Source organism: Muscardinus avellanarius, assembly GCF_963383645.1.
Source record: "Muscardinus avellanarius genome assembly, chromosome: 17".
Lineage (NCBI taxonomy): Eukaryota > Metazoa > Chordata > Mammalia > Rodentia > Gliridae > Muscardinus > Muscardinus avellanarius.
Window position 1 is genome coordinate 63,861,227 of NC_137803.1, and position 236,759 is coordinate 64,097,985.

The 236,759-nt window shown below is 53.4% G+C and overlaps 3 protein-coding genes across 3 annotated transcripts; 1 reads left to right on the forward strand and 2 right to left on the reverse strand.

The window, feature by feature from the left end:
- Positions 1-18,066: 18,066 nt before the first annotated feature.
- On the reverse strand, positions 18,067-42,096 carry RNMT (RNA guanine-7 methyltransferase; the record flags this gene model as incomplete). The annotated part of the gene is made up of 10 exons (XM_080714738.1): positions 18,067-18,104; positions 20,443-20,476; positions 22,030-22,131; positions 24,984-25,101; positions 29,311-29,475; positions 30,447-30,628; positions 32,151-32,260; positions 36,258-36,383; positions 40,030-40,165; positions 41,806-42,096. 10 exons carry the CDS (start codon positions 42,094-42,096, stop codon positions 18,067-18,069), a joined length of 1,302 nt encoding a protein of 433 aa, XP_080570864.1.
- An 11,100-nt stretch (positions 42,097-53,196) lies between these two features.
- FAM210A (family with sequence similarity 210 member A) lies at positions 53,197-62,193 on the forward strand (the record flags this gene model as incomplete). Its single annotated transcript, XM_080714739.1, has 3 exons — positions 53,197-53,672; positions 58,416-58,527; positions 61,879-62,193. 3 exons carry the CDS (start codon positions 53,197-53,199, stop codon positions 62,191-62,193), a joined length of 903 nt encoding a protein of 300 aa, XP_080570865.1.
- Positions 62,194-74,873: 12,680 nt separating this feature from the next.
- On the reverse strand, positions 74,874-166,451 carry LDLRAD4 (low density lipoprotein receptor class A domain containing 4; the record flags this gene model as incomplete). Its single annotated transcript, XM_080714740.1, has 5 exons — positions 74,874-75,377; positions 77,390-77,440; positions 85,075-85,226; positions 145,197-145,337; positions 166,412-166,451. The coding sequence occupies 5 exons, from the start codon at positions 166,449-166,451 to the stop codon at positions 74,874-74,876; spliced, it is 888 nt and encodes a 295-aa protein (XP_080570866.1).
- Between the last annotated feature and the right edge of the window lie 70,308 nt (positions 166,452-236,759).

Consider the following 236,759-nt stretch of genomic DNA (forward strand, 5'->3'; position numbering starts at 1 on the left):
CGGCCCGCTGCTGCCCAAACCACGCTGCAGGAGCAGGAAGAGCGCAAAGGCCCCGCACGGCCGAGCGACCTCTTCCCTCTAGAGGCACATAAGCCCTGGCAAGCCGGATCGCCACACCCCTTCCAGAAGGTGGCCACGCTCCCCTGGGCGACTCTGGGATCTCTGGGCCCAATATTTGACCATCCGTGAGAAGCTCGCCACTGCATGTGCAGGAGGGTCTCCTTGCTAACGCTCGAATGCTACGGCTCCTGCGGTCACCTCGCGGTGTTCAGCCAGCGTGGTGGTGCAGGCCGGCCTGCAGCAAGCCTTAACGGGGGCTCCAGGGCTGGAGGGGCTCAGAAGACAGAAGAGAGGACAGCGCTAGGCAGGGACCAGGGGTGCCCCTCCACGCTTCAGGAAGGAGAGGAAAGCTTAATCCTTGTCTTTAAGTTTTTTTGGTGGTACTGGGGATTGAATTCAGGGCCATTCTACCTCCAAGCGACACCCCCAGCCCCATTTTTTCCTTTATTTTGAGTAGGGTCTCACTAAATTGCTGAGGGCCTCAGTAAGTAGCTGAGGCTGGCCACGAACCTGTGATTCCCCTGTCTCAGCCTCCCAAGACCTGGGATTACAAGTGTGCGCTACCACGCCCGGCTAAAAGTTTTCATCTTTGAAGAACATATTGAAACTTGAATGCATGAGACAAGTATGGGTATCACTTTATTTCAAGAAGGTGTTTAAAAGGACAATGAAAAGAATTATAACATTTAAAAATGTTTTGTTTCCAAGAAATTAATGGGCTGAGGAGTAAATATAGGACCACCTGAGTGGGACCTCAGTCGGCCTCTTCCTCCCCAGTGCAGCTTCTCTGGGTGTGGTGGGAAGGCAAATCATGAGAGAAGTCAGGATCAGTTTCTTAAAAACATTCATGGAGCCGACGCAGCGGCGCCCGCCTGTAGTCCCAGTACTGGGCGGGAGGGTCACAGATGGGAGGCCAGCCACCGTAACTGAGGCCCAGTTTCAAAATAAAAAATAGAAAGGGCTGGGGATGTAAGCCTGAGGTAGATGCTCCTGGGTTCAACCCCTAGTACAAAACCCAAAAATAATCGTGGGTGGGCGACCTCTTCGATAAGCGCTTAACTGTTAATAAAAGTGCAGCGATGGGGGCGTGGCCTCTTGGGCGGGGCGGGAGGACCCTGGGGGCGTGGCCTCCTCCGGTAGGGTGTGGCTGGAGGGTCCACGAGGGCGTGGCCTCTGTGGACAGAGCATACCTTAAGGTGGGTCACTGGGGGCGTGGCCTCTGTGGGGAGGGCACGGCTAGAGGCGGCCCCTGGGTGTGACCCCGGTGGGCGTGGCGCGGCTGGAGGACCCCCCCGAGGGTGTGGTTGTGGGCGGGTCCCTGGAGGCGTGGCCTCTGGGGCAGGGCGTGGCTGGAGAGCCCTTGGGGTGTGGCTTCTGCCGGAAGAGCGGGCTGGAGGCGGGTACTTGGATGTGGGCGCTGCCAGCAGGGTATGGTTGAAGGCTGGTCTCAGTACTTGGGAAACTGAGACAAGAGGATTTCAAGTTGGAGGCCAGCCTCAGCAACTCAGCGACACCCTCCGCAATTTAGCAAGGCCCTGTTTCGAAATAAAAACTAAAAAGTGTTGGAAGTCGCTCAGAGGTAGAAAGGCCCCCGAGTTCAGTCCTCGGTACTAAAAATGAGAGAGAGAAAAAAGAATATCTACTCAGACTTATCTCTGATTGGTACAATGATACATGAGTTTTATTTCTTTTGTATACTATTTTCTAGTTTCCAGATCTTCTCCAATGAATATATAGTATCTTTGCAATCATAATAAACTATAATTGATTTGCAAAATAAAAAACTACATCTCTTGGAATCCATCAATACCTTTAACCTTTTATAATTCTTTTTTCTTTAATTGACTGGAAATTGAACCCAGGGGCATTCTGCCTCTGAGATACACTCTAGCTCTTTTTGTGTGTGTGGTTCTGGGGGTGGAGCCCAGGGGCTTTTCTACGTCTGGGCTACACTCCCAGGCCCATTTTATATTTTATTTGGAAACTGGGTCTCACTAAGTAGCTGTGGCTGGCTTCGAACCTGCGCGATCCTCCTGTCTCAGTCTCCCAAGTACCGGGGTTACAAGCGTGCGCCACCACGCCTGGCTATTTTTTATTTTGAAACAGGGTCTTGTTATGTTCAACTTAGGGGCTCACTAAGTTGCCAGAGTTGGCCTTGAACCTGTAAATTTCCTGCCTCAGCCTCCCAGGTACTGGGGTTCCAGGCACCAGCTACTGCACACAGCTAACTTTTTGTAACTCTTGACCCACTGTAACTGCTCGGGCTTGACACCCATATTATGCAAACCTACCAGTATTTACTTGGCTTGTCCTTGTGTCCTCCCAGAAACACAAGCCTCTGCTGGCATGATGACCTCCCACGGTGTGTGTGTGTGTGTGTGTGTGTGTGTGTGTGTGTGTGTGTGTGTGTGCGCGCGCGCGCGCACGCACGTGCATGCACGCACTTTTAATGTGTAATATCTAAAAACTCATATTCTAATACTTTGAAAACTTATCCCAGTACTCGGGAGACAGGAGGATCACGGGTTAGAGGACAGCCTCAGCAAATAGTGAAACTCTCATTAACCTATTGAGAACCTGTTGAAAAATAAAAATAAAATAGGGCTGGGGGTGTAGCTTGGAGGTAGAATGCCCCTGGGCTCAACCCCCAGTAGAAAGAAAGAAAAAAAGAGAGGGGAGAAGGGAGAGGGGGAGGCAGTAAGCTTCAGAAATACAAGTCAGAAAATAGAAATAAAATTCCCAGGGCTGATCTGTTTTGAATTTTATGCCTTATAAAATCCTACAGCCCAGACTTTGTATCTCTGAACCTAACAACTCACTTATGAAATTAAGTTCAACAAAGTACAGAAACTGCCAGAGGAGGCGCCCGGGCGCGGCCCTGACTTCCGTGGGAAGCGCTCCGCTCCCACCTTTCCTCCTCTCCTTCATTATAAGGAGGTGAGCAGCTATGCAGGCCCGGCCGGCTGGGCTGCAGCCTCTGGCTCTCTGACCAGGCGATTTCATCTGGATTCTGTGTTTCCTTAATTCATTACTGAGCAGCACCGGCCAGACACTCGGTTCAGGCGGCTCTTTGCCCCCTCTGCTGGTCAAAGGTGGAATCACTGCCTGAGCTACCCGGTGAAAACCTGCTTGTCCCATTTACTCAGTTAAAACCTTAAAACATTGGCCTGGCGTGGTGGCGCACGCTTGTAATCCCTGCACTTGGGAGGCGGAGACAGGAGGATCACGCAGGTTCGTAACCAGCCGCGCTGGCTTAAGAGACCCTGTTTCCAAATAAAAATATAAAAGTAGGTCTGTGAGTGTAGCCCGGAGGTAGAAGGGCTTCCAGGAATCCCAGTACCACCAAAACAAAACCAAAAACAAAAACCTTAAAACATTGGCCGGGCGTGGTGGCGCACGCTTGTAATCCCTGCGATTGGGAGGCTGAGACAGAAGGATTGCACAGGTTCGAAGCCAGCCTCAGCTACTTAGTGAGACCCTGTTTGCAAATAAAGTATAAAATAGGTCTGGGACTATATCCCAGAGGTAGAAAGGCCCCTGGGTTCTACCCCCCAGTACCACCAAAAACAAAACAAAACAAACCCTTAAAACATTAGGCTCTGGTAATTAAGGAGGACAGCTCTACTTTTCATATGTGAAAACCTTTTACTAGGCCCTTAAAATGGGCAGGCAGATAAGACCACGCCGGTCCCTGGGAACTGGAGCCTCTTCGGCCATAATAAAGCTACCATCCCGGCACTGCCAAGACTCACGTGTTTAGAACTTTGGGGACGATGGGATGCATTTCTAAGAGCTCATAATTGTTGTGTTAAATTTCACCAGTGGAATCGGACATTGCAGTGCCTACCTTATGTGGCAATTTTGAGAGGGCGTGCCAACACGCTTCAGACAACCGAAGCGCGCCAGGCCACACCGCACGCCAGCAGTTTGTCCTTTCTTTCTTCTTTCTTTCTTTTTTTTCTGCAGAACTGAGAATTGAACCCAAGGGCCTTCTACCTCCAAGCTACACCCCCAGCCCTATTTTTTATTCTTTATTTTTGAAACAGGCTCTCACTAAGTTGCAGAGGGCCTAAGTAGCTGAGGCTGTCCGCAAACCTATGATCCTCCTGTCTCAGCCTCCTGAGCACTGGGATCGCAAGCGTGCATCACCACGCCCCACTTCGAGTGTAACCCACCCATCCTCCCTCCCTCCCTCCCTCCCTCCCTCCCTCCCTTCCTTCTTTCTTTCTGTGGTAATGAGGGTGGAACCCAGGGGCTTTCTTCCTCCAGCGTACACTCCCAGACCTTTTTTTTATACTTTACTTGGAAACAGGGTCTCACTAAGTTGCTGAGAGCCTCACTAAGTAGCTGAGGCTGGCTTTAAACCTGCGCGATCCTCCTGTCTCAGCCTCCCCAGCGCGGGGATTACAAGTGTGCCCACCGTGCCCAGCTTCGAGTATAACGTTTCTAAAACCCTGTGAGCCCAGGGTTTGGGAGGCTGAGGCAGGAGGATCCCAGGTTGGAGGCCAGCTTAGCAAGACCCTGTTTCCAAAAAATAAATCAAATAGGGCTGGGGGTATAGCTCAGAGGTAGAATGCCCCTGGTTCAACCTTCAGTACCACAACGAACAAAGCAAAAAGGACCAGGCTTGCTCCAAACGATGAGAAGTCCAAGCAGAAGCTCTTGCTCGTGGAGCGGGGAACGAGAGACACGCACAGGGCACGTGTACACGGCGCCCTGCCCAGCCCAGCTCGCGGGCGAGGCGCACACGCTCACCTGCAGCGCGGGATCAGGTCTGGGGTGCGCAGGCTCCTCCTGCCCGGGCGTCTCGGTGCGGCTCGTACAAGGCGGTGCAGACCAGACGCGCGTCCAGGGCACGGCCCCACGGGCGTCACTGTGGATCACCCTCGGAGCCTCCTGGCTGCCCCTAAGAGGACTTCTGTGCCCCACCTCCCCCTTCCTTGCAGACTCGGGGTCCTGTGGAGGGGCTCATGCCCTTCGCAACAGCCCAAGGACGAGGCCGGCTCTCCCCACACCCAGCTCCGAGAGGGCCGACCGCTTTGCTGATTCTAGTCAAGAAGGCAGGAGGCTGCTGAAGGCTTCCCGGGAGGGGAGGGCCGCTGCTCCCGGAGCCACAAGCCCCTTCGAATATGGCGCAAGCTGGAGGGCTCTGCAGTCCCCGGCCTGGTGTCACCCCTGGCAGAGCAGAGGGCTGGATCTATCCCAGGAATGCAGGGATGCGGCCGCTGGCCTCTGAGCCCATGAACTCTGCGTCCATTCCGCCACCGCGCCTGGCAGGCCTTTCATTTTCTTTACTCTTTCCTTTTTCTTTTACCCTCCCTTCCTTTCTTCCATCTTCCTTTCTTGGCTTTTTCCCCCTGGAGATTGAACCCAGAAAGCATTCTACCTCCGAGCTAACCCCCAGCCTTTTATGTTTCTTATTTGGAAACATGGTCTAAGTTGCTGGGGCTGGCCTTGAACCTGTGGTCCTCCTGTCTCAATCTCCTAAATACTGGGATGACACGTGGGCACCATCACCCCTTAAGCTCCTCCCCTGCTGCCCCGATCTCGCCCTCTAGAGCCATCGCTGTCCTGTTCATGATGAGCAGAATTTCACAGTGGAGAGGTAACAAGCTTTTGAAATTAAAAGCTCCAGGGCCAGGTGTGGTGGAGCAAGCGTGTGATCCCAGCATTGGGAGGCTGGGACAAGAGGATCACGGTCCAAGGCCAGCCTCAGCTACTGAGTGAGGCCCTCTGCAACTCAGTGAGACCGTTTCAAAGAATAATAAAATAAAAAACAGGGCCAGGGTGTAGCTTGGAGGTAGAGTGCTTTTGATTCCATCCCCAATACTGCAAAGAATTTAATTAAATCAAATCAAAAGGTCCATATTGATTTTTGTTTCCCAAGGTCCTGATAAGCTGTATTCTTCCATCCAGGCTTCCTCATACTGAGAATGGAAACTCCAGAGCTGTCCCCAGCAGCACCGCTGGCGGGTGCTGGGGGACCAGCCCGCTCACCTATCTCCAGCTCACACGCCCGGACGGAGGGATCCTACCCATGGCAGCTACTGGCTTTGTCCCCAGGGTGCTCCCGAGGGCACAGAGACAGGCCGCTGCTCCCAGGATCATGGCAAACGGTGGCGAACGCATCGCCTCCCGATGCAGGTGCATGACGGCCAGAGCATCAGAACCTAATTAGCAACAACTAGGAAGAAGGGGTAACAAGAGGAGGTCGAGCTATAGAAAGGGCCCTAGAGCGAAGCAACCAAGGTGACCAATCAGAGGGGATGGGATGGGGGAGGATGGAGCCTCTTTAAAACTCAGGAGGTAAGTAAACAAATGTATCAAAGATAATCATCAAACAAGCATGGGATCGAGGGAGGGGGAGGGAATGTGATGGGGGCTGGATGAGGGCTGATTGGATGATGTGTGCTTGTGTATCCTCTCAAGTCTTGTACTCCAATGTGATGTATGATTACATTGCACCAATAAAAAAAAAAAAAAACAGGTTTTGCCCCCTCTAGGTAACAACTTACTATGAACTGGCTTAAACAAAGATTTTGCATCTTTAACAAGATAATCGCTTTAGACCTTTAGTCCCTGCACATTAGCAGTCAGGTTTAAATGTGTTTTATAGCCTGTTATGACCACTTTATAACTCAAGATGTGGACACATATGAGGGCTAAACATGCCATGTATGTGTTATTTATTTATTTATTTAGCGGTGTTTGGGATTGAACCCAGGGGCATTCTGCCTCTGAGCTACACCCAGAGCCCGATTTTTTTATTCCTTATTTGGAAACAAGGTCTAGGTTGCAGAGGTTCTCGTTAGGCAGCTGGGGCTGGCTGTGAACTTGCGATCCTCCTGTCTCAGCCTCCCAAGTACTGGGATTAGAAGCACGCACCACCAAGCCCAGCTTGTGAGTTCTATTTAAATGTTCCATAAAAGCTTATGAAGCTAGATATATGGGTCTTATACACATGTAACATAATCAATAAGTGATCTTTTACGCAATGTGCATTGTGTCTCATGTGTAATACCAAACACCTGTCATTTAAGACATTGTTTACACGCTTGCTTTGACTGTTTTATTATTGTATAGAAGATACGATTGTCCATTAGATAATAAACCTGTTTCTGATCATTAACACTGTTCTCTAAACTTATAAAACCCTAGAGCTATTGATTTTTTGCCAATGCTATTAATCTACATAGGGTTGTAATTACAGTTATCATACTGAACAGTGAATTCTGTATTTCCCCCAATTGTATGGGTTAATGTATAAGCAATTGTGATATTATTACTGAATTCTAAAGTATATTTGTATTTCCTAAGTATCTTTTAAAATACAAAGCTTAAGAGGACAGTTTACCAAACTGGTGTTCTCTAAACAAGATTGTTAGTAGTGTTAGCTTTTATTTTTTTAGGTTTATATTTGTGTGGTCCTAAACTGTAGTATGATCATCTTTAAGCAAAGAGAGTGATGCTCCAACACTCGGCATTCCAAATCATGCCAGTTTGAGTAAAAATTGAGTATTAATAATTACATATAAAAAGTCAATTTAAATTGGGATTTATGTCATCAGATATTATCAGAACTATTATACAAACTGAGTTTTGTCCTTAATAGTTTCGTCTTGTATTTTTATTGTATATCTTTTTAACTGTTGTTTGCTAACATTACAAATGTACAACTTCTAAGAGAATAACCCAAACAATGTTTTGATAGCCGTTACCTGGAAAACAGGCTATAATGTTGACCCCTATTCGTTAAAAAGGATTGGTCAAACTGACCGTCTGGGTGTTCAAGAACTCAGACTTGGAGAACACTCAGGACATAAAAAGGGCTAAGGAGAAAGCAGCCAATATTTTGGCCCATGCCCTCCAAGATCAAATAAGAAAGACCTAAGGAATAAACAATGGAACTCATAAAAGCTCTGAGAATTCTGGTAAGTCATACGACCTCCCAATTAGGGAGACCACGAGCCACCAGGGCATATTCCGTAAGGGGGTCATCAAAGAGGAGGCCATCCCCAGTGCCTCCAGGAAAGCCATGTGGTCGGCAAGGCTGTGACCCGTCCTGGCAGAGGCCAAGCCTCACACGGCCCGAGAGCCTTGACTGACCCTAACGACGGGATAATTTTGTAAAACGTTACGTGGCCCCACACAGGGCTGCCTACTTGGCCTTGAATACCCAACAGGGAAGTTTAACTGGAGACAAGTGTGCTATTCTGGGGTAAAAAGAGCCAGATTCATAAAGTCCCTTTAAAAACAACCCACATAACTTAACGAGATGTCTCCTGATGACGGTTCCCTCTTATATTTTACATTATAATTTATAATGGTGCTTCTGCTTTGGGGCTCACAGAAGAAATAACCTGGCACAGATGTTCAAAACTTCTGGGTCTTTAAAGCTGCTGTAAAACTAAACCTGTCCCTCTTGAGGTCCTACAGAGCCGGGACCACCGGATACCTAAAGGAGAAACAAAGATGGCTGGTTTACAGATGGCCCTGCCAAGCATGTAAAAACAGACAGAGTTGTGGAGCGCACTTACGACAAGCAAATCGTTAGTCCTAATGGGCAGAGTGACAGCAGTCAATATGCTAAATTTTATGCTATGATATTTGTTCTTAAAATGCAGAGTGGATTATTTATATTGTATAGGAAAAACAGCTAAGCAATTAGATGCTACTTCTGGCCAGATGACATGGGAAAATAGATCAGCTCTACAAATACTAACCCTAGTGACTGAACTTGCTGAAAATTCAGAAAGAGATGGATGGTCCTTTCAGTAACCTAGAGGAAAAATGGTTCGGTAAATAAAGTAAATAAGGACATTTGTCCTGGCCCCTCTTATTAGCACAACAATGATTTTGGTAGGATGGTGTAGAATCCCTTGTATTTGAGGTAAGTGCAGAGACTTATAGACACGGCCATTATCAAAAACTGTACCACGAGAACCTTTTTCTACTTGCAAACCCAGATGGAAAAGTCAGCCCATGTTAGCAGACTTTGAAGATAAGAAGTATGTGACAGCAGAGGGAGCTGTAAGAAAGGAAAGCAGGCAGCCGGGCGTGGTGGTGCACGCTTGTAATCCCAGCATTCGGGAGGCTGAGACAGGAGGATCGCGGTTCTCGGACAGCCTCAGCTACTTAGTGAGGCCCTCTGCAACTCAGTGAGACCCGGTTTCAAAATAAAGAATAAAAAATAAGGCAGGGGGTGTAGCTCAGAGGTCAAATGCCCCTGAGTTCCATCCCCAGATCTGCAAAAAAAAAAAAAAAAAAAAAAAGAAAGAAAGGAAAGCAGGCCGTCACTGGAGTTACAGAACCAGACACGGGCAGGTTCCACCCGTTTTGCACACGCGTCTGCACGTTCTAGCTCCCGAGACACCGCTTCCCGTTTCTGTAAACTCTGCCCAGTGAAGAGTCACCGGAGGCAGGTCTAGATAGCAAAGCCGCACTCCGCTCTCAGCGGCCTTACCATTAGGGAACCAAAGGTGAGCTGGCGGGCTGCCCGGCATGTGCGCCCCGCTCTACAGAAGTAACCTGCCGTGTCCAGGTCACTTTCATGACTTGTGTGCGTGTGGCTTCCCTAAAATCTATTTCTAATAGTAGGACGCTCTGGGTCCAATCCCCAGTACCACCAAAAACAAACCAACCACTTGTGACCCTGGAGATGTGGGAGGTGCCTCTGGGGCCAGGCTTTGGCCTGCTAGGGGCCTCGGGGCTCTCCACTGCCCTGGGAGCGGCAGGGTGAGGGCCCGCTGCCTCTCTGGGTGGAAGGGGTGGGCCACTCTGGAAGGTGGGGCTCCAGGAATCCGGAGTCCTGATGGCGGTGGCATCTCCCCTCATGATCAGCTTTCTCTGACTGTCAGTGGCGGTGACCACCCCAGCCTCGACTTCCCCCAGCCTCCTTCCTCACCCAAGTCCCTGGCCACTGTGTCTCCTCACAGGACTAACTCGGACTTGGCTCTGTATGTGGAAGAGGGTGCAGACAGGTAATCTTTTAAGGCTTTTCTGATAAAATCAGAAATGTTATTAGTTATAAAATTTATTGACCTGAGACAGAGGGAGGCCAACCTGGGATCATATCTCAACTTTGGAAATTAGTATCTCTAAGATTTTGATCTATAATCTAACCTTCCTCATGCTGATTTTATTTCTGTAAAAGGAAAGAAAGAGCAGTATTTCTTTTTAAAATGTGTTGTACACCTGGATGTGGCGGCACATGCTATAATCCCAGCAGTTGGGAGGCTGAGACAGGAGGATCTTGGGTTGGAGGGCAGCCTCAGCAACTAGTGAGACTGCTTCAAAATAAGGACTAAGATCAGGCTGGGGCTGTAGATGGAGGAAGAATGCCCAGTCCATCTCTAGTACCACAAAGGAAAAAGAAAAAAGGAAAGAGAGAGGGGTAGGTGAAGATAAGACTGAAGCCCAAGAAGAGCAGAGCGCTCTGAGGCTGTGCTCCACCTCATCCTGATTCCAACCCTGCAGTAACTCCGAACACCACGGGTCTGGAAATCATAACGGATAAGGAAAGGCAGTAGCCAGGCCACCCTGGAGGAGGCAGAGTGAGCCAGAGCTCCTCCCAAATCTCCAGGCCCAGGGAACTGTCACTCTTTGACCTTCCTGGCGCACACTGAAAAGCTCCATGACTCAGAGCTGAACTGAGTGCCAGCTTCCCCGTCCACAGGGAGTGTCTGAGCGATTGCTTAACGGGGCCGGCTGAGGGGTCAGTGCCAGTTAGGGCAAACACTTCCAGCAAACACAGGACACACAAAGAAATAGAACAAAACGGCCCACGCACGCGCGTGTGTGTGTCAATAGACGCCATTCTTGAGGAAGCCCAGACTTTGAATTTACTAGAAAAAAGTGTTAAAGAAAACTATATAGAAAGAAGTGAACTGAGGTGTAGCTGGGTGGTAGAATTGCACCCAGAATCCCAGGACTTGGGAGGCGGAAACTGGAGGACCACAGGTTCTAGGCCAGTCTTCACAATTTAGTAAGACCCTGTTTCAAAATAAAAATTAAAAAGGCTGGGGGATGTAGCAATGTAGGTTGCCTTTGGGTTCAATTCCCAGTATATAGAAAAAAAAGATATTAAAAGTGTGAAAATGCTATCTCACCAGAGAGAGAATGTCAGTGCATTAGCTTCCAACTGCTGCTGTAACAACTTCCCACAATTTTGGTGGCCCAAACAGATGTCTAGCTGGGCACAGTGGCACACGTCTGCACTCCCAGTATTTGGGAGGCTGAGATAGGAGAATTGCAGACGGCCTCAGCAACTTGGTGAGGCCCTTTGCAACTTAGTGAGACCTTGTTTTAGAATAAAAAATTAAAAAAGAGCTGGGGGTATGGCTCAGAGGTAGAATGCCCTGGGTTTAATCTCTAGTAACCACACAAAAAATTAAATATGCATCTGTATTTATATCCCTGGATATACACCAAGCGCACTCGCACGCTGTATGTATGTATGTATGTATGTTTGTATGTATGTATGTATTTTATAGCTCGGGCTAAGAGAAGTTCATAATGGGTCACAAGGGCTGTACTCTTCCTAGTGGAACCAGGGAAGAACATTCCCTTCCTTTTTTTCTAGGTTGTAGGGAGTGATACCTCTCTCTCCCCACCTTTATCATTTTCCTCTTCCCCTTTTTTTGGGGGAGGGGTACTGAGAATTGAACCCAGGGATGTTCTACCTCTGAGCTTTACCTCTAGCCCTATTTTACTTTGAAGCAGGCTATCACTAGGTTTGTGAGGCTGGCTTCAAACCTGGCCCCTTTCCTTTAAATAGACTTTCAACTTCATTGTGCCTAACTGGGTAATCTCCCCATCTCATGAGCCTTAATCACACCAACAAAATCTCTTAGTCTGTGTAAAGTAGTTTATTTATACATTCCAGGAGGTAGGATATGAACATCTTTAGGGGCCCTTATTCTATCATAATCAAGAAGGAAATAGAAACTACTAAAAGGGAATCAAATATAAATTCTGGATTTAAAAGTAAAATAAGCCGGGCATGGTGGTGCACGCTTGTAATCCCAGCATTCGGGAGGCTGAGACTGGAGGATCACGGTTCGCGGCCAGCCTACTTAGTGAGGCCCTCTGCAACTCAGTGAGACCTGGTTTCAAAATAAAGAATAGCCAGGCGTGGTGGCGCACGCTTGTAATCCCCGCGCTTGGGAGGCAGAGACAGGAGGATCGCGCAGGTTCGAAGCCAGCCACGCACGCTGGCTTAGGAGACCCTGTTTCCAAATAAAAATGTAAAAATAGGTCTGGGAGTGTAGCCCGGAGGTAGAAGGGCTTCCAGGAACCCCAGTACCACCAAAAAAAAAAAAAAAAAAAAAAAAAAAAAGAATAAAAAATCTGGGCAGGGGGTGTAGCTCGGAGGTCGAATGCCCCTGGGTTCCATCCCCAGACCTACAAAAAAATTAAAAAAGTAAAATAACTACTGCAATGAAAACGTCATGAGTGGGGCTCAAGAGCAGATTTACACGGGCATAAAAAGAATTAGCCACTTAACTAGATCAGCTGAAACCATCCGGGCTAAGGGACAGAAGGACGACAAAGGAAGGAAGGTCGACGGAGCCCGAAGACCCGGGGCGCCTGTGACCACCAATACACGCACTTGGAGTGGAGGGGAAAGGGCCGGAGACTGCTAGGAAAATGATGGCCGGGCAATTCACAAATCTGGTGAAAAACATCAACTTACTATTGAGGGACCTCGACACATGGTGAGTAGATAAACTTACAGAAAAGCAGTCGTATTACCGAAAGCCAAGGGGAGCAGAGAAAATCTTGACGCAGCAAGTGAGCTGCAACGTGCGTGGACCTGCTCGGCCTCCACGCGGTCAGAAGAAAGGATGGCCGCTATGTCTGCCCTACAAGAAGCACTAAGGGCGGGCACAGTGGTGCAGGTCTGGAATTCCAGTACGTGGGAGGCTGAGACAGAGGAGCAGAGGTTCAAGGCCAGCCTCTGCAAATAGTGACACCTTTCTCAAAGGGGTGTGGCTCAGAGGCAGGATGGCCCTAGGCCCAATCCCCAGTACCAGGCACACTGAAGGACACCTTCAGGCTGAAATGAAAGGGCACTGGGAAATGACGATGGGAGAAAAGGAAAAGATGCACTACTTCAAAGTAGCTCCAGTCCACAAAGTCTAACAGGAAGGACAACAGAGAGACACCAAAATGCATGTCGCTCAAATCCTCCCGACTCTACAGATGATATAAAGCAGTAACTGTAAAATTAACTTGATCAAGAAAGTGAAAAGGTTTGTGGAACTGGAAGAAAATGTTTTAAAACCTTGCATTTGCCGGGCCTGGTGACGCACACTTGTATCCCAGCATTTGGGAGGCCAAGACAGGAGGATGGTGCAAGTTCGCAGCCAGCCTCAGCTACTTAGCGAGGCCCTTTGCAACTCAGTGAGACCCTGTTTCAAAAATAAAAAGGACTAAAAAATAGGGCTGTGGGTGTAGCTTGGAGGTACAATGCCCCTAGGTTCCATCCTCAGTACTGCAAAAAAAACAAAAAACAAAAACCCAACCTTGTATCTGATATTTCGTATCTATGATATATAAAGAGCTCTTACAATGTAAGAACAAAAAGACAAATAATTCAATTCTGAAAAATGGGCAAATAATTTGAACAGAAACTTCCCCACAGAAGATGGGTAAGTGACCAAAGGGCAGATGAAGAGGAGCTCAGAGTCGCTGACCCGGAGACACAAGGCGCAGCTTCACACCCTGGGACGGCTGGAGCACAACTCTGCAAAGCTGCTGGGCCGGCGTAACGCTGGCCCTGTACTATGACCCTGCAGCCCACCCTTCTGCAGAAATGGCTATGTACTAACAGTTCCCAAGCTGGAAATGAATCAAACATCTGTCGGGCAAATATCTGGTTTATTCACACAATGGAACACATGAGAGTCATGTACAAGCACACATGACAAAAATGTCCAATGCCTGCTGGACAGAACTGCAACACGTGGCCTCGTTCATTAACACCCCAAACCAGACAGAATACCTGCGGCCTCACCACTGGACAGCGTGGCCTTCGGAGCCTGATCGGGCTCTGGGTATGAGCGCACACACGTCCACTTGTGAAATACCTCTTAGGTTTCTACACGTCACACTTCGATAGGACGGTAGAGCAAGCTGGGCGTGGTGGTGCTGGCCTGTAATCTCACTACACGGGAGGCTGAGACAGGAGGACCACAGGTCCAGGGCCAGCTCAGCAGTTCAGTGAGACTCAGCAACCTAGCGAGACCATTTCAAAACAAAAAATAAAAGGGCTGGGGGCAGAGCTCAGAGGTAGAACGTCCTTAGGTTCAATCCCTACTAACACACACACACACACACACACACACACACACACACACACACACACACACACACACTTGTCTGGCTCTGCAGCTCGGATGAGCACTGTCTCGGCGTCTCTGCTTGGCCCAGCTCTCCTGGCTTCTGAGGGCTGGGGGAGTGCCGCCGTGAGATCTCTGCCCCTCCCAAAGCCTCTCTCAGGAGCCTCTCTCACGAGGAGCACAGTTCTGAGCCAGAGCTGGCGCTCCAGGACTCCTCAGGCCGCAGGGACACTTTGTGCCCTTCTCTACTGTGGTTTTCCTGAGGATGGGAATAGTGGTGTCCCCTTCACAGAGATCCTGGAAGGGTCCGGATGAATCTCCACACCTAAAACACTTAGAAAAAGTTAGCACCAGGTTGGCGCTTCCCAAGATTGGTTGCCAGCTCAGTTTCACCCACGCTGTGCTTCCCCGAGGAAGCACGGACCAGGGTAAGCCTAAGAAGCAGGGCACTCGGGGTTCACCTGTGTCCCCAAGCCAAACTGGAGAGCAGTGCCTGGTGCCCCACGCCTCCCCGACAGTGCAGAGGGGCACTAGATACACACGCCTCAGGCCTAAACAGGACAGAGCCCAGCAACCACAAGTGGCGGCGAGCAGGGCTGGTGGCGCCCTGGCCGGCCGTCCCCCAGGTCCTGTCACCAAGCCACACAGCGTAGCGGTCGGGGGGCATGGCATTTGATGGCGGCAGGAGCCTGTGCCACCAGGCCGAGGTCCCAGGTGGTCCCCAGCCATGGAACGCCAGCGCATTCCGCACGGCCTGTCACCAGGCTGGGCACCGGCTCTGCTTTGCAGACCTAGAGACTTTGCTCAGGACAAGCCGAGCATACGATGCTCGGTAGGGACAATACAGACACCAGCATCCCTAGTTAGAGCCCACCGTGCCCCTTCTCCCTGTAAGCTGACTTACGCTGGAATCCAGGCCTTCATCATCAACATTGCACGTAAGGCCATGAATATAGACAGCCAGGAAGGCAGCCCCCGAAGGGCTGGAGGATGGGACTCGGGACCTCAAGGCTTCCCATGCTGGCCAAGCCCGCACCCCACCTCTGTTCCACTCTCTCCACCGGCAGGCCCTCGGCAACCCAGTCCTCGAGTGCCAAGCGTGGACAGGGAGCTCACTCGACCGACAGCAGCACACGCCGAGCCTCAGAGCAGTGACTTCTGTTCTAGGCCTGAAGAACTGAGTGCCCTTGGCCACCCCAAAACACAGACACGGTCCCTGACCAGTCGTGCCTGGCCCCGCTGGGTCACAGCAGTCTCCCCAATGGCTGGTATTTTTTCTTTGATGCTGGGGATTGAACCCAGGGGCATCTACCTTAAAGCTGCAGCCCAGTCCTCTTCATTTTGAAACAGGGCCTCATTAAGTTACCGAGGCTAGCCTCAAACCTGGATCCTCCTCTTGGCCTCCCAAGTGCTGGGATTACAGGTGCGCACCACCATTCCCAAGATTACAATCGGCACAGGTGGCTGATTTGACCTCCGTTTCTAATTCCATCCTCAAGGGACAGACGACACAGCAGTGGTCTGGAAGCATCCTGGATCCACTCCCATGACCTGCCTGGAGTCCGAGCTCAGATCTCTTCCTGGCCTCCACCAGACAACCCCAGCTGAGCCATCAAGCATCGAGACACAGGGTGTGCGGGAGGCCTGCAGCTGCCCTGGTGAGGGGGCGGTGGCGCCCAACACTTCACTGGGAGCCCCTACCAGGGCGACACCTCCACAGGGAGAGGCCGGAGGAGAGGAAGGCCGGGCGAGGCAAAGGTGGCACCCCCACTCCCGCGGGTGCTCAGGGCCTGCGCCTGCGGGCCCTGGCCCAGGCCTTCTGAGGTGGCGCTCCTCAGGGGCCCAGTGCTCCTCCCATGGCGGCGGCTTCTTCCTTTTTTGGCAGTAGTACTGGGGGTGGAACCTCTGGGCTGTACTCCCAGACCTATTTTACACTTTATTTAGAAACAGGGCCTAAGTTGCTGAGAGCCTCACTCAGTAGCTGAGGCTGGCTTTGAACCTTTGCGATCCTCCTGTCTGTCTCCCAAGCACTGGGATTACAAGCGTGCCCACCACGCCCAGCCCTTGGCTGCTCTTATAACCCCATTACTCAGTCCGCTGGGGGAAGTCTTCTCTCCCTAAAAAGGATTCATGGAAAAGGCTGAAAGAAGCTAAAAGTACAGTACTGCCTTTAACTAAGACCACTAAATAAGAACAGTGACGGCCTCTGCTTACCAAGCTATCAAAGCTGTGCCGGCACATCCTCAGACGTGAAGTGAGCCGGAGTACCTGAGGACAGGAGGCCCCTCCCCGCCTGCCTCCATCCCCACGCGCCTCCCAGCTAATGGCGGCCTCCAGATGACTGAAGGTGCGCTGCCACGGAAGCGGACATGGGGAGCCGACGTTCTCTAGCTAAGGTTAGCTACTCTAACACCAACAGCTACAAACTAAGAGAGGGTGCTTTTAAAAAGACGTCTTGAGAGCTGGGAGGCTCACAGGAAGTAGGGCTTGTGCGCCCTGCCTCCTGCGAGGCCTCCAAAGCCGCGGCTGGCCGTGTGACGCTGTGCAGTCTGCACCGGCTCTGCTCTCCACTCCTGGGTGCGTGTGCAACAGCGCCGTTCCCAACGCTGACCCAGCACGAGGGCACCGTTCATGCAGGCATCAGTTGTGGAAGAGCAATTTTACAACTCATAATTTTAGTGACAATTATAAGGGCTCTAAAATGGCAAATAAAAGTCCCGGATGGTGAGCAAACAGCGGCTCCTCCTGTGCCGCGTGCTGACGGGCGGACAGGGACCGTCCTCGCTGGGCCAGCTGGAGGGGCAGGCAACGTGAAGCCTGGTACCCGCTTCCTGACAGTTCCAAACCCCTGCTGAAGTTACATGGACACGTCTGGAGGAGAACACGTCCCATAGGAAGATAAGAGGGGTTTTCATTACATTTGAGAAAAAGTAAATATGGCATGACTGTTCATGAAGAAAGGTGGACATGTCCGATTAGTCTTGACAACTGGACACACTGAATGCATGTGGAAAATTCTCAACAGAAAGCCAGAGGTTCCAAAGTAATTCTGTGCTGCCATCTGAAATGTCCTAAACAATTCTAGAGCTGCAGTATATCTGCAAGTAGTTATTTATAACAAAATGCAATAAACGAAATATTCTAGCTAACCCTAACTTTTATGACCGTCTCCAACCTGGTTTTAAACTTACAACCGTAGCAATATTATGTAACACATTCATATGTACAGACAGCAAATCCATTTAATCTTGAAAACGCTACGTAACAAAACTGAAAAGGAGCCCAAACACCAACAACCCTGTATGTGCTCACCAGTCTACAACTGCAACATGTTCCACACAGAAACGCACACTCAACAAGGGAGCGCTGTGCAAAGCTCAGCTGCTGTCATAGTATAGTTTTGATGAGCTAAAACAGCAAATGGGATTCTTAGAACACTGCTAAAAAATAGATTTTTAAAGACAAAGGCCCCAATTCACATACACACACAGAGTTAATCTGTCACAGACAGCAAATGTTGAATTTACACTCTGGAGTTTCTGGCAGCGTCCTGGACGTTCAGAATTAATTTACAATTCACGTAAACAGAGCCGTCAAATGGACCCGAGACGGTGGTTTGCTGTGGATGGCGGAGCGCTGCGCCGCGGCGAAGCCCGAGCAGTCCTCACTCCTGCTTCTCGAAGGCGAAGGCCAGGTAGATACCTGGAGAGGAGGCAAAGGGAGGCAGGTCAGCGCCTGTTCCAGTGGGAGCCAGGCTCAGGACGGCTGGAGGCCGAGCGAAATCCTCAGGCAGCTTTGGAGGAAGAGAACCTCATAGACGTCTATCACGTGAGTCACATTTAGGCACATATGGGGTCGTTTCTGCTTACAACACAAATATCTACCTACTACAACAGTGACATTGCAGCCCATGAAAAACCTATTCAACAGCTCTAAAATCCATAAAACGGCTTAGAATAAGAATACCAAAGTATATGAAAGCAATGAAAACTAGAATCGTAAACATCTTAGGACACAAACCTTTTTACCTGGAGCAAGACAAGCAGCCAGAATGACCACATGACAATGAGCACTGGGGGAGGGGGCAATTTAAGTTTTCTATTAAGGAAAAACCTTAAATAGGAAGAAATATAAGGGGCATGTGTGACATCAAATTAGTAAAAACCAAAATGAGCGTGTATAACGGACACACTCAAATTCGCCTCATCAGCTAGTGGTGACATAGGGGCTGGTGGGAAGTGGGAGTCAGGCACTCTGACCTCAGGCGCCCCGCCCCAGCAGTAACGCTTCCGCACGGATCGGGCCAAGTCCTCCCTCGAGTCCGGAATCCTGCTCTCAACTGTGTTCACGGTCACACAGCTAAAGGGATTCCCTGTTTTGCACCACAGTGAAGTCCAAACCCTTGTAACTCGTGGTAAAACACCATCAGTCCGTACAGTAAGGTAATCTGGGAAGGTGGCAAGGCCCAACCCGGCACTGGGATGAGCAGGCCACGCACCAGACCCCAAAGCCAGGCCCGATGGCGGAGGGACGGACCCGTGCCTTCCTGGGCCTGCCCTCCCACCACCGCACGGGTGCACCGCAGCCTTCACCAGCCCAGCGCCGCTCACTCGCTCTGCTGCTGACAACCGGCTCCAGTTTCTTTGAGTGGACATGGAATGGAGCTGAGCTGCGGACACAGTGGACAGAGGCTAGGGGACCGCAGGGGTCACGGGTCCCACAGCTCCCGTTGAGCATGAAGGGACACAGGCCTCCAGGACACTCAAGCCTGCCCAGCCTCCCGGCTGGGGAATGACTGGCCGTGTCCCCTGCTCCAAGTGATCCTTCTGTGCTGCAGTCCTGCCCAGCCCAGCCCAGCGCGTGGACCCTTGGGCTCTCTCCTGTCTTTGGGTACACCACTAGTGACTTTCTCTTCTAACTCAACACTTCCGAGTCCTGCTGTCACAGCCTGGGCTCCCACGAGGCCAGGGCTAAGGGAATGGCCCACCCTGGGACCTTGGCAACGTTCTCCCCAAGTCCTCCCTCACTACACAGAGGGAGTACCATAAACAGCAGGCTCCCTGGGTAACTCCAGGACTAGAAGGGTTCCTACAGGGGACAGTTCAGGGCAGCGCCAGGCATGTGCCTAGCACAAGGAACACAGTTGCCATTTCTCCCCAGATTTCACCACCTTCATCAGATCCTCACCTTTCAGCATTCACCTCAGTGTGCCTGGTGGTGCGTGCATTTGTGTCTGTTTCTCCTATTCAACTCCAGAAACCAGAGACTCGTTGGCTTTTATGATCCTGTAACATCCTCTTACACATAGTTTTCCTTTTCTTTTTTTGGTACTGGGGATGAGACCCAGGGTGCTCTACCACTGAGCTGCCCCCAGCCCTTCTTACTTTGAAACAGGGTCTCCTTGTGTTGTAGGCTACCTCAAACCTTGATCCTCCGGTCTCACTCTCCCAAGTACTGGGGTTGCGGGTGTGCACCACCTCGTCAGGCTCACACAGGTTTGTGGAAGTCAACACTCACTGTTACCCAGCAGCTTGTCTTGGCTGCCACTTCTCTCAACACAAATCTAAGCCAACGCTGGAGGTGCCACTTCAAGGCTGAGGGTGCCACAGGCAATTATGAGCCTCTCGGCGGAGAGGCCTGTGGTGCCTGCCCTGGAGGCTCTTCTGAGGCCCCCACTGTGCTGTTCCCAGCCACCGGCTCCATGAGCACGCAGAAGCCACAGTGAGCCTCACCGCCAGCCCCGGAGGGCCAGCGGTAGACAGAACGCATCCAAATGCCGCGTACCAAAGGCCAAGAGATCTGAAGTGAAGCTCTCCTGGAGATAGCTGTCAACTAATGAGTCAGCACCGAGAGCGTTCACACATGCTCACGGGAGCCCGTGCTGTGCACACATACCACTGCCGTGCAACAAGGGACTAGACACACACAGGGCACAAGTCTATGAGTACGCATGAACACAAACCCGCACGACCGACAGTGTGCCAAGAACTCTGCGCTGAGCCCCACAGCTGCAGTTAACCAGCTCCGACGGTGTACTTACTTGTAGCTTCCCACTCCGACTTACTCAGAGTTCCCTAAAATAAAAGGAAGGAGAACTTTAGATCCCACTTGGAAGTAAATACAAGCTTATTTTTCATTAGTGGACTGAGGTCATCCACCCACCACAAAGCGCTCTCCTGCTTAGACTAGTGGGGTGCCACTGGGCTACATTCCCAGCCTGAGATTAACTCTCTTTTGGGGACTGAATCCAGAGGCATCCACCACGCCCGGCTTGAGATGAACTCTTAATACCATCTTCTTACTACCTGTCCTCTGCCAAGAAGGGTGGCTGTGTTTAAACTGTAATTAGCGCACCCATGTGTTTACCTAGGGAATGCATCTGTCTTAACTCAGGAAATAAAATTAAAAATGCCTTTATAGCGCTGGAGAAGGGAATGACACTTTTGTGTTTTTCCAAAGGAACCAAAACACAAAGTACATGTCATAGAAGGAAAGGAACACTAAGGTCTCCAGCGCGCCCCAAGAGCCGTGCCCGCGCTGCTCCGCACAGGCCACACTTCCCCAGCTCCCGAGGCAGTGCCGGGCGGGACAGGAGGTAATTCTAAAGACACGGCTAATGTGAACGACGCTCCAAGGCGCTAGCAGAAATCTACTGTGGAAACTCCAGGCATCGCCGGGCGCGGCGGGCACGCTGGGAATCCCAGCACGCGGGAGACGAGACCTGAGGATCGCTTGCTCACGGCCGCCTCAGCCACTCAGTGAGGCCCTGTTTCAAAATAACGAATAAAAAATGGGGCAGGGGGTGGAGCTTGGAGGCAGAATGCCCTGGGCTGCCGGGCGTGGTGGCGCACGCTGGTCATCCCCGCGCTGGGGAGGCGGAGACAGGAGGATCGCACAGGTTCGAAGCCAGCCTCAGCTACTCAGTGAGGCTCTCAGCAACTTAGTGAGACCCTGTTTCCAAATAAAGTACAAAATAGGTCTGGGAGTGTAGCCCGGAGGTAGAAAGCCTCTGGGTTCCACCCCCAGTACCACCAAAAAAAAAAAAAAAAGAAAAAAAAAAAAGAAAAAAGAATGCTCCTGGGTTCCATCCTCAGACCTGCAAAACAAAACAACAACAACAAAAACCTCCAGTAATTCCTTCTTCCCTCCCTTTTTAAAATTTTCTATTTTGGGTACTGGGGACTTTTATTTTTTTGTTGTTTGAAACAGGGTTTTGCTAAGTTGCCGAGGCTGGCCGACAAGCCGTGATCCCCTGGGGATGACAAAGTCACAAGCGGTCACACCACTGTAGTGTGCTGAACGCGGGAGTCTGTAAGGACGGGACTCCCACCGCAGCATGAGGACGAAGGTGCGCTTCCCGCAGAGGTCCTGGGCCGAGGCAGAACGGGGCCTCGCAGCCAGGCCTGGAGCCGTCTTCCCTGCCTGAGGCGGCAGCCCGTGCTCAGCCACGCAGGCAGACCTCATTCTATGTTCTACAGTGTCTACTGTCACCGTAACTTGGGGAACAGACTGACAGGCGTGGACTTGAGTGAGTCCTAGGACTGCAAACAAGTAAAACGCCTCCTCAGGCCCCACAAAGCGCACCCACCCCCCATTTCCTGTAAAACACCTCAAAAGCATCACCCACCAGAGGCGGCCGCGCCTGGCCACCCTTCATGTACTCCGCCGCGTGTTCGTAGTCGTCCCCCTTGGCGGAGGTGAGCTTGGAATTCTCATTTGCAGGATACGGCTGGGAAGCAAAGGAAGTGCCCTGTTAATAGCGTACACTGAAATTTACAACTCAGAATTAACACGGTAGATCACCGGAACAGTGGAAATAACCACAAGTATTACTCCAGGACGAGAAGCCACACCTGTGTCTGAAAAAGAGCTGTAAAGGAAGGGAAGCCTCTCCCAGGCAGTGCTCTGGGAGCACTGAAGCTCAAGCCCAACAGAGGACGCCGAGCTGCAGACACCGCGCCTTCCTCAGAGCCGCTCCGGGGCCTCACCGCCACACAGCTTAGACAGCGCCATGCAGCGGAGAGGCAGCGGGACAGCGCTCAGCAGCCACCTGCTCACGCCGCAGCCAGAGATCACGGCAACAGAAACCTTGCCTCCAGCCATGAAGACTGGAGCTCAAGAAGCGAAATAACTGAGATCCTCAAATGCGTGAAGGGTCAGGAAAAAAAAAGGCTCTATTTCAAATGACCTCAAATGCTATCTATAACCAATTTTAAGTAATACCTTATACTGAAAAGTATTTTGCCTTTTGTCTCATGTAACTCAAAACATAAAAAATTATATAAAACACTTGAAGGAACGTCTTCCCTACAAAGGCTAGACATTCTTCATAACACCTCTGTCCACTGCAACAAACCAGGTAACACAGGAACCACCTGGCCCAGGTCTCCCCCAGGAACCGCTGAGAAATGCTCCGTGAAGATCTGCTTTGCCCTTTCCCCACTTTAGTCTCGAATACTAACTGGAAACGAGGCTACCTGCTGCTTAAGATCTGGACTGCTGGCACTTCCCGAACACTAGCACAAGCTACATTTTACTGCATCTTAACAAAAAAATCACTCATTTTTTAACTGAAATTTTTAATTTTAATCTCACAACTATAGTCTCACCATACCCCAAGTTCAGAACCTTATTTTGAATGGTGGCCAAACCCTCCCACGGTGGACCCATTTTCAACTTACTGAGCGCTACTCCCGTGAGGCTGCCTGCCTGTCAGGGGACGTCTCTCCCCCTCCATGACCATTTTGAAAGGCCAACCATGACTCTCAAGTTGCACAACTCAATTCAGGCCTCTTTCAACCTCACTGCAGTGTATGTGGCCTGCTATTTCCTCTGAAGGAGTGACTGTTCCAGGCCTGTTTCCGAGGAAGTGGGCTGGTGAAAGGTGGCCACAGGACACAGCTGGCCGCCTGCCCGTCTTTCCTGCCTCTCCCCTCTGCTGTGTGACCTCCGGAGGCAGAGGGAGCCCAGGAAAGCAGAGAGGTCTCAGCTGGAGGCTTGGCCAGCCCCGAGGCAGAGGCAGGGGAGCTCCAGGCAGGCTGAAGATGATGGACCTGCCTAAGGGGACACGTGGAATCTCTGGCCTGGACTCCAAGCCGCACCCGACGGCTCTTCCCCTCAGCCTCACCTCCACTCCCCGTCGTCTAACCTACCCTACACGTCCCCTCACTGCCCTCTCCTGCTCCAAGTCCTTCAAGGTCTGCAGAAGGGCCTTGGCCAAGAGGCACATACCTGCCATCCCAGCAAAGGGGGCCGAGAGAGAGGACCTGGGTCTCAGGTTCAAATAGTCTCAGCAATTCAGCGAGGCTCTCAGCAACCTAGCGAGACTCCTTCAAATATTAAAAAATAAAATAAATAGGGCTGGAGTGTAGCTCAGGGGTAAAATGCCTCTGGGTCATACACACAGTAGAAGTAGAAAAAACACCCAGGTGACTTTCCCACACCACGTGCTATACTGCCTGCATCCTGACAGCCCCAGACAGCGCAGGGGAGGAGGAGGACCGAGAAGCAGCCAGCACTTGAGGGCTCCCTGCTCTGCCTCGCCCACATCTCCTCCCTCCTTGGCCCCCGAGCGCTCCTCCCCACTCTAGCTACAGAACCATCCCTGCTGCCACAGTCCACGACTCAAGAACACCTGGAGTCACACAGATGCACAGATCTCCACACCGAGAGAGCCCTAACTGTACACGGACGGCCGAGCGCTGTGAGCCGGGACTAAGGGCAGAGGGGCAAACGCTGCTCTGGGTCAGCCTCCCACAGCACGTGAAAACCACCCCGCACTCTACATTCCAAAATCAACCTGTGTGCGTGATGCTGGGGATTGGTCCCTGTGGTGTTCTATCTCTAGGCTACACCCCCAGCCCTATTTTCTTTTTTTGAGCTACTAGGGATGGAACCCAGGAGTATTCTACCTTCAAGCTACTCCCCCAGCCATTATGAGAATAAAACAATACAGAATGTGCTTGAGATACATAACCTCTCTAATGCTCACAGCCTACTTAATGACCCTAATTCTACTGACCTGTTATTCTGATCAATAACAAGTATGTTCAAGTGGGCACGGTGGCACACACCTGTAATCCCAGTATTTGGGAGGCTCAGACAGGAGAATCACAGGTTGGCGGTTCCAACTGCGGGTGCAACCCCAGGGCACAGCTGTACAGGGCAGTTCTCAACCGGGGATAGGTTACCTACCAGGTAACCATGCCTGTCAAAGGGGGCACAGGGTGAGGCTGGCAGGCATCCGGTGCCCAGGAATGATAGTCAGTATCTTAAGAGTACACGGGACAGCGCTTCACTGCAAACAGTTACCCAGCCCACAAGCCAACAGGCCTGGGGATGAGACACCTGTTCAAAGCAGCGCTGCCTGGCAAGCAGAACGTGCGGGAGCGGCACGCACTGCTGAAGTCTTCCCTGAGCCTCCACGCGGAAAGCTTCCGTATCAGCTGCTCTTGGAGCTAAGGGCGCTGAGCAGCTGTGACCATCTGTGTCGGAGCGCGCCTAGTCTCCCGGCAGCCCGGGAGGCCCTCAAGCACCAGCACGGTCGCCACGGCCCCAGTTTGACACCTCTCCTTAACTCACCTCCAGGGCCTGCATTCGTTTTAACAGCATTTTATTTTCATTGTTCTTTATCTTCTCTTCATAGAATTCCAGAAATGTTTTTTTGAAGACTAGTTTCATATTGTACTTCTTTGCCATTCTGTCCAAAAAAAGATTAATGAAAAGGCTTCCAAAATGTTCCAATAACTTACTTTTGCAGTGACATCTGGGCTTAACTAAAAAATAAAAACCCTATTATTTCCTTTATAAGTTTACAATAGAGTAACAAAAAGCAAATGAAAGTAGGGTACTAGTAACCACACCTATAAAGATATCTGCATTCAAACTCCAGCGGCAGCAAACAGCTCTCAGTGTGAACAGAAAGGCCAGGAATGAAGACATACACCAGCCTCCGAGTCTTGGGGTGGAGGGAACTTTTCTAGGCTCCCACTGTGTTTTAGTTGGTCCCCCACAGCCGCATGGCAACAGCGGCCAGCTCCTTTCAGAAGATTCGCTGGTGTCTCCTGTGTTCCCCGAAGATGCCAATCAACTCGCACCTGGACTGCTCTGCTACAGCTTGTCTGGAAGATTTCCTTTCTACCCAGCTTCTGACTGTCACGGTGGAGACCGAGCCCAGTGCCCTGCTCGCCTCCCTGTCCTGACTACCCAGTGCGTGGGGGCGAAGGTCCAGAGTTCCATGTTCCTGCACGCTCCAAACCACTGCTTCACTGGAAATCCCCACAGAGGCCACTGACCGGTGACTTCTCAAATCTAAGGCTGAGCCTCTAAGGCTGTCTTTCTGCCACTCTCTGCTACTGCAGTAAACCCATCTGTCTCCCTCTCCTACACTCACGGTGGTCAAAATACAACACCAAGTCTTCTCTGTGTTACCCATAATGCGTCCACTACAAGCCGGCATGGCGATGCTCACCTGTAACCCCAGTACTTGGGAGGCTGAGACAGGATGATCCCAGGTCCAAAAACAGCCTCGGCAACTTAGTGAGAATCTCAACAACCTAGTGAGATTGTTTCAAGATAAAAACAAAACAGGGCTGGGTGTGTAGCATCCCCAGCACTGTTAAGTAAATAGACAGCCAGCCCACTACAAACAGGCCTCCTCACCCCCTTCCTGCTGGTGTCCCGCTCCATCACCTCACCATTCGGCTGCACGCCTAACAGTCCAGTAACCTTTACCCATGTCCCTCTCCCTAAATGAATTTCCAACTGAGGCCAGACTAATCATTCAAGAATATAAACTTGGCCTGTCCCTACCCTCTTTACACACCCTCCACTGGGCTCTGGCGCACGCAGTACACAATTCAAGGTGTCCAACCGTGGCCCTGGAGGCCGCCGCCTCCCGAGCAGCCAGGCCCTGATTCCCGGAGACCAGCCTCCGCGGCTTCCCAGTAGCTCCTTGCGCTAGACAAGCCACCTGCTCCTGCCTTCACCTGCTGGCCCTTACAGTGGGGGTGTTTTCTGCCTCCATCCTCTGCATCCTGGCTTCAGTGTGCTTCTTTACAGGTGCCTTCCTTAGTTATCAACTGTGTAATGTCTATACTACACTCTAAGGTTTGCTGTCTGCCAATTTTCTTCCTGGCACTGAGGATGGAGCCCAGGGGCATTCTACCTCCGAGCTATACGCCCAGCCCTACTTTGGCGACCCTCCTGTCTCAGCCTGCCGTGCTGGGATTACACGCGTGCCCACTACACCGGGGCATCTGTCTGCTAGGTGTAGACTTTCACCCACAGCCAACACGAGGGAGGGAGCCACAGACATTCCAGGCAGCAGGCAAAGGGAGGAAGGGAAAGCTGGTGTGGTGATGCAGCTGTAAGCCCAGCTACTCGGGAGGCTGAGGCAGAAGGATCTCAGGCAGAAGGAGGCCAGCCAAGGAAACTTAAAGGAGTCAGGATTTAGCTCAGTGGTAGAGTGCTTGCCTAGTATGTGTGAGGCCCTGGGTTAAACCCCCAATACCACCAAAAAGGGAGGGGAGAAAAAGGAAGAGGGGCGAGGAGAAAACCTCGCACTGAAGCGGCGGGAGGACGAAGTGGGAGAGACAGGGTCGGGGATGAAGCTAAAAGGCACTTGTACAGCAGGGAGCCCTCTGCAGAGACGGCAGGACCAAAGCCTCTGGCTCCTGCCAGCTGGTTTTCTATCTGTAACCTCCAGAACAGGCCTTCAGAAAGGACACCAAGTTTTACAGCTCAACACCACGCCTAGAAGGAGCCCCATTTGAGCAGTGCTACTGGACTAGGTTTTGCAATAAAAGCTAATTATACATTCTGTTCAATTTTTTAATGAAATTGCAAAAGGTATCTCAAGACCTCTATACATTTTCAGATTCTGACTCATCGAATATCTGGCTTAAATAATTTTTCTAAAAACTGGATCTAAAAGTGAGGCCTTGTGACTTTATAAGTTTATCGTATTAAGCTATTTAAGCTTATAGCAATTAGCAAGTAGAGTTGGCTAAACATGCTTAGCATTAAAAAAAATCTTTTGTTTTATTCTTTGACTTTTGGGGTTTACTAAAATTACCAATCTATTAACCAAAAGCACTAAGCCAACATCAAAGCATAAAAAGGAAACTGCTGCCGGGCGTGGTGGCGCACGCTTGTAATCCCCGCGCTTGGGAGGCAGAGACAGGAGGACCACGCAGGTTCTAAGCCAGCTGTGCTGGCTTAAGAGACCCTGTTTCCAAATAAAATATAAAATAGGTCTGGGAGGGTAGCCCGGAGGTAGAAGGGTTCCATCCCCAGTACCACAAAAAAAAAAAAAAAAAAAGAAAAAGAAAACTGCTTAATTTCTTGTTTTATAAAGTTGAAGAGTAGTAACAATTCCTAAAAGTTTACTAATTTTAAGAAATAAAAATGTAGTTTAAATTTTATAAATAGCCTGTATTTATAAAATTGTACATAAACCTGGCACAGTGGCACATGCCTGTAATCCTAGTACTTAGGAGGCTGAAAGGGAAAAGTCACAGGTTCAAGGTCAGCGTTGGCAACCAAGCAAGACCCTGTTTCAAATAAAAAATAAATAAAATAGAGCTTGGTAGAATGTCCCTCGGTTCAGTGCAACTCCAATCCTTTCCCTCAAAACTGTACGTATTTTCCTCATGTGCAGCCACAATGCTGTGCCTTTGTAACATTGCATAAAAATTTATAGAGCTCTTGAAAATCTTATACTCATAATTTTACAAACTGTCTCAATCTCTAGCCTAAACTGAGCAAAAATAAATAAAGCTTTTTTCTCAGTTAATATTCACAATAAAAGATTTAAAAAAAAAAAAAAAAAGGAAAGAAGGAAGCCAAACTCGGCCAAATACTTAAGCTGACTCGCATACTCTCTCTCCAGCAGAAAAATCTTAGACCAAGGCATAGTACCGGGTCCCAAGACCTACCCAGTAAATCTCAGCACCCCAAACTTTTCCTGTCAACAGTTTCCCAGAATTTCTAGAAATTCAGGTACATGGGGAATACATTTCCTAATCAGGACTTTATTATCAACATTGCTGGTGAGATGGAGGCAATTTCAAAGCTATAATAAAATTAATTTTTTTTTATGGTATTGGGGATTGAATCCAAGGGTGACTCTATCTCTGAGCTACAACCCCAGCTCAATTTTTAATTTATTTCTATTTATTTATTTATTTATTTATTTATTTATTTATTTATTTATTTATTTTGGTGGTACTGGGGTTCCTGGAAGTCCTTCTACCTCCGGGCTATACTCCCAGACCTATTTTATACTTTTTAAAATTTGAAAACAGGGTCTCTTAAGCCAGAGTGGCTGGCTTCAAACATGCGTGATCCTCCTGTCTCCGCCTCCCAAGCACAGGGATTATAAGTTCACCACGCCCAGTTCAATTTTTTATTTTGAAACAGACCCTTGCTAAATTGCTGACAGCTTCACTAACCTGCTGAGGCTGACTTCGAACCTGCAATTCTCCTGTCTCAGCCTCCCAAGTACTGGGATTATAGGTGTGAGCCTCCATGCCTGGCTTGAAATGAAAACTTCTGATACCCATTCTCTGTCAAAAGGATGACCCCAGGTTTATGAAACTCATATCATCAAAGTCACTAGCGGTCGCTTAAAAAGAATGTGGCTATTTGCAAACTCAGGTATTTTCTGTCACAAGTTGAAAGCAACTGGCTCTCTTTCTTACCCAAAGACAAAATAAGCCCAGGAATGAAAGCAAATGTCACACCTTAGGCCGTAGGTCTGAGTCAGCCCTGGGTCTGAGACTACCGCATTTTTTTTCTAAGCTTAGACTTTTCCTTTGGGACCCATTTAAATATGAAATAAGTAGCAGTATTGACCTTTCCCCTTTTCTTGTTAAAAAAAAAATAGTAAGTTTAAAGACATTCTTACTCAGTCAGCAATGGAAAATAGACCAAAAATTCAGGAACATCCACAACGCCTTCAAGGTGGAAGTCATATTTGCAGCCAAATAAAGGATAATGTCCTTTCTTTTGAAATTTCACAGTATATATTTCATTTCCAAATGATTCTGTTTCTGAAGCTTCAAGACGTCTTCTATCAGGTTTATTCCCGAAGAAAATAGAGAGATTAAAATTGTGATTTAGAGTACTTATTTTAGATCAGATTATGCACAGGAAAAACTATAATGCAATTTCAAATTGTGACCCTTGGTTAGCTTTTTTTTTTTTTTTTTGGTGGTACTGGGGTTCCTGGAAGCCCTTCTACCTCCAGGCTACACTCCCAGACCTATTTTATATTTTTATTTGGAAACAGGGTCTCTTAAGCAGTGCAGCTGGCATCAAACCTGCGCGATCCTCCTGCCTCCGCCTCCCAAACGCGGGGATGACGAGTGTGCCCGCCGCGCCCGGCTTGGTTAGCTTTTTATTTAAATCCAAGCTACATTTTTTTGTGTGTGTGGTGCTGGGGATGGAACCCAGAGGCTTTCTACCTCCGGGCTACACTCCCAGACCTATTTTATATCTTGTTTGGAAACAGGGTCTCACTAAGTTGCTGAGAGCTTCACTAAGTAGCTAAGGCTGGCTTTAAACCCGTGCGATCCTCCTGTCTCAGCCTCCCAAGCGCGGGGATTACGAGTGTGTGCCACCACACCCGGCTATTCCAAGCTACTTTAAAGACACAACACACTAAAAGCTCACAGAGAGTTCTAACATCCTTTAAGTGCTCAGCCCTTTGAAAGACTAAATGAAATGTTTTTCAGTCTCTTTTTGGTACTGAGGATTGACCCCAGGATGTTCTATCTCCAAGCTATTTCCTCTATGTTTTTATTTTCAAAGAGGGTCCCACTAAGTTGCTGAAACCCCTGGTAAGTTGTTGAGATTGGTCTTGACTCTGCAATTCTCCCATCTCAGCCTGCAAAATACCGGGATTACAGGCATGCATCACCATGCCTAGCTAAACGGCATGTTTCATAAACCCTATTTGTGATAAGCATTTGCTATTTAATTCTATAAGCTTAATAATGAATATCAGTATTCTGTAAACCACAATATATTTAGAGTACTTACACCAGTTCAAAGCTATTGGGAGTGGTACCAATGAAATAGCCTCCAGGGCTAAGCCTCTCACACGCATTTCTGAGCATCACATCAGCTTGCTCAGGGGACTCGAATGCGTAGTGGCAGACAAACTGGCAGCTGCAGATGTCAAAGCGCATTTCTGGGTCACGAAACTTGTCAACCAAAAGTTCCTGAAACAAACTGAAATAGGTTACAATTCCAAAGTAACTACAACACGGGTTAAAAACTTTTCAGTATAGGCATTCCCAGAATTTGGGACTCTTAAAAATAGGTATGCCCTGCCACCAACTAATCTTTTTATTAAAGTCTTCAACTTGCCTTTTCCTTGTCATATACAATGAAAGTCATGAACATTGAAGAAAGTCAATGAAAAGAAACTGCCCTGTTCTTTCTGAGGTAAGAGAGTCAAGACTGGAAGGGCAATCACAGAGCTCCTAAACAGCTGAAGCTATGTGCCTCGGACGCCTAGACAGGCTCTTTCCCACCAGTGGAGCAGCCAGGGCATTAAGGGGCGCCATGAAGCGGCACTCCAGAGCCCAAGGCAAATGCAGCTCTCCCCCAACTGCAAAAGTAACCACACCTGCCTCTGCAGTCACAGCCTCAGAACCCAAGCGGAACGCAAGTGCTGTGGCGCTCACCCTCACACAGGCGCCTGCGCTGCCCAGGGTGGAAGCCCCATCCCCAGACCATGGCTCGCCCACAGCCAGGGCGCTGCACAAGTGGGATCCTGGGCCATGGAGCTGGCGCGCTCTCCCCTCCGCTCTTCCTGCAAAACAGTGCCAGTGGAGCTAGTGAAGGCCGCGTGGGCTGGCAGACACAGCCCGGCCCCCATCTTGCCAACCCAGCACCCACAAAAAGGGCAGCAGGTGGGCCTGGCACCAGTGCTCTCGTGCTCAACAGTGCTAAACAGAAGGAACTTTAACCTCTGCCAGCAAGCTGTCGCTCCCCCAGCAAAATCTGCACCAGTGGAGCCAGTGCATGCTGGGGACAGCCTCCCAGAGCAACATGGCTGCCGGCTGGCAGGGCCTCCAGGCCCCCTCGCCAGCACAACCCACTTAACACCCGGGAGCAGCCTCAGCAAGCCTGCGTCACCAGCGTGGCCTAGCTCCTGTGTGGCATCACATGCAGTAAGTAAGATGCCCAGGTGGGCGGGCAGGCTCGGGGAACCAGCCTCTGCAGACCAGCCCACAGACTGCCGAGAGCAGGTGCTGGCAACAATCCCAACAAGGGCTACCCACAACCACTGAAACAGCATCGCTTTGGAGGGCCTCATTAAGTAGCTGAGGCTGGCCGCAAACCTGCGATCTTCCTTGCTCAGCCTTCCCATACTGGGATCACAAGGGTACGCCACCATGCCTGGCAGTACCATTCCACTTTATACAAGTGGCCGTGGACTTCGGTATTTATGGAGGTGGGAGGGTCCTGGGAAATAATCCTTCCTGAACCTTGGATACTGAGGGGTGACAATACTGGAAAATAAAACTTTCTTCAAACTCAAAAGCAACAAAGTGATTTCAATAACTCAAATTATTAAAAGCAAAATTCCCAGACGTGCTAGATGGGTTGCTGGAGGAAATTAATTCTACTAGAATTTCTAATTGAAACTAAAAATGCATATCCTAAGATTTTTAAAATTTCAAAGTCCATTTAACAAGTGAGTTAACTAAAAACAAAACACAAAAAGCCCTGTACCTTGGAAGAGTCAGCAGTTATAAATTCTGCATTAAAGATATATTCATCACGGCGGTTTTTCATGTCCTCATACCGCTGCTGACACTGTTTCACAGAAATATCCGCGATATCTGAAAGGGCAGAAGAGTGTTAGCAACCGTCAGCACAGCGGGAGCTAAGCACGAACCCCAACTGCTAGGCAAGGGTATGGACGCCGCCCAGGACCTGCAAGAGGCGCTAGTCCTTAAAAGAAAGCATGTGTTTCAAATACCCTATTCTTTCTCCACAGAAACTAGAATCTTTAATAGGTACTAATATCATAAACTCTTTTTTTGGTGGTACTGGGGCTCCTGGAAACCCTTCTACCTCCGGGCTACACTCCCAGACCTATTTTTTATATTTTTATTTGGAAACGGGGTCACTTAAGCCAGCGAGGCTGGCTTCGAACCTGCACAATACTCCTGTCTCCGCCTCCCAAGTGTGGGGATTACAAGCGTGCGCCACCACGCCCGGCCTCATAAAATCTCTTTTAAAATTCTTATTCTAAGTTAAAAGCAGAGAGTTTAGATTTCAATTGAATTACAAAATGTAATCTACACCCAATTTGGAATTCCAAGTTCCTTCTTTCACAGCGAAATGCTCTGCCCTCCTTTTGAGATGTGCGCCAGTGGTGCTGGTGCTGAAGTGCCGCACCCTGTCACAGACACCAGCAGCAGGAGCAGCCCCGCAGCACTCCCAGTGCCGCCACCTACACAAAGCCAGTGTCCTGGAAAAATCAGTAAAAATTCATCTTATTAAATCTTGGCTCGAATACATGTGTTCTAATGTTCTGCGTGACGCGATAGAAGTCACAAAGCACACCTGCTACGTGGCAGAGTGAGGTGCAGTCAGGAAGAGCGCTAGTACCGCGACCCTCTGCACCGAGCCACACGGCCACCTTCTCAAAGGAGCACCTCACTGGAAGGGATGCCTGACGAGCCCTCCTCACTCGCACTCGAGGACAGTGTCATGACAAGGAAACGAGGAGGAGTACTTGCTGCCCATACTTGCTGCCCGATACAATTTGACTTTTAAGCAAAGATTAAAATCCTGAAAGGCCTGTATCAACTACCAGTGAATGAAGCTTCCCAGTACCTGAGACTTCTCTGATCAGCAGTGATGCTGAACAAATGTGATTTCTTGATATCAATACTTAGATCTGTGCAGTTTCAGTAAACAGCACTTTCCAAAAATTATAAAACTATGCAAGACGTATAGACAGAGCAGTGGATTTTAAGGTAATACTGCCCAAACAGTTTATCGATAAGGTCTTAGACTCTCGGGCTTAAGAAACCACCACTTGTTGGGTTTTAATGTAGGATTAATGAGAAATATCCACAATTACCTCAAAAGACTATTAAAATATACTTCACTACATAACAACTAAGGAACTGACATCGTATCATGTTGAATACAGAAACTTGTGAAAATCTACCTGGCTCCTATTCAGACTGAAGAGGACTGGCAAAAACACTTTTAACAGAAAAAGGCCAGTCTTCAAATGAAATGTTATGCTTGCTGTTTTAATTTCCAATATAACTATCAATAGAGAGAAGCACACACACAGTGTTCTAGGCGATCACGTTCAGGAGGGCTCAGGCTCAGTCACCTGAAGCCTTTCGTCTCCTCCTCTCTGCTTGCACACACCAGAGAACACCTGCAGCTCTTGCCTCAGAGACCAGTTGATCTTAGCGATATTCTCCAGCTCCACCCACTTGCCTGCAACAGCGTGATTCTGTTCCTCTTCATGGCCGAGTAAAAGCCCACTGTGTACCACGACAGCTCTGTAATCCACCACAGGCTGGTTCCATCGCCGAGCTACTTGATCCGTGTGCTCTATGACTACGCACCTATCACCGCAGCAGCCTCTCACTCTGCTGCAGACAGGAGGGCAGCGCTGGGACCACGGCGGCCCACCTCGTCTTCTGAGAAGCCTCCCTACTCCATGGTGGCGCTGACCTCCCCGCACCGACAGTCTTGGTAAGAGTTCCTATCCCCACATCCTTGCAGCGTTTATCACTGTATTCTTTTGCATGTGGTACTATGGTTTGACCCAGGGGCACTGTATGGACCTCTGAGTTACACTCCTGGCCCTATTTTAATTATTTTGAAACTGAGTATAAGTTGCTGAAGGCCTGGCTAAGTTACTGAGGCTGGCTTCAAACCTGCGATCCTGCTGTTTCCGCCTCTCAAGTACTGGGACTACAGGCACGTTTCACCACGCCCGGCTGTTTGAATTCTCGGTAACTGCCACTCTGACAGGAGTGAGATTAGAGTCTCAGTGTAGGTTTTTCACACATTATTAGCCAGTTGTGTTTCTTCTCTTGAGATGGACCTATTCAGTTCAGTTGCCCATTCTCTGACTGGGCAACTTGTGTTTAGAACTTTCTACGTTCTCTGTATGTCCCAGATAGTAGCTCTCCACCAGAAGATGACTGGTCACTTCCTCCCACTCTGTAGGCTCTCTTCAGACTCTTAAATGTCTCCTTTGTTACACAGCTCTTCATTCCATGTGACACCATTTACTGATTTTTAGATTTGGGGGTCTTACTGAGGAAATTTCTACGACCATGCCTGTATGTGGGACTGCTGGGCCTATGCTTTCTTTTAGTAACCGCAGTTTCTGGTCTAATTTCTAGGTCTTTGGTCCATATTGATTTGACTCTGGTGCAGAAGCTAGGAACGGGAAACAGGAGACTTGATGGGAGAAATGGTCCAAATAGGCCATGCCCAGAGAGGAAGCTATCAGCACCAATCTCAGGACCACACTGGGACAGGTGGATCCGGGGGAATCAGAGTGCTCAGTGCACATACACTCAAGGCACACTGCACCTCACTGTGACGCACAGTTACAATGCACCAGTAAAAGATTTTATTTATTATTTATTTTTATTTTTTTGCGGGTCTGGGGATGAACCCAGGGGCATTTGACCTCCAAGCTACACCCCCTGCCCTATTTTTTATTCTTTATTTTGAAACAGGGTCTCACTAAGCTGCAGAGGGCCTCACTAAGTAGCTGAGGCTGTCCACAAACCGTGATCCTCCGGTCTCAGCCTCCTGAATGCTTGGATTACAAGTGTGCGCCACCACGCCTGGCTACAGAATATATTTTAAAAAAAATACATACGGCTTGGCGCCAGGCATGGTGGCGCACGCTTATAATCCCTGCACTTGGGAGGCAGAGACAGGAGGATCGCGCAGGTTCAAAGCCAGCCTTGCTGGCTTAAGAAGACCCTGTTCCCAAATAAAAATATAAAAAATAGGTGTCTGGGAGTGTAGCCTGGAGGTAGAAGGGTTTCCAGGAACCCCAGTACCACCCCCCCCCAAAAAAAATAGGGCTCATCAGATCAACAACTTTAAACACTACTGATTCAGGCGGTACTTTGGTGCTGCTGCTGAATTTCCTCTAATTTACCACCCCAGGAAGGACAGGACATCTGCTCATCATACTAAACATTCACACCGACCTCTGGGCTGCAGGCTGGGGTCATTCGCTTGCTGAGCACCTGTCCACCTTGGCTGGATGGCTTCAGGATCTCTAACCCTGTTGTGTAGAGCCACTCTTTCATCAAGGGTGAAAAAAAAGTGTTTTTTTTAGACACTATGATTTTTTTCTCTGTTTTATTATGATTTTTCAATAAAGATCTATCATTCTTACTCCATTTATTATGACTTGAATAAAGACAAATTTCCTATCTCAACTATCTGGTTACCCTAAAATCCTGCCTTACTCCCTCCCCTTAATTGGCGAGTTTCCCAAGAGTAGGTCTGTGGGCGCCCTCTGCAGTGAACAGCGCGGCCTTCTCCTTTACTCAGTGTCCCACCCCTACTGCTCGTGACGTTCCAGCTCCGTCTTGGCCGGTGGAAAACCTGACAAGACTCTCATCATCTCTGACAGCTTTCTCGCTTTGGGGAAGGACAAGTTCTCCAGGCTCAGTAACTGTAGTACAAAGCCAACACCCACTTCTCGCACACCCCCAGAAAGCCTGCCTCGAGACGGCGCAGCCTCGTGGGTAAGGAGGCCCTTCGCACCCACCCACCCACCCAGCCGGCCCTCAGCTCCTCTTCCCTACCCCAGGGTGACCTTACCAGTGCACACTAGCCTGCTGATCCTCCCCTTCCTCCACTTGAGCAAGTCTCCGCCTTTACCGCAGCCCAGGTCCAACACAGTGATGTCCCGAGGCTTTTTCTGTCGTACTTTCTCTAAAAATTCTCCTGAAAGAGAGAAATCAATCATGATAAAGTTTTGTATAAACTGCCTGTAATAACCAGCTTCTAACCTGTAATATGAACAGTGACAACATTTACACGGCTACATGTGGCTTGACATTTCAAAGTACGACAAGTCAATAAGCTGGCCCTGTAGCTGCAGACTGAGGATCCGTGTGCAGCGATCAATAAGCTGGCCCTGTAGCTGCAGACTGAGGATCTGTGTGCAGCGATCAATAAGCTGGCCCTGTAGCTGCAGACTGAGGATCCGTGTGTAGCGATCAAGACAGGTGTGAGCCCTTTCTGAAGGGTACTTTCAGAATCTAACCCATCATCAGAGAGCAAAGATTGCAAACCCTAATTTACACACCAAGATCAACACTTGCTGGGATAAGAGACAACGACTCCTATCATTTTTAGCTTTCTTTCTCCACAGGCAGGTGCTTAACCTAGTATACATCTAAGGAAATCACAGTAGCCCTGGAATGAGAATGGTGATTGGTCCTCATAACTTAGCCAGGCTCACCATCAGAATACAGAACCATCCAACGACGACCTTGCCTTTTTCTTTGACCATCACCAGACCCTCAACGCCCATCTACCAAATCACACGCACAGCCGGCAGGTAAGACCACAGCCCCACACGTGGGAGCCACGCAGCCCCACACGTGGGAGCCACGCAGCCCCAGCACCAGGTTAGGGCTTAGAAATATTGTAAGACTTCAAAGGGAGCAGTAACAAACCAACGACAACGACAAGCTGATAAATGAGCAGCCCAGGTCACTCTCCCTGCGCCCACCACCCGGCAGCGTACACTCCCAGGCACTTCTGTGTGCTCTTGGAGGGCTAAAATGCTCTGGGCCAATACTTCTGCTTCCAATGTGTCTAGACCCGAAACAACATGCCCCGAAGTACATGACCCCTGTTTAGCTATGAAAACAGAGGAAAAAGTATGAATCTATGTTTACATGGTCAAGACGGAGGGGAAATGGGAAAACAATCTTCCATGAAATCCTTACTGCATACAAGAACTGGACGCAACTATGAAGCAGCAAGAAGAAAGAGAATGAAGAGCAAGAGCGCGTGGAGGGGGAAGGAGAAGCGCAGGGAGCCCGAGCCCGCAGGGACAGGGCGCGGGTGGGACTCGCTGTGGGACTCAGCCCACAGCAGGGACAGGGCGCGGGTGGGACCTCAGCCTGCAGGGACAGGGCGCAGGTGGGACCTCAGCCTGCAGGGACAGGGCGTGGGTGGGACCTCAGTCTGCAGGGACAGGGCGCGGGTGGGACCTCAGCCTGCAGGGACAGGGCGTGGGTGGGACCTCAGCCTGCAGGGACAGGGCGCGGGTGGGACCTCAGTCTGCAGGGACAGGGCGCGGGTGGGACCTCAGCCTGCAGGGACAGGGCGCGGGTGGGACCTCAGTCTGCAGGGACAGGGCGCGGGTGGGACTTCAGCCCGCAGCAGGGACAGGGCGCGGGTGGGACCTCAGCTTGCGAGCTGCTGGACAGCACAGGCAAGGAGCCACAGTGCAGGAGAAAGGGCTCCAAGTCTAAGTCGTTCTTACAAGCTGTCTGTTCTCCTTATAAAAGCAATATATGTAAAATATGAAAGATGAAATTCAAAAACTGACTCAATGAAAGATGCATGGTGGAATGGTACAGTATAAAAAGCAAATGTTCTGTCTTGATGAGGACAATGAGAAAGGAAGAGAAAGGCTGAGAAGAAATTAGTACTAGTGTCAGACAGTCTTAAGAACAGAGGATGTAGCCAGGCACAGATACACCCTGTAATCCCAGAACAGGGGAGGCTGAGACAGAGAATCACCAGTTCAAGGCCAGCCTCAGCAACTCAGTGAGACTCAGAACAAAATAAAAAGGGGTGAAGAGATAGCTCAGTGGTAGAGCACACCTTGGTTCAATCCCTAGTTCCAGACACACATTAAAAAAAAAAAAAAAAAAAAAAAGAAGCCAGGCGTGGTGGTGCACGCTTGTAATCCCAGAATTCGGGAGGCTGAGACCAGAGGATCACAGTTTGTGGACAGCCTCAGCTACTTAGTGAGCCTGTTTCAAAATAAAGAATAAAAAATAGGGCAGGAGGTGGAGCTAGGAGGTTGAATGCCCCTGGGTTCCATCCCCAGACCCCCCCCCCCACATACACAAAAAGGCTGAAGATGGCAACCACCTTTTAAAAAAACAAAACAGGAAGTAGACAGTCATTTACCCTAGCTGACAACTGGCAGAATCAAATAAGCCACATTTTTGTAATATGACATGAATATTAAAAAGTGACATAAAGCCGGGCGTGGTGGCGCACGCTTGTAATCCCCGCCCTTGGGAGGCGGAGACAGGAGGATCACACAGGTTCAAAGCCAGCGCGCTGGCTGAAGAGACACTGTTTCCAAAAAATTAAAAAGTATAAAATAGGTCTGGGAGTGTAGCCCGGAGGTAGAAGGGCTTCCAGGAACCCCAGTACCACACACACACACACACACACACACACACACACACAAAAAGCGACATTAAAGTATTAAGAAGTGTTTGAAATGAGTCTAGTTAAGTTCCCATTCCGACTACTTCTCATAATGGGTCATTTTTCTTTGAAAACTGGTAAATTATCATCAATTAATAGAAAATATCACAATTAGCATTTTATTCTGTCCAGTAAAATTAAAAATGTATTCTCACTTTTGCTTAGACTGGTTTTAAAAAAAACTTGAATTATGAAAAACTTCAAAGTATGCCAATTTTTAAAAATTCCCTAAATTCAAGTAAAAGTCTATTTTAGCTGGGCTAGGCGGGCACACCTATAGTGCCAGTACTTGGGAGGCTGAGTCAAGAGGATTGCAGGTTCAAAGCCAGTCTCAGTAACTTAGGCCCTGTTTCAAAATAAAATAAAAATAAGAATGCCCCTAGGTTCAATCCCTAGAACCAAAAAACAAAGGTCTATTTCATGTACTAGATATACAAAATAATAATCATATTCTGAATATTTTCTTTACTAGCTTCCATTTTAATTTCAAAGATTTGTTTCCACAAATACAATGTTGGCTCCAAAATGAAAATGCTGAATGTCTTCATTAATCCTCAAAGTAAATATCATTCCTTCCAAGATCGCATTCAAGAGAAACACGTTCACTGGCCACGATGACCAATGCCAATGACGAAAGCCCCAAAGATTAAAAAAACCACGACACTGCTTTTTCTTTACCTAATGGAACCTGAATGTTCAATCTGATAACACCGCCCCAAAACTATTATTACTTAATAACAACAGGCAACGTTAACTGTAAGTAGAAAGAAGTATACTGCTTTTGAAAGCCCGATTAACTTAACATCAAGTAAACATTCATTAATATCCTATGCAGCTAATCAGAGGTAAATAGTAAAAAGATTTATCTCAAATGTCTAGTTTTAGTTCCAAGTTTACAAACTCAAGATTTGATCATTAAATGAATAAGAATTAATATACTCAGTAGCTTGAGATATGGTTAACATTGGAGAGAAGAAAAAAAAATAAAGTTAGGGGCTGAACAAGTGGCTCAGGGTACAGCACTTTCCCAGCATGCAAAAGGCCCTGGGCCCAATCCCAAAACTACAAAAACAATCAATTACGTAAAACAAAATACTTCAATCTAAAAGGCCAAAACCACACGTACCGATCAGAACACTTTTAATCCAATTATTAAAGTTTCTCATGTAGAAGATGCGACTCTGACTGCGCGTCTCCAGACCGACCTCCTTCAGCTTGTTGTAGTGGGCGGCCACTGCGGAGCTGTGTCCTCCCTCCAAGTGCTGAAATTAAGGAGAAGCACAATGAGCGTCAGAACGTGGCAGAGTAAGGCCGGGACATCTGACCTGCAAAGGGAAGAGCCCTCCTGATGTAAAACCTCACTCGCAATGGCGCCCCACAAAACCCACCAGTCACCGCGCGGCCTGCGCCCCTGATCCCTACGGAGAACCGGAGGGCGGGACTCTCGTCCTGACCGCCATCTGTGTGACCCTAGGGCCCATGTCTTAATAAGGCTCCTCTTCCTGAAGTGAGCCAGGAATGGCGTTCTCAGAAGGAAATACGATAGAAATAAGACACCACACCTGTTACATGTAATCGTGACAGAAAAAAAATAGAAGGGGAGCAGAACAGGCAGGGACCCGTTTCTCTACGACATGCTCTTAATCTAACCTGACAATTTTTTTATCTGCATTCTATACGATCCCGGACATTCTATAAAAAAACAATCCATGGTAGGTAGAAGGCTTCTGATCCCTCTACCTCTCTTCAACCACAGTGCCTCACCTTTTACCTCTTTTACATACAAGTTTAAGAGTAAGACTGAATTTGAAAAAAACCTGCCAGTAAATGTTTGAAAAAGTACATTTGAAATACAAACTCACTTTGGTACCAGAACACCAGTAACAAAGCCCAGAATCGTGCCGGCTGCGCTCTGCAGGGCTGATGGCAAAATCCTCATTCTTTAGTTCTCTTTCCTCCAACCTGGCTCTGCCAGCACCCTTCCCGCTAGTGTGAGGATCCGCTACCCCAAGCTCCACGGACAGCCTGCTCAGTACAGGCACCTGCATCTCCTTAAACCATGCAGGCTGCCATGTGCCGAGGGCAGCGGCGGTTTACACGAACGCAAGACGCAAAGCCAGCTGCCGATTCTGCACTTTTGCACTGAAGTGATCATCTTAACTACCTCGGACAAAAACAAGATGACCACCTAGGAAAAAAGGAGAAAGGGCAAATCATACCTCAAATTTCTGTCTTTTTAAAACAGAGAAAAAGCAAACTATAAAAACTAGTTTTTAGCCAGGTGTGGTGGCACATGCCTGTAATCTCAGGACATGGAGGCTGACAGGAAGATCACAGATGTGAGGCCAGTATGTAGACAATTAGCAAGAACCTATTCCAAAATTAAAAATAAAAGCCAGACGCAGTGGTACATGCCTGTAATTCCAGTGCTTGGGAGGCTGAGACAGGAGGATCGCTTGACTCTTAACCCAGTGAGACCATTTCAAAATAAAAAAGGGGGCTGAGGCGTAGCTGAGAGGTAGCAGGCCCCTAGGCTCAATCCCCAGGACTACAAAAATGAGTAAATGAATGAACAGGGCTGGAGGTGTAGCTCTAGGGAAAATACTTCTGGGCTCAATCCCTAATACCCCCACCCCATAAACACACACACACACACCCCACTGGCTTTCTAGTTTCTGATCAAATAAGCATTCAGAAATAACGTAAAAGTTATTACCACAAGATTCACCTTATCCACAAGTAAGCCCTAAGAGTCAGAGCCTACTGTCTTAAGGCCACGGTTACTGAAGACACAGCATTCTTGGACTCTTAAGATCCGCAAAGCCAGCCTAAGTCACAGCTGCTCCACGGTTCCTATTAGAAATGGACAGGCTCTACTACAAATAAGAAGCACTGAACGTACGTTCTGCTTTTCAGGAACGTCCTGGAGCTCCGTCTTTCTCTTTTTCTGAGCGCTAGCTGCAGTGCAGGCTTCATCTTCAGGAACGTCGTCAGCTTCCAGTTTTCTTTTGCTTGAGATGCCTTCAATACCACCAAGACTTGTCTCCTCCGGGACAGTTTCGACACCAAGCTTTCTTTTCCTGGACGGAGACCCGCCCTCATCACTGGGGCTTTCCTGCGAGGCGCCATCCTCACGCTCCCTTCTCTTTCCTGGAGCGTCCACTTGCTCACAGTCAGTCTTTCCAGGAAGCATCGTCCCAGAGGCTGCCTTGGCTTCACCAGTGCCGAACGGACACCCTGTGTGAGCATCTACTGATGCTTCTGCCTGCTCAAGAGACATCTTTTATATTCCTCTGCTTCTGGGGAATTTTCCTCTCTTGACTATGTGAACTGATGGTAAAACTTCATGAACCGACACTAGAATGGCAAGAATTCGCTATTACTTACATATACAAACATCAAGCCTTTAAAAACAATTTTAACTAGAAGCTTAACACTTAATGTCACTGACCAACCAGGAATTTTTTTTTAACCAATCTTACTGCAGAGAAAGTATTGAAAAAGTTCTGTCTACTGCGAACTTCTGAATATAAAGTAGTAATTATAATCTCCTCAGACTTCCAAAACATTATTCCTAATTCACTATCCGCATTAAATCTGACAAATTCAGGTTTAGCATTCCCAATCCCAAAATTTGAAATGCTCTGGAGTACCCAAGAGATGTACATGTCCCATCAGCATGCAACTGTGGCTAATCAAGAATGAAAGATAAACTCTTTCCTCTAACTTATAGGGATATTTTACAAATAGAAAGCACTTATTAAATTCTTTGGCCTACACTACTTAATATGGGAACTGCTAGGTGTTTCTTGGTCTAGTGGACTACATGGACCAGGAAGGGCAAATGCCAAGCGAGGGGGTGCAGGCCTGTGACCCTACCTCCCCAGCAGGCTCAAGTGGAAGGTGGCAACGCCGAGGCCAGCCTAGACAACGGATGAGACCCCGTCTCAAAATAAAAAGGGTGGAGGATGTAGTTCGGTGGAATGGCCACGGGTTCAATCTATATATCCACCCCTAGGTGTGGGAACCTACAGAAAGGACTTCTGAAATCTTTTCATAATTGGTATTCTAAGTAGGTAGGAAGTAGAGAGTGGAAATAGTTTTAGCCAAGTTCCAAGACTCCACAAGCAGCTTAATGAGCATTAAGTCTCTTCCCAGTATGTGTTAATGGAAGTGGGGAAAAACTGAACTGGGGGAGGGGCCTGAAAAGGAATAGTTAGGGTGACTTGCTTATCAAGTCCTTCAGCAAGTTTTCTGATCTGCTACAGAGAAACTCAATGTGAATTAAATGTTCAAGAAGTTTGCAACTAACATACTACTATTAAAGTGTACTGCTCAAATCAAGTGGTAGAGAGAAAGGAAAGACCCCAAAATACTAATTTTAATTAAGGGTATGGCAACGCATGCCTGTAATCCTAGTACTTGGGAGGCTGAGACAAGAGGATTGCAGATCCGAGACCAGTCCTAGCAACTTGGCAAGGCCCTCTCAAACCTAACTAGACCCTGTTTCAAAACAAAAATACCTTAATGAAAGAGCTAAGGGTGTAGCTCAGAGGCAGGATACCCCTGGGTTCAATCCCCAGTACCAAATGAATAAATCTGTGAGATTCAGTAAACTCAGATCATATTCAGAATTAGGGAATTAAGGAGAGAGAAGATTTAAGTCTTTTGCCTGAAGAAGAATGACAAGTCATTCCAGAGAATAGGTAAAGACAACACTGTGCACCTGGAGGAGTTCAAGGGCTACTTACTAACTTTCACTAACAGGGTAACAGTGTTTTGTTACCAATACCAAGAAGTGCAAACAGGTAAAACTGACGAAGGGGCGGGGGGGGGCTCGACCAGAAAAGTAATTTGCAGAATGACTACTTAAAATGCTTAGGAAAACTGGCCACAGAATGATCAAATCCCTACTTCTCTTCTTCTGTCATTTCCTGAAAGAAAACAAATGCGTTTTACCTTCGAATAAAGCACCGCGGCCTACCAGCTTTACCTCTAACCCACGCCTGGCCCTAGCACCGGGGTCTACGCGGGGCCGGTCCCGCCGAGTCACCACTTCCACGCGTGGGATCGCGCTCCCGGGGAGGCAGGGCCGGCGCGCCGCCGCCCGCGAGGCCGGGCCCCGCAGCCCCCGCCCGCCGAGACGGCCCAGCGGAGGGGCAGCCGGCCCCGCGCCCCGGGGAGGCGCCGGGCGACCCGCAGGCCTCGGCCGGTCCGCGGCGCAGGCCGGCCCTCCCCGGCCGCGCGGGCCCGTCCGGCCTGCACGGCGGCCACGCGGGCGGGCGCCGGCCGGACAAAGCCGCCGGGCCGCGGCGCGGCCACACTCACCGACGCAGCCGCCCACGTCTCTGTTTGCGGAAGCCCGGCCGGCGCGCGGCGTCTTGTGGCGTCACTTCCGGCGCCGCGGGCGCGCGCGCGACGTCACGGCCCGGAACTACGAGTCCCGTGGTGCCGCGCGGCGGGAGCGGGCCGGGCCGGGCAGTGCCGCGCGGGCCCCTCCGCGGGCCTCCGAGGAGCAGTCGGGCCGAGCGGCCGAGAGGTAGCGGGCCCCGGGCTGCGGGGCGGAGGGCGCCTTCCCCGGCCGCGCCGCGAAGGGTCACCCGGCCCGGCCCGGCCCGGCCCGCTGCCCCGGCCGGCGGTGCGCGGGCGGCGGCGCTCGCCCTTCGGCGCGGGCCGGCCACTTCCCAGAGCGCCCCCGACGGGCGGCGGCGTCCTCGGGGAGGCCGGCCGGGTCGGGCCCGCCCGCACGTGCTCTGCGGGCCGCCGGGCGCGCCGCCGGGGCCCGGGAGGAGGCGACGCGCCTTCTGGGTCCTCGCCCCAGATGGCCCCCGGCAGGGCCGAGGCGCCCGCCGCTGGAGCTCCGGAGTCCTGTCCTTCACCTTGCACCGAGATTCGCGTCCGCAGTGCCGGCATGGCCGCCCACCTCGAGTGTAAAGCCAGGCCAGAGGCAGTTACTCTTGACCGCAGTTGCGGCTCGCCCGGCCCGCTCGCTTGCTGGTAGGCAGACTAGTCGGTAGAGTTGGCGTCGGAGAAGGCAGATTCGCGGTAGTGCCTCCCAGTCGAATCACTTTAAAGTTGCGGGCCTTGGCCCCTCTGAGGTTGTTGACCCTTGCAGAAGTCCTGGACCAAGAAAGAAGCCTGCTTCTGACAAAGAAGGACGAGTCATTTGCTGCAGACGATGGTGCTTCTGCCTTTTATTGTATGCAGTTATGTTGAGAAGTGACTTCAGCGTATGAATACGGACAGTGCCAAGGTGGAGGTCACGCGAGTGAAAGTACTGTTGACATTCAAGCGTTAGAACTAGGCCCTTCCATGGCCTGTCTGCCCAGTCTAATGCTAAAGTGTCTTGCAGTTTTAGTGCAAAGGAGTTTAATGATAATCTGAAATGTTATTTCTCATTAGACTAAATGCCTCTAAACAGACATGTTTACGGCAACTCCATGATGGGTTGACGCTGTGCATGGGATACACAGGGATCGCATCTTGTTACTTTGGTAAAACGAAGTCCTGTAAAATTAATTGAGACCAGAGAAAGGACTCTTGAAAGTGGCAATGTAGGGAGCAAGTGGGCCAGGTAAAAGTATCTTAAAACTTACCTTGGATGCAGTCCCCATTATTGCCTGAGTAATCTCCTTTCTGGATATTTGATCCGAATTAAATGACAACAGTAATAACTAATGCTCTAGTCAAGCTAAGTGCGGATGTGTTTGTATCGATTCGGTTCCTTGTAACCCACTGAGGTACTTCTGATGATCTTTAACAGATGAGGATTAAGTGCGTGATTAGGTCTTGCAGCTCCTACAAGTAGCAGAGCTGGGATTTGGACTGGGGCGCAGAGTCCACGCTGGGGATGAAGCCATTCCTGTGGGGGCCATACTCAGAACTGAAGGTTGCCTGGCACAGCACGGGTTTCCAAAGGAATGCTTTTGTACTTTTTTTTTTTTTTTTTTGGTGGTACTGGGGGTGGAACCCAGGGGCCTTTCTACCTCCAGGCTATACTCCCAGACCTATTTATACTTTATTTGGAAACAGGGTCTCACTAAGTTGCTGGGAGCCTCACTAAGTAGCTGAGGCTGGCATCGAACCCGTGCGATCCTCCTGTCTCCGCCTCCTGAGCGCAGGGAATACAAGCGTGCCCACCACACCCGGCTGCTTTTGTACCTTCTAATGTCCCAGCCACTATGTTCAGAGAAAATAGTGGGTGAGACTTCACCGTGCTAGAGTTTGAGCTCTCAAGACGAGGCTCACCATCTTATTCAGTGCGTGGTGGCTGGTTAAGTAGGTGCTTGTAAACGTAGCTTCCGTTGTAGAACTGTGATTATTTACTTGAAACATAAAAATTGCTTGTAGAGTGTAGATATAGAGCCAGGCATGGTGGCGCACGTTTGTCATCCCAGCATTCGGGAGTCTGAGACGGGAGGATCGCGGTTCACAGACAGCCTCAGCTACTTAGTGAGGCCCTCCTCAACTTAATGAGACTCTGTTTCAAAACAAAGAATAAAAAATAGGGCAGGAGGTGTAGCTTGGAGGTGGAATGCCCCTGGGTTCTATCTCCAGACCCGCAAAAGAAAAAAGACAAAAGAAGGAAAAAAAAAAAAAAGAATGTAGAAGGGGTCCTCACTGGGAACCTGATTGCCAGGGCCACCTTCTTGGACTTCTAGCTCCAAAACTGTTAGAAATAAATGTCTCCTTTGTGCTTTTGTTTTTGTAACTTTTTTCTGGTGTTTTTTTGTTGTTGTTTTTTGAGGGGGGTACTGGGTATTGAACCCAGAGGCACTGTACCTCTACACTATACCACCAGCCCTTTTTATTTTTTATTTTGAAATGGCATTTTGCTAAGTTACTGGGGCTGGCCTCGAACCTGCGATCCTCCTGTCTCCCTCTCCCAAGGCACTACACCCAGTCTTTTTAAGCTGCCTGGCCTCTGTTTTGCTGTAGAGCTGAGCATACAACACAGCCATCGGCTCTGCTGTGGAGGAGGACAGCAAGGTGATGGCTCGGCCTGGGCCTGGGCCTGGGGCTCGGGCTGGAGGCCCCAGACGGGCCTATGCCTCAGGCTGGAGGTTCCCGGAAGGGCCTGGGGCTCAGGCCAGAGGTCCTGGGACGGGCCTGGGCCTGGGCCTCGGGCTAGGGGTCCCCAGATGGGCCCGGAGGCAGTGGTCAGGGAGACCGGAGAGAGGAGGAGCAGCGCCGTCTTTAAAGGAGGTGAGGCACGAAGAAGCCGGGGTACTTGCAGGCAAACAGGACTGCACCTGTGGCTGAAGCTGCAGCCGTCAGCAGCTCCCAGCCTGGGCCGAGCACGCATCCTGGTTCAGAGAAGTCTCAGCTGACCGGCCGCCTAAGGCCCTTCCTGAGCCGCTAAGCCTCCTGGCCCGACTGGTCAGTTCCTGGGTGCCAGCTGCAGCCAGGCGTCCTTGGGGTGCGCGTTCTTGCTCTGGGGCCATAATCTAAGCACAGCTCCAACTTGCTCCCTTGCACGTCCTTACTCCTAGGAGGCTTTGGGTAGTAAATTTCTAAACATTCTGCACTTTACCCACAATGGATGTATCGCCCAGGTGACGATGTAAGTCCACTGTGCTTTAAAACTGAAGTAATGCTGCGGCACTGCTGTAGAGGGAGGCGGGCTCGGGCCCACACAGGAGGCTCCTGCTGCGGTGCACGTGCGCACGTGCAGTGTGAAGCAGCACAGGGTGTCCAGTGGGCTAGGAGTGATGTGAGGGCGTCTACTCTGGAGCGCCTGTACACTGGGTGGTCGCCATCCCGCCTGGCTTTGTCAGGAAGCCGCAGGTTATGGCACCTGGTCCGACGATGGCTTTAACAGTGAGACAGACGCAGCAAGCAGGGTTTCAGAGAGAGCAGGCCCAGCGCTGTGGTTGAGAGCTGCAACTCGGCCCACCCCAGTGGCCCTGTAAGCTGCAGCGTGGCTGCTCGCCGCCTGGCATCGGCGTACTTCGCAGAATGTGTGCTCTCTCCAGGGTATTTGCATGGCCTCAGTCCCACCCGCGCCCACAACAGTCCCTGGACTAATCGGAGCCAGCCCTGGAGCAGGGCCAGCGGGGGCTTGGCACAGGCATGCCGTCCATCCGGGACCACAGGGGCGCGGCTGTAACTCTTTAGCTCTCCTTTATAATTACGGAAAGCATTAAAGCGGAACTCTTTCTGTAGACGCTGAAGTTGTGCTGTCCATAGTAGTAGCCTGTGGCCATTGCAACTTTAATTCTGAACACTCAAATTAGAAACGCACCTAGTCACACCCACGCACCTGTGGCCAGCAGCTGCCGTAGCGCACAGGGCAGACGTGTGGCATCTCCGTTACTTCAGTGAGGTCTGTTCAGTAAGGGCACTCAGGACAGAGCTGCTCTGAAGTCCTTTACATAGTGTTTTCGAAATGCTTAGCCACAGTAGAAACAAGAACTGCACTTCTTTTACTGGGTTTTCATCTTCTAGATTGTATGACGCAAAATTGGGAAATAGGGGCGTTCTTAATGTGACAGTACCATGTAACGTTTGATGCTGGTAATGACTGGACCCTTTTATCCCTTTCGGACAGTGGACATTACTTTACTACCCACTAATTCTATGCAGCTTGGGGTTTGACCTTGAGGTTGAGGACTGATGGTGTGATGAGGCTCACGAGGCGCGGTCGTGGTGCGCCTTACCGCGGGGTTGGTGGCAGCCCCCTAGTCATCGCGGACGGGCTGCTGAAGGGTGCTTTTGGTACTGGGAATGGAACCCAGGGGCATTCTACCTCTGAGCTACACCCCAGGCCCTATTTTTTTTTTTTTATTTCTTTCCTTTGAAACAGGGTCTTCCTAAGTAACTGAGGCTGGCTGCAGACCTGTGATCCTCCTGTCTCAGACTCCCAAGTACCGAGATTACAAGCACAAGCCAGTATGCCCGGCTTGATGCTGAAGTTTTGAGGGATATAGGTGTGTTTTAGAACAACCCCAGATAGGCGTGATAGAATCCTGTCTCCATACTTGGATGTATCTGTTTGACCATATACTCTCCAACCAGAATTAGAGCTAGATAATTATTGTACTAAGTACTTTAAAATATACACAATTATCTAGCAATTCTACTTATAGGAGTTTCCTGAGGTCTTAAAAATGGGCAATTTTTTTTATTTATGAGGATGCTAATTATAGTTCATTAAGGTTGAAAATGATCTCAGTTAATTTATAAACAAGAATAAGTCAGTTGGGGTTATTGGTTTATTTTCAAAATGATCCAAGCTCTTCAGCCTTATATTTTTGGTGACTTTAATGATGTGGGCATAAGTTAATGGTAACAAATACAGAATTGCTTATAATACAGGAAGTAATGATCTGTGATGAAGTCAGCTTGTTCATTTTTGTCCTTGGCTGGTCTCTGTGTACAAAATCAAAGGTCAGAAAAGACTAAAGAGATCATTGTGAGTGGGCGTGGAGGCGCACGCTTGGAATCCCAGCATCTGGAGGCGGAGACAGGGGGATGGTGGCTCACCCACAGCCTCAGCTACTTAGTGAGGCCCTCTGCAACTCAGGGAGACCTTGTTTCAAAATAAAGAATAAAAAATGGGGCTGGGGTATAGATTGGAGGGAGAATGCCCCTGGGTTCCATTCCCAGTACTGAAAAAAATACTTGTTTTGGACGGCTGTCTATAAAGTGAGTGGCTCGCACTCCTTTTTGCTGCCGGCTGCTCTTCCTGGTGAAGTGTAGCTGGGAGCACGGTGTTCCTGGGCTCTGTTCTGGGGCACGCATGAGTCCTCAGGAACTTGGTTTCCTGAGCGTCACAGTCGTCTTTAACCCCGGCCTCCCTGCCGAAGGCTGTGCAGCACTCTTGGAGCCTAGAGCAAATTAGCAGCCTCTGTGCCGCCGCCTCCAAGTAACGTTACAAGATGCGGCAGTCGTGAGCTCTAAGCTTACCTCGTAGACGTCGGAGGCAGGGAAGCCTGACTGTCTCCGGGGGGCTGCACAGGAGGACCCAGGGGCAGAGGAAGGCAGGGTGACGTGTGTACAGGAGGCGCGCTCTAGGCTGCAGCCGCAGGGCACACGCCAAGCCCTAGGAAGGAGCAGCTGGGCGATGGGGTAGAAGCAGGATTTCTTGTAATTCTTAGGTCACACACTTCAATTTTTTTTTTTTCATTTCTGGTACTAGGGATTGAACCCAGGGGCATTCTGCCTATGAGCTACAGCCCCAGCACTGTTTTATTTTTTATTTTATTATTTATTTATTTATTTATTTGGTGGTACTGGGGTTCCTGGAAGCCCGTCTACCTTCGGGCTACACTCCCAGACCTATTTTATATTTTTTTTTTACTTGAAAATGGTCTCTTAAGCCAGCGCAGCTGGTTTCAAACCTGTGCGATCCTCCTGTCTCTGCCTCCTGACACATGCTGCCCCGTCCGTCCTGTCTTCGGGGTCTTTCTCACCAGGTCTGTCTTACTGGACTTGCTGGTCTCACTGGGGCCGCAGGATCTCCCCCGTCTGTGTCCCGTCGTTGTGACCGTCCTCTTTGCTCCTGCATGGCTTCTCCAGTTTGCCTGGCTGTGGTGCGGATTTGGCAAGGCTTGGCGGGTCGCCACTGCGAGCCGAAGGACAGGCGGACTCTTGCCGACCCCGTGTCACTCTTTAGGCAGCCTGGACCCCGCAGAGGCACACTGCGGAGCGGGAGGACGGTGCAGCGGCCGGCAGCGTCAGGCGCGCGTCAGACAAGCCCGGTGCCCCCTCGGGCTCGCCGACACTGGGGTGGCTGCGGGGAGTCAGCACACCTGTGCTGGGCGTGGGAGTTGGGGTCTGTCACTTAACGGACGCCAGTCATTGTGCAGAGTGAGGACAGAGCCCTGAGTGCGCCGAGTAGGCACCTGTGAGGCCCTGGGCAGCGCTTCTAGGTTAAGTGGTCATTGCCTTTTGGCATCTGCCCCGAGGCACCTGAGTTTATGCTGGCGCGGTGCCTGGGTAGGTCGCCTCTTTGGAAAGAACCGCTGGTGAGAGGCCCCACCCCACCCCTCCTGCCCAGGCTGGAGAGGGAGCTCTAAAAGCTCGGGAGGCTCAGGAGGCTCGGGCGTGGTGGCGCACGCTTGTAATCCCCGCGCTTGGGAGACGGAGACAGGAGGATCGCGCTGGTTCGAAGCCAGCCGCGCTGGCTTAAGAGACCTTGTTTCCAAATTTAAAAAATATATAAAAATAGGTCTGGGAGTATAACCCAGGGGTAGAAGGGTTTCCAGGAACCCCATTACCACCAAAAAACAAAAATACTTGGAGGCTCGGTGGACGTCCGGGTTGCTGCCAGGGTGGGCACGGACCGCCTGGAGCTGTCCGGTCGGCAGCTGGTGGCAGCCTGCCACGTGAGGCCTGAACACGGCCGCCGCTGGCCCCAGGAGCACCCAGAACCGGCTGGGAGCTTTTGCCCTCAAACTAGGCCTTGCGGGGTCGCCAAGGTGGATTGATGGGGAGACGGACAGAGGAAGGACATGGGCTTGGTTTGACCCGGGGACAGCTGAGCAAATGGAGAGCAGAAGCCAGAATTGTCGATAGAGCAGGCGCCGTGCACCGGACTTGCTGCCGGTTTCATCGCCGCAGCCACGGAAGAAGGGGCGACATGGGGGCCCGGAGCTGGTCTCACTCCCTCACTGCAGAGGCACCATGCGGAGGGCGGCGAGGGCCTCTGCCTTGACTGACTGACTGAGTCTCTGAAGAAAGGTAGAGATAACAGCAGATTGTGTCGATTTTGAAAATCACTGCCGTTTTCACTTGGTAATTTGTGGTTGCTCTGAAGCTTGAGAGTTTGATGCAATTCCATAGAACTTCGCTAGGGGGTACTGTGACCTTTTCTAAAGATTAAGGATTTGACTCTTAACACAGCTGTGCATGTGGTGCGGTCAAAAGCAGACTAGGTGCAGGGAGACAACTGAGTGATAGAAATCGAAGCCGGTACGCTTCAATTACGAGGGGGTCGGGGGCTAAGAGCCAGAGAGTGCTGTCGGCAAAGTGTGTGCCTTTACTTTCTCTAAGCAGCAAACTAAATTCTACTTATATACAGCAGCAGTCATGGTGCAATTAAGAAATCAGTGGGCCTGGCGTGGTTGCCCACGCTTGTAATCCCAGCATTTGGGAGGCTGGGAGAGGAGGATCGGGGTTCATGGACAGCCTCCGCTACTTAGGCACTTTGCAGCTCAGTGAGACCCTGTTTCCAAATAAAGAATAATAGGACTGGAAGTGTAGCTCAGAGGTAGAATGCCCTGGTTCCATCCCCAGTACTGCAAAAAAAAAAAAAAAAAAAAAATCACTGGAAGGAGCCTTTCATAGTGGCACACACCTGTGATTGACAGGATCTGGGAGGCTGAGACAGGAGGATCACAGGTTTGAGGCCAGCCCTACAATTTAGCAAGACTATTCCAAAATAAAAAGGGCCAGGTGTAAAACTCGGTAGCAGAGCATCCCTGGGTATAGTCACTAGTAACCACGCATGAAGAAAAAATGGCAAGAAATTGAGGGAAATGAATCTTAGAATCCGCTCCTCTCCTGGGGAGATCTGAGCGCTGCCTTCTGGATGGCGCTTCAAGGTGTCGTTGAGAGGGTCCTCCCTCCGCTTTTCCTGCCTCCACCTGACGTCTGCCCTTCCGTCCTCACACCTGCACCACAGCGCAAAGCCATGCTCGTATCACTTACCGGCAGGCTACGGTGTGCTCGTAGAAGAGATGTCCTTCGTGTTTTAGAGAAGCCTTAGGCTGTGGATACTCTGCGTGGCACCGTAGAGCTTCCCACGCCAGCCCCTCCCTCTGCGCGCTCTCCTCTTAGCATCTGTGACACGTGGCACACGAGTTACAGTCGAAGCCGTTCGCCTTGCAGGACCTCCAGCTTCACTTGGCAGTGCGTTTGAGCTGGATTGTCTCTCAGTCTGGTGGGAACTGGTGTGAGCTGCTCATTAGGGAGGAAATAACCAGAGAACCTGGAGTCTGAGAGGGACCGCCACGCCCGCGGGGCTCTGGATCTTGGACGGTGCTGCTTTGCGCCCTAACAGAAGCCCTGCAAATACCGGTTTTTCAGTGACTAGAGAACCTGTGAGCCCTGCAGTCCATCATGTCCTCTCATCTGGTGTCTTGTATCCTACGCAGAGGGCAGGCTTTGACATTTTAAAATCACAGTGCCTTGACGTGCACTCCTATGGACTGGGTAACAGTGTGCTCCCTTACTTGCTAATATTTAATACTAAGTGGGTGGTTTAAAATGGAACCCTATGTAAATATACCCTTTCTTTTCTTTTTAGCCTATTTTCTGAAGAAGCTGAAGTTCGCAGTTGTCCTTCAAAATGCTACGGAACGTGCCACGGACTGTGTCTCGACTGGCACCCAGGGCGTGCGCGGAGCCACGGCACGCCAGTCTCCCAGGATGCCGTCAGAGTCTGAGGGGACCGTCCCTCCTGTACAGTGCCGAATCCAGAGGGCTTTGGCTTCGGGGCCCTTCCAAGCAGTGGCTGCACCTGCCTCGTGCCCAGGGCCTTACAAAGGACAGGAAGCCATTGGCTGCTTGGCCGCCCCAGCTGGGGGCTCTCGGCCAGGACCCTTGGAGAAAGGATGCGTTATGCACGAGGGCCTCGTCACCCGGTGCCACCGCCAAGGGAGCGCCTTCAGAAAGAAGGGAAGAGGTCGACCCCTTGCAGGACAAGTCTATTAGTCTTTATCAGCGATTTAAGAAAACGTTTAGACAGTATGGGAAAGTTCTGATTCCTGTGCACCTAATAACTTCTGGTGTTTGGTTTGGAGCGTTTTATTATGCAGCCGTGAAGTAAGTGTCTGCTTGGTTGACCAGCTTGGCCTGCTCCATCAGAATGGAGCTTTGGTCGTGCTGATATCGCCTTGGCCCTTTGCCCTAATGCTGCAGTGCCTGTCAGTGATAGAGGACGGTTACTTTCCTACAAGAGCTGTGAGTGGGCATTTGCTCAATTGTCTACCCATGTTATCTTGTTTAATTCTTGTACTAGTCAGTTTTCCTTGCTGTGATCAGAATGCCTGGCAGGAACAACTTACAGGCAGAAAAGTTTCTTTGGCTCAAGTTTCAGAGGTTAGCGCACGGCCCGCTGACTCTGAGGCAGACACATGGGCTTGGCTGGGTGAGCTGCTGGGGCGGCCGGGACCAGCGGCGGCCACCCTGCAGCACACCCGCCTGCCGTTGCAGTGCTGCTTGCCCAGGGCCTGTGTCCGCCCTCGCGGGCCTCGCGGTGGCCATTAGGCTTCCTCGGGCCACGGGAGCAGCTTAGGCAGGAGGCCGCCTGGCCGCCTCAGTTCCTGGCGGACTCAGAGTTAGCTTGTGTTTTCAAACACTGATACTCAGTGTTTGAATTTAAGGCTGTAGGAAAATATCATATACAAAACCTGCTCCCTGGCAGGAACTCCCTGCCTCCCTGGGTGGAGAAGGCTCTTGTTCTTGGGGACGTGGGGTTCTCGGTGTTTCTCTATGGAAGCTCTGCCTCGCACGGTGGGTGCTGGTCTCTCCACATGTTCATCCTCACTGTGTCTAATTCCTTTAGGAAATGTTCCTTTCCCGGCAGGGGATCTGTGTGTGTCCACCTCATGGAGTCATTTCTTTGTTTATTAATGACATTTCAGGACAAATTTAATGTAGAAATCTTCAGAGGGGCTCTTAGTTTTTTGACAAAACATAACATTGTGCGCCCTTTTTCAGTGAAAGCTGTTACAGACATTGGGTCCTGCTGCCTAATGCGTGGCTTTCCACACGCTGGGTTTCTGCACTCAGCCACTGAGGGTTTGCCGTTCGGTCTCGTGGACGAAGGTGTGATGCTTTCCTGGCCTGAGAGGCAGGAGCCCAGGTTGTCAAGAAAGTGGACACGAGACGCATTGGGCTTGTATTTAAAGAATCCTTTTGCTCCTTCTACTTTTTCTTGCCTTCTTTGGTAAATGAGTTCTGTTACTAAAGAGGCAAGACCCCGAGAAAATGTAATGATATCATTGTACTTGAGATTTCAGTGCACCAAGGGAGTTGTGGGGTGTGATTCTGCCACCCCACTCTCAGGTGCATCATCTTGGTTTCGCTCTTTCCCCCTTTTTTCTTTAGAATGCTTGTGTCTGAATGGGTGGGACTGTCCACTTTAACACCGCGTCCCTCGGCGTGTACGCCGGCCAGTACGCGTGGCCTCTCGTGGCTGCCTGCGTATTGGCCGTGCTGCCCCGGAACTGTCTTCCTCGGCATTTAAAGGAAGTTGCTGTGTCCTGCCTAAGTGAAGACTTAATCACAGTGTTCAGAACATAGAACTCATTGGTGAAACAAAAGACAATTAGTGGGTATGTTGAAACGGCCGAGTATCTCCGCTGAGAGATGATTTTACTGTGAAATTGAGGTTGTTTTAAATACGTTTTGATCCAACTGCCAAGAGGCTAGCTATGTTTTAGCACTTAAAAAAAAAACTGGCAAAAGTTCTGTTACTTGCTTGTTACTTACTTGTTATTAAAATAAAGAGGAAGGCCGGGCGTGGTGGCGCACGCTTGTAATCCTCAGGCTTGGAAGGCAGAGACAAGAGGATCGCGCAGGTTCGAAGCCAGCCGTGCTGGCTTAAGAGACCCTGTTTCCAAATAAAATATAAAACAGGTCTGGGAGTATAGCCCAGAGGTAGAAGGGTTTCCAGGAACCCCAGTACCACCCAAAATAAGTAAATAAATGAATAAATGAATGAAAGAAAGAGGAAGGCCGGGCGTGATGGCGCATGCTTGTAATCCCAGCATTTGGGAGGCAGAGACCGGAGGATTGTGGTTCACGGACAGCCTCAGCTACTTAGCGAGGCCCTTGGCAACTCAGTGAGACCCTGTTTCAAAAAATAAAAAGACAAAAAAAAAAAAATAGGGCTGGGGGTGTAGCTCGTAGGTACTATGCCCCTGGGTTCCGTCCCCAGTACCGCAAAAAAAAAAAAAAAAAAAAAAAAAAAAAAATAGAGGTGAAATAGCTGGGTGCTGGGAAGGCGGCGTTTGCTGTCACGCAGATTGCTGGCCAGCACTTGTCTTGATTGCTCTGGCAGCCAGCGTAGCTGCCTTTCTGGGTACCAGAGCTCAGAGTGCCATCTGCACTCAGCGCTGAGAAGGCTCGGGAGCTGTCCAGCAGGCTGAAGTGTGCCTACCAGTGGGCCGTGTCTGAGCTGGGCTTCATCCCCCTCTCTGACAGCTTGCAGGGACCGAGTCTCTGGCCAGAAGCCGGCTCCTGTGGCTCAGGATGGGCCTGGCCCCAGTCCCCAGGGTGCAGGTCCGCTCTCAGCAGAGTCCTGGCTGATCTTTCTGTACTTTTGACCTTATGTGTTTCTGCAACTGTTGAACTGTCCGGAAAGCGGGCAGACTGAAGAGCACTCCCTGCTCGGCCACGGGGACTTCAGAGAACATGGCAGTGGGTGTCCTGGCTGATGCAGACCCTCCTTAACAAAACGAGTGGCCAGTGCTGATGTCTTTGTCTTGCAAAGGCAAAGGCCAGCAGCCAGTGGTGGTGCAGCAGGCAAAGTATCTGAGCTTGTCTCTTTCTCGCTCCGTGATGAGTCTCTCTGGCTTATACTTAGTCAGATGTGTGCCTTTTTTGCTTCGTGTTTGCTGGTAAGTGTATGGGTTTTATACACTGAGTTTCATTGGAACTAGGAAACGATTAATGAAATAGTTTCATAATGGCATTAGTTCTAAAAGATAAAATTAGCATGTTAGGGCAGGATGTTATACCCTGGGTTTAGTGGGTTGGTTAGATCCATAGGAAGTCTGACTAGTGCTGAGCCTCACCTTAATGTAACAGGGATTTACGGTAGACAGTGTTCTGTGACTGACAGATAGCTGAGAAACTTGGAGAAGGAAATGTCTATTTTGCCTCATCAGGGGTTTGAGTCCGTGGTCAGCTGGCTGCAAGGCAGAAGCATGTTGGAAAGTGGCCGAGGAGACCTGCTGGGCCCGGGGTGGGGGAGGCATCCAGCAGCACCCTGAGGCCCCACTCCAGCTGGCCCTTCTCCACGCCTCCTAACGTCATCCCATTCTTGATCCCAGAGGCCCCTGCGCACTGCCTTGTTGCCGGCCTCGGCCTGGCGCGGGCTTCAGGGACGCTCCAGCTGCTGCCGTGACAGAGTAGCTCATGGCTATCTACAAAGGTTTAGCCAAGCGCGCTGGGCACGCTTGGAATCCAGCATTCGGGAGGCAGAGACAGGAGGATCGCGGTTCGCGGACAGCCTCAGCTACTTAGTGAGGCCCTTTGCAACTCAGTGAGACCCTGTTTCAAAATAAAAAAAAAAAAATAGAGCTGAGGGTGTCACTTGGAGGTAGACTGCCCCAGGTTCCATCCCCAGTACTGCCAAAAAAAAAAAAAAAAAAGATGTGAAAGGGAACCGAAGGTGCCGACAGAGCGAGCGAGCCGGACGCGCCTGGCTCGCCTGTTCAAAGGCCTGCCCTCTGTTCTGCTTCCCTGGTTTTGTATCAGGTCATGCCAGTGGTCCTTCCTTGATGATGGTCGCACTCTATTGAAAATACTTTCTGGTTGGTTAGTATTATGGGGAAATCACAAAAAAGTAACACCTCACCCCTAGTTAACCAAATTATCCTTGAATATTAGATCAACTAAAAGTTTCTAGGTCCTGTGATAATGGGGCCAAGCAGTCCCCTCTCTTGACACAGGGAGAGAGCCGGTCACACTGCAGTGGTCTGGGCCCAGCTCCCAGGAGACGGTGCCTGCCATGGTGTGCCGAGCCGAGCCGAGCCGTGGGCACAGCCAGACAGCCGGCAGAGCAGTGTCTTCCAGGCAGCTCAGAAACGGTCAGGAAGCACACTGCCTCCTCCCCAGGACAGGCGCAGGCAGCGCTGCTAGGGGAAGGCGCCAGCCACAGGAGACACGAGAGGCTGGGGTGCCCTGCTCTCACTGGGGGTGGGGGCACAGTGCTGAAGGGCTCTCAACGAGAGGGGCGAGTCAGTCGGGAGACAGACGGAAGCCAGGCTCAGCCTGGAGACCCTGCCTCCCGGAGTCCAGGGCCTCCTGCCAATGCTCGCACGTCCTCTCCACCGGCCTTGTGTGTCAGACGAGAACAGAGGTTTCCTCAGACCACAGAATCGCTTGCTCTGCATAACAGCACAGGAGTGATGTTTAAATATCCCCTGCTTGTGTGAGGCTGAGCAGCCTGACATGAGCTTTAGCGGTCAGTCTTGGGTCCTGAACTTTGCCTGGGGGCATTTGGGTGAGGAAACAGCTCAGGTGATGATGGGTCCTGCTCGTTCACGTGAAGCTCTTGGTTTGGCTCTGGTGAGTACTGCTTGCTAAGTACCCTAATTGAGCTCCACGTGTGGGCCGAGAGGCACAGCGTGACGCCATCTGTGTACACTGCAGAGAGCTTAAGTGGGCTGTTCTCTGACGGTAAAGTTGAAGGGTCCGATGATACAGAATCCACTTACAAACAGCGCTTACTTAACACAAGTTATGGTAAGTTTGAGGCTTGGGATTTTCCAGATAATCTCTTGAAAACATTTGTCCTTGAAACCTGTTTGTGTCTGGCTTGTGCTCCTTTCACAGAGGCGTGAACGTCATCCCTTTCCTGGAGCTGCTCGGGTTGCCGGACAGCGTGGTGAACATCCTGAAGAACTCCCAGAGCGGGAACGCCCTGACCGCGTACGCCATGTTCAAGGTGGGTCCCGGCGGGGCCTCGTGGCTCGTTTCTGCTTGTCTGATGAATGAAGTAAGCTTGGAACCTCTTGAAGTGCAAGTAAAAGGACAGCTTCAGGAAGAGTACCTTCAGAAGCACGCTAGGAATGGGGCGCCTGGCCTGGCTCGCGGGAGCGCACCGCGGCAGGTGTCTCCAGCCTCCGAGCGTGCTCGGGCGCCTGCCTTCCTAGCAAAGGTCGCACTGCTCAGCTCAGAGTCGTCCGTTTAGACGGGAGGTCGGGCTTGGTGAACTGGATCGGGGTTGGATGTCCTCATTTCCGCATCGGTAGGCTATGACTGCGTGTAGACAGCGTCGTCGTCGTCGTTGTCCTTACGCTCTCAGGCGCTTATTTGGGGAGGGAAGACTCACTGTAAATTGTTTAATTTAGCCATATTAACCAGGTTTCTCAGTTGACAAAATCTATGAAGCTTCTACCTATGAAAGAAGAAAACACAGTGTTTGAAACTAGATGTCAATTTAGGTTACTTCTGTTGTGTAACAATTAGAATTACAATTTATAGTAGTATTCAGAAGTAACCTTTTTTCAGTCATCTTTATTTAGAATCCTCTGAACGCTCAGATTTCCTCTTTTATTGCAATTTTCACTAAAGGGCTAAAGCTTAATTGCTAATTTTTTCCACATTAAAATGTATCCCGCTCACAAATTATCAAGTTTCTAGTTAGATTGGTGACATGGCCGTCCTAAATCAAGCTAGCGTGGCACGTCCTGACGCGCCCTGGCCCAGCCCCTCCTGGCCCGGTCTCCAGGTCCTTCTCCAAGCGTCTGCATTCGAGCCTGCGCGAGGGTTCAGGTCCTGCCCCCTTTCCAGGGTGTCTTTGCCCTGCCTGGCGCTGTGCCTTGTGGGGGTCCGAGCGCGGTGCGGGCGCCTTCCCCTCTGGTCTGGGAGGTGCAGGTGCTGTCCTGTGTGTCCTCGGAACTATGGCCTGGATGGAAAAGCGAATCGGGGATGGCAGTCCACACCTGCCACCCAGCCACTCAAGGCCGAGGCAGGGCAGTCCCAAGTGTGAGGTTGCCTGGGCAGCTAGTGAGGCCCTATCTCAAAATAAAACAGTTAAAAGGGCAAGGGATATAACCCGGCGGCGCAACACCAGTGCTGGTGGACTCTCCCTCCAGCACATTCAGACAGAACACAGATGTCTTTCTTCCTCAAGACAGGCCCTGGCAGGCAGGCGAGGGACTCCCCCACGCCCCCCCCAGGCGCCCCGCTGCAGCCAGGAGCCCCATGGAGCAGCCCAGAACGCCTTGGAGGGCCGCGTCCAGCCGTAGACCGCACAGTGCGTGCATGTGGGATCCAGGCTCCCAGGCTTCCTGGCTTACCGCCCTTATTTTCAGAAAAAGAAAATTTCTCAGTGCCGCCCTCCTGCCTCCAGGTGGTAATGCCGACTTGGGGAACCAGTGATTTAGGTGGTAAGGGCTAGGAAGAATGAATGCGCCAGGGCGGTGTGTGTTCTGACCTTATTTGGGGGGCTGCAGCTGAGGGATGGCCCCACAGAAGTTTAGCGTGGTGGCCTGGTGGCTCCCGGGGGCAGCATGTCCCGAGCAGAGGAGGCAGGACCCCGGGCCCATGCGGGAGGGCCTGGCCCTGGGCTGGCGAGGCCCAGCCCTGGGCTCTGTCCAGCGGAGTCGCTTGACTATGGGTCGAGAACGGGTGTGGTCCTGCGTGGCCTAGAAGAGGCCCAGGAGCCAGGCATGTCGGGTCTGAGCCACATATACACACAAATGTATGAGATTCTGGATGGATTTTGAAGGAATTAGTGGCGTTTTCTAATGGTTCAGGTGTGAGTTATATAAGAGGAAAATAAAAAAGGAATCCGAGCTCTCCTGTTGAGGTCCCTGTGGGTCGTGAGCATAGTGTTGGTGAGGGGCTACTGGGGATTGAACCCAGGGACATCCTGTCTTCGAGCTACACCCCCACCCTTTTTATTTTGAAAGGGTCTTGCCCAGCTCCGCTAGGCACGCATTCTCCTCTTCACAGTACTGGGGTTGAACCCAGGGTCTCACGCATGGCAGGCCTGTGTCTGTCTCGAAGCCACGCCCCGCCCCGCGTGTTAGTTCTCAGACTGAATTAGACGTGCAGGGAGAGGAGGGAAGGGGCTGGGGTAGAATCCAGATCGCCACGGAAGGGCTGTGGGGTGAAGGAGTGAGCTTCAGATCGGGCAGAAATGTTGCAGGGTCAGTCCTTGGTGTGTAGATGGGGTGCGGTCTGGGACCAGGTGCTGCCTCAGCGTGCCCCGAGCCAGGATCTGCGGGTACGCCCAGGCCTGCAGTGGGTCAGGGCTGCATGTTTGAGGTGTGAGCTTCAGAGTTCTTGGTGCGTAGATGGCGCCGGGAGCGTGAGGAAGGAGGAGGGGGAGACAGAGTCAGGGCCTGGGACCAGGTGCACCAGGGCTCCAGGGACAGAGGAGCTGCCCTCGGGCGGTGGCCGAGGCTGGTCTTAGGTGACAGCTGTTGGGTCTGGTAGCTAGGTGGGGCAGGGGGGCCCAGGAGCCTGCGAGTGTTGGCGCTGCACACCTGCCACCAGACTCCACTGTGACACAGCCCCGGGCGTTTGACTCCAGCTGGTCATCTCCTGGTATCATCCTTAAATCTCTGGGCAGAGATTTGAGGATGGCGTGAGCTGGCCTGACACAGCGCCTTTTGTGGCCTCCCAGAAGTTCCTGGCTGGGACTTCAGATCCCAGGACTCTGGTGAGAAGGCAGCAGCGGGAGAGCCAGAGTGCAGGACAGAGCTAAGCCAGCAGGAACAGTAGGTGGCACATGCACCAGGGAGGCTGAGAGGAAAGGCTGCAGGCTCACAGCCAGCCTCAGCCCCAGCGAGGCCACTTCAGACTAGAATAAGAAAACTGAAAGAGCTGGGGTACAGCTCCACGGCAGAGTGCCTGTGGTCAGTGTCCAGTACCAGACAAAAGAGAAACGTCTGACTCTCGCTCTGCCTCCACTGTGCCTTTGGCTTCAGATGCAGCGCAGGCGTTTAGGGTCTAGAAGGAGGTGCATCTGATCCTGTTGGCGCCGAGTGCTCGTCCTGACTTCCAGGGTGCCTACCCCATGCTCACTAGCGTGTAGGTAAGGACCTCTGCGCTCCACCTGCGATAATTCTGAAGTCCTGGGTCATGTTGTGTGGGGGCAGACGTTGATAAAAAGAGTTTGCAGAAGAAAGACCCCTTGTTCCAAGGAAGCGTGATACAGGATGCTGCCGCGGTAGCCTTGTGAACCATTAAGTACTGTGTGCTGATTGCTTCTTAGCAGAATTTAAACCTCCACTGATCTTACTCAGCCATGATCACATGTGGACTGCGTTTGCTTCTTTCTTAGATTGCGACCCCGGCCCGCTACACGGTGACCTTGGGGGGAACATCCTTTACCGTGAAGTACTTGCGCAGTCGGGGCTACATGTCGACCCCGCCGCCCGTCAAGGAGTACCTACAGGACAGGATGGAGGAGACCAAAGAGCTCATCACAGAGAAGATGGAGGAGACAAAGGACCGGCTCACGGGGAAGATGGAGGAGACGAAGGGCCGGCTCACGGGGAAGATGGAGGAGACGAAGGGCCGGCTCACGGGGAAGATGGAGGAGACGAAGGGCCGGCTCACGGGGAAGCTACAGGAGACCAAAGGGAAAGTCCCTTAAGAAGAAGGTGGGATAGGGCGCCTTAGAGACATACCCACATAGGAACTCCTGCACTTTAACCCCGAGGCTGGCAACGACACATGCTTCTTTCTTTCTTTCTTTTTTTTGCCTCAGTATTGCCAGTTCTCTGAGGGTTAAAGAACTAAGATACCTTTTTAAAGCTAAATATAGCTGGAAAAATCAAGTTTTGCAAGAAAGAAGCGAGCCCGGCAGGTGAGTTGCAGCGGGCAGTGTTTGGGCCGGCTCTCAGCTCTTCAGCTTGGCAGTGTGTGCGCAGCCGGGCCGGCCCGGCAGAGGCTTCTGCGTGACCCTGATGGCCGGGGCAGAATGGAGGCGGCGGCGCTTGCTCCTGGGCTGCTCGGGAAGGTTGTGCCTGAAGCATCTGACAGGAGGGGTACGTCCTACCCACCTTATCTGAAGAGAGTTGAATAAAAATCCAATCCTAATGTATAAATCAGATGTATTGGTCATATGTAAATGAAAAACAGACCTCTAAGATGATTTTTACCTGAGCTTGTCAAATCACCTTCTCTAGAGTAAACCCACAGCCACCGTGTTTGCGGTGATGGCGGTCCTGGAGCCCTCTTGCCCGAGGTCATTTCCCATCCTCTGGGCTTCGCTCTTGGGGAGGGGTGAAGGTTTTATTGCTGCCCCTCTGCTCCTTGGTGCCAGCACACGTCCAGGTCTGTGGGTGCTTCACACGGCTGGTGTGCTCAGTGGGTGACCCAGACACAGCACCACGCGGTTAAACTTTGTTAGTCTTTTCTTTTCTCCCTTGAGACTGTGTGTGTTAAATTGGGTGTTCTGGAATTCCTTCTCCTAAAACAGTTTCCTTTTCCTTTCACATTGAACAGGGAATATTGTCTAATGGAAATATGTTGGGAGTTCTTCAAAGTTACAAATAGCCGGGCGTGGTGGTGCATGCTTGAAGTCCCAGCACTCGGGAGGCTGAGACGGAGGATCCTGGTTTGCAGACAGCCTCAGCTATGTAGGCCCTCCACAGCTCAATGAGACCCTGTTTCAAAATAAAGAGTAAAAAATAGGGCAGGGGTATAGCTCAGAGAAGAGTGCCTCTGAGCCTTCCATCAGTTCCCAGTACAGTGCACACGAGTTACAGACGACCCCGAGATTAGGTTGGCTTTTCCTGCTTAGTCAGCGTCTTGTCAGCATCCACCTTCAGAACTGTGTTGCTCGAGGGCGGTAGGAAATGAGACTGCTTGTGCGTGCTGAGGCCCAGCTGGGTGGCGGCGCACACCACCTCCCTGGACGGAGCTGAGGCGAGAGGAGGCCGTGCTGTTGCTCCCCTGGTCCTGGAGGCCGGCTGTGGACGGCTCACCCAGGCCACCTGTGCAGTTAGGAGTGTTGCGGACGGCAGGCCGGCGACGACCGTGTCGAGGGTTCCACCTGTGCCGTAGCGGCGTGCCGCAGCAGCCCTCCAGCCGCGTGGCCTCCTGCGGCAGACTGCTGACCCGGCCGCGCAGCCGCAGGAGTCCTGTGGAAGCGCTGGCGGGACGTGGACACCGAGGGGCGCTCAGCAGCTCCCAGGGCACTTGAAAGGCAACGCAGGGGGAGCATTAGCTGCTGACAGAGCGAAGCCAGCCGTCCTCGGCACCGTCCGCCCGAGGCGGCCTCTTGCATAGAACAGCTGCCTTTAGATTCCAGTGGAGGAGGAGGGCGCCTCTGGAGTCTCAGGTGTGACTTGCAGTGTTCGTTGGCACAGAATTGCCCCGCCTTACGGTCTGTCCCGGCCCCCTGTCCTCGCCCTCCCTCCTGGGATTACAAGCGTGTGCCACCATGCCCACCTTGCGGTCTGTCCCGGCCCCCTGTCCTCGCCCTCCCTCCTGGGATTACAAGCGTGTGCCACCATGCCCGCCTTACGGTCTGTCCCGGCCCCCTGTCCTCGCCCTCCCTCCTGGGATTACAAGCGTGTGCCACCATGCCCGCCTTACGGTCTGTCCCGGCCCCCTGTCCTCGCCCTCCCTCCTGGGATTACAAGCGTGTGCCACCATGCCCACCTTGCGGTCTGTCCCGGCCCCCTGTCCTCACCCTCCCTCCTGGGATTACAAGCGTGTGCCAGCATGCCCAGCTTGGATAAGCACATCCCTTGGTTTTTCTGAAATGATCATTTTCAGAAAATGTTTTTGTGAGGTATACATTTCTAAATTATTAAAGGATTCCATCTGATAAAGGTTTTGTGGGAACGTAGACATACTCTGTTGGTTACTGTTCATTGTTTGACAGGAAATTTATTTTGGATTTTGAAGATTTAGTCTAAATAGGCCTCACTCCAGATTTAAATGTTGCCAAAATTGTTTTGACTTATTTTTGTGGTACCACAGATTGAACCCAGGGGCACTCTACCTCCGAGCTGTACCCCCAGCCCTATTTTTTATTCTTTATTTTGAAACAGGGTCTCACTAAGTTGTGGAGGGCCTCACTACGTAGCTGAGGCTGGCTGCGAACCGTGATCCTCCTGTTTCAGCCTCCCAAGTACTGAGATGACAAGCGTGCACCACCATGCCCGGCTGTTTTGACATGTTTATTACAAGTCACTTATAATTACTAAAAGGTTTCCACTTAATAATTACTAAAAGGTCCCTCCTTAATACGAAAGCCCACAGGAGTGGCTGGGTGGGCGTGCTGATCCGTCCCGCAGCGGTGAGCTCACTGGCCCTCCCTGTTGGGCCACGGAGGCCTTGCTCTGTGTGGGCCTCCTCCCACCACAGTTGTCTCTGGCCTTGCCGGCTGGTAACTCACACTTGAGAAAAGCCGAGTCGGCAGCGGAGCAGCTCTTCCTCTGGGATTTTCCCACTGTGACTTGGGTGTCGGTTCATTTGGGCGAGTCCTAGTAAGCCTGTGGTCGTCTTGTTTCTCAAGGGTCTGACTTTGAAGTCAAGCTGTATTCTCTGTGTCACTGGTCCTCACCAGCAATAATCATCAATTCTAATTACCCCGGTGATTATCTGGCTATTTTGGTAAGAATGATCTTATGAGAGTGCGGCTGATTTCAGAGTCCCGGGGCACAGTGGAGCGCCCAGCACCCCTGCGCAGGGAGCAAAGGCCATGGCAGCCCCTCCCTGGGGGTGCAGGAGCAGCGGGACACTGAACCCCAGGCCTGGCCGGCCATGCGCAGAAAGGAAGCCTAGGGAGCCCCTCTCCCCAGAGCAACGCTTTGGATCTCAGCCTTTCACCGTTGAGAACTCCTGCCCTGTCCCCATGTGTTTCACTAAAAACAAGCAAGGCACGGTTTCAAGATAAAAAGGACTGGGGGTGTAGCTCAGAGGTAGAATGCCTTGGTTCAACCCCCAGTATCAAAAAGACACACACACACACACAGCTCTCTACTGGCCATCTGAAATCCTGGGAGGCTGAGATAGGAGCATTGCAAGTTCAAAGCCAGCCTCAGCAATATAGTGAGACCCTGATTCAGGAATTTTTAGACAGTGGCTGGGGTGTAACTCAGATATAGAATGCCCCTGGGTTCATTCCCCCATGCCACGAGGGGAGGAGGGAGCCACATGAGAGCCGTAAGGTTTAAAGGGAAATGTGTGCATTCTGCTAAGGTCTTTTGAATGGTTTTTAGTCACAACTATGCTCAGTTCCAATGATTAAAACTAGCTTTTGCACTTCTCATGTTTTTTTAATGAGAGTGCAAAGTAGGGTGAGTGACATCTGCATTATTAGTACAAAAGCCAAAGTCTTGACTAAAACATGGCATGAAAACTGAATGTACAGGCTGGGTGTGGGGCGCACGCTCGTAATCCCAGCATTCAGGAGGCTGAGACTGGAGGAGCATACCCAGCGTCCCAGTTTGCGGACAGCTACTTAATGAGGCTCTTTGCAACTCAGTGAGACCTTGTTTCCAAATAATAAAAAATAGGGCTGGGGGTGTATGTCAGATGTAGCATGTCCCTGGGTTCCATCCCTAGTGCCGAAAAAAAAAAAAAAAAAAACCTGAATTTACAAATGCAAAGCTTTGAAACGTGCATTTTAATTAGGACCCATTGAAAGTAAGCATCAAAACAGTGAGGTTTACCGTGACCTTCCATTAACAGTGAAATGCAATAATGATCCAAGCAGCAGGCTCCTTATAAGCTCACTTGCAAGTATCCTCAGTCACGGCAGGGCGTGTTCTACTCCCAGGCCTCTGGCTGGGAAAGGCTTCAGAGGTGTGCAGGAGAGGCGGCCCGGCAGGTGGGGCTCCTGAGGATCTGGCTAGGAGGACAGGCGGTCACTCTGCTGTGTTAAAAAGGAGTTTATGATGAGTGGGGCGTGGTGCAGCCACCTGTAATCCCACCACCTGGGAGGCGGAGGCAGGAGGGTCGCAGGTTCCAGGCCAGTGCAGTAACAATGAGGCCTTGTTTCAGAAACTAAAAAGCTGAGCCTGTGACTCAGTCCCCAGTACCAGTAAACAAACCAAAACCAAGTCAATGAACAAGTTGGTCACACAGTCCTGGGAACCCAGAAATGGTAGTGTGCACCTGTAATCCTGGTACTTGGGACGCTGAAACAGGAAGATCGCAGATTTGAGACCAGCCTCGGCAACTTAGTGAGAACCTACTTCAAAATAAAGGGCAGGAGGTGTAGCGCCCCTGGGTTCAATTCCCAGCACCGCCAGAGAGCGTGCACGCCAGGAATTGCTTGGCTTTGCCACTTGGAGCGTTGGGGACCGTCCTGTAGCACGGGTGCAGTGGGCAGCCCCCCAGCGTCACCAGGGTCACAGCGTGGGAAGCCCAGGGGTTTGGGCCCCGCACCGCAGCCTGTCTGGAAGACCCTGGGTCCAGAAGTCGTGCTATCTGTCCCTCCGACTACTGACACAGCGCCTTTCCTCTCTCTCTCTTTCTCTCTCCCTTTCTCTCTCTCTCTCTTCCTGCCTCTGGGAAACTTTTTTGTTGTTCGTTTGGGTACTGGGAATTACACCCAGGGCCTTTCTATCTCTGAGCTATACCCCAGCCCTTTATTTTTTGCTGTGAGCAGGGTCTTGCTAAATTGCTAAGGCTGGCCCAGAGCGCGGCCCTCCTGTCTTGGCCTCCAGTACTGCGCTCACAGATGTGCACCACCAGGCCCTAGGAACACTTTTCTTCTTGCTCTTTTCCCTAATCTTCTGTCCAAAATAACCTTAAATTAATTCAGAATGACTAGGATTTTAGGCCCATTCAATTACTTCAATAAGCGGTTTTTAAATTTTAATTTTTAGCCAGGAGGCTGAGACCGGAAAATCACAGGTTCAAGGCCAGCATGTGGTAACTTAGCAAGACTCTGTTTCCAAACAAAAAATAAAAAGTGTGGGGAATAACTCAGAGACATAGCACCCTGGGTCCCCAGCCTTACGCACGCACACACACATACACATACACTCATGCGCGCACACACACACGCACACACACACTCACGCGCGCACACACACTCACACACACATACTCAATTGCCATCCATCACACGCATGTGCAAACCTAAGCCAGCCGCCTGCTAAGCTCACTCACGTGCTGTGCTTGGTTGCACACTTATACACAATCATGTCATCTGGAACGCCTGGTTAGTTCCAACACATCTATAAGATTCAAATCTGCCAACGTGAGAAACCCTGACCTTGAAGACCCGCTGTGGGGACCTCGCTGGCTCAGGCTGGGTCTCGTGTGCCCGCCATCAGCCCCGGGCGGCCAGTGTCCTCTGGCGGCCCTCCCCCCTGTGACGGCGCCTGCCCAGAGTTGCCTCTGGCAGCGGGAGGCAGGGGCTTTGGAGAAGTGGCCGAGATGAGAAGCCAGTGGGTGCACCCCAAGCGTCCCTCTGGGTGCACGAGCGCGCCCAGCCTGCCCGAGGCCGCGGAAAAAAGTGCTCCTCCGGACAGTGCTAAACGCACCATCGTTATGTTTATGCGTGGTGCAGCTGAAACACAAACACACACACACTCACACACACACACCACCATGGGGCTAATGCATGCCACTGGTTATTATTAATGGGTTTTGTGCGCTGGTTTGGCCCCAGCATTAGAAGCGAGCAGGAGAAGCCCGATTTCCTAGCCAGCACACGGCACTTGGCGCAACGTCCTCCTGTGAAGGACGGCAGTTACAGACCTGCGGACAGGACCGCCACGCCCAGGCAGAGGCGGGCAGACGCCAGCCTGCATCTCCTCCGTGGAGAGCCGGGAGTCTGCCGAAGGGGACACACGTGGATGTCGCAAAGAACAGAGATAGGCCTTTAATGGCCTTCATTACCATGGCCACAAAGATCGGAAAGTTGGAATACAGCTGTACTCTTAGATTGCTTTATAGTAAAAATTACATGAACTAAATACTGTGAATAGTATGGTATATAATTTAAAACAGCTCTAAACTAGACAAGAATAATTATCAAACGTGATTTTCAAAAACTATGGAAGGAGCCGGGCGTGGTGGGCATGCTTGTAACCCCAGCATTCGGGAGGCTGAGACTGGAGGATCGCGGTTCGCGGACAGCCTCAGCTACTTAGTGAGACCCTGTCTCAAAGAATAAAAAAATTAGGGCAGGGGGTGTAGCTCGGAGGTCAAATGCCCCTGGTTTCCATCCCCAGACCCGCAAAAAAACAAAAAACCAACAAAAGAAAAACTATTAAATGAAGAAATGGCGATGCACCGACACGCACGGCGGACGGACCCCACCCCCGGGGAGGCCCGGCCTCAGTCAGGCCTGCAGGAACAGCGTCGCGGTCACCCAGCCTTCTGCGGGGAGCTCTGGGACAGCGCCCAGCCTGAGGCCTGGTGTTGGGCCAGTGGTGCCAGCTGGGACCCGGGACGCACAGGCGGCGCCTGTCCATGCCCTTGCCCACAGCAGGGACTGAAGAAGGAAGGGCGGCTTAACCCCTTCAGCATAGGACTGGAGCGGCAGAACATTTTCAGGCAATGGGGAATCAGCAATAACTTTTTTCTGGAGACCAGGGGACTAATTCTGTTGTGATCTCCAAAATCAGAACGTATACCACAAAGCAAATAATAGACGTGGGACCCACTAGACCACCACCCGTGGCAGGACAACCCGGAAGCCTGGCAGACTCCTAGATTTGCTGCTACGGGCAGCACCAGTACCCACCCCGCAGATCCAACAGCGGTTTTGATGGAGATGGTGCTGGAGGCCTGCCTTTTGCTAAAAAAAAAAAAAAAAAAAAAAAAAAAGATGTTGGAATACCTAAAGCGAGATGCAGAAGTAACCCTAAGACACTAGAACACTGAGCTGGGAGGGAGGGGTAACCACGGCAACCGAGGAGATCTCTAACTGAAGACCTCCCTGCCCAGCAGGACGGCCGGGTACCACTGGCACCCGGCTTAAGAGCCTTAGCCTGGCTGTGGTAGCCAGCTTTCTGCGATGCCACCTCGAGATCATCCTAAGAGCAGGGTTTCCCCCGTGCACTGGGTTTTCCTGAGGTCCCCATGGCCTGCAAACTCCACTTTCAGGAAAAGGCAGGGAGAGACTCGGGGTGCGCATGGCCACGGGCGCCCCGGAGGCTGAGCAGAGCCGGGTCGCCTCCTCGCACAAGTGTGCCCATCTCCCCGCGGCCGCCCCCTGGTGCGGCGAGGCCGGCAACAATGTCTGCTCACAGAGAAGCGGAAGGATCATTTTCTTCCTTCTGGCTAGAATATTACGTGGATCCAACTGAGCGTGGCCAAAGGGATTAAACTCGGAAGCATCTAGTGGCAGCCAAGGAGCTGCGGGATTTTTAGAAATATTTTAAAAGTGTTTCCACAGCAACGATGCAACTCAACTGCTACATATATGTGTATATATAAACCATACGTATCTGCTGGTCAAACTGTTGCTTGTTTTTTCAGACATTTCCTTGTGTTATAATATTAATATTTCATAGGAAAATAAACTACATAGACTTTATCTGTACACATTCATTTGCAAACCTCCTTACAGAGGACGAGGGAGCACACGGGCATTCACACATCCTGTGCCATTTCTGTTAAAATCAGTACTCGTTACACAGTGTCAACAGTTTGTGTTTTGTTCTACCCATTGGGTAGGATATGTGCATAATATATTCAACGTATGCAGCACCTTACAAGTAGAAGAGAGAGACGCCCAAGAAGCACCTTTGCAAGCGGGGCGCAGGGGCGGGCCTGGGGCCCGTGGTGGAGGCCCCGCCCGCCGAGTCCCGGCACCTGCTTAGACACAGCACCGGGACCGGGGGCAGCGGATGTGACAGCGTCCCGGCCCCTCCTCGGTGTACAAAGTCAAGCTCACCTAGGAGCGGAGGAGGGAGGAAGACACCGCTGTCTAGTGCAGCGTCCTGCTCTGGACCACTGCCCAGCAATGCAGCCATCGGCGACGGGGGTGGCCGTCTAACCCTGGCCCCGAGGGAGCCTGGTGAGGCCAGGGACGCGTGCTTTGGGTATAAAAGTGCTTGGCCTCAGGCGGGCCTGCTGTCCTGGTCCTGGCTCCTCAGCGGCCAGGGTGGCTTCCGGCAGCCCAGGCCAGGCGCTGGGGGGCCATCCGAGTCAAAGGAGAATGGACACTCCGTGCACTGTGCTGATGCTTTGGGCGCACGCGCACTGTGTAAAGTATGGCACGCTTGGCAACGTGCACGCCTCCCTGTGCAGGGCTGTGCTAGTCTTGACCTTGCTTTTTTTTTTTTTTTTTTTTTTGTGTGTGTGTGTGTGTGTGTGTGTGGTACTGGGGATGGAGCCCAGGGCATTCTACCTCTGAGCTACACCCCCTGCCCTATTTTTCAGTCTTTATTTTGCAACAGGGTCTCACTGAGTTGCAGAGGGCCTCACTGAGTAGCTGAGGCTGTCCGTGAACTGCGATCCTCCTGTCTCAGCCTCCTGAATGCTGGCATGACAGCGTGCGCCACACGCCCGGCTCTGGGCCTCACTCCAACGCTAGCGTGAGCTGCTGAGTTTCTAACTGGTGGCGCGTGGCGCGAGCCACAGTAGGTACAGAGTTCCGGGCTCGGAGGGGAGGTGCTCCCCGGGCTGGCAGCTGAGCGGGAGGCAGGAGCCGCGCTTCTTGGCAGTGGTGGGGGCCGTGCGGGTGCTGAGCGGCGCTCTGGGCGCAGTCCTGGCTCTGAGCGGGAAGGTCACAGGAAGCAAGTTCTTCCCAGGGCTCCTCACCTGCCGCGAGCTTTGGGAAGCTTAAGAAAAATGAATGCGTTCTTGTTCCTTTTTTTGTACTGGGGATTGAATCCACGGGCATTCTACCTCTGAGCTACACCTCCAGCCCCATTTATTTATTTATTTATTTGCTTATTTATTTATTTATTTATTTTGCGGTACTGGGGGTGGAACCCAGGGGCATTCTACCTCCAAGCTCCATCCCCAGCCCTATTTTTCATTCTTTATTTTGAAACAGTCTCACTGAGGTGCAGAGGGCCTCACTAAGTAGCTGAGGCTGCCTGCGAACCGTGATCCTCCTGTCTCAGCCTCCCGAGTGCTGGCTGGGATGACAGGTGTGCGCCACACGCCCGGCTGATGTCGCCTTTCTAAATAGCAAAGCTCATTCCAGTATCAGCTCGGCGCTGCACCTGGGACGGGAGGCCGCAGGCCGAGGGGACGGGACGGGGCATGTGTCTCGGTGCTCTTGAGTGTGTGGCCTGAGGGTGTCTTTGAAGGACCCCGTCATGGGGACCTTCCAAGAAGAACAGCTGGGTGGAAGGCAGAGGCCCTGCTCTGAGAGGAAAGCGGAGCTCTGGAGCTGAGGCGCTCCCTCCCAGTGCCCCCCGCCCCCGTTGGGCCTTCGTATTCTCGTTTTCTCTTTCTTTACCTTTTTCTATTTCCTTTGGTACTGAGGGTTGACCCCAGGGGTGTTCTACCTCTCGTCCATACTCCCAGCCCCTTTCATTTTTTTGAGATAGGCTCTCACTAAGTTGCTGAGGCTGGCTTCAAATCTGCGATCCTCCTGTCTCAGCCTCCCAAGTAGTGGAATTGCAGGTATATGCCACCAGGCCTGGCTTTTAAATTTCTTAAATTAATCAATATATTTACTCATGGTGCTGGAAGCCAGGGACTGGCACAGGCTAGGCAAGGGTTCTACCATGAAGCCACACCGACTTTTTAAATGTGTAATTTGTTTCATGATCTTCAGCACTGAAGATTGCTTCGTGTTTGGAGAGTGCTGGGGTTTCTGAAGGAGTAAACGGCCAGCGCGCCCGTGGAGGGCTCGCAGGCCTTGGGTTTCCTGGAGGCCCCAAGGTGCGGGCGGAGTCACCGCGGTACACACCCGCTGGCAGCGCTTTGGAGTCCGAGCCCTCCCGCTGCCTTCTAAACGGGACGGCCCACGTCGCTGCTCAGTCCAGCCAGCGAGTCAGGGGCCAGCCTAGGGTGCTGAGCTAAGTCCCTCCTCCCCCGCTCCCGAGAAGACTGACCACTCGTGCAGTTCCCGACCTCGGCTTCTAAACAAGTTCATTACAGAGGCCCAGCCTCAAAGACCTTTCCAAGTCACCGTTTACTGTGAAGTGTCTTTAAGTCACGAATTAACTTAAAGGGCAATTCTCAAGGGTCCCTGGGGCGGGCAGCTTCTCTTCTGAAGGATGATTAAAGCTACTTAATTAAATAACTGTTTTGCTGATGCTATTGACTCCTGCGGTGCTGAAGTGCTTAGGGGCTGCGGAGGAATGGCGGTGGAGGAATGGATGCGGCTCTGCCGAGCTCCCTCTCCCGGCCGGGCCAGGCACTCTGAGCCACCTGGTCACCAGGGCATCCGAGGGGCACCTGACCCTGCGTCCTCACCAACTGCACCTCCCGACCTCACCCTGGGCGTAAGTGGACACCCGGGCCTCCTGGCTGGTGGGCAAGGTCAGCACGGCGGCCCGAGGCTGTCGAGGCTGGCTCCCTTGCCGGGCCTTCAGTGCGCCGCCCGCAACGTGCCTGAGCCAGCCGGAGGCTCCCACTGCAGTCCCCGCTCGTGTCCTCCCATGGACCACTGCCGCCCAGCTTTGCTCTCTCGTTTTTGAGCGGTAAGATGGGGGTTCTGGGGATGGAATTCAGAGGCATTGTACTTGCAAGCTACACCCCCAGTCCTTTTTATTTTTTGTTTTGAAACAAGGAGGGTCTTGCTAGATTAGAGCTGTCCTGGACCCTGTGATCCTCCTGTCCCAGCCTCCCAAGTTCTGGGGTTACACCCTGCCCGGCTTCTCTCTCCTACAGGACACGCTAGTTCTACAAGTGTCCCCACATGACATGGATGCATCTCAAGGAGGTCCCAGCCTCAAAACACATTGACCCGGAGCCTCCTGCTGTGATAAGAAGCCAGGCGTGGCGCACACTTGTAATCCCAGCATTCAAGAGGCTGAGACAGGAGGATCGCGGTTCATAGACAGCCTCAGCTACTCAGTGAGGCCCTTTGCAACTCAGTGAGACCGTGTTTCCAAATAAAGACTAAAAAATAGGGCTGGGGATGTAGCCCGGAAGTAGAATGCCCCTGGGCTCCATCCCCAGTACTGCAAAAAAAAAAAAAAAGAAAAAGAAAAAAGAACAACGTTGGCAAATATTCGGACTAGTACAGCTCAGACCTACAAGATTCAGAGTCGGTTTTCCAGTGGCATCCTGACTGGCGTTGTGCTCTTTGTCCTGCGCCACGAGTCACTGCCCCCTCTGCTGGCTGCTGGTCCGGCTGTCCGCAGCGCAGGCTGCCACACTGGGAAACGCAGTGGTCTCCCGGTGTCCTCCCGCCAGACCCAGTCCCAGGAGCTCACTCCTGAGCGCTCTGTGGGGTGGGCCCGGTGCCTCCTGTTGAGCTGCCCGGGGCAGGGAATTGGCAAGGGCCCTATGGCCTGGCAAGATTCAAAACAGCCACCTTGCGTTTTCAACAATTTATTGCATAAAATAAGGTATGTATCTGAATATATCCCATGCTACAGTGAAAAACAATCTAAATTCCTGGCAAAGCCCCGCTGCAGGCGGCAGGGGCTCCGCACTAGGCCAGCCGCCAGGCGCGTCGGTGCTGGCTCGGGCATTTCCCGTCCGTGCCCTGCAAAGGCTTCGGAGCGCTCCAGCCACGCGCCGCGGCCCGGCAGGAGTCCTCACGGAGATAACTGCTACTGTGATCTATGCAGGTTTGTAAGGATTAGGCCACATCCCAAGTGCCTTCTCCCGGGGGCTCTGGGGTCACTCTGGGGGGCGCTCCTAGGGCCAAACGACCACCCACGGGTGCAGAGACGACATACAGAGCTCCACGCCAAACGGTCCCCTCGTGTGTATTTTAAACACGGCTAGTGCCACCTGTGAAACAAGCCGGCACCTCGCCTCGTCCCGCGCCCCCACAGACCTTGGCACACAAACAGGATTTGGATTCATACTTTTAAAACAAAGTGCAAGTTCCACACCTTGGAAGGAAAAGCTAAGTGGCTGATCTTTCCCCACGGTAATATAGGATAAAGCTCCCCCCTGCGTTCCGTTAACTATAAAACAGGCCATTCCGGCCCCATCCACCTGCAACGTCTCCTTTTGGAACTAAATAAATATCTCTGTGGGTCTCACTCCACGATCTCTTCCAAACACCCTCTCCTGGGGCCCAGCCCCCTCACTCCCCAGGCTCAACACTGATGGCGCCGGGCAATGGGGGCAGCTTGGGTTTCAGTCTCCTCTGCGTGCGGCTCCTGAAGGCCTTGGCGCACCCGGGTTCACTCAGCTGGCCACGTGAAGCCAGCTGTGTACGGGAGGCCTCGTGGCTCCGGGGCCTCCCGGGTCCCCCGGCCCTGCGGCTCAGACGAGGTTCCCCGGCTTCCTGTCTTTGCCCTTGCTGGGGACCCCTGTCCTCCCCGGAGCGCTGCCCCCGTGCGTGCCTCCGTGCTGGTGGAGGAGGGAGGCGGGCCCGGGGCCGTGGCCCACCACCTCGCTGTAGGTGGGGGGCGGTGCCCCCATGCCGCTGCAGGTGCTGGCGCTGATGCCGGCGTGGCTGCTGGGCGGGCCCGGGCCGCGGCCGTGCACGGAGACCTCCAGCAAGTCGCTGTCGAACACCGTCCGGTTAGGCGGCGCCCTCACGGACTCCCGGTTGAGCTCCAGCTGCTGCTCGGGGCCCCGGAGCTGCAGGGCGCAGGGCCCCTGGTAGGGAGGGGGCTCTTCCCCATCTGACAGCGAGATGGTGGGGGGCAGGTCGACCTCCTGCTGCACATAGGGGAAGGCGGGCTGCAAGCTGCTGAGGCGGTCCCTCTGGAGAAAGGCCGGGGCAGCGAACCTGTCCCTGGCCCGAGGGGCGGCGTACATGACCTGCAAGGGAGACAGGAAGGCTGAGGATGTCCTGGGCACAGCGGTCAGCAGTCAGCGGGGACAGGGTGGGCCGGTGCAGTGCTCCCACAGACTGCCTCCGTCGCCCTCCCTGTTTCCCTGTCAGAATAGAAAGCCGGGCGTGGTGGGCACGCTTGGCATCCCAGCATTGGGAGGCTGAGACAGGAGGATCACGGTCTGTGGACAGCCTCAGCTACTTAGTGAGGCCCTCTGCAACTCAGTGAGACCTGGTTTCAAAGTAAAGAATAAAACATAGGGCTGGGGTGTAGCTCGGAGGTCGTATGTCCCTGGGTTCCAGCCCCAGTACAGCACACACACACACAAAACACTTCCTATAAAAATTTTGCCTGTCTGCCTGCCTCCCTCCCCCCTCCCTCCTTCTTCCGCTTGGTTTCCTCTTGGTGGGGGACGTGAACCCAGGGCGCCCCACCCTATTTCATGTCTAAGTTGGTCTCTACCTCCGGGCCGTGGGTGGCAGGCCTGTTTCCTTATTCCTAAGACTTCGGCCGCTCAGCCGCCAGAGGGCAGCGTACAGAGGCTGCAGGTCTGGGAGCTGAGTCAGCCCCGCTGACACTGATGGATGCGCTTTCCAAGGGTCCCGCGATCCCCAGACTGCCACAAACAGCCCACTCGTGCTCGCAGGGACCTCCCCTGGCCCCGCTCTGAGACCATAGCAGGAGCTGCCTGCCTTCTCTGCTCCCGCCAGCTCTGGACACTGAGTCAGGAACATGCAGAGGGACTTGGAGACTTTTATGTTTATTCATTTCTTCTATTTTGGTACTGGGGATCAAGCTCCACACTACACCCCAACTCCTTTTTATTTTGAAGCAGGGTCTCACTAAACTGCTGAGGCTGGCCTCAGACCTGCGATCCTCCGTCTCAGCCTCACAAATCCCGGGATAGCAGGTCTGCACCCTGCACCTGGCTGCTTTGACTTTTAATGGTTTTAATACTTTCTATAAAAACCAGAAGCCGGGCGTGGTGGCGCACGCTTGTCATCCCCGCGCTCGGGAGGCGGAGACGGGAGGATCGCGCAGGTTCGAAGCCAGCCTCGCTGGCTTGAGAGACCCTGTTTCCAAATAAAAATATAAAAATAGGTCTGGGAGTGTAGCCCGGAGGTAGAAGGGCTTCCAGGAACCCCAGAACCACACATACACACACAAAATCAGAATGTGACTTTTTTTTTTCTTTCTGGCTCCTAGACTTTCCTAGTTTCTTGGGTTCTGGACAAGTTTCCTATAGTTATTTTTACTCATTGATAGGAAAAATGTTTTGTATTCCAAAGTAAATATGATTATAGATATTTTTCTCAAAACTGAATCCAGGTAGTGTATTTCTTACAAAATATTCCCATTTTTCCCACCATCAAAATGTATTCTGTGAGATAGATCTTATAGGCATATACATGTGTGTATTTATATGTGTAAACCGTATATCAATATATACAGGGATGTATATATTAACACATATATATTATACACACATATGTAGCCACTGGCTTTGCTCACACCATTACTTTTGTGTGTGTGTGGTAAGGGGATGGAACCCAGGGACACTCTACCTCTGAGCTACACCCCGGCCCTTGCAAAGGGCCTAAGTAGCTGAGGCTGTCTGCTAACCACGATCCTCCTGTCTCAGCCTCCCAAATGCTGGGATTACAAGTGTGTACCACCATGCCTGGCTCATCATTACTTTTAACCTAAAGGTTGTTTTAAAATTCAGATCACTAAACATGGAGACGTAGGCATGATCCATGTTATTCCATATGCACAAACTCTGCCTACACTTGCCAAGGCGCGCCCCCAGTAGCTTTGGGGGTCCCATCAGCAAGGGTGGTTCCGAGGTTGAGCTATAAGGGGCTTTGACTGGCAAAGCACGTCCTGGAAAATCCCCTTCTCTCCTCTGGCCAAAGTTCCACCCACTGCCCTCATCCCAAAGCACCTTCCTTCAGCTGCGACCCGCCTAGGCATGGCTCCCCCTCCTCCAGTCCTTACCTCTGCGGCCCCGGGCCGCGCTGGGGAGCTGCCAGGCCACAGACACCCTTCCTGGAGGCGGAGAGGGGGACACGGGACAGAAGAGAATCATGAGTTTCATGTAACAGCAGCAGTAGCCCCCCAAACTGCAGCCGGGGCTCCTTCCCACGGGCCGCCTCGCTCCTTGGACAGCAGCTGCCTGCCTGATGGGAGCCGGAGGCCCCGCCCTCGGTGCTTCCGGTCCAAATGCAAGCTTGGGACCAAGGGGGCAGATCTGAAGGGACTGGAGGGCAGACCCCATCAGCCCCCCCCCCCCCGTGACGACCCAGCACGTATTCAGTCTCTGCCAGGGTGCGCCAAGCGGCCAGCTGCAGGCTGTCCCTGAGAGGAGGCAGGAGCCTGGCACAGAGGCCCGCAGCGCCCGGCTCCCGGGTCGTGTGTGTTTGGGCTTTGGAGATGACGCGCCTCCCCGGGGCCCAGGGCCGCCCCACAGAGCGCTCAGGTTCCTACATAGCCCAGCACTGCTAGACAGGGTGTCTGTGCACACAGCCGCTCCTAAGCGGGCCGCAGGGCGTAAGCACCAAGGGCCTGCTGTGCAGAGAGGAAGCCAGGCTCCAGGGGCTGGCGATGGGATCATGTTGACCTGGGACCGCCATCCCAGGACAACGGGAGCCAAAGGACACCCACCTCTGCAGCAACGTGGCTGGTGCCGCCCTCAGGCCTCCTGGCCAGGAAGACCATGCTGGACTCGGGGTGCAGCAGCCAGTTGTCTCAGTTTCCCCCCAGCAACTCCCTATTGAAGGATGCTCGTGGCACCAGAACTAGCAGGTGCTGGGGTCGGTGTCTTGTCAGACACGCGTCATCTCTTTCTCATTATGTGGGTTTTTTTGTTGTTGTTGTTTTGTTTTGTTTTGTTTTTGTGGTACTGGGGATGGAACCCAGGGGACCTTATACCTCCAGGCTACATTCTCAGACCTATTTTATATTTTATTTGGAAACAGGGTCTCTTAAGCCAGCTAGGCTAGCTTCGAACCTGCGTGACCCTCCTGCCTCGGCCTCCCGAGCGCGGGGATGCCACGGGTGCCCACCACGCCCGGTGCGAGCATGTCTCTTACTCTCTAGTTTTTCCCCTGGAACACAGCCTCTCACAGAGAAAGGTAACACCACAGATCTGTCAGCAGCCGTGTTACCCAGGCGGCTGCTCCAACCACCCGCCCGCAGAGCTACAGAAAAGACCCAGGGAGGATCCTGGTCCTGCGTCTTCCTGCGCTCAGCTTTCTTATCTGTAAGAGGCGGCAACTGTGTGAGGCTTAAGGGACAGTATGTAAAGGGTCCTTAGCACCGTGCCCTGTGCATCACTTCAGCACACTCAAACTAGAAGGGCCAATTCCTGTTCTCTCTCTTAATGTCTCCCATTATTTATTTATATTTATTTATATTTTGTGGTACTGGGGATGGAACCCAGGGGCATTCTACCTCCGAGCTTACCCCAGCTGTATTCTTTTTATTTTGGTGGTACTGGGGTTCCTGGAAACCCTTCTACTTCCAGGCTACACTCCCAGGCCTATTTTATGTATGTTTTTGGAAACAGGGTCTCTTAAGCCAGCAAGGCTGGCTTAGAAACAGTGCGATCCTCCTGTCTCTGCCTCCCAAGCACGTGGATTACGAGCATGAGCCACCACGCCCGGCCTCCTATTCTTTATTTTGCATTGGCAATTTTTAATGTTTCACTTGTGCAGAACTGAAATTTGTATTTAAAGGCACAGAAGGAAGGAAGGCCATTCTCAGAACGTGAAGTCACAGGAAGAGGATGCTGGATAAAAACCGCTACCCTGCTTTAGCCATAGGAAAATAAGCAATGCAGTACTAAACGACTTTAATTTTTATTTCTGTGTGAAGACATCACTCTTTATTCTGAAACAGGGTCTCACTGAGTTGCAGAGGGCCTCACTAAGCAGCTGAGGCTGTCTGTGAACCGTGATCCTCCTGTCTCAGCCTCCCGAGTGCTGGATGACAAGTGTGCCCACCACGCCCGCCTCTTAAGGTCTCCCCTTTAAAACAGTAAGCGTGTTAAGGTTTCTTCTTAGTACGTGTTAAACATTCCAAAGGAGGCGTTTTGAGCAGGACGGAGGGGAACAGGAGCGCCTTAGGGAAGCCATCGACCTCGGACCCTCCGGAGGCTTCTCAGACGTAGGGCTGCACTCACCCAGCTTCCGGCTTCCAGCTGTGCCCACCGGCTCTGACAAATCCCCAGAGAGGGCCAAGGCCCACAGATGCACACAGACTATCGCGCTATTTTGGGAGGGGGACTGGGGGTCAACAGGGCTGGGGATCTTCCTCCAAGCTGCGCAGGGTTACAAGCCTGCGCCACCACGCCTGCCATTTTTCTTTCTTTTCCTCCCCCAATTTTTTTTTTTTTTTCTTGCAGGTCTGGGGATGGAACCCAGAGGCATTTTATACCCCCTGTGCCGAGAATTATTCCTTTCTCCTCGGCATCTGTGCGATGGTCTCCCACGCAGTTAATTGGCTGGCGCTCAACGTGAGCAAAGCCCCGAGAGAAAGTGTTGTCTCTGGCCAAAGTACTCCCCCACTCTTAGATATTCTTTCATAACTATTATTCTTTTGGTAATGATTCTTTTAACTCTCCACACGAATTGCTCCGGTGATGTAAGATCAGGACTGTGAGAGAAACTGAGTCCGTGGAAAATACGTCCTCGGCTTTGTTCAAATGGTAATAAAATCTAGTTAGAATTCAGATGCAGTGGCAGCATTCCAGTCAGTAATTACAAACGCAGATTTCCCCTCTATCTCTGACCTTCATCCTAATCATTAACTTACAATAAAAGCCCTAAAAGGGAGGCAACCCGGTGCCTCTGTTTACCCCTCTCTTTGTGATCCTGCCTAGATACAGGAAGACAAACGTTGGGTGTGACATCAAAGCAACCTAGTTTATGAGCAGCTAATACTGCCCAATACAATAGAGCTGAAGGCTAGGAAGATTCTTGACCTTTACACCCAGTATGAGCGCTGCCCGAGACAGGGAGGCGCCACGTGGCTAAGAAATGGATATGTCAGAACAAAGGATAGATATAATAAATGTGTAAAAGAAAGGAAATATGGTGAGAATAAGAAAGGATTTTTGTATGAAGAAGAGCTTATCATAAGATTGTCCCAAATGGGAAAGAGAGAATCAGGGTAATCAGAAAAGGAAAGGATGTTGCAAAGGGTCTGTGATGTGGAAATTGATTATTTATAAGATGAATAGGCTTCTAATAAGCCTATCGTTTGAGGAAAAGTGTTCAGCAGCTAGGCAAGTACATCTGACAACTAAATCTAAAAACTTCATGGTATTTTTTGGTGTTTATCTGCCAAACTGTGTTGTGAGCTTGCTTAAGCTTTCAGACATTAGAAGGCAATGTGGATGACACCTGGGAGGCTTCCATCACATCCTCCTGGATCGCCATAGCTCCCCATGCCTGCCATATGGACTAAGTCCTAGAGATGAAAAGCTCCAAAGAAGTTAAAGATTCCATGAGAGGCCTATTCTCCAAGCCCTGGGCGTGCCTGTGTCTTCTGGAATTTGCCCTTTGGAACTGCCTGTCTGGGAAAGATCCGGAGAAGATCTGGACTAGTTTTTTTACTTTGTTTACATGTCATTCACTACTGTTTTGCGGTGATTGCACTCCCCTCTTTTTTCTTACTACTAATCTCACTGGTGAAGGATATAAATTTTAGGGGTTCTTGTAATAAAGTGTCAATCGCTCAAGAGGCTTTGTCCATGTCAGATTCTTTTCCGAAGCGCCATGAATAGGGACTTAAAGGAATTTATTTCATAGAAGGGAAAGAATCGCTGCAGATAAGTGGCTGCAGAACTGCACCCGAATCCTTGCCCATCTTTTCTGAGATAAATCGATCCCGAGCGGACTCAGCGGCCATCCCTATTGAGCCAGTCTGCCGCACCCCTGCCCAGTTTTTTATTCTTTATTTTGAAACAGGGTCTCACTGAGTTGCAGAGGGCTTCACTAAGTAGCTGAGTCTCCGGTCTCAGCCTCCCAAATGCTGGGATTACAAGCGTGTGCCACCACGCCCGGCTTCCCCCCTAATTTGAAGACGGTCTTGCCAAGTTACCCAGGCCAGCCTCCAACTTGCAATCCTCCCGCCTCAACCTCCTGAGTAGTGGGCTTACAGGTATACACGACTGTTCTTGGCTTAACCCTACTCAGCGTACTGCTGGGTTCGGCTTGCTAGGACTTAGCCGAGGAGTTTCGCATGCACGATCACAAGCTACATTAGCCTCTGTTTGGCTTTTCTGTGTGTCTTCATCTGACCTCGGCAGCAGGAAGGCTGGCCTTGCAGAATTAGACAGGACGTGTTATCACCTCTTCAAATCCTTTTCTTTTGGGGGAGGGATGAGGGGAGGGTTTGAAAAGGGCTGGTGTCAGTCCTGAAATGTCGGCAGAGTCCATAGGGCAGCACCCGAGAGCACTTCGTGGACGGCCGCTGTCCCACCCCTGACTAGCTGAAGGCCTGGTCTCACTTTCCTTTTCCTTTCTTTTTCTCTTTCTCTTTTTTCGTGGCACTGGAGATTGAGCCCGGGGCTTGAACGGGTCTGTCAGCGTGGCTGAGGCCTCAGACCTGCGAGCCTCCTGCTTCAGGCTTGTAAGTAGATTTCCCAGTTTTGTTTTTTAGTTAGTTTTGGTTGGGTGTTTCTGGAATTTATCCATTTCATTTAAGTAGTCCAGTTGGTTGATGGAAAGTTGTCTGTCTTCTTCTCATACAAGCCTTTTCATTTATGCATCCTTGGGTCATCTTCACCCGGATAGTAGAGTGTTGTTGGTTTTTTTTTTTTTAATCAGTATTAGAGATTGAGCCCAGGGGCATTCTCGTGTGTGTGTGTGTGTGTGTGTGTGTGTGTGTTTTGCGGGTCTAGGGATGGAACCCAGGGGCATTCAGCCTCCAAGCGACAACCCCCTGGGCTGTAGCCTCCCGGGGCTCTCCAGTGCCCCTCCTCCAGTGTGCTCCCACGGACGGGGGACGGGAAGGAGGGCCTGGGCAGGAAAGAGGCTGCGCTGTGTGCGGAACAGCCGGCTCCTCCCCGCCCTGAAGGGCACGGCCTGCATCTGCACAGGGCCCGAGAGAACACCATGGCTTCTTTCCCTTTGTTGGGGAGGGCACTGGAGATGGAACCAGGGGCATTCGACCTCCTACACCCCAACCCTATTTTGTTATTTTATTTGGAATCAGGGCCTCACTACATTGCTGAAGCTGGCTTTGAACCTGCAATTCTCCTGTCTCAGCCTCCCAAGTACTGAGATTACAGTGTACACCCCCATGCCCAGCTCTGCCACGTTTCCAAAGACTTTCCCAAGCTGGGCACGGTGGTGCATACCTGCAATCTCTGTTTTGGAGCCAGAGACAGGAGGATTGCAAGTCCGAAGCTAGCCTCAGCAACTTAGTGAGGTCTGTTAGGTCCTCGACCCCCATATGGGCCAATCAAGGTCCTGTTTCAAAATAAAAGATAAAGCCTGGCGTGGTGGCGCACGCTTGTAATCCCCGCGCTTGGGAGGCAGAGACAGGAGGATCGCGCTGGTTCGGAGCCAGCCTCACTGGCTTAAGAGACCCTGTTTCCAAATTTTAAAAAAGTATAAAATAGGTCTGGGAGTGTAGCCCGGAGGTAGAAGGGCTTCCAGGAACCCCAGTACCACAAAAAACAAAATAAAAAGGGCTGGGGATGTAGTTTGGTGGCAGAATGTCCCTGGCTTCACTGAACTGCAGAGGTTCACTCAATCTGCACGCTTCCTGCCTCAGCCTCCCAAGTACTGGGGTGATAGTGGTGCGCCACCGTGCCTTGCACTGTCCCCTCTTTTTAAAATCAAAGGCATCATGTGTATTTTGTGCCCAGGACGTGGGGAGATTTAGTTCTCTAGCTGGGAGAGCCAGGCGGGGCCAGGGGAGGATGCAGGAGGGCAGGAGGGAGGAGCCGGGGGAGGGTAAGTCCTGTCCGCCCGCTTTGTGGGGCCCAGCCACGCCGCAGCAGGGGGGGTGCACACAGCGGCACATCCCCCTACCTGCCACGGCCGCGAAACCCACAGGCACACCTCACCACCACCCACGGGACCATCACGGGGACACCTGCGCCCTGAACCATGGCAGCCCCCTACGTCACGGCAGGAGGCGGTCACCATGCTGCCCAGGGGATGGCAAAAGATATCCCATAAACAGCCCCTGTCCTGCGGCTCAGCGAGCTGCCTCCTGGAACCACTGACCCCAAGAATTAACATTGTAGGAATGCAGGAAGAAAAGTCTTCCCCAGCCTGAGGTTTTAGTTAAGGAAGCCCTTGCCAATATTAGAGTTACGGGAATATTATATAAGGTTAGGATAAGAAGGTAGCAGTTTGTGTAAGCAATGAATTGAATAAATGGGCAAACTTCTTACTTCTGTTATAACCTGCTTAAGACCCTGGCTGAGGTACCGGAGATAAGGGTGAGATAGCCGTTTGTCCGAGCAGAGGAGATAGCCATCTGTTTCAGACAGGGGTGATACGGAAGGAATGTTGGAAGCCATAAAAGTTATCTGATGGGAAACATTTGCCAGCTAGGGGCGGCTCCTGAAGCACGGGCGCACGTCCCCCATAGGGAAGACAAAGGAGACCCTTGGCGGGCAATGACTAGGGAGGCAGCTCTGTGAAACCATTTGCTGTAATTCAAATGGATGTGTGATTGCTTTAAACTAAGTGGTTGTACCTGTTTACCAGTTTAATTGATTGGATGTATCTTTCGCGGGCTTCTCTTTGGCGGGCTCTGGTGTGTGTGCTCACCCCCTACTCCGGCTATAAAGTTAGAGGGAACCAGAGGCTAGGGGCCGCCGGACCACGACTGACTCCCCCTCCCCAGGGTGAGTGCCGTCGATCCGGGAAGGCCCCTTGCTGGCAAAGGAACACGCTGCAGCAATAAACCCTGCTTGGAATTACATCCCTTGTGTGTCTCCGTTACTTGGGAAGGTGGGCAATCTCGAACTCTTCAACATCTGGACAGGTTCGCCATTTCTGGGAGGGGAGCAGCGCAGGGGCCCCGGGGCTGCTGTGTGTGTCTCTCTCTTTTTTGGGGGTGGTGGTGGTGGTACTGGGGATGGAACCCAGGGGCATTCTATCTCTAGAATGGCTACACCCCCAGCCCCAATTTTTATTCTTTATTTTGAAACAGGGTCTCACTGCGCTGCCAAGGGCCTCACTAAGTAGCCGAGGCCGTCCGCGAACTGCGATCCCCCTGTCTCAGCCTCCCGAATGCTTACAGGCGTGCCCGCCACGCCTGGCTGTGCCTCCTTTTTTGTATGTTGGTCTTGTGGATGGAACCCAGGGGCATTCTACCTCTGAGCCACACCCTCAGCCCTATTTTGCTTTTTATCTGGAAACAGGGTTTTGCTAAGTGGCTGAGGCTGGCCTTGAACCTGCGATCCTCCCGTCTCAGCCCCCAGACACTGGGATCACAGGTGTGCACTTCCACGCTCGGCAATATTCCTTTCTAAATCCGGTGCTGGTCATGAGTATTCCACCGAGCTGGATGCTCACAATGGACGTGCTTTTTAGCATGCTAACCTCAGCCTGAAGCCCTCGTGGCTCTGAACATCGGGGCTTCCCGGAGGCTGGCCTCGCCCGGAGGCCGTCCCCATGGCTGGCCCAGCAGCAGGGCGCCAGGCCCACACTCACCTGCAGCCGGTCCTCCCGCCTCCTGCTGGGGCCCGGGCGGCTGAGGAAGGAGCCTGTGGAGACCCTGTAGTGGCTCAGCAGGCAGACGACCACCACGACCATCACCGTGACCACCACGACGATGCCGACCACCTGCGCTGCCGCCAGCTCCGCTGTGGGGAGAGGAGAACGTGTGAGCCGCCCGCCGCCGGCCCGCAGAGGGGAGCGCAGGCGGGCGCCACCGCGCCTGGCGTGGCTGTGCTGTTTGTATAGAAACACCTGGGAGCCTCTGGGAGCCGCACTGTGCGGGGCCGTGAGAGGCTGTGCAGCGGCCAGCCCGCTCCCGGCCGGGAGGACTGGGAGAGCGGCCGGGCTTTCTGTGGGCTCTGGGGCCGCGCAGTTGAGCCACCCTGGGCTCCTAACGTGACGCCCGTGTCCACTGTGGGCGCTTAGCCCCAGCTCCCTCTGCTCTTTGACGGCCATTCTCTGCGGAGGGCCTGGCTTCTAAACGCTGAATTGTCTTCTGGCCCCAGATGTGTGGATCTGCTCTCACAGACCTTCCTAAGGGGGGCACGGCGCAGCCTGGGTGCCCACCCCTGGGTGCCCAATGTCCTTCCTGTCACTTGTCAAGTAGCACCTGGCCGCGCTGGGACAAGCAGCCAGCAGAACCTCGTGGCCCGTCACCGTGGAGCCTGGAGGCTGGCACAGGTCCCTGTGCACCCTGAGCCGCTGATCTCCCACGGGCAGCAGCCGCAGCCCTCGCCCTCCCTCCGTGCCAGAACCCCTGCGAGCACCCAGACCCAGGCTGGTCTGTAGCAGCATCCCGCCCCTGCCAGCAATTCTCTCCACAACCCGGGCCCAGGCTCGGCGCGCCCAGCAACACCTGGCTGGTCTTGCCTGGCTTCCTGGTGAGCCCTGTCTCCGCCTCGTTCCTGTCTGTCCTGCTCAGCAGAGATGGTGTATCAACAAGAGGGCAGCGTTGGGGGTCTTAGTGTTTATTTATGGCTACATGACACTTTTATTTATTTTTTTATATTTATTTATTTATTTATTTATTTATTTATTTATTTATTTATTTTTGGTGGTACTGGGGTTCCTGGAAGCCCTTCTACCTCCGGGCTACACTCCCAGACCTATTTTTTTTTTACATTTTTTTTTAAATTTGGAAACAGGGTCTCCTAAGCCAGCGCGCGCGGCTGGCTTCGAACCTGCGCGATCCTCCTGTCTCTGCCTCCCAAGCGCGGGGATGACAAGCGTGCGCCACCACGCCCGGCCCGCGCTTGGGAGGCAGAGACAGGAGGATCGCGCAGGTTCGAAGCCAGCCACGCGCGCTGGCTTAGGAGACCCTGTTTCCAAATAAAAATGTAAAAATAGGTCTGGTAGTGTAGCCCGGAGGTAGAAGGGCTTCCAGGAACCCCAGTATAACCAATAATAATAATAATAATAATAATAATAGTAATAAAGCCCCAAATGTTCTTAAAGGCTGGAACATTCTTCCCCAAATCCTACAGAAAGCAGCCGGGTGCGGGCAGGAAGATGGGGGTTGGGAAGGAGTTGGAATCGACTTAGACTAAAATTGCCTGGAGTTTGTGAACTGTCAGTATAAAAATGGTCTTGGAGATCTTAATGGCCGGATGGGGTTTCACACTCATTAGATGCCACAGTGAGCGGGTGTTTGGCCTGCCCTAAGAGTGACTTCACAGCTTCAAGTTCAAAAGGCAAACAGCAAGAGCTGTGCCATGCTGATTATACAAGACGCTTCGTGCGTGGGGGCGGTGGGCTGAACTCAGGGGCGTGCTGCCTCCAAGACGCAACCCTCCAAGACGCAACCCTCCTAGGCGCAACCAGGGTGCTTTTTATTTTTCATTTTGGAACAGGATCTTGATAAGTCCCTGAGCGTCTCACTAGGTTGCTAAGGCTGGCCTCACAACTGGGATCCTCCCGTCTCAGCCTCTCAAGGACCGGATTACAGGCATGTGCCGCTGCTTCCGGCTTGACTTTGTGATGTGTTTTGAACTGCACTTTCCTGGGAGGTGGGCTGGCTACTGTAATTTATCTTACAACAGTAGAACGGCAGCAATGGGGAGGGCGCCCACAGGACCTCCTGGGTCGGTGTTACCTGCCGCTTGGGCCTGACTGTGGGCTCCTGGTCCCTGCGGGGCTCCTGCAGGCATCTGGCCCATCCCGGCATCATCACTGCCCCTGTTCTGGGCTCTGTCCCCCACGGAGTGGGCTGTGGGTGGACGGTATTGTCATCCACAGTGTCCCACCCAAAGTGGGTGTGATCGCCGAGCTAAGGAAGCTGCCCTCGGAAGGCGGGGACCGCGACTGCCTGGCTTGGCTTTGAACACGGAGCCGTATCCCACCAAGCACTTGCTGGATCTCAACAGTGCTGAAGTTTTGCCAAAAGTTTTCATATTTGGCGCCAGGTGCCCAGCGTCCTGCTCAAAGGAGGTGTGACCCGCCTTGGCTCGCGGCTGCTGGAAGTTACTTGCCTGTCCATCCCTGCTCATATACTTATCTGAGACAGTTGGCAAGATGGTGAAGGCAGAGGCTGTCTGGCAGGTTTGTGGGCGGGGCCGGCACAGTGACACACACCTGAAACCCCCGTGCTCGGGAGGCCGAGACGGGAAGATGGCAGGGTCGCAGCCGGCCTCAGCAACTTACTGAGACTCTTAGCAACTTGGCAAGGCCCAGTTTCAAAAGGAAAAGGTCTGGGGGTATAGTTCAGAGATAGACTATTCCTGTGTTCAATTCCTAGTATCAAATAAATAAATAAATTTAAAATAACGTTAAAAATTAAATAGGACTGAGGGTGTAGCTTGGAGGTAGAAAGGCCCTGGGTTCAATACACAGTACAAAAAAAAAAAAAAATCTAAAACCAACCACAATAAGCCTGCGGGTGGAGAGATTCAAGTGCAGGCCCGCCGCAGCCGAGGCACAGGGCCTGACGCCCGGCCCCGCCGGCTCTTCTGATGGACCCGCAGCTGGCGGCGGTCAGCTCAGGGCAGGCTGGCCGAGGGACTCCTTGAATACAGATGCCGCCAGCCCATCGGGTGGGGTGGCATGAAGACCCAATACAATGACCTGCCACCTCCCATTCTAGGGTCCAGAGCTTCCTGATCGCTTTAGAAAGAAACTCACCTAACTCTGTTCCCATCAAAGATGCCCAAAGGGAGCCAGGCGTGGCGGCGCACGCTTGTAATCCAGTGCTCAGGAGGCTGAGACCGGAGGATCTCAGGTTCAAAGCCAGCCTCCGTGACTTAGTGAGGCTTTCAGCAACTAGCAAGACCTTGTTTCCAAATAAGAAATAGACCGGGCTGAGGGTGTAGCTTAGGATAGAAAGCCTTGGAATGGCTTCAACCTCAGGACCGCACACACAGAACAAGATGCCCGGTGGGATTTTCCGAACAAACACCAGAAAGCCAAGAACAGCAACTAGCCTTTTGACAGTCCGTCCCCTGCCGTTATGAATGGGCAAAACACATCCTACAGCCACAGCTCCCTGGACACTTTACAGTCCACCGCACCCCGCCACTCACTAATGTAGCAGTGTCGGCCGCGGCCCTGCCCCGCCTGACCCGAGGTTCGGAGCTGGGCATCCCAGTGCTGCGGGCCCACCCCACTCTGCCGCCCCTGCCGCTCCTTCCTGGATGATCCCACAGCTTAGCCAACCACCAGCCGCACCCTGAGAACACAGCTTTCCTTTGCCTGGTTTTGACTGGGGCTTCTACCCCAAGCTACAACCCCCCCCCCCCACCACACACACTTTTTATTTTGAAACAGGTTCTTGTTAAGTTGCAGAGGGCCTCGCTAAATTGCCAACGCTGACCTCAAACCCGTGATCCTCCCATCTTGGCCTCCCAAGAACTGGGATTACAGGTGTGCGCCAACGTGCCTGGCAATACATCTTCCCTCTAAAATGCCATTTTTGACAACTGAAGGCGACAGAACATAGAAATGCCCATCAGTGAGGACAAGAATCTCCAGGAGAGGTTTTTGTCTCATGGACAGAGAATTTTAAAAAAAAAGCAGAACTCCCCACGACACACCCGTGTGCTGAGCAGAACCTCTCGGGAAGGCACCACCAGGTAGAGGCTTCATCTGCGGCGGCCCCTTAGGCTGCTCGTGATTGGCTGTTGTGGATTGTGCTGCTGTGAACGTGGGTGTGCATGGAGCACTGTAAAGTTCTGGCCCTCATTCTTTTTTCTTTCCTTTTTTTTATGTGTGTGTGGTACTGGAGATTGAACCCAGGGGTGTACTCTTTTTGAACTAGACATCCAGACTTACTTGTATTTTGAAACAGCGTCTTGCTAAGGTGCTGAAGGCCTCGCTGAGTTGCCGAGGCTGTCGCGGAGCCTGCCGTCCTCCTGTCTCAGCCTCCCTAGTTCTGGGGTCGCAGGCTGCGCCACCACGCCCGGCTGCGACGAATTCTTCTGGGAAGACAGCGAGTAGTGGCGGAGCCGGGCGCTGTGGCGGTTCCATTCCTAGGCTTCCGAGGAACCTCCGTACCAACCTCCCGGTGGTTGTACTAATTACACTCCCTCCAGAGTGTGCAGGGTTCTCGTGTCCCCACATCCTCGCCAGCCTTGACTGCTCGCGCTGTTGGCAATGATGGTCTGGCTGGAGTGAGGCTGAGCGTCCAGCCCGCCCCACCTCCGGTTAGCACCAGGGCTCTGGGTCACACCTGCCCCGTGCACCCCTCCCCAGCGGGCACCTCGCTTGCTCTGGGTCACACCTGCCCCGTGCACCCCTCCCCAGCGACCTCGCTTGCTCACAAAAGACAGGCTCACAGCTGAAGACCATCCGAGGAGCCAGGAGCGCCTTCTGGTGCGTGTGGCGCAGGGGGAGCTTTGTAAACGGGCCCACCTTGTTCTCCCTAGGGCTGAGGGAACCGAGGCTGGGCGGCAGGAGAGGGAGGGCTTGGACTCTGGGCAGCCTGACCCATCACTCCGCTTCGGGGGCAGAGACCTTGGAATCGTCCAGCAATCAAGCGTGAAGTCCCCAGAGACTGGGTGAAGGGCGTCGCGGACCGAGGCCTGGTTGTGAGCTTGCAGCGATTGTTCCATTTCCTGCAGGCACTAGGGGGCACGCTAGCCTCAGGTCCAGGACTCTCAGCCTCCCACCCCACAGGGCCAGGAGGCCCTCCGCCGTTTTATGCCTCTCAAACGCCTGCCAGTGCGAGTCCTGTTAAGAATGGATGCCGCTCACCACCAGACAGTCCCGTTCTTTGAAGTTTATAGCTAGGCTATAAAATTTTGTACCGATGTGAAATTTTCCATATAAAAAGCCCTGGAATTTGGTCTTTAGAAAACAAAACAGTACGTTTTAAGCAAGGCTCACGGGCTCAAAGTCATGAATGAGGATTTTACAGGAATGCTCTATGAGGATTTTAAAAGAATACTCTATGTCCCTACAGGGACAGCTTGATGTCTGTGGACATTAGCCTAGAGCATGGGACGATCTCAAAACAAACCTACTGCTTTAGAGACGGCGGCACAGAGAGGTCTCCATGCAGAGCCCTGCCCGCGCTGCACCCTTCCAACCCATCCTGGGAGAAAGGCCGGCAGGTGTCCAGGCGTGTGGCACTCTGGGGCGAGATGCCAACAGGGATTCAAGGTTACTAGACAGTCTAGATTAAGTGGCCTTAAAATAACCTCTGAGAATGCAGCCCTTTCCTGTGTCCGTAGATTCTGGAGTTTACACGTTAGCTGTGTCACGATAGCATATTTTTTCTTTTAATGGTGAGAAAGGAATTACATTCTGTGCCACGTTTCTCAGCACGACTAAACTACTCTAACTGGAGGACCACACACCTTGGAAACCCACAGCGACCCTCTCAACCCTCGGAAGAGCCAGGGCAGATGTCGGGCGGGCCACTCCCCCTGCCTCTCCCCGGCTCGGGGCCACCGTCCACCGCCAGGAGCCTGGGACGTGAGCAAAGCCAACGGATGGATGACCAATAATGCAGTCCCTCGACATGCTCACAGCACCAGCCTGGCCGGCTGGGGGAGCTCAGGCTCCTGTCCTGCTCAGGAGCCACCTGGCCGCAGAACAGGCATCCAGGAGAAGAGCGCCACCCGCGGTGGCCGGCGACTGCCCGCCGCCTTTGCCCGCCTCGGGCGCTGTGGACGAGGGCCAGCCCTGCAGGCGGGAGCTGAGGGCGACAGGAGCTGAGGGTGAGAGCGAGGTGTGCAGGCCACGGCCGCCCGAGGCCGAGTGTGCAGGCCACCGCAGGACAGCACAGGACATGGCGGTGGCCGCGGTGCTCGGGCCTCAGTACTGTACTTGGAAGGCTAAGATAGGAAGATGACAGGTTTGAGGTCAGCCTCAGCAACCCAGGGAGGCTCTCTGCCACGTAATGAGAAACTTCCAAGCTGGGCGTGGGCACACACTTATAATCCCAGCACTCGGGAGCCTGAGACGAGAGGATTGCCCACTCGAGGCCAATCCCAGCAACTTTGCAAGGCCCTCAGCAACTTGCTGACATCCTGTTTCAAAATAAAAACTAAAAAGGGGCTAGAATATAGCTTGGAGGTAGGATCCCTGTGTTCAATCCCCAGTAACATACAACCCCCCCCCACACACAGGTACAAACTTCCAATTCTGTGATTTGAGGAAAAAATAACTGAATAATATCCTTAAAAAACAGGGAAGACCAGTACGCTGCATCAGCAGCAACTGGTTTTGAAAAGGAACAGACAAAGCTAACGACTTAGTGTCCCCCAAATCATTTCACCTGCTCACTTCAAGCCAAAGCCTTATAATCTTCCAACATCCGAACATGGAACCTGAGAAGGGGCTACCAGGGAGGCCCCTCCTCTCTGCTAGAATGTTCTCTGCAGCAGATCTGGAAGAGGACGTTTTACACGCCCCAAGGTCGTATGACACAAACATGGACACTTTACAAGTGAGAAAACTGTAGCCAGGCACAGCAGTGCACACCTGTAATTCTAGGAGTTGGGAGGCTGAGACAAGAGGATTGCAGGTTCAAAGCCAGCCTCAGCGACTTAGTGAGACTTAGTGTTTCAAAGTAAAAAAAAATTAAAGAAGACTGGGGGTGTAGCTCAGAGGAAGAATGCCCCTGGTTCAATCTCCAGTACCCAAAATAAGTTAACAAATAAAAGACCTCATCACTATAGTGATGTAAAGAATGTGATTTTGTTTTTTGTGGGGATTGAACCTGGGCTCGTTCCACCTCTGAGCTATACCCTCAGCCCTTTTTATTTTTTATTTTGAAACTTGGGCTTGCTACATTGCTGAGGCTGGCCTTGAACCTGCAACCCTCCAAGTGCTGGGATTCCAGGTGTGAGCACCATGTCCGGCTGAGGCGAGGGCCTCCAGGCACCACTGGAGGGCCCGAGATGGAAGCGGGCAGGGCCGCGCACGCGCACCAGCCCCTTTCCTGGCATCCTCAGAGGCCGTGAGACGTGAGGGGCGGGCCTCTCCACGACCAGCCCAAGGCAGGAGCGGAGACCTGGCACTCTCTTGGGTTTCGAGATCCTCACAAGACGGTCTCAGGCAGGAAAGCCACTCCCGGGGCGAGATCGAAACCCAGCGCCTGGCCTCCTAGAGTGTGCTGCTGGCTCGTGGGCTTTGAGAGAATAATAAGTGGCCTGTATGTTTATACACACACACACACACACACACACACACACACGTATAAACACAGGGATATGTAAATATATATAATATATATGACAGTATATATATATATACTATATAATACATATATAGAAATTTCAGTTCTAGCTATGCACAGTGGTACATGCCTGTAATCCTAGTGCTTTGGAGGCTGAGAGCAGAAGATTGCAGGTTTGAGTTCAGCCTCAACAACTTAGCAAGACCCAGTTTTGAAATAAAAACTAAAAGCCAGGCATAGTGGCTCACGCTCGTAATCCCGGCACTTGGGAGGCCGAGACAAGGAGGAGCACGGTTCAAGGGCAGCCTCAGCTACTTAGTAAGGTCCTTTGCAACTCAGTGAGACCCTGTTTCAAAACAAAAAATAAAAACTAGGGCTGGGGCTGTGGCTTGGAGGTAGAATGCCCCTGGGTTCCATCCCCAGTACCGCAAAAAAAGGGGGCTGCTGGGGTGGAGCTCATTGGGAGAACCCCCATTACCACAAGGGGAAGGAGAGAAAGGATGAAGAGAGGGAAGAGGGGAGGGAGGAGGAAGAGGGTTGGTTTCATTTCTAGACAAGAGACTAATACGCGGCCACATTTTCAGTGGCTTGGGCTTCTTATGTAATTAACAAATTAGGAATCCATTTTGCCTTCCAGGTCTAGACATTTTTCATGAATGCTATCGCAAGGTAGCTGCACTTCCCGGCCTTTTCCGTATCTTGTCTGTTCGTTGCTGGGGCGAGCGGCAGAGGCAGCCTCACAGCGCTGCCGTGGCCACGTGGGTGTAGAGAGCGTGGCCACGGCCGTCTGGAGGTGGGTACTGCCCATCGGACGCGCGCTCACTTCAGCCAGGCAGCAGCGTGGCACACCCAGTGACCGGGACAGACTTAGGTTCCTGAGAACTGGCAGGACAGCTTCCAAACAATTTAAGTCCCGATTTTTCTCCTCTTATAAAATAAGCTCATTCAACTATATACTCTGTGAACCTATTTCAAAATAAAAAATAAAAAAATCAAGCTGGGGATGTAACTTGGAGGGAGAATGCCCCTGGGCTCAAGCCCAGCACTGCAAAAAAAAAAAAAAAAAAAAAAAAAAGAAGAAGAAAGGAAGGAAGCAGACTGGGAGCGAGCCCTGCACGGAGGGCTGGACTCCAATGCGAGGAAGCTCAGGACGGCCGGGGAGACCCGCCAACTCTACCTGCCCCCAGGCTGCAACACCGAGGGCCACCCAGGAGCCTCAGAGCGGAGCTGGTGGAGTCTAGACAGTGAGGTCAGAAACCAAAGACCAATCAAGCACCAGGCCGATCGTGGGAATCGGCCCTGTTCTCGGCGTGGCTGGGACCAGGAAGCACAGTTTCAACCTCTGCTGTGGGAAAGTGATGTCCAGGCCCTGCAAATAATTATTTCAGAAGCAATGAAGCCCTTTCCCGAGTTCTCTCCCAGGCCTGCGGTGAGAGGCGGTTTGCAGGCATATTTTAAGAACACCATTTAAAAAAACCTCGCCTCGCATCTTGAGATGTTTTTCTGCCCTGTGACCAGTGTCTAGACGCCCGAATTACGTACTGTGAACCAGCAACAGCCAAAATGCTCCTGCTGCTCTTAGATATGTGCGCACCGGTCACAAACACGCAGGCGCGCAGATATTTTCAGCACGCACCCATCAGGAGACGTCTACTTGCAGACAAAAATATTGACGTTGCTAAGTGACCCCGAGCAGATCGCAAGCTGGGAGCCTTTTATTTGTTTCTACCTACTTCCCACTCATAAGCGATTTTAGCCCTGCTCCGAGTCTGCACATACTTAGTCTCAGCTAGAATGTCACGCCTGCTAAATATGTAATAACAAAGTACTAGCCCGTTATCATCTGTCAGATCCTTCAAAATAAGCGGAGGGCAGGCGAAGTCTAATCTAAGCAAGGTCACAAGAAAGCAAAGCAAATGAACCGGACAGGGTCAGCTTCAACGTAACTCTTCTTAACAAAAGAAACAAGTCGGGTGTGATGGCGTGCCTCTATAACCCTACTGCTTGGGAGGCCGAGGCAGGAAGATCGCGGGTTTGAGGCTAGACTCAGAACTTGATGAGACTGTGTTTCAAAATAAAAATAATAAAATAGGGCTGGGATAGCTCAGAGGTAGAATGACCCTGGGTTCAATCCCCAGCTGCATACAAGGAAGGGAGGGAGGGAGGGAGGGAGGGAGGGTGGACCCTTCAGGGACTAAAGGAACTTAAAGATATTTCCAAAGCCGCATAAGCCCAGGTCTCTGGAGACAGCAGCTAATCCTTCCAATCTACCTAAGACAGGTGTAAACAGGCAGGGGGTTCGAAACACCGGCCCCTCGCAAGGCTGGGCCGGGCGTGCCTTCCGAGGCTCCGGGGTGCCAGGGCGCCCGTGGCTACCTGCGGTGTGCCGAGCAAGCAGGAGGCCTCGTGGGGGGCGGCAGGACGTCGCTGGGAGCCTGGTCTTCACCCCTGCTGGGCGCTGGGTGCTGCGGGCTGGGCCACTCCGCCTCTCTGTGCCCCCCAGTCTACCCACCGAAGTCACATTTCCAAATGAGTCCTGGGCCGCGACCCAGGTCAGTAAGCGGTATCTTTTCCTTCTGCATGGTGGGGACTGAACCCAGGGTCTTTCTCCCTCCAGGCTACACCCTCAGCCCTTTACATTTTGGTACCTGATCTCCCTGAGTTGCTTGGGCCGGGAGGGTCTTGCTAAATTGCTGAGGCGGGCCTCGAGCCAGTGATCCTCCTTTCTCAGCCTCCCAAGTCCTGGGATTGTGGTGTGCGCCATGGCACCGGCTCATCAGGGGCGCCTTCCCAGTTGGCAGGGTGCTCCCTCCCGTCCCGCGCCTGTCCCTGCTCTGCACCACCGAGCGCGCCGGCTCCTGGCCTCTGTATAGACTGACGTTGTTTCCCCGACCCCATGTGGCTTCAGCCACGCTTAGCCTACGTTCTCTCTCGCCGTCCACAGCCCGAGCTCTCGGCCCCTGCCCTGAGTGTCATGGAACACGCCCGTGCCAGGCGCAGCTCTGCGGTTCTGACCCCAGAACATGTTCCGGGAGCCGCACACGGTCCACACGTGACAGGGCCACCTAGAAGGGAGCGTCACAGGGCACTCGGCCACCGTGTGTTCCCAAGGCCCTGAAGGGAGGTCCCCGCTGCCCAGGCTGGACAGGGCGCTCGCCGGCTGCTTGTCGGACAGGACCCAGTGCATGGATTTTTGTTTTTTGTTTTTGGTACTGGCAATTGAACCAAGGGCATTCTACCTCTGAGCTACACCCGCAGCCCTTTTTATTATTTATTTATTTATTTAATTCGTTTTATTTTTTGCGGTTCTGGGGATGGAACCCAGGGGCATTCGACCTCCAAGCGACGATAGCTTTGATGGTTACTTTAGATGCCTTGCAGGCATGGTACACTGAGCCGGAGCATTGGCCTTTGGGGTCTTGCCTTCGGAACCTCGTGACGCGCCCTGACCGGCCTCCCGCCGCCTTCCGACAGTGCCCAGGACCCGCTCCACCATCCCGTGTGGGTTTTGCCACCACATGTACTTTCGCCATCTCTGAGAAATGAAGACAGCTGTTTTCATTATGGTTTTAGCCTAAACAAAACTCCGACTTCCTATTAAGAATGTTTAATAAAATCCACAGGGCTTTAAAAACGGCCAGCAGGAAGCTTCGCAAATTAGATGCTTGCACGCGCCTCCCTCTGAGCCTGGATGCAAATATTTCTCCTCTTTAGCCGGCTTGAAACCTCTCCCCATCACCCCAAGCAGCCTCCCACACCTGCGTGTCGATTTGCGCACGCCGCGGACACAGCCCTGTCGCTGGCGCAGCCGGGCGGAGCGGCTGCTCGCTCTCCTCTCGGGCTGGAACCCAAGCCGATGCCCGAGGACCCAGGAAGTAACTAAGAAAACCCCAGTGGGCATGGGGCGCACACCCTCAATCTCAGCACTTGGAAGGCTGGGAGAGGAGGATTGCACAGATTTGAGGCCAGCCTCAACAACCTTGCGTTTCAAAATTAAAAAAAACAAAGCAGGGGTATAGCTCCGAGGTACAATGCCTCTGGGTTCCATCTCCAGCTACAAAGAAAAGGCTGGGGGGAGAGGAGCCCGCGGGAGCAGCCCGTCCTGCCCGCTCCAGCAGCACTCAGCAGCCATGAAGCCGCCACCTCGCCTCGCTGCCCGTCTGTCGGGAAGGCTTCCCGACGAGGCGAGGGCGCTCTCACTGCCGAGCATCGCTAGTGGAGAGGTCACTTCAAGCAGTTGTAGCTTCCCAAGAAGCTCGGGTACAGAAGCCGACTAATTCTCCAGGCCAAACACACACAAGCTCAGAAAACGAATGGGCTGACCAGGAAAGGGGTGGCAGGCGGGCGGGATCTCCCAAACAGCCCTCTCCCGGGCTCTGAGTGAGTCCTAATCTGTAACCGGGGCCTCTTTCCTCGTTAGTTTGGTTTTGGTGCTGGGGACTGAGCCCAGGGGCATTTTAGCTCTGCTTTGAAGCCATCTTTACTTGAAAACAGGGTCTTGCTAAGTTGCTGACGTCTCATTAAGTTGCTGAATCTGACCTCAAATCTGTGACCCTCCCGTCGCAGCTTCCCGAGTACTGAGATTACAGGCGGGCACTGCAGCACCTGGCTCCTCATCTGCACACGTAATATTCAATCTTATTCATGCTTTTCCATACTCCAGCGACGGATCCAGGCACTGTGGCCCTGACAAAAGGATCCACTTATCTGTATTCTGGATGTCAAAGCGCGAGGCCCCAAGGAGGCCCCGCCAGATGCCTCCCGGTGGCTCCAGAAAGGCCTAAGAGGGCAGCGGTGCAGACCGTGTTTACGTCTCGGCAGAGGACTGAGTCTCCCCAGCGCTGGGCTACCACTGGCCACACGTGATCAGTAGAGCGGAGGGCCTGGGGACAGGAGCGGAAGAGACCGATGCCCCACAGTGCGCAGACGCAGGCGTGCCCGTGTCTTTGCGAGCTCACACCGGCACGACGGTGCTTAGGACAGCCCTCGGTGGCAGAGAAGACTCAGGACACGGCACTCGAACGTACGACTCACCACGCTGTAGTCACGGTGCACCAAGGAAAGTATTAAAATAATAAAAAGAAATATCAAAGACTTGCAAGAGAAACCAAAACTTTTTTGTGGTACTGAGGATTGAACCCAGGGGTGCGATACCTCCCAGCTACTCCCACAGCCTTATTTTATTTTTACTTTTATTGGTACTGGGGATTGAGCCCAGAGTGTTCAGCCTCCAAGCTGTACTCCTAGCCCTACTTTATCTTTATTTTTATTGGTAGCGGGGATTGAACCCAGAGGCGTTCTACTACTTCTGAGTTACACCCCTAGCGCTGTTTATTTTTTATTTTGAAATAGGACCTCACTAAGTTGCTGAGGCTGGCCTTGAACCTGCGATCCTCCTGTCTCAGCCTTCCAAATACTGGGATCATAGGCGTGCGCCACCAGGCCTGGCTAACCCTGATTTGTCTCTGTGCGGTGCCGTAAACATGATGACAAGCGTGGCCACCACGCCTGGCCTGCCTTCTGCTAATAGGCTGCCCCTGTGGAGACACGGGTGGTGCGAGCTCCGTCTGGAGACAGGCCGCCACTGATGTACCGCATTTCACCCAGACCTGTCCTGACGGGGCAACCAACAGCACGGGCAGCGTCCTTCAAACCACCCTTCCTGCTGCGCGTCAGAATCTGAGGTTCACAGCCAGCCTCAGCAACTTTGAAAGATCCTGTCCCCCTCACCAAAAAAAAAAAAAAAAAGCTCAGAGGAAGATTCCCCCCCCCAAGTTCAAGTTCAATCCCCAGTACCACAAAAATAAACAAAAATAAAAATCTATGATGTAAATGAGATATAGAACACTACTTCACAGTAAGGAGCAGACTGGTGTGCCATCCACAAGTGAAATTCAGATTTAAATTAAACCCACATAACAAAAACTGAATTTTTAACAGGCACAGTGTAAAATGTTCTCATTTATGCAAAGATGAGAAATTGAGATCACTAGCTAAATATACATTCTCAAATCTGTTTCTGCTTTCTTCACGATTAAGCCCTTTCCCCAAACGGCCCGAGGGTCCCGGGAAGCGCCCACCTCGGTTCACCCGCCCTTCCTGCTTTCCCACGGTCACAGGAGCAGAGCCAGCTGAGGCCTGACAGCAGCTGGCTGGGAAATGCAGTGCCGGATTATCAGTCCAGAAAGGAAGCTGTAGCCAAAATGACAGAACAGACCCTCATGCTTATTCAGACAGATGCCCTTGCCCCTTTTAAACTTGAGCTTGTGAGGAGCCGAGGGGCGGGGCGCCGTCGGCCCTTCCCTGGCTTATCCTGCCGAGATCACCTACTTCCTCTCGGCATCTGCATGCGGACAACCTCCCACGTAGCTAATTGGCATATAGCCCCGAGAGAGGGTGTTGTCTCTGGCCAAAGTACTCCCCCACTCTTAGATATTCTTTCATAACTATTATTCTTTTGGCAATGATTCTTTTAACTCTCCACACGAATTGCTCCGGTGGCGTAAGATCAGGACTGTGAGAGAAACTGAGTCCGTGGAAAATAAAGTTTCTGGTAATTTGTCTAAGCCTCTAAACGTCCTCGACTTTGTTCAAATGGTAATAAAATCTAGTTAAAATTCAGATGCAGTGGCAGCATTCCAGTCAGTAATTACAAATGCAGATTTCCCCTCTATCTCTGACCTTCATCCTAATCATTAACTTACAATAAAAGCCCTAAAAGGGAGGCAACCCGGTGCGGTGCCTCTGTTTACCCCTCTCTTTGTGATCCTGCCTAGATACAGGAAGACAAACGTTGGGTGTGACATCAAAGCAACCTAGTTTATGAGCAGCTAACACCGCCCAATACAATGGAGCTGAAGGCTAGGAAAATTCTTGACCTTTACACCCAGTATGAGTGCTGCCCGAGACAGGGAGGCGCCACGTGGCTAAGAAAAGGATATTGCAAAGGGTCTGGGACAGGAATATGGATTATTTATAAAATGAATAGGTTTCTAATAAGCCTATCGGTTGAGGAAAAGTGCTCTGCAGCTAAGGAAGTACATCTGACAACTAAATCTAAAAACTTCATGGTATTTTTTGGTGTTTATCTGCCAAACTGTGTTGTGAGTTTGCTTAAGCTTTGAGATTTTAGAAGGCAAGGCGGGTGACACCTGGGAGAACTCCATCACATCCACCTGATTGCCACATCTCCCCATGCCTGCCATATGGACTAAGCCCTAACGATGGAAAGTTCCAAAAAAGTTAAAGAAGATTCCCTGAGAGGCCTCCAAGCCCTGGGCGTGCCCGTGTCTTCTGGAAGTTGCCCTTTGGAACTGCCTGTCTGCAATATCTGGAGAAGATCCGAGCTAATCCCTTGAATGCCAGACTAGTTTTTTTTACCTTTGTTTACATGTTATTCACTATTGTTTTACAATGATTGCACTCCCCTCTTTTTTCTTATTATTAACCTCACTGGTGAAGGGTATAAAATTTTCTGGGTTCTTGTAATAAAGTGTCATTAGCTCAAGAAGCTTTTGTCCATGTCAGATTCTTTCCAGAAGCGCTGTAAATAGGAACTTAAAGAAATTTATTTCCTAGAAGGGAAAGAATCGCTGCAGATAAGCGGCTGCAGTATGGCACCCTAATTCTTTGTCCATCTTTTCTGAGATTGATTCGATCGTGAGTGGGTTCACGCCCATTTCGACTGAGCGGTTTGCGGCATTATCCCTTTCCCCACCACACCGCAGGTGCTTGGAAACACAGCAGGTGAGTTACCCGGACACTCTGGGTGACCTAATGGACATCATGGCGCCCGTGTGGCCAGCCGGTGAGACTCATTTCCTGTAGAGGGCTTCCCTGCGCCCTGCAGGACCTGCCCACCCGCTCCCTCCTCGGAGCCTAAAGGGCCCAGAGCCAGGCGTGCCATCAGACATCGGGGCAGCAAGGACAAGCGGGCCTTCTGCCCCAGGGGCTAGGTCTCCAAAATTAAATTTCAGGGCATCCTGGGGGTCCAACTACCTCTGAGCTGCACCTTCAGCCCTTTTTATTTTTTATATTAAAATAGGGTCTTGCTAAGTGGCTGAGACTGGACTTGAACTGAAAGGCTCCATTTTAAAGAAAAGAAAAGAAAATTAAATAGGTCCTTATTCCCTGCTGCAGTTTGAAAAGTGCCAGGCTTGAGAAATTTTACTGTTCCTCATTTTAAAGTACAGGCTTGTAAAATTTCTGATGCAGTTTAAGAAATGAAGGCTTGCAGAACCTTAAGTTTAAAAAGAAAGTATACCCTTAAGAAATGATGACCCCCCAGGTCGGCCTGTTCCAGGAACCGGTTGACCACAAACTGGGCCCACCCAGCATTGGCCAATGCTTGCCCTGAAAATGTACTTTGGAAATGGATTTGTAATTTTCCATTGATGCGTGTAATCCCCCCTACTTTGTGGCTTTTTCCTTTAAATACTGGCTGCCTTAGTTGCTGGGGGTCGCTCTCCTCTGCTCCTGCGTGACTTATGAGGCGGCCCCAGTGCACTGGCTCTCTAATAAACCTCCTGCGCTTTGCATCAAGGAAAAGTCTCCCGTGTGGATTTTGGGCGTCGCCTATCCCGAGGCTTGAGTGAGGGTCTCCCCCTCGGGGGTCTGGCCTTTCAGAACCTGTGATCCTCCTGTCTCAGCCTCCCAAGTACCGGGTTTACAGGCCTGTACCTTGGTGTCTGGTTCAAGGAATCTGAAATGTTTTGCAGGTACTACTTAGCTGGGCATGGTGGAGCATGCCTGTAATTCCAGTACTTGGGAGGCTGAGACAGGAGGATCACAGGTTTGAGGCTAGCCTCAGCAAAAGGGTTTGGGGTGTAGCTCAGAGGTAGAGAAAGCCCCGTGGGTTCGATCCCTATTACCAACTCTCTCTGTGACGCAGATGAGCATGGCTCTGTTCTGCCAGGCCTCAGGATGGTGCATTCTCCTCTTGTGGGTAAAGCCAGCTGAGATGACGAATATAAAAGCCTGGCGGTGAGCGTAGCCGTGCTCCTGGGGCGTCTAGTTGCCTGGACTGCTGAAGTCCTCAGACACGACCGCGTTCGGCCCCCATCTTCTGCCCCGAATGACCTTCACACTTCCCTAGGACACACAGAGGAATGGCGTGCCGGTCAGCACTCACCACTGTGGCCCCAAAGACCTGACGGCCCACTGAGAAGAGGGCGCACCGGAGCTCCCTGAGGGGAGGCCGAGCCCTTTCTACCTGCAGCCAGTCCCCAGGGCCAGAGGGAGAGAGCCGCCTCCCCTGCCAGCCGAGGCCATCAGGATCCTAGCTGAGCCAGCACACGAGGCCTGCTGTCCCGGGACCTGGGAGACTGTAACAGGAGACCGCAGGTCAGAGGCAGCAGCCGCGTAGCAAAAGCCTCAGCAACTTGGTGAGACGCCGTTTCAAAACTAAAAGCCAAAGGCGCGGTGATACAGCTCAGGGTACAGCTACAGACAGATGTCCTGGGGCTCAATCCCCAGTACTGCAAAAATCAACAAATAGGCAAAAGTCAAACAGAGTGGAAAGAGCCGGGGTCTAGCTCAGGGATCGAATGTCCCCAGACTTAAATTTCTAAATCATACACAAAAACCCTAGCCCAAAGAGAAGATCTGATTACCAGGAGCTCCACTCTTTTCCTGGCTCAGACAGTGCCATTTTTCTTCCCATGACCAGCCTCTCCCCATGACACTGCTGTCACAGTGCGAGAACTGGGCTCCAAGGCCGACTCCTGCAGCAGCCCGCCACGCGGGCGCCTCAGCCCTTAATTCTTCCCCGCGAAGGGCGGCAGACAAGCGGCCGGGGCCGCGGCTGGACCCGGCGTACCCAGCGCCCCGTGTGTGCCCTCGGTGACTGGGCCCTGGAGCCAGGCGTGGAGGTGCACACCTGTAGTCGTGGGACTCGGGAGGCGGAGGCAGGAGGATTGCAGGTTCTAGGCTAGCCGCAGCTGCTTGGCCAGACTCTATGTCAGAATAAAAAATAAAAAGGGCTGGCAATGTAGCTGGGGGTGGAAGGCCCTGGGTTCAGTGTTCAGGAGGGAGAGAGGTGAGGAGGGAGGGAGAGGGAGGGGGCATTTCATGCCCTGCTCTGCCGCAGTGCAGGGACGGCAGGCCAGGGCACCGCGGGCGTGGGACTGCCGTGCGGAGCAACTCCCGGCACGGAAGCGATGTGGGTGCAGCTCTTTCTGAAGGCAGACCTACTCTCAGGCCTGCTGCACGATCGCCTGCCCGCAGCGCTCGCCTAACGCCGTGCTGGCGACTCCTGGGCCCCCGCCTCTTCCTCCAACACAAGTAGAAGCTTCCAGACAGCGGGGTCACTGCTCTCCTCGGGGACCCTGGGTCCTGCAGATCCTTGCCCAGCACACGCAGTGCCAAACAGTGATTGAAAACCCAGGTTTTTCAGCCGGGAAGGAAGGAGCTCTCCCTGTAGCTTGCACGGGGCCGGGGTGCTCGGCCACGAGCCGCGCGCTGGAGCGTCTCTCCTCTGGACCAAGGGAGGCCACTCGCCGGGCAGTCTGCTGTCCTGTAGAGGCTGCTAGAGATGTCCCTTGCACGGACCAGGGTATCTTTGGACTCACAGAAGGACGCTTTGCCCAAGAACATGCGAGACTGCAGGAATCATGTCTCCCCTGTCTAAACAGCCTTAGAATGACTAGAAACATATCAACCATAGCTAGTGGTGGCACAGGCTGTGATCCCAGGACTCGGGACACTGAACCAGAAGGACCACAGGTTCAAGGCCAACTTCAGCAAGATCCTATTTCAAGATAAGAAACAGGAGGGCCGGGGGTGTGGCTCCAAGGGGAAGCTGCTGGGTGCAGTCTAGCTCGGCCACTTCATAACCTACTCTATGACTGTCCGTCAATTGGCTAAAACGCTCCGGAAAACCAAAAATGAAGGGAGCCATCATTTAGGTTCCAACATGCTTTTTCTTTCTTGGGAAACACAGGTGCAGACGTGTCCCTTCCTCCTCTGCCTTCTAGAAGTCTGCAACGACACGCTGCACCGAGGCCAGCTGTACTGGTCTTTTCTTTCTTTTTTAGCTGCAGCAGCTTGGTGACCCCCCAGAGCGGCCTTCAGGGGGCGGGAGGCGTGGCCACAATCACAGCGGGAGGCACACCTCACACTTCCCGACGTCAATGTGAATTTTATGACCACAGGAGTTGCTTTCCTCTAGAACCTGGACTCTAAAATGCACATTGGAGGACGGGCCTCGCCTTGGGATCCTACCTCATTACCCTAAGCTCCCTGAGCCATTCTCAGCAGCCTCCCACTCAAGAGAGACAGATCAGGGAGAAGAACGCTCTGGAAGCAAGGCGGGGCTCCGGAGAGGGAGCTCCAGCTCGGTGGCAGGACGGCGGCGTGGGTAGCGCAGGTGCGTGGGTCCTGTCACGGCGTCCGTGAGCTCTCCCGCCCGCACACACATGTGCACACGGCGACATCCCGGGATGCAGGGAAAGGTCAGCCCTCTCCCTGTGCGCACGCTGGAGGGGCTGGTGGCTCAAGCCGGTTTTTGGCAGGTCCACATGGAATATGAAAACAGGCTCAGTGGAGGGCCCGGAGGCCCCATCGGCCCAGCGTGGTCCCGACTCGCCTGGCCCTCGGGTCTGCACAGCCCGGCTCCCGCTTCTCAAAGGGGCCTCCAGCCTCAAGGCCATCTGGTCTTCCGCGAGGACCACCTCCTTCGGCGGGGACTCGGCCCTGGTGCAGGTGCTCTGCCGAGGCGCCTGGCCGGCGGAGCCAGAGCAGGCCGCGAGCTCTGAACCGGGCGTCATGCTTTCAGACCTTTATGGGTGTGCTGCAACACACATCAGAGCGGCGTTCAAAGCCCGAGCGCCCGGCGCCAGCATCCCACGGCTCCCGCCGCGTGGCGATAAGGGGCTGGTCGTGACGCTCTCCTACGAGGGAGGACGGACGTGGCATTACCCGCCCCGCTCGCCGCCCGGGCCCTCCCGCTGCTCCTCCCCCTTGCCTGGAGTCCTGTTTCCTGTTTTTCTCTCGGGCCTCCACATATGAGGGAAACGCAGGACCCTGGGCGTTCTCAGACTGGCCGGTAGCACATGGCAGAAAAGTCTCTGGTTCCATCCCTTTTCCCACAAATGGCATCATTTTGTTCTTCTTCATGGCCAAGTAAAGTTCCGTGGTGTGAGCCAGGCGCGGCAGCGCACACCTGTAATCCCAGAGCTTGAGAGGCTGAGACAGGAGGATCGCAGGTTTAAGGACGGCTTCAGTGATTTAGCAAGGCCCTCAGCAATTGTGACACCTGGTTCAAAATTAAAGCCATTTAGGGTGGCTCAGAGGTAGAATGTCCCTGGGCTCACTCCCAGTACCCCCAAAACTCCACTGTGTGTATATACCCCATATTCTTAACCCATTCATCTGTTGACAGACCCTAGGCTGTCCCATAATTTGACTGTCGTGAACTGCATTGCATTAGGCATGGGTATGCACGTTTCGGTCTAGTATGCTCACCTCCATTCTTTTGGGAAGACTGCAAGAGGATTTTTGGTAACTTGCAGGGGGGAAAGAATATGGATCATCACCACATATTCAGGTGTAGAAAAAAGCCACAATCTATCAGTCAGGGCATTGGCCAAAAATAAATAAATACAGGAGGGGGGAAAGATGGCATGATCAGATGCCGAGGGCGAGCTGGCTGGGCCACGAGGCTCCGCCTGGCCCGTGAGGAGCCTCCGCACTGGCCTCTGCAGCCGTGGTACTAACCACAGTTCCGCCGTCAGCGTGCAGAGCCCTGCGCCCCACACCCTGCCCCGCACCGATCCTGTCTTACCTGTTGCTGAAGTTAGACAGATCTCAGTGTAGCTTGGTTTGCACTCCCCTGACATAACATTCCCTAACTGTCAAAGGTTTTCTTCGTGTATTTATTGGCCATGTGGACTTACTCTTCTGAGAGTTCCAGCGCCCCCTTTTTTGCAGTACTGGGGATGGAACCCAGGAATATTCTACCTCTGAGCTACACTCCATTTTTTATTCCTCATTTTGAAACAGGGTCTCACTGAGTGGCAGGGGGCCTCACTAAGTAGCTGAGGCTGTCCGCGAACCACGAGCCTCTGGTCTCAGCCTCCCGAATGCTGGGATTATGAGCATGCGCCACCACGCCAGGCTCGTATTATTTATTAAAAAAAAGAAAGAAAGGTTTTTAAGAAGTCAGGCATGGTGGCACATGGCTATAATCCCAGTATTGGAAGGCTGAGATAGGAGGATCACAAGTTTGAGGCCAGTGTGCTCAAACTTAGCAAGACACTGTTTCAAATGAACACATAAACACTGTAGGCCCGGGGGTGTAGCTCAGAGGTAGAATGACCCCGGGTTCCATCCCCGGTACCACACACACACGGAGGAGGTACTAAAGATTGAACCCAGGGACATTCTACCTCTGCGCTATTACTTGCCGCCCTATTTTCAATTTTTTTATTTTGAATCAGAGTCTCACTGAGTGGCTGAGGGTCTTGGTAAATTGCTGAGGCTAGCCTCCAAAGTACTAGGATTATAAGAGCATGCCATCACATCTAGCCAAAAAACAAACTAGCTAACTCACTAACTAAATAAATAAATAAAGAGATTTTAAAATCCAATAATAGTGCTGAACTTGGTGCTGCCGTTAACATTAACTGGGTGACTTTAGGTAGGCCCAGCTCAGCGCCTGGCGCAGGGACGTGCCCCTCAACTGTTGCCTGCTATGTGCTTGTTCCTGCTTACGCACCCAGCTTAGGCACCTGCCTAATCTGGACCTGAGCCAGTGTGCCTGCCTGCCTCCAACGTGCACACAGGAAAGCCCAGGCCGCTGTCCAGGGCAACAGGGCCAGCGCTGAGGGAAAGGCCGGTATGCGGCGGCATCGGGAGGAGGGGGGCGGGCAGGGCTGGGCAGACTCCAGGGAGGAGGAGCGCACAGGCCTGCTGCCCCCGAGGGCCGGCAGAGGCAGAGACCGCCCGTCCACACGGCAAACCTCAGGAAAGCCAAGGCCAAGCCAGCTGTGGCGGCGCTCGCTTGCAATCCCAGTACTTGGGAGGAGGCTGAGACAGGAGGATCGCTCATTCAAGGCCAGCCTCAGCAACTTAGCGAGACCCCGTTTCAATATAAAAAATAAAATGACTGGGACGTAACTCAGGGGGTATAATCCCCTTGGGTTCAATCCCCGGTGCCACAAAGAAAAAAAATAAAGAAGATGGGCACACACTGCCAAGGATTTGGAGCAGGGAGCTCACGGCTCCGGGAACACTCCCGGTACCCGGGGGCCTGCCGTTTGGGCCCTTCATTCTCCCAGCAAAGCAGAGACCTTGGTGTCAGCCTCTGGATCTTAGATGGAACACTGACGGTCAGATATCGAGTCACGTGTGAAGGTCAGGATGACGGAGGAGGAGGTCGGGACCTGGGCTCGCAGACCCAACGCCAAGGGAAGCGAGCCCGCCTGCCTCCAACGTGCACACGCCCGGCACAGGCGCGCACACTGCAGCCAGGCGAGGGCGGTGCGGAGGCGCTCACGACGCCCCGGGGACAAGCTCTTAACTAGGACACGCGCGTTCAGAACTGGAGCAGGGTAGAGGGACGCGCCAGCTCAGCTGGTGCTTTATCTCTGTAACATCTAGAAGACCACGTCGCACTTAAGGCTTCGAAGCGGAGAATGGAGCGGGCTTAGCTCGCGCTGGAGCGGCGCGGGCCCATCCCCGGTGCCGGCGCCCACGGCGGGGCTGCGGGACCTGCGGCCCACCCGGCCCGCTCGCCCTGGCCGTCCTGGGTGAGCAGGCAGGGAGTGGGAATGTCCTGGGGTGTCCAGTGAGGACAGCAGAGGCACCGGCTCTGGGGAGCTTGTCACGCGTACCACGAGATGGGCTTTGGAAGACTTTGGTACGCGTATCACCGAGACCCCTGCCGATGGGGACCGGTGGGACATTTCCTGTCTGCTAAGGGGAAAGTGTCTAATAAGATAAAATGTCTGCCTGATAAGAAGACTGGGAAAGTTTGGCCGGTCCTCAGACCCTACTGCAGAAAATACACTAATCGCGCTACTCAATTTCCCCCTCAAAGCCCTGGATCAAAAGACATATCTATTTGAGTAACTTCCCTTTCTCTCTTTTCTTCTTGTGTGTGTGTGTGCATTTGTGTTTAACCAGGGATGGAACCCGGGGCATTCTACCTCTGAGCTACACCCCCAGCCCTATTTACTTTTTAGTTTGAAACAGGGTCTCGCTAAGCTGCGGAGGCCGGCAGCGAACCTGCGGCCCTGTGGTCCCCGCCGCCTGAGCACCGGACTCGCGGGCGTCTGGTTGCGTTTGCAGCGTGCTGGGAGCCTGGATGACTCAGAGGAGGACCGTGGAGAGCCCGAGGCCGCCGTGCTCCAGGACGTGAGGCTCCCCAGCCAGGTCTCACACGCAGGGCTGTTTCCAGGGGACTCCAGCCGCCCAGTGAAGACGCAGGCCGCTGAGGACTTGGGGAAGAGCCGAGTGAAGGGCTTCGTGTTAAGCATATTTACACGATCCGGATGCGACGTAACATGACACAACTGCAAAAAACCAGTGTGCGTAGAAGCTCTCCGCGGTCAGCAACGAACAACGGCCATTGTGAGGGCTGCCGAGGCCCGGGCACAGAGGTCCTTTTGTTTTAGATAATAAATAGCAAATAGCAAGGCTGTTACTGAAGCCGGCCAGAGGACGGTGCGGCGCCTCCACAGAACAAGAGCTCGGCTGAGCCAGCGGCAGTGCAGAAGCAAAGGAGACAGGAATACCAAGGGCTTACTACTCCAGGCAAAAGAAGGAACCAGAAACATTTCCCTGTCTCAACATCCTGCTTTGGTGAAAGAAACGCTGCAAAGAAACGTAGTCAACAAGCAGTGGCTGAGCCAGCGGCAGTGCAGAAGCAAAGGAGACAGGAATACCAAGGGCTTACTACTCCAGGCAAAAGAAGGAACCAGAAACATTTCCCTGTCTCAACATCCTGCTTTAGTGAAAGAAACGCTGCAAAGAAACGTAGTCAACAAGCAGTGGCTGAGCCAGCGGCAGTGCAGAAGCAAAGGAGACAGGAATACCAAGGGCTTACTACTCCAGGCAAAAGAAGGAACCAGAAACATTTCCCTGTCTCAACATCCTGCTTTAGTGAAAGAAACGCTGCAAAGAAACGTAGTCAACAAGCAGTGGCTGAGCCAGCGGCAGTGCAGAAGCAAAGGAGACAGGAATACCAAGGGCTTACTACTCCAGGCAAAAGAAGGAACCAGAAACATTTCCCTGTCTCAACATCCTGCTTTAGTGAAAGAAACGCTGCAAAGAAACGTAGTCAACAAGCAGTACTCAAAAGTGCCAGGCGAACCAGGCGTGGGTGCAGGCCTGTGATCCCAGTCCTTGGGAGTGGAGACAGGAGGATCGCAGGTCGGAGGCCAGCCTCGGCAATCCCAGAGAGGGCCTGTTTAAAAAATAAAATAAAATAAATAAAGAGGGATAGAGGAGTAGCTCAAAGGCAGAATGTCTCTCGGTTCATTATCAGTACCAAAAGCCATAGCCGGGCGTGGCGGTACAGCATTTGGGAGTCTGAGGCCGGAGGATCGCGGTTCTTAGACAGCCTCAGCTACTTAGTGAGGCCCTCTGCAACTCAGTGAGACCCGGTTTCAAAATAAAGAACAAAAAATAGGGCAGGGGGTGTAGCTTGGAGGTCAAATGCCCCTGGGTTCCATCCCCAGACCCACAAAACAACAACAACAACAACAACAACAACAACAACAAAAAACCAAAACGAAAACCCAGTCCTGGTGAACGAGCCTCAGGAGTGGCTTCAGCACCCTGGTGGAGGCCGCCTTGGGGCTGTGGGCTGGAGGCCTGGCCGCTGGGGCTGAGGGGCAGCCGAGGCTGCTCACCGCCTCGCGGAAACGCAGGCCCCACCTTCCAAGCCAGACTTGACAGATGCCTGCTGCTACCTGTACTTTCTCACGCCGTGCCCGAGCGCGGCCCACGTTTGAGGTCATTTTGTAGGCAGGGCCGAGAAAACTCAGCTTTGTCACTAGTGACCCAGGACACGGGGGTGCCCGAGTGGGAAGCAGTGACCGCTCACGCACAGGGCCGGGCAGCGAGGAAGGGTGCCGGTCACCCGGCGGCACCGCAGGGCGCAGGGATGAGGAGGAGGCCCCGGCGGACAGCAAGCGAAGGCGCCCGAGGGGAGGACTCCAGGAGTCACGTGCTCCAGGCCAGCCCTGCACCAAGTGGGGGGGGCTCGCAGGCCAGACGCTTCCCTACACAGGAGCCCCGCGGGGAGCAACTCAGGGCCACCCGTGTGGACAGCCACGTCCACTAAGGGGAGATTAAGTGGGTAGGAAGATGGAGACGGGCGGAGGCGGGGGCGGCGGGGCACAGCCGGCGCTCACTGACCTGCGGACGAGGTTTCTAATCACTTCCAAATTCAATCGTAGGCCCAGGTATTTGAACTCAGAAAACTACACTGGAGCATCCTCAGAATTTGTATTACAGGACGCCTCAGTACTAGAAAACACAAGCCTGTAATCCCAGGATGCGGGAGGATCGCAGGTTCAAGACCGGCGTCAGCAACTGAGCGAGACCCTGTTCAAAAATAAATAATAAAAGGGCTGGGGGTGGAGCTCAGAGGTAGATGCCCCGGAGTTCAATCCCCAGTAGGAGAGAGAGAGAGAGAGAGAGAGAGGAGAGAGAGAGAGAGAGAGAGAGAGAGAGAGAAATTTAGAACAGTGTCTCTCAAACGTCACTCTGTGAACACACGTGATCCACACAGGTGCCAATGGGTCTTTTTGAAAACCAAAAGGGATTCCGTGGCTAAACAGGTTTGGAGATGAACTCGTTAAATGAAGTTGTGGAGCCAGATAAGCTTGGTGACCCTCGGTGGGAGGCTGAGACAGGAGGGTCAGCTCTGACCAGAGGCCCTCCCGTCTCGACGGCCCGGCTCTAGGGCTGTCGCTGTGAGCCACGGCTCTCAGCTGGGACCCGCCTGTCCACGGTTTACCCTGGTGAGAGGTGTTCTGGAGACAGGAAGTGTTGGGGAAGTCAGATTTCAGCACGTCTCCACGGCTGATTTCCACATGGCGAAAGAAAACAAAAACTTTAGCCAAAGTTCTGTGTGTGTGTGTGTGTGTGTGTGTGTGTGTGTGTGTGGTACTAAGGGTGGGACCCAGGGGCTTCCTACCTCCGGGCTATACTCTCAGACCTATTTTATACTTTTTGGAAACAGGGTCTAAGTTGCTGAGAGCCTCACTAAGTAGCTGAGGCTGGCTTCGAACCTGTGCGACCCTCCTGTCTCAGCCTCCCCAGCGCGGGGATTACAGGCGCGCCCACCACGCCCGGCTAGTGAGAGTTCTTAAAGCAGGAGGCAGGTGTCACATGTTGAGGACCAGGAGACACGAGGCCCGAGTCCTACGACCCCGCCGGCTTCGTCCGCCGTGGGGCGCGGTGCCCCAGACGCCCCGGGAGGAGGCGCTGATGCCCTGAGGTTAGGATCCCCCGAGGGAAGATGGGAACGAGGCGCTAGAGCCGCTGGCCTCTGGACTGGTCAAGCACGGCAAGAAAGCGGCTGCGGAGTGAAGCTGTCCACGGACAAAAACATCTTCTCCTTAGATAGCAGTGGAGAGACGAAGGCCCTCGCCACGGCCGCCCGGGGGTTGGAGGCACAGGCCGCGCGGATCTGGAACGGGAACGAGGCTGTGTCCACTCGGAGGCGGGACCGTGCTGGGCACGGCGAGGCGGCCAGACCCGCGCTCCAGGAGCGCCTCTGTCTCCACGGTCCTTTCAGTCGTTCTTTCCTGACTCTGGGACTGCCCAGGGCGTTCTTTACCCAATCCAATCTCCAACTGAGCGGCGTAAGCGCCCGGTGTTATGAGCTTAACTTCTATGCCCAAAGAAATGGCTCCAAATACAGAAAGTAGCAGAATATATACAACCCCAGACGATTTTACCTGGAACATTTTGCCCAGCGCCAAAGACACTAAGAACGGATTTCTTGGGAGTACCTCTCGATACAGTCTGATTTGGGGACCAAGTTGAGTAAACAGAGGAGGCTGGGGTTTCTCTTTGTTTTGAATTTAGAGATTTTTTTGGGGGGGAAAGTTCTGGGGATTGAACCCAGGGGTTCTCTGGGCTACTTTCCAGCCCTGTTTAATATTTTGACTTTTAAGTAAGGTCTTGATAAGTTCTTGAGACTGGCCTCAACCTGCGATCCTCCTGTCTTAGCCTTCCAAGTACTGGGATTATAGGTGGGTGCCACAGCAGCTAAATCATAATTAGCGATTTTTACTCTTCAGAGTCAACGCTTCCCAGCCCGGCACATCCTCAACAGAAGGCCGCTGGATGCTGTTAATACAGAAATACCGACACTAGGTTTCATATTGGGGTTGAAACCCATCCCTGACTTTCCATCCCAGAGTTTCTGAGTCAACTCTTTAGAAAAAAAGGGCTTATTTTCCCCATAGGAAAGATCCGAGAATTCATGATACGTATTTCTCTTACCCATAATTTCCAAACATCAGGCCATCATGCAGCGGCACAGTGACCTGCACGGGTCTCTTGAGCCTGTCTCCTTCCCCTCCGGGACTCAGGCTCAGAGCTAAGCGAGAGGCCCTCGGCTCCCGCCCCATCTTCCCGCAGCACTAGCCTGCTGCCAGGCCGCAGGCTGCCACCAGCCTGGGCCCAGGATTCTGCTCCCCAGCGATTCCCACTCTCCTAATCACAGTGGGTTCGCTTTTCTCTGGGAGACCCGACTTCGGGTCCGTCTCTGAGCAGAACACTCCTGAACGCTCCGCGCCTGGGTCCCCACACAGCCGGGTTCCCGGCGTGGCTTCCGACTCATCTCCCCGTGGTTTCTCTCCCCCGTGGTTTATTTTGTCCGGCTGCAGCCGCTGCTTGGTGCGGTGCAGGTGAGCGTCCACCCGGCCAGCCCCGGGCCAGCCCGCGGCGCCCGACCCAGCCATCCTGCATCGGGGAGCCATCAGCCCGCTTGCCTTTTTCCTTTTCTTGCGGGTGGGGGTCTGGGGCTGTCCTCTGCGGTGCTCTACCACTGAGCTCCCCAGCCCTTTCTGCTTTTTGTCCTGAGAAAGGGTCTTGCTAAGTTGCCCAGGTTGACCACAATCTCACTCCTGCCTTAGCCGCCGAGTCGCTGGGTCACAGGCGTGCGCCACGCACCTGGCACCGCCTAGCACTAAGCTTCCCAGGTGCGTACGACCCAGCCACACCACCCCTCAGCATCGCCCCAAAGGATTAGGGCTGCAGTGCCACAGCGGTGCACACACATCCACGTTCACAGCGCACGGTCACAACGGCCAAGTTATGGTGTCCATCACAGATGAACCGTATCAAGTTCAACGTGCAGAAGCCGGGCGTGCGGCGCACACTGGGAATCCTAGTGCCTGGGAGGCGGGGACAGGAGGATGCAGGTTCACGGCCAGCCTCCGCAAGCCATGAGGCTCATCAACCCAGAGAGACCCTGCTTCAAAATAAACATAAAATAGGGCTGGAGGTGTAGCTCGGCGGGAGAAGCCCTCTGAGTTTCATCCCCAGTAAAACACACACTCACACACTCAAACACGCTCACACACGCTCACACACACGTGCAATGTGAAGCATCCCTACCAACCTTACTAGTGGACGCAGGGAGGGAAGAGCAGGGCTGTGGGATGTGGGGAAAGGCACCAAGAGATGCTGTGTGCATTTATGATTCTCCCTGAGATGAGAGAATGCCAGTGCAATAATTATATTGTACCAATAAAATGCTAAAAATAAACTACAAATTATCCTTGGTAAGTCTTACAAAGAAAAAAGTTTAATTCTCAAATCTCTAATATTATAATTTATAGTCTGCCAAAGAATATTTGTTTTACTATCATCCGCCATCTTCCTGTATGTTAATAATCAACAGGAGGGGGTGCTTTGCAATATTTTGACAAAGAAATGTTTCAAGTTCAGGTGAAGGAGATCATTTTCATTTTCTCATTAACTATTAAGGTTGCTTTCCAGGCTTTCAGTCCATGGTGTGTGTGTGTGTGTGTGTGTGTGTGTGTGTGTGTGTGTGTGTGTGTTTACACTCAATTTGCTACGCCCTCTATTTTTGAGGATCTGTTCCACCGGCTCCGCCAGGTCTCAGCGCGGATCCCTGGATGTCGTCGCCATGGTGTCAGGTCTCTTGGAGCGCCGGCGCCCCCTTCTGGCCCTCTCCCCGTCTCTTTACTATGGTCCTTAAGGTAGGGAGATGCAAGGCTTCTTAGAGGTGTCAACTCCCCTAGTCCTTAGGGTGCGCCGCGTAAAGGGCTGGAGCCTCATGCAATCACCACGTGCTCCAGCGCCCCCTGGGGTGTGCTAGGGAATGACACCCAGAGGCACGTGCCAGCCCTAAGGTGAGGACGGAGGGGCGCGGGCGGGTGGCCCCCCACCCCGTCTGGAAGCCCCGTGGACCACGAGTTGGAATTCCAGCAGTCGCTCAAGGCATGGAGTCTTCTAGCTCACGGCCGGACGCCGACTTGCCCTCTGTGCTCATCCGGAACTCTGTACCACCACCAGTGCTCATTCAAAGAGGTTTGAGGCCGTAGAGGAGAGAGGTTAAATGTTACAGGCCTGGGTGCGGCGGGAGAGCACGCACATGAAGCCCGGCGGTCCGTCCCCAACACACACAAAAAAAGGGTGTTTTCTTAGGTTAGAAGCATCAAAAATATTTTAACACAGCTTCAAACATTTTACAGTATTATTTAATTTGCTAAAAGCTTGACATGAAACCTCCTTCAAGAATGTCCTTTGTTAGCAGGGCGTGGTGGCGCACGCTTGTCATCCCCATGCTTGGGAGGCAGAGAAAGGAGGATCGCGCAGGTTCGAAGCCAGCCGTGCACGCTGGCTTAGGAGACCCTGTTTCCAAATAGAAATGTAAAAATAGGTCTGGGAGTGTAGCCCGGAGGTAGAAGGGCTTCCAGGAACCCCAGTACCACCAAAAAAAAAAAAAAAGAAAGAAAAAAATAATGCCCTTGTGTTTCTCATTAATTCAATCCAATAGTCCCTGACTTTCGCAGAGGGAGATGCGTGCATGCATGTGCGTGTGTGTGTGTGTGTGTGTGTGCGCGCGCGTGTGTGTGCGCGCGCGTGATACACAGGCACCTCAACTGCCTCCTCGGAATTCTGACTTTTTAACACTGTGCCCTTCAAGATTAAAACAAAGGAAGGCAGCACAGTCTGAAAACAGAGAAGGCCAGCCTAGGAGGGCCGGGAAGAGCGGGGAGCCAGGGCTGCAGCTGGCTCAGGTGCCGCCCAGCGGCGGGCTCCTCCATCACAATCGGCGTCTGCAGGAGGATGAGGTAATGTCTAGGTTTAATGCCAAAACCTCCCTAACTGGCAGGGCGCGGGGAAACATTTGTGCTGCAGGAGACCGCTCAGCTCTGCTGCTGCCAGCTTTATTACTGTGTTGTGTCCATTAATATTAATGCCTAGCCATCATACCTGTTTAAGATGGAGGGCTGGAAACGCAGGATTTTTGCTGAAATTGCGTTAGCCAGTGCGGGAGGAAGAGTAAGGCTGTCGCCCGCAGCCTGGGACCCCACCGCCCCCTGCAGGCGGCTGGAAGCGGCGGGGGTCCCGAACCCCCTCAAGCACCTTAATAGTTAGAATCTGTGAAATGCAGACTGTGCTGGTCACAGTGCTCCTAGGGGTGTCTCCCCTTCTTAAAGCCATTCTCAATTTGCTACGCCCTCTATTTTTGAGGATCTGTCCCACCGGCTCCACGCCGCCAGGTCTCAGCCGGATCCCTGATCTCGTCGCCGTGGTTACCGTCAACACAGCGCTGGTGGACCACCTACAGAAGTGTTTACGGCGGCGCTCAGGGCTTCTTCCCTTTCGTTTAGATTCCCCACGTATCGCGTGAGGTCTCACGGCAGCCTCTCTCCAGTTCAAGCGAGGACAGCCGGGCACGGGCGCACGCCTGTAATCCCAGTACGTGGGAGGCCGAGACAGGAGGACCACAGGCTCAAGGCCAGCCTCGGCAACTCAGCAAGACCCTGTCTCCAATTCAAAATAAGAAGGGCTGGAGTTGTAGCTCAGACGTAGAATGCCCCTGCGTTCAACCCCCAGTGCCACAAAAAAAAAGAATAAAAATAAAAGGACATTTTTGTGGGAGTCTGGAGGGGAATGGAGCCCCACCTGGGTCCACAGAGGCCACCTACGAGGGACGGGCACCGACCGCACCACACGGATATCTCCTCTGCAGGGGGGGAACGCGCCGCCTCCCACAGTCCGAAGTCTTCAGAGGCGGGGATCCCGGGCAGCACCCGTCAAGTACACGAAAGCGCCCCAAGGCCAGCGCCGTCCGCCATGACCCGCACGGCCTCGTGGGGTCGAGGCGCCCCAGAGGCCCACATCCAGCACCTGTCAAAGGCCCAGCGCTGGTCAGGTTTGCAGACACCAACAGGGCTGCGGTCGCCCGCACCGCGACGTCTTGGGGACGACTGTTCTGAGTGAAACGGACTCTCGGGACAGTTGACTCGCACGTCCCCGGGAACTGCTGACGCCGAGCACGCCTTCATGATCGTCTGTGCTTCTCCCGTTGCCGGGTATCTATTCGGCTCAACTTTTTATTTAATCAGGTTTTATTTGGTGTTAACTTTTTGAGTTCTTTATGTAGTATAGATATTTATCCTCTATCATAGAAATAGCAGTATGGAAGTTACTGAGAGTCTAGGAACTAGACCATAGCACTCCTTAACATATTTCTAAAAGCTTAAATTCAGAATAGTAAAGTGACACAAACACAGCCGTGTCTACAGCAGCGCGATCAAATAGCCAAGTTACGGGACCAGTTTAGGTGTCTGTCAACAGACGGACAGATAAAAAGTGGTAACACATGCGGAAGGGTTTGGTTCAGCCACAAAGAACAAAATCCCGTCCCTCGAGACCAATGGCTGGAAACACAGAGTATTACGGTAAGTGACACCAGCCGTTCCCAGAAAGCCAAGGGCCAGGTGTGTGAGCGTGTTTGTGTGTGTGCGTGTGCGCGTGTGTGAGCATGTGTGAGTGTGCATGTATGCGTGTGCACGTGTGCACTGCGTGCATGTGCGCGTGTGCGTGTGAGCGTGCGTGTGAGCATGTGTGAGCGTGTGTGTGAGCGTGTGTGTGTGTGTTTTCGCATATGCGGAAGCAAGAGAAAAACCAGGAGCAAAGGGGCCTGCGCAGATGGGAGGCCGGCAGGGCGCGGCGCGGAGGCAAGGCCGAGGGGAGCAGCTCCGGTCGGAGCCCACGTGTGAGGGAGCGGGCACGCGGCAGGCTGCGGGGCCTCACGGGACGGATGATGACAAGGTGTCAGTAGAGCATGTAATACATGTGTACAAGCACGCAGACCCAGCCTGGACGGGTGCTGCTCCTGGTCAGAGCCAGCCCGGCCAGCAGCTAAGAGCGTCCATCTAGCAGTTCCACAACGAGCGTTAAATATTCTTTGTGTGTGTGTGTGTGTGTAGTACTGGGGATGGAGCCCAGGGGCATTCCACCTCCGAGTGACACCTCCTGCCCTATTTTTTTATTTTTTATTTTGAAACAGGGTCTCACTGAGTTGCAGAGGGCCTCACCAAGGAGCTGAGGCCATCTGCGAACCGTGATCCTCGTGTCTCAGCCTCCCGAATGCTGGGATTACAAGCGTACGCCACCACACCCGGCTAAATATTGTCTTTTAAAGCTCAACCCACACTCCAAAAAAAACAACACAGAATTTTAAGTTATTTCCAACATTTCCAAATTTCATGTCTTGAACAACATGTCCACACAAATACGTGCTTTTAAGTAGAAACCGCAGTGTCTGGGACTGGGGAGGCGCGGCTCTGGAGATGTGGCGGCTGAGGCCGAGGAGGCGTCCACTGCCTGAGGAGGGCCTCAGGCCTTCCTCCCCCGCCGGCCCATGCGCCGCCCCATCCTCCCGCCGACGACATGCTCATTCTCAGCGCGGCTCTGGTTCTCAGAGGCCACCTTCTTTCTTCCTTCTTTGCCATGCAAGAAAATGAAGGTTCCCCAAATGTGTTGTGTGTGACACGAAGCCCACTCACGGCTTCTCATAAGGCCTTGGCAAGTTGATGTGGAAACATGTTAAAAACCGAGAAGTGTTTAAAACGTTTAGTAGCCGCCCCTCTGCAGACGCCATGGGCTCTGCCGCTGTAACTCAAAGAACCGTCAGGGATGCTGGCCCAGGCCCGTGATCCCAGGACGTGGGAGGCTGAGACACGAGTAGTACTGGTTTGAGACCAGCTTCAGTGACTCGGCTTTAAAATAAAAACCAAAAAGGGATGGGGATGTAGCTCTCTGAGAGAATGCCCCTGAGTTCAATCCCCAATACAAATAAATAAATAAATAAATAAAACACCAAATAAAATCCCCAAGAGTCAAGCAGCAGCCTACACTTTATTCAGGCTAGAGAATGCTCGTCATGAACCAGGCCACAGTCGGAGTGGAAATTACTAACGAATTGGACACTATACATCTGAACACATTACTCCATCTTACTGCGTTTCCTGAACACACGCACATTTCTTATGTTCTGTTAAAGTACTAAAAACAACGTCTTTAAGACCTATGAACAGGTCTCCCGCTGCCTCCCGCCTCCTGGAGGCCCATCAGTATCCTCTGAGGTACTGGACTTGCGGCTGGCGCCCCGAGATCTGTTGGCACAAATAAGCGTGTAAGTGTGGCATTCTCGACCGTGTGGTTTTAATTCGGGTTTATAATGACACAGTGGTTTGTGGGGATTACCACAAACATAGAAATCGCGGCCTCTGCCTCGTCTCCTGACCGGCTCTTATCCTCGATTATGGGAGGACTGTGACGTTTTGTCTGGCATGATGATAAACAACCACATTGTAAAAGTCCAGGCAGAATAGTTTTCTTTTCCCTTGTAGGATTTTAGTCTGGGCAAGAAAATACTTTGCAGTACTGGGGATGGAATGCAGGGGCATTCTACCGCCAAGCTCCACCCCCAGCCCTATATTTTATTCTTTATTTTGAAACAGGCTCTTACTGAGTTGCGAAGGGGCCTCACTAAGTAGCTGAGGCTGTCTGTGAACCGCAATCCTCCTGTCTCAGCCTCCCAAATGCTGGGGTTACAAGTGTTGCACCACCGCGCCCAGCTAAAAGACACATTTTGAATGGCTCTGTTTTATAGCAAACAACTCGCCTCATGTTTGTCATGGAAGCTATAATTCAGTTTCTTCTGCCTTCAAGTGTTTAAACCCTTCCAGTGTGCTGGGATAGGAGCGGGAGTCACCATATCCCATAAAGTATTTTCATTTCAGTTGAGAAGCTTAGTGTTGACTCCTACAAACATAAACTGTCAGAGAATGCCGATGGCCTGCTGAGGCTGTGAGCAGATTAAAAGTTGGCACCAGGTTGAAAGTTGGTGAATCCAGGCGGACAGACACACGCCCACGGCCTTCTCCCGGTCCACAAAGAGGAGACCCTTGGCGCACACGCTGCTGTGAGCGATCAGAGCCGTCCGCCTTCGTCCATTTGAAACAGAGATGCAACATTTGGGGGATAAAATAAAGCGGCAGTGTCCGCCAGGGCCCCATGTGATTCATAAATAAAACCATTTTATTGCACCTGACCCTTAACTGTCTGTCCATAATCCTCTGTCAACTTGAAGGCCAAGAAGACGCCAATTAAGAAAGCAGCAGTGGGCGCGGCGGGAGGGGACGGGGCAGCCCCGAGGAGCCCATCGGGCTCCTGCAGCGGAGGCCGCCCGCAGCCCCCAGCCTGGCGATTGGCCGGGCGCGCCTCCTGCACACTGCTCCCGGCCACTCCTTTGTTCCCACCCGAGCAGCTGGCAGCACAGAACAGAAGCTTCACTGTTTGGCCAGAACATTTCCTGAAGCCCAGGCCCTTCATCTGAAACCCAAGGCTAAATGATTTCTTTTATCTGCCTGGCCGGCTGGCCATCCTCAGGTGCCAAGATGGGAACAAGGCGGCCAGTGCTGTCTCCCTTCCGGGTTTCAGTGAGCTCCAGGGCACCAGGACCTAAGAGGACCTGGCCGGGTGTGGCTACTGGGCCTTCGGAAAGCAGTTCTTCAAAAGCGGCCGGGAGCGGGGTGCCATGGCTCCCGCCTGCAATCCCAGAACTAGGGAGGCTGACACAGGAGGATGGCAGGTTTGAGGTCAGCGTCAGCAATTTAGTGAGATCCTGTTTCAAAATAAAAAATTAAAGGGCTGGGGGTGTAGCTCAGAGTAGAACAGTCCTGGGTCCAATTCCCAGTACCCCTGTCCACAATTCATAAATAAAGATGCCAGGGCAGAAGACAGTGCTGCCCTCAGACAGCTGTGGCCCGGCTACCCCCACCTCACCCTCTGTAGACCCAGAAGAATGGACTCTTTCAGTACAGTAAGAATCACTGTCTAATGAGCCCGGAACTGGGCCCTCACTGACGACAACTAACTGCATCTTGGACTTCCCGGCTTCCAGGACCATGAAGCTGACGATTCCTGCGGTTTGTCAGCCGTCCAGTCTATGGCATCCTGCTATACTATCCAGGACAGACTAAGATATTCCTGTAGTTTCATTCTCTACCTGGTCTTATAAGAAAGCTAGTCTTTCTATCATGAAAGGATGCGAGTTCTTGTCAAATGACTTTTTGGTGTTTATTGAGATGATCAGGTGGATTTCCTCCCTCCAATCTATTAGCGTAGTGTATTATTTTGATGTGTATGTTGAACCATAATCAATTATCTTTAAAAAAAAGACAAACTGCAAAATATATTCTGCTATATCAAAACTATTCTATGAACACCAATTTTAAGATTAGTTAGAAAGACCATTCCATTCATAATAGCCTAAAAAACCCAACCAAACAAAAAGAAACTTGGGAATAAGTCTAACCAAGGAGATAAAAGACCAATACAAAGAAAATTATGGAACAGTGGAGAAAAAATTTAAAAAGACCCTCAAAGGTAAAACGCTCTCCCATATTCCTGCATAGGCAGAACAAATATTGTCAAAATGATCATATTTCCAAAAGCAACCCACAGATTCGATCAATGCAATCTCTGTTAAAATATCCATGTAATTCTTCACAGAACTGGAAAACCTGGTCCTAAAATTCATATGGAAATGGAAGACCCAGAGCAGCCACAGCAATCTTGCGCGGTAAGAGCCATGCAGGAAGCATCGCAGTACCTGACTTTGAATGATACTGCAGAGTTGTACTAGTGGAAACTGCATGGCTGGGTCACGAAAACAGACACAGACCCGTGCATTAGGAAGAGACAGAGCCAGCTGTCTTTGAATGAAGGTGCCAAAAACATGCTTGAGAAAAGGTAGCTCCTTCCACCAATGGCGCTGGGAAATTAGATCAGCTGATGATTCCATTCAACAGACACTTGTTTTGCTGCCGGCCGTTGTCTAGGTCTTATGGGAGACTAGTGAGCCAGACTCAGCCATCTCTGCCCTCCCCAAATAGCGTACTGAGAGGGCGGGACCACTAAGCAGCGCGGGTGACTTCTGTAAGGTAATTGGTGGTCAGTGATGAGGGAGGGAGGAGGGAGAGAGGGAACAGGAGCGGAAGGTCTCGATAGACCCAACCTGCACGCTGGCTTCCGTCAGGCGTAACTCTGCACTACTTTAGAAACAGGGCAGGAGAGAGGGCACAGCTGCCCGCACAGACCCCGCGTCTGCCCCAGTTACCCTCTGCCACACTGGAAATCCCATTTCCTTTTGTCTCTGCGTCTTCTCCCTAACAGACAGGACCTGATGCCAATATTACACGCCAACGACGTAAATTGGACCGAATATTGCCATAGACCCCCGGCGAGGCAGGCTGCGGGCATCTGTGATGCCCGAGCAGTGCTCCAGAGCCCAAGGCCGCCGCGCCCGCCCGTCGCCATTGTTAACTCCTCGATTCATTGCTAGCTGGACATTCAGACCTGCGCATTTATCCAGAACTCCCAGAGGCTAATTTTCTGATACTGTAGGATGCTGTAAGAATTTATAAAAGGTTAAGCTGTCTTCTCATTTCTGACTCCAACTTACTAACAGAATTTGAAGGTATTCAGCTGACCTTTAGAATAAATAAAAGCGCAGAATGAGAATGAGAGGGCAAGCTGTTTAATAACCCGACCCTACCACACGAGCAGCCGCTGAGTGCGGCCTCCCCAAGTCACCGGAATCAGGAGAAAATATACTGGAGGAGTAATCATGTTGAGCCCACTGGTGGGATTATAAATAAGTGTGCTCCCCGTGGAGATGAGCACGGAGCGTCCTCAGAGGACGAGGGACGGGATCACCCTAGGAGCACCAGCTCTCGGCACCTTGCCAAAAGAAGCAGCCGGAACACTACAGTGGTGCACGCACGTCTGTATTCATAGGAGCACAATTCACAATAGCTAAATTATGGAACCAGCCTCAGTATCTCTCAAAATATGAATGAATAAAGAAAATGTGGTGTGTGCAAACGACGGAGTTTACTCAGCCCCAAAGAAACATTAACGTATGTCATTTGCAGGAAAACGGATGAAACTACAGGAAATTATGCTAAGTGAGAGCAGCCAGTCTCAGGAAGCCAAGGGCTGTGTTTCCTCTCATGTGTGGGAGCCGGAGAGGGAACAGCTGGAGACAAGGACGTCTGTGAGGAGAGAGGCCAGAGAACAGGGGGAGCGCTGGGGAGGGAAGACGGAGGGAGGAGAACGGGGTGAGGAGAGTTCAGAGGGTGCCACGCTCACGTGTGAGGGTGTCACTACCAGTCTAATGTGCTCAGAGGGAGGTGCGGGAGGCAGGGGAACACATCACGGGGTGCACGCAACATTAACGTATTGCTGGAACCACACTGTGATGTGTCATTACAGTATACCAACAGAAGATAAGTATATTTTTTTCAGATTTTTTTTAAAACTGGAGATTGAACTAAGGGGATTCTACTCTCAGCTATTTATTATTATTATTTTTGAAACAGGGTCTAGCTAAGTTGCTGAGGCTGTCCTTGAACCTGCGATCCTCCTGTCTCAAGCTTCCCAAGTACTAGGATTATAGGTTTGCACTGTCACACCCAGCTATATTCTGTTTTTGTTTTGTTTGGTTTGGTTTGGTTTGGTGGTACTGGGGTTCCTGGAAACCGTTCTACCTCCAGGCTACACTCCCAGACCTATTTTATATTTTTATTTGGAAACAGGGTCTCTTAAGCCAGCACAGCTGGCTTCAAACCTGCGCGATCCTCCTGTCTCCCCCTACCAAGCGCAGGGATTACAAGTGTGTGCCACCACGCCCGGCTATATTCTGGATTTGTGTGTGTGTGTGTGTGGGTCTGGGGATGGAACCTACCTAGAGGCATTTGACCTCTGAGCTACACCCCCTGCCCAATTTTTTATTCTTAATTTTGAAACAGGGTCTCACTGAGTTGCAGAGGGCCTCCCTGAGTAGCTGAGGCTGTCCGCGAGCCGCGATCCTCCAGTCTCAGCCTCCCGAATGCTGGGATGACAAGCGTGCGCCGCCACGCCCGGCTCATATTCTGGTTTTTAAAAACCAGATATAATGCAGGTTAAACATCACCTAATTTAAATTACAAAACAGCAATACATTTATTGATGGCTGTGTAGATTTTAGTAGGGAGATTCCTGGAGAAAATAGCGTTTAACTTTGTACAAAGAGGCTGCCATCTTGGGCTGAGCAGTTTCTTCAGCTCCAGTCCTATGCCTGCCCTCCTCTCAGGGCAGCAACAGGAAGCACGGTGTGAGCAACAGGAAGTGTGCTGCAAGCAACAGGAAGTACAGTGTGAAGAAGAGGAAGCGCGGTGTGAGGAACAGGAAGTACTGCTTGAGCAACGGGAAGTGCAGTGTGGACAACAGGAAGTGCAGTGCAAGCAACAGGAGGCATGGTGCGAGAAATAGGAAGTGGGCGCAAGCCACAGGCAGTCTGAGCAGCAAGAAATGGAATGTGAGCCACAGGAAGTGCGGTGTGAGCAGCAGGAAGTGTGGCGTGAGCAGCAGGAAGCACAGTGTGAGCAGCAGGAAATGTGGTGTGAGCACAGGAAGCGCGGTATGAGCAGCAGGACGTGTGGTGTGAGCAGCAGGAAGTGTGGTATGAGCAGCAGGAAGTGTGGCATGAGCACAGGAAGCGCAGTGTGAGCAGCAGGAAGTGTGGCGTGAGCACAGGAAGCGTGGTGTGAGCAGCAGGAAGTGTGACATGAGCAGCAGGAAGTATGGTGTGAGCAGCAGGAAGCACGGTATGAGCAGCAGGAAGTGTGACGTGAGCACAGGAAGTGCAGTGTGAGCAGCAGGAAGTGTGATGTGAGCAGCAGGAAGCGCGGTATGAGCAGCAGGAAGTGTGACATGAGCAGCAGGAAGTGTGGTGTGAGCACAGGAAGTACGGTGTGAGCAACAGGAAGTGTGACGTGAGCACAGGAAGCGTGGTGTGAGCAGCAGGAAGTGTGGCGTGAGCACAGGAAGCACAGTGTGAGCAGCAGGAAGTGTGGTGTGAGCACAGGAAGCGCGGTATGAGCAGCAGGACGTGTGGTGTGAGCATCAGGAAGTGTGGCATGAGCATAGGAAGCGCAGTGTGAGCAGCAGGAAGTGTGGCGTGAGCACAGGAAGCGTGGTGTGAGCAGCAGGAAGTGTGGCGTGAGCAGCAGGAAGTATGGTGTGAGCAGCAGGAAGCGCAGTATGAGCAGCAGGAAGTGTGACGTGAGCACAGGAAGCGCAGTGTGAGCAGCAGGAAGTGTGATGTGAGCAGCAGGAAGTGCAGTATGAGCAGCAGGAAGTGTGACGTGAGCAGCAGGAAGTGTGGTGTGAGCACAGGAAGTGCGGTGTGAGCAACAGGAAGTGTGACGTGAGCACAGGAAGCGTGGTATGAGCAGCAGGAAGTGTGGTGTGAGCACAGGAAGTGCAGTGGGAGCAGCAGGAAGTGTGACGTGAGCACAGGAAGCGCAGTATGAGCAGCAGGAAGTGTGACGTGAGCAGCAGGAAGTGTGGTGTGAGCACAGGAAGCACAGTATGAGCAGCAGGAAGTGTGGTGTGAGCACAGGAAGTGTGGTGTGAACAGCAGGAAGTGTGGCGTGAGCACAGGAAGTGTAGCATGAGCGTAGGAAGTGTGGTGTGAGCACAGGAAGCGCAGTGTGAGCAGCAGGAAGTGTGGCATGAGCACAGGAAGCACGGTGTGAGCAGCAGGAAGTGTGGCGTGAGCACAGGAAGTGTAGCATGAGCATAGGAAGTGTGGTGTGAGCACAGGAAGCGCAGTGTGAGCAGCAGGAAGTGTGGCGTGAGCACAGGAAGCACGGTATGAGCAGCAGGAAGTGTGGTGTGAGCAGCCGGAAGCTGTGCTCCTCGCCCTGTGCTCCGGCCAGCCGGTTAGCATGCCACAGGAGGGGTGGATGCCTGTGAACATGGATTCAGACTGGTTTTCTGCTCAGCTGTCGAGCCATGAATTCGCTCATCCAGTTCTGTTCTCAAGCCTGGGGGTTGGAGCGGTGCCGAGGGAGGAAGGTGTCAGGAGCCCCACCTCGGCCATGTCACTCCACGCCGGCTGCTGTGAGCTCCTCTGAGCGCGACGGCGTTCTGTCCAGGCGCACTGCTGACGGTGCCAATGCTACGTCACCCTTCCTTTAAAAAGCCACCAGACGCCTCGGTGTGAGGCTCTTGAGCCTGGAAGGCATTAGGCATGACCAGACACTTTGTAAGAAAAACCAAAACACTGAAAGGAGATGCCTGGCTGGCGCGAGCTCAGAGAAATGTGAGAAAGTGGAAATGCACGCTGCCCGAGTTTTTATCAGATTAGATGGATTCCTATAGAAAATTACGATTCTCTGCTCACCAGCACAGTTTAAGGCGACATTGCTGCTGTGCCCAGAGCCTCTGCTGAGCGATCAGCCAAGGGTCCCTTTTTAAAAACCGAAATAGCAAATGTGGCCAAACAGATAGACGGCGTGTTCCCAGCAATATGGAGACACAGTTGTGTTTACGCAAAGATCCGTCCTTCGAACTGAGAGATCTCCAAGGCTCCGTTTGTACTCGAGGCGCTTGTCTTTTTGTTAACCAGTAAATGGTTCATTCATTTTCTCCAAAGAACACACTCGACATCGGGGAAAACAGCCATATTTACCATTAGGTAGAGAAATGAGGCTGAAAGCAAGAAAAGAAGTCTATTTCTCCCAGTTTCTTGGACTAGATTAAAGCTTTTCTTTATCATTTAAAATAGCTTCTGTTTTTTTCCCAAATATAAGAGGCAGAGATTTTCATGAAACGCTGAGAAAGTACTATCCATAAATGCAGAAATTATGCCAGAGAACAGGAAACACATTTAAAAAAAAAAAGAAATCTTGGGTCCGTTTCTCTTATTCTGCATCTTTCTCAGCTGCGGTTTCCCACGGAGACGGGGCTGGTTGTGAGGGTGGGAAGAGGCTGTATTCAAGCAGCTCCACACCACAGCCGCCGCTCCCCGGCGCAGGGTGCGTGCAGGCCTCGGAGACGGCCCAGATGGCGCGGTGGCTCCTTACTCAGCAATAAAGAACGCCTGTCAGAGCCAGGCGTGATGGCACACGCTGGCAATCCCAGCATTTGGGAGGCTGAGACAGGAGGATTGCAGGTTCATTGCTAGCCTCAGCAACTTACTTAGAGAGACCTTGTCTCAAAAAAAAAAAAAAAATTCCTCCACCAAAAGTTCATGGAAACCTTGTCAAAAATAACTTGACAATGTATGGAAGAATTTATCTCTAGGCTTTTATTTAGCTCCAACGGTTTATATATCTGCCTTTAGAACAGTACTACACTGTTTCAATTATTGTAGCTTTATATGGTTTGAAATCAGAAAATTTACATCTTCTAGCTTTGTTCTTCTTTGAGACTGTTTTGGGTATCTAGAGTCCATATTCCATATCATGATAGATTTTTTCTGAAAAATAAATAAATAAATGTATGATAGTTTCACCTAAAAAAAAAAAGAAAAAAATATTCTCTGGTAAGAAAGAAAGCAAAAAGAAATATTGAAATGTTATCTTTAAGTCATCAAAAGTTTGGTACCAGACAAATGAAACTGTTATGTGAGATTATCAATGTTAATATTGTATAAATTGCTATAATACTAGATGTCAACCAGTAAGCCAAGCGTGGGAAGGAGGGATGGGGAGGGAATGGGGTGGGGATCGTGGTAGGGGATAACTGGGCGAGATGTGCATGTATGTCTACAAAAGTATTTTCTTTATACCACTATGATGTATGAATACATTGCACCAATAAAAAATAAATTTTAAAAAAAAAGAAACTGTCACACAATAAAGAGAAAAAAAAAGGCTCAGGAGGTAGAATGTTTAAAAAATAAATAAAGTTCGGGGGTAGAATGTTCTGGGTTTGACCTCCAATACAAAATAAAAATTATCTTACACCAAACTTGGTATCTTAACCAGAAAACCAGCACCGCCGCCCCGACTGTACCACCGGAGCCTCGGTCACTGTCTCCCTTTGATCAGGCTTGGCACCTGAGCGTGTCCCAGCTCCGGCCCCGCAGCTGCACAGTGCAGGAGACGTCCTGACTCCGTGCCTGGTCTAACTGTCCCCGTCCTGCGGAAACCGACCTCACCTCCGCCCCCACCGCAGTATCCCTGGACCCTGTGTGACCACAGCTGACGACGCCGTCTACTTTCTTTGAAACAGTGAGGGTTTCACGATGCTGTCCGCCGCTCTCCTGGGGTCACTCTCGTGGGGGGCGGTGCCAGGCCACTCTCCCTCAGACTTTCTGTGTTCCCTACAGAAGGAAGCTCGACCGCAGTCACCTAAGCAAACGCCAACCCCGGCGACTTCCCGGCGGCCTCTCCTCTCCTCCCATCAGATGTTTCTCATCTGCCACCGTCCTCCGAGTCATCCTTGGTCTTCTTCTGTTTAAAATGTCCCCTACTCTTGGTTGGTGTCCCCTGCAGCTCTCAAGACCCCATGTATAGCCAGGTACTTGGGAGACTTAGGAGGATCGCAGGTTCAAGGACAGCCTCAGCAACTTAGTGAGACTCTTGGCAACCTAGCAAGACCCTGTTTCAAAATGAAACATAGAAGGGAAGGGGGTGTAGGTTGGAGGTAGAATGTGCCTGGGTTCAATTCCCAGCGGCTCCCCCTCAAAAAAAATCCAGGTGTTCCTCAAGGCCTCTGTCCAGACTCTCCGGCACCTAGCAGAGAATGCTGTTGCTTCTGACGAGAGTAGACCGGCGTTCGTGAACACACACCCTTGGCACTTGACCGCGTTCACAAAGCATCCTCTGTGAGCGGCTTCTGCTCCCAAATACTGTAAGACGGCCAGAGCAGCCCGCCCAGTGGACGGTGTGTGGGGTCAGCCGCTCGTGTTTCCTTCTGCATTTTCATTGCTGGGACCAAACACCTGCCTGCCAAGAACTTGGGAAGGAAAAGCTTGTTTGGGCTCGCGGGCTCTGAGGTTCGGTCCGGGGCGGGCCGGCTCCCAGGCAGGAACATCGTGCTGCCAGGGTGCCAAAGAAAGCCGTGCACACCAGGACTGCCAGGAGGCACGGGACAGAGGACAGACCAGGCAGACCGCCAGACAGACACCGACACAGTCGAGGCCACGTCCCCAGCGGCCCACCTCCTCCACGGCGGCCCAGGCACATTCAGACCCTGCGGCTCGGGGGAGGGAGGGAGGCTGCTCCGCGGGAGGCGGAGGCAGGTCTCCTCGGGGCCAGGAAGAAGAGTGAGGGCGATTTTGCTTTGCCACATCCTTTGGGAACGTTTATAATTTGGTGTGTATACAGTTCGTAATATATGTGTATACGCCTTTCCAATAATTAAGCACAGTACTGTCTTTGACTAGAAAGGGTTCTGTGCTCTGCTGGAGCCGCTCTCACCCCTGCGCCTCCTCCGTGCGCTCTCGACACCGCGCCCTCCTCTGAAGACACACTCATTACTTTCTTTTTTACTCAGCACCAAGAAAATTTTAAAAGAAGTAAGGGGGCACGTATGGCGCTGGTCACGTGGTACGGATCCACTAACAGGCTGCTCTAAAACTATCGGTTTAGGAAAACGATGCCCCTACCTACCGTTCTGACACACTCAGCTCCAGCATGCCGTCACCTCCGCGCTCCTCTGCAGCAGGGCCTCTGAGAGGCCGCTGACGAGCACTCCAGCCCCACGCGGTCACGTGGAGAGTGACGTCCGCCACGTGGCGACGCCGGCATCCATCTCCCTCCGCACCCACCTGCTCCCCTCCTCCCGAATGTGGGGGGCTGGGAGGGACGCTTGCAGATTCGGACATATTATTATTTCCTCTATCCTGCCCCCTCCCCGCCTTCCTCCCCAGCCACCTTTCAGTCCTCTGCTGAGTTCTCTCTTTGCTTATTGACCTGCCTTGTCTCCCATTCTTTCTCTGGCTTCTACGTAAAACCACCATGGAGAGGAGTATGGGTTCCTCAGCAGCCTGGGAATGGACCACCACAGGACCCGGCTGCCTCCCTCCTCAGCAGAGCGCCGGGGTGGCACGTGGACACTCGTGTTCACGGGAGCAATCCACACTGGCCAAGCTATGGGACCCGCCAAGGCGTCTGTCAGCAGCTGGATGGAGACAGAGAATGTGGCGACAGAAATGGACAGAACCAGAGAACGTGTGCCGAGCCAGTCTCAGGGCCGGGGCCGTGTGTTTACTGTAAAGGTTGTCTTTATACGCAGCAAACTGTCTCCGTTCCCTATTGCTTCTATAAGGAATCACCACGCATCGTGGCTTAAGACACTAATTTAGCACTGGGCGGCTCTGGAGGTCCAGGTGGGACTGGCCATGGGCACCGTCTTCAACAGAGAAGGAAAGGTCTACAACGGTCACCATTAAGAAAGCCGGAAATCTGCCTACTACCGCCCGGGCCCCAGCACAAGGTACCGCTGAGCGGGGCGCTCCAGGGGCAGCCGCGTGCAGGGCCGTGGGCAGCCCACAGCGGGCTGTGGTGTCGCAGCTGGGTCCTGGATGCCCAAGGCAACAGTGTTCAGAGGGGGACTGAACAGGGCTCTGGTCTCCGCTCATCACCAGCGGGCCAGTCATTCTTGGACTAGATCTGCCGTGGTCACCTAGGCAGGCGTGGGTAGGAGGCGGGCCCTGGAGGCATGGCCTGGGGTCGCCCCCTCGCTCCCCATGGCCTCTGGCTTCGTGGTGGGAGAGCGCCTCTCCTCTACTGCAGCCCCCGCCGCAGTGTCGGCCTTAGGGTCAGCTGACCGTGGACCTTACCTCCAAGACCACAAGTCAAACGGACTTCTCCTGCTCTCAGTTGTCGGCCTCAGGCACTTCGTCACAGTGCTGCCAACACTGCTGAGCACAGGAGGTCCCAAACAGCACAAACCTCGAAAGTGGTGTCTGCCGTGGGGACGCAGCGCCTCCCCGTCCCAGAACCTCCGCGAGGCTAAGCTGCTATCAGGCTCCCTGCAGGGACAGCCGCGCTTCAGCGTGGACAGACAGCACCAGCCTGGAGCAGCCGCAGCCCGCGCTCCAGCCGGCTGACCGCTGCAGGGACGCAGGCAAGGGCGGGGCGCTGGGGCCAGTAAGACCTAGGGAAGCTAAGAGAGTGGCGGCACTCCTCCTCTGACCAGGAGGGAGATGCAGGACCCACACTGCAAGGCAGAGATTCAAAACCCACGTTACTTGCAATTTAATGTGACGACTGCCCCTTTGCAGTACTGGGGACTGAGCCCAGGGGCATTCTGTCTCTGAGCTACACCTTCAGCCCTACGTTATTCTTCATTTTGAAACGGGATCTCACTAAGTTTCTGAGGCTGACCTTGAACCTGCTATCCTCCTGTCTCAGCCTCCCCAGCACTGGGATCCTGGGTCCACTGCGCCGGGCTTAACCACCACTTTACATTTGGCATACCGGAACTCTTTACACGTGTGTACGATAACTGAGAACCTCCTTCTGGTGCTTAGAGACACCACCTAGGTAGGCACTAACCACAGAGCGGGTACACTCTAACTCACTGCAATCACGTGGCTGTGTTCGATCCTGGTGACTAACACTTCTCCGCGTGAGCACGGTGCCCTTCCGTGCGTACCGGCTGTCAGAGTCCGCCACCCTGGAAGGGCAGCCCGCTTTCTGAGGACGTTCCTCCTGTCTTAGTCTCCCGCTGGGATTACAGGCATGTATTGCTCAGTTCCTACTTTTTTTTTTTTTTTTTTGAAACAGGGACTCACTAAGTCGCTGAAGCTGGCCTTGAACCCACTCCCCTCCTGACTCAGCCTCCTCAGCACCAGGATTACAGATGCGATCAGCCCTGTTTATTGTTGGCATTCTCGACGGTTTCATTCTAAAGACGATTTCAAATGTAGGTTTCTGGGTTTCCCCTATTAAAAGCCTATGCATGGAGATAAAACCAGAAGGGCTGCCGCCCTGATCTTAGCCACCACCGCCGCCCCAGCCTCCCGCCCTGATCACAGGCGCTCTGTCCACGATGGCTTCGCACCCTGATCACGGGCGCCCCGTCCACGACGGCTTCGCCCTCCAGCCTCCTTCCTTAGTTACTCAGAGATAGTGTCTTCCGAGTTCCGCTGTGCAGCCTTGGGTAAGTTTTGTGTATGTGTATGTGGTGTGTGTGTGTGTGTGTGTGTGTGTGTGTGTGTGTGTGTGCATGCGTGCGTATGGTACTGGGGGTTGAACCTAGGGCACTCTACCTCTGAGCTACACCCCTAGCTCTCGCTTAAATTTATTTATTTATTCACTCATTCATTTTTGATACTGGAGATTTGAAGCCAGGGGTGTTTTACTTCCAAGCTATATCCCTAGCCCTCCCCTCCTTTATTTTGAAATTGTGTGTTTTGCCACAGAGGGTCTCGCTAGGTTGCTGAGGCTGGCGGTGAACCTGTGACCCTCCTGTCGCAGCCTCCCAGGTCCTGGGATTGCAGGTACGGCTCGGCTCACCACCGCGCCCGGCCTGGCTAATTGGGGCGGCAAATGCGACTCCTGAGCACCGACCTGATGAGGACGCGTCTGCCAGCCTACCTGTGGCAGCAGCTGAGCCAGGCGCACGCTGCCCACGGCGGGCGTCTCACCCCCTGCTCTGCTCAGATTTCCACCTGACAGCAACGTTCCCTTCCCATGAGCACCACACGTCCACCTTTGCAGGGAGGGGCCTCACAGGGGAGCTTACCCCTGCGTCCTGAGCGCCATCCCTGGCGCCTGGGGAGTACTGGGAGCCGTGGTGGTCACCGGGTACTTCGGCACAGCCAGGGGGTGCTTGCGGGGTGTTGCTTCATTTCCCGCAGCTCCACAGAGCTGCCCCCGTGGCTGCAGCTTTGGAACCTCCTCAGACATTCATAAGAGCAGAGAAAGGGCGTGTGCCCACTGCGCCAGATGAATGGCTAACCCTAGACGGTGCCCAGCCATGCCCAGCCAGGCCCCGCGGACAGGCAGGGTGCCACGACCGGCTCCGGCTTCCCCCTGCTCAAGCGCACCAGCCGCTCCTCCTGGGCCGCTGGGCCGGCCTGACAGCAGCTTCTGCCTCCTGCGGAGGGCGGGGCGGGGCTGAAACCGGCAAGGCAGTCCCGGGCCCTCTCTATGCCTCCGAATCCTCCAGTTCGCACTAAAAGGATGAGAAGCCTCAACCCTTCCTCCTCGCGCCCCGCCGCCCCGCCAGCGGCCTCCCCCAGGAAGCAGGAGGGCGTTGATTTCTCTCTGATTACGGGAGAGCTGGCCCGACTTTCCCCAGTTACTTAAGCCGGCTGCTCTCGCTGCGTGTCCTCAGAGACCAGGGCTTCGCTCCGGCAGAGAGCGTCTAGACAGTATTCATGACCCATCTGTCTGGCACGGATGGCACACTCTATTAGCCCGAAGCCGCTTCCTCCCCCTCCTCCTTCCCTTGCAAAGCAGGGATCCGACACCGAAAATGACTATCATTGTTGCCATTCTCAAAAGAGCGCCAGCAGACCTTCATTAAATCCACGCTAGATCACTACATATTTAGAGAAGAGGGTACATTTCATCTGAAGTGGGGCAGCCCCACTCTGAAAGCAGCAACAGAATCAAAATGTAAATCCAAGAGGTTGCTTTTATCTGAGCAACTTTAGTATCACAGCAGGAGGAAGGAGTTTATCAGCTGCCCCAGCTCGCCTCCCGCTCCCTCCTTTCTTCACCTGAAGAGGCGGCGCTGCCCTTGACTCCTGCTTGATGGAGGCCCATCTTGGAGACGCAAAGGCAGCGGGCAGGGGGCCGGCTCGGGCTGCCGGCCTGCTCCTCCGCGTGGCCCAGGTGGAGCCCGCACAGCACCTGCCAGCCGGCCGGCCGGCCTCCCCGCACCAGCTGGAGCACCATCTCGTCACCCTCCTGCAAGCCAGTCATTGTTTGGGCACGAATCCTTTTCTCTTTTTCTTAGTTGAAAAAAGAGTTCCGTGAACCACTGGATTGATCTCCACCTCCAACCCTACAAACCTTTCAAGAACTGACGATAGTCCTGACTTACTGGACCAGCACCAGGGGAGAGAGCAAACAGAAGCCGCGTCAGAGAGCCCTTCCCAGCTGCAGCCCCGCCGTGTGGCCGAGGAGCCGCTGACCGTCTCTGCGTGCTCAGACCCCACAGAACCTTCCCAGGACGCTCTGAGGCCTGTGGTGACCTTATGGCGCTCAGCCTGGTCCTTGGTAGATGGCGGCTGCCAGGCCGTGGCGGGCCTGGGGAGAGGGGTGTGTACTGAGCACTGAGCCACGCGGGCGCTGGCCTGCACGCCACCGCACGCACCCTAGAGCCGCCCTTTGAAGGCGGTTATGACCCGGGTAAAGCCTCCTTTTACAAATGAGGGACTGTGGGCGCCAGGGCCTGGACGTGGGGTCTCAGCGGCAGGCAGGGTGGCCCCACTGTGAGGTCGTCTGTCACCGTGTCCCACTTGTGAGGCCTGGGCGAGGATGGCTGGGCGGACTCCTGCGGCGAAGAGGGCACACACCACACCCTCAAGCTCATGTGCACACTCTCCACGCACAGACCTGCTCACTGTCCTCACCGTCACACCCGAGGGCCCCGGGAAGCATTCTCATCTCCTCTGGGCTTGAACTGGCCTCCGCACGGGGCGTGTGGAGAAGTGGAAGGTCTCCCTCGCTCTCGCCAGCCAGCTACACAGTGCGGCACCTAGTCTCACTGCCCCAGGACCAGCAGCTGTGCCACAGGTATGCACCCTGTTGGCTTGGATCTGCGGCTAGCAAGCGCTCTCTGAAGGACAGACACTCCTTCACGCCCGACGGCGTCCTTTCTGGGTTCTAGCATGCCGGCTGCCAGGGCTGCATGACTATCCCAAGGCGCACTTCCACCAGTGGGGTATGAGGCCAGCCACAGCCATTCAGACAAAAGCTCCTACGTCCTCTGTCCTAAGACAACACTCCCTTCACTGGGCAAGGTCGTAGCGTGCACCCAGGTCCGCTGGAAACCTTACGGGCTCCGGACACCGAAGGCCACGATTATGGCTTACCGCCTGCTGAAGGAGCCGAGGGGGACACGCCCCTGGCTCCAGGGGTCCACGGAGCAGACACCCCTGACAGGGCAGAGTGCTGTATCCATCCAAGGAGTCCTTCTGGTTGGAGGGGGCAGCAGGGAGGGTGCCCCACTCAACATAATTGATGGGTCTTAAAACACTAAGGTGAGTTGGGCCGGTGCCACATGCCTGTAATCCCAGTACGTGGGAGGCTTAGAGCAGAGGATTGCAGGCTTGAGGCCAGCCTCAGCAACCAAGTAAGACCCTCTTTCACAATAAAAAACAAAAAGACCTGGGGTGTAGAATGCCCTGGGTTCAGTCCCTAGTTCAAAAAACAAAACAACAAAAAAAAACCCAACAGCAAGGCAGGGATCGGAGCCTGCCGCGAGGCAAGGCCAGTGCTGGGGCCTCCAAGGCCGGGATCAGAGCCTGCTGAGGGGTTAGGCCAGTGCCGGGGCCACTGGCCAGCATCGGAGCCTTCTGTGAGGCAAGGCTGCTATTGAGGCCTCTGAGGCCGGGATCTGAGCCTGCCGAGGGGTTAAGCCAGTGCTGGGGCCAGCGAGGCCGGGATCGGAGCCTGCCGTGAGGCAAAGCCAGTGCTGGGGCCTCTGAGGCCGGGATCGGAGCCTGCCGAGGGGTTAGGCTGATGCCGGAGCCATCGGCTAACATCGGAGCCTGCCATGAGGAAGGCCGGTGCTGGGGCTTCCGAGGCCGGGATCGGAGCCAGCTGAGGGGTTAGGCCAGTGTTGGGGCCAGCAAGGCCAGAACCAGGGCCTTCTGTGAGGCAAGGCCACTGCTTGAGCCAGCGAGGTCTGGATCAGTCCACTGGGTAGCCAGGCCACTACTGGGGCCGTCAAGAGTGGGATCGGTATTTGCAACACGGCATGCACAGAGAAATAGCGCAGAAAATTAAAACCAGATGCTTCCCCTAATCAGCAATAACTAGGAGGAAACGGGCAACAGGAAGAGGTCGAGCTATAGAAAGGGCTCTATAGTGAAGCAATTAAGGTGACCAATCAGAGGGTATGGAATAGGGGAGGACGGAGCCTCTTTAAAAAGCAGGAGGTACATAAACAAATGTATCAAAGTTAATCACCAAACAAGCATGGGATTGAGGGAGGGGGAGGGAATGGGATGGGGGCTGGATGAGGGCTAATTGGACGATGTGTGCTTATATATCCTCTCAAGTCTTGTACTCCAATGTGATGTATGATTACAATGCACCAATAAAAATAAATTAAAAAATAAAAAAAGAAACAGTATTCATAGAAGAAGAAAAAATAATAATAATAAAAAGTAAAACTTTTTTAACCCTGAAAAAAAACCCCAAAAATCATTAAGGGAGAAAGCGCCAAGGAGGAGCAGTCTGGGCGGAGAGGGAAGTTAGCTCTGTGGGTCTGTGGTGGAGCCAGAGCTTTGAGGGCCTCCAGCACCGATGGCCTCGGGCAGCTGGCTCCATCGCCTGGGAGTGGCTGGGATGCGTGTTCTCTCCGAGACACCCAGGGAGAAGCGTGAGACTGCGGCCAAGGCCAGCACCAGGCGGTGGAGGAGCCACCATGGAGCAGGGACAGCAGGGGCGACCAAGAGAGCAGCCAGGGGCAGAGCCTGTGACCCCAGGGGAGCAGGGACCATGCGGGCACAGTGGCACACGCCTGTGATCCCAGTACTTGGGAGACGGAGACAGGAGGATCACAGGTTCAAGGCCAGCCTCAGCAACCTAGCAAGACCCTGTTGGAAAATACAAAATAAGAAGGGCTAGTGGTGTGTTCCAAGGTAGAATGCCCCTGGGGCCCATCCCCAGAACCACAAAAATAAAAAATAAAAAATAGGATAGGGACTGATTAACCTTTTCAACTGTGGATAAAACTGTAAGAGAAGAACTGAGGAAAAGCCACCGGGTCTGGCAGTGAGTGGTGGACCCCAGGGGAGAGCCGGGAGAGGGCGCGGTCACAGGGGAGCAGCTGGCAGAGAGGGGTGGAGGTAGGGAGAGGCCAGAGCACAGGGTCCTGCGCAGGACCGGGCTGGGAGGGCCGGGAGGGAGCGGGAAGAGGGTCTGACTGCGCATCACAGGGACCCACAGAGCCGCGTGTCGGGACCCTGTGGGCAGCCGTGGGCCTCGGGGAAGGGCCGGAGAGTGGGTGAGTTCAGCAGAGGACAAGGGCTCAGAGCCATGGGGGCAACAAGAGGGGACGCCAGGATGTCACAGGGAGGCAGGGAGAAGGCTTGGCTGTGCAATGCCCTGGGAAAGCTCACGTGTGGGCAGTGCAGAACTGTTCAGACGGGAGAATCAGTGGGGAACCCAGGGACAGATTCATGGTCTGAGTGGGCTTAATGGGTGCAGAGCAAGTGGGCAGGGGGAGCAGGAGAAGAGGAGGCTTCACAGGGAGTGTGGCCGGCCCTTCCCCGCCCTCTGGGGACGTGTCCGCCCTTCCCTGGCCCCTGCTTCCTGGCTGTCCTGAGCCTTGGAGCCGACCAACTATGGACTAAACCTCTGAAACCATAAGCCAAATAAATGTTCCCTTCTCTGGGTTATTCCTCTTGGGTATTTTGGTCATAACAGCAAGAAGACTGACCAGGAAGCTGAGCGGGCACAGAGGAGACAGAAAGGCCTCACGGGCAGGTTGTGGACAGGAGGTGGGCATGGGGAGCCGGTGCCAGAAGACGGGGTGGACCGCCATCTCTGGACCTTTGCCTATCCTGGAGTCCTGGGATAAGTCCAGGAGCTGGGGACCCAAGGGGAGTGGAGTGGCGTCTCGCCAGTGCCCGCCAAACTGGCGTCCACTCAGCGTTCGTGGTGACATGAGGGAAATCTCGTTGGTTACCTCCAAAGAGGGAGAGGGTAGAAACACTTCAGCGAGGTCCAATAGCTGGTGTGGACTTCTCTATGTAGACACACCCTCGTCGATTAAAGGGAAAGAAAGAGAACCAGTGTCTGACCGTTGTACAGCCCTAATGACGTCACCAGAGACGCCCGGACCCCACGTGCCCACGGCGGAGGACAGCCATACCACCAAGCACTTTCACACACACAACCACACTTCCTGCCTCCGGCCTCCAGGTCGGCTTAGCAAGCAACGCTAATGAGGAGGGAAGTGAACGGAATCGGCGACTCCTGGAGAGCAGTGGCCTGTGAGGGCAGTCCAGGCCCTGCCACCGAGACCCCGGCGTGCGAGCTCGCGATCGCGCGACCCAGCACGACGCTCTGGGCTTCTTTGCACCGGGGTTCAGACCACCTGTAAACAGAGCAAGTCGAAACACATGCACGTAAGACGACTGTAGAAGTGCGTGCTCCCGTGGGGTCTGACAACATCACGGAGCCAACCGTGGCTGACGCCGACTGAAAAACTTATAGAAAAGCAATGCCCGCAGTCATGAGCTCTGGCTCTCTACACCCGTTGCGCCTGTCCCAAAGTTCTCCTTGCCAGCCGCTTGCCAGTGTGAAGTTAGCAGCTCTCGGTAGACGGCGCTAACAGCTTGGTACCTCAAGGCGGCTGGTTTCCTGGGCAGACCGTGCCGGTCGCTAGGAGGAAAAGCTGGAGGAAGATGGAAGAACCAGTGCGAGAAGAGGGGAAAGCCAGCTGGGCGTGGTGGCGCGTGCTTGTAATCCCAGCATTTGGGAGGCTGAGATGGGAGGATTGCAGTTGGAGGACAGCCTCAGCTACTACTTAGTGAGGCTCTTTGCAACTCAGTGAGACCCTGTTTCATTTATTTATTTAGTGGTATTGGGAATGGAACCTGGGACTTCTACTTCTGGGCTACACTCCCAGACCTATTTTATACTTTATTTGGAAAAAGGGTCTCACTGCATTGCTGAGAGCCTCACTAAGTAGCTGAGGCTGGCTTCGAACCTGCTCGATCCTCCTGTCTCAGCCTCCCAAACGCAGGGATTACAAGTGTGCGCCACCACGCCCGGCTAGACCTTTTTTCAAAATAAAGAATAAAAAGTAGGGCTGGAGGTGCAGCTCATTAGGTAGAATGCCCCTGGGTTCCATCCACAGTACCAAAAAAAAAAAATTTTTTTTAAGTAAATTTAAAAAAAGAAGAGCTGAAAGCCACTCAGATGCTGCTGCTGGTTCATTCGTGTGGCACTGGGGATGGAACCCGGGGCGTTCTACCTCTGAGCTGCACCCACAGCCTTTGTAAATTGTATTTATTCATTGTGGTGCTGGGGGTTGAACCCGGGGCATGCCCCCTCTGAGTGACAACCCAGGCCTATTTTATTGTTTATTTACTCAGGGTCTCACTGAGTTGCTGAGGTCTCACCGAGGTGTCAAGGCTGGCTGCAGACCTGAGATCCTCCTGCCTCAGTCTCCCAAGTTCTGGGATGACAGTGAAAGGTTTGAGCCACTGGCCCGCAGGAGGCGGGGCTGGAAGCTAGGAGGCGGAGCCCTGTGATTCCCAGAGGAGACCACGCCCCTCGATTTAAGAGAAGCCCGACAGAGACACGCAGATAGAGACAGAGAGGTGCGTTCTCCCCCACTAACCCCCGTGGGCCCGCAGGGGCTGGCGGCCGACTCCCCACAAATAAAGGCATCCATACCACCTACAATGGACTCCTGCGTGTATCTGTGCGCCAATGTGACCCGCCGCATCTTTACTTATTAATCATATTGGTGCCGAAGGCCGTATCGAATTAATGGGGCCTTAACCCGGACCTGCCTAATGGACCTGCGCTTCTTGGACCCTCCATCCGCTCTGCCTGCAGCTGACTCTCCATCTGCGCTCGGAGCTTGGACTTTACACAAAAGGGCCGCACTCCAGCTCCATCCCACCACAGCGCCCACGGCCCCGCGCCCTGGAATCCTGTAAACTGCAGCCACCACCACAGCTGCGGCCACGGCTGGCCTGGCCCGCCAAGTCCAGCCCGAGCGACCCGCCGGGCAGCCCAGGGTCCCTGCGCCAGCTACGCCTAAACTTCTGCCGCCGCAGCGCCCGCCGACATGGCGGCGAAAGCCCACCCCTCCATCCGGGTGGCTGCCGCGCTGCCGCACACCGGCGGCTCAGGCTCTGGCCCCCGCGCTGCTGTCCGCAGCTCAGGCTCCAGCCACAGCCTCCGAGGCCCCGCCATGCTCCAGTTCAGGTGCGCGCCCCCGCCGCCACTGCCGCTGCTGCCCGTGCCTGCCCGGGCCATAAGCCTTCTTCCCCAGCCCTGCGCTCTCCAGGAGAGCCCGCAGCCATCTTTCCGGCCCCGAGCCAGGCTGCTTGGGTGATGCTGGCACCTGCTCTGCCTGCCGACCGCCTGCATGGGCCAGGACCTCTGCCTGCCGCTTGGACCTCCTAAAACCGTCGTTCCAGCTCGGCGCTCCGGTCACCACTGGGACCTGTGGCCAGTTTGCCCCACCCACCCCGAGCCAGGCTCATTGGGCAGCACACAGCCGGCCTCGGCATCTGCCGCGTGCCTGGAAGCTATTTTGTCTCCACGCCGCCTGCGCGACCCCACTGATCCCGCCTGCGCCGGCCACTGGTGCCGTCCACACCAGCCACTGGCATCCGCGTGCCCCAGCTCCACCGTGCCCCCAGCAGCTTCTCAGCGCTTCTGTCGCAGCCAGCGCTGGCCGGCAACGCTTCACTCCGGTAAACTGCCTCCTTCCCTTGGTTAGCGGGTTCTGGACTTGGGTCTTGCGGTCCACTGGGACCCAAAAATCCAAGCGCTTGGTGACCCATTGTCCACCGGTCCACTGGGACCACCCTCCAGATGACCAGGTCATCCTCCGGTGTTAGGAAGGGATGGAGACGTCCTTCCCGATCTCTTAACATCCGTTTCCGAATGATTGAGCTGGGAGATCGGGGACGCCCATTTCCTGTTCTTCGTTTCCGCCCGCAAACCAATTATGGGAAGTCAAACCTTTAAACTAGCAGATGCCCTGAGCGCCTGTCTGCCTTGATATGAGTTGGGAAATGGGTTGCGGTGGCCCAGGAACAGTTAGGAACTTTTCAGCTGCTATTTATTTTCCCGCCAGCCACAGCCACCATCTTGGACACCACGTGGCAACTCACAGGCACCACCTGGTGGTCCTTCTGGGTCACAGGCTTGTAATTCTGCGGGCTCATAGCCACCATTTTGCAATGAAACGTGGGTGCCGGGGTCACAGGCCCCATCTCCCTCTCTCCTGGCCCCACTTTGTGAGGTGGCTGGTGCAGAAGGAAGGTGTGGTTCGGGTCCATGTTCCTTTTCCCTTCATTCTCATTCCTCCATCTTCCTTGCTGGCCCAGGGTAACTCTACTGGTACAGGGTAAGCCAGTTTCCTCTTTGGCCTGCTCAATCTTTCAGGCCTTAGTCTTCCTCCCCAATTTCGGTCCAGGGTGATGACGGCAAGCCCTCCGGCCTCTGCCCACGGCTTAGGCCATCTCTAAAAGGGCTCCGTTACAACAGCTCCAGGACAAATTCTCTTGCACAGTGTTGGGACCCACTAAACTTTGTTTCTCTCGACATAACTCCCTTTGATGTTTATATTTCAGCAGGTCCACATGTTTACATACTACGGTGCTCTCCCTCTTCGGATACCAAACTGCCATAAGTATTAAACCTCTAAAATTGGTAACTGATGCTCCTGACGCAGTATCAGGTGTTTGTTTGACCAGACAAGTCCATACCCACTCAGTGCTGAAAAGAGTGATGTGGGGTCCTCTCCGGGAGGTGCTGCTATTAACGACTCTGGTCTAATGAAAAACTGCTAAAGGGGCGGCACACGTCTTCCTCAGGGAAATGCTGCTATTTGTATTAATAGCTCTAGTGACAGTCTGCCTCGTATCTGAAAGGGCTCCTGCCCAGCCTGGGTTCCACTCTCACGATTTTCTTTCTTTAATAGCACCTTGCCTGTTAGTCTCCTCAAAGCAAACCAGGTCACCGAGCTCTCCAGGGTAACCTCCAACTCTCGCTGCGACCACACCCACCTGCCCCCTTCCGGCGGCTCAGACTCCGATTTCTCCCGGCCTGGGGCCCCTGGCAACGCCCCTTCACAGCAGGAAGTAACTAGAGGGGGTAATCATCGTCCTGTATCCCCCCCCTTAGTCAAAGAGATCGGGATGAAAGGTTTGAGCCGCTGCCCCACAGGGGGCGGGGCTGGAAGCTAGGAGGCGGAGCCCTGTGATTCCCAGAGGAGACCACGCCCCTCGATTTAAGAGAAGCCCGACAGAGACACGCAGATAGAGACAGAGAGGCGTGCTCTCCCCCACTAGTCCCCGTGGGCCCGCGGGGGCTGGCGGCCGACTCCCCACGAATAAAGGTATCCATACCACCTACAATGGACTCCTGCGTGTATCTGTGCGCCAATGGGACCTGCCGCATCTTTATTTATTAATCAGACAGATGTGTGCCAACCACATCTGTTAGATATTATTTTATTTCATTATTAGTACCCAAAATGGCCTTGGGGCAAAAAAAACAGTTTCTTTCTGACATAGTTCTGAAGACAAATTCCTGGCTGAACTGGGTCACTGCCCCTCATGGCCGGTCGTGGTGTCACGAGGCTGCTGACAGGGAAGGAGCATTTTCTGTATTCAGCAAGGCTCCCCATGGGTCCCCCAGGCTCACTGGCGGCTCCCCTGGAGCTGAAGGGCACGAGGCACAACTGACAGCCGGTTTCTTCCACCAGAGCACGCCATGGGTGCCCGTGCGGCCGCACCCAGAGATGACCCACAGCGCATCGTCCACCAAAGCTCACCACGGCCGGCCTCTAAGACTCGCTACGCCGCCAACACCAACAGCAAGCCCACGCCGCCATCCAGTGCAGACAAGGACCATGGGTTCGAGGCCAGCCCCAGCAACTTAGCGAGCCTCTGTCTCAAAATAAAAAACGAACAGGGCTAGGGGTGTAGCGGCATATAAAAAAGGCAAACACGCCGGGCGTGGTGGGCACGCTCGTCATCCCCGCGCTTGGGAGGCGGAGACAGGAGGATCACACAGGTTCGAAGCCAGCCGCACTGGCTTAAGAGACCCTGTTTCAAAATATAAAATAGGTCTGGGAGTGTAGCCCGGAGGTCAAAGGGCTTCCAGGAACCCCAGCCACACACACACACACACATACACACAGAGGCAAACACTAGTTCAGCTGCTCAAAGACGCTGAGTTGTATTTATATTATAACGTGACTAGCTCTAAGGATGTTCTGGCGTTTGTCATGTGCAGAGTCATATACGTGGGATATAACTAGTAGAGACGGAAGCCTTCATGGGTTTGAGATGTTTTCTCTTAGCAATAGTTTATCAGGAAGTGGAATCTTTACTCTGGGGTCTGGATGCTGGCCCACAAGCCGCACGCCCCTATGTCGCTGAGCAGGTTTATACGCAGGTACCTCTCCAGCAACACCTTTGGAAATCACGTCAGTCTAAGGAGCCCAGGCTCCCAGGCCCGCCCCACATGGAGGCCCGCCATGGCGGCGCAGACACCGGCTCCTCAGGAGGCCGGCGGCCTTCCCAATGCCTCCCTCATCTCTGTCTTCAACACATTTGTTTTCAGTGTGACTGCATCATCGTCAGCAGAATGAGGCCTCCATCTCGCACACCGCGTGGCACTCCCTCCACGGCCGGCGTGAGCGCCACACTGACCTGCTCCGCCCCAAGCATGAAAGCGCGGAAATCAAAGCAAGAATTAGCAAGTGGGATGGCATCAAACTAAAAAGTTTCTGCTCATCAAAGGAAACCACCAAGAACCCAAAGAGGAAGCCCACAGAATGGGAGAAGATCTTTACCGGCCACCACTCTGATAGATGGCTAATATCCAGAATATACAAAGAGCTCAAAAGACTCTACACTAGCAAAACAAACAACCCAATCAAGAAATGGGCAAATGAACTGAGTAGACACTTCACAAAAGAAGAGATACAAAGGGCCAATAGATACATGAAAAGATGTTCAACATCACTAGCCATCGGGGAGATGCAAATCAAAACTACGCTGAGATTCCATCGAACCCCAGTCTGAGTGGCAAGCATAAAGAAATCAAATAACAACAGATGCTGGCGAGGATGTGGGGAAAGATGTCTTTTACACTGTTGGTGGGAGTGCAAACTAGTTCAGCCGCTTTGGAGATCAATGTGGAGATTCCTTAGAAAAAATGTTCTGTACTTTCTACAATGAGAAAATAGTTAATAACAATGTAAGAGGGTCACATCCAGTCCAGCTGTAGGCTTCCATTTACCAGCCCATCCAGTCATGTTATTACTATCTTTCAAGATAGTCAAAAACATTTGAAAAGACGTGTGTAGTGGGAGGCTGAGACAGGAGGACTGCAGCAGTAACTTAGACCCTGTTTCACATTTAAAAATTAAGTAGGGCTGGGAGGGGGGCTCAGAGGTAGAATGGCCCTGGGTTCAGTCCCATGCGTGCGCACGGTCCCTCCCAGTCCCGGCTTTCCATTGCGCTGCCCGCTGGTCTTTGGGGAGTTACTCCTGTCCTGCTGCCCTCAGGCCCTATGCTCCCTCACCTCGTGCCCTGCCCTGTCACCCCAGAGGACAGCCGAGAGTGAACACACCAGTGCCATGGACACAGAGAGCCAGAGGCCACAGCCGGAGACTCCGGGTGGCCACAGCCCGCTGCACCCAGAGCAGCGTGGCCCTCCCGGGAAGGCACACCCCGCGCCAGCCTTCCAGAACAGTCTGCCCCTGCAGACGGGCCTTGAATTCTCATGGGAGAAAATGCAAACAGAGTCTCCAGAAAATCTCTGACTCTAGATTGCCGGGAGTTTGGCAAGCATAAGCCGTGGACCTAGAGCCCACCAGGCGTCTTCTCGCCGGCTAGCCCTGGCAGTGCACGGCACAGCGGATGGAGCGTTGGCCTTCTTAGCGCCTTCCTCTCCTCGCCTGTGTGGCACTGCTATTCATGTCATTCTCATAACAAAGATGTTTAACTCGGTTATCAAACAGAGCTGCTCCAAATCATGCCGGGAAGCCGGGCGCCACTGCATCCTGGAATCCCAGTACTTGGCAGGTTCAAGGCCAGCCTCTGCAACGTGGCCCTCAGCAATTAGTGAGACCCTATTTCAAAATTTACAAAGGGCAGCCGGGCGTGGTGGCGCACACTTGTAATCCCCGTGCTTGGGAGGTGGAGACAGGAGGATCAGGCAGGTTCGAAGCCAGCCGTGCTGGCTTAAGAGACCCTGTTTCCAAAAATAAAATAGGTCTGGGAGTGTAGCCCGGAGGTAGAAGGGCTTCCAGGAACCCCGGTACCACCAAAAAATAAATAAATAAACAAATAAAATAAAATAAAAATTTACAAAGTGCAGGGGGTATAGCTTAGACGGGAAAAGCCCTGGGCTCAGTCCCTGGTAACAATAGCAATGATAATGGAGAAGCAGAGCTCACCCGCCACGGCCCAGAGCCCGCGGAGGCCTCAGCCACAGCCCCAGAGCCCGCGGAGGCGAGCCCGCGGAGGCCGTTAGCCAGAGGCTCACTGTCCCCAACACTTGCCACCATCCCTGGAGGAGCAAGCCAGGCTTCCTGTGCTCTGGGTTCAGGCGTCGCGCCCCAGCTTGTGAGCCCGTGGAGAGGCGACATCATGGCGGGGTGACACCTGGTGGCCAGGAGGGCGAGGGGCGATACCCCAAGGGACACTCAGTGTACCCCACACCAGGCCACACCCCCAGGGCCCCGTGGGCTGGGGCCTGGGACACCATGCAAACCAGAGCGAGGCCCCGCCTACTTCACCTCGCCCCAGGGAAGCACCTTCCTCAGCCCATCAAGGCTCTGCCCTGCTCCTGCTTTAAAGGCCAGGAGCTCAACCCAGGGCACTGCAGGCCAAACTCGGAGCTCAGCCAGGGCGGAGGCCTGAACCTCGCAGAATCTGACAAGCGCTTTACGCTCTGATGAGTGATGGACCGCAACATAACTTTCTTCGCCTATTTACGGCTATTTCTGATGCTATGTGCTCTAAACCGCAGCTGTGAGGGAAGCCAGATCTGCACACGGCTTCTTGGAATCAGCATTCTCAGAGAAGACGAGGTCCTCGGCACCGCACGCACAGCACCACCACCGTCAGCTCAGAACAGACGGCCCGCTGCAAGGCAGCCGCCCTTCCTGTCCTGGCAGGGGACACCATCCTGGTTCCCGAGACCCACCTCCCTCCCACGGACAGGGACTCACGGTTGAGGACGCCTGGGGGCGGGTGCTCCTGGTTCCCGAGACCCACCTCCCTCCCACACGGACAGGGACTCACGGTTGAGGATGCCCGGGGGCGGGTGCTCGGTCACCAGCAGACAGTCTTCTTCGTCCGTGTTGTCGCCACAGTCGTTCTGGTGGTTACAGACCAGCGAGCCGAGGTACAAGCATTTACCGCTGGCGCAGGTGAACTTGCACTCTGGAAAAGTCAATACAAGGCCGGCAGCCGTCAGCACGGCGCAGCCGAGCTCGCCTCCCCGGCTACTAGAGAACCAAGCACCAACAGGTGTCTGAGCCGGGGCGCCTAACGTCCAGCTGCTGGCACCACCCAACCCCGGTCCTGAGCATCCCCGGGCACCCACCCAGGGCTGGGCACCCACTGCCCGCGGGCTGCACACCGCGGCACCCGTTGACCCAGTCCACGGGCAGCCCGGCCCCTTGTCAGCTGGGAGCAGAGGGGGATTTAATTAGGTTTATAGTCTCCGTAATGAATTAAGTTACCCACAGTATTTAATAAAGTCCTATCTTAAGTGGCGCTACTGCAACCGTAGCTGTCCTTTGTAAAGATGGATCTGACGTGGGAAAGGCGTTTGCCCTGGAACAAGATTAACGCGGGACAGCCTCCCATCACAGACTGGTTGATTAAAAACCTCCGTCTCCCTGAGAGGGCGGCCGGCACTGCCCGTGGTGCTCCACACCGGCCAGCAGGGCAGCACAAAGACGCACGGGTGTCTACACGCTGTTGGCACGCAGAGGCGCAGGCCTCCCTCAACCCCGGCTCCCTCCCCAGCCCTCCCTTCCCATGCTCCCTGCGCGCACACACCGCACGCAGAGTCCTGCACAGCGGGCCAGAGCCCTGACTGGGGATGCTGGCTTCTCTCCTCTCCTCTCCAGCTTTGACACTCAACACTGGGGGGGTCGGCGCCCTCTGGAGAGGGGTGGGCTCAGGAAAGCAATCCTGTGTGTGTGCTCACACCTGTGTGCCTGGGGGGAGGTAGGCTTTCCTTCTGCTTAAAAAGGTCTAAAAGCCTTTTTATATTTTCATATCCTCAAAATCCTTTGGATACCTTTTTTAATTTTTTAAAAAATGTTTCCAGTGTAAGGATCAAATTGAGACTTTGTACATGCTGAGCACGAGCTGCCTCTGCGCCGTGTCCCACCCCTACACCCTTCCTGCAGGGAGCTGGGGTGCTGAGGTTGAACCCGGGGGGCTCCCTACTTAGCTGCCTTCCCAGCTCTTTCCGTTTTTATTCTGAGTCAGAATCCCACTAACTTGCTCAGGCTGGCCTGGAACTTGCAATCCTCCTGCCTCGGCCCACGAGTTGCTGCGATTGCAGGGTGCACCGGCAGGAAGACAGGTCCAGCAGCAGATCTGGGCCAGGAACGAGGGATTTGGTTTGGGGCACGATGAGCTCAGGTGTCCGTTGGACATGCCGCATGGGGACCGGGCAGGTGATGATGGAAAGATCTGGAGTCTAGGAGAGGTGGAGGTCCAGGATGGACCGGCGCCAGACGGCGAGCTGGGTGAGGTCACAGGGGAGTGCGCGGAAGACAAGAGGGCCAGGGGGGAGCCCAGGCCCACGGTGGAGAGGTCTGGGCGCAGTGACATACACCTGCCATCCCAGTACCTGGGAGGCTGAGACAGGAGGAACGCAGGTTCAAGACCATCCTCAGCAACTTAGTAAGACCCTGTTTCTAAATAAAAAATAAAATAGGGCTGGGGATGCACCTCGGTGGTAGAATGCCTCTGAGTTCATCCCCTGTGCCACAAAAAGAAAAGAAAAAGGTCAGGAGTTGAGAGGAACAGGAAAGGCGCGCCCGGCAGGCAAGCTGGAGGCCCGCACACCTCACTGTGGCGGGACGCGCCCACTGTCCCGGCATCAACCAGCATCTCACTCGAGGACGCTGCCAGCGACCACGGCGACCGCCAGCCGTGTGGCGCGGCGATGGGCCGGAGCCCTGTAGGAACTTGTGTGGAGGAGAGCCCGACTTTATGTCAGGAAGTAAAGAGAAGTTGAGGTATTAGGCCACAGGAGCAGAGAGCGGGGCCGGGCCAAGTGCTGTGTGTGTGTGTGTGTGTGTGTGTGTATGTGTGTGTGTTGTGTGCGCACGCGCGTGCGCACATGTGCGTGTGTGTGTCTGGTTCAATTGTGCTGGGAACTGAACCAGAGGCATTCTACCTCTGAGAGCTATACCCCGGCCTAATTAATTTTTTATTTGGTAATAGGGCCTTGCTAGGTTGCTGTGCCCCTGACCAGTCCCCTCCTGTCCCCACCGCCTCCCACCTCGCCCGGGCACGCTGGCAGCCAGAATGTCCCTGCTAAAATGGAAACAGATGGACTCTCCGCCACTCAAAAGCCTCCCGTTTCACTCGGAGTGGAACTCGGGTCCTCACGACCCCCTGATCCGGCCCCTCCCCTGCCCACCACACAACGGTGGGGCCTTCGTGGCTCCGGCGCACCCTTGCGGACACACAGGCCCTCCTGTCCGGGCACACCGTCCCAGGAGCCTCCCACCAACCCTCCGGCCCCCAGGCGAGGCCGCGCCCGCCGCCCGGCGCCCTCTGGTCTCCCTGTCTTCCTCGCCGTTCCTCGCGTTTCCACGCACAACCTGGCCTGTGCTTCTCCTCGGGATTAACTACACACAGGCAGGGATCTCTGACTGCCTGGTATGACTGGGGGATTCCCAGAGTCTGGAACGGGCCTGGGACATAGCGTAGGCATTCTACGGACGTGTGTTAGTCAGTCAAGGGACAGGGTCAGAGCTAACTGACAGGGTCTCCGAGGAGACCCTCTGGGTGAAGAAAGTGTTTAGCTGAGCGGTTATCCTCACTAGGGATGGATAACCTAGAAAACAAGGCAAGTAGGAGACAAAGAAGAAAATAAAACCAAAACACAGTGTGACAAGAGCCCGTGACGGCCAGAGCTACGGTGATTGGCTGGTCACGCTCAGGATCACCGTGGCCGTCCTCTGCGGGTGATTGGCCGGTCGCGCTCAGGATCACCGTGGCCGTCCTCTGCGGGCTCTCTCCCTCTCGGGTCCTCTCCATCGTAAATATTTGGATTTTCCCATCTGTCCCTTTCCAGTTCTCGGCTTAATTCCTAAGTCACCGCGTTCTCCCCAGCGCAGCGCTCGCGTGCTTAGGAGAAAAAGCCCATTGTCTGGCTAAGCGCCGGACCGTCCATTCCATACACAGCCAGCTCCTCCCCTCGGAGCCTCCAGCGCCCCGACAGTGGCATGGGGCCCTGTGCACCTGGCCGCCCTGTTTCTTACTTCATTAGGAACATCTGGCCGGCGCAGTGGGCGTGCCTGTGATCTCAGTACTCAGGATGCTGAGACAGGAAGACCACAGGCTCAAGGCCACCTCGCTGCTTCAGAACAAGACATAAAAAGGGCTGAGGGTGTAGCTCAGAGGCAAAACTCCTTGGGTTTAATCTCCAGTAACACCATAATAATAATAATGATAATAATAATTAATAATAATAGAAAAACAGAAGCATTCTGATAGTTCTCTTGTGACCAGACAACCGCAGAGCCAGGAAGCAAGGCTGGTCTCTACCAACCCCAGCCTTAACCTCAGCTTAATTTGCATTTCGTGTGTGTATGTAGTGCTAGGGATTGAATCCACAGGTATTCTAGCTCCAAGCTCCAATCCCAGCCCTGTCTTTAATTAATTAATTCATTCATTCATTCATTTTTGGTACTGGGGATTGAACTGAGAATGAATCCAAGCTATACCTGCGGGCCTATTTTTCTTTTTTTTGAAACAGGGCTTTGCTAAATTCCTGAGGGTCTCACTAAATTGCTGCGGCTGGCCTCAAACCTGGGATCCTCTCGTCTCAGCCTCCCAAGTACTGGCAGTACAGATGCATGCCACTGCACCCACTTTAGCCTACTTTTCCGTTTGGATGAAATATGTGCCAGCATGCAGGGTTTCCAATCAATCTTGACCTTCCCCTGGCCTGCCCTCCCGTCCTCCGCCCCTCCCTGGCCCACACCAGGAGCTCTGTCGCCGTTGCTGCTGCCAAGCCCAGAGCAGCTGGAGGGAGAGCCATTGGTAAAGCCCTGATGACCCAGTGCGGCCCAGCCCCAGGCCGTCCCCTCCAGCCCACGCACCCTGCTACTGTCCTGAGCCCCGGGCTCTGCCCGTGGCACTGCCCGCGCTGCAGCTCAACCCCAGTTCATGGCACTCTCCCATGCCCCTGGGAGGAGCAACGCACGTGCCAACTGTATTCGTTCGTAAAAAGACATAGAATTTCTGGGGGAAATGTAGTAAAGAATGCAAATTATTACACAGCACACTTTAGGCCTCGGTGAACACTAACCGTGAATTTTATTGGTTGGCTAATGATCAAATAAATACAATTCCCAGATGTCTAAAGATCCTTCTTAACACATTCAGAGACATGTTTTCCCAAACCGTATTTAACCGTGCTATTTTCTGTAAGAGATACTGGTCTTGGAAAATTATTCCAAGTGTCTAGTCACAGACCCGAGTTCTTAACCAGTCACACTGGGGATAAATAGCTGAAGGCGTGCTCAACCCCACACATGTGCTCCGAAAATGCACTATGATCTGGACTCCCGTGGAAGAGTCCACTGACTCAGTCCAAACCTTCTATCCACTTGGACAGGAGAGCCGAGACTCAAAGGTAGTGATGAGCCGGTGGCATTCTGGTGCGCAGTGGTCACCGGCAATTCTCTTTTCCTGCCTAGCACTGAAACCCCCTCCTTCCTTCCCTACTCTATAGGCCCCGTGGGACGTGAAGTTTCTTCACGACAGAAAGTGCCAAGCCAAACTCTGCACCAAGCTCCAGCCTGGCCTGAGGCTGACTCTGCCCAGGGCCGGCCCGGGCTGGACCTGAGCGAGAGCCAGATGGCGCTACCGAGCGATCCCTGGCTGGTAGGAAAGGATGCCGGGCTTGGCCCGGAGCTGTGATCGGCCGGCCACACACAGCACTGGTTACCGAAGGAAACAGCACTCCCAGGACGTTGAGAAGGACGGGGATGGATCCGTCTTCCCTTGGGTGTGCTCAGCGTGTAGATAGTAAGCAAAAACCCTGAGATGCTGTCCAGAACGAAGCCATCAACCACACGTGCAGATCGGAACACGAAGTGCCGGGCTCTTTCCTTCAGGTGGCGCCTACTAGTTTGCGGGTACCGCCCCGCCTCTAGGACTAACAAACCCACGAAAGAACCCGTCACCTTGAACTGCTTGTCTAGAAATGGAGACAGCTCAATAAATCATGTCATCAGAACTGTAATCACATAACTAAATACGTCGTCTGTCCTAGAATGGAAGCCCATGAAAACAGGGGCCCGTCTGTCCTGTCACCGCCTCCGGATCCTCGAGTGCCCAGACTATGGCGGGCACTCAGTCTACTGTATGAGTGGATGAGTTCAACTCACGCAAATAGAAACACTATGGTAGGCGCTATAGCAGAGAACAAAGGACCCTTATGGTCAGGGAAAAGTTCAGAGGATAAGTCCCAAAGACAAGCAGGGAATAGACAGACAGACAGACAGACAGACAGACAGACAGACAGACAGACAGAGGAGAGACATGTGATGATACTTAAGTGGTAAAAGATAACAGAGAAGAGGCTCAGGGCAGTGAGCACGCCATGCTCTGGGCGCAGCAGACAGTGCGATGAGCCCGGAGTGGAGGCTGCGTATGGAAGAACAGACAGGGCGGCACGGAGGCAAGGTCATGGCAAGGTCAGAGCACTGATTACTGCCAAGGCCGTGGAGTTACCTTAAGCAAACACTAACTAGAGAACATGGTGAGTACTACTGGATAGGGGCTCTCAATTCCAACAGAAACAGACTTATCGCTGGCTTACAACAGCACACGAAACACCTGCCCTTTTATATGAAGTCAATATATATTTCAGGAGGTCCCTACTTAAACAAAGTCTAAGTATTTTACCTGGAGGTAGTAATATATCATTATAATAGATGCTGTTTTCAAGTAGTTATTACGCACTTGGTATGGAAAAACTATAAGATTAAAAATGATTGTTCTGCTTTTTAGATCTATCAAAATCTACTTAAATAATTCAATGCCATCTTCTGCAGCCACGAGCATGGGCTCTGTACAGCTCCACTTGGAAGGGGCCGCTATTGTATTCTACAAACTCTATCCCTGCATTTTATAACAAATCTCTACATTCTACTAGAAAAGAGTAACCCACTAGCTGGATGAGGTGGTGCACGCTTGTAATTCCAGTACTTGGGAGGCAGAGACAGAAGGGTCGCAGGTTCAAGGCCAGTCTCAGCAACTCAGGAAGACACTGTTTCAAAAGAAAAAAAATAAATAGGATTGGTAATATAGCTGAGAGGTAAAGTGCCCCTGGGTTCAATTCCCAGTATGAAAGAGGAGGTGGGGGAGGAGGGGGAGGAGGGGGAGGAGGGGAGGAGGAGGGGAGGAGGAGGAGGAGGAGGGGGAGGAGGGGGAGGAGGAGGAGGAGGAGGAGGAGGAGGGGAGGAGGAGGGGGGGGAGGAGTACTTTAGAGAATGTCCATGCTATGATATATAACGTAACTTGAGAATGCTCCAGAAGTGAATGATGAGATACTGGTTGGAGGTGGAGACTTTTAAGACTTTTAAGGTGGAGACTTTGTAAGTCCACACAAGATGTAATAGGTTAACGGTTTGACCTGTCGATAGCTTAAAGCCTTCCTGTGTGTGTTAGCAATAAATAAAGAGACAAGGTTATTTAACAATCAATCAGCAGGGTAACCACAAACGACATTGTGAAGAACCGTCTGTAGGAGGTTCCTGTAGGCAACGACGGGTCCCTGGAGGGCACTCAGCCTTTATGGTGTCCTCGGGGCTCCCGTCCCCCCTTCCCTGAGAGGTGAGGCCATGTCTGACTGCCCCTCTCCCCAGCCACTCACTGCCACAAGGTGCGGTCCCTGGGCCTCACAAAGCCCCGAGTACTTCCCGAGTGAAGCTATGTCGTGCTGGGAGGTGGGCAGTCGGCAGAGTCCAGCTCAGCGTACGGAAACGCGTGGGCTTAGGGTGATACTAGTCACAGCCGCAGAGCCCCGGATCCCAGAAGGCCGAGGTCGCTCCACACAGAACCAGAGTAATCACTTTCGGCTGGTGATTGTGAGCTCGTTTCTATCACTTACGAAAGGTAATCTGCATTCACAGTGCATGATTTCTAAAAATAAGGTAAATGCTTTTAAAACTAAGGAAGAAGGAAGAGAAAAAAAGGAAAGAAAAAATAAAAGCAGTTTACCAACAGTCAAATAATGGTATGTACATATACAACGTTCTCGATCCCAACCCAGTAATATGCACGGGGGAGCAGGGTGGGATGGGAGGAAGGTGGCCGGGATTCCCAGCACTAATGAAAGTCTCCTTGAAAAGAAAGCACTTTGAGGAGAAAAGAACAGCCATCCGACCCTCCCGCGCCAGAAGGAATCACTGCTGGTAGGGGTGTGCTGTTTCTCCATGTGTGCGTGTGTGTGTGCGTGCGTGCGTGTGCGTGTGCGCGTGTGTGCGCGTGATGCTAGGGAGAGAACCCAGGGGTACTCTACCACGGAGCTGCGCCAGCCCTTTTCTTTGTTTGTTTATTTGCAGTTCTGGGGACTGAACCCAGGGGCATTTTATCTCTGAGCTACACCCCTAGAGCTATTTTTTAATTTTTTATTTTGACACAGGGTCTTGCTAAGTTGCAGAGGCCTTGCTAAATTGCTATGGCTGGCCTCAAACCCACAATCCTCCTGTCCCCACCTCCCAAATACGGGGATCACAGGCGTGTGCCACCCTGTCCCGCCCCCAGCATCACTTTTAATGTCTGCATATTTTTACACAAACTCACATTTTATACAGAATTACTCCCCCAGTTCACTCATTTCATCAATGAAGTGCTGGAACTTCATCAATGAAGTTCTCAGAACAGCTATTCCAGGAGGACTTGTCCCTTCCCTCGGGAAGACAGAAGTTAGTAACAAAACACAGACTCGTGACCGGAAACGTCAAGAAAGGCAGAGAGGCGTGGGCAGAGGCCGGCCCGCTGCCAGCCCCACCACGCGTGGACAACACGGTGCAAAACCGAAGGGGCCGTGATCAGCCGTAAAGAATATGGCCGCGGTGCTCTAAGAGTTGAACAGTCAAACGGGGGGTGGGGGGCACACGCTTGTAATCCCAGGACTTGGGAAACCGAGACAGGAGGATCGCAAGTTCAAGGCCAGCCTCAGTAACTTAGGAAGGTCTGTTCCTAAGAACAAAATAAAAAATAAAAAGGGCTGGAGGTGTGGGCCAGAGGCAGAATGCCCCTGGGTTCATCCCCAGGACCAAAGAAAAGCGGGTGCTTCAGGAAGACTCCAGCCTGGAGGACTCACTCTGCCCTAGAGAACATCAATCTATAAGCAGCAGCATTTGAAATGAGCGGCCTCTTATTACGAATACTGAGAAGAGATAAAAATCATTTCCTAGACACAGTAACCTTGAGGGAGGGAGACGAAAGCCGAGCTCTGCTCTCAGCATCTAACCGCCCCATGCAGCGGCCCCCGCGGCACGCCCGCTTGTCCCGGCCCCTGAGCGTCCCTGGAGGACGGCACGGAGCCCCTTCTGCTCCAGTTCATCCAGGCATCCCCTCCGGCCCCGTCCGCGCTCCAGCCATCCTTAGCCGCATGGTGGTAGAAAAACTACAGCTTTAACTCCGTCAACTTCCGGTGTCCCTAGACGTCCTCTCTTTTAGAGGCAAAATATCTCGGGCCCAGTTTGAATTCCTTCACTTATACCCCGGGTCCTATAAAGACACCTGGTCCCCTGAGGTTTCTGCAAGGCATAAGACCCCTGCTGTTAGCCAGGCGTGGTGGCGCACGCTTGTCCTCCCAGCGCTTGGGAGGCTGAGACAGGAGGATCGCACAGGTTCAAAGCCAGCCTCAGCTACCGAGTGAGGCTCTCAGCAGCCTAGTGAGACCCCGGTTCTAAATAAAATATAAAATAGGTTTGAGAGTGTAGCCTGGCGGTAGAAGGCCCCTAAGTTCCATCCCTAGTGCCACAAAAAAAGAAAAAGAAAAAGAAAGAAAGAAAGAAAGAAAGAAAGAAAGAGAAGGAAAGGACACCTGCGTGTGAAAGGTGACTGTGCCTCATAACCCAGGAGCCCCGAGGTCACAGTCTGCCCTCCCAAGGAGGTCTCGGGAGTCATGTCTTGTGTGCGTGCTGGGGGCTGAACCCAGAGTGTTCTACCTCTGAGCTACATGCCCAGCCTCTCTATTTCTTAACTTTAGACCAGTTCTCACCAGGTTGCTGGGAGCCTTGCTAAGCTGCCAAAGCTGATGTCAAATCTGTGATCGCTGGATGTGAGGACGATCGGCTGCGACCGCTGCCACCCCGCTGATCGCCAGGGTTGGTTCAGCTGATGTGGCTGGCTGGGCGCGTGTCCCCTCCTCCCTCGCCGCTCCATGGGCGTCCGTCCCGAGGCTGCGTGCTCCCCGGTCTCCGGTCAAGGGTATAGAGTAGCTGGGCTCCCCTGCTAGAACCTCCAGACAAGCTCTCGAGGCCCATTTGTAGGAGAACGTGGCAGTCTGCCTTTCTTTATTTAAAAAAATATTGTGATCATCCTGTTTCAGCCTCCCAAGTCCTAGGATTCCAGGTATGCACCACCACGCCCGGCTTTAGGCATCATTTTAATTCCTGGTTTCAGAGAAATGGAGGCCCAGAGAGGTGAAATAAGTAGTCCAAGGCCAGTCTACGGTAACATAAAGGAAGAAAGGCCAACATGAGCCTCACAGACGTTTATTCCCAAATAGATGGCTAGTTTTATCCTCAGACCAACTCTTTTAATAATAATGTTACAAAACAATACTAAATTATAGTCCCAATATATCAAACTACTAGACATGTGCAACTGGTTTTTGGAAGCACAGAAGAACAGCTATTACTGATCCATCATTTTTATGCTTTCTTTTTTACTTTGAAGTGGGCTCTCGCTAAGTTGTGGCGGGCCTAAGTTGCTGAGGCTGGCCTTGAAGCTGTGATCTTCCTGTATCAGCCTCCCAAATCCTGGGATTACAAGTGTGCACCACCACGTCTGACTTGGTCCATTATTTTTATAAAACATTTGTTTTTACTCTAAAAAAGAAAATGTGGTAGATAAGCAAATAGAAGAAAGTGAAATCCACTCGAAGGCTGCTTTATCCGTGGATGCAGCCTTTGTTCTTTGGGTATCCCAAAAGGGATCATCTGCTTCTATTGTCTTATGACCTGCTCTGGTTTAAACTTAGCCATGTAGGGGTTTCTCAAGGGCAGGAAATGTTCCTCCCCGACAGCAGCGTAGCAGCCTTAGCTGTGGTCCTGAGGATGCGCTGCTGCTGCCACCTCCCACGTGTTTATTACCCGAGGACTGGCCGGCCATACTGCGACACTGCTGTCTTCCTAGGTTTTACTGTATCGCCAGTAAGTGGACGATGTTTCCAGCCTCCTGCTGTCTGTAAATCAGACAAGGGCTTTTCATCACTTTCCCCCCAATTCTTGATAAAATAAAAACAACCCTGAGGCACAAGCATCAGCAGCTCCCTTCTTGTTGACATTTATCCGCACGTCAGTGTTCTGCAGGTTTGCCGAGTCAGAGTTCAAATTTTGGAAGAGTCTCCAAATCATCACAGATATTTGATGTTTTGCTGGGGGTGGTAGTACAACGCCTGGGATCTCAGTATTCAGAAAGCTGAGACAGGAGGGTCACAGGTTCGAGGCCAGACTCAGCAAGTTAGCAAGATTCTGTTTTAAAATAAAAAATAAGCCGGGCATGGTGGCACCTGCTTATAATCCCAGCATTTGGGAGGCTGAGACAGGAGGATCATGGTTCGCCTCAGCTACTTAGTGAGGCCCTTCGCGACTCAGTGAGACCCTGTTTCAAAATAAAGAATAAAAAATAGGGCCGGGCGTGGTGGCGCACGCTTGTAATTTGCGCTTGGGAGGCGGAGACAGGAGAATCACGCTGGTTCAAAGCCAGCCTCGCTGACTTAAGAGGCCTGTTTCCAAATAAAAATATAAAAATAGGTCTGGGAGTATAGCCCGGAGGTAGAAGGGCTTCCAGGAACCCCAGTACCACCAAAAAAGTAATAATAATAGGGCAGGGAGTGTAGCACAGAGGTCAAATGCCCCTGGGTTCCATCCCTAGATCCGCAAAATTAATTAATTAATTAATTAATTAAATAAAAAGTAAAAAGTGGCCAGGTGTGGTGGCGCATACTTGTAATCCCTGCACTTGGGAGGCGGAGACAGGAGGATCATGCAGGCTCAAAGCCGGCCTCACTGGCTTAAGAGACCCCGTTTACAAATAAAAATATATATTAAAAAGATAGGTCTGGCCGGGCGTGGTGGCGCACGCTTGTAATCCCCGCGCTTGGGAGGCAGAGACAGGAGGATCGCGCAGGTTCGAAGCCAGCCGCGCGCGCTGGCTTAGGAGACCCTGTTTCCAAATAAAAATGTAAAAATAGGTCTGGGAGTGTAGCCCGGAGGTAGAAGGGCTTCCAGGAACCCCAGTACCACACACACAAAAAAAAAGATAGGTCTGGGAGTGTAGCCTGGAGGTAGACGGGTTTCCAGGAACCCCAGAACCACCCAAAAAATAAATAAAAAGAGCTGGGGGTTAGCTCAAAGGTAGACTGCTCCTGAGTTCAATCCCCGGCATAAATATTTAATGTTTAATTCATTAAGTATAGGTTAACTACTTGCTGTCTGCAAATCTGTCTGCAAAAATGTTATGAAAAGCTGGGCGTGGTGGGCATGCTTGTCATCCCAGCACTCGGGAGGCTGAAACCTGAGGATAGCGGTTCACGGACAGCCTCAGCCGCTTAGTGAGGGCCTCCGCAAATCAGTGAGACTCGGTTTCAAAATAAAGAATAAAAAACAGGGCTGGGGTGTCACTCGGAGGTGAAACGCTCCTGAGTTCCATCCCCAGACTCGCAACAACAACAAAAAATGTTATGAATACCTATATAGGTGACAACTTTGTTGACTTCGGTCACAGAAATAGATGTAGTTAACATCCAAAGAGTTGCAATATTTTTCCCTTAAAAATCTAAAGCCTCTCAAAGTTTTCATAATTTTTTTAAATTAAAAACATCCCCACAATACCTCAAATATGTTTTGGTAACATATTTGTTATAAAATGGTTCATGTTCCTGGAGACTACCTGCCAGGCAATATGTTTTTGGAAACAGGTTGTTTATAATGAAATCCTGGGTTCGGTGCGAGCATCACATTTTTTTATTGGACCAGGAGCCTCAAGACCCGTTGGAAGATAAAAGGCAGGTGTTGGGTTCCTTTTTTTTTTTTTTTTTTTTCGGCTTTGGGGATGGAACCCAGGGGCATTTGACCTCCAAGCTATACCCCCTGCCCTATTTTTTATTTTTATTTATTTAGTGGTACTGGGGTTCCTGGAAGCCCTTCTACCTCTGGGCTACACTCCCAGACCTAATATATATATATATATATTTTTTTTTTTTTTTTTGAAACAGGGTCTCTTAAGCCAGCGCGGCTGGCTTTGAACCTGCGGAATCCTCCTGTCTCCGCCTCCCAACCGCAGGGATTACAAGCGTGCCCACCACGCCCAGCAGGTTCCTATCTCTTAAAAATGCGGGGTTTCTATATTGCCACCGGTGGCAGCAGCAGCAAATCCACTGAGTCCACTACAGCTCCATCTGCACACTCAACAACAGTGAGTCAAATTGTGGCACCTAGAGGAGAAATCCCAGTACTGACTCCCAGGGACTTGACCCAGTGGGGAAGTGGCAGTGGCAGAGATATCACACTATAGTCACAACTCCATGCAGGAGAACGCCCAGCCTGGAACCCCCCCCCACCACCATGGTCTAAAGCAGCCTCGATTGACTCCCTGGGTCTGAGACTTTGCGATACAACCCAGTAAAGGAGTAGTGGGGGCCGAGATACCACAGACTTGAGATCCAGAGCACCTTAAGTGAAGTCGTAGTGACCCAGGGAAGAACCCAGAGAAGGCACAAACTTCCGAAATCATGGGAAAGAGGAATAACAATGGAGCAAGGAATGCCCACAACCCCACAACATCAGAACCTGATAAAACAGAAATTCAGAGATTTATAGAAGATCAAATCAGGAAAATAACTACAGAAATAATAGAGGTGTTTCGAAAAGAATTCAGAGAGACCCAAAAAGAGATAAAGGATGTAATCAATGAAGTAAAGGCCTCAATTCAAAGTATAATCAACCGATTAGACCACATGGAGAATAGAATCTCGCTCCTAGAAGATGATCACTCCAAAAATGAACGCATAGTTCCTAATTTAGAAAAAAATGTCCGACAGCAGGAATCTGACATTGAAGAAATATGGGCCCATTTTAAGAGAGCTAACCTAAGAATAATTGGAATAGAGGAGGGAAAAGAAGGTGAAACCAAAGGGATCAACAATCTCTTCAAGGAAGTAATAGCAGAAAATTTTCCAAACATAGAGCAAGAGGTCGATACACAGATCCAGGAAACTTATAGAACTCCCTTTAGACAGGATCGGAGAAGAGGAGCCCCACGCCACATAATTGTCAAAATGACCAATGTGGAAGCCAAGCAGAGAATCTTAAAGGCAACAAAAACAAAGGGCAGAGTGACATTCAGAGGCAAACCAATTAGAATCACTCCAGACCTCCCAAACCAAGTCATGAGAGCCAGAAGGGCTTGGAGTAACATATTCCAAACTCTGAAAGAAAACAACTTCCGGCCAAAAATTTCCTACCCAGCAAAACTTTCTATCAAATTAGATGGGGAAATAAGAAGCTTCCATGACAAATAGAAACTGAAGGAATTTATGTCTTCAAAACCAGCGTTAGAGAAAATACTCAAAGAGATTAACTACAAAGAAGAAATAGGTAATACACACCAGAACCAGAGAAACAAGATTTTCCATCCAACAGACAACTAAGATTGGTTATCTGTGGAGATTCATTATTTATGTTAGTCTTTTACCTATTTCTAAGTTGTATTGTTTGCTTTTATTGTTGCTAATTTTTAGGATTTCTAGTTGGAATATTAATATACCTTCAGATATAGCATTTGGAAATATTTTATCCCATTCTATCAGTAACTTTTAACTCTGTTTACATTGTCTTTGAATATACTATATTTTTTTATTTTCTAGGGAGTTTGTTTACCCTTCTGTTGCCTGTGCCATTGAAATCATATCCAAGAAATCACTGCCAATTTCAATGTCATGAGGTTTTATGACCCAGATTTTCTTCTAAAAGTTTATAGTCTTAAGATTTATATTTAGGTCTTTTATCTATTTTGAGTTAATATTTGTATATGGTGTTAGATAAGGGTCCAATTTTATTCTTCTTCATGTAATTATTATTTTTCAACAATATTTAGTTAAAATATTATTATTTCCTCCACCAAATGTCTGTGGAAACCTTGTCAAAAATAACTTGACAATATATGGAAGAATTTATCTCTAGGCTTTTATTTAACTCCAATGGTTTATATATCTGCCTTTATAACAGTACTACACTGTTTCAATTATTGTAGCTTTATAACATCTGAAATCAGAAAATATATATCTTCTAGCTTTGAAAAAAATAAATAAAATAAAATAAAATGCGGGGTTTCATGCTGAAATGGCATGACAAATACTCCTTCTCCAGTGCTCATTTGAGGTGAGACAAGACAAAGTATGTCAAGATTGAACGGTAAGTCGGCAAAGCCGCTACCGGGTCCTGGTGTTACGGCGTTGTGTGGTTGTCCCTTGGGAAGGGGCTTCTGGAGCAGCCCTGAGGACGGGCACCCTGGGCCATCCTGCTGACCAGAAGAGGACAGGCGAGCGCCCCTTCCCACGCTGTGGGCCCCAGGAACTGCAGCAGGCACAGAGGGGCAGACAGCCCACAGCACGGCCGCCCCCGGCCCGCCCTCCTGCCGTTTTTGTATATGCAAACATAAAAATATCACATCTTGCACGCTTCTGTGCCTTTCTCCCGACACTGATAACAATTATCCACACGTGCACGGCACGGGCATGCCCTGAGGAAGCCTGCCCTCTACGCCTGCTAAAGGACCGTGCTGTTTAATGACCTGGGCTCCTGCCTCCACAGGCGCTTCCCAGCAGCACAGTCCCCAGGCCACACCCGTGGCAGCGTGGTCCCAGGCCCACGCCCGTGGCCCTTCCCAGCTACCACCCAGTGATTCCTTTGCGTCGCTCAGCAGTCAGGGGAGGCCCTGGTTCTCTGAGCACTTCAGCGATGCCCACACACGAGCCTTCCTAGGGGAAACCCCAAGCCACGCCTCCAGAGGGTTTGAAGGACACTTCCTAAGCACCGACTGCATGCCAGGCTTGGTTACTTTGTGTGCCTCGCACGTTTCTTTTCCTCTTTTCCTTGCAAAGCTCTCTTATCCTTCTACCTCAGCTGTCAGAGGCAGCTCCAGGGGCGCCGGCCCTGCCAGCGCAGGAGCGGGCCGGGAGGAAGAGACCCGCAGCCGCCTCGCGGAAGCCCTGCCGCTCTGTCCCCAGGGCCCGCCACGCCGCAGTGAGCACGGCGAGCCCTGTGGAGGGCCTGGAAGCATCCGCACCCCAGCATAACGAGAGGCCCCGTGCTGGTGGTCTCTGCCCTCGGCACAGGTTTGACTGCTCCAGAGCTGAATGGCAGCATTTCAGGGTGAAGCGAGCATCTTTCCAGGAGCCTGACAAGACCGGGATGCTCTTCCGCCCCTGGGTCTTCAGTACCCAGAGCCGACACCTGCGCCCGGCAGTAAGCCACATGCGCACAGTCCTGGCTGTGCGTGAGCCCAGGCCCAGCCGCCAGGAGCCCCCTCCTCACCCCTGGTGGTGCCCCCGCAAAGGCCCAAGGGGGCGGCCTCTGCAAAACTTGGCTGAAATGCATCTGGAGGTAAGTTTGGTGTGTGTGGCCCTGGGAATCGCACCAGGGCCGTTCTACCCCTGAGCTGCAACCCAGCCCATTTGGATTTTTGTTTTGGAAAAGGTTCTCACCAAGTTACCTTGCATTGAGCCTGGACCTACAGTCCTCCTGTCTAACTGGGATTACAGGTACGTGGCACTTTGCCCTGCTTTGACTTGATGGTTTTCATATTTAATTTAATTTTGATGTTCTAGGTATTTAACAGCTATAAAAGCAAGGTATTTATAACTCTATACTGTACATACTTAAGTAAAACCTAAAATAAATATAGTTCCAGGAAATACCATGATTATTTCTTGTCCTCATTTATTTATTTATTTATTTATTTATTTATTTGGTGGTACTGGGGATAGAACCCTTCTACCTCCGAGCTACACTCCCAGACCTATTTTTTATATATATATTTTTATTTGGAAACAGGGTCTCTTAAGCCAGCGAGGCTGGCTTTGAACCTGCGCGATCCTCCAGTCTCTGCCTCCCAAACCCAGGGATTACAAGCGTGCGCCACCACACCCGGCTCTTGTCCTCATTTAAAATGGGTACATTAGTTGAGTGCAGTGGCCCACACCTCTAATCCCAAGACTTGAGACTGAGACAGGAGGATCACAGGTTTGAGGATAGCCTCAGCAACTTAGCAAGGCCCTGCATCAAAAAAAGTAAAAATAAAAAGGTCTGGAGTATATCTCAGAGGCAGAAATTTCCTGAGTTCAAGCCCTACTACCAGTAAATAAATAATTAAACAAATAAGTAAATAGGATATGTACACTCCTCGGACACGAGACTACCGCAGTATCTTTAGCAAAGAAGATGATACATTCAGCAAAGCAGGAAAACCCTGGAGACCTTGTAAGATGGTTTCCAGGGAAGAAAATCAAGGTAAGTTTGAAGATCACTGGAATAATAACATAAGTGATAGTGTGTGTGTGTGTGTGTGTGTGTGTGTGTGTGTGTGTGTGTGTTACTAAGGCCTGAACCCACGGATATTCTATTACTGAGCAACACCCTCAGCCTTTCTTCTTTTTTATGTTGAGACAGGGCTTCAGGCAATTTCTGCACACCGGCCTTGACCCTGCAGTCCTCCTGTCTCAGCCTCCCAAGTCCTGGGTTCCGAGCATGCGCCACCGCGCCCGGCTACGCACCGTTCTCTAAGTGCCTTCAAGGTCTGTCCTGCGGCAGCGCGGCCGCCGCCTGGCCAGCAGGAGCTAGGACTCCCACTGCCGTCCCCACCAGGAAGACTCTGGAACACTATAGAGTAAGGAAACTGGTTTGGATTCTCCCCCCAGGATCTGGTCCATCAAAAAGCAGCCTCCAGTGTCTCCCAGAACACTTCTCCAGGCAGCTGTGGACGCCGCGCTGAGGTCACCCACGAGCCAGCCAGCACCGCTGGAAGACGACGGTGAGCACTTAGAGGCTGGAGGGCGGGTGGTGGAGGGCCGGGCTTCAGGCCCGCGGGCAGGCCTCTCCTGTGTTCCTGAGCCCGCTCACCCCAGCCAGGGCACAGCCCCAGCCCCAGCCAGGCCGTGGCGGGGCAGGCGTGCCAGAACTCAGTGTGAGTGATCCCCGCTGCTCAGTCACCAGCGGCTGGAAACCTGGTCAGCGCACCTGCACAACAGCGCTGGGACCTGACGCCCACTGCGCCAACTCCCTGCTCCCCAGACGAGTGGAGGAGCAGACCGGGGGAGAGATGCTGCAGGTTCTACAGGAACTGGACCTACCTGCCTAGCGATCAAATGGTAAATATTTTTCTAATGTTGAAAGGATTCAAAGACGCTAAAAAAATTGCACACTACCTTTGTGCACCTCAGCGCGCATCAGAGCCTGCGGCCAGCAAGCTCATCAGGACGCGCATGGTGGTACCCGGCGTCCTCGAGTCACAGGGACGACGGCAGCCCTCCGCAAGCCGCCCTCGCCATCAGGACCCGGCGGCCGGACTGAGCGAGCGAGGGCTCCTGCCGTGGAAGCTTTTTACAAGAGTCCTCCTATCTTTTTTTACAAGAGTCCTCCTATCTTTTTTTACAAGAGTCCTCCTATCTTTGTCTCCAGAGGTAAGTCTATTCATCCCTGTCTCGGTGAACCACAGCCAGGCAGAAAACTTCCTGAAAGAGTAAAGCAGCATCCTTAGGGCCGTGCTTTCCTCGCCCAGAGGAGGTAAACCCGATGGGTCAGCAAGACGTGCCCTCGGGCGCTGCACGGCAGCGTGCCAACGGGCTTCGCCAGCCGCTCTGCTAGGCGGCTGCGGCCGCTGCTCAGCCACATGGTGAAGAACAGACCCTTGGTCCGAATACAGCAGCTGAGGGCAGGAGCTGGCAGAAACCCGCTGCAGCGCAGGCGCCGGGGTCAGGGCCGAGCGGGCCCTCTGGAAACGCCGCCACAGCTCCAAGGGGTGTGCAGCTGCAGAGCAGTCTTTCTGCTCCGGGGCCCTCTCCTAAGGGAGTAGTCAAAGCACTGAAGGTGCGCCTCAAACCATTGTTAAGGAGGCTAAAACTGACCCGAACTCCTATCCAACAACAGGAAGACAATTTAAAACAAATAGGAAAACAATTCAAGTGCATCCGATGTGTTCATAAAACACTAACGGGTGCAATGTAAAGCGAGTGGTCAGGCCAGAAAGTTAAACAGATTGTACTGGGGTTCCTGGAAGCCCTCCTACCTCCGGGCTACACTCCCAGACCTATTTTTACATTTTTATTCGGAAACAGGGTCTCCTAAGCCAGCGTGCGCGGCTGGCTTCGAACCTGCGCGATCCTCCTGTCTCCGCCTCCCGAGCGCGGGGATGACAAGCGTGCGCCACCACGCCCGGCCTTACAAACAATTCTACGAGAAGAAATTGGCATGGAGAGGGTGTGAGTCGCAGGGATGGCCCTGGAACGCCTCGCCTGGCCACGCTAGGCATGGGAATTCTGTTTCTTCCTCTGAGTTTTTTGTGCTTTCCAATTTACTTATTTATTGACTGATTTATTGATTTATTGATTTTTACAATGAGCAGATGTTACCTGCCAAGGGGAAAAAAGATTTTTGTTAGCCAGGCATGGTGGCTCCTCCCAGTATTTGGGAGGCTGAGACAGGAGGATTCACAGCCAGCCTCCGCTACCTAGTGAGGCTTCCACGCACCACCTGCCCCCCGCAACTCAGTGAGACCTTATTTCAAAAAGAAAAACTAAAACAACTGGGGACATAGCTCAGAGGCAGAATGCCCCTGGAATCAATCTGCAGTACCATAAAAATCATAAAAATATTTTGTTATAAAATAGTATCTGACTAAAATTATTTATTTATTTATTTATTTTTGGTGGTACTGGGGTTCCTGGAAGCCCTTCTACCTCCGGGCTACACTCCCAAACCTATTTTATATTTTTATTTAGAAACAGGGTCTCCTAAGCCAGCGCGCGCAGCTGGCTTTGAACCAGCGTGATCCTCTTGTCTCTGCCTCCCAAGCGCGGGGATTACAAGCGTGCGCCACCACGCCCGGCCTCAATTTATTGATTTCTCTATGCAACAATTACCCTAGGAAAATCATAAATAGGAAGTTAAGCCGGGCGTGGTGGCGCACGCTTGTAATCCCCGTGCTTGGGAGGCGGAGACAGGAGGATCGCACAGGTTCAAAGCCAGCTGCGTGCGCTGGCTTAGGAGACCCTGTTTCCAAATAAAAAAGTATAAAAATAGGTCTGGGAGTGTAGCCCGGAGGTAGAAGGGCTTCCAGGAACTCCAGTACCACCAAAATTAATTAATTAATTAATTAATAGGAAGTTAAATGGACATTTGCCAGGAAGCAGGACAGAGATAAGGTGCCAACTTCCAACCATGCGGGAGGCCGGGCGCCAAGCTCCGTTTGCTTCTGGGTACCCTCACCCGGGCCAAAGGAGAGTGGCCTGGCATCCAAGCTTGTCTTCACAGCAGGGACCACAGTCCTCCTGCTGGGCTTCAGCTTCCTGACCTTCCACCTCCCAAGAGAATCCTACATAAAATATAGTGCGGCTAATTTTTGTGTTTTGGTAGCAGGGGTTGAACCCAGGGGCATTCTACCTCTGAACTATAACCCCAGTCCTTTTTATTTATTTTGAAACAGGATCTTGCTAAGTTGCTGAGGGACTCACTAAGTCACTGAGACTGGCCTCAAACCTGCAATCCTCCTGTCTCAGCCTCTCAAGTCCTGGGATTACACGTTAAGACCCAAGACAACAGACGTGTGCCACCGAGCACCAGGGGGCAGAGATGCCAGCGTGGGCAGCCTGAAGATGGCTCAACATGGTTCTGGGCTCCCAGTCTAGCTTTAAACACGTGTCGTGACCACGACAGGGGCATGGCCACCGTGGGATCCCCTCCACTGCCATCACCCAGGACAGAGGCACAGCTACCGTGGGTCTTCAGAGGCCTCGAGCTCACTCACAGGCCCAGGGCGGGAACGCAGGCAGACAGGCAGCCGACTCCACGGGGAGACGTCCGCATCAGCGGGCTCTGTGACGTCGCACCAGCACTCAGCCCCCCCAGCACTGGGACCACGGGCATGCTCCAGTGCACCCAGCTCCAAAGAAGCCTTTTCATATGAAAACATTTCCCTGGGTTTGCTCAGGTTCCTCAATTTCGCAGTCCCCAGTCTATAAACAGACCCAAGGATGAAGTGGTTTCCTGGGATGTTAAGTGAATCAGAGTCAGGGGCCATACGCAAAGGATTCTGAGTGTGGGGTAGCAGCCCTCGGCTCCAACCAGACAGAACAGTTCCCTGCAAAATGTGCAAGCTGGAGCCGGGGGCAAAGCCACGTTAAAACCCACAGCAAAGGCCAGCTTCTAGCTTGATTATAAGCGCGGGCCCGAGTCGCAGGGTCAGCGCGGCCAGCACCGGAGCGCACACAGGACTGAGGAAGTCCCTGGAGACAGACGGAGAGGCTACTCAGCAGCAAGTACCCTCCCCGCTCGGAGAGCTCTCCTAATTCTGCCTTTAAAAAAGAGAAAAAATAAATAAAATCCCTCTGGGTACGTGCCTGTGGCCCCAGGGCTGGGAGGCGCAGACAGGAGGATCCCAAGCTCAAGGCCTGCTTCAGCAGCTTAGTGAGGCCTGTGTCGGACTTAAAATCAGAAGTCTGGTGGTGCAGCTCGGAGGCAGAAAGCCCCTGGGCTCCATCCCCAGCCGCTCCTCCCCCGGTCCCCTCTGCCTCACTCTGCAAGTGACACATTTCCTCAGAGAGCAGAGACTGGAACAGCTCACAAGCACCGCCAGGATACGCCACGTGCCACTTAATGCAATCGGGCCCAGACTACCCAATACTCTCAAACTCCTGCTTAGCAAAGGCAGGCAGCTCGTTTTGTCAGGACGGGGCTCCACGGTGGCCCGAGCCCACAGGTACGTAGCGCATGGGCCGCGGGCGCCAGCCTCACCTGTGAACGCGCGTGTGTCCCGGAAGCCAGCTCCCTGCATGCTGTTCCCGCAGGCAGGCTGTGTCCACTCCTAAGCTGTCCCGCTGTGAGGGAGCCGCCCAGCAGCCTCGGGCCGCGTCCACCGTAGCCCGTCCAAGTCCATCCTCGGCCGCCCCAGCGGTCGGGAACATCTGACGCCCAGGGCCCTGCACTGGACGGCGCGGGGTCCAGCGGCGCAGGTGCAGTCAGGGGCAGCCGTCCCGCCAGAGCGTGGAAGCCATGGTGAGACTGGCTCGCCCGCCTCAGAGCCACGGCCGCCTGGGCCCAGTGGCCAGCACCCTCCGAGTCTCAGCGCGCCAGGGAGGCCCGTCCACCTGCCGCTCCCTGAGCTTCTCCGTGCTGAAATCAAAAAGAAAGTGGTCACTTGCCTGAGGACCTAGCAAACTATTAAGGTCAGCAGACCTAGCCTGGCGTGGCGACACGGGTCAGGAAACCCAGGACTTGGGAGGCTGGGACAGGAGAACGCAGGTTTGTGGCCAGCCTCAGCTACGCAGAGAGAGCCTGCTTCAAAATTAAAAATAAAATAAAATGGGGTGGGGGCATAGCTCAGAAGTAGAGGGCCCCTGCATTCAGTCCCCAGCACCACAAAACAAGAAGGTGAATATACCTCCAGGAGCCAGAAGAAGGAAAAGGAGAAGGAGAAGGAGAAGTAGCAGCCACCACAGCCATGCCCCCGAGCTTCCGTGGACACTGGGGTCACAGAGTGGGGTCGTGCTAGGATTTGGACCTGGAATGTTCCCCAAAGGTGGCGTGGCCCAGGGCAGCAATGTTCGGAGGGTCTGGGAAAGGGAGGCTCTGGAGGCCCCACCTTCTCAATCTTGGGGGGTGGGAAACGGAGGAGCAGGTCGCTGGGGTGTGCCCGGAGGCCACACCTTGTCCTGTTCTCTCTCTCTGTCTCTCTCTGTCTCTCTCCTCTCTCTGTCTCTCTCTGTCTGTCTCTCTCCTCTCTGTCTCTGTCTCCTCTCTCTGTCTCTCTCACTGTCTCTGTCTCTCTCCTCTGTCTCTGTCTGTCTCTCTCCTCTGTCTCTGTCTCTCTCCTCTCTCTGTCTCTCTCCTCTCTCTCTCTGTCTCTCTCTGTCTCTCTCCTCTCTCTGTCTCTCTCTGTCTGTCTCTCTCCTCTCTCTCTGTCTCTGTCTCTCTCTCCTCTCTCTCTGTCTCTCTCACTGTCTCTGTCTCTCTCCTCTGTCTCTCTCTGTCTCTCTCCTCTCTCTGTCTCTGTCTCCTCTCTCTGTCTCTCTCCTCTCTCTCCTCTCTCTCTCTCTGTCTCTCTCTCTCTGTCTCTCTCTGTCTCTCTCTGTCTGCCTCTCTCTCTGTCTCTGTCTCCTCTCTCTGTCTCTCTCCTCTCTCTCTCTCTGTCTCTCTCTGTCTCTCTCCTCTCTCTGTCTCTGTCTGTCTCTCTCCTCTCTCTCTGTCTCTGTCTCTCTCCTCTCTCTCTCTCTGTCTCTCTCCTCTCTCTCTCTGTCTCTCTCTGTCTCTCTCCTCTCTCTGTCTCTCTCTGTCTGTCTCTCTCCTCTCTCTCTGTCTCTGTCTCTCTCTCCTCTCTCTCTGTCTCTCTCACTGTCTCTGTCTCTCTCCTCTGTCTCTCTCTGTCTCTCTCCTCTCTCTGTCTCTGTCTCCTCTCTCTCTGTCTCTTTCCTCTCTCTCTCTATCTCTCTCTCTCTCCTGGCTACCATGAAGCGAGTCTCTTCCTCTGTTGCATACGCCAGCTGGCCGCCCGCCCATGTGATATCCTGCCTCAGCTCGTGCCCAGAGCGATGGACTGCGCATGGGCCAGAGTCCACCTCTCCCTCTTCACATTGTCATTCCCAGGTTGTCTGTCTCAGAGACAGAAAGCCAGCATGGGGGAGCTGCACCTGTACCCCCAGAACCCCACAGCCTCCGCCCCCCGCGCCTGGCTAAGAACAGACTCAGAGACCACAGCGTAAGCGCCTTCTGCCCTGGTTCACGCACACCCTGAAGAAGAAACCCACTCTGAAGCTGGTTCCTGAGGTCTTTGGAGTGGGTTCATATCACCACCATCGGCATCCGGGGAGGAAAGTCGGCGTTTAGACCGAGCAGCTCTTGCCAGTGGCTCTTACACCAGGATCAAGCTGGGTTTATCCTGAGGATACAAGGCTGGGTCGATATATGCAAATCGGAAAACACAACACATCAACCATGTCAACAGATGAAAGACCAAAAAAAAATTCAATCACCTCACAGAAACACTTGATAAAATTTGACAACCCTTTATGAGAAAAAACTATCAACAATTAGCAAGAGAACAACATACCTCCACACAACAAAGGATATATAAAGCCACAGCCAAAGTCATACTGACTGGAGAGAAGCTGAAAACCTTTCCTCTAAGATCAGGAACATTCAACATAGTATTAGAAGCTTGCTTGATCCAGAAAAATAAGACAAGAGAAAGAAATAAAGGGTACTGGGAAAGAAGTCAAGACTATGTCTATTCACAATGACTAAAAAAAAATAATAAAATCTAGGAATAAGCTCAACTAAGAAAGTGAACAATCTCTATAATGAAAATTACAAAACACTGGTGAACGATATTGAAGAGGACACTAAAAAAATGGAAAGGTATCCCATGTTCATGGAAAGGTGTCCCATGTTCATGGATTAGAAGAATCAAGATAGTAAAAGGTCTATGCTACCCAAAGTGTTTTACTGATTCAGTGAAGTCCCTATCAAAATATCAGTGACATTTTTCATAGAAATAGCAAAACAATCTTAAAATTCACATGGAATCACAAAAAAGTAAGACTACAAAACAATTGTGAGCAAAAAGAGAATAAATCTGGAAGCATCTCAAAACCTAACTTCAAAACATACTACAAAGCTATTTTGAGCAAGGCAGTGTGGCACTGTTATAAAAGCAGACACACAGAACAATGCAACAGCAGGGAGAGCCCAGAAAGAAATGAAAATGAAAACCCTCAACGTCACCAATCATCCAGAAAGTGCAAGTCAAAACTAAAATCAGGATATCATCGCCAATTAGAACAGCTGCTAACAAAAATACAAAAAAAGTAGCAGGCTGCAGAGAATGCAGGGAAGGGAGAACTGTTACGCCCTATCAGTGGAGACACAAATCAGTAGTCACTAAGGAAAACTAGGAACAGAAACGCCACATGCTGCAGCCCTTCAACCACACTGTATAGATCTGCAGGGGATGGATGCCACGCCAGAGCTCACTTCACATTTATCCACAAAGGGCAAGAAGCGAGTCAACCCAGGTATCCACAGACAAATGGACAGAAAATGCAGTGTGCATACACAGTGGAATATTGCCCAGCCATAAACAAGAAATTGCCCTTTGTGACAGCGTGGAGAAATCTGGAGGACATTACCCTAATTGAAGTAAGGCAGGCGCAGTGGCAGCAGCTCCAAGTCCTGCACCGACGATTTTGGGGGTGTGGGGAGGTACTGGAGACTGAATCCAGGGGCACTGTACCACCGAGCTACACCCCCAATGCTTTTTATCCTGAAATACGGTCTCACCACGTTCCTGAGGCTGGCCTTGAGCTTAGGATTGTCCTCTGTCAGTCTCCCAAGTTACTGAGATTAGACACAAACACGACTGAGCCGACTACACCAAATTTTAGGTAAACGTTTTAAGTAAAGGTGTGTGTGTGTGTGTGTGTGTGTGTGTGTGTGTGTGTGTGGTACTGGGGATGGAACCCAGAGGCATTCTACTTCCGAGCTACACCCCCAGCCCTGTTTTATTCTTTATCTGGAAACAGGGTCTCACTAAGTCACAGAAGGCCTCCCTTGAGTAGCTGAGGCTGGCCGTGAACCTGGGACCCTCCTGTCTCGGCCTCCCAAGCGCGGGGATTACAAGCGTGTGCCACCACGCCCGGCTTTAAGTAAACTTTTAAGTCATTCAACTTGGTCATTAATTTTAAGAGATGGAATTTATCCTATAAGATCCTATAAGGCCTTAAAATGTGACTTATCTCTGGCCTCCTCTATGGCTCTTTTGGTACCCAGAAATATTTCACTGTTTTATTTCTCTGAACTCAGAAACTTGAACTCTGGGGAGGTCTTTGCTGTGGTTATTGTTTTGTGGTTTTGTTTATTTTGTTCCACTGAAAAATTAAAGCTACCTCAGTTTTTTAAATTTATTTTTATTGGTGCATTGTAGTCACACATCACATTGGAATACAAGATTTGAGAGGATGTACAAGCACACATCGTCCAATCAGCCCTCATCCAGCCCCCATCCCATTCCCTCCCCCTCCCTCGATCCCATGCTTGTTTGGTGATTAACTCTGATACATTTGTTTATGTATCTCCTGCTTTTTAAAGAGGCTCCATCCTCCCCTATTCCATACCCTCTGATTGGTCACCTTAATTACTTCACTATAGGGCCCTTTCTATAGCTCGACCTCTTCCTGTTGCCCCTTTCCTCCTAGTTTTTACTGATTAGGGTAAGCATCTGATTTTTATTTTCTGCGATATTTCTCTGTGCATGCCACGTTGCAAGTACCGATCCCACTCTTGACGGCCCCAGTAGTGGCCTGGCTACCCGGTGGACTGATCCAGACCTCGCTGGCTCAAGCAGTGACCTTGCCTCATGGGAGGCCCCGATTCTGGTCTTGCTGGACCTGACACCAGCCTAACCCCTCAGCTGGCTCCAATCCCGGCCTCGGAGGCCCCAGCACTGGCCTTGCCTCACGGCAGGCTCTGATCCCAGCCTCGCTAGTCCTGGCACCAGCCTAACCCCTCGGCAGGCTCCAATCCCGGCCTCGGAGTCCCCAGCACCAGCCTTGCCTCACGGCAGGCTCCAATGCTGGATGCTGGCCCCGGCATCGGCCTAACCCCTCGGCAGACTCTGATCCCAGCCTCAGAAGCCTCAGTAGTGGCCTTGCCTCACGGAAGGCTCTGATGCCGGCCGCTGGCCCCGGCACCAGCCTAACCCCTCGGCAGACTCCGATCCCGGCCTCGGAGGCCTCAGTAGCGGCCTTACCTCACGGCAGGCTCTGATGCCGGCCGCTGGCCCCGGCACCGGCCTAACCCTTCAGCAGGCTTCAATCACAGCCTCGGAAGCCCCAGCTCTGGCCTTCCCTCACAGCAGGCTCCGATCCCAGCCTCGCTGGCCCCGGCACCGGCCTAACCCCTCAGCAGGCTTGGATCCCAGCCTCAGAGGCCTCAGTAAAGCTACCTCAGTTTTGAAACATCAACTTATCATAAGGAAACAACCAAAGATCAGGGAGAAAAGAGACAGCCCAGGAGGTGCAGGGCCTCAGGGCCTCCTCCATGCTCCCTGCCCCTGCAACCAGAGCTCAGCAGGAAACACCAGGCGGCCCAGGAGGCAAAGGCACCTGCCTTCAACACAGGGGTCAGCCTGTAATCAGCGCGGAAAGCCTAGACGGTCTTGGAGCAAGCATTTGGATGTTTAAACAGTGGAGCCAGGCGTGGCGGTACGGGCCTGTAATACCAGTGCTTGGGAGGCTGAGATAGGAAGATCATAGATTCAAGGCCAGCCTCAGCAACTTAGCAAGATCTCAGCAACTTAATGAGACCCCATTTCAAAGGTAAAAACTAAAAAGGGCTGGAGGTGAAGTTCAGAGGCAGAAGGCCCCGATTTCAGTCCTCAGTACCAAGACAGAAAGGAGGGAGGGAGGGATGCAGAAAGGGAGGAAGGAAGGAAGGAGGAAGGGAAGAAGGAAGGAAGGAAGGAAGGGAGGAAGGAAGGAAGGAGGAAGGAAGGAAGGAAAGGCTGCTACCTTACTTCACTTAGGGTAATGTCCTCCAGATTTCTCTTGCTGTCACAAAGGACAATTTCTTGTTTATGGCTGGGTAATATTCCACTGTGTATGTATCCTGCATTCTCTTTATCCTTCCCCCGGCTCTCCTCTGTGATGCATGCTCGGTGTCTGCCTGGAGCGCTCTTCCGAGGGAAGCTTCCTCCGCGACCCCTGCCTCACTGAGCCCCACACTGCAGCGCGCTGTGTGGCTCCCTGGTCCCTCCGGGCTCCTGCTCACCAACGCCCAGCCCCCGGACCGCAAGTGCCCTCGGCCAGACGCTGCTGGTCACAAGAGGTGTCCCGTGAGCCCCGCGTGCTGGAGGAACGGGTGGCGGGAGGCGGGCGGCCAGCCCCTCCTGCCCCTCACAGCAGAGACACCGAGGGCCCGCAGCCCGCCACCCGTCGGCCACGGGGCGGGCACCACGGCTCCCAGCGTTGGCTTTTCTTCCTCTCTGTTTTGTTCTCTTGCACTGGGGGTTGAACCCAGAAGCATTCTACCTCCAAGCTACACTCCCAGCCCACTTTATTTTTTCATTTTGAAACAGGGTCTCACTAAGTTGCCGAGGGTCTTCCACGTACAGGACTACAGGTGTGCGCCACGGCGCGGCTCCCGGCCACTCGCCTGGCAGGGTCTGCCTTCACCCACTAGTCACGACTGCGCAGGGGCCGCGAGCAGCCTCCGACTCTCCGCACACTCCACAGCTCGCCCCACCGAGGAAGAGTCTCCACACAAATCCCCCAGGCTACGGAGAAAGCCCTGCCCTGGGAGGGTAAGAGGCGCGGCCCACCATGAGCGGCCCAGCCCCGGGCTCCTCAAACCACACGGCTCGCCCTGCTGGTGCTCCCGTGGGGAGGAGCAGAGGGAGGAAGGACGGACTTACCATGCGGGTCAGAGCCCGCCCGGCCAGGCTCCAGGTGCCGCCCTCAGCCGCACTCTGCTGCCGGGCCACACCGACGCACACACACGCGCCCACTCGCACGCCGTTCTATTTATACTGGGAAGATGGGCAGGACTAACCAGGAAATAAATTAATTCAATATTGCACTTGAAAATGTCATCAAGCCCCTCCCATAACAGAGCCACAGTTACTAAGGAGTGAGGCTCAGAGAGAGACGGGCGCCGCGGGGGGCGTTCTGGAACAGAAGGCTCCAGGCCTCGCCTCACGCGGTTAGAAGTGGTCACTTCACAGTTACTCATAAAACCGCGGGTGAAACGCAGTCCTCTCGGGAATCGCTCAGGAGTGAAAACCCGGCTGCGCTCACACCAAAGCACGCGCGAAAACAGGCCTTGGTGACAGCAGGGTCACACCCGGGCTCGGAGGCCTCCACCCAGCGGAGGAGAAGCGGCCGAGTGCCACCGGATGGGCGCAGCAGCACACGTCTGTAACCTGGGCACTTGGGAGGCTGAGACAGGAGGACCACAGGCTAGAGGCCGAACTAAGGAAGACCCTGTTTCTAAACGAAGACCGAAAGGCTGAGGGCACAGCTCCGAGGTCGGACGCCCTGTGCTCAGTCCTCGGTACTGGGGAGAAGATCTTCAAGCAACACCCAAAAAACGCTGCAGTGCGTCAAGAACAACTGCAGCGGTCCTTTTATTTCCCTGGCTGTGGACAGACTGTTTGGCTGGCGGAGTGTCGGTTGCCTAGGCGACGGCCAGACTGAGCCGGGCTCCAGGCTCACTGACTCTCCAGCCCTGTCTGGTGAACTCCAGCTCCCCTCGCCAGAGACTTCCAGGACAAAGGAATCTGGGGAATAAAGAGGTGGTTCCGACCCACCGCGTGCCCGAGGAGCCACCCTGGGCCCTGTGTCCGAGAGCCGCGCTCGCCGCCATCCGCCCAGGCCCAGCAGCTCCTCACTCAGGCTCTCAGTGGCCAGGACTCCAGGGAGGCCGAGGTGCGAAAGGGTGGGAAGCAAGCCGGCTCGCACTGGAATCGACTCTGCCAACACCCAGGCCCGCCCATCATGGGGCCTCCCAGCAGTGAAGGGGCCGTAGGAAAACCACGCACACCACCCGGGAGGCTGAGACAGGATCGCAAGTTGAAGGCCAGACTCAACAACTTAGCAAACCCTCTATCAAGTCAAAAAATCAAAAGGGCTGGGGTGTGCGAGTCAGAGATGGAACTCCTGGGTTCAATCCTCAGTAACATAAAAGAATGGGGGGGAGGGAGAGGGGAGAGAGGAAGAGAGCGGGAGGGGGGAAGGCGGCCCCTCTCAGAGCAGCAGTGGACCCCAGCCCTGACAGGCGGCTCCGCACTGGCTTCGGTCCCGCTCCCAGGCTTGGCCACGGCACTTGACCTGTCCTGGCTGTTTCTTTATTTGCAAATGGAGGAAGTAAAATTCAAGGAATCTATTTCCCTGTGGCCTTGTGCCTGCCCACAGGAGAGAGATCAAATGTGCCCGAAAAAGACACAGCAGCGGGCGTGGTGGCACACACTGGTAGTCCCCGTAATGGGAGGCTGAGCCAAGAGGGTCACGGGTGGGGGTCCAGCCCCATCAGCCAGGGCCGCAGCCGGCTCCGAGGAAGGTGCCCAAGGCAGGAGGCAGGAGCCTGCAGGCCTGCTGGCCCACGCGCCCCTGGCCACGCATTGCTGGGAGGATGGACGCTTGCATCCGTCCCCAGACAGAGGAGGCTCACAGCCTGCTGCGCGGTCAGTCCCCAGAGGCTGCCCGCCCTGGCTGAGCACTCAGGGACCTTGACCATGGAGCAACGGGGCCGCAGGAGCAGCTGCTCACCCACGCATGGTGCCCCCACGTCCAGCCTGGCCTGAGCGCACGGGCTGGCCCCAGACACCCCAAACCTGGGTTCTCCCAATCCCCGATTTCCCGCCAGTGAAACTGGCCTAAAATGGGTGGGACGGAGCCGGGCACGGTGGTGCACACCTCTGATCCCAGGACTTGGGAGGCTGAGACAGGAGGATCGCAGGTTTGAAGCCAGCCTCAGCAACTCTGCGAAACCATGTTGCAAAGTAAAAAATAAAAAGGGCTGGGGGCGTAGCTCAGTGGGAGAGGACCATGGTGTTGGATCCCCCAAAATGAAATGGCATTGCCAGGCAGCCAGGGGGAGCCACGCGGGACCTAGGGTGGTGGGCAGAAGGAGAGAGACACCTTCCACGGCGTGCGAGCGGGCACACTCCTGGCAGCAGCCCCTCCGTGCTCTCCGCTCACGGCGCAGGACACCGGGGCCTGCCCACAGCATCCTCGCCCGCCCGGCCTGCAGGGCTCTCAAAGGCTGCGTCCCCTCTTAGCACTCAGCAGCCATGTGGGATGGGAGACAGCAGGGAGCCCCACACCGAGCTCGTGGGCCCACGTTACCTACATCCTTGGGCCCCGCTGTCTGTGGAGGCGCTTCTGAGCATGTCTAGACGTCCTCGGCACCACACTGAATACTGTGTGCATCTCAGCTGGCCACCCCGGCCAGGCTGCTGCCTCTGTGGGCACCAGCCATGAGGCTCCTGGCCACGCAGGCTCCACAGCTGGGCCGGGCAAGCGCGGCCCTGGGAGCCCAAGATAGGAGAATCGCAGTGCAAGGCCAGCCTCGCGAGTTAGCCCCTCACCGCTTACTGAGACCTGCTTCAAAATAAAAAGGGCTGAGCGTAGCTCACTGGTAGAACCTTCTTGGGTTCGGTCCCCAGTACCAAAAACCAAAAAATAGTTCTCAGAGCACCCTCCACCTGGCGAGTCCTGGCTGGGTTTGGGCACACAGGCAGCGCCAATCACATGCCATTTAAAATATGCTCTGCGGCCAGGCGTGGTGGCCCACACTGGTAATCCCAGCATTTGGGAGGCCAGGACAGGAGGAGTGTGGTTCACCGACAGCCTCAGCTACGTAGTGAGGCCCTCTGCAACTCAGTGAGACCCTGTTTCAAAATTTAAAAATAGGGCTGGTGGTGCAGCTCAGAGGCAGAATGTCCCTGGGTTCCATTCCCAGTACCGCAAAAAAAAAAAAAAAGAAAATTACACACACACACACACACACACACACACACACACACGCTCCAATGACAGCCTTGCACACCAATGGGGGTCCGGCTCTGAGGGGCCCGCCTCGTGTCTGCCTCGTCAGTCTTGGGCGTGGCTTCGCAGCTCCTAGATCCCCCGGCGGCCTCGGTCTTCCCAGCTGTTAAGCAGAGGCAGTAACACCTCCTGCGCAGTAGAGTTACCGTGTGTGATGAGGAAACGCGTACAGAACAGTGGTGTCTGATGAGGGCCGGGGAAAGTCTACTACAGACATTACAGTTCACCTCAGCAGATGACTTACACGTCAAATTCTTAAGCCAGGTGCGGGGTCTCACGCCTGTTTTCCCAGTACTTGGGAGGCAGGAGGAGGCAGGCTTGAGTCTAGTCCCTGCAAGTAGGGAGGCTCTGGGGGTGTGGCTTGGAGGCTGAATGCCCCGAATACCAAAAACCTTAAAAGTCCTGTCTTGAGAATATGCCGCAAGCCAGCCACTTCCGGTTCTCATGGAACCGGGCACAACACGGCGTTTCTCCAATTGATCTGTCTTGTCTCAAAAAGAAGTTCTCAATAGATAAAAAAAATACAAAGCTCAAAAATCATTCAATGTCAACTAAGATTAACAACAGGGAGAGATAGGGTAAAGAATACAACATCAGAGGGAGGGGAGACAGGGTAAAGAATACAACATCAGAGGGGGGGGAGAGACAGGGTAAAGAATACAACATCAGAGAGGGGGGGGAGAGACAGGGTAAAGAATACAACATGGGGGGGGGGAGAGACAGGGTAAAGAATACAACATCAGAGGGAGGGGAGACAGGGTAAAGAATACAACATCAGAGGGGGGGGAGAGACAGGGTAAAGAATACAACATCAGAGGGGGGGGGCATGTTTGGTATAAAGTGTGGTAGAAAAAGAGAAGAAATGGCAAAAAGAAACTTGCCCTTAAAAGGAAAAGACGAGAGCGCTGGAGACGCCGCCGTCTTTGTGCTGAAGCAGCTCTTGACAGGCGGGTGAGGGCGCGGGGCCGAGCCGGGCCGTCCCAGGGCGACTGCTGGGCAGGCGGCCATCTGGGACGCGTGCCCCCATACAGCAAGGGGTCCTGCCACGGGGCCTGCCACAGCAAGCAGTGGGGAGGCCCTGCCAGGGCAGGGTGGGCGCCGGCACAGTGGGGTTTCCTGACCTGGTCTGCAACTCCAGGTGCGGACGCGCCGAGATGTCACTAAGCGCTCTGCGAAATGGACTCCTTCAAGCAGAAGACTCTGCTTCATAACTGTTCACGGCTCAGTATCCCGTGTGACGTGGGTGGCAGATAGAAATACCCCCTAATGGTGTAGCTCGGAGGTCAAATGCCTCTGGATTCCATCCTCAGATCCACAAAAGAAAAAAAATACCCCCTGCTGTTTTTCTTAGATATTTCCGGAGAAAAATCTATGTCAGCCGGACATGCCAATACCAGTATTTGGGAGGCTGAGAGAGGAGGACTGCAGGTTTGAGGCCAGTCTCGGCTACTTAGGGAGAACTTCAACAATTTAGGAAGACTTGTTCCAAAATTAAGAAAGAAAACAAGCTGGGGTGGGGCTCAGAGGCAGAGCGCACCCGGGCTCCATCCCCGGCACCACACACAAAGACAGTCTGTGTTGTCAGGACAGACATGTTCGAAGGCCATGAGCCAACCCCTCCCGGAAGAAAAGACACTTCCTGATGCAGCCGGCCAGGCTCTGGCCAGCAGCCAGCAGGCCCCTGCTCAGCCCCCGCCGTGGGACTGCAGGACACACAGCGCTGCACTCTCAGACCACTTCCCGCCAGATGCCATCAAGACAAGAGCGGGGACGCCCTCATGCATGCAGGGAAGAGGAGGCCCCAGCACCGAAGAGCAGTGCTGCAGCCTCCAGACAGCCTTCCCCACGCCTGGAACCCAACAAGCAAGGCTGCTCAGAGCACCCCGATTCTGGAACAGACCGCGAAGCCCAGCTGGAGGTGCTGCAAGGAACTAATCAGGCCACAGAAAGGCAGAGTGAGGTCCGGCCAAACGCCTGAAGGACACGCACACAGCAGCACCATCTGGGGCTGGCCCGGAGCTGACGTGCCCAGACAGGACTGAGCCCAGGAGCGCTGCATGGCCGTTACACACGCCCAGGGCGCGCGCCTGCCGGGGCCTCCGTGCCCCGGCCCTGTGTGTCCCCCATCTTCCTAGGAGGCTGGACGAGGCGGACTGCAGAAGCCCACGTGTCCGGGGAAGGCGCCTGGCATTCGCTGGCGGGGCTCACAGACTCAGCGGCCCCAGCCAGACAGCAGGAGTTCATCAGACCAGTTTCTGCTGCCTGCGCCTTCCCAGGGCAAAGGCTCCGCGGGTCCTGTGTCCCGCTCAGCAGCGGAGGCCGGGAGACTTCCCGGCACACCTTGGCTGGCCGCACTGAGTGCTGCGCTTGCCAGGCTGCCGCTGAGAATGCGGCAGACCCAACTCCTCACTCGACCAGCACAAGTTCGCTGGACAGCCTTTTAAATTCTCGTTTAATTAATTTAATTCATTTATTTTTGGTACAGGTGGTCTGCCCGGGAAGAAGGAATAAAAGAAACTCTCCTTCGACTGTACAGGAGAGGCAGGAAAGAGAACATCATGCCGGGCCTCAGGGAACGCCAGTCCACGGGTAACCACCATCTTGGGCCCATTTGATTCTGAAGTTAGTATGCCAATCTCCCAACAACCATCTATGCGATCAGCTCTGGGCGGGTTTCGCTGCTCCGGAACCCTGACCAAAGCCGCCTCGTCCTGCTGCGGCCTCCCCTCTCCCCACAAAACACTCCTTCCCACCCCGTGCTGGAGCCAGCAGCCTTCAACACACTGAGCAACGGCAAAGGATTCCCCACCTCGGAGGATCCGTCCTGTTTAAATGAGTCACCGCTACAGTGCCTCTGAACGAAAACACGTCCACGAAACCACGCAAGAAATGGCAGCGACAGGTGGCACTTGAGGGGCTTATACCAACACCTACAAGCGACCTGCTGGGGAAGGGGTCATCGGCAGTTCCTCGGGTAAGTTCCAGGCGCCTCTCCCCCTTCTCTCCATCCCGGCAGCATCCCGGCTGGCCAGCGTAGACTTGGCCAAAGCGGGTTTCACTGGGAGGAGGCTGCCGTTGACACGTCTGAGCAGTCTAGCTGCCCAGCCACCTCCATCCCCTTCTCTCCTAGTTCCCATGGAAACAGACCTCTGGTCGCCAAAACCAGGGTAAAGATAGCACCATGCCCTGTTTCCCCCAGATCTGTTTCCATGGGAACTGGAAGAGAAAGGAGTGGGGGCTGGGTAGCTCCACTGCCTGCAAAGCTCCATCCCACCCCTGCAGGGGGAGCGGCTTCCAGCCCCAGGGCTCCTCCGTGGTCGACTCTCCACACCGGGATGGAGTCTCAGGGAAAGCGAGGCTCCCAGCAGGCTGGACCATGTGACCGAAGCCCGCTGCGGGGCTCCAGCACACACGCAGCCGGCGATTCACCTTCTCAAAGGTCCCTGCAGGAACGGCCAAGCAAGCCCACCCTGCGCGGGCAGCAGCATCAGCCAGGCCGGGGCTCGGTAGCTCTGTGGCTGGGCCCAGGACCTCTGGCGTTCCACAGCCTGCATGGGGGATTCCAGCACATGGCCGTGCGGGAGGCTTTGGGGCTTCTCAAAGGTGATCGTGCCTGTGGAATTCTGTGGGGAGCTTGGGGACCTGCGGGCTGGGGTCCAGCGGGTGTAGTCTGGTGCAGGGCCCGGCAGTCTGGAATTCTAACAGGTCCTGGGGTGCTGCTGCCGCTGGTGCCGGGCCGGCCTCGGGGACACGCGTCCAGGCTGCAGCGAGCCGGGCTCTAGCCCTTCTTCACAGATAGAGGCGGGCATTTCTGCAGGAAGAGGCTCAGAAGCAGGCTGCGCCGGTGTCTGGGGTGATGAGGAACTCAGTTCCGCGCCCTCTGCGTGGCTTCTGCCCCCACGATAGCCATGCAGATGGGAGGGTGACGGAACAAACTTCTCCTAGAATCACCAGGTAAACGTGGCTTTTCCTCCCAAATAGGATTCTCTAAAAGGGGTGAAAGCGAATTCCACGTCCGACTCATGACGGGTAATGTGTAGGATACTTAGGAAAATACCAAGCGCGGACATATCCCAGCGAAGACCACAGCGTCCATGTGTCAATTATAAAGAAAGAAGAGAGTTTGGGGAAAGTCTGGAATTTATTATTAAAAAGTAATAATCCAACTCTCCTTAAAATGTCTAATGGAAGGCAGTGTGCGCGGTGACGGGCGCCGCCGCCCCTCGCTGCCCGTGCAGGCGGCACCGGGCTCGCACCGCCAATGAGCCAACAAGAGCTGTAAACCTCACGCGGTGCTCCGTGTCGAGCAAGCCACTGGCGTTCGGTTTAAGAAACCTCCATTTTGCTTCTATGTAAAAGGGGGCTATTTCAGCTAATTTCCTTAAATAGGCTTTGTATCTTCTTCAAACAAACTAACCTTTGAAAATTAAAACATGAACAAAGATTCAAACTATAAATCACTGAATTATATTACAAGCTCAGTTGAAAAATATTCTCCTGATTCTAAAAGTACAGAAGGGGAAAATCAGCCATGTGATTAGTCAGTGCACGGGCCGGGGCCGAGCCCTCTCACAGCCCTGAGCCTGCAGGCGGCAGAGCGTGTGGAGCGCAGCCCGCGCTGGCTTCCACTCCGCCGAAGCAGAGGCGTGCTTGTACACACTGACACACGTGTGCACGCCGCCGCACACAAGTTTATAAACATGAGTTACTATTGAGGTGAAGCTGCTGTTTAGGTCCCAAGGCCGAGTGCCGCAGCCGCAGGGCAGGACGAAAGCAAAGCCAGGTCTCTGCATTGACACGGGAGACACAGACACGCATGAGGTCAGACAGGAGAGCAGAAGGTGCCTGAGGAGTGTGAGCTGCCGAAGACAACCGGGAATGAATGCAGGACACGCGTATCCACAGCACCGCGGAAGCCTGTTAGTCCAGAGGCCCTCGCCGGACATACATGGCCCGTATGTATTGTGTGCGTTCACGTGTGCTCACTGAGGAAGCGCCCAGCAGTCAGCACCCTTCCCACCGAGGGCTGGACAGGACGCCCTTTGTACACAGCCGCACAGTGTGCAAACCCCAAGGAGGAGCCCACTGCGGTGTGACTTCCGCTCCACACAGCCGTCTGCACAGGGCTCCTGCGCCTGGCTAGGAGCCCCCCGGCCTCAGGTGTCCTAAACAGCCTGCTCCAGAAGCCCGCAGAAGCCAGGGAACCAGGCAAGCGCCCCGGAAACATCTGAAAAAGTACCTCGTACACAGCAGACTCCTGGACGAACAGATGGACGGAAGGATAGAAGCCCAGCTGCTTTAGGGGGGAAACTCCCCATGTCAGTTTAGGTTTTTTGTTTGTTTGTTTGTTTGTTTATTGTGGAACTGAGGATTGAACCCAGGGGCATTCTACCTTGGAGCTACACTGCCAGCCCTATTTTTGATTCTTTATTTTGCAACAGGATCTCACTAAGTTGCAGAGGACCTCACTAGGTAGCTGAAGCCGTCCATGAACCTGAGATCCTCCTGTCTCAGCCTCCCAAGTACTGGGATTACAAGCGTGCACCGCCACGCCCGGCTTTGGGTTTAGTTTAAACAGCTTTCCCAAAAGGAACATCCGGCGCCGCCAGGCTGTAAGCAACGGCAGCTCCCTAGAGGCAGCCCGGCCGAGCAGGCCCAGGCCCCTCAGCCACCCCCTCCGCGCCACATCCCCGGCCCTTTCTGTTTTATCTATTTGGAAACAGTCTGGTAAGTTGCTGAGGCCAGCCTCAGACCTGCTGTCATCCTTCCTCAGCCTTCCAGACACCGGGGCTCCAGACGAGCACCCCGCGCCTGGCTCAAAGAGCCCTAATCTTAAGACACCAAAACCACAGGTGCTTTCCCCAAACTCACTTCCAACTCTTCACACCCCTCGACTCAGACAGAAGGCGTGATGCCCGGCCTGCACGCCGCTGCCCACGCTCTCGGCCACCAGAGTGTCCTCGGCCACTCCGTCTGTGCTGCGGCTGCCTGTCTGAAACGCACCTGTCCCCATCCAGAGCACTCCTGGAGAGAAAGCGCCTCTGCCTCCCAGTTCCCATGGATGTGGGATGGTTCCTGAGCTCAAGAACAGTCTCTGAATTACCCTCCAGTACGCAGTCTGCCCTGCACGCAGGTCCCATCAACAGCCGCTCCTCCGTCCTGCATGACCCCCACCGCCTGACCCAAGACCCGTCCACTGCTGTCCCGTGGACCCGCGCCTACGCATCCTGCAAGCATGCTCCCTCTTGGCCCCCACCCAGCACCAGCAACAGACTCAGCATGGGTGGGTAACCACTGTGAGCCCGGCGCCAACGGTCAAAAGTGGTTCCCAGAGATCACCCGAGACCCAGGCTCCTCCAGAGGCCAATACAGAAGGTCAGGAAGCAAGCCCAACAGTCACCAACTGTGCTTAAAACGGGCCTGATCCCCATGTCCTCCAGGAAGCCAGAAGACGTGAAGGTGTGTTCTGTTTGGCTCTGGGAGTGAGCAGACCTACGTTGATAAAATCAAGCAACCCTCATTTTTATTCAGAAAGATGTATTTCTGTTGCAGTTTTCAATGTCAAACAAATACATTCCAGATGCTGAGCTCGAAGACCTTACATTCTACATGGTCCATCCAGGGGTGAAGAAGTCTTGATCTTCAAAAGATCAAATCTTTAATTTTAGCTGAACACAATGCTCTTGGCTTCATAAGGTTTAAAATCACACTTAAGTCTTTGCAATGGGTTTCTAAATCGTCGGTATAAGAACAACATTGTAAAATGGTATTGTTTTTGGATTAGCTTGTATGTAGAACAAGAGACAGGTGTAGAAAGTGTGGGAATGTAAAGTTTTGGGTGGAAGAGGATACAAAGAAAGGAAACTTTATAAGAATAAGAAAGCATTTTGTATAGGTAAGGCTTATCCTAAGATTGTCCCAAATGGGAAAAGAAAGGACCAGGATAAAATCAAAGGGCGGAGGCAGGTCTCAGAGCACTCTGCAAAATGTGTGTGAAGGAATGAAGTTCGTGGCATATGTGGTATAGATGGCTTTATCTAAAATTCAGTTAAAGACTTACAGTAAGTCTCGATTAAGCCTACTTCTCTTAAGACCTCCGGAGGCCAATCTATTCCTACTTATACTTGGCCCACGGTTTCTAGATTATGTGGTTAGGTCTGTCTTCAGCAGTTAAAGGCCAAGTTTCAGGTGAGACTCCAGATAATATCCAAGATAAACAGTTTTCAAAGCCCCTTGGACAGCCATAGAGACTCAGACACCCACCCACCCGACTCCCTCAAAGCCAAGCATCTTGCATGCACCCTAAGCGGGGCCCCACTCCATCCCTTCTCAGCATGGAAGCAGTTGATAACAGACTTCAGTGACCCTCTTCCTTTGCTCTGGGTGCATGCAAGTTAATAAAACGAGGAAGGATTGATGGGGATTGAGCCTGTATTGACTGTTAATAAGATCTGTAAATTTTTTTTTTTTTTTTTTTTGGTGGTACTGGGGTTCCTGGAAACCCTTCTATTTCTGGGCTACACTCCCAGACCTATTTTATATTTTTATTTGGAAACAGGGTCTCTTAAGCCAGCAAGGCTGGCTCTGAACCAGCGCGATCCTCCTGCCTCCGCCTCCCAAACGCGAGGATTATAAGCATGCGCCACCACGCCCAGCTAAAAATTTTTTTAAAACCTATTTTTACCTTTGGCTTGATGGGTGTCAGGAAGTTAATAAAAAATAGGGGGGAATATGCCGGTATTGGAAAATGGCTTCAAAATATATTTGAAAATAGCTTTGGTATTAATTTCCAAAATATAAAACATCAGGGCTTGGGTGTGGCACAGGCATCAGGCAGGGAAGGAGCCCTGCAGAGGTCCCTCACCAAAAGTCATCAGCAAGAACACAGTAGAGCTGTAGCCCAGGGCCTTCGTATTTTAAAGACAGGTTTACATAATAAATAACTTCTAGCAGACAGGCTAAAATTCCCCCAAAATGCTAGAGTATAGCACAAGCCTTCAAAGAGGGCCGATACCATGAGCTCCCTGGCTTCAACAATCAAGTGACACATTCTGGGGTCTTACAGATTTGGCTTTCACCAGAGACAAGGGCGGACCCACATTCGCAGGGAGAAGTGAAAGAGGATGTAAGACAGTGAATCCTCACATCGAAAGGCGTGCCCCCAGCTAATGGGCAGATCAACACCTAGTCGGGTCAGGAGGACTATTGGTCAGGCAAAGATGGGAGATAATAATCTTTATAAAACCTGGTCGGGCGCCGGGTGTGGTGGTGCACGCCTGGATCCCCGCGCTTGGGAGGCGGAGACAGGAGGATAGCGCGGGTTCGAAGCCAGCCGCGCTGGCTTAGGAGATCCTGTTTCCAAATAAAAATATAAAAAATAAGTGTCTGGGAGTGTAGCCCGGAGGTAGAAGGGTTTCCAGGAACCCCAGTACCACCAAAAAAGAAAACAACAACAACAACAAAAAAAAACTGGTTCAGTATTAAAAAACTTCAGGGTCTTATTTTCAAGTCACTCGCTGTGTTGATCTTTCTCTGACGTAGTACTTTGTAATCGCTGCCCCTTCTTTCTGCCTTTGTAATAACAGAAATTGCTGAAGCTTGCAGCAGGAGAGTTCTGACTTTTCCTTTCTAAGGTAGCTAAGAACAAGAACTCACGGCTGCATCTCACACCATCACAGTCTTGGCACCCGTGGGGCACTGTAATACACCCATGGAGCCTGATTTTCCTCAGGAGAGCCTGGGAGTCACCCCATCAACGGGAAACGAGGAGAGAGCAGCCCTGGCGCGGCCTTGGCCCCGCCGAGAAGCAAGCAGCGTCTCTTCCAGAACCCGCGCGGGCTGTGGGACACATGAGAAACGTGAGTTCAGGACTCACCGGAGCAGGGCTGTGTGTGTGTGTGTGTGTGCGCGCGCGTGCTCACGCGCACGTAGGACTGGAGATTGAACACAGAGGTATTCTACCTCTGAGCCCCAGCCCTATTTTATTTTTATTTTGAAACACCAGGTCTCACTAAGTTGTAGAGGGCCTAAGTCGCTGAGGCTAGCTACAAATCTCGATCCTCCTGTCTCAGCCTCCCAAGTACTGAGATTGCAGGTGTGAGCCACCAAGCGCTGCCAGGTGCTTACTTTATGTATGCTTGTGCGTGGTACTGGGCACTGAACCCGGGGTGCTCCACCTCCGAGTTATATGCCCCAAGTCCTTTCATTTATTTATTTATTTTGAAACAGGGTCTCACCAAGTTGCTGAGGCTGACATCAAACCTGTGATCCTCCTGTTTCAGTCTCCCAAATTCTGGGGTTACAGGCATGTACCACCACACCTGGCTCTGCTTTAAATTTTATTTTATTTTATCTATTATTATTTTTGTGTATGTGGCACTGGGGATGGAACCCAGGGGCATTCTACTTCCGAGCTACACTCCCAGCCCTATATTTTAGTCTTTGTTTTGAAATAGGGTCTCACTGAGTTGCAAAGGGCCTCACTAAGTAGCTGAGGCTGTCTTCAAACTGCGATCCTCCTGTCTCAGCCTCCCAAATGCTGGGATTACAAGCGTGCGCCACCACACCCGGCTTACTTTAAATATTTTGTGTGTATGTGTGTAGTACTGGGGTTCCTGGAAACCCTTCTACCTCCGGGCTACACTCCCAGGCCTATTTTATATTTTTATTTGAAAACAGGATCTCTTAAGCCAGGGAGGCTGGCTTTGAACCTGCACAATCCTCCTGTCTCCGCCTCCCAAGCGCAGGGATTACAAGCATGTGCCACCATGCCTGGCTTAAATTTTAAATAAGATCTATACTATGGTCAAAAACTGACAAAAGCCAGCTGGGAAATCCTTGTGGCTCTGAGATGGGCCCCTTGCATGAAATCACATCAGTCTGAGGGGCTTTTCCAGGCAGTACATTCGGTATCGATTTGGTCTTATGAATTTCCCAGCACTGGGACAAGAGCAGGAGCTGTGAGGAAAGGAAGCCATGGGCGCAGGAGTGTGCAGCCAGGCTGCCTCCCCAGCGGGACGTCGTGGTTTCTCGCGAGCAAGAGGGGCGTTTCCCTAAGATGAGTTTCACCATTCTCTGGAGCGCTGCACACGCTGGCGATTATTTCTGCAACAGGCTGACTGGGGCTAGAATCAGCTTTGTTTCCCACAGCCAGCCTCAGAAAGGAAGGCTGGGAAGGAGGCAAAGTTTCTACACACCTACAGGAAGGCAGCGCCTAGGCTTGGTTATCAGGATTTCTTTCTTTTCCCTCTTTTTGGGGGGCACTGGGAACCAAAACCAGGGGCATTGTACCTCTGAGCTACACCCCTGATCCTTTTGATTTTTTGATTTTTGAAACAGGGTCTCTCTAAGTTTCTGAGAGCCTCAGAGTAGCTGAGGCTGGCTTTGAACCTGTGATCCTCCTGTCTCAGCCTCCCAGGCACTGGGATTACAGGCGTGCACCACCGCACGGCTTATTTATTGGCTCTTGTAGAACGATGCACAAGGGAGAAAAGCAAAAAGGAGCAGGAGCACCACCTGTGCCCCCCCGCCGCCTCGGGCTGCCCTCCTGCCCTTCACCCAAGGCCCGCGGCCCCTCTCCTGGCCGCGGCTGCCATGTGCTCCTCGCGGCTGCCCCATGGCGTCCTATCTCTGCACACCATAAGATCCCAGTGAGCGCAGACACTGCCCTGTGCTCTCTGCTCCTTCCCCGTGCCATTTCACATGCGCCAGACGCCCAGCTGGCGCCTGTGTCAGCTCTCTGTTGCTGTCTCAAAACACCCCGACCACCTTGTTAAGAAGGACGAATTATCATGGCGCATGGTTCCAGAGGGTTCAGTCCGCATCGCGCTGGGGAATGCATGGTAGAGCAAGCTGTCCACCTCAGGGTGCCCAGGGTGCCGCTGGGGGCACGCACCCAGGGACCTCAGGCTTCCCCCGAGGCCCACCTCGGCAGGCTCCACCACCTCCCAAGAGCACCAGGCAGAGGTGTGAAGCCCAAACACGCGGGACCATGGGGCGTAGAGATCCCAGCTGGAGTACCGCACCCAACTGCCGCAGTTCCACCAAACGCCGCCCAATGCTCCCTGCTGCTGGGCAGGGACCCCAAGGACTCGTGGGCGCCGCGTGCTACCCCAGCAGTGCCGCCCGTGTGCGCGGGAAGCGGGGTCAAAGCGCTTTGCTGAGAAGTTTAAACTTGCCTTGCTGCTTACACGACAGGTGCCCCACGCACAGAGCAAACGTGTCATTAGAGAACATGGTTTTTTTTTTTTTTTTTTTTTGGTGGTACTGGGGTTCCTGGAAGCCCTTCTACCTCCGGGCTACACTCCCAGACCTATTTTATATTTTTGAAACAGGGTCTCTTACGCCAGCACGGCTGGCTTCGAACCTGCATGATCCTCCTGTCTCCGCCTCCCAAGCGCGGGGATTACAAGCGTGCGCCACCACGCCCGGCTAGAGAGAACATGTTTTAAACGGCAGTAATGTGCTCTGTGGACAAGAGTGGAAAACACGGTAAGTAAAGAAAAAATCTCTCCTGTAACCCCCCTGCCAAAGGCACCGGATTTTAATATCTTGGCATCTTTCAGATCAGAAGATTCCGCATGTGTGTATCTTCACCAAAAACATCATTATCGGTATCGTTATATAACGTTTTCACTTTATATATATTTAAGCTCATTCTATGCCTATTGCACTTAGTCTTTGGAACAGAACACTAATAGAACCACAGTATAGTTGAGAGTAATCTTTTAAAGTTCACAGTAAAATGTGTGTTCCCCGTTGTAAAACCTTCTGGCAACGAGAACGGCTCCGGCGGGCAGGGCTGCGAAGGATCTGGAATCTGGATCTGCGAAGGACCCAGAATGCCTGGGAGGCGCAGAACATGGACAGGAGCACGGAATCACAAGTCCATTTGTACTGAGATCTGGCCCCAAAGAGTGCTGGGAACCTGGCAATTAAAATGTTTCATGCTTTTAAAGGCGGCTGATCGTCATTATAAAGACGAGGTACCTGAGACCACTCGACATTTATTTTCTTTTATCATGGAAATGAGAGCTCGCACTAACACTTCCCGCTGTCAAAACAGTCCCTGAAAGCCAGGTCACAAGCCAGCGCTATCCTAGACAATGTGGTAGTTAAGCCTGGAAGCCGTCCTCAGGGCTGACTCCCGGACTCCGCCTTGAAGCACCCGGGTTTCTCTCTGTTTAGACGACACTTTACCTGGTGCTGGGCTGATAATGACAGCGCCAGCCTGCGTGCACGCTTGAGAACCTGCGTTGTGATCTCCGCCTTCACCTTCCCCTGGCCTCGTCCTAGGTTGTCAGTAAGAGAAGCACCACGCAGCTCCGCCGGCCGCTCCTGCCCTCCGCTCTCAATGCAACATGTAGTGACACCGACGCTGAAAGTGGACAGTAAGACTGCTCTTCTGGCTCTTCTCTATCAAATAAACGAAGCCAGCTTGAAACAGCGCCCTCGCCTGCCTGTCCTTCGCAGACCTGGTGCGGGCGCGGGAGCTCGCACCGCCCCAGGTGAGGGGAGCCGGCTCTCCGCAGTGGCCCCGGCCAGGCCCAGCACCCGGGCAGCCGGCATCGCACGGTACCTGGTACCAAGCACTCCTTAGGAGCCGGCAGCCACTCTCCTGTTCCCACGCGCCTTCTCTCCTTCTACAGAACGGTGGCTTCGCGCGCTCACCATTCCCGCCCCACTGCTCACCTGCCTCCCCCCGCCCGCTCCTGGGGTCTGCTCTTCCTGGCAGCCGTCTTCTACATCCAGGCCACCTGCTTTCTGCCTGGATTCCTGCGTCTCTCAGCGTGGGAGAAACTCCAGAGCCTGGCCCGCTAACTTCACAGGGGGCTGAACAGAGGTCGGGGCAGCGGATAGAAACTCCAGAGCTGGCCCGCTAACCTCACAGGGGGCTGAACAGAGGTCGGGGCAGCGGAGCAGCCCGGATGAGGGCCATCAGACACCAGGCAGGAGCGAGGAGCACCTTCACCCCCTGCCCTCCCAGCGGGCCTGGCCCTGGGGAGGCAGCGGTCCAGTGCCCAGTGCCCTCCGAGGGGGAGCCAGCTGACCGGCTCTGCACCTTTTAATGTGCCTGAGGGCGATTTGGTGGTCTCTGTCAACACCACAGCTCAGGTCTCTGGCTTGGGAAAGGAGACAGCAGAGAAAACCACGGCGCAGCGGCAGCCCCACAGAGAAACAGAAGAGACCAGGCCAGGCGAGGCTTGGAACACGGCAAAGCTGCCAGGTATGCAGGGGAATTCAAACACACACACCAGGCACAGGCAGACACACCACCGGAAAAGAGCCCAGAAAAGCCTAGCCCTTCAAAAGGACTAGCCGGGCGTGGTGGGCACGCTTGTCATCCCAGCATTCTGGAGGCTGAGACCGGAGGATCGCGGTTCGCGAACAGCCTCAGCTACTTGGTGAGGCCCTCTGCAACTCAGTGAGACCCGGTTTCAAAATAAAGAAAAAATAGGGCAGGGGGTGTAGCTCGGAGGTAGAATGTCTCTGGATTCCATCACCAGACCCGCAAAAAAAAAAAAAAAAAAAAAAAAAAGGACTGATAGCAATGCTCAGCTCAAGAACGCAGAAGTTTTTCCCCAAATGCCTGATTTTCATCCAAAAAAATAGACAAGGCAGACAAAAAAATGGAAAAATATGAAAACACTAAAAAAACAAAAAATGTAACCCAAAGGAAGAAAAAAAAGCCATGGAAACCATCCCTAAAGAAACACAGGCACTGGATATGCTAGACGAGAACTAACTAGGGCGTGGCAGGCACACTGAGGGCGACCCAGGAGCAGCTGCCTCCGGGCACACTCCCAGCCCTAATCTATTTTGTTTTGGGAAGAGGACCTTGCTGAATTGCTGAGGCTGACCTCCATCCTGCCATCTTTTTAAACACTTTCATTAGCATCCCTGGAGGCTCACGCAGTGCACCCTGGCCGGCCTGTCCCACACCCACACCCCTGGGGAAGCTGGCGGCCCTCCCTGTGTGGACCTTTGCGCTTCCTCGGTCCTCTCTCCCGCTCCTTCCTCGCTCTCCTCAGTCCCTTCTGCTCCCTATTTTCTCCCGGCTCCGCGTGTGAGACAAGACCAAAGACCCGGGCTGGGGCCCGCTGATCGCACTTGGCATAAGATCCGCTGGTTCCGTCCACTTTCTGAAAATGACAGGATTTCGTTCTTCTTTATGGCTGAGTAGGATGTCAGGAGATTACAAAGTTTATCTGAACATCATAGAGTCTAATGGAAATGAGTGCTTCAGGGACTCTCCAGCAGCCCAGGGCCGCCCGCACCTCCCCGTGATCACCACGCCCGCCACATCTCGTGACATCACACTCAGCAGTGACGTCATGGTGACGTCACATGAGTGCCGGCTGCTCGCCATCGTGACGTCACCCCCCCACGGTGGCGCTGCACCTCGCCCTTCCTACCCCGCCACGCTTCCATCCAGGCCCTCGGCCCCCTGCTGCAGAATCCTAATGATTTCCTTTACTGTATAAAAAGTCCTTTTTAAATTTTCTTAGAAGCCGGGCGTGGTGGCTCAGCATTCGGGAGGCTGAGACAGGAGGATCACAGTCCACAGCCAGCCTCCGCTATTTAATGAGGCCCTTCAAAATAAAGAATAAAAAAATAGGGCAGTGGGTGTATCCCGGAAGTAGAAAGCCCCTGGATTCCACCCCCAGACCCGCAAAACATAAAAATAAAAAAATTCTTAGCCTTACAAACGCCAGGCCTCCCGTGACGGTCCTGCTCTTCTGTCTGCAGAACCCTCGGCCACCTCCCCCCAGGTCCTCCCGGGGTGGACCCGCGTCTCCTGCCTGCCCTCTGGGCAGAGGTGGCTCCCCTCCGGGCACGCTCCTGCTCGACTTCACGAGGACAGGCCATCCGCGTGCGGTTCGCCGCTTCCTTTGCACCTGTCACGTTTGAGTTTCTTAGGTTGGGGATTTCTTAGGAGTATGGCTTCCAAAACATGCCTGCGCCGGTCTCGCGGTTCCGCCCTCGGCCATCGGCCTCCCCGGGGTCCCGCGGCCTCTCTCCGTCTCCCTCTGGATACTCTCTGGTGATCTACATCGCAGCGTCCAATCTGCTGTCCATTTTATGTACTTAATTCCCCATTTCCGTTATTGTATTTCCATGGAAGTTCTTTTTGTGTGTGTGTGTGGCACTGGGAGTGGAACCCAGGGGCATTCCACCTCCGAGCTACACCCCTAGTCCTATTTTTTATTCTTTACTTTGAAACGGGGCCTCGCTGAGTTGCAGAGGCCTCCCTAAGCAGCCGAGGCTGTCGCGACCCTCCTGAACGCTGGGATTCCAGGGGTGCCAAGCTCTCTCTTGCACAGCCCACTCTGTGCGTAAGATCCCGCCCCGTCCTCTATTCTTCGAGCATGTTCAGGGACATGCGCAGTGCATCTAGTCATTCCAGCGTCCACACCACCTGCTGGTCTTCCCATTGTTGGGTTTTGCTTGGTTTTTCCTTGTCTGTTTCTCTTTTCCTCCTTTTAACCACCCAGCCCTGTTTCCTGGCTATGCTAGTGTTTGTTGAATACCAGACACTGTACCAAAAGCTAACAAACGGTGGAGGCTCTGGGATGTCGCACCCAGCAGAGGATTTATTTTTGCTTCCAGCAGCCGGTGCAAGGACAGATGACTGTAACCCACTTGGGATTAAGCTGCCTCGAGGCTGGGTTCAGTCTCCAGTGACGGCTGTTCCATTTCAAGCTTACGCTTATTCCCAGGTTGGGACCAGGCCCTAACAGGGAATCTGGGATGCTTCCAGGCCCGGAATTCAATCTGTGTTACCCCAAATCCCTGACGCTGCCAGCTCAACCTGCTGGCACTTGTGGGGGTAGGAGGGGTACTAGGGATGGAGCCCAGGGGCATTCTACCTCGCAGCCACACCCCAGACCTTTGTATTATTTATTTTGAAACAGAATCTTGTTAAATTATGAGACTGACACCTCCCAAGAACAGGATTACAGGCGTGCACCACCACACCGGTGCCTCCCAGCCTTAAGAATCACTCTCTCTGTCTCCGGCCTCTGATCTACTAAGGGGCCAGCGAGGACTTTGAAGGCAGAAAGGCAGGCGGCACCCCTCCCACCAGGGCCTGTGTCCACGCCGCCGCCGTCAGGGCCAGCGCCCAGCCTGTCTCCTCGCCTGACAGCCAGGAGCCCCACCTGTGGCCTGGGGTTGGGTTTGTCTGTCCATCCCAGGCCCCACGTGAACTAGCAAATGCCCGGGTAGGAAACGCCACAGAATTGGAGGTCTGGCCACACCTCCCTCTCCTGCAAGACCCTGGCCCCTGAGTCGTTTATCGTGTCTCTCTTTGCTAGATCTCTTTGTAGAAAAATTGGTCTATAATCAACTCCACTTTGGCTAAAAGCAGGAATCCTTTTCTGGTCGTTAGAACTGTGGCTCTCATCTTTAGAGCCTCCCTCCCGTCAGGCAAGGCCTCTCTTTTGTTAGAAGCTTCGCCAAAAGCCCTTCTAGGCACCACCTTGAGTAGCAGCTGACTTAACAGCCCAGGTAAGTACGCGGCATCCAGTCATCCCACACTTCGGGATTCTGCTCACCTCTACTTCGACCCCGTCCTGAGGCGAGCCTGCACATTTCCTGGGCTGCGACCAACTTGCCTGCCACTCGTCAGTTACTGAATTGAGTGCCACGGGCCGACCGCGTCCTCTCGGGAGACGGCTTCCTTCTGAGCCAGACACCTGATGTCACCCCCTCCGCTCTGCCAGCACAAGTCCAGTCTGGCGTTCGTGTCCGAGCCCGGCACCCTGCCCGCTTCCCACGTCTCGTCTGTGCGTCCTAGGGCAAGTTCACCTCAGCTTTGGGGGGGCCAGGTATCTGAGTTTATTCCCAAAGCAAACCAAGCTTCTCTCAGGAGCTCAATAGTCAGCCCTCTCCGGGCGTGGTGGGCACGCTTGTAATCCAGCACTCGGGAGGCTGAGACAGGAGGATCGCGGTTCGCGGACAGCCTCAGCTACTTAGTGAGGCCCTCCGCAAATCAGTGAGACCTGGTTTCAAAATAAAGAATAAAAAAATAGGGCAGGGGGTGTAGCTCAGAGGTTGAATGTCCCGGGTTCCATCCCCAGACCCGCAAAATAAATAAATAAATAAATAGCCCTCTGGGAGAGTGTAGCAAAATATTCTCAGTTCCAGGCAGGCTGGAATTGCGCCTGTAATCCCAGTACTTGGGAGGCTGAGACAGGAGGATTGCAGGTTCAAGGCCAGCCTCAGCAACTGAGAGAGGCTCTCAGAAACTTAGTGAGACCCTGTTTCCAAATAATGTATAAAATAGGTCTGGGGGTGTAGCCCCGAGGTAGAAAGCCCCTGGGTTCCACCCCCAGTACCACACACAAAAAAAAGAGATGCAAAGTAATAGTACAAACTGTAAATGACTTAAAAAGACACTAAACTTCCTCCCTCCAAAAAAGCAAATGCATTTCAAGCCAAACAAAAATAAGTTTGTTTTTTCCTCTATTCTATATAATATAAAAATATATTTATAGTTTGTTCTGAAAAAATAGGGTCTTTTTGAATCTAGAAACTATGCACTTCACGCTCTCTGGAGCACAGTCAACGCTTCTTCAGTGATGGCTCGTTTTACCAGGGCCATCACTTAACATACAAAGATATCCTCATCTCTGCTGTCTCACAAGTGCCCTGTCCCCGTTGGCACTGTGAGATCTCCACACAGACGCAGCCCCACCCCGATTCCCGAGGCCGGCTCTTCTCGCGAGGCCCCAGGAGTCGCCCCGCACGCCAGGCTCCGGCTCTGAGGCTCCGCATCGCGTCTGTGCTGTCGCCACCCTGGGAGGCCGGCAGCCGTTGGCACAGGCGCAGAGCCACGGGGCTCGATGGCGCCGGCTGCACCGCAGCTCAGGGACCCGAACAACTAGGAATGGGACCGGGGGCGTTCTACCTCCAAGTGACACCCCAGCCGTACTTTTTATTCTGTGTTTAGAAACAGGGTCTCACTGAGTTGCAGAGGGCCTCACTAAGTAGCTGAGGCTGGCTGCGAACCAAGATCTTCCTGTCTCAGCCTCGCACGTCCTGGGATAGCAGGCGTGCCCACCGCGCTTTAAAGAAGGCTGGTTCTCGGGCAAAGGCCCCATAGAGTCACGGTACTTTCGGGTAGCACTAGAAGGAACAGAAGGCAGCCGGCCGTGCACACCGCGGGCACGCCCAGTGTGCTGCAGTCTCCACCGCCACCCCGGCGCCTCTCAGGAGAAAGAACCCTCGCGCTCACGACTTCACATCCCCACCCGACACGCCCAGCCTCCCGCGCGGGCAGAAACCCCTCTGCTGGTGTGGGAGCCTCCCCTGGTAGAGAGCCGTGTACACGAGTCGGCACGGTGGTACACGAGTCGGCACGGTGCACGCGCCTGTGATCCCAGTGCTTGGGAGGACGAGTCGGGAGGATCACGGTCCAAGGCCAACCTCAGCAACTTTTTGAGACTGTCAACAACTTAGTGAGCCCCTGTGTCAAAACAAGAAATAAAATAGGGCTGTGGGTATAGCTCAGAGGTAGGAAGCCCCGAGGGAGGGAGGGAATGTACCTTAAAGGTACCGTACCGTGCACCATGCGGCATGAAAGGGGGAAACCCTCGCGGTGCAGAGACCAGGTCCCAGGTCCACACATACCCGCCTCCTCCCCTCGGGGCAGCGCCTCGCCTGGGGCTGGCCTGGTCTTGCCAGGCGGAGCCTGTCACCTGTTTCTTCACCGTGGGATGACATGGAGTGGGTGGTTGTTATTATTTGCCGCTCTGGCTCCTGGAGGACAGGGCAGGGCAGGGCCGACTGCTCAGACTCCTTCCAGCAGGACTCCAGGGCACGCACGGCCCACCCCAGGGCCCACCGTCCAGATGTGCCTTTCGCCTGTATGTACACTCCGGCAGCACATCCGGCCTGACAGATCTCAGAGAGGGAGTGGCAGGCCACCCTGGAGCCACAGGCTGGTGTCTTGAAAGCTCCTGCGCTCATTAGTAAACCTCAGAGTCTGCTGGAACTGCACAGAAGAAATCAGGAGGTCCCTGCTGTTCAAGCGAGTAGCTCAAGCCAGTAAGTAGGGCCCACAGGATGCCGTGGCTCTGCGCCGTAGCTGGAGCCAGTACTGCGGGCCGCCTTGCAGAGAGCCCGTGCTCAGACAGAGGCCAGACCTCCCCACAGGGAGCTAAGCAACTGGCTTCATGGTCCTTGGGCCTCCAAAACAGGCCAACGCGCTGGCCGCCCTGAGCTATCGCTACGGCGATTGCGAAATGCACCGGGCCGACTGGACTCATGCCTACTTCCAGGGGTGACTTCAGTGGGTGTGTGGTTTTTATGTTAACTTTCTAAATATGACTAGGGTTTTCTTTTGGGTACAAGATACACCCCAGGCCTATTTTATTTTGAAACAGGGTATCACTAAGTAGCTGAGGCTGTCCGCAAACCGTGATCCTCCTGTCTCAGCCTCCTGCATACTGGGATTACACGTGCGTGCCACCATGCCCAAATTAAAAATCATTTTAAATAAATAATTTGACATGGTTCAACAGTATAAAAACATTAGTTACAATTTTTTTCAGAAAACATGTCCATAGCACTTTACTACCTCTAATTTACAAACTTACTTTTCCACTGAATAGGTTTTTTTCTTTCTTTTTCTTTTTTTTTTTTTTTTGTGCCTCTCATGAACCCAGGCCCCTGCATATGCCAAGCACCTTCCACGACTGAGCTACTCCTCCAGCCCAAAGCCTCCTCTCTGATCTATCACTTAACAACTACGAACCCTGGGCCATTAGCACATACGCCAAAACCACCCCAAATCCTATCAGGATATTTATTTCCCCTCCAGCATTACTGATTCTCAAATCCATATCCAGAACGACTTGAAGATGTCGCTTCTTCACCTGCAACAATTCGAAACAGACATTTAAACGCTGACTCTGTGCTCCTAACTCCAGCTGCTAACGCCGTGCTGAGGTTGGTGGAGAAACGGACGTTGGTGACCTCTAATTGACAATAAAATAACAGCACCATTTCCTACTTGGCTCCCTTTCTGACTTCAAAACGCATACGTTGCAGCCAGGCGTGGTGGCTTGTCATCCCCGCGCTCGGGAGGCAGAGACAGGAGGATCGCGCAGGTTCGAAGCCAGCCGCGCGCGCTGCTTAGGAGACCCTGTTTCCAAATAGAAATGTAAAAATAGGTCTGGGAGTGTAGCCCGGAATTAGAAGGGCTTCCAGGAACATTGGTACCACCAAAAAAAAACAAAAAACAAACAAACAAAAAAAACGCAGACGTTGCAAAAAGGACCTGTGCTCCCGAATGCAAGCACACACCGTGGTTTGGCGGGGGAGACGCGCGGCCACGCACCGCACACGGTGCCCGCCAAGCTGAGGAGCGGGCGCAGGCTCTGCGGCGTCTGGGTCGGCCTTTTCCTCACGGTCACCCAAATGCCCGGCCAGCACGGCCTGGAGAAGGAAAGCCCACCGGGCTGGCAGTCTCGGGTTCACCCACGGGCGGCTGGCTCCGAGGCAGCCATCACGGCAGAGGAGAGCCAGGCTCCCGCGGCTGGGAACAGGGAGCGGGCCGAGGAGGCACCGGGACAGAGGTGAACCCAGGGCCACACCCCGGCCTCTGCAGACACTGCCGGGAGCCCCCCAACCTAGCCCCGCGGACTCACCTCTGAGGAGGGTGGAGCCGAGTCGCTGCCTCCCGCTCCACCTGTGGCACTTGTGCAGGGCCGACACGCGAGCTTCCCGGGAACATGCCGTGGCCAGACCGCAGCCGTGGTAAAAGGAGCAAGGCAGGACTGCCGCTGTCCTCACAGCCTCTAAAATTTAGCAGAGAAAACGCTGCCGATGGTTAAGGAGCCGTCGCCACTCAGTCTGAGCTGTGCTCGTCCAAATGCAACGCGCAGGGGGCGCCGACCGGACAGCGATTCCCCGAGGGGCCGGTGCGGCCGAGGCTGCCGGGGGCGCAGAGGCTCCGCTCGAGGCCAGCGCTCCCAAACTAGGCCCGGATCGGCGGGTGCGAGGGAGGCAGGGACGGACTGAGCCCTCTCTCAGGAAGGTAGGCACTGGACCACCCAGAGCTTCAAGAGAATCACCCAGAGCTCTCCCTCCTGCCTCTGCACGCTGCCCACCGTGTCGCTCAGGCCACACCGACAGCCCTCGCCAAAGCCATAGGAAACACGCCACGAGACACATCAGACACGAGTCATGTTTGCACTGACCAAGGTCTAAGCAGTTTGGAGGCCAAATCTAATATCCTAATTTTTTAAAAGAAAAAACCTTATTTCTTTTAAGGTTTTCAACATCTTTAGTACTTGATTATTAAGAGGATTAAAGGCAACCAGGTGTGGTGGCACATGCCTATAGGGAGGCTGAGACAGGAGGATCACACGATCGAGGCCAGCCTCAACAACTTAGCAAGCCCCTCAGAAACTTACCGGGATCCTGATTCAAAATGAAAAAGGGCTGGAGGGTATCTCAGGAGTGCAGCACATGTGAGCTCAATCCTCGGTACCAAGGAAAGAGTATGGTAAGCCAGGCCTGGCGGGACTCACCTGTGAGCCCCAGTGACTAGAGAGGCTGAGCAGGAGGATCACTTAAGCCCAGGAGTTCAAGGCCAGCCTGGGCAGCATAGCAGGCCCCTGTCTCAAAGGAACAAAGGAAGATCTAGAGCCCCAGGCTGAGGACGGTGGGCTCCTCCCACAAGGTCCTCAGTACACACACCCCGAGAAAAACAATCCTAGAAACAGTAAACGGGACACACTTGGCCACTGACCGTTCCCCCGCAATGTACAGAAGGCGACCTGCTTGGGGTTGGATTTTCAGCGGCCATGCCATCCTCACCAGCTCATGAGCCACCAAGGCCACTGGACCGGCGTCGTCAGGCGCATCCTGGGCGCTCCGAGGACCTCTGAGAGCAGCGCCGCCCCCGGGACGCAGAGGCTGCTGCCCGGACTGGCTCTGGGGCGGCTCAGCGCCCCGGGGACACGGCCCGGCCCGGCTCTTCGTCTTTGGTTGGCATTACGAGTCTCTTTCTAGTCATGGAAAGTGAAAAAATGTAGCTAAGTGTATCTCGTTATTTCCAATAAAGTCAAGGAGACAAGAGGAAAAAAGCTTATGAAACAAAAAGCAAATATAATTTAAGCAGTCTTTAGTTTTGGTTCCCGTTTTTAGCCATGGCCAAAATCTAGGGAAGCGAATGCAACATAATCTTTCAAACCAGTGAATTCTAAGCAAGAGCGTGACTCCAGAGCCGTGTTGGAATTTTAGACTCCAGAGCCGTGTTGGACACCCCTTCCTTTGACGCAGAGTCCAAAGCCACAAAGATTGGTACATATGGCCAAATAATCGCCAAACACTTCAGCCTGGCAAAGATCAGATTCAAAGACAAACGCAAATTTAAAAGACAAAGATAAATAAATAAACCGCAAGGCCATGTCCACAAGTTTTATCATGGAAACCATTTCCCTAGTAAAATGCCTCTGGGGACTCGAGAAGACTCAGCCGCGCACAGACGTCAGCGGCTTTTGTAATCGTGGAAGGCGCACGGCGTCCTGCGTGAGGAACGCACGCTGAAATGACATTTGGAAGCCATGTGCCACCTGCGTGGAACTCCAGAAATGTGCTCATGAAGTCCATCGATGAGGAGGTGGTAAATAGGCCGACTCACCGGCCACTCACACCTCCGCCAGCCCCGGGCGGGCCGCAGGGCAGCGCCAGCCCAGGCCACACACACACGCACGCACACGCACACACGCACACACGTCTGAACCCTGCAGCCCGAGCTCTGGGCATTTGTCTGGAAGGTACCCTTGCATGCTTGTGAGTTGAAATGAAGCAGAATGAAATCTGTTATTCAGAGGAGTCTGTTTGTAAAAGCCAAAATTTGCAGGTAAATCAAATGCCATCAGTGCAAATCCGTTTAACTCGGTGGTGGTCCATGAATTAAATGGCGGCCAGACACTTAGACACGGGGCGGCCGGGGAAGCGCGCCGTGTGCTCACGTGGAAGGACGCTCAAGGCGTATCAGGTGTTCAAGCATGGCGCAGGAAAACTGATGTGCGTTGTTAATGAAACGGAGCAGTGATGGGTGATATATTCCCAAGGCGGCAGACGGGACAAGCGCTTTTTTTTTTTTTTTTTGGGGGGTCTGGGGATGGAACCCAGGGGCATTTGACCTCCGAGCTACACCCCTGCCCTACTTTTTATTCTTTATTTTGAAACCGGGTCTCACTGAGTTGCAGAGGGCCTCACTAAGTAGCTGACGCTGTCCCTGAACCGCGATCCTCGTGTCTCAGCCTCCCCAATGCCGGGGTTACAAGCGTGCCCACCACGCCGGCTGCCAGGCTTCTCTTCCGCAAGCGGCGTCCCGCTCGCTGCCTCCTCTGGGCGTCGCTGCTTCTTCCCAGTCACCCTGTCCTGAAGGCGGCTTCCCGCGCCCTCTACGTCTCTGTCCTCAATGCCACGTGCGGGGCGCGGGAGTCCTGGGGACGGAACCCAGAGTGTGAGCTACACCCCCAGGCCTTTTGTATTTTATTTTGAAATAGGGTCTCGCTAAGTTGCCAAGGGCCTCGCTAAGTTGCTGAGGCTGGCCTCAAACCTGCCGTCCTCCGGTCTCCGCCTCCCAAGTACAGGGATCACAGGTGTGCACCGTCACACCAGCTTCGCAGCCGCTCTTAACCCTGAAGCTGAATGGGGGGACATGGCAAGACGGAACCCAGCCCCGAGTGAGCGTGCTGAAGGCACAGAGGCAGAGGGACGGGCAGGAGGGGGAAGGCAGAACCTGAAGGAGGCTCAAAGAACTCTCAGAGGCCGAGGAGGGTCCTAAACTCTGACACCAGCATCTGCCCAAGAGCCACCTCCCTCACGATGGGGGGGCGCTGTGCCCACTTCTCAGCAGGCAGGGGCCGGGGGCCGCCCCGGATGGCCCACACCCCAGCTTAGCACCTCGGAGCCAGGCCGGCGCGCTGCCAGCACCAACCCGCAGTTTCTGTTTGACCCCGTGTTCAGACGTAGCCATTGCTGGACCACGCTAGAGCAGGCTCCAGGCACACCCGGGGACCGAGACCGCAGGGCCGGCCCCGGCCGTGAGGAGCGCTTCTCCGGGACTCTCGGCCTTCTTCGAGTTTACCTGCAAAGTGTTAAGTTGGAGTCAAGAACAGGGTGCTCGGATCAGGGGCGCGTGCCTGCCACTGGGGTTCTGCTGATTGCCCCGCACCCCCACTGGGCTCCTGGTCCCAGCAGCCGCGAGGGGCCTTGAAGGAAGCCAAGGGCGGGTGGATGTGTCCCGGCTGATCCTTCTCTGCTGAGACCCGAGCAGATCTCCGGGAGTGGCGCCCGTGACAAGCAAGGAGTGTGAATCCAGTCTCCCCCACGTCCCATCCCATCCACCCGCAGCCCGACCATCAGCACGGCCTCTGCCTGGGGCTCCTCAGGCGGCCTCCGCAGCCCTCGCCAGGCGGAGGCCAGCAGCCCCGTCCTCCCGGCTCACATTCAGAGAGAGCAGTATCCAGCATCTCACTGCACACCCCTGTGCACCACTGCTGAACCAGGCCTCCTCAAAATAATCTCACAAGACAAATATTATCCTATCAAAGGCTAGGAACGCCGGGACTCGGCGTGTCCCGCCCGGGTCAGGGCAACAGAGCGCACAGGGGCGGCGGGGCGGCTCCAGACGCTCTGTCTCAGGGGCCAAGCTCAAGATGCAGCCGGCTGGGGGGGGCCTTCGGAGCCCTGCAGGACGTCGGCATCTCAAGACACATTTAACAGCAACCTAAACACGGAGACCCAATGCCATTTTAAAGCCAGGTCCAAATATATCCGCCGTACAGAAAGAGAGGCATCGTGGAACCGAGGACCCCAGCTGTGGCCCACACGGGGCCTGGCGCCGTCACCTGAGAAATGTCACGGTCCAGCTGTGAGCGTGCAAGGAACGGACCGAGTACAAATTCCAGGGCAGCCAACTTAAGAACCTACCTCAGAGGTGCGGAAGCTCTTACACATCAGAACCCAAGTCTGTGGCTGGAGATGACGGGCGTGCAGGACGCCCGCTGTGTGAGAGCGTGAGCTGGTCTTAACTGCCCTGATGGCAGGGGTGGGGGCCTCGCCTCTAACCCCAAAGCCACGAACAGCATTGCAGTCGAGGAGTTTTCCATTGCCAATTCTGAAAGGCGCTTAAAATAGCTGACAGAGTGAGGTAATCCCATAGAGGGAAGAAAATCCGATACTTATATCATTTTCAAGATTTTTTTTCTTTTACAAAATCTTGTAAATCAAGTTTCCCAGTCTCTGGTGGGGTGCTCAGCCACTCGGTAAAAGTCGACCTGAAGACTTTTAGAGTAGGTACATCCAAGGAGACTGAAGAATGGAAACAGAACGCCTTCGCCGGCCCGGGAGGCCAGCCGAGGGGTAAAGGCTGTAGGAGAAGGGGCCCGTCAATGCCCACCCAGTCAGCAAAGGAATGCCCCGCCACCCGGCCGTCTCCCCACCGGGTTAGCGAAGGGGCTAGGAACACCAGGTGCGTGGCCTAGCACCACCGTGAGACCCCATTGAGTGCACCCCAAGGTGTGTAAAACACACTCTGGAAAGAAACACTCGGACCACACCGTCTAGAGTCCTGCATACTGCAGAAGGTGCCCCAGGCGGAGGGAGCCGCGCCCGCACCGCGTCCAGTGCTATGGTCTTCCCTGCCATTCAGTACCCACAGGGCCGGGAGGGCTCCACGCTGCGAGGAGTCCATTTCAATCCAAGGCTCTGTGTGTCTGAGGGGGCAAGCGCTGGACCCCTCCCCATGCCTGCCTGCCTGCCTCCTCTGAGTCCAACGGCAACCCTAAGCAAAAGGCCCGATAGCCGGGCGTGGTGGCGCACACTTGTAATCCCAGTTCTTGGGAGGCTGAGACAGGAGGATTGCAGGTTCAAGGCCAGCCTCAGCTACTTAGTGAGACCCTTTTCAAAATAAAGAACACACACACACACACACACACACACACACACACACACAAAAGCCTGGGGGTATAGCTTGGAGGTAGAATGCCCCTGGGTTCAATCTCCAGTACCAAAAAAATAAAAGTCCCAGTGTCTGGGGAGACCCTCCAGGATTTCCAGCATTTGTTTCCTTTGGACAAACTGTGCTGTTCCCCCGCAGGGCAGGGCTGTCCTGCCCAGGCATGCGCGGGCCAGGAGGGAGGAGGCCCGGAGGGGAGCCGGGCTGGCCTTCCCTCCAAAAGCTTACGTTCCCGTCAGGGCTGAGCACACCTCCAGTCTCCCGGAAGACTTGGGGAAACGGTACAGTTTGTGTTTTATAGAATCTCCCCCTTCCTGAAGCTTCTCACAGACTTCCACACTTGACGCTAGCAGTGTCCGGGCAGATGTCCACAGGCACGCTGGGCCGAGCCGCGAGCGGCCCACAGTGGGCTCACCCGCATCCTCCCCCTTCCTGCAGGATGAGGGAGTGGGGTGTTGTCGAGAGCCGTCAGGGGCAGAGGAGGAGGGCCGTGAAGGGTGCTGGCTCTTGGTCCTTTTCCCGGGCTGACCGTGGAAACCCACGCCTCACCAGCGCACGGTGGGTCGCGTTCTGCCACCAACCCGTTTATCCTTACTCTTCACGCCCCACCTCCTCTCCAGGGTTCCGGGGAAGCTTAAGGGGAAGCCGGCCTCAGACGCCCTTCCTTTCCCGGGAACACCATTACCTCCAGCGCCGAGTGGGTCCGGTGAAGCGGGCCATTGCAAACACGACCAAGTTCGGGGCCGGGAGCCAGCCAGGCCTTCACGGCCATTATTAGCCGGGCTCGGAAAAGGCTAGAAGGCTTGGTGTGACAGAAAGGGATTAAGGAGAAGGAAATCAGAGGCCCCTTCCGAACGCCATTCCCGGTCTATGCCACCCATCCAGAGAGGCCGACCCGGACCACGCCCTGCTCCGTGCACACTGAGCACACGCGTGGCCTCGGGACGCCACTCACTCCTTCAACCCCGAACGCCGCCTGTCCCGCTTTGGTAGTGCTACATCCTTAGGAGCAGATCCGGGGCCTCAGCGCCTCAGAGCTGCAGGATTGACCCAGCTGAGTCTTCCCGGGGCCCCGCAGCCCGCGCCGGGAGCGGAGCCCAGGCTCCGGGAAGAGCCAGCGGCCACGGCGGCGGAGACACAGAAGAGCTGGTGCCCGCCGCCTCCGCGGAGCCCAAGGTCTGCGCAGTCGGCCACCCGGCAGAGCGACCACAGGCGCGGCTCCGGCTCCGGCCGCCACCCCACCACGGCCTCCAAGGTGACCGCTGGTCTCCTAAGAGCCTCGCAGCCTTCGCCGGTGTCCTTCGAGCTCAGGGAGGGTGGCCCCGGGCCCCCCAGCACTCAAACCCCCGGCCAGAGAAACCAGAGCATCCGAAAGCCAGGCGCCGTCTGTCGGCTGTCTGGCGTAGACGGAGTTTTCTTACCCCAAAATAGAAATGAAGGGCCTCTTCGACGCAGACGCAGACGCGGTCCCCTCTGCCCACTGGACAGAAATGAGGGCTGGTGTTGGCGCCACAGCCACCTCTCCCAGGTGAAATGTCTCGTCTCTTCAGATCCACCTGGCATGTCTGGCCCACACAGGCGTCCTGACCTCGCCCGGCTACTCACACTCCCCGCGTGCACAGAACAGGGACGTCCTGGAAAGTCTGGGGAGAATGTGGCTGGAGGGAAAGTCACTGTGGAGAAGGGCTCCGGCAGCTCCCCACACCTGCCCTTAAACACGCTCTTTCCGTCAAGGTAAAGCAGTCTACTGCTGAGCCCAGAGATGCCTGGAAACCAGTACTTGGGAGGCGGAGAAGGAGGACTGCGGGTGTAAGGCCAGCCTCCACAACTTAACAAGAACCGGTTTCCAAATAAAAAATAAAGCCAGGCATGGTGGCACACGCTTGTAATCCCAGCTCTTGGGAGGATCACGCAGGTTCGAAGCCAGCCTCAGCTACTTAGTGAAACCCTGTTTCCAAATAAATTATCAAATAGGCCTGGAGGTATAGCAAGTGGTAGAAAGCCCCTGGGTTCCACCCCCAGTACTACAATAAATAAATAAATAAATAAATAAATAAGCAGGAGTGGTGGCGCACACCTGCAATCCCAATACTTAGGACGCTGACCAGGAGGCCACAGGTTCAAGGACAGTATAGTGAGACTCTTAGCAACCTAGCCAGACTCTGTTTCAGCATAAAAACAGGGAAAGGAAGCTGGGCATGGTGGCGCACGCTTGTAATCCCAGGACATGGGAGCTGAGACAGGAGGATCGGCCAGTCTTAGCTACTTGGTGAGGTTCTCTGCAACGTAGTGAGACCTTGTTTCAAATAAAGAATAAAGAATAGGGCTGGGGGTGTAGCTCAGGGTAGAATGCCCCTGGGTTCCATCCTAGTTCATTGACCAAAGGCAGACGGGTCCCTGTCCACCTGCCCTCCTGGCCTGGGGACTTGGGGCGGCAGAGCGCAGGCGCCACCTCCTGGCCCAGAGCTGGCCACTCTGCAGCCAGCGGGCGCCACTCTGCAGCCAGCGGGCGCCCCGGGGCCTCCTCCAACTGCCCGCCAGGTCGCTCTTGTCAGGGATTTTGGTCACAGTGATTTAAAAAAAGCCAACTAACATGCCCTGCTCTCTTTTACCTCCATTGGGACACTTAATTATGAAGAGTAATAATTACTTAATTAAGATGAAATCAAACACAGGCATATCCAGGCACTTGATCGCCCCAGGTTGTAACGCTGCTAAGAAGCGCAGCGTACGCCCAGCCCTTGCATGGCGCCCTCCGGGCACCGCGGGCCTGGCCTCCTGTGGGCGCACACCTGCAATCCCAGCACTCGGGAGGCTCAGACAGGAGGATCCCAGGTTTAAGGCCAGCCTTGGCAACTTGTTTCAAAATAAAAAAATAAAAAGCACTGGAGGTATGGCTCAGAGGTAGAATGCCTCTGGGTTTAATCCCGGTACCACTGAAAACGTCGACACGTCAATAGTATTATATGTTAACTAGAAGGGCTTAAAGAGCATGTTTCCCAACATTTCCGAGTGGCATCAAGTTTACTGTTCATTGATAACTCGATATACATTTATTTATTTATTTATTTATTTATTTATTTATTGTTTCTGTATACTGAGCCAGTAATAAACATCTACCCTTGATCATTCTCCACTAAATTACGCGACTTTCCTACGTTTCTGAACAGTGCTCAGCCTTGCTGTCTGAAAGGCGCTCTGCCCTCCGTCACAGAGGGTTTGAACGCTGGCTGCTGGCCGAGATGGCTTGGTACCCAGCGAGCTGGCTGCAGACAGGGGCAAGCTCGAGCCGCGGGAACACCTCACGGGTGTCCTGCAAGACGGTCCGTCCCAGCACAGTCCCGCAGAGCTCATGGACTCAGCGGAAGGCAGGAAGGAGCTGGCTGTTCTCAGCCACGGCCAAACAGGGCTCACCCGCCTGGACTGTGTGCGTGAACTTCTCAGACAGCGGCCGGCACCGATAGAAAAGCGCTTCACAGAAGCTGCGCCGTCGCTCCAGAGCCTCCCCTTGGCCTCCGCTGCGTTAGTAGACTTGCACCTGCTCCTTCCGACAGGCCTGGCAGCAGCGCGACTCTGACCCAGTCTGCCCCCCAGGAGCGGGAGGCCCGGCGGGGTCCACCGCACAGGCCGCCCTCGCAGGCCCGAGCAGCCTGCCTGCTAGCGTGCGCTTGCAAGCTCAAGCCCACAGCGGCAAGAGCCTGCGGGGGACACAGCTGGGTGGGCGACGCTGTCATGCTCACGTGACGCGCCTGATAGGAGAGGCCGCCTGGGAAGAGGGGGCACAGACACCCCGGGGACGCGAAGAAGAGGGAGCCGAAGAATCCCGCAAGGACATCCCCCCGCGATGTCCTCTGAGAGCCACGGGCTGTCCAGGGACGAGAGGCCAGCGCACCCACTGTGGACACGCCTGGGCCGCCAGCTCAGAGGGACCAAAACTGAGCACAGGTCCCCGCAGGCTGCCGCATGCTTCCACCGGCTCATCATCTTCCCCGTATCTGAAAGGACATAGATCATCCCCAGATGCGCCCATATTATCGGAGGGTTTTTAATTATCATTTTGTTTTTACAGGAAACCCTGATTCAGAGGAAGAACTCCAAGGCTTTTTACGCCTTCAATGTGTGTTTTATAAATATGTAATGCTTATGTCTATATATGACATTCATGGTTTATCTGGAATATTAATTGACAGTACTCGGAAATTCACAAATGAGATTATACACCAAATATATGCATGAACCGAGTTCTAAAAGGTTTATAATTAAGTGTGACTTAAAACATATTGCCAGGCTGGGCGTGGTGGCACACACCTGTAATCTCAGTCCCTGGGAGGCTGAAACGGGAGGATGGAAGGTACAAGGACAGCCTCAGCGATGTAGTGAGACTCGAGGACCTAGCAAGACCGTTTCAAAACAGAAAATGAAAATACAGGGCTGAGGGTGTAGCTTAGCGGGAGATTACCCCTGAGTTCAGTCTTCAGTGCCCACACACACTGCCAGCATTCTTAAAGGTAAAGAATTCCATTGTGTTTGCTGATATATATGACGCACACCCCCTCTCCCTCCTCACGGCCCACGGTCAGGACACACCTCTGGGGGTGAAGACGATCACTGTCACTCAAGCCGACGGCTCGATTGTGGGGTCACAAGGTGTTAGAAAAGTGATCACGCTTCTCTCCATTCTACACCAGAGTTTTCTCCATGAGGCCATTTTAACTACTGACATCTGGAGTGCTGCCAGGCTGGGGCCCCGGCCACCAGGGCCGGGTGTGCCTGTGCGTCCTCCTGTCCTCCTGCGCAGGGAGGCAAGACCAGCCTGCAAGGAAGAGGCCCTGGCCTCGGCGCTCCCCACCTGAGCCACGGCCTCTCCTGCTCAGTGGCTTCGCTCAACTACGCAGCCGAGCACTGTAAACCAACTAGCTAGTTTCCATCCAGGCTGCCAGAGTTCCACTTCGCAAAACCATGTCAATTAAAAAAGAACAGGAAAGCTAAGCTTCTAAGTCTTCACAAGCTCCAGTTTATTCAGAATGTGGGGTAAAAAGTTGGAAGACAATTGTTGACAAATAGTGTCTATGTTAACTTATTGTGTGTGTTTTACTGGGGATTGAAATCAGAGCTGTTCTACCACTGAGCTTTGCCACCAGCCCTTTTTATTTTTTATTTTGAAACAGCTGCACTGCGATCCTCTTGTCTCAGCCTCCCAGTGCTGGGGTTCCGGGCCCACCCACTGTGCCAGCAGAGCAGCTCAGGTTTCTTCTGAGCCTCACGTTTGCAGTGCAGGGGCTGGGGAGCAGCTCAGCGGTGGAGCAGCTTAGCGGCTAGGAGGCCTGGCCCCACCCCAACTTTTTTTTTTAGAGTGTAGCAGGTGGTCAGTGCAGCTAAATTGCTTCCCCTTAAACAGAGATAGCTATAATCTATTTTCAAGCAATGTCCTAGGAGCTTGTAAGGATTACCTAGGGATTGAATCCCAGTGTGTTCTACCTCCTACTACACCCCAGCCCCTTTAAATTTTTTCTGTCTTGAGAGAGAGTTTTCCTAAGTTGCTGAGGCTTGCCTCCAACTGAGATCGTCCTGTCTCAGGCTCCCAAGGACTGGGATTCGAGGAACACACCAGAGCTGTGCTCGGGTGTATGTCTCTAATCTTTGCCACCATTACCATCCGTGGAGACTGCGGCCATCGTTAGAGCAAGCTCGCGTGCAGCGTTCTTGACGTTTTACGCTGGACAGGTCTATGTTTGGGGCAGTGCTGGGCACTGTAGGATGTCTAGAAGCTTCCTGGTCTCTACAACTAAATGCCAGTAGCACCTCCTACGTTAAAATTGTGACTACCAAAAATGTTCCTAGGCCTCATTAAATATCTGCTGGGAGACAAAACCAGCCCTGGCTGAGAATCACTGCTGCAGAGCACCCAGTCCATGGAAAGCATGCTCCCCACACCCCGAGAAGGCACAGGCTGCACCCGCCCCGGGTCTGCCCGACCAGAGGGTGACGGCAGGCGTGGGGACAGCCATGTCCAGCAGTGGTGAGCATCGCCTGAGGCACAGACCTCACAGAGGAGCAAAGGGATAAGGGCGTGGCGACACACACCTGCAACCCCAGTATTTGGGAGGCTGAGAAGGGAATATCGCAGGTTCAAGGCCAGTCTCAGCGACTTAGTGAGGCCCTGTTTCAAAATAAAAAATAAAACGGTCTGGCGGCGCTGCTCAGGGATAGAACGTCCCTCAGTTCAATCTCCAGTAACACACACACACACAGCTAAATCTCTGACTTAATCTATAACATGAGGTTTCTGAATCTCATTAAAAGGGAGAAGAGATTTAAAACATCTTCCCACAGGAACCGGACCATTTTCACTCTCACAATTTATGCCACCAGTTGAGAAAACAGAGCCACGGCACACAGGCCAGCCTTCTGAGCAGCGTCCTCCCCGGCTCCCCGCCATGGTCATGGATGGGACAGAACACCACGGAACTGGAGGACCGGGACAGCTCAGAACGGCTCTGAACGCACACGCTGTCAGAACAGGCAGTGACACATTTGCACTTCCCGTTCCCACACAGGCAATCTTCTCGTCACTCTGACAAGAGAGACGTTTAAGGAAAAGGCCGCAAACACTTCTGAGATCTGTGGGCAATGTTTTCCAAATAATTACACCAACTCACACCACACAGCGACTTTGCTTCCACAACACGGGCCTCCCCCGCCACAGCGCACCTGCTCCCGGCGCTCAGCACCTGGCCTCCCCATCCGCATCACCCGCTGCTTACCCTTTCTGTGGAAATGAGGAGGCTCCGGTCCCTGCCAGCACAGCCTGGCCTGCTGGCACCTCACTCTCCAAGGACGCTATGCAAAAGCATCAGTGGGGTCCCAGGTTGCTGGAGATGCCCTGAGGGTCGCTCAGTAACTTGACCTAAGTAGCCATACTGTTCACTCCTGCCTGCGTTCATCCGACTTATACCCAGCTGCCCTAATAAGAACCTGATCCAAGGCAAGAAGGCTTTGGAACCCCTTTAAAAATGTTCTAGCCCAGCACTTCCCAAACTAAAGTGTATGCGAATCCCCCACTGTCTTGTTAAAGGTCAGGTTCCGCTGGGGCGGTCAGGTGGGGCTGGGGTTAGACTACATTTCCAACCTGTGCCCAGGAGGATGGTCTGTGACCCCAGGAGGTGAACTCAGATATCAGATCCAAAGAAAGGGACCCTGGGTTTTGTGTCTGTGTGTACTGGGGATTTAAGTCAGGGGAATTCTACATCTGAGATGCACCCCCAGCCCTTTTGTAGCTTATTTTTTATTTTGAGACAGTCTCACTAAGTTGTTAAGGATTTTGCTATGTTTCCAAGCCTGGCCCTAACCCGTGATACTCCCATCTCAGCCTTCCGAGTACTGGATTAAAGATGTACACCATCACACCTAGATCCTAGTTTATTTCCCTTCTTTCTTTCTTCCTTTCTTTCTTTTTCTTTCTTTCTTTCTTCCTTTTTCTTCTTTCTTCTTTTGTAACTGGGATTGAATTCAGGGACTTTCTACCTTTGAGCTACCCCCTTCCCCGTCCTCTTTATATTTTATTTGGAAACAGGGTCTAGCTAGATTTCTGGAGAGCCGCACTACATTACTGAGGCTGATCCTCTTGTCTCGGCCTCCCAAGTACTGGGATCACAGGTGTGTGCCACACGCCTGGCTGCTCACATTTATTTTTAAGGAGTTGTAGTGTTGCTATAACGCAGGCTGGCCTCCAACCCCTGGGCTTGGCTGACCTTTCTTGTCATCTTGCCTAGTGGCCCTCACCTAAAACACAAGCAATCTCTGCTCCCAACATGGAGAGGACTCGTCTCAAATGCTAGGAGGAGGATTTTAGAATCTGAAATCAGATTTGGATTTATCCAAACTTCCCCACTACTACGTTCAGGGCAGTTCACCGATTTGAGTTCTGCCAATGTATATAATCACTGCTCCAATTTTCAATAGAGTTATAAGCATTAAGATCATACATATATACAGCACCCTTCCCCCTGAAGAATGAAAGTTATTTAAATGCATTCTTTCTTGAAAAGAAATTCAATTTGGTAAACACCTCTGACGTCCTAAATAAGTGGTATGCCTTTTTTTCTTTCTTTTCCTTTTCTTAGTTGTTTATTTGTTTATTTTGTGTGTGTGTGTGTGTGTGTGTGTGTGTGGGGGGGGGAGAGAGAGAGAGAGAGAGAGAGAGAGAGAGAGAGAGATAGCAGGAGAGAGAGAGACTGATTTTATTTTTTTATTTTGAAGCAAGGTCTCACTAAGTTGCCCAGACTGGCCTTGAATCTTCATTCCTCGTGTCTCAGCCTCCCAAGTACTAGGATTACATGCACTGCCATATCTGGCCTGTCCCAAAATTTTAAAAAGGCTGGGGATGTAGCTCAGTGGTAGAATATCTCTGTGTTCAGTCCACCACCACCACATCCAGCTGGTACCTACCTCGTTTTCTAAAGGTTAGCAAACACAAAGAATAGACAGGAACAAGATGACAATCATAAACGTCAGGCCAAAATAATATCAGTGCTAGTAATGAACTCCTCACAAGGAGAGCAATCGTCAAAGCCGCTGCTCCTCCTTCCCCACTCTGAGCCCGCCTCGGCCTCAGCAGCCCTCCCGCCCTCCTCCCGGCCTCAGCACACTGCCTGAGGCTGCAGCAGGTCCCACAGTGCCACTGCTCCCCTGCTCCCCACACTGGACCCCCACCTAGTGCCCCAGCCTCCTGAAGCCATATGGAGGCTACAGGCCAAGACCATCAGGCTCCCTGCCCTTCCCTGGCACCATGCTGGCACCTGCCCCTGCCTGCTCCCGGCTGAGGCCGCACCAGGGACTCCAAGGCCGGGGCCAGACAACTTGGTCAGGCACCTGGAGCCCAGGCAGCAAGAGCAGGAGCCCCGAGGCCGGCCCGCCGTGGCCCGGGCAGCGGCTTTCCAATGAGCATGCGCCTCCATCCGTCCTCCGCAGCCCCGTGGTACAGCCAGGGTTTGGAAGAACAGCGCTGTGAGGGCCGCCTGCGGAGGGCTGAGGGCCAGGCATCCTGAGCAGCCATCACTCAGGCCTGCAGGGGCGAGGGCAGAGGCCGTCTGGTTCGTGCAGAAGCCAGCAGCGCCCGGTCTCTTGCACTGGCTCTCCCTTTCCAAGGTCGGGCCCTGTCATTCCGTCTACAGAGATTCCCTCCAGGCCTGGGCCCCGCCAGTGCTAATGCCCACCACCTGCCTGGGCCTCCGCTGTTCTCTAATGCTTTCACTGGTGCGTTGTAAGTACGCTGATCGCGAGGCCCAAGGTGAGACAGACACCATGCGCATGGTACATGGTGCTCCCCGCACCCCGCCGCGTCTGCTAGCGGGATGGGCGGGGATACCGCCACATGGGGAGGCGGACCGGGCACCATTTGAACCGTGTCCTTCTCCCCTCCTTCCCTCCTGCCTCCCTCCCAGGCCCCGCCACTGTTCTCGGCTCTCTCCTCACTTAATTGGACTACTTCCTGTTCCTCTCGAGCTGCCGCCCATGAAGGAAAACATGCCGGCCTTGCCTCTCTGAGCCTGGCTGGCCTCGCTGAGCAGAATGTGCTCCAGCTCCATTGTTCCCTGCGGACGGCCGGACTCTGTTCTTCTTTATGGACGTGAAGCTCCACACCACATCTCTTTATGCACTCACACGACGGCAGACGCCCAGGTTACTTCTGAAACACGGCGATGCATGCATCGTTACAGCCTGCTGACTTGAATTCTCCCGGGACACCTGTGATTCTAAACTACTAAGCACGAGCACTTCAAATCCGCCCTTTGTGCACCCAGTGCTGCCTGGAGTCAGTCCCCGTAGACAACGGAGCTGTGGCCAGGACCCGGGTTCCCAACGCCTGACGTGCACCGCGCCGTGCCGGGAAGTCATCCTTGAGGGGATGTGTGTGATTTGAGCTTGACCTGAAGTGTTGATTTTTTTCATTAAAAGCCTCCTTTACAGCGAGAACAGAGTCCAGCGCTGACCGAAGGCCCGCCCTCTGCTACAGGAATAACATTCCTCTCCACTGTGTCTTCACGGTCATCGAAGCCACAAACTTCCTTTGAAGACCCGTGAGAAAAGCTTCCAGGAATGGTACGTTTGGGCCCAGCCCCTTGAAACATAAAGCAGCCGATACCGTCACACACGTACACGTCACACGTACAGTCACACGTGCACGTCACACGTACATGCCAAGTGCTATGTGCGTGTGCGTTTCTATTACTCTGAACCTCATCGAGGTGTACAATTGCAATGCACCAATAAAAGTATATTTAAAAAAGAACATAACCCCCAAAATGTCAAACACTTGTGACCACTAAGAGCTACGAGCACCTGGCGCGAGTGGCTCATGGTCAGGCCTGTGGTGGTCAGCGCCTCGTCCACCGCCACCCCATCATTCAGTCATCCGACGACGGCTGCATCGCAGTGCCCACGGGGGCATCGCTTTCCCAGCACCAGGCAATAAACAGTACAAAGCACAGAAAGCAGAAAACAAGGCTCCAAGATAGGACGGTGCCAGGTGGGCAGCTCCGCAGCCCTTTACCACCTAGGGCCCTGCACCGAGGGAAGGCAGACCCTGGAAACGAGGCCATCTTGCTCCCAGTAGACAATTTGCATTAGCCCAGTACAGTGGAGCCCGGCGTGGTGGCGCATGCCTGTAATCCCAGCGCCTGGGAGGCTGAGATGGGAGGATGGCAGGTTCAAAGCCAGCCTCAGCAACTCAGTGAGAACGTTTCAAAATAAGAAATAAAATGGGGCTGAGGGTGTAGCTGGAAGGTAGAATGGCCTTGGATTCAATCCCTAGAGCCAATGTATACATACATACATACATACATACATATATAAGAAATAAGTAAATAACTAAATAAGGCTGGTAGATACGTCTCAGAGGTAGAATGCTCTGGGGTTCAATTCTTGGTACAAAAAAAAACACCCCCACAATATGGCACACTGACCTGGCTGAGGACAGAAAAACGCTGTTGGTAGAAACCTTAGCCAAACCCACAGCGCTGCGTGCGTCCTGAGCTGTATGAGCCCACGCCCAGGGGAGGCAGCGCACAGACTGGAAACTGTCTGCGCCATCTTTGCGATTCTTTTATGAATCTACAAAAATTCCAAACGGAAGCTTTAAAAAAAAGTGGTTGGTGACAGAAAGGGGAAGGATACAGACTTCAAAAGCCTGCAACAGTGTGAAAACAAAACCCCAAATACCCACACCTCCGGCACCCAGCCCGCCAGGCGGTGGGCCGGGGGTCTGGTAGGAGCGAGCTGCTCCTGGTACCCGGCGCGGCCTCACGCTCTCCCCGGATCATTTTGGTCTCAGCGCAACATCACTATTTCTGTGTACAATGAATATTCATTTTCTGTTAGCAGTTTTTTTTAAACCTTGTAGATAAAAAGGCATTGCAGAGTATCAGAACCAAACTAGCCTAGCTCTTAAGAATCTCATGTTCCCAATCTCAGGGTCCACTCGCAGGACACAGGTGTCCCTGGCTTCTCAGGGTTCAACTTGGGGATTTCTTTCGACTTTACAATGACGTAAAAGCCGTGGATTCAGGAGAAACTGTGCTTTTTTGGAATTCTGTCCTTTTCTCAGACTAGCAGCGTGTGCTGCCGCAGTGTCTCACAACGCTGGGCTGCGGCAGGAGGCCCGCGGTGGAGGGGGCGCCCCGTCCCAGGTGCCGGGGTGCTCAGCAGGGCTCCGCCTGGGCGTGTGCAGCCTCCTCTCCTCAACCTGCAGTGAGTTTACCCCCTAGCAGACAGCCCTGGACATAGCCCACTCCGCAGGCGATCTCTGCAGGCCAGCTTCCAAGTCACTGACACATGGGGGGATGTTCTCCCCACTGGCTGCACACTCATTCATATGTCTTCTCTCTCTCCCTCTCCCTCCCTCTCTCTCTCTCTCTCTCTCTCTCTCTCTCTCTCTCTCTCTCTCTCTCTCTCTCGTGTGCGCATGCGTGTGTAAGCTCTGGGGATTCAACCCAGGGGCATTCTACCTCTGAGCTACATCTCCAGTCCTTTCGATTTTTTATTTTGAACAGGGTCTCACTAAGGTGCTGAGGGTCTTGCTAAATTGCTGAGACTGACCTCCAGCCTGCGACCCGCCCGTCTCAGCCTCCCAAGTCCGAGGTCATGGCACGCACCACGGTGCCCAGCACAACTACTGCAGCCCATCCACAGCTGGCCGGGCGCCCGGCGGGGCCCTGGTGTCCGTGCTGTATGACAGCCAGCCCACTGCGGGATGGCCTGCTACCTGGCTCTGCGTGCCCACCACCCTCTGGAGGTGATGCTCCGTTCGCCCCACCCCATCGGGTCCCACCTGCGAACACCTGACCACAGACTGCTACAGCCACGTGACTCTAACACGTGCCCGGCCCACACTCAGGACTGCAGAAAGGCACGTCCCCCGGCACCAGGGAAGCAGGGGCACCCGGGCTCCACAGGGCTCCCCAGGCTCGGGGGTCTCAACATGGCCAGAAGCCTCGGAACCTGGGCCCCGGCCGCACGGCAGAGCACTTCCCTCGCCGTGGCTTCCGACGCCGAGCCGCGCTCTGCATTTATCACCCTTCCCGCACGTTAACGAGCCTCTAAAAATACAGAGACCGGCCTTCCTGCCAATCTTCGTTCACACGTCGAGCCTGTTTTTAACAATGCATTTTTAATTCGCTCTCGAGCACCACTTGGACAGCTGTCAGGCTTGTCTCGTCATTCCAGGCAGAGACCGACTGTGATGAAAGCCCAGGAGCGCGGCGTTGCGGGCCCTGCCCGGCCGCTGCCACCCAGGGTGGAGCAGGGGCTGAGGTCGGTGCTGCAGAAGCTGTGCTGTCCTCATCCCCCAGCGACGTGGACAGAGAGCCAGGGTCAGGGCAGGGACTCGAGACGGCCCCAGTCTCTCAGCCGAGCTTGGCGTGCGTACGTCACTGTCTTTTCCCCTCTTGTGCTGGGGATGGAACCCAGGAGCATTCCACCTCCGAGCTACACCCCCCGCCCTATTTTGTTTTTTATCTTGAAGCAGTGTCTCACTAAGTTGCTGAGGGCCTCTCTAAGTTTCTGAGGCTGGCCATGAACCTGCAATCCTCCTGTCCCAGCATCCCCAAGTACCAGAATTACAGGTGTACATCTGTAATTAAGAGACCGAGACAGAAGGATTGCAGGTCCAAGACCAGCCTCAGCAAAATCAGGGACACCCTCGGCAAGTTAACAAGACTCTGTTTCAAATTTTTTTGAAAGCACATTTGGGGGCATCGGGTGCTCTCTGCCTTGATGCCACGTTTAGGAAGTGAGGTGACGATCACACCCAGCAGCCCCGGAGGGGAGTGAAGCCAAGAAGGCGCAGGGCTGCGGAGGGCCCGGGAGGGACGGCCCGCGCCCTCCCCGGAGCAGCTGAGTCTGCTGGTTGTGAGTGGGCCTGTGACCACCCAGACGGGTCTTCTAAAGCTCCAGCCTATTTGTTTAACTATGGAGCAGTGGGTTTCCATGTCCAAAGCCATCTGAACAAGCCAAAAAGAGTATTCCCCACCGAGGAATCCCCTTCCGGTGCCCAGAGGGAGCCGGACCCCACAGCTGGGGGCGGGAGGCTGGGCCGGGGTGTCGCTGCGCCCCGCTGTGGACGGGACAGGAGCACAGGTCCCCGGGCCCTGAAGGATGCTGCTAGCCGCAACCTAACTGGGCTGAGGCGCCTGAGGGAGGCGGGGCGCCCCAGCCGGAGGCTGGCCTCACTCCTCCTCCATGCCCAGAGCGCCCCAGCCGTGCGCCGTGAGGCTTTAGAAGTGGGGGACGGGGCTTCTCTGAGCCCAGCGGAGTGCAGGCGCCCTTGGACAACGGCTGCTTTCGCCTGCTGGAAGACCATATGCTTAACTCCTGTGACGCACCCTGACTAGGCAGCCGTCTGCGCGCTCGCAGCACGAGAGCCCCTAGCAAGCGAAGGTGGGGGACAGGGGTCCGCTGGCACACCTACGTGGTCCCTTTGGCCCTCAAACCCCCGCGCCCCGCCGTGACGCTGCCTTAAACACGGGTGCCTGCGGGTGGAGGTCCAGGTGCCTACATCACCACGCAGACCAGGGCTGCTCACGGCGAGGACCGCGGCCTCTCTGCCCAGGCCAGGCTCACGGCGAGGACCGCGGCCTCTCTGCCCAGGCCAGGCACTGCGGGGGTCCCCTGCGTGGCACGCGAAGCCATGGGAACCTCTCACAGGCAGGGTGGCCGGCACCACGGGGACGGAGCTGAACCATCCCTGGACGAGCTGCCACCCTAAGGATTCGTCTCTCGGGGTCTCTCTGTCTCACCAGGCAGTGGGTTTTCACGGTCCTCGTGGATTTTACATTCAAAGCAGAAAAAAAACAAGTCCAAGAAATCGTCTGTAAGCTGGAGCAGTGGCGCCACCTGTAATCCCAGTTCTTGGGAGGCTGAGACCTGAGGATCGTGGGTTCGAGGTCAGCCTCAGCAACTTAGTGAGGTCCTGTTTGAAGGAGCTGGGGGTGTAGCTCGGGGATAGAGAGCCCTTGCAGTCAATCCTCAGAGCCAAAAGGAAAGAAAGCAGAGGCCAGAAAAAACTCAGTCACGTATTTGGAAGATGAGTCAGACTTCCAGGTAACTGGCGAACACTTAGTCTTCTGTTAACTGGCAAAATATTCACAGACCGTTATTTTCTCTGCTTTGGACTTTTCCTGATCCCAAGAGCAGAGGAAAACAGTGCAGGGGCTAAGGGTGCAGTGGAGACATCTTGTCTGAAGGGAGAGCACCTCCACGCGACACCCTTAGTAACATGAACAGGTCTACGATTCTTACAGCTTGATGGATTTGCCTTCGACATGTAAATAAGACCTAGTTCACTGTAACTGATTTAGCCAGAAAGTTAAATTCTAGGGAGGAGAAACGAGGGCAAGAACAGCCCAGAAAAGAAACGCTTCTCTTGGCTTCTAGAAGGCTGCTCACTCACGAGGGGAACAGTAAAATAAGCACTTAATGCAGGGGCCGGGGTGCGGTTCGGTGGCAGGGCGTGTGCCCGGCACGCGTAAGGCCCTGGGTTCCATCCCAGCACCACAGACTCACATTCACGCACACCCTGAGCATGCTGGTGCACACCTGTAACCCCAGTACTTGAGAAGCTGAGACAGGAGGATCACAGGTTCAAGGCCAGCCTCAGAAATTAGCAAGACCGTCAGCAACTGGGCAAGACCTCGTTTCAAAGTAACATATAAAAAGGGCCGGGTATGTGGCTCAGAGGTAGAAGACCCCTGGGCTTAATCCCCAGTATCACACACACACACACACACACACACACACACACACACACACACACACACGAGACTTATTTCAAAATAAGAAATAAAACCGGTGTGGTGGTGCATGCTCGTAATCCCAGCATTCAGGAGGCTGAGACCGGAGGATCGCGGTTGGCAGACAAGCCTCGGCTATTTACTGAGGCCCTTTGCAACTCAGTGAGACCCTGTTTCTAAATAAAGGATTTAAAAAATGGGGCAGGGGTGTAGCTTGGAGGTAGCTGCACCTGGCTTCCATCCCCAGTACCGAAAAAAATAAAAATAAAAAAGGAAGGGAGGGAGGGAGGGAACCTGGCTGAGGTAAAATGCTCCGGGGCTCAAGTCCTCGTGCCACGCGCACGCGCCCACAGCATGGAAGGTCAGCGCTCTGTGTGGTGCTGGGCAGACCCAGGGCCTTGCATGCTCAGCACAAACTGCCCGAGCCGCACCAGCCTCCGAGTTCATCCCCTGCAAGCGGCCGGGATGCCTGTCCACAGCCGTGCCCACAGGTGGCTGCACCTGTAGTGCGCAGTTCAGAAGCAAGATCTGTACAGAACTATCTTCAGTCTACTTAAGAGTTCTGCCTCGGAGCTGCCCAGAGGTAGGCACGAGGTTCTTGATTCAGAAACCTCTGTCCACCGAGGACACGAGAATGCCCGCTTCCTGCTGCCCCTGAAGTGCCCCCTACCGCGTGGCAGGTTTAACCTGGCCACGCACGGCACAGAGGTGGGGCCCAAGTGCCCACAGACCTCTGTCTCTAGAGGATGCGTCCCGAGTCGGCCAGGCGGCGACCAAGGCCCAGATCGGAGGCAGTCTCGGGTCTTTGGCCAGCTTTCAAAAGCAGCGCTTCCATTCCTTCCTGGGCTCTGCAAGGAATTCCCCCTCTACCTGCTCCGAGCATCTCCAGAATCGCCCCCGCCGTCGGGCCATCTCCTCTCAAGAGCACACGAGCGAGCGAGGAAGGCGCATCACAAGCTGGCTCCCTCGCCGCCGCCCACCCGTTTCTAAGCAGACGCAGAGAGCACGTTCACCCTCCGGAGACGCCCTGTCGAGGCCCCCGGCCATTTCTCTGGGGCGCTGGCGCACGGGGAGCTGCAGGCACTCTCCCCGCTTAGTCACCAGCTTCTCCGCACACAGGCGAGGTCCCAGGAGGTGGGAAGCCCTGCCTCGCCCCCTGAGTGCTGAGCGGGACCTCCAGCAGTGAGCCGGCCTAGCACCTGGGCTGGGCTCTCAGCGGCACTTCCAGGACAGAGCTTGCTGGAGACAGCGGTCAGAGGGCTGGGGAGAGTGAGCAGAAACTGGGAAGCGCCTGTGAGCACAGCGTGAACACCTCCGCCCGGAACGCAGGAAGCCCGTCCGGAACCCTGGCTGTGCCAAGGGGCAGCGCCACGCACTGCTTGCACGCAGTCAGCGGGACGGGCGGCTGAGGACGGGCAGCTGAGGTCGGCCTGCCCCACGGCTGAGCAGACCGGGCCACGGCGGGAGCCAAAGCCACGCTGGAGCCAAAGCCGGGCGGCTGGACACGGAGCCCGGGGCAGAGGGTGGCAGGCGTCTGTCACACCTGCTGCTCACGGCCACCAGGGACAGGACTTCACAGCTGGGCCCTCAGAGTCTCACCATCCAACCGTGTGTGCGTGTGTGCTGTGGTACTGGGGAGTGAACCCTGAGGCATTCTACCTCTGGGCTACACCCTCAGCCTGGTTTTATTTTTAACTTTGAAGCAGGGCCTCACTAGGTTGATGAGATTCTCACTACTTGCCGAGGCTGTCCTTGAACTTGTGATCCTCCTGTCTCAGCCTCCCAAGTACTGGGATTACAGGTGTGTGCCACCACGCCTGGCTCCATTCAACTATTTAGCTTTCAAACTTGATTTCTAGTGATTTACCCTAACCACTCAGAATTGCATCGACTGGTACCCACCTAGCACCAATGCCTTGGGCCTCGGGGGCTTCGGGGGCGAGAGGACATTGTTATCTGACTGGGCTGTGCACCTCGAAAGGACTCCCAGGACCAAATGGAAAAGGAGGAGGAGGAGGAGGAGGGAGAAGACTTCGAACTGGATTCTACCTTCAGCCATACTAGAGAAGGAACAATCCATTAATTTCATTTCTATGTACATTTCCTTCATTGTTCCTTAAAGCCAAGGAACATGAATTAGACGCTGTCTGCGACAAGCTTTACAGAGCTAAATACTCTGTGAGGCGAAGGAGCGGCGGTATCCCCCGAGAAAGCGCCCGGGTCCCCCGCTCTGGGGAGCCGCGGAGGCCATCTCAAGCCTGTCTCCGGCGCCATCGGCAGCAGCAACCAGCATCCGCCTGGACTTACCCGGGCCTCTGCCTCCGATCTACAGCTCTCGCCTTTTTTTATTTATTTATTTATTTTGAAACAGAGCCTCACTGAGTTGCAGAGGGCCTCGCTAAGTAGCTGAGGCTGTCCGTGAACTGCAGTCCTCCTCAGGTCTCTGTCTTCCTAATGCTGGGATTCCAAGTGTGCGCCACCACACCTGACTTTAGTTTTTATTTTGAATCAGGGTCTCACTAAGGTACTGAGGGTCTTGCTAAATTGCTGAGACTGGCCTCCGACCTGCAATCCTCCATCTCAGCCTCCCAAGTCCTGGGATTACAGAAGTGCATCCCGCACCCCGCTCTCATGAAGGCTTTCTTTTTTTTTTTTTTTTTGGTGGTACTGGGGGCACCAGTGACTTTTCTACCTCTGGGCTACACTCTCAGTCCTATTTTATATTTTATTTGGAAACAGGGTCTCACTGCGTTGCTGAGAGCCTCACTAAGTAGCTGAGGCTGGCTTTGAACCTGTGCGATCCTCCTGTCTCGACCTCCCAAGCGCGGGGATTACAAGCGTGCCCACCACGCCTGGCTCATGAAGGCCTTCTGAGCTGAGCCCTCTGTCCTGTAGCTCCAGAGTCAAAGCCCAGACCCTGAAGCCAGGCGGCCAGAGCTGGGCCCAACTCCAACCTACGCATTGACAAGAGACTTACTGACAAGCTTCTCCCCTCGGGTCTGTGTCTGGGCACTGAGGCTGGAGTCTGGCATTGCCCGGCCCCATTCAGAACTGCTTCCTGTATTGGAGTGAGTGCCCAGGTGAAGCAGGCCTGGCCAGGGCGAGGGGCCCCTCCCTATCTGCTCCCCTGCGCTCCCGCAGGGACAGAGGGCAAGGTTTTCCCATGGAACTTGCCGCCCCAGCTGCACACACAGGTTGCTGTCCGTGGACCCCCACGCAAGAACCATGGCTGGCTGTGCCTCGGCCGCTGCAGGCCCTGCACAGGAACGCAGCAGCCTGCCCAGTGCGATCCCAGAGGCAGGACCATGCACACCCGGGGTCCCCGCGGCGCAGTGCGGCGCGGCACTGGCCCTGCTGGGTCCTCTCCTCTTGGAAGAGAAGCCAGGTGATGGGGCACCCACAAGCAGATCGCCCTCCCGCTTCTGACCGCAGGGTCAGCCCGCCAGCCGGGTGGGCCCAGAGTCCCGTCTATAAGGAGAAGAGGTCACCCTGGGCAGGGCGGCATCTGGGCGGCTTCATGACCTGAGCAGCATGTCCACTGCCAACTAGAGTGAGACCGCCAAGTTCCCACACCTGTCACGCTGCCCGCAGAGTCCCCTGCACGATGGCGGAGTCCACCCAGCCCTCCTTCAGGCCATTTGCTCTCGTGAAAGCACACAGGCACAGAAGCCGTCGAAGCTCGGCTCCGGGACACCTCAGGCTCCAGCAGCTGAGAACAAGTCAAGGTAGGGGGCAGGTGGGCGCCACATTCCTGGCAGTGCCTCTGGCCAGCCCGAGGACGGGAGGGGTCGGGAGCACCTGGCTCCGCCGGCCCCCAGCCTGCCAAAGGTGAGGGGGAGTGGCCGCCCTTCTCACTTCCCCAGCGGGCCACAGGCGGCAGCTGCAGGGCCCGCGGCAGCCACTTACTTCCCCTGTCATGTAACATCAACAGTCTGTCTAGGGCTGGGCAAGCACCCACTGGAACCGCCATAGAGACTGTCTGACTAACGTAAAGCTTCCCAAACACTTCTCTTTCTCCAGCAGACAATAAATCATCATCAAAAAATAAGTCCTCATCTTTTCTGTTCCTCTTCTCTCTTCCTGTTCCAGAAAAAGGAAGAGGACCAACGACAAAAGAACCTAGACAAACAGGAACGCTCGCTCAGCAGAGCTCTCGCCCTGACCCTGCGCACTCTTCCCTCGCCAAGTAAATAAACAAATGGGGGCTGGTGTTGGCAAGTCGTTTGGAGGGGCACTAAGCAAAATCTGCAAAGCAAAAGTACAGTCATTAAAAATTAATAGAGGGTGTGCACGTCCAGCCCCACCCCTCCAGCTGGAGACGGAGCCGCTCTGCGTCCTCAGTAAGTGGGACCTGGCAGGCTGCCACAGGTTAGTGGGTTCTGGGAATGCCAGTGTATTAAGCAGAGGGCGTTCTGCAGACCCTTTAGAGTTTTTATTCTAGAAAAGTCAACCACTTGGCACAGTAGAGCCTTATTTTTGTCCGGGAAAGTGCTCAGCTGCCAATCAAGGGAGAAATTATATCTATGTTCTTTGTCATTTCCAAGACCTAGCTGGAAAACAAGCTCAGTGGAAAGAAAAATCCTCACAAAAACAGCTCCAAAGGCCACAGTCCCGTTTCTCGGAGGAATTCAAGGAAAAGAGCCGCACAGGAAGCACGTGGGCACATGGCCACACGCCCGTCGTCCCCAGGTCTTCCTGGACAGGGAAAGCGATATCAGCTAGGAATGCCAGCCAAACGTTTCTATAGCGATGGACAGGACGTGCTTCTTTCCTTGGGCTGCCTACCGAGGAGTGAAACGCCACAAAAGGCTCTGGAGAGTGGGAGGCCTGGAAGCCTGGGTCTCCGATGAGGCAGAACCCCTGCGCTCCTGGTCAAAAGTTTCCCTTCTGTGCACACCCGACCTGGGTCCAGAGGCGATTCCCGGCTAGCACAGCCGCGTTAGAAGGATTCACTCTGACATCACATTCTAACGGCTACCGGGGGATTTTTCTGAGACCTAAAAAAGAAAGAACTCTAAGAAGGGAGGGAAAGAGAGCAGGAGAAAACAAAGGAAGAGAAGTAACGTGGGGTGCCGCGCAGTGTGCCTCTGCTGGCACCTCACAGCCACGCGCGCATGGGCCATGGTAGAGATCGCTACCGCGGGGTCGTGCGAGAGCGGAGGGCTCCTCTCCTGCAGCCACCGCATCCCGAGTTTTCTCTTCTCCAGTAAACCTCACCCAAAGGACAGGTACGTCAGAGGAAGCCCAGAAGCCCGGAGTCAGAAGTAAGAGCACCGGCAAGGGCTCACGGGAAGTGCCGCCCAGGCCCTGATATCACTTGGGCTGTGAGGGCCGGGGCCCAGGCACCCCCATGCACGCCACCGCAAGGTGACTTTCTCAGGGGCTCTGCTTGCGGGCAACCGCCCCCAGGAGAAAAGTCCCTCTCCCCCCCACACACTTGCCCAGCCAGGCTGGGAAGCTGCCCCTCGGCAGCCCAGATGAGAAGCAGCCAGGTCCCAGGCGCAGGAGCGGCAGGGCTGCTCGGCCGCTGCTAAGTCAGCCAAGACAACAGCACAGCCTTGAATTGTAAACACCTCTGCAGACGGAGCTTGCTCGCGGCGTGCCAGGCAAGAAAGCTATTCTGAGAACACTGTCGGCAGTTGGGGGAAATAAATATTTGCTACGTATGTATATGTTCTGGTGGAGGAGGGTGGGCAAGGGCTGTGGAATCTCAAATGATGTGCCAACCAATTGGCACAGATCCCTTAACAGGCAGCTGGCACCGGCTGGGCTCCGGGCAAACCAGCCCCCGGGCCTGGAGAGGCCACCCCAGGAGCGACAGCCAGGGTCTGCGCCAACGTATACAACCTCCACGGACACCAGCCACGGCCACGGCCCGCGAGCTCTTCCAGGGCACAGCAGTGCTCAGAGGTTGAGAGGGCTTTAAACACGGCAAGGGCGGCTACCGGTCCACGAGGCGCCTCGCGGGGATAGCCAGTGGAGACCCACACAGAGGCGCCGGAAGACCCACCCCCTGCACGCAGCGTGGCTTAAAGCTCTGCTCTGCAGGGCACCAGATCACATTCCCGGGGTGCCAGAAACCAGATCTTGCCATTCCACAGGTGTATATGGGCAACAGCCATCATGTGGGCGATGACTCAGGGTTGACACCGTCATGCTGACTTGAACATACACTCCGAGAGAACGGTGCACAGGACAAAGGGGACCCAGGCAAGCGAGCCCGCTCGGCCCTGGGCGGAGGCTCCTGCAGTGTGCCTCGGGCCGCTCAGAGCCCTTCCGCAGCTTAGGGGAGCCGCAGGCAGGAAAGTGGTCCTTAAAGGGCGCTTCCGGGAACCAGCAGGAGGCAGGAACCTGGTGCCGGCCGGCCCTGCCCGCTGAGCGGTGCTGGGTGCCAAGCCGGCTGGCTTCCTGCCAGCCAGACCGCTGCCGCTGTGCCGCCGCCTGCGTCCCCACCGCAGGCAACTTTCTAGGTGCCGCTTGGACCCGCTTCTCCTCCTGTGCGCCAAGCCTAGCCCAGAGCCGGCACCAGAGAAATATTTATCACAACCTCGACAACATCCAGAAAGTGGCCGGGGTCAGGAGGGGCCAGGAGCCCAGAGATGGGGACCTGCCAAGTCCTCAGAATAGAAAAAAGAAAAGCAAACGCCAACCGTCCCGTTCCAGCTAACTAACAGATTACCTGGGGAGAACCCAAAAAAAAAAAAAAAAAGAAAAATTGCGCTAGTTCCTGCGGCCACGCCACCGGCAGCAGAGGACCCGGCTTGGAACTGGGGGCGCCCGGCCCCCTCCCCGACGGACTCCCAACCTGGGAAGTTCAGGCCCGCTCACCGCCGCCTGCCCGGCTGCACAAAGGCAGAGGGCGCCGCTGGCTGGGCCCGGGCCAGGCGGGGCGGGCAGAACCGGCCACTCACCTGCAGCGGGCTGTGCAGACGCGGCCTCCGCCCCGCCTGGCACTCCGGAACCGGCAGCGGCAGCGGCTCTTTGGGCGCAGGGACCGTCCTCCGTCCTGGCCCAGGGCCGAGGGGCTCGTCCTGGCCCAGGGCCGAGGGGCTCGCCCTGGCGGCCGGTCCCGGGCTCCCTGCCCCTCGGCCGAGCCACGCCAGGCAGGTGGGCACCCAGCCAGCGCCAGCCCCCAGGCCCGCCCCGCCGCCCCGCCCGCGGGTGGCGGCCGCCTGCGCCCTCTGCCTCGCCCCCTCCCCACCCAGAAGGCGCAGCCCGCTCTCCTCTCCCCACGTCTGGATGGAGCGCGGCCATTAGAACCTGGGGGTGGGGGAGGAGCCCGAGCCAGGAGTTCAGACCCGCGGGGACTGGCCAGACGTCCACCTGGGTGAGAGACGCACCAGGGCCAGCGCTCCCCGTGCCAGGGCCGCGGCTCGCTCACTGCCCTCGGGTCCCAGGGGCCGGCCCACTGCGAACGTCACCCCGCAGCTCCGGTAACAAAACCCTAATCAAGACTGGCTCCTAAGCACTTGGCCATTCTTTCTAAGCTATTTCTTCTCATTTCACGGATGAGAACGTCGGGCTTATAAAGGTTTAGAAATTTATCCCTAGCCCCAGAGAGATGGGTCGAAAGCAGGGCGCGGAACCAGCAGACCACAGTGCCACCTACCTGCAGCAGCAGAGGGCAGGGCCCAGCCAGCTCCGCCTCCTCGCCACCGAGACGTCCGGCCGGAGGGAGCCTGGCTGCTGGGCGGGCCTTTGACGGAATGAGCAGCGAGTCGGTAAGCGTTTATGATCTGAATCCCATAAGCACATATTTCTTGGGGGATGTGTGTGTTGGGGAAACTGTGGATTGAACCCAGGGCTGTTCTACCACTGAGCTGCACCCCCAGCCCTTTTTATCTTTTATTTTGAAACAGTTTTGCTGAAAACTGCCATAAAAAGCTGGCCTCCAACCTGCCACCCTGCCAAAGTCCTGGGGTTACAGGCATGCATCGCTGTGCCGGGCTTTAGTGTATAATGTATGTACACAAATACATATTTTGCTTTTATATTTATTAATAATATTTGTGGTGCTAGAGATTGAACACAGGGGCATTCTATCATTGAACTACATCCCCAGCCCTTTTATCTTTTATTTTGAAACAGGCTCTCACCCAGTTGCCCAGCTGGCCTTCAACTTAGGATCCTCCTGTCTGAGCCTCCAGGTACTGAATTACAGGCATGTGCCACTAGTTCCTAGTTTATGGACACGAGTGAATACCACACTGATCACAGCTCACATGCTGCAGGGCTAGAGAGACTGTTCCTGCCCTGTTTGGGTAGAAAGAAAAATGGGCAGTGAAGAAGAAAATGTTTTTCCAAAACCACAGGCAGTTTGTTCCTGCTTCACCTGCGCATGACTTCTGTACGTCTGATCTCACTCCTTTAAGTGGTAGCTGAATTTTAAAATCATAACCTCAATTTTTTTTTGTGGAACTCGGGATAGAAACCAGGGGCTTTCTACCTCCAGGCTACCCCAGCAGTCCTATGTTTTTTACTTTATTTGGAAACAGGGTCTCACTAAGTTGCTGAGAGCCTCACTAAGCAGCTGAGGCTGGCTTCGAACCCGTGCGATCCTCCTGTCTCAGCCTCCCAAGCGCGGGGATTACAAGCGTACGCCACCACGCCCGCCATAACCTCAGTGTTTCTATTTGAGGTGAATCTCAATCCATCTCGACTGCCTTTTCTATCATTTTTAACGAAAAGCTGCAGAAACCCACTTCGATTTCCAGAACAGCTCTGGGCGGACGGTCCCTGGGTCCCATCCCTCCTGAGTTGGTTTGGCCTTTCAGCCTCTCCTACCGCGCCTTCTCAACACGCAGGGAGGCCCCGGCCTCTCCCTCTCAATGCGCTCAGCCCCGGCAGCTGGAGCTGAGATGCTGAGAGGGAGGTTTGCCTCGCGAGACCCAGAACAGCCCACTTGAGCTCCGCCGGCCGCAGCGGTGCGGGCGGACCGAGGGCCTCGCGGTGGACTTCCTTCCGCTCGGTCTAGGGACTGGCCATCCCCAGGGCACACACAGGGCCTGACCCCCGCAACGCCTGGAACGCCTGCGCTGAATGGCGCCGCGTCAGGATAGACTGCTGAGGAGATCTCGCTCGGGCAGCTGGACGTCGACTGAGGTTGGCTTCAAGGAGGAGCAGAACATTTAGGTGAAACGCAAGCTTTCCAAAATGATCCACTTTGCCCCTGTGCTCTTTAAATAAGAAACAGGGAGGGCAGGAGAACGGGAAGGCCGGAAGGGGAGACCTGGTCCAGGGGCCAGGGATCCATGGACGAGCCACTCCGGAGAGGTCCTTCCCTCAACTCCACCGCGTAGGGCTGGGGCTAGCTCGGTGGTCAAATGCCCACAGGTTCCATCCCCAGACCTGCAAAAAGAAAAGAAAAAAGAAAAAGAAACAAGGGCTGTTGTGGTATTTGCTATGGACGCTGCCTGACAGACCGCCCTGGAGCTCGGCGGTGTACAACGCCGCTTTATTCTGCGCGGCTTTGGTGAGTCAGGAATTGGGGAGTCTGGGCCGCGTGGTTGGACTCTGGTCTACCTACTGGGGGTAGAACCCAGGGGCACTCTACCTCCGAGCTACAACCCCACCCGACTTTTCATTCTCTATTTTGAAATAGGGTCTCACTGAGTTGCAGTGAGACCCTATAATAGGGTCTCGCTGAGTAGAACTTGAGGCTGTCCGCGAACCGCGATCCTCCTGTCTCAGCCTCCCAAATGCTGGGATTACGAGTGTCCACCACCACGCCGGACTCAAGGGCCCAGTTCTTGGTGGACTTTTGGCTCCGCTGATTTTGTTTTGTTTGGGTTTGTTTGTTTGTTGTGGGTACTGGAGATTGAACCCAGGAGCATTCTATCTGTAAGCTACACCTCCAGCCCTATTTTATTTTTATTTTGAGACAGGGTCTGGCTAAGTTGCTGAGGCTGGCCTCAGACCTGCCCGTCTCTGCCTTCCAGGCACCAGGCACCGCTCACTCACCCCTGGGTGAGCTGGCGGCCTTGCGGGGGTCGCAGCAGGAGTCTGAGGGTGTCTGCACTCCTTCCTTCTGGTGCTGGGCTCCCAGGAGGAAGTCAGCAGAGCCGTGTGGCCAACTCTGGGCCGTTCCTGCCCCGGCACGGCTTCCCTTCCGCCATGTATGCTAAGGGTGGAGAGATGGCTCCCACTTCTGCTCGGGAATGCAGGAGGTTTATAAAGGAGCGAGAGACAGCACAAATCGCTGCAGGTGACTTTAGAAAATACACATCTGTGACATGTGGTGGGCACACTTGTAATCTCACTGCTTGGGAGGCTCAAACGGGAGGAGCGCAGGTTCACAGCCAGCCTCAGCAACTTAGTGAGACCCTGTTTCAAAATAAAACAGGCCGGGCGTGGAGGCACACGCTTATAAGCCCAGTGCTGGGGGGCGCTGAGACAGGAGGATCACACAGGTTCGAAGCCAGCCTTAGCTATTTAGTGAGGCTCTCAGCAACTTAGTGAGACCCTGTTTCCAAATGAAATATTTTTTTAAAAAGTCTGGGAGTATACCCCGGAGGTAGAAAGCCTCTGGGTTTCACCCCCAGTGCCACCAAAATAATAAATAAATAAATAAAATAAAACAGGGCTGTGGGTGTAGCTCAGAGGTAGAATGGCAGAATGTACCTTCAGAGGTACATTCTATTGGGTTCAATCTTCAGTATCACAAAAAAAAAAAGAAAGAAAAGAAAATACACTCAGTTCCATCCTGAAATGTGCGTGTGTGTACATATATTTGCATACGGGGCATTCTACCACTGCTGCCCCAGCCCTATTTATTTAGTAACTCAGTAGTTAGCATGTGCTGGCTTTGGACTTGCAATCCTCTGGTCTCAGCCCCGAGCACAGGGATCCCAGGCACGTGCCACCACACACAACCACATGCCCCAGATTTTATTTAAAAATGCTACTAGGCATAAGGGCAGACAGAGGACCCAGCACGCTAACTGTGGGCGACTTCAGCACCCTGTCACCCACAGACACAGCACGCAGGCTGTCACAAAGAAGCCCCTTGGGCATCGAACCCAGCCAGGCCAAGTGGCCTAATGGACCCCGACGGACGATCATCCGACAGCGGAGATCACACGTGCCATAAAGCGAGCCTCAGCCAATCCTAAAAATGAAACAAGTTCTTGTATCTTATCAGATCACAGTGGAACACAACAAGACGTCAGCAGGAAGAGAAACGGCTAAAATTATACAAACATCATGCTAATGAAGAGCGTTCCATTGAAGAAGTCAGAGGGAAAGTTAAAAATCCCTTGAATCAAATGAAAATGGAAACACAACATGCAAAAATCGAGGAGATTCAGAAAAAGTAGTACTAAGAGGAAGGTTTATGGCAATCAGGGCCGAGAGGGAGAGAGAGAGAATGCGCTCTCAGGAGGCGTGGTGGCGCACGCCTGTAATCCCAGCACTTGGAGGCTGAGACAGGAGGATCACAGGTTCGAGGCCAGCCTCAGGAACCTAATAAGGCCCTTTACAACTTAGTGAGACCCTGTTTCAAAATAAAAAAATAAAATGGGGCTGAGGGTATAGCTCAGAGGTAAAACACCACTGGGTTCAATCCCTAGTACCACAGAGAAAGAGGGAAAGGAGAGGGGAGGGGAGGAGAGGCATCTAAATAAACATCCTAATGGTGCATATCAAGGTCTGTGGTCCCAGTACCCTGGAAGCTGAAACAGGAGGATCACAAGTTCAAGACCAGCCTCAGCAACCTAGTGAGACCCCATTTCAGAAACAAATGTAACAAGGGCTGGGGGTGTATCTCAGAGGTAGAATGCCCCCAAACAAGAAAAATAAGCAAGAACAAACCAAACCCAAAAGGCAGAAGGAAGGAAAGAATTTGTAAAGGTCAGAGGTGTGTGGGGTGGGACCGCGTGGGGCTGGCTGAGTGACGTGTGCATTTATATCTACCCAGTATGGTGTATAAATACAGTGCAGCAATAAATAACTTAAAAAAGGATCAGAGGTGAAGAATAAACTAAAAGAACAACCCAAAGGATCAATAAACTAAGAGTTGATTCCTTGAAAAGATAAAATGGACAAAATCTTAAAATAACCACAAGAAAGAGAGTCCTAAAGAAACCAAATGAAAGAGGAGAGAGAACCATCTGACATGCCACTGAAATTCAAAGGACCATCGTTTTGAAAACTATAAGCCAATAAGTTGGAAAATCTAGAGGAAATGGACACATTTCTGGACATAAATAACTTATAAAAGTTGAACTGATAGGATATAAAAACTAAATAGATCAATAACAAGAAATAAAATTGAAGCAATAATTAAACATATCAGAAAAAAACTAAAGCCAGGCATGGGAGTGCATGCTGCAATCCCAGTACTTGAAACAGGAGGATTGAAGATTTGAGGACAGCCTCAACAAGGTCACAAGACTCTCGGCAACTTAGCGAGTCCCTATTTCAAAACCAAAAAAATTAAAAAGGGCTAGAGGTGGAGCTCAGAGGTCGAATGCTCCTGGGCTCCATCCCCAGTGTGAAGAATAAGATGAAAGGGTGGGGGAGCCGGGCATGGGGGCGCACACTTGTAATCCTAGTACTTGGGAGGCTGAGACGGGCAGATCCCAGACTCTCGGCCGGCCTCAGCTACTGAGTGAGACACTGCAACTTAGCGAGAACCTGTTTCAAAATAAGAATAAAAAGTAGGGTGTGGTGGCGTACGCTTCTAATTTGGGAGGCTGAGACAGGAGGATCGAGGTTCACTGACAGCCTCAGCTACTTAGTGAGGCCCTTTGCAACTCAGTGAGACCCTGTTTCAAAATAAAAGAATAAAAAATAGGGCTGGGAGTGTACCTTGGAGGTAGAATGCCCCTGGGTTCCATCCCCAGTACCGTAAAATAAAAGAATAAAAATAAGAATAAAAATAGGACTAGGGGTGTAGCTTGGTGGTAGAATGCCCCTGGGTTCAACCCCAAGCACTGCAAAAGAAAGAATAAGAGGGAAAGAGAAGAAAACCCTAAGATTGGATGCACTCATTGTTAAATTTTACCAGAAGTTTAGTAAAGAACTAATAACTAGTGCCTCTCAAAATATTCTATAACATAGGAAGGGAAGGAACCCTTCCACACTCATGCCGTGGAAGCCAGTATTACCCAGCTCTTAAAACCTGGCAACACAGCAAAGACAGCAAAAACGATAAACTATCCCTGACGAACACAGACGCTAAGTCTCCACAAAATCCTTGCAAAGTGGATGCGACATCACTAAAAAGGTCCCGCGCCGGGAGTGCTCTACCAGGGACGCAGGGTGGGCCAGCACACACAAGTCAGTAAACAATACAGCGTGTGAACAGATACAAGGCTGGAAGTCACATGACCATCTCAAGAGATGCAAGAAATTCTTTGCTAAGTCAATATTCATGAAAAAAGCCTGGATGAGCTGTGGAGAAGCAGAGCTCAACACCACAGCAGCAGATGTGACAAGCCACAGCCAACATCGTACCGAGGGAGGAAAGCTCTAAGGTCAGGAGCAAGGCTCTGATTCAGCATGTACTAGAAATTCTAGCCCAAACCATCAGACCAAAGAAAGAAAAGGCAGGTGCATGGGGCAGGAGGGAGCCAGGCACCCTGCTTGCAGACGATGACTCCATACACAGACACTTGAAGGCAGCCAGGACGGGAGCGCAGGCCTGTACTGGGGAGGCTGAGGCAGGAGGATCACGGGTTATGAAACAGGGCTGGGGTGTAGCTTGGAAGTAGAATGCTCCTGGGTTCACCCCCTAGTACCACAGGAAGGAAGGAAGGAAGGAAGGAAGGAAGGAAGGAAGGAAGGAAGGACCGACTTTTAGAACCAATAAGTTCAGTCAAGTAACACAATCAGCATACAAAAATCAGTAGCCTTTCTTTCCTTCCTTCCTCCCTCCCTCCCTCCCTCCCTCCCTCCCTCCCTCCTTTCTTTCTTCCTTCTTTCTTTCTTTCTTTCTTTCTTTCTTTCTTTCTTTCTTTCTTTCTTTCTTTTTCTTTCGGTGGTACTGGGGGTGGAACCCAGAGGCTTTCTACCTCCGGGCTATACTCCCAGATCTTTTTTTTATATCTATATTTTATTTGGAAACAGAGTCTGGCTTCGAAACTGTACAATCCTCCTGGCTCAGCCTCCCAAGCGCGGGGATTATAAGCGTGCACCACCACGCCCGGTTAAAAATCAGTAGCTTTTCTATACACCAATAATGAACTCACTGAGAAAGAAACTGGAAAGCAGTTCCATGTGCAATGGTCACACACAAAGAAGGCACGCAGGAATGCGCTTACCTAGGGCTATGCAAGACCTGTACAAGGAGAATTACGGACACTCGCATTGGTGCCCACGAGGCTCTGCCGAGGCGCTCCGTGGTGCTCCCCACGCCCTCCTCCCTTGCTGCAGGCCCTGCGCCTTCCTCACCCTCCGTCTCCATACTTGGTTCAGCAAAGCTGTGCTGGGCGGCAGCTGTGCAGGATGTTCCACTAGGCGGCACGTCCTGGTACTGGGGCACTCACAGTGCGGCCCTTGCACCTGCGGACAACTCAGTGATTATGTCAGAACTCACAGTTTTTAAAAATATTTCAAGCCAGGCATGGTGGTGTGTGCTTGTAATCCCAAGGACCACAGGCTTGAGGCCAACTTCAGCAACATAGTGAGACCTTGTTTCAAAATAAAAAATAAGATAGGGCCGGGGGTGTGACTCAGGTGGGATGCCCCTGGATTCCATCCCTAGTAACAAACAAGTAAAAATTCAGAGTGGTGGGTGCATTCTGTCTGCAGAGATGCGAGCACCAGGGTGCCCGACGGCCCTGGCCTCTGCGGCACAGACTCCCTGAACTCCGCAAACACATTTTCCCACACGGTGCTCGCAGGACATCTGCGGAGAGGCGGGTGCCATGCTCTTAGCTGAAGTAGGATGGAAATAAAAGGCTTTTATCCTTCTTCAAATTTCAAACTGTGTGAGGTGGGGAGGTGCGCATCAGGCTTCTGATTCTGGAAAGGGGAAAACAGGTCGTCACACATACAATTAGAGGAATCCCTGAGAGCATCTTCTCCTCCCTCCTCGGGTGCACCCCTTCCTCCCAGCACCCCGGAAGCCTGCTCCGGCCTGGAGAGCAGCCCCACTCGTGGCCCGCCCTGCCCCCGGCTCTGAGGCCACTTTGGTGCCTGCCACGGAGCCGCCATGACACCGGCCCTCTCCACCAGGGCCACCCCAGCAGGAGCCGCCCGACAAGGCCCAGCTTGTGAGTGTACATTTCCGTGTGTGTGTGTGTGTGTGTGTGTGTGTGTGTGTGTGTGTGTGTGTGTTACTGGGCGTGGAACCCAGGGGCATTCTACCTCTGAGCTACACCCCCAGCCCTTTTTTATTATTATTTTGAAGCAGGATCTCACTAAGTTGCGGAGGGCCTCACTAAGTAGCTGAGGCTGTCTGTGAACCGTGATCCTCAGGTCTCAGCCTCCGGAGTGCTGGGATGACAAACGTGCCCACCACGCCCGGCTTGAAACAGGACCTTTGGACATTGCTGCGCTCCTCCAGTCTCCGCCTCCCAAGCGCTGGGACTGCGGCAGCGGCCTCCGTGCCTGGCTGTACATTTCCTTTGGCTTCTGTGCGGGTCCATCTGCGGCTCCACAGAACGCAGCAAGCAAGAGGCCGGGGGACATCCTTAGTCACCTGGTGAGAAGTGTGTTGGATCTCCGCAGATGACTAAGTCAGGGCGCCCTCCCCGCCCTGGAGAGGAGGCGCCTGGGGAGGCTGGCCTGTTTCTCCGGGTGCTCCCAGGCTGAGGGTGGAGAGCAACAGGTGCTTCCGGGTGCCCCGAGGCCGCTTCAGTGGGGGGAGCGGCTGTCGAGCAGAGTGGACCAAGGCGACCGTCGGCTTTTGTCTTGGCTTTTGTCTGTACACCCTTCAAACCTGCAGAGGTCCCTGCAGCCCGCCGCGGCCCCATGGAGTCTGTGGTTCAGATGCTCACGTGGTTTGAGTAACACAGATTTTAGATGCCAACCCCAAAGGGAACTGTGAGCAGCCGATCAAGGATTGTGAAGAAAATGTGAGGCGCGGCTGTGAGCCGCCGCGTCCACAGGCTCAGCCCAGGATGACCAGAGAGCAAAGGGCCTCACCAGGACAAGGGGCAGCTTTCTGTGAATGGTCTTTCTGCCCCGCACGCCCAGCAGCTCTGGGCGGCTGGAATTCGTCAGCGCGGCGGCCAGGCACACCCAGCGGCAGGAGGGGAGACCGGCGGTCGTGTCTGAATGAGACCCAGGCCAAAGATGTTGGGGCACCTTTCCGTGAGGGTTTACTGCTAGGAACTGGCTCGACTGGCTTCTCCACAGCGCGGCTGAGCGCAGACGTCCTGCCGAGCTGTCCTTTGGGAGACCGAGTGGGTGGAGCTCCTTTGGGGGCTGAGTGCACCTGAAGCTGCACCTGGAAGCGCGGGGCGTCCACCAGCGTGGCCGGTGCTGCTGCCCCGCACGCTCTGCTGGGTGGGCTGCCGGAGGCCCACGCGCAGGGTCCCACCGGAGCAGCAAGCTGGCAGTCACAGCGCAAGCGGCGTTTGAAGGCGCCTGGTGAGCGCCAGTGCGCCTCCGCACCCCACATCAGAAGGAGAATCTGCTGAACCAAGAGGGGCCCAAGTCGTCCCAACAAGTCACACCAGTCATACTGGCACGACTGACTCCGACTGCAATGTCAGCCGGCCCGCAAGCGGGGCTGGCGCTGCACACCACTGGCCCCAGTGTCTGGGAGGCTATGACAGGACTGCAGGATCAAGACCAGCCTCAGATACTTAGTGAGACCCTGATTCAAAATGAAAACAAACTGGGCACGGTGGTGCGTACCTGCCATCCCAGGACTTGGAAGGTTGAAACAGGAGGATTTTAGGTTCACAGCCAGCCTCAGCTACCTAGCAAGGCTCTCAGCTACTTAGTGAGACCTTTTCCAAATTAATAAAATAAGCCAGGTGTGGTGGCACATGCCTGTAATCTCAGTACTTGGGAGGCTGAGGCAGGAGGATCACAGGTTTGAGGACAGCCCCAGCAAGTAAGGAGACTGTCAACAACCTATCAAGATCCCGTTTCAAAATAAAAATAGGAATGGGGGTGTAGCTAGGTGGTAGAATCCCCCTGAATTCAATCCCCAGAACCACAGTAAAATAGGCCTGGAAGCCAGGCATGGTGGTGTACACCTGTGATCCCAGTACTTGGGAGGCTGAGACAGGAGGATCGCAGGTTCAAGGGCAGCCTCAGCAAGCAGGGAGACTCGCAACCTGGAACAGCCCTCTCTATAAGTAAGATCGGCTGGGGGTGTAGCTTGGTCAGAGGTGGAACACCCCTGGGTTTAATCCCCGGTACCAGAAATATGATAGGAATGTGGCTCAGAGGTAGAACACGCCCGCGTCCCGTCCTCAGTGCCAGAGCGAGTTAATGAATTAACCCAGCACTGTTCACACCTGCTCGTAGGTATCTTTTGGGGTTGGGCACTAGTTGCAGGAGGAGCTGACGTGCAGGAGGGCTGGGTCTGTGCTTGTCTACCCAGCGCTCCCCTCCTCTCGTTATCCTTTGAACACCCACCAGAACTAAAGGTGAAGTGGCATCACCTCGCTGCACACTGAGGGGCGGGATGGGTGGGTCCTGAGGGCTCAGTACCATCGCGTGACCACTTGTGGGTCAGCAGGTGATCTCCGCAGCAGGTCCGCCGCAGAATCCCGCAGAGTCTTAGATGCGATGCTCTACCCCGGGCTTCTCAGAGTCTTAGATGCAGTGCTCTACCCCGGGCTTCTGCAGAGTGCCCTCCGGCAAGGAGGTCTGTACCAGATGTGGTCCTGCAGTCTCGGTCTTCTGGACTCCCAAACTGCAAGAAGTAAAGCCTTGTCGGGCACAGTGTGCGCGCCTGGAATCCCAGTCCTTGGGAGGCTGGCACGGGAGAAGCATAGGTTGGAGGCCAGCCTCAGCAACTTAGTGAGGCCCTGTTCCAAATAAGAAATAAAACGGGCTGGGGTGGAGTTCAGAGGTAGAATGCCCCGGCTTGGTCCCCAGTACGACACGTGAACGTACACACATGCGCGCGTGCGCACGCACACATACACCCAAACACACACCTCCTTTATAACTCACCAGTCTAAGGTGTTCTTGTTATAGCAAAAGCAAAAAAAAAAAAAAAAAAAAAAAGCAAAAAACAAACAAGCAGAAAATCACAGACAAGTGCACCCTTCGAGGCAGCACTACATAACACGCAGCTTGTGGTGGAGTGGGTGCTCCTTGGAGGGCGGCCTGGGTGGCCAGGTGCTGTCTGCACAGCTGATCCTCAAGGATCGGGAGGCTGGTGATACTATCCTACCCCTCACGTCCCTTAAACTTCAGTGAGCTCAGAAGATACAACCCTCACACTCAGCATATATTTAAAAACTAGCAAGAATTCTTTGTTCCTGTATGTCTAGACTTTTTACCTAGCATAAACTTAAAAATGTAAAAGATAGAACTGTCCATCGTATTTCAGATTAAAACTGGCTTGACCATAGTGTGCAGGTCTGTAATCCCAGCACTTTACAGCTAGACAGGTTTCTGAGTTTACGGCCTGCCTTGGCAACCTAAGGAAACCCTGTTTCAAAATAAAGAATAAAAGTCTAGGGGTGTAGCTCAGGGGGTGCTGAGCGCGCGCGCGCGCGCACGCGCGCACACACACACACACACACACACACACACACACACACCCTGTTCTCCTGTTCAGGTTGTTGTGCCAGCAACTTGGTGAGGCTCTCAGCAACTTATTGAGACCTTGTTTCAAAATACAAAAGAAAGACTTAATCCCACAGTGAGCCTACCACCAGCCGGGGCCAGCGTGGGGCCACGCAGCTGGCAAAGTGCCTGCCTTTGGGAACAGCGAAGCAGCCTGGACCACAGGGAAGACTCGTTGGTCTAAGCCGTGACTGAGGAAAGACGATCCCAGCATGAAAACACTGGGAAGGAGTGCTGGGCTTTCAGAACCAGGCTTCCATCAGACCTCTGTAAAATAACAGAATCTATCAAAGTATCTATCATTTTGGACAATACTGAGCTGAAAAGGGAGGAGAGCCACTTAAGGGACAGGGTAGAGAAGGTGGTCGTTCGTGGTCATGACGACCTACCCGATTTCATTTGACCCAGGGAGCCACCACACCGCGGAGCGCACTCGCTGCGTGAGTTTCCCTGAAGACTCAAACCAGATGCCTCTTCCACGATCTCATTTCTGAACTACTCAAGCCAGTGACACACAGTAATCACCACTGAGTTCCACACACTCCAGGTCTCACCTGCAAAGCGTCTTG